Below are 210,693 nucleotides of genomic sequence, written 5' to 3'. Positions count from 1 at the left end.
ATATCACGATCCACAGTCTGTACTGCAGTCTGTCTTTTCAATGTGGCATACACTTAAGAGAATATCCAGACTCAAACTCATTAAGGCCTAAGTAACACTTTATTTTAAATATCAATATTTAGTTGTTCTCTCATTCACTAGCTAAGTGGAGTGAAGCTGAAGCTGACGAGTGAGTTAGGATAGCCACCCCCTCGGTTCACTACGTGTTTCTCAGATTCGCACAAATAAATCGGTACCGCAAGTGAACTATGATACATAGCAAAATGAGAGAAGCTGCAAAATCCACCGGAATGTTCAAGCAAATTATAGAAAAAAACCCAATCTAACTCCATAAAGTAATTATCTTTTTTAAAATGGACAGACATACAGATAGACAGACATTGGATTTTATATATTAGTAAACCTTCAAAATAATGTGAAGTTAAAGTCTCAACAGCATTCTCAGCCTTTCTGGAGCTTAGTAGAGCCAAAGTCCTCCCGATTTTGGCTCCCAAGTGGTGGTGGCTGGCCCCTTTTATAGCCCACCCGGAAGTGTTACAGGTGCTTGACCACCTGGTCCCGATTGCCCTTCCGGGTGGGGCTGAAGACTCGTCCAGCCGGGCTGTTGATTCCAGGTAGCACCCTCTAGCAGCCACCCCAGCTCCCAACCAGGCTGTGGAGGACTCCATCTCCCATGGAGAGGTTGGGGAGTCACCGTCGGCCAGGGAGGCTGCCACTAAGTGTCCCGGGGGAGGTATTGAGCTGCCCATGGTTGCTCCCCTGGAACATATGCAGCAGGGGCGTGACCCAGCTGGGCATGGGCCCTGGCCGCCCATCACACTGTGTATTTGGAATTGCATTGTTTTGTTTTGACAGCATTCGTGTTTTAATTCAATAATCTGAGATACGCTAGAAAATTCATGCAGACATACAAAATGCACTCGCAGGTGAACTAAATTTTTTTGTTTTGATGTTTTATTGCAATATGCAAGTTGTGGACACTAACATTTGGTAAATGTTCAGGCAAAACAAGCTTATGTTAGGTTGAAATCAGCTATGAGAATAAACATTAGAAAACAAGAGTAGCTCTTGGCCATTTTCATTTTGTAAAAGTAGCTCTCAAGGGAAAAAAGGTTGGAGACCCCTGCTCTAAAGCAATTAAATGTCCAGCGTCTATACATGGGTGTAATGTTTTTTGTCATCTGCAAGAGGGTGGCATTATCCGATGAACAGAGGAAAGAAGAAGCACAAAGAAAGACAGATGTAAGGTTTAGTAAGTCTAATGAAGAAAGGCAACAAGAGCCACAATAAAAGACAGCTGTAAGAATGTCCAATGAACAAAGGCAGCAAGACACACAAAGAAAGAGGGATGTAAGGGCTAGCATATCTGGTGAACAGTGGCTCGTAAATGCACAGTGTTTTCCAAACAGACAGAATTATCATTGTACCATTAAGCCTGTTTTAATAAATGAGCATTTTACTGTGCTAATTATCTATAACATTTAAGGAAATACCTTTTACCTACTGCATTTAAATTCTTTTCTATTCTTACAGCATGATGTTTTAGCCTGGCACTATGATGTCTCTGTCTCTCTGTGATTTACCTATACTATATATATATAATTTATGTAAATGTCTTACTTTTTTTTGTTCTGTAGTCTTAGTAATTACTTCATTAAAAACATTCTGATGCTAATTAATAAATATGCTTTTTGTAATGTGGAAATTAATTGATAGGGTAAAGCTGCATGTAGTGTAGTGGTTAGCCCTGCAGTTTCACAACTCCATAGTCCTGGTTTTGAATCCAGGCCTGAACACCATCTGCATTTTTCCTGTGTGTGTGTCTGTTTTCCTTCCACTACTCAAATACATACAGGCCAGGTTCATTGTTGATTATAAACTGGTTCAGTATGAGTAAAGATGTAGGTATATGCACTAGTGTGATCAGTAATGTAATGGATCAAAGCCCAATCCAAGAATAGTTCCTACCTTGTGTCCACCAGTTGTCCCAGAATAGGCGCTGACTTCTGAAGATTCTAAACTGAATGTCAGTAAATGTGACTTTCAACATGAATAATGTTACAAGCAATACAACAACTCCTGAAATGCTTTCATCTCCAAGTGAAAGTGCTGCAAGTTCTTGTTAATGTTCACAAGATTAAACTGTGCTGTAACTGAAAGGTGCTCTATCTGTTGTGGTGGACGGCCAGGACAGCTATATATACTGGAAGGACCTGTCGAGAGAACCTTCACCGGGTATTACCTCCTCTGGAGCACTAGATTGCTACCCCCCTGGATTGCTACAGCACTGCAGATTCCCACAGGGCTCAATGGGTGTTGGAGTTCGATACAGCCCTGTTGGGTTAAGTGAGTGCCGCCAGGAGGTGTTGCAGGGGATGCACAGCCCTACTTCACTGGGCTTCCACTTCACCTGGAAGTACAGAGACTGAGAGAATACGTAAAGGCATTGCTGTGTGCTGTTGCTTATTTGTACTTTGTACTTTGCTGTGGAAAACACTTTTCCTCCCGTAAATAAATGTTTGTGCTGAGAAAAAACTTGTGTCTGCATCTATCTGTGTCAGGTTGGGGAGCTGGTACGCCCCCTGCAGGCCACACTGTCCTTCCCAAATGCTAAAACTTCACCCTTGTCTGTGCTGTGTTCCAGATTAACCAAATAAAAAAGTGTCATCATTTCAGGTACAGGCAGCTTCTTTTCTATAAACTCTGTACAATTTTACAAATCTTGGTGGTGTTCTGTCCCTTAACTGTCATTTCACTTGTCGATACCCTGATTGTAATAACACAGAAACAATAAGGCCATAGTTTTAAAGTGCTTAGATTCAAGGTTTGTCATGAAAGTCAGTGTTACAGTGGTCAAGGTGTCATTTAGGGCTCTATCCCAATTTGTTGTCTCTCTCTCTGTCTCTCTCTGTGTTCTGTACCTCTTTCTCTTCTATATTGAAATCATTTGCGTCTGCCTTTCCCATGCTTGCCACTGCCTGCTTAAAAACCTCGGGGGCAGCAACACGCTAAAGTAGATTTTCCTTCAATCACCATTTATTAAATCTCCATCCATTAAAAAGCGTAGCTCAGGCATTAAGCCTGATTAGAGGAGGCGGCCAGAGGAAAGGGGGTCTATGTGTCAGCGTCTAGATCATCTCTCACTCTGTCGGGGGCTGCTCAGTAAGCACAGTGCCAGCTGTGTGCCAACACTTTTTTCTCTGCCATTATCTTGAGGCCAGGCTGATGTGAGCAATGGTGGTTTCCATATTCCTTTAGCGCCGCTCTCATGGAGGGTATGGCAGGCAGAAGGGGAGTTGGAGGCAGAAGTGGAAAGTTTGCAGGCTCCTTCAGACGGACAAGCGGCTCATTTATGCGTGCCTCCATCAAGCGCACCACATCTGGATCACAAAAGGTAAGACGTGGGTTGAATCTGTAGGCATAGGATTAGTGTTAGGTAACTGTACAAAGAGGCAGATTCTCTTTATTTTTTTTAAGATTAGTAGGCTGATGACAACAGAAATCAATAGTATGCGACTGAAAGCAGCACAAACAGAAGTGCTGCTGATGTTCCAGACATGCTGTGCCTAGCTGTTATTGGTGAACATTCCTGTGAACTCCTGGAATTAAAGCTAGGAGGCTGGAGCATACGCTTCTGGCCTCTGGTTAGTGTCCAGCAACATTTTCATGTACTTGCAAGTTTTTTAGCTTATCTCACATTGTGTACCTGGTCTGATCATCTCTTCTTTTAACATTCTGACTGAACCGAACTGTCAAGCCCTGAAAAGATTACTTTGAAGCTGAACTATTTAATGATATGCTAGCACATGTCCATAAAGAAGTCAGTCCTGCGTGATCGTGACACACTTGTACAATCATGTCCACAGCTGAGACTTCTGTATAGGTGTGCCCATTTCTCAGACACGTGTGTTTGGAAGTACTGAACTGTAAACTCAAATGTTCTTTACGTAGAGTTGGTCATTTGGGCTGTGGGGAAACCTCGTGGAGATCCTCAGCATGAAGGTACAGTAGCTCTCGGGGATAGCAACAACTTAATGGGAAGTGTGCTGAATCTTCAGTGCCATGTGAAGCACAGCAAACAGCGCTGTAGTTGAGTGTGCGGAGAGACCTGCCCTGCACAGGACTGCCTTTTAGGTAAAGAGGAGCAAATGCAAGTGTTTTGGACACAGTTTTTCTACATCCAGCAGAAAGGTATTTACTCGGCGGCATAGGTAAACCTGCTCGATTGGTGTTTATTGGGCTCGTAGACATAGATCGTATCATTTTCATAAATCAATATATTTGCCCACTTCAGCACATAATATGCGCGCTTCAATACCTTTATTTCCTACATAGAGGGAAACAAATAAATAAAATGGGAAACCTAATAGTGTTGTATACTTGTTCCACAAGTGCCTCTATAATCTGTGACTTAATTAATGTTTTTTTCAGAATTGATTTCAGAACGCAGGCTGATGGAAATTGATATACCGTAAAAAATCTGTAAAAATACAGTATGTTAACCATATATTTTCACAGTAGAAACTGTATTACTAAAAAACAGTAATATCTCCTAGATAGCCTGGGAAGCCTTGGGATCCCACAGTATGCGTTGGCATGTGTGGCCAGAGAAAAGGACCTTTGGGCTTCACTGCTAAGACTCTTGCGCCTGAGATGTGGCTTTGGATAAGTGATGGAAAATAAAAGGGTGGAAGGATAAAAAAAAATTAAACAGTTAAAATAATGATATAAACAGATAAATACAACACAATGTACATGTGATGAGTATTTAGCTGTCAATATCATTAACTGATTCAATGGACAAGATTAGTTTATTAATAACTGTTGCATTGCAGTAAACTCATAATGGTGCAGAATTCTACATGTTCATAAAGTTAGTATATTCGCATAAGGAAATGCCTACTTTTCAGCAAAGCTGCAAATGCTTCTTTATTTCCCCCAAATTTGTGCGTTGTGAAAAAGAAAAGTTTAAGAATGGTTAACAAAATCATTGTTCATTGTGTTCTAAATATTTCCATCGTTATGGAAGCTGATGTATGCTGCTTTTTTCGATGTGCTGGTGAATCTGTAGCACACCTTATATCAGAAAAGCAAAGTTTCCTTCTCCACTGGACAACATGAATTTTAATTTTGTATCTACTGAATCATATCCAACGGCCAAAATAAGAACTTTGTTAACATTTTTCATATTTTGTTATAGTTAGACATTATTGTTAGTCTCATACAGGTACATAAACTGTGCATTGTAAGTATATTGTACTAAGATGTAAATTAAAAGCAGAATGAAACAGTTCAATTAAATTTTAATCATAGTAGAATTATAATTGTTGACTCCATTAGTTTTACTGAGGCAAACCATATTCTGTTCTATGCTCTTGACCGTTTTTTTAACAGTGAAATGAGTGGCAGTCATTTAATCATTAAATTAGGACCACATTTTTTACAGTATAGCCTTAGAAGTACAATTTACAATAGTAAGTTAACACTGTAATTTGCAATAGTACTTTTCTGGTCCAAAATTAAAAAAAAAAATATTTAGAACAAATCAAAGTAATGTAGCGTTGGACATGTTTCACTTAATCTCTCAGTCATTTTACATGCCCTGTAGAAATGACAGATGAGGAAAGTCTGATTTAAACAGTAGTGTTCTAAGGGGCAAACGTCAGGCTAGGATGGCATTAGTAAACTGAGTAAGGTGTCATAAAAAAGAAAAAAAAAGTGTATTAAGGCAAAAACCTGTTTATGGTGCCCCTCAAAGTCAAACTTAAGACCCCTCAATGACTAGCCCTCTTGTAAACTGCACTCTTGAAAATAAAGGTGTAAGAGTGACAGTTTAGAGTAACCATTTTTGGCTCCTGATAGAACCATATATGTGAAGGTTCAGGGAAGAACCTGTATTTATCTAGATCTGTATAAGAATCGATAAATAGACATGAACAGATGATAACCGATTTGTGAAATACCAAAAAGGAATGTTTTGCTGCATAAAATAACACAGGCTAAGTTCCTTTTATTATCTGTTTTTTATTATTTCTTTATCTGTTATACCTCTATTGCCCTGCTGTACTGTACATTAAAGATTTCTGTTTTGACTGCATATTAGAAAACTTTTTCAAATCGCAAAGAACTGATATCATATGCAAAGAACCCTCCACATGAACAAATAATTGTTCAACAATGGTTCAGTGAGGAACCACCCAGCCCAGTGAAGTGCCATCAATAAAACATCATTTTGAGAGTGCGGATGATCAGATCCAAATCTAAACACATCTCTTGTGTTTGAGGTGTTGCAGTATTTCTTGGGACATGCTCTATTAGTGCTTCTTTGGAGTGCCTAGCCCAAAAGCGACTATATTAACAGGTTAAAAATGGATTCATTTTCAGAAATGTTTTGTCTTAGAATTCATTAACAATTGTAATGGCATGTAAATGTAAAAATGGAAGGGTGGTGTAGTGGTTAGCGTTGCTGCTGCTAAATTCATTTGGCGACTGTCGGTGTGCAAGCATGTTATATCTGTGTGGAATTTCCAGGCTGCAACGATTAATTAGCATTTTTCTAAAAAGCCAAATCGCATCTGTTAAACAAATTTATGTGGATTTATATTTACTGTTTTAAGTGCATAACTGGCTATAGTATTGTCTTACATACTGTATACTGTCAAGTGTAAATTTAAAGACTCTGCATTTTCTGTAATGTGATGACTCTAAATTGCCCAAGTACTACAGTAGTCTGTGCATAAGAGTGCCGACTTATTCTGCATATCTGCTTAACCCTATAGTATAATCAGAAGCAATGGATGGTGTAGTGTTTGTAAAAATTAACGCAGAAGCCGCTTGAACAAGACACAAATCAGCCTCTCAGAGTTGGCAAACTTTTAAGAGAACTTGCAGTCCCCTCAGCTTTGATATTCTCCACCTGCCAACGGTCAAGCCGCATGACAAGTTGAAACAGAAGTGGAACGCAGCAGTCGTCAATACTATCGGTCGGTCAGTTGAGTCCTGTGCACTGTGCCTGTAATGGTTTGGTGGTTGTAATTTCATGAGTGATAATAACACTCAAGTACATTTATATCCTGAATTTTGGTTGTCACAATGTTTATACAGTGTCACACCAAATATAAAACTGTGGTCCAATTTCATTTAGCCTTCACACATATATTAAAAATCAAGCAAAAAACTTTCCACTTTCCCAAGGTCATGTTTGTTATATTCTCAACTAAAAAGGCGGATGTGTGGATAACACAAGAAGCTGTAATGTTTCACAACCATTGCTATCAAGTAATTAATCACATCTATAGTGCTGTTGTTTATTTTTCCATAAATGTTTAGTCGCTCATACGGTATGTGTGTGAATATTGTTGAGACGAAGAGTACTGATGTTCCAGGAGGCTCTGTGGCGATGGACCTAAAATTTGACTGTTAATTATGATTTCTTTTATGTTGGATTTCAAACAGTTGTGTTTAATTTTTGTTTGTAACTTTTGGTAATGGCACCGTCCTATTGAAATTAAGGGTTGGTTGAGAATCCCTACCACCAAAAACCGATGGTGCCTGGTGGATGCGTCCTGGTGTATTGAATAAAGAGTGGAGACTAATTTGAACATTTCCTTTTGTAGTGGTTATCTGCATTAGTTGAATGTGCAGCGCTACCAGTATTAAGAAAAGAGTAAAGAAAAGATGTTTTTCTTGATAAATATATATATTATATATATATACTGTATATATACAAAAATTGTATACAGAAAAGTACTAAGTTATGTAGTACATCTAATACATCCAGTTACCAATGGCACTATAACTGATGCCCACTGACTTAGAAAATTTCCCAGTCAAACCAAGTAACACAGCTAGTGTACATATCCGTTATTTGAAAAGTAAGAACACCCTATGAAATATTGTTTTCTTTTTTAACATATGTGTACATGGGATGATGTAATCTTTATTTAAACACTATCTTTAGATAAAGGTGATTTAATTAAAAAAAACTATGAAAATTTGAATTTGCAATAATTTGTTTAACAGACATGAACAGTTACAGTATGCTGTTTCCCTCTGTAGAGAAAGTAAGTACACTTTTGATATTAATGTCTAGTATTTTCCCCTTTGAGAGGAACAACCTCAAGTAGGTGTTTCCTGTAACTGTCTAGCAGTCTCTGACATTGACTGGGAGAAAGATTTCCTACTCCTCCCAAACGCTGCCCATGTCAAATCCCCCCACAGCATCATTCAGATTCAGATGACTTGGCCATTCTAGAAGCCTACATTTCTTTCTTTTCAGCCATTTTGTTGGTGAATTTTCTGGTATGTTTAGAGTCATATTGCAAGATCCACGTTTGGCTGAGCTTCAGTCTTGTATCAGATAGTCTCACATTATCCTCAATGACCCTTTGGAACAATGAAGAATTAATTGTGAATTCTACAATGGAGAGCTGCTCTGCCCCGTTACAGAAAAGCAACCCCAAACCATAACGTTTCCACCACCATGCTTTACAGTTGGTTTCAGGGTCATCTGGCCAAATACTGCCTTTGGTCTTCAACAAACATTTCTTCAGGTACTGTGGCCAAATAACTCTATTTTTGTCTGTCTAGAGCACATAGTCCCAGAAGTCATGGTCACTGCCTGCTTAAGTCTGGCCCTGTTGTTCTTTGTGGACAGTAAATATTTTATCCTAATACACCTCCCATATACAGTAGATCTAATTTGTGCACCTTCTTTCTAATGGTAGACTCGTGCACTTTAATATCAACAGTAGCAAAAGCTACCTATACATTCCATGATGAAATTCTGTGGTTCTTGGAGTCATCTTTCAGCATTTTGCATTCTGTTTCAGACTGAACTTAGTGCACTGGCCTGGCCTGGCAGTTGTTATTTTAAAGATTCTTTATTTGTAAATGCATTTCCAAGTGAGAGATGCACTATTTTCACACCATAACCAGCTTTCTGTGTGTCAGGGTTGTATCTTTTGGTGCAAAAGAGCTGCCATTTTCCCAACACTCTGTACCAAGGTTCTTAATATGATACATGAAGGGGAGTTAGGGATGGTGAGGATCAAGAACTTTAAATCCCTTCCCAGTCTCATAGGTAACTACAACCTTCTTTCTAAAGGCTCAGAAAGCTCTCTCATTCTAGGCATGATGATAGTACCCACTTCAACAACAAAGACCAAACCAAACTAAATGTCAAGATCCTCCCTAATGATGTTCTAAGCATTTGCACCTGATTCGGTGTTCCTGATTCAAATGTTTTATATAGTGGCAGGTGGCCAGGGACCTTGCCCCACCGGGATGCCTGGATCAAGGAAGGACCGGGAAGGGGGCAATATTTTCCCTGGACGCAAGAGGGCAGCCCCCCGATTTCCATCCAGGGCCTGGATGGTTCCTGAGCCCTGGAGGACGGCACTTCCACCACACCAGGAAGTCCTGCCGCTCCAGGAACTGTGTATGCCCGGAGTGCTTCCGGGTGCAAGGGCAGCACTTCCACAACACCAGGAGGTGCTGCCGGAAGACCATCATCAGCACCTGGAGCACATCCGGGGCATGATAGAAGGGGCCGCCTCACTCCCTTTGGAGAGCTGGAGTCGGGAAGAGAAAGATGAGGCTTGCGAAAGAGAAGTGGAGGCAGCCAGGGAGAAAGAAAAAGGACTGAGGAAGCGTGAGTGTGGGGATGCAACTTGTAAATAGCAAGCAAAATAAACTTGTGTGTTTTGGACGTTGGTGTTGTGTCTGTCTGTGGCCAGGCTATCTTTTACTATATATATATATATATATATATATATATATATATATATATATATATGTATATATATATATATATATACTAGGAGGCTTTGCTCGCCAACTCCCCTGCCTGTGCTACAAGCCAGCAACTTCTTGTCTGTGCCACTTGCATATGGATTTCACTTTCACCAAACAACAAAACTTTTAATTCTCGTGGATAGCCCTCTTCATTGGGAAGCAACACTACTTTTCCCTGATGACAACATGAATTAGACAATCTACAAGTCTCTGACTTAAAGTTTAAAGCCATACAATATGTACATACTTCTGTCATATCACCTATGTCCATACTGTATATTCGATCTTTTTCACTTTTACCTTTTCGTTAATATCACATTGAATTTTGATTCCGTTTTTGCAATTACATTGTGACAACGCAACGTATAACTGCCCGTGAGTGAATATCGTTTCTTTCTCTCTACACACACTGTGTTTGACAATAGGATTCACACAAATGAGAAATGATTGAACTGTGTGCGTGGTTGTAAATGTTTTAGATGTGGACAGGACTTTTCCAAATCTCTTTGTATAAAGTCTTGTCTCAAAGGGGTGGAAATTTTCTCTCGCAGGATTTCACTTTTACCAAACAACAAATCCTTCAATTCTCATGGAATCTCTTGGCACAAATTCTCGTCTCACTGGACATGAAAGTGTCTCCAGTGGCGTAGCTAGGTGGGGGCAAGGGGGGACATCTGTCCCTGGGAGCAGCATCCAGGGGGTGCCAAATTGATGTTACGAAATTTTAGAATGAAATGTTTTCCATTCTTAAATGCTCTAAAAAGTAAATAAAAAACATTTGCATACTCCATCAGTATGAGGATATCTTTTTCCTATGTTTTTTGTCTCTTTCTGATTTCGAAGCACGTATTAATTCTATATACCCAACAGACAATAATTTATCCCTTCCACTACTCTAACATGCTTGACTCCAACCCAAAAACATTTTTGACGTCATTAAACAGGCCGCGCGACTGACATGAGGCATTAGTTTATTATTGTCTAAGTTGTTGCAAGCGCCATTTCTGTGTGCCAAGTGATTTGTGTTTATGTGTTTGATAGAAAATTGATTGGGCTGTGGTGAAGTATTCTAGTAGATGGCTGCAAAAGTCTAGACGTTTCCCCATCATATTTTCGGACGAATAAATTGTAAGTAATGCAGTTTTTATAAATATATAATTATTTTGCTTTATAATTTGCTATATACTTTCTTTAAAATCATTTTTGAATGCGGAAAACTAATTTTTTCATACAAAAACTAATGACGGATTTAGATTTTAAGGAACACGAAGTGGCGTTATCATTTTCGGAGACTTATTTGAAATTTTTTTCTTAAAATACTATTATTTTAAATACATTTTTAAAACTGGGCGCTGAAAACCTTAGCTACAACTCTGAGTGTCTCTCTGAGAAAGTCACGGCTCATCTCTCTTCACAAAATTTTTTTATTATAATAGAGAGAGAGATATATATATAGGGGTGTGCTACTTTTTCCACATGTAAAATTTCCATTTATGTTTATTTAAATCATATAATCGAGTACAGAATGTAAATATGGCATAATTGTTATATTACTTTTATCTAAAAATACTGTTTAAATGAAGATCAAATCTTATTATGTCCACATATGTTAAAAAGAAACAACATTTCATGGGTTGTACTTTTTCGCTCACATATAAATTAAGCTTGCAATTGAAATAAAAGATATTATATTATATTATATTATATTATATTATATTATATTATATTATATTATATTATATTATATTATATTATATTATTGTGCAGTACTTCCTCACAGATCCAGCATGAATGTCTAGCCCAGATTTTGTTCAAGTTGAGTTTATTTGTTCTCTCTATATCTAGTAGGTTTAACTCCAGGTTCTCCCATTTTTCTCCCACATCCACAAAGGGGTGCAGGATTGTGTACCTGCCTTGCACCAGCTTCTTCCAGGATAGGGTCTTTCTCTCCATAACTCTGAATTAGGTGGGTTTGAAAATGTTATAGTGGGTTACATGCTGAATTGCTTCCACATCCACGGTTGGAAAGAGCCCTTTCTGATTCTGCAGGCTGCTGTACTTTTTGAGCCCAGCACATGTTAGTCTTTTCTTAAATTTTTTTCTGACTCTCTCATAGTCTTCTAATCAGTCATAGAGCCTATTCTTACAATATTTGAATAAAAACAAGTTCAGATTATAATATGAATTGCTCCTCCTAGAATTTGTGGTGTTCATAAAACCCCCCAAATAGAACATAGAGCTCTGAGTTACAATGGTTAGAAAGGTGGAGGAAAGCTGTCTGCTCTATGTGATTATGTGCCAATCTATTGGATTCTGTTTTAATGTAACACAGAAAGAGACACATAGTACATTATGCAGTGATTTTGGAATTATCTTTTTCAGTAGCCTGTTCATAACTGTTATTTTTTTAAACATGTCTTTGAACTAACTATTTCGCATAATGTCAAAAGACATCCCTATTAAGACAGATTCCTGCAGGCTTTTCATGGAGTCAGACAATAATGAGTTAATTTCAGACAGATACTGCCCTGGTCTATGAAAATCTAAATGTGTTTCTCGAAGTTTTGGAATTTTTCACTAACTATTATATGATAGAAACGTGGTAGCATACAAAAGCTTCTAGTGAAGAACATTTAGTAGTAGTGCAATAAAATTGTTACCCTTTATCTCACTCTGTCTTGAAAGGAAACTGGGCCCTGGTGAGGACAAGCTGCACTCAAGGAGTGTGCTACTCCATAATCACGCACACAGTCAGGCTGTATTCAAACTGTTCATATTTCCTTAATTGTGCAGTCTGATTCATGTAGTTGAGAAGCCCAGAAAGATGAGCATGCGGGATAGGGAGGTGGAGAGGGGCAGCAAGGGACCATGTCAACACACAGAGATAAGTTGCTGCTCCTGAAGATGCTCCCCACCACAGTTGGTGGGCATCAGCTGGAGTACATGCCAGGCAGTCAGATATGAATTCTTGTGCTGAGTGCCTACTCTAACCCATTTGTAGCCACCAACTCTTCAGAAATGTACTGATGCATTTTTACATTTTTCAGTTTTACTCTCATGGTTGGATAATCCTGGGAATTTTGTGTCTCACACTGTTGTCCAGGATTTGTTTTAGTGGTATGACAAAACGAATTAGAATGTATGTTGAAGACCATTGAGGTCTTTCGCTTTTTCCTGATAGAGTGGGACATACCTGTATCACTGACATCACATAAATCCTTAACTACTTGCATCTATTCCAACTAAATTTGAATTTTGACCTTCTGCTGTTGTTCTCGGGCAATTGCAAACCTTATATGGAGCTGACTCACTTCCTTTAAAGCTTATTACATCAAACCTTGAAGCTGCGGGTTCAAATCCCACTACTGACACCACTGTGTGACTCTGAGCAAGTCACTTCACCTGCCTTTGTTCCATCTGGAAAAACCTGAAAATATAGAATCTTCTGTCTAGCAAAAATGGATTCAACTATCTAGGCTGTCTATGCTAAATACCTCACACTGCTGTACTCCAGAGAGGTGGTACGCAGTGAAAGGAAGAGGGACCACTGAAAGCCATTGCCATGCATCAGTTGGGCGGTACATAATGACAGGATAGCAGCCACTGTCCCTGCAGTGTTAGTGATTAAGAATATCAAGAGGGAGCTAGGTGAGCCACTATAGCCACTCATTGGGGCTTTATATAATGACAGAAGAGGAGCTGGCTCCTCAGTGGAGCAATGTCAATGTCAAATGACAGGAAAAAGCATGGCAACATTTCCTGGCATTGCTTTACATAATAACACAGGGATATTGTAGTGGGACAGCAGGGAAATGAGAAGGAGCAGTTTGAGATACTACTGCCCCTAACTGGATGCACATTTCAAAATAGCAATTTGTCCTCATTTTCCTTTGCAAAACTACTCAAACTCTGTCAGATTACATGGGGCTCATGAGCGAATAGACAATTCTCAAATTCTAAATTGGATTAAGTCATTCCTGTGTAGCTTTGGCTTTATGCTTGGGGGAATTATTTTGCTGGAAATAAAGCTTTGATTAAGGAGCAGGTTTCTTGGAGACTGCATCAGGATTTCCTCCAAGATTGTCCAGTATTTAGCTGCATTCCGTATATGCTCACAAAGTTTCCAGGACAAGCTGCAGAGAAACAGTCCCCACAGCACAATGCTGCTGTCACCACTGTGCCTTACTGTATGGATAGTGTGCTTTTCATAATGTGCAGTGTTTGAATTACTCCAAACGTGGCATGTAGTCTGATGGCCGAAAAGCTCACTTCAGAGTCACTCAGGTGCCTTCTGGCAAACTCTAACCAAAAGGTTGTGTTGCATTCTCTTTGTCACTTTGTCATAAAGCTGCAACTAGTGAAGCTACCTGGGCAGCAGTTCTGGTCTGCACAGTCTCTCCAATCTCTAGCTTCAGAGTTATCAAAGGTTTTTTGGTGTCCTCCCACATTAGTTGTCTTCTAACCTGATCTCTCAGTTTTTGTGGATGGCCTGCTGTAGGCAGATTTGCAGCTCTTACCATACTCTTCCCATTTCTTACTGGCTGATTTAACTGAACTCCAAGGGATATTCAGTGACTTGTGCATTTTCTTGTTTCCATCCTCTGACTCTTTTACCTTTTCGCTGAGTTGCTTGGAGTGTTCCTTTTGTCTTCATTGTGTAGGTTAGGACACCTGATGCCTTAAAACAAGTTGGTCCTTCCAGATAAGGGCCATTTGAACTACAATCAATTGAAACCCTTGACTTCAGGCAGGTGATCTCCAATTAAATAGTTTTGTGACTTCTAAAACAAATTGGCAGTACCAGAGATTACTTAGGGACATCATATTAAATACTTAATGTGATCAGTTATTTTGTATTTTATATTTATAATTCAATGAGACCATTTTGCAGAGATCCATTTTTACTTTGATATTAAGTAGCCTTTAACTGTTAATCAGCCTCAAAATAGACAAAATAAATACACTGTATTTCCTTGCTGTATAACAATAAAATGTGAACACTTCCAAAGAATTTTTATGGACAGACTATTCCTATTTCTCCTTTGGTACTGTGTCTCTCCGGAAAATCCTTGGGTACCGTTGGTTTGACTTTGTGTCGAATGAGAGGTTACTCATGGAGTCCCGAATGAGGCACATTACCTGCATTGTGAGGGAGTGTCAGTTACGGCAGTACGGCCTTGTGGCGCGTTTCCCAGAGGGTGATCCAGCTCGTAAGATCCTTATTGTTGGGGACCCGAGTGGCTGTACCAGGCCAAGGGGTCGCCCACGTAACTCCTGGCAGCGGCAGATAGAGGGTCATTTCCGGAGGGTGGGTCTGCCTGGGGTGTTGCCAACCGGGATCCCGTTGTGTAGTGGGTGCTCCCCAACTTGATTTCCATCAATCTATTATCCAACCCGCTATACCCAAACTACAGGGTCACAGGGTCTGCTGGAGCCAATCCCAGCCAACACAGGGTGCAAGGCAGGAAACAATCCCTGGGCAGGGCGTCAGCCCACAACAGCCAACTTGACTTGACTATTCCTTATTGCCTTTTTTATGTATAGATAGCTCTGCAAAAAATGTAACACTTGCTACTCAGCCATAACATTTTGTCATGATTTATATACTGTATATTTCAAACAAATTTTCAAAATGAAAAATATTGGTAGTTTAAGGGGCATTCAGACACATTATGAGGAAAGCAGAAGAACAAAGGGGACAATATGATGTGACACTGAGTCTCTACCTGCTCCAGAGAAGGTATCAGCTGCAGCAGAGGACACCTAAAGGTGGCCTAATTAACATTTTTCCAAAACTACTTCTAAATTGTATGCAAAGAATAATTAATGGAGTTTACAGAAAAAGGTAAAGACACCAATGAAAGAATTTTAAAATCAAACCATAAGGGTCCATTCCTCTAGCCACAGTGAACAATGTTAGTCAGTAGGGGTCTCCACTGTACTTGGGAAGAGAAAAGCGCTAAGCTGCTGCATCAGGATAGAGAAGCAAAGGCTGAGGTTCACTCTCAATCACCATGAAGCAGGAGCTGTAAATCAGTTTGGTCTTAAGAGCACCCCTAGCAGGTGTTAGCCTTGTTGTATATTCATAGCACCAAGAAGGCGCTGAGCCTTATGCTTGTCCCTCCAGCAGGGGCAATGATGTCACAACTCTGATGCTCTTGCAGCCCCTTGGAAACACTTGTTGTTTGATTTGGATGTGGATGGGGCAGAGGTGAAGTAACTTAAATGCCATACCATCTTGGTCCCTCATGGGCATCCCTGGCTGCTCTGCCTGCATCTTTCATATGCTCTAAGTTATTGTACACATGGCTACCCTAATGGAACAGACAGCTGTTTTTAGGGCTGACACATTGGTCACACAGCTAAAATATTTAAAGTTAGCAAGGAAAGCAAATGAATGGCGAGTCACAACATCCAAACTATTGCTTGGTTTTTGTTTTTCTCTTTCTCAAAGTCAATATAAGACCAAACCCCAATATATCACCTCTTTCATACCAACATTACACCTTGGTGCCATGAACCTGTGTGTATGTGTATGTGTGTGTGTGTGTGTGTGTGCATATGCAGAGCCTGGCTTCAGAAAGCGGCATAGCAATGACCATTTAATCTCTGGAGTGGTGCCCAGCAGCTGGAGGGGATTAGCAACCCAGGATGTATGTTGTGCCTTTTTATATCTGCTTTCATGTGATTAACAAACTAAAAATGTCTCCGTGTGTCTAGTAAGCTGGACTTGCTCCTTCACAAAAGCAGAAGTTGATGCTGAAGTTTTGACCAGCAGGCTGTCATACACTAGAGGGATTAACACAGTGACAGCCAACAGCCATGACTTTTGGCTTCATACCCACCAGTAAGCTGCAGGCCAGATATTGTCTTGTTTTGTGGATTCCTCCTCTGTCTGTAAGAAATAGCATGAGGGTGTACATTGTGAACCTGCGCATCGTAATGAGGAGCTCAGACAGAAGCAAGCTATTGTCTCCCAGCTTGCCTGTCCAACAAATTTTGCACCTTACTTCCTTCTCTCTTCTGCTATTCGCCAGTCAGCCTGTAGCTGGACCTCCATGATCAGTATCCGATATGAGCCTCTATTATGGTAAATAAATGGTGTCTATTGAGGTGTATATCACATGTTCCTGATCAATGCTTTGTGTTCTTTTTCATGTAGCTTAGCCCCCTGCTCGCTTCACTCGCCAATATCCCCCCCAGGCACGCTACGTGCCAGCCACTTCACATCTCTGCCGCTCACATTGTGAAGGGGGGGCTGAACGCACACTAAGGAGATGTGGTCGGATAAGCTGTTGTCTTGCTGCCGAGCTGCGTGTTCTGCTTGTTGCGCTGCACATCAATCATTTAAAAGCCTGTACAGCAGCTGTCCTTTTGTCTCACTCCCTTGTCTCAAGTGATGGTAAAATGTCTCTTGCGGGACGAGAAAATCAAGTATTGTCTCCTTCCAAGCCTACCAAGATTTTTTTATAATAGAGAGATGTTTTCATGTGGCATATGTTTAGAGACATACTAACATCACCTTCACCGGTGTGATGGATGCCCATGTGTTACAATACAATACAATTTATTTTTTGTATAGCCCAAAATCACACAACAAGTGCTGCAATGGGCATTAACAGGCCCTGCCTTTTGACAGCCCCCCAGCCTTGACTCTGTAAGAAGACAAGAAAAAACTCCCAAAGAAAAAAAACCCTTGTAGGGAAAAAAAAAATGGAAGAAACCTTGGGAAGGGCAGTTCAAAGAGAGACTTTCCAGGTAGGCTGGACGTGCAGTGGGTGTCAAAAGGAAGGGGGTCAATACAATAAAATACACAGAACAGAACAAATCCTCAATACAGCATAAAAATTAAAATTTTAGAAGTACAGAGCAGAATTTAACAGTAGATGATATCATATAATGTGATTTGTTGCCATATGAAATTGCAGTGATCACTTCTTGAAGTGCATATTTTGAATGTGTTAGGGTGTTTTGAAAGCAGTTATTTCTAAGATGGGACTTAGGTGTGAATTACTAGTTGTGAGGTGTGCACGATTTTATATCATTAAAATAAATTCAAGTTTGTTGTTTTTGCCCAGTAAGGACTGAATGGTTCAATGAATGGATCTGGTTCACTGTTAAAAATTGCAAGGTGGAAAGGGAGTTCTGCTTACAGTACCACCTCAAAGCCACAGTGATGACAAAATAACAACAACAGCAACAAACAGCCACAACACAAATGATAATTTTATACTTGGCATGTATTGGATAATCATTCACCATACAGTCCATATCAGGTTTTGCCGGGACACCCTACATGTAATTCAACAGGATGGAAGCAGGAGCAGCCATTAGGATTCTCTGTCTCTCTCTCTCTCTTTCTGTCTTCATTAACTGAGATGCTTCCACTACTCCAGCCATTATCTTCTCCAGGTGCTGTCAGAGCTTGCAGAAGTTGGGAGAGTGTAAGGTTACAGAAGACCACAATTCAAAACTCACAGAGTTGAGCAGGGCAGTAGTTGTTGGGGTCCAAGTGCCAGGGTATGATAATAATTTTTATAACTTCAACATTCTTTTGGTATAATAAATCAATCAATAGTGTCTAACTAGGAGCTTCATGCCTTTGTGCTTGAAATTTCTGGAAACAGGGGGGTTTCTGAGAGTGTCTTCTGGAAGAGACCAAAACTTCTATTTCTATAGACTTATATAACATAATAATGAAAACAAACAGCAGGATTGTATATCAATATACTGTTCAAGGTTGGGCAAAAGTAGATTTATAGTTGTTTGTATGAAAAAAGACATGCAGGTTATTATTGCTATTCCCAAGTGCATTTTAATAATAATAATAATAAGAAGAAAACAAATAAATAAAATAAATTTTTAATAAATACTAGTACAAGAATAAACTCTGTGTTTCACATTCTCACTACTGTAAACCTACTTTTGCTCACCCCGTAAATAAAAATGCTATGGTCTGTCCATCTGTCATGTGACTACTTATGAACTACTGAGGCTAAAAACGTGATATCGGTCTTAATCGAAAGCTTATCACCTAATATGTTCTGTAAATTTAAAAAGAAAATTAGGTAGTGGCAACCTCAGCAAAGTTAAACCTATCGTCATGGGTTTATTAGAGCAAAGTGATCAAAAAACCAAGTGATATGGCAGAAAGAAAAAGAAGAGCCGTGGCATCTGTTTAACATTAAGCAAATCACAGAAAATGCTTATGGCACAAAGATCAGTATAATAGGAAGAAGAAGTAGAGCAGTGATATCTGCTGAGCATTATGTGCAGGGTACAGAATGCAATAACAACACAGAAAAATGTATGTCGACAATCAAGAAGATCATCAAATACATGTCAACCACAAAGTTAAACGTGCATGAAGGACAGCAAAGTAACTTGTGGTTGTGTGTTTTCTGCAGAATAATCTAACCACCACAATGGCAGGAAGAAGAAGAGCAGTGGCATCTGCTGAACATCAGTGTTTTGCATTGGCAGGTGTAGGTTGACCTTACCCCTAAAACATAATCTTCTTTCTGTGTAACAAGGAGCTCAACTCCTATGCAAGTTACTGGCTATGGTACACAGCCGTTGCTCTTCCGTGTTCCTCTGTGTCACAGTCCACATCTCGCACCTGTTAGTATGCCTCCCAAGTCTGATAGCTCAACTTGAGTCGGTCCTTAGGCTGCTACTGTGATCCACTTCCTTCGTCCTCTACTGCTGGATTCCTTGTCTGCGGCAGGGTATCACTTGACTCACAGGAGTATGACAACCTTCTTCTGGAACTACTGTACATGAACCCAATTAACTACAATCATGTGGCCCTACACCTCCTAGGATACATCTCCCCACAAAGCCATCTTATTTTTTGGCTAGAGCAATAAAGAAGACAACAGATCAGGTGTTCTCACTTATTTATCCACTAACATGTCATGCCAAAACAGAAGCAAGTAATTGTGATAAATTGCTTGAATGGCTGAGTTCCAGCAGCAGGTAAATGTTACTAGCATCAGTCCATCATAACAAATGCTTTCAGTCTCTCTTCTCCCTTCTTAGGTGGCCATCCCTTGCAGTAAAAGCAGTTACATCTGGCTTGCAGCTGTCTATCTATCCCTTTCTCAGGGGTCTGTATCACACTAACTCTCTGACCCACTGCAGCGCTCTCTCTTTTCTTCCTGTGCCTCTGCCTGTTTCTTTTAACTTCCAGTTTCAGCTTGTCTGTGGCTTTTATAGACCATTCATTCTGCAGGTGTTCAGAAGCAATCAACAAGCTCTTTAACTTCCTTACAAGGCGAGGGCCCCAGCTTGTGAACTTTTGCTGATGAGTTAGCGGTTAAGAGTCCGGACCTCATGCACGTCCTTTGTGGCTCATGCATGTCCTTTGTTTAACTTGTCTTGCTTTTAAAACCTGTTTGATATAATTAAGCATAGTACAAATTAGCAATAACAGAAAAATATACCATTACTCAGTCAAGTAAATCACAGAGGGTGCTTAAGTGATGAAGAACGAGAAACAATAAGGAGACAAGACACTTCAGCACGTAGTCAAACAAGAGCTAATTCTGAATAAAGAACAACTGAGTGGTAGGCCAACACAGTGCTTCATGGGCCAGCAAGACAAAGTTCAGGATACAGAATGCAAGAACAGGAACAAGACAGAAACAGAAGATCATCAAATACTAGAAACCTCCGACCTTAGGCAAGCATTGCTTTTATATCCTTAGATCAGTGTTTGTTTGAAGAGCACTGCTTGGGCCAGTTCGATCACCAATGTGATCACGGTGAAGCTCTATTCTTTTAATGGTGAAAACAAAAGAATGTGTTGCCAAAACTCAGTTTGCACTTGCACCAGACGTTATCAGCTCCTTATATTTAACTTGGTTTTTATTTGCATTCTTTTTTTAAAACCATAGGTTTTAATAGTAGCATATATAATGGAATAGCAAGTAATGTCATAATGATAATAATGGGCCTGTATAAAATAAATTGATTCCTGTATGTCTAACCATTTTCCTCCTACCCCTTTGACTCCTGGTAGGGGTTAAAGCTTGGGAATAAAAAACTATTTTACGATACATGACTAATCTTCTCCCTTGCAGTTTTCTAGCTACAAATATGCAAACTGCATCACAGTCCTTTACTTCTATACTATATTGCATACGAAAGTATAATATTTCATAAGCAAGTTATGATTGCATTGCAGTTTACTGAATGCACATACCACAGTGATGCACTGAATTTTGAATGAACTTAATTGCTTCCTATATTGTTAGGTACTGAAGAAAGTGAATAAAGGCAACAGTAGGAGAGAATAACATGTAAATGTGCTCTGTGATCCCACAACAACGACATTTTTATTTCTATAGCACATTTTTGTACAAGGAATGTAGCTCAAAGTGCTTTACACAATATAAAAGAAAAAACAAAATGTCAAGTTAGAAATACATAGTTATATATAACAAAATAAATAATTTATGAACATTAATTTATAAAGAATCACTATGCGCTTACTTACACAATACAGATATACAAGTAGTAGAATCCTAGTTTGAAGATAAGTTTTTTAAGTCCATTAAGATAAGTCCGATCCTATAATCAGATTGCCAGAGAGGATAGAAAAACAAACCTCCAGGAGCGAGATACTGGAGAATAAAAAAATCTGCAGGGGTTCCAGGCCTATAGATGGGCTGGGCAGGTGCTAAAGTAATTCTTATTATTTCTAATCCTCATGTTAGACAATTTGATGCACTTGATCTTGCGCTTTCATTTCATAAGGTGATGGTGGCAGGATGGACTGGAAAAGAAAACAGAGAAAAATAGGGAGAGCGCATCTATGAAATCAAGGAAATTTCGATGCACAGAACAAAAATGAATTAAGAAATGGCCAAATTGAAAACATGGGCTCTTAGTAGTTTTCTAAATTGATCAATGGTATTAGTCAGTCAGTCATTCTCCAACCAGCTATATCCTAACACAGGGTCACCGGGATCTGCTGGAGCTAATCCCAGCCAGCACAGGGTGCAAGGCAGGAACAGACCTCGGGCAGGGCACCAGCCCACTGCAGAGCACACACACACCAGGGACAATTGAGGATCACCAATGCACCTGACCTGCATATCTTTGGACTGTGGGAGGAAACCCACGCAGACACGGGGAGAACATGCCAACTCCACGCAGGGAGGACCCAGTAAGCGAACCCAGGTCTTCTTACTGCGAGGCTGCGTGCTGCCTCAATGGTATTAGCCTGGTGCATTTCTATTGATGAATGATTCCATATTTTTGGTGCATAACAGCAAAAGGCCACGTCACCACTTCTTTTATACCTAGCTCTCGGTACAGTAAGCAAACCAGTGTTAGACGATCTGTGGTTATGACTGGGAATGTTAGGGGACAGGCACTCCAAAATATATGAGGGAGCAAGATTATTCAGAGCTTTATATTTAAAATCCTGCGCTGGACTGGCGCCCTGCCCGGGGTTTGTTTCCTGCCTTGCGCCCAGTGTTGGCTGGGATTGGCTCCAGTAGACCCCCGTGACCCTGTAGTTGGGATATAGCGGGTTGGATAATGGATGGATGAATATTTAAAATCTATTCTAAAGGTAAGCCATGTAGCAATGCTAAAACTGCTGAGATGTGCTCAGATTTTCTTTTGCTGGTCAACATTTTAGTAGCTGCATTTTCAACTAACTGCATCTGGGTGATCTCTTTCTTAGGTAGTCCTGTAAGGAGTGCATTACAGTAGTCTACTCAGCTAAAAACAAATGTGTGAATGTATTTTTCAGCATTTTGCAATGTTATAAGAGTTCTAACTTTTGCAGTTTTTCTTAAGTGAAAAAATGCAGTCCTAGTAATATAGAAAATGTGTGATTTAAATTTGAGATTAGAGTCCATGATCACACCTAAGTTCTTAACTTCTGCCTTGATTTTAAGTGTCAAGGGTTAAATTTATTTCTGCTATATTTTGCTTGTTTCTACTATTATGGTGAATAGATAACCTAATATGAAAAAATGAAGTCTTTTGCACTGCTGTGTCGACCTTGCATTCAGATTTATACTGTGAAAGCCCTTGACATGCTTCATAGGGTGATGCCATTGACAGACATTTTGACATGAACCCAACATATGCAGGCTAAAAAAGAAGGACACCTAAATAATAAAAAAAAAAAAGAAATTATGACCAACACCCTCTGAACCCCACCCCATCGATCCACCCCCTCATTTGCTATATGTTACTTTTGATTTCTGTATGTCTAATTATTTTCCTCTGATGATGACACCTGGTAAGTTGTCAAAAGCTTAGGAATAAAAAACTGTTTTAAAATATGTGATTCTTTTTCCACCTTTTTTGGATTACTAGCTACAAATATGCAAACCGTATCACAGACCTTCGCTTCCATCTTAAACCCTACATAAAGCCATTATAGGCTCAGTGGATCTGGTGTTACATTGGCAGTCCAGGATGCACTCATTCACTTCTATCTCTCATGTTCTTTGGCCTTCTCATAATTTTGTTTCAAAGCCATAAATGAAAAATAACCCGCACAACTCCATTGTAAATGGAAGATGGCCAAGTGGCAAAGTATTTGACTATCGGTGGGGGGAGCAGAGCCAGTATCGCCCACCCACATTTTTCTGCTCAGTTTTGCCTTTAAGATGATATCCTGTAATCAGCCAACATGCACTAAGCTGGAAGAAATTTTGGAGGCTCTTTTCAAATTCTCACTCATACCGCTATCCTCATTTGATATTTTTTCTTTCATTTATTGCAGTCAGAAATGAGAGCAAAGTAAGTATTATGCAACCCCAACTCCCACAGGTCACCTGCATGTACGAGAAGCTGCTTCTCGAGGACAAAACAGTAAAAGCATTGGCAATTACATTACACGGCAGCCTCGCAGCGCTTAAGGCATTAATTCCTCTGAAATCCTTTCATTCATTCAGGGAAGCCGACCTGTGCCTCATGGCGCTTTGTGTGGAATTTGCTGCGCTGGCACTTCTGGCACCAGTGACCCATTTAGTGACTCGATGACAGGTGGTACCACATAATTTCACCCCTTGTTCTCTGTAAGCTCCTGACTATCACCTCTTTTTACCCTCACAGAAAGTTCTTTGTGTTAATCCGGACCAAGAAAGATGCTATATTAGGTCAGATGTTTACAGCCACTTACCACTGAACATCCAGGCTGCTTGCCTCACACCTGTGACTTGCAGAAGCACAACTTTACTTAGGAGTTGATTGGCCCTGCTTGCACAGAATTGTTTTTTGAGAGTTTGACATTTCAAAAGTAGGACAAGAGATACTTCTCTGCACCTCCTTGTACCCACACCTCATTTATAAGCTGAAAATAACAAAAAAGAAACTGATTATCATGCACAGAAATACCAATAAATGTAAACATTGTATGCAGTTTATTGAAAACCTATTGGTTCATTTAAGAGTGGCGCAGTGGTAGCGCTGCTGTCTTGCCATAAGGAGACTGGGGTTTTGGTTTTGGGAGCCCCATGTGTGGAGTTTGCATGTTCTCCTTGTATGCACAAGGACTTCCTCCATGTCCTCAGGTTTTTCCCACAGTCAAAGACATGAAAGTTAGATGAGCTGGTGTTATTAAATTGGCCTGATTCGGAAGGCCAACAAATGACTCACTCTTTTAGAAAACTGGGAGATGCAAGCAAAAGAACAAACAAAAGAAAATAAACTTAAACCGAAGTGACTAAAATCCAGAAAACAGGCAAAATTCAAAGTCAAATAACATGCAATAAATCAAAAACCAGGCAAGACAAGAAAAGTCAAAATCAAAATAAGGATTTTATCCACAGATCAGATAAGACTCAGAGCAAAAGGCTTACCTTTTATGCGGTTTGCTGATTAAATCCAGGTCATGACCTGAGAGAGCACGCCACTAGAAACATGGGACGTGACGCTGAAAACAGTACAGAACTTGGTTTCTAAAAGGAACAGGCTGCAAAACATCAATTTTCAGCTTTAATTGTGCAAAATGATACCTTTTACTGGCTACTTGAACCAATTACAATGGGGCCTCAGTTGCCTTGAAAGCTTACATATTGTAATTGGTTCAGTTAGCCAATAAAAGGTGTCATTTTGCTTGACTTCTCATTGCAATACATAATGGCTAACATGGTACAACACCCTACTACTACAGCTTAAACCATGATATAAAATGGCTCTAAGTGTGTGTATGTGTGTGCATTCACCCTGTGATGGACAACAACCCTGTCCTGGAATTGTCCCTGCCTTGTGGTGGATGGTTGCTGTAATAGGTTCCAGCTTTCCCACAATCCTGTGCATTAGCGAGTTGAGCAAATGGATTGATGGATGGGTTCATTTAGACGGAGCAGAAAGCTTTTGGCCCTTTTTTTAATCTATGCTCCCCTTCAGGAAACAGCATCCTTAAATGACTCCTCTGCAGAGTCCCTAACATCCTATTTTGGTCTTTGGCTCAATAGTGCCCTTTATTGCTGGGAAGAGTCCGAACCAATTTTGTCACTTTTTGTTAACTATAATTCTGTCTTGCAAATGGTCACTTAGTGGTTGATCAGTGGTGATGAGCGAACTCCATGGTGTTCGCTTCGCCTCAAGTTCTGAGATAACATAGAAGTGTTTGTATGTTCATGCGAATATCGCCAAACTCAGGGAAATGCATTGAAGTCAATTTGGGAAGGACTAACTGAACTAGATTTGACACGATTGTAATGGTGCAATCATCTTTAAAGTGTCTCTGAGGACTGGGAAACATCTGCCAACTATACTGGACCGATTATTGTGGCCAAAGAGGTGAGCAGAGCTATGCAGCAGCAGTGCCAGCCACTACACCACCATGCCTCTGTGAGATCAGAAAAGAAAGATCACAATTAGAGACGCCCAATCATAGATTTTGTCAAAACAAAATGGAAATGGCAAAATCGTAGTGAAAAGTCAGCAAAAATACATAGGCAGAAAATTCAATGGACCATGTCGTGATTGAAACCGGGTGCTCATTCTGTTTTTTGAAGTTGCGCTGAAGGCTCTCCAAACTATCAGTGCTGATGCTTTGCATTTTTTATTCTATCAAAAAGATAGAAATGTCATACAAATAGTAATAAATCTTTCTTTATTGTTATTTCATAGAGTCTCCTGTGTTTGGTTTGGGGGGTATGTCAGGATCCGTCAAGGTTTGTTTTCACTCTTGGCTATCACGTGGCTAATTATTATGCATACATAGGGCGCTTGACTCCTTCTCTTATATTGACATGTAACTTGAAGATCAACCTGCACATTTGGCTACCTGCACAGATAATTTGTCCCTCAGAGGCAGTAATGCAAATGATCAGCATTATAGGCCAGGGGACAACTCCATCAGTGTTGGCTGTTACAGTTCTGGGGGATGTAGTGCTGTCCTCTCAAAGCATTATGGTGTGCTGATAAAAAAACAGCTGAATTATCAGCAAATAATCTGATGAATAAGGGCGAACGTGAACACAGCAAATTTGCTGCAAATACACTTTGGCAAAATTCGCTGATCAACGCTATTGATTACCAAATTGCACACACTATTTATTGTCTGACAGTCAAATTTTGCTGCTCCTTGGCTTGCTAGTCCCAGCATCACCACACTCAGACCTTTAGCAGTTAACAACAATGAGCATCAAGAGACCCTGCCTATTAAGTGAGGCCATAGTATGAATTGCCATTATTCCAAATGGAAAAATAAAATTGCTATTAGGGGAACTTTTCCAGATTGCACTCTCTTGCATAACTCTTTTGTTTTTCCAACAGGCTCAGAAGGCATGGATAGAGAAAACATTTCACAAGCGGGAGTGCATATATCCGTGTCCAAATCCCAAAGAGCCCAACAGGTTTGTATGCTGGCTACAGGCTGTCTTTTATTCTACCTGAGCTCTCAGGTGCTTTTTCAAAGATTCTTCACTATAATGGCCAATGGTAACTTCACTAAGAATCAGGTGAGGTGTGGAAGAATTACTGAAACATGAATGAATGTGTTCTCAAGGCTGAGTTCTGTAAACCAGGATGATCCATTTGCATTATTACTCCCTGCAACTTACTTCTAGGTGGCTAAACTGGAAGGCCATCTTCTAAGGAGCTGTAACGTGTGGTGGGGCGAAACAGTGGTTAGCCCTGTGCATCCACAGTACCCAAATACTGTAATTAAGTCTGACTCCTAGTGCAATCACCGTATTTATGGAGTTTACCACTTTTTATATAATTTTTCCACTTTTCTCTCAAGTCCACCTATAAATTCAACCATGGATGAGTCAGTTTATCTTGTGATGTGCTGACATCCCATGCAGGATTGGTCTCTGACTTTGCCTGATGCTTCCAGGATAGCCTGTGGCTTCTAAAGGGGTTCATAATGGATGGATGGACATTAATAGAGAGATGCAAATCCTTAGCTTAGCACTAGAGAGCTCTGTTACCATTGAGTGCTCATGCGTTGAGAGCCGTGTTTGCCGTCTTGTCTTACATTGATGGGTAGCACTATGGAGAGCCAAACCACAAGGCAGTGCTCACACCAAGACCAATGAACAGTTAATAAAATATTTTCTAGTAATTTATAAAAGTCTGCCAGGCTACATGCATGATCTGTGACAGCCTAAACTCTTTATGTCTGCCTACTCCAGTGCCTTTGATTGGTAGCTTCACTGGTCTCATCAAGTGTCCCTCACATGCACACAGTGACCATATACCCACCTGTGTTGTATGTGGCGTATTTGAATAGCAGTCAGTCTATAACGTTCATTAGAGGTGATCGGAAAGTTGAGCCAAATCTTTTAAAAGAAATGCCAGCACAATCATCAAGTTATATTTTCAACATAATTCCCATAATCTTTAGTTTATTCATTATAACATTCATGAAGCCTTTCTATTCCACGTTTCAGTAGTCGACTTGACATCTTGATCATTGGCATAGTGTGTCTTATGGATGGGGGAACAGGTAGTAGTCACACAGGGCTGTGTCTGAACAGTAGCATGGGTATGGAATCTCTTCTAATTCACTTTTTTAGAGAGTAGCTTTTGCAACCTGTGATGTTGAGTTGGGTGCATTGCTGCAAAGCAGAAGGAAAGTGGTTGAAAGGTTACCTCTCCACTTTCCCTGATTGAATGGCATAAACACCAAAGGAAAGTAAGTGTGTAATCAGTATAAGTCTTGTACTGGCTTGGATCATGAATTTTTCAGGCATTAGAGAAACACTATGCTTCCTTTGTTTTAAATGTTGTTTGGACTCTGGGTAATATTGATGTATCTAAGTTTATAATATGTTATGAAATGCTTCTTAAACTTCTCTAATTCTGAATCTCTTAGCTTAATGTTCATGCAGTGACAATTTTTTCCAGGAATCAGTCCTCTGGGTATCCAACATGCCCAAACCTTGCTCACGTTTGCTCAACACCTACAGGGTCAGTTATCTTATAAATCACCACTCTTCGATTCTCTACTCAGATTTACTCCACAGTGGCAACTTCTTCTTCTTTCAATGTGCAAAGATCAGCCAGACTTTTGGTTATCTTCAAAGGCTGTCATTCCATGACATAATGCTGTAGCCCATTTCCTGACAATGGCATGTGAAAGTGACTGGTTGTGATACATGTTACATCTTTGAAGGCATATTAACTTTTGCATAATGTGAATTTCTGCTGCATTAACTATATGCTAAAAGCCCTAGACTCCCGTAGTCCATATAATTAGCACACAAGAGCTATTCTTTGCCAGCTTTCAAAATCAGCACCTTAGAATACATCTTTCAGGCTCAAAACATTTTAATCACCACCATATATCCATTCAGCCATTTTCAGTAACTGCTTATACAACATAGTGTATCAAGTGCCCGAGCCTATGTCGACTGCAGTGCACATAATCATACATTTATATTCACTATCACAAGACCAGTCTGGTGAGAAAAAAAAACAGAATGTCCAAAACACAACCCATGTAGGCAGAGTTCGCAAAGACAGTCAAAGAACCACATTCAGACACAGAAAGATGGAGCAGTGAGGCAGTAGTTCTGTTCACAGGTCCACTGTGCTGAAGTTTTAATGTATATAGTGCCTTCCAAATGAAACACAATGTGCATAAGACATAATTCAGTTATGAAAGGTATTATATGCAGCATTCTAGGATGCAACTAGTGGAGTTGTTAAGCCCTGTCGTCAGTCCACTGGTGATCACAGCTGCTCTTCATTAAAGACAATTCAATTGTTCTAATCAGGCAAGAGAATTACCAGGTGCTTAGCGGCTTACCTGAAACGAAGCCCAGCAGACACTGGGGTGTCGCCAGCAAGGCTTCATTACTGTGAAATCACAGCATCTGCCTCTTCTGTTTTAATTAAGCAAATGACTTGCTGCCTCTTAAGTCAAGGTGCAACCACTGGGCTGGCAATGCCACCTACCTTGGTGACAGTACAGAATATATTCAAAGCTCTCTTTTGTGAAGTAATCTTTTTGGGTGCAGCTGTTTATCTGAAAAAGCATAAATGAACAATTCAACAAGTGAAGTTCGCAAAAGATCTATCAATAAATAAATAAAGTTTCAGACTCATGAAAGAATGACACCTTTAGCCACAGGCATCCAGTATAACTTGGGGTCTTAGAAGCCTGGAGTAGTAACAATGGGGGAAAAACAGGAGCCGACCCTGGATGGGGCAGTGGTCCATCACAGAGCGTACTCATGCAAATACCTACGTTCACTCAATCATGGTCAGTTATAAGTAGTTAAATAACCTAAACGACCCATCTGTGAGATGGTGGAAGAAAGCTGGTGTACCTAGAGGAAAAACCATCAAAGATACAGTGAGAACATGCAAGCTTACAGACAAGCACAAATTCAAGATCTGACCCCCCTGCATAAATTTAAATGAAGTTGTAACAATGGATTATTAAAAACATAAGGAAAATGACTCATAGTAACTAAAGAGTTAACTAAATCTTATGAGAAGAATTTATGAAGGATTTAGGAGTCGTAGTGGACTCATTACTATCAACTTCCAGACAGTGTTCAGAAGCCATTAAGAAGGCAAACAGAATGTTAGGTTATATAGCACGTTGATGTGTGGAGTACAAGTCACAGGAGGTTATGCTCAACCTTTATAATACACTGGTGAGGCCTCATCTGGAGTACTTCGCGCAGTTTTGGTCTGCAGGCTACAAAAAGCACATACGTAGCAGCACTAGGAATGGTCCAGAGAAAAGCAACCAGGCTCATTCCAGGGCTACAGGTGATGAATTATGAAGAATGATTAAAAGGAAAAGGAGATTAAGAGGAGACACAACTGAAGTGTTTAAAATTATGGAGGGAATCAATCCAGTGGATCGAGACTGTGAGTTTAAGATGAGTTCATGTAGATCACCGGGACACAGTTGGAAACTTATTAAGGGTAACTTTCGCACAAACATTAGGAAGTTTTTCTTTACACAGAGAACCATAAACACTTGGAATAAGCTGCCAAGTAGTGTAGCAGACAGCAGGACTTTATGGACTTTTAAAGCTCAACTTGATGTTTTTTAGAAGAATTAAGTGGATAGAACTAGGGAGCTTTGTTGGGCTGAATAGCTTGTTCTCATCTAGATTGTTCTAATGTTCTAAATGTGGCTTAAAGCTCGGGCACATGAGACTTTTGCCTCATCTTAGAGGAGCCACCAAGATAGTTGCTAAGGTTAAAATTAAGTAGATGTGTAATGAACATCCCCTTAAAAAGTGAGGACAAATAGAGAGAAAGCCCAAACACCCCTATTATAAAGCGGTTATAAGATCAATGGTAAAACTCATAGGAAACTACTATTAATGAAGAGATGCTTAAAATAATGGAAGAATCGACATGTATACAAAGTTACTGGTGGCTGTAGTCAACTGGCTGCTAAGATGATCGAATTCTACATATTAAGAGTCACATGACGTGATGTATTAGATAACATAATGTTAATAGAGAAGTATGAAAGGGAATTACTTGTTTTATTGAAGACATTTGTGCATATCTATGTGCAAATAAAGAATTGTTCTGTATTTTCATCTGGTCTCCATGAATGACTTTCTTTGAATATAGAGGAAAGTTTTTTCCACAACATAACTCACAATTCCAGAGTCCTAGGTTCAAATTCCAACCAAGTTACTGTCTGTGCAGGATTTGCTGTCTAACTAGTTTGAGTACTCCAGTTTCCAAGCAAATCCCAAAAATGTGCCACTATGGTTGATTGGACGGTCTAATCTCTGCCCACATGGGTGTATGCAGGAATCCTGTGATGGTTTTTTGGCCCATCAAGTATTTATTTCTCCCTTTCTAGTATAGCCTTGGAGCAAACAGATTTGGAAAACAGGTAAATTAATGAATTAGGACAAGGAAGGATTTTAAAAATATTATTTAAAGAAATTTACAGGGTATAAAAGCATACTGCTAAGGGAAATATTCAGCTTGCAAAAGAATGACTAGATGAGAGCAGCAAAGCCCAGTATGTCCAATTACACATTCTTCTGCTGGATATAGTTTTACTGGTGTTGCATTCCATTTGATTTTTATATTCTGAGTAGCAACAGAAATGCTTCATCATAGAAACAGCCAGCAGCAGCACAGCAAAAGTATAGCTTTATGTGAACTGCATGTTTAGTACTTTTCAAGAGTTGGTTATGTTCAGAACAATTAGTCCTAATAATAATTGTCCTGAAACAAGGGTACTATGTTTATTTTGGATGAATAAATAAATATTGCAATACATAATAGTAAGTCATTTTAAGATGTGAGGCATCGTTAGTTTACAATACAAGCAACATTGTGGCACAACAGTTAGCACTGCTGAGTTTTAAAAGTATTGGGTTGTCTTGGTGGAGTTTGCACATTCTCTCCATTTTCCCATGTTTTTCTTCCAGATATACTAGTTGTCTTTCCGCACACAAAGACACACTTACTAGGTAATTTAATGATCATAAATTGGCTCAGAATGAGTGAGTCTGGGTGTGTGAGTGTGTCCTGTGATAGACTGATGTCCCATCCAGGGTTGGTTCTTGCCTAAGATGCTGCTGCACTAGAGTCCAGTTGCCATGACCCTCTACTGGATTGACAGTTTACTCAGTACCCACCCTAATGTTACAGTTCCGAGGCCATGCATTGTTTGGAGCCTGTGATCCAATATCAGAAAAAGGACATTGTCCTGTGGTGTTATGGGTCCACAGCTCGCTCAGCAAAGGCCGTTTTTAAATAAATAATCACCGCACTCACGGCGGCTTCGTGAGGGGGTGTAGTAGTCGTAGCAAGCCGCGGGGCGATCTGCGGTGTGGTCGTTTCTCACCTAGTGCACAGGTGAGGGACTGCCCACATCCGTGATTGTTCCCGTGGCTAATCGGCTGCAGCTGCTATGGCCCCTCGCAATGTAAAAGAAGCGCGAGTCGGATAGGGGAGATGAAAAAATGAAACGAATAGGACGGAGGTTACAGGGAGAGAGAGAGAAAGCAGGTCGGTGCGAGAGAGAGAGAGACACACGGAATGTGTGGTGAGCGAGTGAACGAGCTCTCATGGGCAGCTGCGAAGAAGTTGGGTGTTAGGCCGACACCCAGGCGTTAGAGTTGATGTCGCTCCCGCTGAGCGATCAGGTAGCGGGAGTGACCGGGGAAAGGCGACTGGCCGTAGAAGACCGGAAAAGCAGCGGGAGTCACGAGGCTTGGAGCTGCAGTCCTTGGTATGGGTGTCCTGGAGACCAAGGAGTCCAAGTCTCTGGTCTGGGATGAGTGCCAGACCGAAGCCAGGATCGGGAGGTCTCCAGACCTGAGTTAGTGAATGGAAAAAGGGGCAGCTGCAGAGAGAGCGTCTCACCTGTTGAAGGGTCCGTATGGGAGAAGCAGGTGAGACGCTAACATTAGTTGAAAAGAAGCACTGGGCTTGGCATGATTTTAAAGACTGCTTCCTGTTGAACATTTTAACCTTGTTTTAAAAGGATTGTTCTATTTATTGTTTTTAAACCTCCACATTTTCTTTTATTGAATTATTTATTGGACTTTGAAGCACTGCACTTTATATAACACTTTGTTTTTGATTGTCTTTTTAATAAAAGCACTTTGCACATTTATACCATCCCCTTGCTCAATTGTTTATTGCCTCAACTGTCTAGCTCATCGGTGACATTACTGACGATGTTGGGTTCAAGGGCTCCCGAACAGCGAATGGGAGCATGGAGCCGAACCCACATCGTCACATGTCCTTGTTGGTCTTTTGCCTTTTTTGCTTGTGTCACTTTATTGGTTTATAGTTTTCAATCCTTTGCTGCAGCCTTTGTTTACTGTTTTATTCCATCTGCCTGGACAGTATGAATGTCCCTCCTGTTATTTCTTTTGCATCAAACTTCACTTCAGTTATTTCTTTTAAGTAATGATGATTTACAGAACAATTGGGACTGCAATATAATATAGCTTCAAGGGGTTAGTTTCAAGTTCTTGTTATTACCACATTTACAAAATACAGAAAAAATCTTACTTGCATGTTGATACAGAATTCAACACATAACCTCTTGAAACACCTGAATTCTCGCTTTCCTAAATGGCACATTACAAAATAAGCACTTTTCAACTGCAAAATGAAAGCACTGTAAAGGCAGTTATTCTTCTTCTTCTTCTTCTTTCGGCTGCTCCCATTAGGGGTCGCCACAGCGGATCATCTTCTTCCATATCTTTCTGTCCTCTGCTTCTTGTTCTGTTACACCCATCACCTGCATGTCCTCTCTCACCACATCCATAAACCTTCGCTTAGGCCTTCCTCTTCCCTGGCAGCTCTATCCTTAGCATCCTTCTCCAAATATACTCAGCATCTCTTCCTCTGCACATGTCCAAACCAATGCAATCATGCCTCACTGACTTTGTCTCCCAACCGTCCAACTTGAGCTGACCCTCTAATGTACTCATTTCTAATCCTATCCATCCTTGTCACACCCAATGCAAATCTTACCATCTTTAACTCTGCCACCTACAGCTCTGTCTCCTGCTTTCTGGTCAGTGCCACCGTCTCCAACCCATATAACATAACTGGTGACACTACCGTCCTGTAGACCTTCCCTTTCACTCTTGCTGATACCCGTCTGTCACAAATCACTCCTGACACTCTTCTCCACCCATTCCACCCTGCCTGCACTCTCTTTTTCATTTCTCTTCCACAATCCCCATTACTCTTTACTGTTGAACCCAAGTATTTAAACTCATCTACCTTCTCCAACTCTACTCCTTACATCCTCACCATTCCACTGACCTCCCTCTCATTTACACACATGTATTCTGTCTTGTTCCTACTGACCTTCATTCCTCTTCTTTCTAGAACATATCTCCACCTCTCCAGGGTCTCCTCAAGCTGCTCCCTAAAGGCAGTTATTCTAATATTAAAAAATAACAAAAACAATCAAGTTGTTCTTGTGACTCAATGGGCGCCTGATCTGTAATGGACTTGAAATGGTGCCTGAATATTGAAAGTGCATACAGCCATGTCTTTGCTTACAACACCATCAGCCTTATTACGCTTTCTCCTTGAAAAGCGGGGGTAATTCCTGTTTACAGGGACTGTTTACTGGTTCACTGAGTCTTTTTGAAACTTAAGGAGATTCATATTGTTCATTCTCCTGTTACTATTCAGTGGTTAGAGGGTGTTTTCTTCGTGGCAACTGAGCATCACAAGCCGGGTGCAGCACACCTGGAGGAGCACTGAACATAAACCCACTCAAGTTCAAGGACACTTCCTGAACTCAAAGTAAAGTCATTCCAGTAAATGACATAAAGACATTTTTTGCCTGGTATATTTCACCATTTTGGCTTACATAGTTTTAGAGGTATTGTATGAGAGTGCAAAGGACAACAGTGCTGTGTCAGTGTGACTCAAAGAGCAGCTGTCAGGTACATAATGCAGAGCACTGATACATGAAATTCATTTCTCCTGCCTGTCTTACAGCATCACAGTTATAAGGTGGACTAATATCTCAAACTATTAAGTGACTTCTTTGTGATCTACAGTATACCCTGTACAATCTGATAATATCGGTGAGCACAGCTCTGAGCCAATAGCAATAGGCAGACAGGTGTGCAGACTGTGCTTGGCCAGAGTGAAATGCATGTTTTCATTATTTAAAGTGGCATAGCAGGCATCTGCAAAAACACTTCAGAGCATTATAAGTGTAAGTGACCAGTTATCTTACCTACCCACATTTTCATTTATAGAATCATAGGGAGGAAAGAAAACACTCATAAATATGGGATGGGTAAACCTTGGGCTGCCAGATGTCCCTTAAATAGGGACATGTCCCATATTTGATCATTTTGTCCGCTGTCCCATACTAACCTTTCGGGGACACCCAAATATCCCGTATTTAGTTCATTTTCAAATTTTGTTATAAAAATATATTTTTACTACCTACTTACGGTACTTAGTTGTAACTTTATAAGTAATTATACTGTCTTTTCTCAGATTTTCTTGATGAAATTAACCCAAATGTACCGAGAAAACTAGTGTTTGCTGCCTGTTTGCAACTTGCTCAGTTGCTGTGGTTGGCTGAGGACAGCGACACTCTTACCGTTTTGCTCTCCAGCCGCGCTGCTGTGCAGTTCTGTATCAGCATCGCAACATACAGTGGCAACAAAGTGCGGTGTTACTACTTTTCACGGCCCATTTTTTTCTAACTGCCTGTATTAAGTAATAATTATATTTCTCTGTTATCTGTATTAAATAAATAGTTTCAAGTGATTTCACTTTTTCAGAATTTCTTTTTAGCTTGTATTAAATAAGGGCGGCACGGTGGCGCAGTGGCTGCGCTGCTGCCTCACAGTAAGTAGACCTGGGTTTGCTTCCCGGGTCCTCCCTCCATGGTGTTTGCATGTTCTCCCCGTGTCTGCGTGGGTTTCCTCCCACAGTCCAAAGACATGCAGGTTAGGTTCACTGGCGATCCTAAATTGTCCCTAGTGTGTGTTTGGTGTGTGGGAGTGTGTGTGCACGCCCTGCGGTTGGCTGGCGCCCTACCTGGGATTTGTTTCCTGCCTTGCACCTTGTGTTGGTTGGGATTGGCTCCAGCAGACCCCCGTGACCCTGTGTTAGGATATAATGGGTTGGATAATGGATTGATGGATAGATTGCATTATTTGTATACATGAGCATACAGTAAATGTGTGAGTAAAGATTCATATTTAAAGATAAACAGTATAGTTTCAGTTTCAGTGAATGTTATCAGGGCAGCACGGTGGCACAGTGGCTGCAATTCTGCCTCACAGTAAGGAGACCTGGGTTCGCTTCCCAGGTCCTCCGTGCATGGAGTTTGCATGTTTTCCCCGTGTCTGCGTGGGTTTCCTCCGGGTGCTCTGATTTACCTCCCACAGTCCAAAGACATGCAGGTTAGGTGCATTGGCGATCCTAAATTGTCTCTAGTGTGTGCTTGGTATGTGTGTGTGTGTGCCCTGCGGTGAGTTGGCGCCCTGCCCAGGGTTTGTTCCTGCCCTGTGTTAGGATATGGCGGGGTGGACACTGACTGACTGTATTAAATAATTTTCAAATGATTTTACATTTGTTTTCCTCATAACCAATTAAAATCCTTGCTTTATGTTTTTAGCTTATGTCTCTACTTTTATTTAATATATTGGTCTGGGTGTGTAGTGGGCATGTATAAATATATATATATATATATGTAGTAATATAGAGAGGGATTTTAAGAGTGTCCCGTCTTTCTAATTTTCTAATCTGGCAACCCCAGGTAAACTCCATACACACATTGACTGGCCCAGGAATTGAACCTTAATTAACATTGAATGTTAATCTCTGCTCCTCCATACCATTCACATAACCAACATGAAGACTATAGAAACCCTTTAGTATGCTAAAATGAAAGGCAACTCATCTGTTGAAGTTGTTACTCTTTACTCTTAAATTTCAAATATGCCACACCATCCAACCAATAGGGAGTCTGAGCAATTCCTGCCACCAAAGCATCGTTCTACCTTAATGGGGGAGTCAGTCCATCACACACTCACACAAGAGAAATGCCGTAGAAGTCAATAGACCTGAAAACATGAAATCACGGTCCCCATTGGTAAAGCACAAAAAAAGGTGACATTTTTAAATACATTCAATTCATTTTCCTATTCTATAGTGCGCTGCATGCCATACCTCACAGACTTAATGAAATTAGTACTTTTTTGAAAGTGCGTTGTCAAAAGAATATTCACTGTGCTGTCCCACGGTTACGAAAAACTCCTTGTGTCAAACTCCTTTGCTCATGGTGCAATTGAGATGGCAGGGTGGGCAAATGTCAACTGACATTGTAGTAACAAATTTGAAAACACCTTTGCACACCTGGACTGCATATGCAGCACAGATAGGAAAAAAAGAAATAAAACATGTTAACACATTGGAGAATCAAAATAAACATTTTGACTTTTGCTTGTGAATGGCATTTCAGCTGGCAGAATGATCGGTGGTTAAGCATGAAATGCAGGTCAGCACAGGTGCCCAGGCCTGATCTTACACTCAGGAAAACAAAAGCTCTCACATGGAGGACCGAGAGCGCTCATCGGCAAGCGGCTGGGTTGAGGTAAAGGGGATTAAGGATTAGAATTGAGGCTAACAGTGGAATTAAAGTGAGGAGATTACACAAGACGAAGAGCCCTGCGGAGCCCGCACTGGTCTGTGTTCAAGCTGCTCTCATTATTCGTTTAATTAGCAACGCCTCACTTGTTCCTGTTTGTCATTGTAAACTCTTAAGGAGTACCGTGCAGCCTCTTGAATTAGTCCACATTTTCTTCCTGCGTTTTGACTAACAGTCTCCGTACAGACAAATGGTGATAAGTAGAAGTGCTTTCACACATAGTGCCTTTTCTTTCCTAACTTAATTTGTAATTATGGTAGGAGTTGGGCCTGATTTGATAAAAATTATTAAATTGGCCTTTTCACCTCTCCTTTCCTAGTCTTGCTTTCCTGTTGCTGTTCACTTCTTGAGCACATGTGTCTGTTGCCAGTGCTGCTGTAGTATTTGGCATTGCAGTCCAATTTAATTCAAAGTGCATCTCACAAAGGATAGTCATGAGTTAAATTCCCTGCTATGCTAGCTGAAATTTACTGAGAAGACTTTGAGATCTGATGACATTGAGTATCCATTGTTAGTTTCACTGGATCTACAGTAGCTAGTGATGACACTGTACAAGTCTAGAGTTCTTGCTGCTCCCAATTCTTTTATCTTCTTCTCTGTTCCATAACATTGTTTTAAATAATTTGTATATCCCTACCATAAATTTACTGAACATATTTGTTCCAAAGCTGGAGTCTATCCATGCAGCATCAGATGCAAGGCAGGATCTCATCACTTGACAAGGTGCAGGACACTGTAACATACATTCACTTCCACAAGGCTAAGTTGTTGCTCTGACGTCACATCTGATGAAGACCATGGAGCGGCTGCTGCTTCACCACCTGAGGCCACAGGTCCACCACGCCCTCGACCCTCTGCAGTTCGCATACCAGGAGAAGGTGGGAGCGGAGGATGCCATCATCTATATGCTACACTGATCCCTCTCCCACCTGGACAGAGGCAGTGGTGCTGTAAGAATTATGTTTTTGGACTTCTCTAGCGCCTTCAACACCATCCAACCTCTGCTCCTTAGGGATAAGCTGACTGAGATGGGAGTAGATTCACACCTGGTGGCATGGATCGTGGACTATCTTACAGACAGACCTCAATATGTGCATCTTGGGAACTGCAGGTCTGACATTGTGTGCAGCAATACAGGGGCGCCACAGGGGACTGTACTTTCTCCGGTCCTGTTCAGCCTATATACATCAGACTTCCAGTATGACTCGGAGTCCTGCCACGTGCAAAAGTTCGCTGATGACACTGCTATTGTGGGCTGCATCAGGAGTGGGCAGGAGGAGGAGTACAGAAAGTTAATCAAAGACGTTGTTAAATGGTGCGACTCAAACCACTTACACCTTAACACCAGCAAGACCAAGGAGCTGGTGGTGGATTTTAGGAGGCCCAGGCCCCTCATGGACCCTGTGATCATCAGAGGTGACTGTGTGCAGAGGGTGCAGACCTATAAATATCTGGGAGTGCAGCTGGATGACAAATTGGACTGGACTGCCAATACTGATGCTCTTTGTAAGAAAGGTCAGAGCAGACTATACTTTCTGAGAAGGTTGGCATCCTTCAATATCTGCAGTAAGATGCTGCAGATGTTCTACCAGACGGTTGTGGCGAGTGCCCTCTTCTACGCGGTGGTGTGCTGGGGTGGCAGCATAAAGATGAAAGACGCCTCACGCCTGGACAAACTTGTTAAGAAGGCAGGCTCTATTGTAGGAGTAAAGTTGGACAGTTTAACATCTGTGGCAGAGCGATGGGCATTAAACAAACTCCTGTTAATCATGAAGAATCTACTGCATCCACTGAACAGTGTCATCTCCAGACAGAGGAGTAACTTCAGTGACAGACTTTTGTCACTGTCCTGCTCCACTGACAGACTGAAGAGATCGTTCCTCCCCCACACTATGCGACTCTTCAATTCCACCCGGGGGAGTAAATGCGAACATTAATTTTATTTAAATTCTTTTCATTTTTATTACTATTTTATTTAATATTGTTTCTTTGTATCAGTATACTGCTGCTGGATTATGTGAATTTCCCCTTGGGATTAATAAAGTATCTATCTATCTATCTATCTATCTATCTATCTATCTATCTATCTATCTAGAGTAACCAATTAATATAATCTTTTAGACATGCAGCAGGTGTAAACCAGAGAAACGCACATTGACACAAGCTGCAGTTCAAGCCTTTAATGTTGAAAACTGTGAAGAAGCAACGCTAGTCATTGTGCAACAAAAAAGAGCCCTGAAATCTGTTGTGCTTTAAGTAAAAAAAAAACTAAATCAAACACTTGTAACATGCAATGACACAAAAGCCCCTTTAGCTAAGCCAGGTAAGCATGGAACGGTAATAAGCCACCGACTCAGCAACCAGTGAGATCCCAAAGGAAGTTTTCAAAAGGGAAGAGCATTACAGAGAATGGCTGCAATTAACTAGGATTAGTATGAGATGCAAGAAAATATAGATAGATAGATAGATAGATAGATAGATAGATAGATAGATAGATAGATAGATAGATAGATAGATAGATAGATCTTTATTGTCATTGTCACTTTTACAAAGGAACAACGAAATTGAAGGTGCAGTCGACTCAGTGTGAGGCATAAGAGTTAAAAAGACAAGAAGAGAGAAAATAATAACAAACCGAATAGTAATAAAAGTACTTTAAAAAATATACAAATTGCACTGGTTAAATGTACAAATTGCACTGGTTGACTTAAGGTGTGTATTGCACATTGGGAGAATGATATGGAGCAGTTTTATTCTGAGTTCAGGGCCATGATTGCTTTTGGTTTTCATTGCTCTGTATCTCTTGCCCGATGGCAAAAGCTGGAAGAGGCAATGACCGGGATGTAATGAATCCTGTGAAATGTCGGTTACTTTTTTGGGTACAAATAAGTAAAACAAGGAGAGCTCACATTGTAAGGAGGCCCATTTCCAGTGATTAGCTGGACTCTAAGGCTTCTTTTGCTTCATTTCTGTTCTGTTTTAAGCTTTATCATAAAATACTAAACTCAAGAGATATTATTTATTGATTGACCTATGATTCCGCTCTAAATACATTCACTGATAGCAGCATCACTTTATAATTAGTATGACATTTGTGTATTTTGCATAGGGTCATCCTCACTTTCTGACTCTCCTAACACTATTGAGATTTGCTCTCCTCTGTTTAATCTGTTTCCTTATTGTCCTTGTTATTTTCCCTAGATGTCACTGTGGTCACTTGATCGGACAACATTCATCTTTCCTTCTTAGCGTATCATCTCATAAAAGTGGTGAAGAGAACAATCAGCTTGTGCAGCCTGAAACCCCAGCAGAGAAGTGGTCCATAACCAAGCACACTCGGACTTTGCCCACAGATGCCTATGGTATTGTTGAGTTTCAAGGAGGTGGTCATTCCAACAAGGCCCTGGTAAGAAGTATTTCCACACCAGTCGTACTTTGCTCCCTCCTGGACATCAGACCTTATTGCTTGTATTTACTCTAGTATGCAGATAGACGGGACTTTACAACCTGACTCAGATAATGAAGAAGTGTTGCATGATGTGGTAAGCAGAGGTCATCAGTTGCATCATGCACTGACAGTCCTTCCCATGGCTCACTATGACTTACTTCAAAGACCCCTTAAATCAATGGGAGGCTAAGAAAGGGAGACCCTGGTACTGGTGCTCAAGTAGCACTTAAGGAGCATTGTGCACCACTGTGTGGTTCATCGGACTGCATGCCAGTGGCAACATTTGATTAACATAATAGTGGTTAGCGCTGCTGCCTCACAGTAAGGAGACCTTAGTTCACTTCCCGGGTCCTCCCTGCGTGGAGTTTGCATGTTCTCCCTGTGTCTGCGTGGGTTTCCTCCAGGTGCTCCAGTTTCCTCACAGTCCAAAGACATGCATGTTAGGTGATCCTAAATTGTCCCTTGTGTGTGCTTGGTGTGTGGGTGTGTGTGTGAGTACCCTGTGGTAGGCTAGCGCCCTGCCCGGGGTTTGTTCCTGCCTTGTGCCCTGTGCTGGCTGGGATTGGCTTCAACGGACCCCCATGACCCTGTGTTAGGAAATAGCGGATTGGACAATGACTGACTGACTGACTGGTTTTGTTAATAAACGGCAGTATCAGTGTGCATCTTCAAAAAATAGAAAAGGGTTAAAGGTTATTTTTCCGCACTGAAAAAGAAAGAAAGTCAAAGACACAATGTTTCAGCTGGAAATCCTTCATCAGATGTGCAACTGGAAAGGAAAAAGCGAGTAACATATATAGAACGGGGAGGGTGGAACAGAGCCATAGTAGATGAAAGAAGAAAAAGAGAGGGTAGATGAGAAAAGGCTGCCATTAGAGAAGATAAATGGAAGGGATTGAAAAGTTAGTCCATCATTGAGGTGTGCAGAGATATGTGATCCCAGCTGAAAATAATGCTTAGCTTTTTCTAATCGTCTTTGGAATGTGTCTTTAAAGCCCTGTAAAAGATCACAGATAGAAAAATCAGTGTCGCTATGGTCAAGGGATGTGAAGTAATCTATAATAGACCTTGTCAGGTATTTGATCTTAACAGCTCGAACATGATCTGTGAAACGTTCTGCTAACCATCTCCATGATTCACCCTATGTAGATGACTGGACACTTCCTATAAGAAATACAGTAAAAAAGACTTTTGGACTGATAAGAGGCCTGTTGTTTAACATTGAATTTACCAGCTGGATCAGATACCTGGGTACTGCTGGTAACATATTTGCAAGTGACACAGTCATGTGATTCTCCTCTGTGGAGTTGGCTGTGGATGACAAGTCAACTGAGGTTAGGAAGGGGATTGAGGAAGGGTTAGGAAAAAAGAATCCTATAGAAGTATTAGTCTGCAAAATGGGGAAATTTTGTTTAAAAAGAAAGAGCAGCTGCTAGACATATTTAGTTTGCTTGTGGTATGCTTGATGAGAGATCTGCCATTAGTTGCTCAGGGCTGTTTTGTCAACAATCCATTCAATTATCTTCATTTTGTAAATTTTATCATCTTTTGCTCTGATTCACTATGCAGTTCATCAATGGTAGATTATTTCCAGAAGCAAAAGAGACAATACACAAATATCAAAGTCGAAAAGTGGCAGGTGGTATAGCTGCAATGTTTTATATTAAATCAGATATCAGTGGAGTATTTAAAAGTACTGTAAGTAGGACGATAACATCTCTGTGACTCTCACATTCTTGTTCCAGTACATCCGAGTTTCATATGATTCAAAGCCAGACAACCTTCTTCATCTGATGGTAAAGGACTGGCAACTGGAGCTTCCAACCCTCCTCATTTCAGTGCATGGAGGCCTTCAGAATTTTGAAATGCAACCTAAGCTCAAGCAAGTATTTGGGAAAGGCTTAATCAAGGCAGCCATGACAACTGGAGCCTGGATATTCACTGGTGGCGTCAGCACTGGTAGGTGAAGTGTGCTTTTCTCCTTCCTCTTAAATAAATAGAACAAGAATGACTATTCCTGTTTCATTTTGGTGGGGTCACAGGCAACCCTGGTCCAGTACCAGCTATAACAGGCCAGTAGGACAGGCTCTCGTTACATATCTGTAACTATAAAGAAACCTGCATGTGTTCTTCCATCCTTAGAGATGTTCTATTTCTTGGGAACACTCACCGTGCCAGCAAGCTGTTTAATCTATGGACATTAGCTAGGTACAATCTCTGAGACTTAATGCTGACAAAGCAAGTTGTTCCCAGACATTATAGTTAGGAAAATCCTCCTGGACATGACACAGTTAATGTCATTTTTGACCACCACTGAGACTGTGGTAATGGAGAAACTTGGATTTATTGAAACTCTAGTGAAATAGAATCTCATCCCTGCCTGGGATGCCAAAGACCCTAGGCAGCTTTTGGGACAGCAGTATGTGGAAGACGGCACACTATATAAACACCACCTTACTCTCTACTTCTCAATGTGGACCTCTCTCTTTGGTGAAGGTTTGTTGTGTCACCCTGTTCCTCTCCTGACACAGGCAAATTCTTGCCAGTTACACTCTGCTTTAAAGTAGGAATAACTCTGGATGTTACATTATTAAGGTGGGAGTTATCCTGTGCACAACATGGGCAAGGTGGGAACTAACTACCAATGACCAACCAATAACCAATAAATATACAGATAAACAGTTAACTAGCAGGGCCAGGCCTACAGACTACACAAAATGCAGAAAATCCCAGCTATAGGGACAGAGGTAAGTTTTAAAGCTATAGCTCACTTAACTAGCAATAAAGATGGACTAATCCATGGTTATTATGGGAATGTATCAGGAACATGTAAATGTGAGAAGCTGCCTCCATGAAGATTGATAGTTACATTGCGAAACAAAGAAAGGGCAGATCTTTCAGCATACAGAATGTCAGTAAGGCAGAAGTCCCACACTTCTGGACAACAATAAGACAGGAATTCACCACCTTTGCCATATCAGTAAGGCAGCCGGTCACAGACATGGCAATGTAAAAACTGTCCACCTAGGAAACACCGGTAAACTTGGAACTCAGTCCCTATGGGACATCTGTAAGACTGTATAATGATTTTCAGTAAAGTAGGATTTCATTTTAATATCATTTTGCCTTTTCCCAAAATGTAGACATCTGTAAACCAGTAGACATTGTGGCGGACGGCCAAGACTCGTGCCCGGCCGGGACCCCCTTTGACACTGGATCCGGGGAAGCAGCCATGGGATCCACACATTGTCCCCTGGAACACTTGGTGGCAGCCCCCCTGGGTTGCATTGGGGCCACTATCCTGGAATACTGGAGCTCATCCCTGTTGGGCTCCATGGCCACCACCAGGGGGAGCTGCAAGCCTTCCAGAGTCTGTGTTGGCAGTAATGCAGCCACACCCGGAAGTGCAGCCTAATTTAGGTTAATTGCCACCTGAAGCACTTCCGGGTGGTCTATAAAGGGAGCCTGCAGCCACTACTCAGGGCGCCAGAGTCGGGAGGAGGAGGACAAAGCTGCCTGGGAAGAGTGGAGGAAGAGGAGTGATTTTTGTGGTGTTTTTGGGTTTTCTGTTGTGTGTCTTTTTGGGGACTGTGTTTTGTCTGTGGGTGCGAGGAAGGCGTATCCCACATTCGAAGAACAAGTAAATAGTTTTGTTGATTTTCACTTGTGCCTCTGGGGTCAGTCTGTGTCAGGTCCGCGCCAACCACCAAGTGCTTCTGCCACAACACATTATAAATGACACAGAAAAAAAGGGAATTTATTCTACATATGCTACTGGCCAGAGTTTCCAGCCTACAGAACATTAGCAGGGTGGGAACACCTACCTTTTAAATACCATTAAGGCAGGACATAACACCAGTAATGAAGGAAACACCAGTAAGGTGAGAACTAGCCACTAGAGGCACCAATAAGGACCCCATAATGAATTTCAAAGATTAGTTATTTGATTTATTAGTAGCCAGTCTTCTCTTCAAGTGCATACTTTATTCCTAGCTGTGGCTAAGCCTGCTTTAGTGACTCTCTTACTGCTTTTATGACTCTTGTTAGATCAGATTACCAGGGCTTTGTCGCTCATTTAGCTTTGAAGCATCTACTCCGTGAAAGTCTCAACCTTGGTCATCTGGGAAGCCCAGTTAAAATTAATGTTGAAGTCACGCCTCAAATTCAACGTCATCTGTTAGTGTTGTGTGTGGCTGTAATTAATATAAAAATGTTAAACTGAAATGGAATACAGAAAGCTACTGGATATATAGCTGTGTCCAACTGAAGCATCATTGGTTATATTTGTATCTTAATAGCTTTGTTACTAAGTACTGAGCAGTCAGACTGTTACTGTGTTAGGTTCACAGAAGATATGATGTGTCAGAGTCCTTTACAGCTGTAATGTGAACTATTAGTTCATATAAACAGATAATCCCGCACTGAGGGGAAGATCTCTTCCTCTCCTTATGTTCTGGGAGCTTATGGATTATAAATATTGTGGCACATAGGCGATCAGAAGATTAGATTTAGAAGTAATCCATACACTCTCCTTAAGAGTCTATCACTGGTATATGGATAATGTCTAAAAATAAAATAAGAAAGAGCAACTGCCTCTTAGATCCAAAGTACCAGGCTTCTTACAACACAACATAGTTTTTACAAGCAACCTGCATTTCTAGGTGTGGCCACTTTGTGTTCGCAGCAAGAGTGATGAATATACCAGTTTACTCTCAGGTTTTGTCCAACTGTGGCACCATTAAAGGATGCTTTAATGAGTCTGTGGACTAGGCAGTTCTCTGTAGCATCACAAGCTACTTTGTCAAAGGAGATGACGTTCCAGGAAGGCAAACAGAAGGGCACCAACATAAAAGAACAACTCTTGTTGGTGACCAAGAAATAATTGCATGTAGCCCCGATTTTAAGGTGATCAAGAATAGCAGGTGCCCATTGAATATGTACAATAACTGAGTAAAGTCTGAAAGAATTGTTGGTGCCCTTTAAGACATCCACATCCTTAGGGCAACCTGAAGATAAATAATATTAAGATGGTCTCTCCACTAGTGCCTGAAGTGGATATACTGTACATAAAGTGCCAGGACTCACCTTTTTGAATCAATGTATTCAATAGAAAAATGGGGGGATCCCTCTTGGAGTCTTGAGTGCCACAATACTTTAACATTCAATCAAGAAGCGAAGAAGGTGGCCCTCCCTTTGAGATTCATGCACAAAAATTTTTTACCATTCAGTCGAGGGGCCAGAGGGTCCATCATAATAAGATAACATTGTAAAAATGAATAGACTCGACACATTTAACAAGGTTTGGGGCAGCCACCCATATATTATTCCTGGGTGAAAAAGGTTTTTAAATGGTACAGAGATGTTCTCAGTACTGGAGTCCAAAACTGAACTGTCGAGGGTTTATAAAGATGGAAGCTTTAAAGGGAACAGACAGGAAGTGATGTAAGGGAACTGGAAGTAATCTTCTTTGGATGTCAGATTGGGTGCCAGAAGTGATATTCTTCTGGGCGCCGGAACTGGAAGTGACGTCATCTGCTCTGAATCAGACAGGTTTTCCCACGGCTAGTCTGTAGAGATGACAGGAGAAGGTTTAGTTCATCCCTCCACCCCCTGGCTTGGCGTGAAATTACCTTTGCTTGGTCCATTCAACGTCCTCCTAGTCACACATGTGTGACACATGAATTGAATAACGGTGGTTTGGAAATTCATGATGCATGTTAGTTTGCTTGAAAGCACTAATGGTGCACACCAACTGCTTCCAATATGCCGCGGTTAACATATTAACAGTTGAAAAGTGGCGCTTGCTGCAGTTTTAATGCCCAGTTAGTCGGCAGCAGACTCTTCAAGCCTTCTGATTCTCATCTCAGTGTTGTGTGGCCTTGTTACTTTGGAGGAAAATGAGAGTAACATAAAGTGAAGGTGAAGCATTAGTGGAGCTTTTGTGCCAGCAGTACCAAGGATGTCCTATGTTCAGTTAACAGAAATGCAATTCATGAGTCCGGCAAAATGCCAAACGAAGAGTAGACTGCAATATTCAACAAGATTAGTTAGAGTTCTGACACACATCATTTTGCAATGGTATTCATCTGAGAGGAATCACAATATATGAAAATGTTTTATCAGAAGTCTTATTTAGAATAAATGATTTTTTACTTGGGCGGCACGGTGGTGCAGTGGTAGCGCTGCTGCCTCGCAGTTAGGAGACCCGGTTTGCATGTTCTCCCCGTGTCTGCATGGGTTTCCTCCCACAGTCCAAAGACATGCAGGTTAGGTGCATTGGCAATTCTAAATTGTCCCGTGTGTGTGCTTGGTGTGTGTGTATGTGCGCCCTGCGGTGGGCTGGCACCCTGCCCGGGATTTGTTTCCTGCCTTGCGCCCTGTGTTGGCTGGGATTGGCTCCAGCAAATCCCCGTGACCCTGTAGTTAGGATGTAGCGGGATGGGTGGATGGATTTTTTACTTTCAGCAGGTTTCACATTAATTGAAGTTGTCATGGACAGGGGCTATGAGGCAATTGGCCAATGATAATAATATAATATAATAATGACATTTGTTTTTATAGCATATTTTCATACAAATAATGTAGCTTATATAGTATGCAACAAAGAAAAAGGTAAGGTTGGATGGAGGGGAGGACAGAAAAAACAATAAAAACTCCAGTTAGGCAATCTGCAGGGGTATTAAGGCCAAAAGACTGCCCAGCCCGCATTGGACATTCTACCTAACATAGATGTTCTAAGTCAGTACTCATTGTTTTCAGGCTTCTCACGGAAGACGTTGATGATGATGGCCATGTGGACATCTGGGACACCCGCCATTCAATCCAAAAACGCAAGGGGCAGCATGGTGCCTTGATCAGGTAGTGGTGGCGGCACCAATTGCCACCAGAGAAGACTCGGAAAAGACAGCAGAGAATAGTATAGATTAGTAGGGAATTGCAGAACCCAAGAAAATGATAATTCAATTTCCATATAGACTAAAAGGGATACAACTAAAATGTACACTACGAAAAAGCCATTTTAAAGTAATGGGTTTTTAGCAGTTTTTTTTAATTGTTCTACAGTATTAGCCTGACAAATTTCTATCAGTAAAGTATTCCAGATTTTAGATGCGTAACAGCAAAAGGTCTCCTCACCACTTCTTTTCAGGTTGGCTGTTGAAATTATAAGCAAACCTTCATTTGAAGATCTGTGGTTATGACTTGGAGTGTAAGGGGACAGACATTCCAAAATACAGAATGGTGCGAAATTATTTAAGGCTTTGTAAACCAATAGTAGTATTTTAAAGTCAATTCTAAATGACACAGGTAACCAATGTAACAATGCTAAAAATGATGAAATGTGCTAAGATTTTGTTTTTCTATTTAAGATTCTTATTACTGCATGCTGCACTAACTGTAACTGATTGATGTCTTTCTTAGGTAGTCCTGTAGTCAACTGACAACAAAAGTGTGAACTAATTTTTTAGCATCTAGTAAAGTAATAAGAGGTCTAACTTTAATTAGATTCCTTAAATATAGTGTAGAAGATAAAACATAATAGCACTTCCTCCTGATATTAAATAATGTGTGCAGCTTTAAAAAAAGTGTTTCAGTTTTAACTCATTCACAACATCAAGAACTGAATAATTCTTTTTTTGAGACATTAATTGACTGAACCCTTGGTATTCAGTGTGAATGTAAAATGTGAACAGGGGGAAGGAGCCTTAGCCTAATGAAGACAGTCACAGGTGAAACCCCACTGCTACCACTGCTGTTTGCTTGTTTTCTAACTGGTATTAAAGTTAAAAAGTTTTACATGTATTGTGAACATTATTCATGTGGTATGGGAAACATAGTCTTTCCGTTGGGAAATTTCAAGCATATGCTCTGTCAAGTGGTAGTTCCCAGTGGGAGAAATCAGAGCTAGTTTTAACAAGAATTGGACAATTTCTAACAGAATACTGATTTCTTATCCTATTTCAAGATGTGAGAACAAAACAAAAATAATCAGTCAATAATGTATTTTTTGAGGTCATATTGCATTGCAGTAATGCTATATATGCGCTTTTGCAAAAAGACTTGAATTGCTTTGTCAGCAGATTGAGCAGCAAATCAGACGAAGTCTGACATTTCTCCAGAAACTGACTGGAAATGCACACCAACCGAATGAACAGTGTGACATCAAAAACGGCTTCTCTGAAATCTCTCATGTCCCACAAATGTACATGTCAATATGTTAAAGGTTTTTGTTGAGGAGTGTTAGGATTGCCTCATATAAGTTATCCATAAGACAAACCCCAGCCTTTCAAGGACATTCCAACCTAAACCATTCCCAAAACAAAATCAGTTGATAAATCTATACTAATAAAAGGCAAAGCCCTCACTGACTCACTCACTGACTCACTGACTCACTCACTCACTGACTCATCACTAATTCTCCAACTTCCCGTGTAGGTAGAAGGCTGAAATTTGGCAGGCTCATTCCTTACAGCTTCCTTATAAAGGTTGGGCAGGTTTCAATTCTACGCGTAATGGTCATAACTGGAACCTACTTATGTACATATATACCGGCCATAGCCTGCAGCTCGGTCGCCATGTGAGGCGGAGTTCCGTCTCTCATCGTCACGCCTCCCATGTAATTGAGTGCCTGCCCATATAAGGCCGTCCGTCAGCGCCAATCCAATAGAAACATGTGAACTGACTGTGAACGCAGTAAGCAGACAAAAAGCAACAGCTCCAAAGAGCGCTGAACAAAAAAAACGCATTACACAATTGAGAAGGCAGCAAAAGAATATGAAGCGAGTGACGCATACAAGCATATTCAACAACAACAACAACAACATTTATTTAAATAGCACATTTTCATACAAACAGTAGCTCAAAGTGCTTTACATAATAAAGAATAGAAAAATAAAAGACACAATAAGAAAACAAAATAAATCAACATTAATTAACATCGAATAAGAGTAAGGTTCAATGGCCAGGGGACAAAAAAAACAAAAAAACTCCAGACGGCTGGAGAAAAATAAAATCTGTAGGGATTCCAGACCATGAGACCGCCCAGTCCCTCTGGGCATTCTACCTAACATAAATGAAACAGTCCTCTTTGGATTTAGGGTTCTCACGGAAGGGCTTGATGATGATGATGGTCACGTAGACTTCTGCCTTTAAATCCATCCATCATTGTTGGAGCATCATGAAGCTTTGAGTAGGTGGAGGTGGCGCAGGCCACCACCACAAAGAAACCGGAAAAAGAAACAGAAAAGAGAGTAGGGGTCAGTACGGATTTTAGAGCCACCATGAGTAGTTATTATAAGGAAATTGAACATATAGAGTATCAGGATTAAGTTAAATTAAGTTAAATTGAAGTTATAAAAAGGCCATGTTAAAGTAATGTGTTTTCAGCAGTGTTTTAAACTGCTCTACTGTATCAGCCTGGCGAATTCCTATTGGCAGGCTATTCCAGATTTTAGGTGCATAGCAGCAGAAGGCCACCTCACCACTTCTTTTAAGCTTTGTTCTTGGAATTCTAAGGAGACACTCATTTGAGGATCTGAGGTTACGATTTGGAATATAAGGTGTCAGACATTCCGATATATAAGATGGGGCGAGATTATTTAAGGCTTTATAAACCATAAGCAGAATTTTAAAGTCAATTCTGAATGACACAGGTAACCAGTGTAGTGACATTAAAACTGGAGAGATGTGTTCAGATTTTCTTTTCCTAGTTAGGATTCTAGCAGCTGCATTCTGCACTAGTTGCAAACGATTTATGTCTTTTTTGGGTAGTCCTGAGAGGAGTGCGTTACAGTAATCTAGTCGACTGAAAACAAACGCGTGAACTAATTTCTCAGCATCTTTCAGTGATATAAGAGGTCTAACTTTACTTATGTTTCTTAAGTGAAAAAATGCTGTCCTAGTGATCTGATTAATATGCGATTTAAAATTCAGATTACAGTCAACAATCACCCATAAACGTTTTACCTCCATCTTGACTTTTAATCCTAATGTATCCAGTTTATTTCTAATAGCCTCATTGTATCCATTATTGCTAATCACTAAGATTTCAGTTTTCTCTTTATTTAACTTGAGAAAATTACTATTCATCCATTCTGAGATACCAGTCAGACATTGTGTTAGTGAATTAAGACAATCGGGTCATCAGGTGCTATTGATAAGTACAGCTGTGTGTCATCAGCATAGCTGTGGTAGCTCACGTTGTGCCCTGAGATAATCTGACCTAACGGAAGCATGTAGATTGAGAATAACAGCGGACCCAGGATAGAGCCTTGTGGAACACCATATCGGATATCATGTGTCTTCGAGTTGTAATTCCCACAACTAACAAAATATTTTCTCCCTGTCAGGTAGGATTCAAACCAATTTAAGACACTGCCAGAGAGGCCCACCCATTGACTAAGGCGATTTCTAAGAATGTTGTGATCAATGGTGTCAAATGCAGCACTCAGATCTAAGAGGATGAGAACAGATAAATGGCCTCTGTCTGCATTCACTCGCAAGTCATTTACTACTTTAACGAGTGCAGTTTCTGTGCTGTGATTTGTTCTAAAACCCGACTGAAATTTATCAAGAATAGCATGTTTATTGAGGTGGTCATTTAACTGCATAATGGCTGCCTTCTCCAGAACTTTACTTAAGAAAGGCAGGTTAGAGATGGGTCTAAAATTTTCAAAAGCTGAGGGGTCAAGATTATGTTTCTTAAGAAGGGGTTTAACTACAGCAGTCTTAAGACAGTCTGGGAAGACCCCTGTATCTAATGACGAATTTACTATGTCCAGAACATTATCAATTAGCACGCCTGATACTTCTTTGAAATACCTTGTTGGTATTGGATCAAGGACGCAGGTGGAGGGTTTTAATTGAGAGATTATTTTTTGTAAATCAGGTAAATCTATCCTAGTGAAAGAGTTTAATTTGTTTATAACAGAATGCTGGGGTTTAGGAGGATCCTTAGTGTTGGAGGGATATATTATGTTATTTCTAATATCATTAATTTTTTGATTAAAAAATACAGCGATAGCCTCACAGGTTTTACTGGAAGTACTTAGGCATTCCTTTGAGTTACCTGGGTTTAGTAGGCGATCAATTGTAGAAAATCGTGTATTCATGAGTGCAGCTACTGTTGAAACAAAGCACGGTGTAAACCGTAAGTTTAAATGAAGTTTATAGACACGCTGCCGTTTGTCATGCCTATGACGAATACGATGTTTGCGAGATACAAGTTTAATGAGAAGACACGAGGTATAAACGACACATTGGATCACTTTGTAACGGAGTTAAAATTGCTGTAGCGAGAAACCTTTAAGTGCCGGGTCTTAGCTAACATTAAATAAAGCCGTGGACATCGCAAGATCACACAAGAGAGCGGCTCACGTGAACTGACTATGAACGCAGTACAAGTGATCACTTCGATGAATGAAACCTGTTCAAAAAACGCATTACACAATTGAGAAGGCAGCAAAAGAATAAGAAGCGAGTGACGCATACAAGCTTATTCATGAGTGCAGCTACTTCGGAAACAAAGCACGGTGTAAACCTAAAGCTTAAATTAAGTTCATGGACAGGCTGCCACTGGCGTTTGTCATGCCTACGACAAATACGATATTCGCGAGATACAAGTTTAATGAGAAGACACAGGGTTTAAACGAGACTTTTGATCACTTTGTAACAGAGTTAAAATTGCTGGTATGCCAGGTCTGAGCTAACATTAAATAAAGCCGTGGACATTGCGAGATCGCACGAGATAGCACAAGCACAGCTGAGAAGCTTCGATGCATGTACTCCAAGTGGCTCACGTGAACTGACTTTGCAGGACTGGGAAACGTTAAATTAAGTTCATAGACACGCTACCGCTAAATATTCACAGGCAAATCCACAACTTAATACTGGGAATGCCTGTTAAACATCTTAGATTCATGAGTACCGATTTGGGTAGTGAGCACTTCGATGAATGAAACCTGTTATCTTTACAACGGTTGGGGACAAAACTATTACATTGGTATATATATATATATATATATATATATATATATATATATATATATATGTATGTATATATATATGTGTATGTATATATATGTAGATATGTATATGTATATATGTATTTATGTGTGTGTGTGTATGTGTGTAGATATGTACAGGATATATATATATGTGTATATGTATATGTATGTGGATGTATGTGTGTATATATATATATATGTTTATATGTGTGTGTGTGTGTGTGTATCTGTGTATATATATATATATCTATACTAATAAAAGGCAAAGCCCTCACTCACTCACTCACTCATCACTAATTCTCCAACTTCCCGTGTGGGTGGAAGGCTGAAATTTGGCAGGTTCATTCCTTACAGCTTCCTTACAAAAGTTGGGCAGGTTTTATATCGAAATTCTACGCGTAATGGTCATAACTGGAAGCAGTTTTTCTCCATTTACTGTAATGGAGATGAGCTTCAACGCCGTGGGGGTGGAGTTTCGTGTGACATCATCACGCCTCCCACGTAATCACGCAGTACGTAGAAAATCAGGAAGACCTCAAAAAAGCGCTCAAGAAAACATGCATTATATAATTGAGAAGGCAGCGAAACAATAAGAAGCGAGCGAGTGACATATACAACCATATTCATGAGTTCTGCTACTTGAAACAAAGCACGATGTAAACCTACACTTTAAATTAAGTTCATAGACAGGCTGCCGCTGGCGTTTGTAATTTAGTGCCTGCCCATATAAGGCCGTCCGTCAGCGACAATCCAATAGCAAACTGCCACGGGTAAATATTCACGGGTGAAGGACTGTGCTTATGGAGAAGAAGATGAGATGGTCAGGGTGGTGTTTGACACAAACTCAGCGAAACTGCGAGAGAAAGTTTTAAGTGCCAGGACTAAGGTAACATTAAATAAAGCTATGGACATAGCACGAGATGGCACCAGCACAGCTGGGAACCTTCGATGCATGTACACCGAACGGCTCACGTGAACTGACGCAGTGCACAGATAAAAGCAACAGTTCCAAAAGCTGAACAAAACCGAATTACACAATTGAAAAGGCAGCAAAAAATATGAAGCGTCTGATAAGCATATTCATAAATGCAGCTACTGTGGAAACAAAGCACACGGTGGAAAAAGTCAATGTCCCGCTAAAGGAAGACAGTGTTAAAAAAAAAACAAAACCCGTGCATGCAGTGTGTCAGGTCTCAGATAAAGAAGAAGACGAGCTGTTTATTGATGCAGTAAGAAACGAATCGATGAATGAAACCTGCCATCTTTACAACGATTGACAAACACGGAATGTAACTTGAACACAACACATCCTACAAATACGAACCTGATTGAAAGAAATAATGATAATCAAATCCTTGATGACAGCAACACTCAGTAACACTCACAAAACAAATACTGTATATTGACAGTCATGTTACGTTATTTTTAAAATGTTCCCTTTTCTTTTTCTACCTTTTTAACACACTACTTCTCGCTGCGACGCGGGTATATATATATGTATATATATATAACCCGATCTACATACTGAATAATGGATACTTTATTCGCCATCAATGATTGTTTTGGTAAAGCCATACTCAGTGTATTCATTAGATGAACGGTAAAAAAGTAAGAGTGAGGGGAGGATGACTCATTGAGGCATGCAGGCTGTAGTGCGCGTCAACTCTATCTGAATTGCGCGATCACATTTGAAAAAATATATCTTTTCAAGTTCTATTTAGTCCATATGTGTCAAACTCAAGGGCCGCGGGCCACATCCGCCCGGCGTGTAATTATATCCGCCCGAGATCATTTTATATACTGTATTATTGTTATTAATAGCCCGGGTATATGAAGCGCTGGTAACACAATAAACTACAGATCCCATAATGCAGCGCTTCAGCTGCCTTGCCGAACACTTACCGCGTTAATCAAGTCTAGCTTATGATGCTGCAAGTTATTGCGAAGCTATAGTTATTGCGCACTGAGTTTGCACGGCGCTTTGGTGACTTTGAAGAACAAAAAAAGTCCGTCTACATGCGGCTCGAACCTTGTGCATGTTTGGTAGCACATATCTGTGTGAGAAGCTCTTCTCAGTGATAAAGAATAACAAAACAGCACACAGGAGTCGCCTCACTGATGAGCACCTGCAATCCATCCTGAGAATCTCCACAACACAGAACCTCACACCAAACAGAAATGAACCTGTGGCCAAAAAAAGATGCCAGGCGTCCAGCTCTAAAATGACATATGAGCAAAGACAACTGAATGATTTGATTTGTTATTGCACGTAAGAGCGGAGTCAACCGTTTTAACAAACAGCGTATTGCACTGATACGAAATAGCTGTGTGTGTATATATGTAGATATGTATGTATATGTATATATATGTTTATAAATGTGTGTGTGTATGTATATATATATATATATATGTATTTGTGTGTATATATGTGTGTGTATATATGTAGATATATATGTATGTATATATGTGTATATGTATAGATATGTATATATATGTTTATGTGTTTGTGTGTAAATATATATATATATACAGTGGTGTGAAAAACTATTTGCCCCTTTCCTGATTTCTTATTCTTTTGCATGTTTGTCACACAAAATGTTTCTGATCATCAAACACATTTAACCATTAGTCAAATATAACACAAGTAAACACAAAATGCAGTTTTTAAATGATGGTTTTTATTATTTAGGGAGAAAAAAATCCAAACCTGCATTGCCCTGTGTGAAAAAGTAATTGCCCCCTGAACATAATAACTGGTTCGGCCACCCTTAGCAGCAATAACTGCAATCAAGCGTTTGCGATAACTTGCAATGAGTCTTTTACAGCGCTCTGGAGGAATTTTGGCCAACTCATCTTTGCAGAATTGTTGTAATTCCGCTTTATTTGAGGGTTTTCTAGCATGAACCGCCTTTTTAAGGTCATGCCATAGCATCTCAATTGGTTTCAGGTCAGGACTTTGACTAGGCCACTCCAAAGTCTTCATTTTGTTTTTCTTCAGCCATTCAGAGGTGGATTTGCTGGTGTGTTTTGGGTCATTGTCCTGTTGCAGAACCCAAGGTCGCTTCAGCTTGAGTTGACGAACAGATGTCCGGACATTCTCCTTCAGGATTTTTTGGTAGACAATAGAATTCATGGTTCCATCTATCACAGCAAGCCTTCCAGGTCCTGAAGCAGCAAAACAACCCCAGACCATCACAATACCACCACCATATTTTACTGTTGGTATGATGTTCTTTTTCTGAAATGCTGTGTTCCTTTTCGCCAGATGTAACGGGACATTTGCCTTCCAAAAAGTTCAACTTTTGTCTCATCAGTCCACAAGGTATTTTCCCAAAAGTCTTGGAAATCATTGAGATGTTTCTTAGCAAAATTGAGACGAGCCCTAATGTTCTTTTTGCTTAGCAGTGGTTTGCGTCTTGGAAATCTGCCATGCAGGCCGTTTTTGCCCAGTCTCTTTCTTATGGTGGAGTCGTGAACACTGACCTTAATTGAGGCAAGTGAGGCCTGCAGTTCTTTAGACGTTGTCCTGGGGTCTTTTGTGATGAGTCGTCTGTGCGCTCTTGGGGTGATTTTGTTCGGCTGGCCACTCCTGAGAAGGTTCACCACTGTTCCATGTTTTTGCCATTTGTGGATAATGGCTCTCACTGTGGTTCGCTGGAGTCCCAAAGCTTTAGAAATGGCTTTATAACCTTTACCAGACTGATAGATCTCAATTACTTCTGTTCTCATTTGTTCCTGAATTTCTTTGGATCTTGGCATGATGTCTAGCTTTTGAGGTGCTTTTGGTCTACTTCTCTGTGTCAGGCAGCTCCTATTTAAGGGATTTCTTGATTGAAACAGGTGTGGCAGTAATCAGGCCTGGGGGTGGCTACGGAAATTGAACTCAGGTGTGATACACCACAGTTAGGTTATTTTTTAACAAGGGGGCAATTACTTTTTCACACAGGGCCATGTAGGTTTGGATTTTTTCTCCTAAATAATAAAAACCATCATTTAAAAACTTCATTTTGTGTTTACTTGTGTTATATTTGACTAATGGTTAAATGTGTTTGATGATCAGAAGCATTTTGTGTGACAAACATGCAAAAGAATAAGAAATCAGGAAAGGGGCAAATAGTTTTTCACACCACTGTATATATATATATATATGACAACAACACTCATCACTCATGACAATGACAAAACAATTACATTGACAATCATGTTACGTTATTTTCAAAATGTTTCCTTTTCTTTTTCATTGCTTCTTTAACACACTACTTCTCCGCTGCGAAGAGCGGGTATTTTGCTAGTTATTTATGAAATTTATTAACACAAAGAAGAATCCAAGCAAAAACACTGAAGAAAACAAAGAGCAATACGATTGTTAATAATAAATGAGGGAAACAAAAACATAACTAATGCATTAGTGCTTAATTAATGCCATTTTTCAGCCAGCATTTCTCCCCTGGCTGGGGTTCAAAGTTGTGTTTTTTGCCTCTTTTGACTAATTGTGTGCCATTTATTTGTTTTAATGTTTCTTTTGCTTTTTATGCACATTTTTCTTTGTGTCTATTTGTAATTGGAAAATGTCGTATGTGTTTTGTGGGTGGTTCCTCCAAGGGGTGGGGCAACCTGCCAATCACTGCCAGGCACTGCCCTCCACCCTATATATTGGAGGACCTCATTTCAAACACACTAGGGAGTGGAGTATCTTTTGTGTTTACTGTGCTTGTGCTTTTGACTTCGCCCTTGGATTCCGTATTGGGACTTTGCAATGGATTGGCTCACCTTCTCAGGCAAATCCTTTTTTGCTTGTAGGAGCTTCATGCATTCCAGTGCCTGTTTGTTAAAATACACCTTTTTTTGCATAAAGATTTTTCAAGGCCCTTTTTTGTATCTAGTTGGGGTTTTGACAGTATTTCCCCACTTAAACGGCAACGGTTTGGTTTGAAAACCAAAATGCTTGCCATTATCAAAATGAAAAATGTTTGATAAATTTTAACAGACAATAAGAGAAACTTAGAAAGACTTCACTAACATTCAAGCACAAGGCTGCTTTCACTGTGGAAAACAGCAGATCCCTGAGTATAGTAGTGAGCTTTGAGCTGACATCTTTATGCAACCTTTGGTGGCTCATATAATCACTTGAGGAATCTGCAGTCACTGTCGGCCCCTGAGATTAGGCTCGGTTCTTAACTGAAAGCAATTAACAAATTAAACAAACTTAGGAAGAGGTAGAACTAAAAAGGAAAACCAAAAGTGGAGCTTCAGCTCAACCCTGACATGGAGATATACAGCGTGGGTCAAATGGAAAGAGATGACACGTTCAAATTGAGACTCAAATGCACCTTTTATTGTTCTGTATAGACATAACATATAAACACCAATAATGCCTTATGCACAGTCACACAATGAGAGTGTGAAAAGGATTATAACAGACCTCAATAAATGAAATTCAGATACAAATTCATAAAATTAATAGCAATCCAACTACACAATAAATATACTAGTTCTGATCCAGGAGTAGAAGAATAGTTAAAAGAGATAAGTATCTGACAGGTTACAGAGCCTACAGACATATGGCCTGTTGTTCTCGATCGTCATTTTCAGGGGTCTCAGTTGCTGAACTTGTGGTGGTGATTTGTACCTTGGTCACAGCTTCTTCAGTTTGTGTTGCACTATAGCATTCTCAGCCTATTTGGCATTAGATCATCATTCTCTGTCGAGTATTCATTTTCAACCACTGTTGAGTGAAAAGCCAATTCTGCCTGTAGAGGTTAGTATAGAGCATGAGAGTTCAGACGCAGCTAGCAGTGTGGGTTACAAATGCATTCAGAGCTGTGAGATTGACATCTAAGAGAACATTTGAAAGTAAAAGTTATGGTTATGGTTAAAGGAGATACATTCATGTATGCTGCCCAAATGAAGCAGTAGCCTGTGTGGTTTATTTTATTCTCTCTGTTACAGTTTCCTCTTGTTGGTCTACTATGGTGGAGAGTAAACCTCCCCCCTATTGTCCTTTAAGCATTCTGCAGAAACTCTATAGAGAGCATAATGACCAACAGCCTCACAGACTGGTATGGCAGCTGCTGCACTCTTTTAGATCAGAAGTTCATCCAGATAGTGGTGAGGACGGCAGAGGAAATCATTGGAACCACCCACTGTATATACAAGATCTGTACTTGTCACTCTGCCTTCGGAGAGCCACCAAGATTGTCAGAGAGGCCACACACCCAAAGCATAGACTGTTTGCCCACTGGCAAAGGCTACCACAGAATGAAGCGCAAAACTGATAGACTTGGTAGGAGTTTCTTCCCACAGCCCTCTAACAAAAAACAACATTCTGACCTATTGGGACCATTAAATTCCAGAACACATACAGTCTGTCTGAACACATATATTCGGAATCTCATATCTCCTAAAATGCCGTATGTCTGTGTATTATGTTAATGGTTTTTGTCATCTGAACACTTTACAACTGCTCACCAATGTGTCTTATTTATTCATTTATTAATTTACTTATTTATAAAGCACTTTATAAACAACATCAAGGCTTACCAAAGTGTTGTACAATAAAAGCCCAATATATCAGACAAACAATAACCGAAGAGTAAAAGAAACAGAAACACATAACAGTTGAGGAGATTCATAAGAAAAAGTACACAGTTAGTCAACTTATCATACTACGTTAAAGGCCAGGGAGTAAAAGTGAATTTTTAAATATGATTTAAAGAAGCAAATGAAGGAGCCTGCCAAATGTGCAACGGCAAATCTTTCCAGAGTTTTGGAGCTGCAACTGAAAAAGCCAGATCACCTCAGAGTTTGCATTGTGCCTTAGGAACACATAAAAGCATCTGGTCTACTGACCTGAAAGAGTGAGACAGTACATAACGGTGCAGCAGTTCCGACAAATAAAATGTGGCACAACCATTAAAGGATTGAAAACCAAATACAAGGATCTTAAAATGGATTCGAAAACGAACTGGAAGCAAGTGAAGGGAAGCCAAAATTGGGGTAATGTGCTCATGCTTTCTTGTGCCATTTAAAAATCGTGCAGTGGCATTTTGCACCAGCTGTAGGTGAGCAATGGAGGCCTGGCTAATTCCAAAAAGAAGCGCATTGCAGTAATCTAGTCAAGAGATTATAAAAGCATGTATCACTGTTTCAAGGTAGCGTTTAGACAAAACAGGCTTGATTTTTGGAAAAAGCAAGATTTTACCACCGTGTTCACATGGTTATCAAGCGTTAAAGTGGAATCCATTTTCACACCTAAGTTTGTGATCATGGATTTCTCAAATTGAGCCACAGTGGAAAGGTCGATGCAGGGGGACCTGCACCTTGTATAATCTTTTAGATTACACATTTATTCTGCCCGTTGATACTGTCTATTATGTCTATCTGTTGTTGTATAATGTGTACTTGTCTCTGTGTTTGTGTTCGTACATTGAGCCTGGAGAAACACAATTTTGTTCAGCTGTCCACTCCTTGTTGTATGGTTTGAATGACAAGAAAGTGAATTCTATCCAATCTCCTAATATTTTAGCATATTAAACATGCTGCACATGTAAGCTGAAGAAATATAAAGTCTTCTCTACCAAGATAGACTCAGAACATTGTTGGCTCAATGGTGCGCAGTGTTTTTGCCTTCTTCAGTGAAACCATTGTCTCTTTCATAATGGAAAGGGACAAAGGACAAAGAAGAGACTTTGTAATCTTGCCTAGACTGTCACCTGCACTGCCCAACTTCTTTTTGTTTCTCCCATTTACTACTCAGGAGTCATCCGTCATGTTGGAGATGCCTTGAAAGACCACTCATCTAAATCACGAGGAAAGATCTGTGCCATAGGAATTGCGCCTTGGGGAATTGTAGAGAACCGGGAAGATCTGATTGGAAGAGATGTGAGTACAAATACAAGCAAATGGAAATTGTGGAAAAAGTTGGAAATTATTAAAGAAAGAAGTTTGTTCCCCTAGGATCTCTTTGAATCAGTAATCAGACAGGAGATAACTTGTTCACACGTTTTTAATTTCTCTTCATGAAGAGGATGCAACTTGTTACAGCAGTCTGTTAAGGCAGTGTTTCCCAACCTTTTCTGTGTAGTGACATACTTTTTGTAACCAAAATCATCCCAAGGCACACCACTAGCTTACTGTCCACAAACATATTATATCTGACTAGCTGTGTAAGCCCATGCTGTAAAACACCCGGGGTCCTAGAAACTATTGAAATCATCAGAAAAAAATTGAAATGTGCAGATGTCAGGTAATTGAAAAGGACTGCTCTGGTCATCTCTCCCCTAGGAGGATTCGTTTTGCCGACATGCTAACATCGCTTGTATATTAGCGACAGGAGGAAAAGTAAAATAGATACCGTTTTACCGATGTTAGCGGCTAAGCGACTTTGTCTTTCTTCTGCGAGGTTTCTTTTTGCTGACATGCTCGCCTCGCTTGTGTTATTAGTGGCTAAGTGAGTTTTCTGTTTCCTCGGAGATGGAGCCCTTACCCCGACTCCACCTCTCACTGCTGGACCGGACAGACACATACACTTCCACGCTTAGACATTTATATATAAGATAAATGTGCTCAACTGACTGAAGAAGGGACTAACAAGAAAAGTTTCGAGATCAATGTTTGCAGACATGGCATTTAGTGAGCACTTTGGTGGCGCATCCAAGCTGCTTTGCCCTTTTGCCCGCCACTCTCTGCCTCAGTGGCCCACTGGTCTTGGGAGACTTGCTGACGACCATACACAAAGGATGATCACAGAGCAAAGACAGAAACCCATATTTATGGAACGCTGAGTTTGCATAATAGTGCTGAATTAATTGCTTACATTTCATCTGACATTTACTTTGATTGTTTTTTTTGACTTACATATCCAAATATAAGTCTCATTCTATTACAAGTTTGTCCCTCTCAATATCTGTTACATTCAGCTGTTACTTTTTTAATGGAGATTTGTGTGTAAGACAATTGCTAAGTCTTACTGTGTACATGATATCAGCCAATTTCTTAAACCAGCACCTAGAACGGGGGTCCCCAACTCCAGTCCTGATTTTGCTGCTTATTAACTTCATTTTAATTAATATTTAATTGACTTGTCTTGAAGTCTCAGACTGCTTAATTATTTCTTTTTCTTTAATTAGCAGCCAAACAATAATGAGAGACATAATAAGCCAAAACATGACTAGTAAACTGTGCCTATCATACAAAATCTTAAAGAAAGATGAAGGTCTCAGGAATGTTAATCTGCTCGGTTCCCCAACCCATCTTAAAGTGCTCTTAGAAAAAAGAAAATAAACAATTTCGAAAATATATGCTATTGCACAATGAAAATAGCAACAAGCAACAGGCTTAATTAACAACAAGATTCGGCACCTCATTAAGCAGCTGGTTGGAGTGAAATTGGTTGGAGTTTGAGGCCCTGACTTAGTTGGTTGTCTGTTGGCTCACTCACTTCACATTTCTTTTCTGTTTGGGTGCCATTTAAGGAAAGAAATGAAGCGATTCAGAGGAACGATTCAAAGAAACAAATCGTAATAAACAAGTAAATTAAAAGGAAAGGAAAATTAGTTAATTACCTGCAAAATCTGGTCACCAATTAAGAAAAGGGTTAGAATGAAAACTTGCAGCCACTGTGGCCCTCCAGGACTGGAGTTGGAGACCACTGATTTAAACATTCCTGTCTCTTTACTTAACCATTTCAGCAGTCTCTTCATGCTGTTTCTAAAATAATTCTATATATTTCTTTTCAATGCACATGGACCACTAAAACACTTCACACACAATAACTACCTTACCCATAAATAAGTTTGTGACCCCTTGATCATAGTTATTTTCTTTCCCAAAATGTATCCCCCCCTATCTGTCTGTGACTGGCAGCTTCCTTCCTTTCTTAACGCTGGACACTTGTGCATGCGGTGGGAGGTGGTCATTCCCTGACTTCTGGATAGTAGTGGCCACACATACTGGAGGCCAGTCAAAGCAGAACCCAAAAAACGAATGTGTACCCTCATGGGTTAAATATTGAGTATTGACATTTATGTTTCTGCTTCTTCTGCCTTGTTCCCTTTCTCTTCTCTGCATATGTGGAATGAGTATCAACAAAAAAATAAATAAAAATTATGAAAAAGGGTATGAAAGAGGAAGAAACACTGAACAAGAGCCACTTTGTTATACTCATGTCAAAGGCCATGAACACGCCTGTGGCGTGTCAAATGATCCTGACATGATACATCATTATGAAAATGTATTCCATTGTTTACTCAATTTTAGTAAATTTAAAATGGGCCTGATACTACAAAGAAGTGGAACCATTAGCTGAAGAACAGTTACTGCAGGTGGCCTGGCCTCACCACCACAGAAAACTGGGAAAAGAAACAGAAGAGAGACTAGGGCTTAGTACGGCTTCTAGAGCCACCATAAATAGTTATTATAATGAATTGAATATACAGAATACCAGGATTAAATTAAAATTAAGTTATGAGAAAGCCATGTTAAAGTAATGTGTTTTCAGCAGTTTTTTAAAGTGCTCCACTGTATTAGCCTGGTGAATTCCTATTGGCAGGCTATTCCAGATTTTAGGTGCATAACAGCAGAAGGCCACTTCACCTCTTCTTTTAAGTTTTGCTCTTGGAATTCTAAGGAGACACTCATTTGAGGATCTGAGGTAACGATTTGGAATATAAGATATCAGACATTCTGATATATAAAATGGGGCGAGATTATTTAAGGCTTTGAGATATCGAGAAAACTAAAATTTGTTTTCTTGAGATAACAGAATAATTTTATCACGATCTCAAGAAAACGATACTTAACCTTTGCTCCTGGCATCAGGCTCACTTAGATTGTGACACCTATACAGCAGAACCCTTGCTAACCGTCTTCTTTAATGACGGACACTAATATTATTATTTCCTACAGAAGCCGAGAGAGGATGTGCAATATCGTTATTTTCTTAAATTGTCTCCTCAAGATAACAGACTAATTTTATTGAGATCTCAAGAAAACAAACTTTATTTTCTCAAGATAACAGAATAATTTTATGGAGATGTCGAGAAAATTAAAATTTGTTTTCTTGAGATAACGGCATAATTTTATCTTGATGTCGAGAAAACAAAACTTAACCTTTGCTCCTGCCATCAGGCTCGCTTAGATTGCGACGCCTATACAGCTGGAGCCTTGCTAACCGTCTTCTTAAATGACAGACACTAATATTATTATTTTCTACAGAAGCCGAGAGAGGATGTGCAATACTGTATCGTTATTTTCTTAAATTGTCTCCTCAAGATAACAGACTAATTTTATCGAGATGTCGAGAAAACTTAACCTTTGCTCCTGGCATCAGGCTCGCTTAGATTGCGACGCCTATACAGCTGAAGCCTTGCTAACCGTCTTCTTAAATGACAGACACTAATATTATTATTTTCTACAGAAGCCGAGAGAGGATGTGCAATATCGTTATTTTCTTAAATTGTCTCCTCAAGATAATAGACTAATTTTATCGAGATGTCGAGAAAACATAACCTTTGCTCCTGGCATCAGGCTTGCTTAGATTGCGACGCCTATACAGCTGAAGCCTTGCTAACCATCTTCTTAAATGACGGACACTAATGTTATTATTTTCTAAACTAAGGCATAAACATATTTCAGCCTGCGTCAGCCCTTGATTGAATAAAAATGTGACGCGCTGATCAATACAGTTCTGCTCTTCTGCCATTTCAAACAGGACGTGGCTTCAATAAGCTAAACATTAAACGTAGTCTATGCCTATTGAAGTGCACCTTTTGAATGTGTTAGGGTTTTGGGAAAGCAGTCATTTCTCAGATGGGAATTAGGTACCAGTTACTATTTGTGAGGTGTGGTAGATTTTTCTATCATTTAAAAAAAAAAATTCAAATTTGTTGTTTGTGGACAGCAGGGACTGATTAGCTCAATGAATGTCAACTCAATGTCAGCTGGTCAAACAATCACATTCAGGAATCAAGAACTTCATCTACGTGCTAAATCAACCAAGGCCGCTGTTTAATTTGATTTTGTATCTTTTCACTGAATTTAATAGTATCAGACTGTTTCTACTTAATGTGTTGCCATATACACATGCCTAAGTCAAATGTAGATATATACTGTATACATATTTGTTTTTATATATATATGTAAATTAGATCTTGTTGTTCTCTTGCCATCTTTATGTATAAGGTTTTTAATTAGAAGATACAAATCTGTTTCTGATAAGAGTAGAGGTTTGTTTTGCACTTTAGTGTTTACATTTTGTTTAACAATGCCCAGATTGATTTTCTATTTAGTATACTTACATTTATTAGAAATTATCATAATATTAATTAATGGTAATATCCAAGCAATTATGCTATATCTTTTTTGTTTTTGTTGATTAATCTGTGGATTTGAGGTACATGTAATTATATGATAAGGCGCTATATAAATTAAGCAGTTATTAATTATTATATCCACCAAGTCTCTCCGCACAGCTCCTAAGTATAGAGAGACAAAGGCCACTGCTCTGAATGCCAGCTCTTTCCATACAGATCACTCATAGTCGTTATCTGTTTCACCCCAGGTGACTAGAGCATACCAGACAATGTCCAATCCTCTGAGTAAGCTGTGTGTACTCAACAGCAGTCACTCTCATTTCATCCTGGCTGACAACGGCACACTTGGCAAGTATGGTGCTGAAGTGAAGCTGCGTCGACAGCTGGAGAAGCACATTTCCTTGCAGAAGATCAACACAAGTAAGCAAGCTGAGAGGCAGCTGAGCATTGTATGCTGATGTAAAGCTACAATACAACACAACTTCATTACTTGTTTATGTATTTGGTAATCCTTTCATAATTAATCATAATTTGAATGACTGCTGCCTTATATTCCTGCCCCGATTCATGTGTTGCCCCCAATGAGTTTGTATGTGTGATATAATAAAGGCTTTTCTGGAAGAGCTGTTTTTGTGAAATGCATAAAAGGCTGTATCTTTTATTGGAACTGGAGTGTACTGCTGAATTTGTGTTCAATACCTGTAGATTGCAAGATCTATGCACATTGTCCCCTTGTGGTTGGAAAGTGGGTGACATATAGATTGCCATGTCCTCACCAACCTGCAGGTTCAGAGCAGAGTGATGGCACCATCTTTCCTGCTGTGTTACTGCTGCAGGTGGGCAGGAAGTCTGACTGAGCTGGTAAATGGTTGTTTGTCAGTCCTCTCCCTGCTTTTCTAATTTTGGCTTTTCTATGCAGTTACCATTTTGGTAACCTTGGCAGAGTCCACCGACATTCCCTTAACCCACTAAATATGAAAGATTTACCATTTAGATTTATGAGTTCTTATGTAGAGTCATGAGGTATGGCTGTTGATTTCTTTATGTAGAGCGTGCATGTGTTGTCCTTCAGGCTGCTCGTCTATATTACACTTTTTGTTCTCACATGCTACAAGCACAATCAACACAACAGAAAGACTGGCACTATGGCTTCTTCACTTAGATAGTCACAAAAGTTCAAGTGGACTTACCTTGTCACTTTCAGGGCTTGGGCAAGGAGTTCCAGTTGTATGCCTCATTGTTGAAGGTGGCCCTAATGTCATATCAGTGGTGTTGGAAAGCCTGCGGGAAGATCCTCCAGTGCCTGTGGTCATCTGTGATGGAAGCGGCCGGGCATCGGACATCGTTTCTTTTGCTCACAAGTACTCAGAGGAGTCAGGGTGAGGCATGCAGAATTCACAATTAGTGTGCAGTTTCAGGGAGGATTTCTGACGCAATCTGACATCTTGCTTTTCTTTTGTTATTTACAGAGTCATCAGTGACAGTCTCAGGGATCAGCTTCTTGTGACCATTCAAAAAACATTCAATTACAGTCGCAGCCAGTCACACCAGCTTTTAATCATGCTAATGGAGTGCATGAAAAAGAAGGAGCTTGTGAGTAAAGGTGCCTGCACCAGTAGAGTCAGCCACAGGGACAGGGATGGCACACCAGTTGATGGTGCTGAGGTCCACCCAGCGTGTTCATACTTCTGTTATGCTATGTGGCCACCTCTGAACCTAGCTGTTGTTGCAGAGCATGCTCTGATTCTTAAAATTTCAAAGCCTTGACGTTGACTCCTAGAGTGACATTGACAGGTTTCACCTCTCAATGTTCTCGTAGTCCAGTGATGTATTATAAAATGCATTTCTGGATTCTGCAGTGTGCTTTAGTGCTAATAGTCCAAAGATTTTTTTTAAATGCTTGTCCCAGCAAAAATCCACGACTTTAAGAACCACTTAATGATAAACTTTGGAAAGATATATCAAAATAATCAATGTCTGAGATAAGGCTATATTGTACAGTAGTTTGCGTGCACTGCAAAATTAATTTTATACAGTAAAGACTGCCAGACCTGTGTGATCTTTTCTTTTTAGCTGAAATCCAAGAATGAAGTGTTTCTTCTCCCAACTTTAGATCACAGTGTTTCGCATGGGTTCAGAAGGTCAGCAGGATATTGAGATGGCCATTCTGACAGCTCTGCTAAAAGGTATTGAGTAAGTGTTTGTGATTCTTTTGTCTCTCTGAAACAGAGCAGAACAGACTGATGAGCACAGTTTGTATAACATATCATCCTTCCATGTGTGATGCTTCTACACCCAATGAATTTGACAGTCATTTATTTTACACTTCATCACTTGCAACAAGAGCTAATTAATACATTTGTTGCATTGTTATGAAGTTATGTTGTTATGTAGTCTGCTGCCATGAATGTGTTTTTATTATGCACATTTGTAAATACTGGCTTATCTCTCTATTACAAAAAAAAATCTTGGGAGGGAGACGAGGGAGACAAGATGTGATCTTCTCAGAAGACACTTTGACGTCACGTGAGACAAGGCAGTGAGACAAAAGGACAACTGCTGTAAGGCTTTTATATGATCAACGCGCAGTGCGACAAGCAGAACAAGCAGCTCGCTAGCAGCAGCAGCAAGACAGCAGCTGATCTGACCACATCTCCTTAGCGTGAAGTCAGTCCGCCCTTCACAATGCGAGCAGCATTATACGTCCCGAGAGAAAGAGATTTAACCATGCCCAGGCCAGAAATAAAGAACAAAGAATAGATGACAAAGTAGAATATCGTAAATAATTAAAAATGTGGGCGCGGTACACATGTACAGCAGGTTAGAGATCAGGGAAGTACGAAAATTCAAAAGTCTCAAAAAAAGGATAGGAAAGATCGCATTAGTGCAAACAAAATTATTACTCGGTAAAATAATGGAACAGCGAAAAGAGATCAAATATATTGTTCAGATTTAAACTTTAAGTCGGAGACTTGTAGATTGTCTAATTTGTGTTGCCAGCGAGAATTAAAAGATTCCAAAAACGTTGTTGAGGTATGAGATTCTTTCAAGTCACACCCTACTTACAACTATTTTCAAACAAGACCACGGTCATCTAACCCCAGTTGTGTGAATGCTTTTGTCAGACACACTTCCTGCGCACTCAGCTCTTATAAATTTTATCAGGACAATAATTTTATATATTTTAGATGACACGTCATTGGCAAAGCGAAGAAGAAAGAGCATGGACAAACATTTGAGAAAGTCGTTTTATTTATTAGAGAGAAAGAAACGATATTCACTCACAGGCAGATATACATTACGTTGTCACGATGTAAGTCCAAACACAGAATCAAAATTCAATGCGATCTTGAAGAAAAGTTCATTCCAAATATTGTTTTTACAAAAGTTTTAAAGTAAAAGTGAAAATAATGCATATGTAACAATTCCCATGAAAATAACAATCTCTTTATATCTCTCAATATATCTAGTAAACCAAACCCAGGGGTGGGCAAGCGAAGCAAGCAGGGGGCAGAGCCCCCTAGTACTTGTATATAATAAAGCATTTCTGCCCCTAACAGAATCATTATACCAGCTTCTTGATGTTAAAGTTCCTGTACTATCCATCCATCCATCCATTTTCAAACCTGTCTAATCATAAACTCTGAGTCAGTCTATAATAGACTACAGTCACTTCCACATTCACTCACAGCAAGTTAGTCTAGTGGCCCCCTAACCCACATATGTTTAAGAAGTGGAAAAAAAACTGAAGAAAACAGACATGGAGGAAAATGTGCAAGTTCCACATGGGCAGTGGCTGGTCTGGAATTCAATCCTAATCTGTTTTAGTGGGACTGCTTCAGCCACCTGCACCACCTTACAGCTACTGTGATAAGCATTTATTAATACTAATTAGAAATATAAAATGTGACCTGCATGTACATAAGTTCAATATCATATGAATACATTTTACAGAGCCATATTACAAGCTCTTTGACCAATAAGAGTATTCAGTATTGCCCCCATCCTGAAACATTGAAAAAAGTCAAACTTGTTTTAAATATACCAATAAAAAATAAGCACAGCTTTTTTCTACAGGGTTATAAATGAACTGAGGTCATTTACTTAAGTTTCCTATGCGACTAACAGCTGCTTTATATGTGCTCATGACAAAAATGAACAAATGATCCAGTAACAGATCCAAGGTGCTGAAAGAAGAGAAATGTTGCAGTATCAGTATTTAGCTCAGTTCATGTCAGGTCAGTTCAGGTCTTTGTTATATAGCGCTTTCCACTGACCTAACATAAAAAAGTCTGACAAGAACAGGCCATTCAGCCCAATTTAGATGACCAATCTCTATTCAATACACTGTTGACGTCAAGGTTTCATTGTCCCCAGAGTACTGCTATTTTAAACCCTGCCTGGTAACTTTTTCCATTTATTTACTGTTTTGTGGGGAAGGAAATATCTTCTGAAATTTGTGCCAAATTTGCCCTTAACTACTTTTGTCCATGTCCTGTATTCTTGATTATGAACTAATTTCATACCATATCATTTCCCTTCATAATCTGAAATATTTTCATGTTGTCACCTCTTAATCCTTAACTGCTTTAACTAAAAGATCCAATGACTTTGGTCTTACTTTGTGCCTCATTCCCCACAGTCCTAGAAAATGTATCTCTAGAACCTTTACGTCTTTATGTACAGTGAAGACCAGAATGCACAGAATATTTCAGATGAGGCCCTTCACATGCTTTGGTAACAGTGAAGTTGATAACCTTAAAATATTTGCATACCTACCTACACACACACACACACACATATATATATATATATATATATATATATTGTCACAAAAAGCAGGCACAAGAGTCATAAAAAGGTTTGGGGCAGCCACCCATATAATATTTCTTGGCTAATAATGGTTAAATTGCTAGCACTGACGTGATCAAAACAGAGTCCAAAACAGAACTGGCAAGGCTAGTCAAATATGGCGGCTTTAAAGGCCAGAAAAGGAAGTGAAGTCATCAAGGGCGGAAGTCGAAGGATCCTTTTCCATAGGTTCAGACCCGGACGGAGGCTGGAACAGGAAGTCTCTTCGGTCATGGGTTCTCCACCGGAAGTGACGTCACTAGGGCCAGGCGGTGAATGGTCTGCAGAAAAGTGAGAAAAAAGGTCAGTGCACTCCGCCACCCCCTGGTCTGGCGTGGAATTACACTCATTTAGACCCTTTAGCTGCCTCCCACACGCACGCGCGTGACAATATATATATATATATATATATATATATATATATATATATATATATATATATATATATATTGTCACGCACGCCAGTAGGAGACCGTGGATGGATTGAGCGCATCTGGGAACACATTGCGGCAGGGAATGGCGGGTACTAACTTTCTCCCTCTTTTTCCTCATAGGAAAAAGGACCTTCCTCCTCCATAAGCCGGGTTTTGACCGCAGTACGGTACTTCCGCCCTTCCTCCGCCATCTTGTCCTGACATCATCGATCCCATCCTCCCTCACGGTCCTTCCCAGCATTCCTCCACTTCCGGTTCCTCCCTAATAAAATGGCCGCCGATGCCATGATACGGCATCGCGCTTATGAACATTTTTGTTTATAATTTTGACCCTGTTTTGTTTACTGTTTATTGTGGATCCTGCACAATATACGGGGCCGGATAACCCCAAACCTTTGTGCTGTCTCCTCCTCAGTTTGTTACAGTGGCGTAGTCGGCAGGATTATAAATCCCCTCCCCTCAGCCAGCCTGGCCTTCGTAGCCTCCAACTCCCGGGTGGTGGTGGCTTGCGCTTGCTGCAGGGCCTGGAGTTGGGCATTCATGTTCTGCAGCACGGTGTTGAGGTCCTGTCCCTCGGTCATCTCTGGGGATTTATAATCCTGCCAGCTACGCCACTGTAACAAACTGAGGAGGAGGCAGCACAAAGGTTTGGGGTTATCCGGCCCGTATATTGTGCAGGATCCACAATAAACAGTAAACAAAACAGGGTCAAAATTATAAACAAAAATGTTCATAAGCGCGACGCCGGCGACCATTTTATTAGGGAGGAACCGGAAGTGGAGGAATGCTGGGAAGGACCGTGAGGGAGGATGGGATCGATGACGTCAGGACAAGATGGCGGAGGAAGGGCGGAAGTACCGTGCTGCGGTCAAAACCCGGCTTATGGAGGAGGAAGTTCCTTTTTCCTATGAGGAAGCAGAGGGAGAAAGTTAGTACCCCGCCATTCCCTGCCGGCGAATGTGTTCCCAGATGCGTCAATCCATCTGCGTCTCTACAAGGCGTGTGACAATATATATATACAGTGCATCTGGAAAGTATTCACAGCGCATCACTTTTTCCACATTTTGTTATGTTACAGTCTTATTCCAAAATGGATTAAATTCATTTTTTTCCTCAGAATTCTACACACAGCACCCCATAATGACAATGTGAAAAAGGTTTACTTGAGGTTTTTGCAAATTTATTAAAAATAAAAAAAACTGAGAAATCACTAGGATTCAGTGTTAATTGTAAGACTAAACTTGCAATTTGTCTTTTATGAGGCAGTTTATAAAAAGCAGGTGTAGTTGAAGGTGATCTATATTTATCAAGTATATTTGATTGTATATCTGATTTCTTCAATTAAGGTCTGGTGATGGACAATTTTTAATGTTCGGTAAAACTTGCCTGTCACTAGAGATCTAATGATGATGTTAAAAATGGTCATGTCAAGAATGCATTCTTTTTTATATATTTTCATTTTTGGCTGATATGCTATTCATTTTTATTCCTTGTTCTTTTAATTCTTTAATCCTACATCCAGAGTCAACATCACGTCACCACTTTGTTTCTGTGCTTTCCAATCACTGCCGGTATTTTTTATGGATTTAAACCAATGACGTCATCCTTTTGTGTTGGAGGATGCAATGTGGTGTCAGATGATGAGACAAATACTGTATTACTGTATGTTGTGACGCATGTGATGTTAGTGCAGCTATGCTATAAAAGATGGCAGTGCACACAACAAAGCATTTACCAAGCAAAAGGAAACCTTTTTGTGAGCAAGCAACAAAGAAAAAGACAGCCTAATGGAAGGAATCACTACATTTGATTTGCACTTCATTTCATGGTTCAGATTATGGATTTGTCCAAGTAATACGTTAGAAGGTTTTTGATAATTACTATGTAACAACCATACTGAACAACTCTGACTATTCTTCTCTTAGTCTGTAAAACAGGACATTAAAAACTCTTAGGAAAATAAATGTGTTCATTAGACCCTCCTGCATGTCCTGCCAAACGCATTACTGTGCTGCAAATGCAGTAAGTTTGTTGGGACAGAGCCAAAGGGACAGATGTTTGGTTTTATTTTAAAGATCAACATTAGAATTTCACTTAGTAAGATAAAACATTATACAGTTTGATGACGCTATTCTAAAGGGCGGATGACATGATAGGTAGTGCACCATTCTAATCCTACACACTTCTTGTGAAGGAGGAACATTACGATCTGTGTTCTCGTAAACTCAGCATGGTGCTCTGGAACGTACAGGGTGGAAATGCATTCTGGACACATAAGAAATCGATATTTTTAGTGTGAAATACCTAATGAAAAACAAACCTATATATGCAGATAGTGAAGATGAAATTGGATCAATTAACTGCCACTACTTAAACAAAAGAGCAGATGGAATAAAATTTCCTCACTTGAATAAACATTTCAAAAACAATGAAGAATATTTTGCGTTACTGATCTTCTTTATGTAAGCTTTTCCGTTTTTTGACGTTTCAGGTACTAATGCTTCCGCGCCTGATCAGCTGAGCCTGGCACTGGCCTGGAACAGAGTGGACATTGCACGCAGTCAGATCTTTGTGTATGGACATCACTGGCCGGTGAGTCTGAAGTACTTGACTTGCTCAAAGGTTGAAGTTAAAGTGTCATGTCGTTCAATGACAAACTATTCCGAGTCCTTCAAGTTATAAAGTTATATTTACCAGTTGGGATGGATGTTTGCAACTTCTTTCATTCTCATTTTCTGTGCAGTAGTAATGTTGTTTATCCATTCAGATATTCAGGATAATGTTTTCAAATATTTTTAGGTTCTGGAAGAATTACAAACTGACCTCAAGTATTCCTGAACCTTATTCTCTAAACAGCCCTTGTCCCTGGCAATAATTAGTTTACATTTGACAAAAGCTGCTGCTACTACCATTTGTAGTGCCTACATTCAGATAATAATTGTTCATGTCTGGTTGTGCTATGTATTGTCCATCCATCCATCCATTATCCAACCTGCAATATCCTAACTATAGGGTCCTGGGGATCTGCTGGAGCTAATCCCAGCCATCACAGGGAGCAAGGCAGGAAACAAACCCTGGGCAGGGCGCCAGCCCACCACAGGGCACATACACCCACACACTAGGGACACTTTAGGATCTCGAATACGCCTAACCAGCATGTCTTTGGACTGTGGGAGGAAACCCACGCAGACACAGGGAGAACATGCAAACTCCACGCAGGGAGGACCTGGGAAGCGAACCCGGGGTTCCTTACTGTTAGGCAGCAGCGCTACCACTGCGCCACCGTGCCACCCCGCTATGTATTTTCCACCACATATACAGTATTTAGCCAAGATTCTTAGTTTGTTTTCTATATTTGGTACACAGTGACATGTTACTAAGCCACTGAGCAAGATGGACTTGACACAGTAGATAAAACAACTTTTTATGATGTTTGGTATCATGTTTGGAAAAAGTAATTATCAATATACAGATAATCAAGGACCTGATTACAGGGGAAATACAAATGAAATAGATAATAACAGAGTAAACTTCATAAATAACTTGAAATTCGGAGATCTTGGGCACAAAAAGCATTAAGTTAGAGCATGTATGAGGAGCTGCTCTGACAAGCAAAGGAAATCCAGTGTGTTGCTTGCTTTGAGATCTGAGGTAAGGTTGCTTACTGAAAATAGAAAAGAACGTGGGATTGTGTAAATAACACATAACATTATGCCATGATGTTAAGTCTAAGGAAAAAAAGGCCAAATAGAGGGGTTGAAATAGGGGTTGATCTACTGTGAAACTCATGAAGTTTAAGCTTCAGGGCCCCTAATTCCAGAGTGGACCCCAAAAGCTTATCTCCATGTTGCTTAAAGATTTTGGGCGTCTACTGTATGAGAAGGGGTTTTTAAAACCTGTACATATAGTGGCTACATTTTTAAAAAAATTGTGGTGATTTGTCATGGAACAACCCCACTGAAGAAAATAATTGTGCTTACCCAGACCTCATTGCTGATTGCAAAGGGGCCCCTCTATCAATTCATGCTTCAGAGCTCCAAAAAAGATGGTCCAACACTGTGTTGAACAGAAGCCTTATAGCTGTGAATATCTGTAGAATGAATATGTGTCAGCTAATAAGAGTAGGATTTATTAGACAGGCCTGGCATATTGGACTGGGTATCAATGCAATATGGTCTTGAGCTTAAGTATCAGACGAGAACACAACATAGAAAAGCGGAAACATTACAGGGACAGTTGAAATAACCTGAACACACACAAGTAGACACAAGTGAGTATCTCCTGAATATTTATGTTCACATTTTATTCTGCAGCCCCTCAGTACACTTGTGACTACAGACACACCAACTCAGGAGAAAGAGAAGAGTCCAGCAGTTAGCGTTCGGGCCACCCGTGGAAAAGGAAAAGGCAAAAAGAAGGGAGGAAGAGGCAAAGATGAACCAGATGAAGAAACCGACCCGCGAAAATTGGAGCTGCTGAACTGGGTAAAATCACCATTCTTATTCCACACTTCATTTCATCCTTTCATTTATGGTTTGCAAGACAAGAATATATTGGACCCTCTTTGGGTCTTTAATTTCATTTTCACTCTGTTCTTTTTGGTTTTCTTTGATTTTGCATTCATTTCAGTCTGGACATGAGCAGTATCTCTGTTTACCTCCATACATAGAACATAATGTTTTCTCCAATTACAAAGACAACATTTTATGTGATTCTCCCCTTCTGACACATGCACCTAAGAAAAGCTGGCAGTTAGGTATTTAAGCATTAGATCTCAGGAAATCAGCATTTGGAGGACAACATGTGTAAGTCAAGCCGAGGTACACAAACTAAAGCAGTGGCTCTTAACAGAGACCTGTGGAATGGACCACAAGGCTGTCCATACTACACTTCTAATCACACAACACAATTTTGTAAGCTAGTATATATCATCATTCTAATGCAGAAGGGCTCACTGGGTGATGAAGAAAAACCACAAGCTCATCCTTCCAGAAATGTCACTGCTAAGTAGCCGTTTCTATAGGAAATCTGGCTTGATATTAGCACAACTGTATGTTTTAATTCAATGTTAATAACTAAAGTTGTCAGTAAATTTGAAAACTTTCTGCCTGCTCATGAATACCCCAATGGAGCTATTATCTAGGGCAATGGTGGCGAACCTATGGCACGCGTGCCAAAGGGGGCACTCAGAGCCCTCTCAGTGGGCACGCGCGCCGTCGCCCGAGCACAGAGTTCGTTACTATAGCCAGAGGAATGCGGGGCCGGGCTGCTCCCCTCACCGCTCCCCCTCTTCACGCACGCCGGAGGACATTTCTCACATCACCCGCCCCTCTGCCCAGCAGCCCAATGGGAGCGCTTCCTTCCTCTCCTGCCTGGGGTAAGGCGGGCGGCACACATGCTGCTTGAGGGTGCGGCACAGACTGCAGCCTTTTGAGTCTGTGATTCCCGTGGTAGGGTTGGAGGGGATGTGGTATAGCGGGTCCACAGCTCAAAATTGAAAAGGCCAGTTTTAACAGATAATTGCGCACTCGCGCTTAAAGGGGTTGTGGTAGAGTGGCGGAGCGGTTTCGGGAGCTTTGTGATGCGGGCAGTCCTCGCTAAGCGCACAGGTGAGGAGTCGTCCGCATCTGTAATTATTGCCGGGAGTTGCTAATCGCCACACCTGATCCACGACCCCATAATATATAATGGAAGCTTTGGGGGCGGAGCTTAATAGGGAAGACCTGCGTGAAACACTTGAGAGGATCGAAGGGATGACAAAGGACAGCACAGCACAGTTAGTTATGAAAATGAAATCCTTAAAGTGTGGAATTCTCTGCCAAATAATCTTAAGTCAATGAAGGCACTTGAGATTGCTTTCCTTACTTTTTTTGGAACATCTTATGCTTGTGCGCAGCTGTTTTCAGCTTTGAATTAAATCAAATCTGACACCAGAAACAGACTAACAGATGACCTGAGTGCTGCATGTGTTGCTCTCAAACTTACAAAGTATGAGCCAAGGTTAGACAAATTATCAGCATGCATACAACAGCAAAAAGCACATTAATTGTTCAAAAGCATACCGAATGCAAACTTTTACCTTTCAACAAAAAGTTGTTTGTATCATTGAAAGCTCTGTTATTATGTTTTTCTTTTAAGACAAAAGATGTTAATGTATGAGTTGCTTTTCTAAACTAAAAGCTCAGTAGATAGACAGACAGAGCATCAGTATTGGCAGTCCAGTCCAATTTACCATCCAGCTCCACTCCCAGGTATTTATAGGTCTGTACCCTCTGCACACACTCACCTCTGATGATCACGGGGTCCATGAGGGGCCTGGGCCTCCTAAAATCCACCACCAGCTCCTTGGTTATGCTGGTGTTCAGTTTTAGGTGGTATTCAGGTTAAATTGCCATGTTGGCACTTTGCGATAAATAAGTGGGTTCTGGATTGCAGTTTGGGCACTTGGTTTCTAAATGGTTCGCCATCACTGATCTAGGGTATTCTTAATGAGCTTATCGATCTGTAATTACAGTCATGTAAAAAATTGAAGTACACTCAATTAAATGTTTTTTCTTTTTTTATCATACCATGTTTCCCTGAAAATAAGACCTACCCCAAAAATTAGCCCTAGCATGATTTTCAGGCTGTTCTGTAATATAAGCCCTACCCCAAAAATAAGCCCTAGTCAAGATCGTCAGCTGAAAAGTAAGGCGCCTAAGGCGATGTGACGCGTGTGCCTGAAGCATCCATTAAATTCCAAGGACACCTTGCCACAACATCTTTGAAAAGGATGGTTAATGATTACATCCATTAACTCGGGGATGCACCAATTCCAGCAGCATTGGACACGAGGCAGAAATAAAATCCCTGGACGGGGCATCAGCTCATCGCAAGGTAAACACAAGCACACACATACACTAACGTCATTGTAGCCTCACCTAACCTTCATGTCTTTGGATGGAAAACTGAGCCCACTGTGGAAATCCACCAGGAAAAACATGCAAACTCCAGGCAGGGATCACAAGGGACATGATTCCCTGTGAGACAGTAGCGTTATCGCTCTGCCACCGTGCCACCCCATATGTGCAGCTATTAACAGTATTCATTATTTAAACAAAGTTAACGATTTAATGCATTTCATCATGAAAGTGATATCAAGTATAAATCTAAGAATCCTAAATGTGCAGAGAGCTGGAATATCATAAATGTAATGTGTTCTGTGTAGCGATCTGTTGCTGCTTGCCGCTGCTGTCAGGTCAGGAGGAAGCACCCCAGAAGCTCATAGTGATTAACAACTGGGTTGGTTTTAACGTTTGACGTTTACGACGGTCTACTTTAATGATAAAGTAAATTACAATGTTAAAGTGGATATTTCGAGTTTAAAGCCGAAATTTCCACTTTAATCTTCCCTGAAGAAGGGGCCTGAGATGCCTCGAAAGCTTGCATATTGTAATCTGTTTAGTTAGCCAATAAAAGGTTTCATTTTGCTTGGCTCTTCTCCACTTTAATCACAAAATAGACATTTTCATTCCGTACATTCTGATGGTATTGAAGGTACAAAAAAAAAAGATGGCACAGAAGATGGCATGTGAGACTTTTAAAATGTATCGTGTCGTTACTTTGGGGAATATGTGACGCTTGAATATGAAGGCAACATTAATACATTTGTATGTCAGCATTTTGCTTCACCTCATCGAACCATTCATCAAACATCGAAGCGCGCACACCAATCTCGTAGGATCCGCAAAGCGGCTGGAAAACTCAGCAAAAAATTCAGGCAGGAATTCAGGGTTTGAATGTGGAGAGTTATGACAATATTCCAGAAGAAGATGACATGACTGTATTTGGATAAATGTATATTGTTGTACATGAATAAATGTAAGACATCCCCTGAAATTAAGCCCTATTGCATCTTTTGGAGCAAAAATCAATATAAGACCCCGTCTTATTTTCGGGGAAACATGGTATGTAGATATATGAAGATTTGACCTTCATTTTAACAGTATATACAGATAAGAGTAATATAACAAATATTAGACCACATTTACATGTTGTAGTCCATTCTATAATCTAAATAAACACAGCAAAAAGTAAGTCTTCCCCTCCATTTATCACTACCTTAGGGACACCATATTAGGTGCAAATGATTAGAACATCATTAGAGGGCATCTTGGAGGAGCCCGTCTTATTTACACCTCAAACATTTATTTTGAGTTGCTCTTGGTTGTAGAAAGACCTGTCGATTCCTTTAGAAAGAAGGTTATAAATGACTATGAGTCTGGGAAGGTGTTTAAAAAGACACAATTGGAAATCAACCATTCCACTATCTGGAAGATCATCTACAAGTGGAGAAGATTTCAGACATCTGACAACTTGTACACACCAAGCTGTCTAGCAGGTTCAGCCCCATAGAAGAATACAAGATGCTGGAAAAAGACTCTAAGAACCGCAGAATTTCATCAAGGGACCTACAGGTAGCTCTTGCCACTGTTGATGTCAAAGGGAATGACTCTACCATTAGAATGAGGCTGCAACAATTAGATCTTCTGTACATGGGAAGAATGCCAGGAGGAAATCTTTGCTGTCCAGAAAAAAAACATCAGAACAAGACTAAGGTTTTCTTCTGAACACCTAGACAAAGACCCGGTCTTGTAGAATTATGTACTCTAAAGAGATGAGGTAAAGATAACTATTTAGCCACAGCACCAGAATGGTTTGGGGCTGCTTTTTTGCATCCAGGTCTGGCCAGCTCAGCTCACCATCAAAGAATCTACTGTGAATTCTTCAATTTCCCAGAGGATGCTTGAGGATAATGTGAGACCACCTGAAAAAAGCTGGAAGCTCAACCAAAACTGGACCTTGTAACATGACAATGACCTGAGATATATCAGAAAATCCACCTAGGAATGGCCAGACATCCCTCAAGCATGGAAGAGTCAGAAAAATATTCTCCCAGTTGATGTCAGAAATTGGTAGACATTTACAGGAAACATTGACTTAAGGTTGTTTCTGCCAAAGGAGATGATACCAGCTATTATAGCTAAAGGTGTACTTACTTTTTCTAAAGACGACAATGGCATATTGGTTAATTTTTCATTGAATAAATTACTGCAAATTGTGTTTCTTTTTTCAATTATGCCACATTTATCTAAAGGTACGGTTTAAATGAAGATCAAATCCTGGTATGTCCATAGTGGACACCAGAGGGCATTCCAGCTCCCCAAACACCCAACACAAATAGGCATGGACATGAGGTAAAAGCACAAGTAGTCTTGATTATTTTGGGAAAAATCCTCTCAGCAAGCGTTTCCCGCTACCACAACCACAAGTACAGTAAAGCACTATACTGAATAGCACACAATTCTTTGTCTTCCTTTCTCGGTCTGTCTCTCACTGCCTCCTCCACTCCTTGCAAGCATTGTCCACCTTCCTCCCGACTCTGGCTCATCCATGTGCGACAGGCAGCTCCTTTTATATAATATCCAGGAGCTCAGATCCGAAGAACTTCCCGGTGGGGTTTTGAGCCCTATGGAGTAGGGACTCCCAAATCCCGCAGCTCCGCCTGGTGGCCCCCATGGGATCCAACAAGGCTGTGCCATGAGACTTCAATACCCAGCATACCTCACAGGCACCCATGTGGGGCTCTGAGCCTGGGTTCACTGTCATCTAGCATTCTGGGAGAGAGAAAGCCCTGTGTAATATGTCTCCATCTGTCTTTCCACCTCAAAGGTGTCCTGGCTGGGTAAGACCCTGGGTTGTCCCTTACATCATCTTCTTCTTCTTCTTTCGGCTATTCCCGTTAGGGGTTGCCACAGTGGACCATCTTGTTCTCTGTTTTCCTGTCCTCTGCATCTTGCTCTGTCACACCCACCATCTGCATGTCTTCTCTCACCACATCCATAAACCTCCTCTTAGGCCTTCCTCTTTTCCTTTTACCTGGCAGCTCCATCCTTTGCATCCTTTTCCCAGTTTATCCAGCATCTCTTCCCTGCACGTGTTCAAACCAACACAATCTCGCCTCCCTGACTTTGTCTGTAAACTGTCCAACTTGAGCTGACCCACTAATGTACTCATTTCTAATCCTGTCCATCCTCGTCATACCCAGTCCAAATCGTAACATCTTTAACTCTGCCACCTCCAGCTCTGTCTCCTGTTTTTTAGTTTGTTTCACCGTCTCCAACCCATATAACATAGCTGGTCTAACTACCATCATGTAGGACTTCCCTTTCACTCTTGATGATACTCATCTGTCACAAATCACTCCCGACACTCTTCTCCACCCACTCCACCTTGCCTGCACTCTCTTCTTCACCTCTCTTCTATACTGCCCATTACTCTATAATGTTGATCCCAGGTATTTAAACTCATTCACCTTTGCCAGCTCTACTCCCTGCATCCTCACCATTCCTCTGACCTCCCTCTCATTCACACGCATGTATTCTGTATTGTTGTCAATATGTGAACAACAATACAGATTTCTGTCCCTCACACCACATGTGTTAACAAAGAAAAAACATTTCATGGGGTGTCCTTACTTCTCCACATGTCATTTTACATTGCTTATGCCAGCATTGTTTATCTGTGTAAAAAAAATATGTTTAGGTGTTAAAACTACTCCAATCACTGTTCTTGTACTGTTTAACCCGTTTATTAATTACTAACCCGTTTGTTAGTTAATACAGGTTGTCACAGCTGTTAGGACACAGACATGATTATATCTATGTAACAAAACTGTTTATAAATTTGTATGCACAGCAACATTGCTATTCTGCAAGTAGGTTAAAGCACTATTTCTCAACTTTATTACTCATAACATAGACGTTACATTATTTATTAACTCACATTGTACAGTAAGTTACAGTAAGTTGTCCCTGCATGGGTTCAGTACACATATATACAAGACAACAGATCTCAGGAAGTGTTGCTTATTGTTAAATGATTTTTGTGGCTGGCTGGATGTGTAAGCCAGAACTACAGCTACAGAACCAATTCCAATAAAGACCAGTAAGCATCGTCCACATCAGCTTGTGGCAGCATTCAGTTGAAACCATTCATATTCAGCTTAGTGTTGCCTCTTCTTAATATCTATGCATAATATTCACTGCAAGAAAGAGCAGATTTGCCCTGTCAAAGAATTTAACGTGGATCTTTTCACACAGGTCAATTCGCTTGAACAAGCCATGATGGATGCCTTAGTTTTAGATCGTGTTGACTTTGTTAAACTTCTCATCGAGAATGGTGTCAACATGCAGCGTTTTCTTACAATCCCAAGACTGGAGGAGTTGTACAACACCGTAAGTTCCCAACCATTTTTTTCTTTCAACTGACTCTTTAACCCAAGTTGCTTATCTCCAGAATTCCAGAATTTGACATGAATGTGCCCACAGACATCTGTGTCTCTTTTCCTATGCTGTAAAGGAAATGGTTTAAAAGGTGCCGATGTTTCCCTCAAATCATACTAGAAAGTCACAGTAAATTTCTATTTTATTTTCAGAGATTGGGACCACCAAACACTCTGCATTTTTTAGTCAGGGATGTTAAAAAGGTGAGTAGTTCCAGAGAACCTCCAGCAACATACATCAGGTCTGCATAGTCTGTTTCCATGGTCTCTCCATACATCCTCCAGAGCTCTTCCCTGGAATATGCAATCCGGTGAGGTTTAAGGCGACAAATGCTGGGAATACAGACAGACCCATTGGGCCTCACTGTTACTATTCTGTGCCAAGCACCCTGGGAGCTTTTTATAGTGTAGGAACATCAGAGCAACTACTGTAAACTGCACCCACCTCTTTATTTTTTTTCCCAGGGAAATCTCCCCCCAGATTATCACATCAGCCTGATTGATATTGGGCTGGTGCTTGAGCACCTCATGGGTGGGGCCTACCGGTGCCACTATACCAGGAAGAGCTTCCGTACACTTTACAATAACCTGTTTGGACCAAAGAGGGTAAGTGAAGGCAAAATGAACTATTCCTTACCTACTGTTTTAACTTTTCTGGCTTTACTACAAGATCCATCCATCCCTGCAGTTCATGGCCACAGGGAGCCAGGGTCTGTCCCAGAAACAAAGGACACAAGGTAGGAACCAACCATGGGCAAGACATTAGTCCATAATATAGCACACTTATACTAACGCATACTTGGATAATATTGAGATACCAATAACCTTAACCTGCACATTCCTAGGAGGAAAACCAACAGGGAATAAGGGAGATGTAGATCTTATGCAGGGAGCCAGGATGCTAGAGTTGTTCAGGCAATCTGTGTGGTGGAGTGGTTAAGGCACTGGACCTAAAATGAGAAGATTGTGGGTCAGTTCATACCTCCATATCACTTCAACAGTGAGTTTCTCTTTGCCACTCTCCAATAAAGGTGTGACTGATGAAGTGCCCAGCAGCTCTTGTTGTCTGCACAGTCTCTCTAGTCTTAACCAATAATAATAATCAGAATAATAATATAGTATCACATATAGTTCTTTTCTCTCTACTCAAAGCACTTCAGTGCGTGTAGAACCAATTCAACCTCCACTAATGTGTAGCATCCACCTGGGTGATGCGACAGCAGCCATTTATTTGCGCCAGTGCACTCACCACATATTAGCTATTAAGCGGTGAAGTGATGAGAGATATCCAATTACAGACAGGGGGCCAGAATAACTAGACCATGGTGGACAATTTAGCCAGGACATCAGGATACATGCTACTTTTACACCTCATCTGAAGGATGGCACCATGTTGACAGCACATTGTCCTCATCCTTGCACTGGGGCATTGGAATCCACACAGAGACCTGGCCTGGGGGTAAGTGCCACCTGCTGGACTCAACAACACCTCCTGTAACTCCTGTAGAGTTCTCAAAAGTCTCTCGGTGGCCATCTTGCATGATCACTCAGCTTTTGTGGACTGCCTGCTCTAAGCAGATTTATGGTTTGTCCTGTATTCAATGTCTTGCATATTTTCTTATATTCATCCCTGACTTGTCCTTTCCAATCACCTTTACACAGAGTTAGTAGAGATGTTCATTATGTCTTCGTTGTATAAGTTAGGCCACCATACTGACTCACCACAGGTTGGCCCTTCCAGATAAGGTGCATTTATACTACACTCATTTAAAACCCTTTGACTGCAGACAGGTAATCGCCATCAACTAATTATGTGACATTTAAAACCATTTAGCTACACCAATGATGATTTAGGTGTGCCATATTAAAGGAGTGAATACTTATGTGATCAATTATTTTGTATGCTTTATTTGTAATGAATTTAGACCACTTTATAGAGATCTGTTTTCACTTTGACATTAAGGAGTCTTTTTCTGTTGACCGATGTCAAAAAAGTCAAATTAAATCCATTGTGATTTAACACTAGAATTACCAAAGCTTACGAAAAAACTTGTAAATCCGGCCCACCTTAAATCCATTCACACGTCTCCATTCAGCGTCTTTTGTCTTGTAAATGTGTCGATAAGCCCAAGGAGCAAGCAGCCTGCTATCCCATCCTCCCAGCGCTGCAGAAACTGCAAAAACCTCTCCCAACTGAAGCCTTGTTTATCAGGGAGTCAGGTACATAGAGCTGTATAGGCTAAAAAATATATTGCTGTTTGGAACACATGCATTTCATGTGTGTTCCTTGTCTACAAAGATCTATGCAAGTGTAGCATGACAGAAATGTTGAACACATATCTAAAAGACACATTTTTTTCATGTTTTAGTACTAACGACAAAATTTTGACATGAAGTGTATAATGTGCGAAGACTGAAGTCCAAATATCAAATAAGCCTTTTTACAAAAGGTACAAATATAATAAAACAAGAGTGCTTTTAGTCAAGACTATAACCGAAGAAAAAGAAATCGTGTTAGTGTACTTCGTTTGTCACGACTGCTTTGGTAGTACAGCGGTAAGAGCTACTGACTCCTATTCAAAAGGTGGCGGGTCTGAGCCTCCCCGCGTCTCAAAATAAACGTTTTGAGTAGTGAGCTGCTCTTATTGTTACTATTATACATTAAAAGCATACATTTGATTTGAGTCTGCCGGTGCAAATGTATGATATTTGTAAAGGTTAGCGTTTTTTTTTTTATTCAGTTTTATTCTCTCAGTCGCGTTCACACTCACCCCGATCTGACACGGCTGTTTTCAAATAAAGACGAGCTATAACAGAGGTGAACTCAGATCGGAGAAAGAGAACAGAAGCCCTCCCCAAAAGAAACGTCCACTCACATATAAGAACAACGCAGCTGCACCAGGTGTAAAGGCGAAAGATGGCACAGTTTTGATGCAGGATGAGGTCCAGCATCATCCTGCCAGTCAGTCTGCCCCACACCTGTCCTTCAATGAAACAGCACGGCTTACAGAGCTCGCCAACGTATCATGCAAACTCCTGTTTGTGATTATGTTTTGTGATGGTCTTTACATAGGAAACATTTATATGTTACCTATATAAAAGCCAGATCGAATGTTATTTAGCTTGGTTTATTTACTTATCGTCCTACAGCGTAAAGACACAAGTAGACTGCAGAGCTTCCTCTGTTTGATCGACAAGGGCATGCTCACAAATTACGCGTGTAATGCCACAAAAAATGCCTGCTGACACTTCAGTACGCGAGCAATGGTACGAGAATGCAGTCAGACTTCTTTTTTGGGCACATACACCGTCCAGATCTAAACACTAGCATGGAGAGTCGCTTATGTACTGAAGAGTCTATAGCTGAGGTGGAAGCTGCCTTTGCTGTACTTTTTATATAAGAGCTAGTTTGAATGTTATTTACTTATTTCCCTTTATTTATTTACTTATTGTCCTGCAGCACAAAGTCACTGCAGAGCTTCCTCTGTTTGATCAACACAGGCATGCTGACACAGTACATGTGTACTGAAGTGACTTTAGCTTCATGTGTTCCAAACAACGATATATTTTTTAGCCTATACAGCTGTAGGTACCTGACTCCCTGAGAAACAAGACTTGACCTGGGAGACGTTTATGCAGTGGTGGGGGGGATGGGATAGCAGGCTGCTTGCTCCTTGGGCTTATCGACACATGTACAAGACAAAAGAGGCTGAATGGAGAGGTGCGAGCGGATTTAAGGTGGGCCGGATTTCCGAGTTTTTTCGTAAGCTTTGGTAATTCTAGTGTTAATGTTCCATAACAACTTCCAAGTGGACAAATGCTTTTTCTAGGCACTGTATAGCATACAAACATGGTGAAGAGATTTAGTTGTTGTTCCATCCAAAATTAAAATGGACAAGAAATACATGGTCGAAGTGACCTTGACTGTGGTTTGATCATTGGTGACATCTTAGAAGCCGCTATTAGACCAAAGAGAAGCAAGGAGACGTCGATTGCAGAGATGTTCACTTAATCCCAAAGGTGGTGAACTCAACTAATGAACTGAAATGAAAATCTGGATGCTGTTAAATGCTGAGTGGAACATCCACTACTGTTGTTACCACCTTTGGCGTGAACATTTACAGTAAAGGCAGCTAATGTGCTAATGTGTCTTCAGATTTAGCAGAGGCCATGAGAAAGCGAAGTAACATTTCCAAAATAAATAATACAATTCAGTTAGTATTTTTGAAAGTGAGCCAGCATTATGATAAAACAGACACAAATGGGCTATCGGTTTTGTTCCTTTATTATTCGGGGTCTCCATCAGTGTTTTGTTGAGACAGTCCCGTGGTCTTCATACAGGCTGCTCATTCTCCTGCTGACCCGCAGCATTTTACTTCATTATGCAACTGGCAAAGCAACAGGGTTTGTGCTATGTCATACCCCCTGTGAAATAATGTGAAAAGTATTCTAAACAGAAAAGGCACTTTGAGGTGGACAGGTTTATTTGCACCAGACGCAAAAATTAAGGAAGATTTGTGGTTTGAAGTACAGTAGAGTCTCGCTTATCCGACATAAACGGGCCGGCAGAACGTCGGATAAGCGAAAATGTCGGCTAATGGGAGGTGTTAAAAGAAAGCCTATTAAACTATGTTATAATTTTACACATTACGAACCTAATACAGTGGCCTGGTTCATGAACGTCTCTGAAAATGTACAAATCAGGTTATGACCAAAAAGTTTGACAAACTTTTTGTTCACGATCACACACTCGGTATAGGAACAAGCCAGTTTCCCTTTCGGTTTGTGCACGCTGATGATTTCCACACGTGTTCAGTCTCTCCCTGTGCATTCCCTGTGCAGTGCGAGAGAGACACATGCACACACACACACGCGAGAGAAAGAGAGACACACGCACATGCGCAAAAGAAAGAGAGATGCACGCACGCACACACACACACATGCACGCGCGAGAGAAAGAGAGACGCATGCACACACATGCACACGCACACACGCACACACGCGCACGAGAGAGAGACACCACGCACACACGCCAGAGAGGGCTGGCCACATAATCCACTGTAATCATGTTTTACAACAAAACAACATAAAAATTTAACTAAAGAAATGAACTTAGCAACAAAAAAATAGACTACACTCACAACTTGCAGTTCTTGTTGCCGATTGATGCGTTTTTTTTTTTCGGTGGGACGTCGGATAATATAGAATGTTGGGTAAGCGAAGGTTGTATAAGCGAGACTCAACTGTATTTGAATCATGCAATGCATTTTGTCTTGAATCGTTCTTCAGTCTCTGCCTGTAGCACATTAATGTGTTGAGCTTATTGTCAGATGTATTTTGTTGATTTTAATTTCCTCCACCTCCTGATATTCTCAGATCTCCTTCTTCATGGGGTTCCTTTTTTCTGGCCCTTTAATGAAGCTGACTTCCTGTTTATGTTTTTTTGTTTTGCAGCCAAAGGCTCTGAAGCTGCTGGGAATGGAGGTAAGCTCATGCAGTGATGTCCTCCGTTGGCGAGAAGCACCAGAGTGTCACAGCTGTGACTTCAGGTTGTCCAAGTGGAGTGGTGACATTTTGTTTAACGTGCCCCATAGCACTCCTTGGTCTAGATCAGTGCTCCCCCAACCTTTTTTTTGGAGTGGCACACTTTTTGTAAGCAAAAATATCCCAATGCACACCAATGTTCTGCTAACTGCAAACACATAATGTCTCATATATACGTGCTCAAATGTCTAAAGGGTCAGGACTACTCAAGAAGGCAGTAAAAAAGCAGTTCTGGGTTCACCATTCACAGACACAACACTCAGTGAGCATCTCCCAGCTGTTTCATCCCTTTACCTACCCCTCTCTGCCTCAGAGGCTACTAGCATGCCCACTATCTACCAGCCCTGTGAAGCTCACTAGTGGCCACACACCCAGGTAGATGGACTCTAGCAGCCAGGAGACACATCCAATGTGCTTAAAGTGCTGTGTCTGGAACATAGGGACTGCAGAGCTGCTTTTATGCCAACTACTCTAAGTAGTCCTGTCCTCCTCAGACAGGTCTTGACCATCCGTGGAACATCTCCCTCTCAGGTTCAGATCCAAGGCCGCTACACTATTATTTCCATGGTGCACCTGGGTAGCTCTCACACTCTCATGCTGCAGTCCACTATGCCATTGATGCAGAGGTCAGTTTTGCTTTCTTGGAATTAATTTCTCCATGCAGCTTTAGTGTCTGTCAAGCACAAAAACATCTGTATTCAAATGTATGTGTGTACGCCTTAAGGTGGCACGGCATCTTTCTTCCTCACTGCTGATCAGAAAGCAGAATAAATATGAGGAGCTCACGATCAAGCTCTGAAGCTCCTTTCAGCTAGCAAACTCTTCTAAATGGCTTGACATCCTCTAGCTTCCTGCTTCATTACCTAATCATACATTACAATGTTTCTTTTTTATCATTTAATTTTTTTTTATACTTTTTTTGTAATTTTTATAATCTTGTTTTCATTTTTTTAGCTCCAATTTTAGGATTTCTGTCAGACTGACTTTTGTTTTACCTTATTTAAATTTTTTCTCACTTTTTCCAACCATCCTTTTTTTGTAGCTTTTGCTTACGTCAATTCTAAGACATTTGAAATATCTCCATTCCCAATATGTGAAAATGTGACCTGATTCTTTTGAAAAACTCCCTTGATTGTGTGGTAGGGATTTCTGTTAGGTTTAGAAGCTCAAGGTGAAACAACCTGACACTTGAATTTAAAACCTGTGACAAGGCTGGAAACTGGGGTGGGAATATTGGTGCCCTGCACAGTTATCAGTACGAGTCACATAATATGAACGTATCATTCTCATTAAAATTTGTATTTTAATCTGCTATCTGATTTTTGATATAGGATGATGAGCCACCTTCAAAGAGCAAGAGAAAGAAAAAGAAAAAAGAGGAAGAAGCCGACATTGATGTAGATGATCCTGAAGTCAGTCGTTTCCAGTATCCCTTCCACGAGTTGCTGGTGTGGGCAGTACTGATGAAACGGCAGAAGATGGCACTTTTTCTATGGCAGCGTGGTGAGGAAGCCATGGCTAAAGCACTGGTTGCGTGTAAACTATATAAGTCAATGGCCCATGAGTCTTCTGAGAGTGAGATGGTGGATGACATCTCCCAAGACCTGGACAACAACTCAAAGTAAGCATGCACTTGCACAACTAAATGTCTGCTCCCAAGCATTTCTTCTTTGTGCAAATACAGAAACAGCCACAAGCCAGCTTCACTCCCATTGCACTCTGGGAAGAAGCTGGCTCCCATATCCAGATCCTTGAGCTCTCTGAAGTCCAGCTACAATGGAAACATTTGATACACCACAACTAATACAAGGACTTCTAGCAAACCAGAAAAAAGCTGCCTACCAACACATCTGATGCACAATGAAATTTGGTATGGTATAAATCTTAAGAGCGTCTTCCCATAAAGCTGGACATCAATACCAAGTCCAGCAGACTTCTGCATCTGCCCAATGTGTAACGTTTCACTTCTGTTTATGCCTGGAGAATCACTTCAGACATGACTTTGTAGAGTTTCTCATTTGTGCTTTGGGCTGGTAAAGGAGCCACACTTGTATGCACTGCTCAAAAAAATTAAGGGAACACTTAAATCACATTTCAGATCTCGATATACAAAATATTCAAGTGGTAAATCTTTACTTAGTAGTACTAGGGGACTTAGCCCCCTGCTCGCTTCGCTCTCCAACCCCCATGTTTGGTTTTCCGGATACACACTTGTAACATTTTTTTTTTACTTTGAATTGTTGCTATTTCATTAGTTTAACTTTTATTTCAGAACTTCTGTAAAAACAATATTTGCAATCGTTTGTGTCCCAATATGCTGAATCTTTTAAATGAGGTCTGTGGGACGTGTTTAATGACTTTGTACCATAATTCAGGATAGGTTTCTCGGTTTGGAATTTCAGCACAGACAAAACGAACCACATCATCAGCAGTTAATAATTTGTTTTGCAAAGTAACCAATAAATGCATGTGAGTTAAATCCCGTTTTTGAAATTCTCTGACTTAAACTAATTTCCTTTTGTTTGCATCAATGCGATCTGTGCTATCTTTTTTTGATACTGTAGTGACTGACGTAATAAAGTGTCACAAAAGTTCTACTTTAACAATCGCCGACTGCGTAACCCCAAACACAACCTTCTAGCACCCTCTCCAACCCTCCTCCTTACCGCATCAATCAGCACCCAGCTATCAGTCTTCCGTGCTGCACTCTGCCCTCCCTCGATCGGACCTAACAGTCACTTAAAACAATAAAGGCTTCAGCTTGGCTGGGACGCTACAATACTTTCGACTATTACTGCTTTCATATTCTGTACCTTTTTCTGCATATGTATCATGCCTTGGGTCTCTTTTGTCTGTGCTGCTCTTTCTTCTTTGCTGAGAGCACAGGATCTGTGTGTGCCATGTGACTTTACATGACTGAATGTTTTTCTGGCTGTCTGTGCTCTCATTTGATAAGAAGGTTGTGCCTTGCAAGAATCTTATGTTCCACGTCCCCACGAGACTGCCCTGGGACAATCTCTTGGCACCAAGTCTCATGTTTACGGTCCCTGCGAGACGCTCCGTGGCCAGTCTTTTTTGTCTCGCGGGTCTTTAAAATGTCTTTCAAGAACTTCCGAGAAGATCACGTATTGTCGCCTTGCTTTTCCATTCCAGGATTTATTTTTATATATAGAAAGACTATGTAATTCATTGAGAACAAAATGATGTAATAACAGTCAATGGAATCCAAAATCAACAATCCATTGAGGGCTGGATTCAACATCACACTGAAATTCAAAGTCAAAAACTGAAATCACAGGATGATCCAACTAGAATGAATTTCCTTATGGCAACTCATAATGTGACTTAGTAGTGTGTATGGTCTCCTTGTGTCTGTATGCACTCCTAACAACATCTGGGCATGCTCCTGATGAGATGGCAGATAGTGTCCAGGGGGATCTGCTCCCAGACCTGGATCAGGGCATTAGTGAATCTGTGGAAGCTACTTGGCTGTGTTGGTTGCACCGGCCCATAATGTCCCTGTGGTACTCAGTTGGATTCATATCTGGAGAACATGCAGGCCAGTCAATTACATCAATGCTTTCATTATCCAGGAAGTGCTTACACACTCTAGCCACATGAGGCCAGGCATTGTCCTGCACCAGGAGGAACCCAGGGCTCACTGCACCAGTGTAAGTTCTGACAAGAGCTCTGAGGATTTCATCTCAGTACCTAACAGCAGTCAGGGTACTGTTGCTTAGCATGTGGAGGTCTGTGTGACACTCCAAGGATATGCCTTCCCCATACCATCACTGACCCATCGCCAAACTGGTCATGCTGTATGATGCTGCAGGCTGCATAAAGTTCACCACGGTGTGTCCAGACTCTGTCATGTCTGTCATGTGTTCTCAGTATGAACCTGCTCTCATCTGTGAAGAGAACGGGGCACCAATGACAGAACTGCTAATTATGGTATTCTCTGGAGAATGCCAATCAAGCTGCATGGTGATGGGCTGTGAGAACAAGTCTCACCAAAGAATGTCAGGCCCTCATGCCACCCCAAATGGAGTCTGTTTCTAACAGTTTGGTCAGAAACATGCACACCAGTAGCCAGCTAGAGGTCATTTTGTAGGGTTCAGGCAGTGCCCCTCCTGTACCTCCTAATGCAAAGAAGCTGGGTTGATGCCCTTCTACAGCCTTGTCCAGCTCTCCTCATGTAACAACCCATCTCTTGGTATCTCCTCCATGCTCTTGAAACTAAGCTGGGAGACAGAGCAAACCTTCTTGCGACAGCACAATCACTTTTGCTTCCTAACTGGACAGATTGATTGCCCTGATGCTTTACTGACTTGGTGTTAGACTGTAATGAATAAGTGTTCCCTTAATTTTTTGAGCAGTATGTATTGAGTGCAAACTAATTCACCTTGGCATTTACAGCTATATATGGACTCTGCATACAGAACAAGGCTACACTTTTGAAGAACAGATCTCTCAGACTCCAGGGTGTTCTGCTCTGCTTGTCTTGCTCAGTCTCACCTGCTAGTGAAGTTTAGCCAGGGTGCTGACTTCAGTTAATGGCTTATGCTTTTCTGACACACAGACTCTACTGCTTTACTGCAGATGAACTTGGCAAACTAGAGGAGAAGACTATTATTATTATCATGCCTCTTTTCACCCTCTCATGGAGGTCTGTCTCTTGCAGGGAGTTTGCTCAGCTTGCCTATGAACTGCTGGATCAGTCCTACAAGCATGATGAGCAGGTGGCCATGAAGCTTCTCACGTATGAGTTGAAGAACTGGAGTAACTCAACATGTCTCAAGCTAGCAGTAGCAGCAAAGCATCGGGACTTCATTGCACATACCTGCAGCCAAATGCTGCTCACCGATATGTGGATGGGATGCCTGCGCATGCGCAAAAACCCTGGCCTTAAGGTGAGAGGCAAAATGTGTTAAATATGCGACTTTGTTAGCGTAACTCAGTTTTCAAACCAGAGCAAGCACAATTTACAGAGGTATTCACATTTCTGTCCAACTCTTTTAAGATTTTTGTGCAAGAAAAACATCTGCGTGGCTTATTTTATGACTGCAAAGGTATTGTAGGCCTTTTTCTGCTCTGTGTTTTATCTAATGCCACAGCTTTTGATGCAAATATGATTCTTTATTACAAGGGAAATAACATGGTCTTGTTTATTAAGTTTTGAAACCCTGCAACACAACTCCAAATAAAACCAACAAAATATAAGCAAGTTAGATAGTATACAGTATGCAAGGCATAACATTATGGTATATTCAGGGACCTGGCTATTTCAAAGGTTTGAGTATTTTAAATTTTTTTGTTAATTTAGTTCATCAAGGGCAGAGATAACATATTTTTTCATTAAATAGTTTTGTAAAAATTAGTCATAATCAAAAATTACAGTGATAATGGAATATCAGTAGAGTAAATAAAATTCAATTTTACAGTATAATGTAGTTAAAAACTGAGCCCAATTAGGCTTGATAAACCCAAGTGATGTACAAATTGCATTAAACTGTTAGTTGTTGGTTGGAGTGTCGATGATAATTATATGTATTTCTTAAATATAAAATATTTAAAAGAAGTACAAGTGGAGAACTGGTGTTTCAGTATTTTATATTGGGGGTTAGGTTTGCTGTCAAGAGCACCTATTGGATATTTAAGAGAGGAAAATATACAAGTTGACATAACCCCTCTCTTAAGGAAAAGTTGAAAGAGTAAATTAATTAGTAACTGAGCTTGTACAGAATGTTTCTCTGTTTTAAGGTTTACAAATTAGAAAATTCACCAATGTTTTTTAATAGAAGTTTTTGAAAGTTCAAGAACTTGTACAACATGCTCTATACTTTAATGCGAGCAGACAGACTGAAGGTGGCAATGGGTGCTTTCACGTCTTAAACTAATGCACCCAAAAGAGGAGAACAAAATTAAAACAGCTTAACAGAACAGTACTTACTTTAGTGATTATGGGCAAGTTTGTTTACAACAACAACATTTATTTACTGTATATAGCACATTTTCATACAAACAGTAGCTCAAAGTGCTTTACATAATAAAGAATAGAAAAATAAAAGACACAATAAGAAAACAAAATAAATCAACATTAATTAACATCGAATAAGAGTAAGGTTCAATGGCCAGGGGGGAAAGAAAAAACAAAAAAAAACTCCAGACGGCTGGAGAAAAAATAAAATCTGTAGGGATTCCAGACCATTAGACCGCCTGACCAGTCCCCTCTGGGCATTCTGCCTAACATAAATGAAACGGTCCTCTTTGGATTTAGGGTTCTCACGGAAGGACTTGATGAAGATGATCATGTAGACTTCTGACTTTTAGTCCATCAATGTTGGAGCATCATGAAGCTTTGAGTAGGTGGAGGTGGCGCAGGCCACCACCACAAAGAAACTGTAAAAAGAAACAGAAGAGAGAGTAGGGGTCAGTACGGATTTTAGAGCCACCATGAATAGTTATTATGAAGAATTGAACATACAGAGTATCAGGATTAAGTTAAATTAAGTTAAATTGAAGTTATAGAAAGGCCATGTTAAAGTAATGTGTTTTCAGCAGTGTTTTAAACTGCTCTACTGTATCAGCCTGGCGAATTCCTATTGGCAGGCTATTCCAGATTTTAGGTGCATAACAGCAGAAGGCCGCCTCACCACTTCTTTTAAGTTTTGTTCTTGGAATTCTAAGGGGACCCTCATTTGAGGATCTAAGGTTACGATTTGGAATATAAGGTGTCAGACATTCCAATATATAAGATGGGGCGAGATTATTTAAGGCTTTATAAACCATAAGCAGAATTTTAAAGTCAATCCTGAATGACACAGGTAACCAGTTTAGTGACATTAAAACTGGAGAAATGTGTTCGGATTTTCTTTTCCTAGTTAGGATTCTAGCAGCTGCATTCTGCACTCGTTGCAAGTGATTTATGTCTTTTTTTGGGTAGTCCTGAGAGGAGTGCGTTACAGTAATTTAGTCGACTGAAAACAAATGCGTGAACTAATTTCTCAGTATCTTTCAGTGATATAAGAGGTCTAACTTTACTTATGTTTCTTAGGTGAAAAAATGCTGTCCTAGTGGTCTGATGAATATGCAATTTAAAATTCAGATTACAGTCAACAATTACCCCTAAGCTTTTTACCTCTGTCTTGACTTTTAATCCTAATGTATCCAGTTTATTTCTAATAGCCTCATTGTATCCATTATTGCTAATCACTAAGATTTCACTTTTCTCTTTATTTAACTTGGGAAAGTTACTATTCATCCATTCTGAGATACAAGTCAGACATTGTGTTAGTGAATCAGATTAAGGTCCATTGAGACCTCATCTTGCATACAATTTATTGGAATAAAAAAGTCCTTGATTACAATCATGGCTTCTCATCTGAGGGGAAGCAACACCAAACATTTTCTCAGCCCTTCTATGGAGGAACTAATAATAGCAGGTGACCCATAATCCTCAAATCAGAAATTAGCAAATGTGCTTCACTTTTACAGGTTATAATGGGAATTCTTCTACCACCCACAATCCTCTTCCTTGAATTTCGGACCAGTGAAGACCTTTCATATCAGACTGGTAGTCAGAATGAAGAAGGGAAGGATAAGGAAGAGGACAACACAGTCAGCAAGGTATGTGATGCAGTAAAAGAGCACCCAGAGGAGAGAGTGAGGTGTGCTTGAAGGGTTCATCAAGATAAAAAGTATTTAAATAGCCAGTTAGGTCACTGACATGAAGTAGACATGGCTATATTACATTGAATATCCAATCAGCTTTCCTTCTTATTATCACTTCCATGTACCAGGGGCTGTTCTTCTACAAATGGACCGTCTTGTCTGTGTGTTTTTGTGTTCCAGTTCAATGATATGTTTAGAATTTGGATGTTTTATAGATTGAATTTTGATTTAACATTTAATATGATTAACTTAATTCTAATAAGGCTTACAGGGGCCGGAGTACTAGGTACAAGTTGGAAACAGTCCTGAACATGATACCAATCCATGACAGAGGCTGCTCATTTGCTCACACTTACACCATTTAATCTAACCCTCATGTTTTTGAGGATGCAGAAGAAAAAGCTGAATATCCAGAAGAAAATCCACACAGACATGGGGCGATCATGTAAACTCTTGACAGATGTTTTTGTCAGGGCAAGGTACTAGGGTGACCCTGTTCTCCCCCTTATACTCTTCATTATATGGACCTTGACAGATTGATCCAAATCCCATACTCTTACCACACTATGAGGATTCTGCAGTTCTATACTTCCCACTTCCTTTTACAGCAGTAATCCCATGCAATTTATAAGTATTGTAAATACTTAATAACTGGTAAAATAATTAGTAATAATATTATAACTAGTGCCATAAACAAAAAGCAAACAGAATGTGGCCTTGCCAACCATACAACCTGATAGTGCTAGTAGTTTCTTGTAGTTTCTTCTTAAGCAGCTCTTCTCTGATGAACGCTCTTCAGGTCTTCATGTGGCCAGCTCTCTTTTTAGCCAGCTCATCGCCTGACTTTTACAAAATTTTCTTCCGTAATGGCCTGTGCCAGTCACGTTTTCCAGACACATAAATATAAAATCCTAGAAAGGAGTACTTAAAACAGGTCTGCACAGAGTTATATCAAAGCATCTTTGTAAAGCCAGTGATGAATACCTCCAACCCTCCAGCCCAGTTCACCTTTGTCAGCATTTTCTCCAATTTCAAAGGCTTCACAAATGCAGTTTCGAACAAACAATTTGGTTATAAAGTAGACCAGATGGTTCTTTTCTTATCAATGGATCTCTGGGAGTAGCAACAGCAAGCTTACCTGAGTTCCTTGTATTTTCAAATTAGCTAAATAAATCTTGTTAGATGTCTATCCATCCGTCCATGTTGTAAACCTGCTTTATCTTCAGCATGTTACCTTATCTGTTTCAACAGACAATGACTTGGGGAGGTGGGGACTCAACCTCAGAACATCTAATCCTTGAGGTGATAGTCTATGTTGTCATGTTGACCCGACTTTACTTTCTAACACTAACATTTTGTTTCTAACAATCTTAAAGTTTTTTTCCTCTTCTCCTTCTTCTGGCTGCTTCCATTTAGAGGTCGCCATAGTGGATCATCCGTCTCCATCTATCTCTGTCTTTTACATTATTTTCTGCCACACCGACTGCCTTCATGTCTGCCCTCATCTCATCCCTAAACCTCCTCTTTGGCCTTCCTCTTTTCTCCTTTCCTGGTGGTTCCATCCTCATCATTCTTTTCCCAGTGTACCGCTCATCCCCCCTCTGCACATGCCCAGACCATCTCAATCTAACCTCTCTCACTTGGACACCAAACTGTCATACCTGTGTTGTCCCTCTAATATACTCATTCCGAATCCAGTCTACCCTCATTACTCCAAGCAAAAATTAGTAGTATCTTCAACTTCCAACTCTGCCTCCTGTCTTTTCATCAGTGCCACCATCTCCAAACCAACATCATAACTGGTCTCACTATCATTTTAGACCCTCCCTTTCACTCTTTTCAGATACTCTTCTAGCTCAAATCACTAATGCCACTTTCCTCCACCCAGTCTACCCTGCTTGCACTTTCTTCTTCACCTCCCCGCTGCACTGTCCATTGCTTTGAACTGTTGAACCCAAGTATTTAAATTTGTCTACCTTCACCACCTCTGCTCTCTGCAGTCGCACCATTCCACCACTTTCCCCACACATTCACGCACATGTACTCCATCTTACTCGTACTGACTTTCATTCCCCTTCTCACTATACCTCCACCTCTCCAGGTTCACCTCAACCTGCTGTCTACTCTCACTACAGACCACATTGTCATCCATGCAAAGCATAGTCCACGGAGACTCCTGCCTGACCTCATCTGTCAACGTGTCCATCACCATTGCAAACAGGAAAGGGCTCAGAGCCGATCCTTGATAAAGTTTTTTCTTTGTAAACACTCCATGTATTCAGGGGATGTGCCCAGAATGTGTTGATTGAAAAGTAGCTGAAGACGTGTAACTTTTGAATTTCATAAATTTCATGTAGGATTTGAACATTAAACCTCTAATATTGTAAGCGTTAGAAGAACAGGGCTGAGCTCTAAAACATGCTAATATTTGTGATCGTTTTGCCAAAGTGTTAAGATAATTAATATGTAAAGTTACAGAAAGGCACATTTGTATTCTTTCCTGTGTTTGCAGAACAATCAACGTATGTCGTTTTTCATGCAGTTTAACAGATGATGTTCTTTTTTTTGTTGCAATTTTTGTTTCTAATGGGCAATTTGACATTAGTTTGATTACTCTGATTTAAATTCCAACTCAAAAAACCTCCAAGACTTGTATATTTCCTATACTCTACATTGCAAGAAAATGTGTATCCTGTAAAAAATGATTTAGCAACAAGTAAAAAGGACAAAAACAAATGCAGTTGTCTGAATGCTAAACTGTTTTGTCTGATTTATCTAAACAAAGTGAAAATCAAATTGTTTAGACACTAGCACTTATGTTATTTTAACTGCTTATTTATGAGCCTTGCAATATGATGGAAAAATGCACAAAGACATTGCAACAAGCATTTTGGAAATGTCATTTATTTAAATTAAATGTACAGTATCAGCTCCAACTAAATAAGAATGATCAAGAGGCCATGACTAACACAAGGGCTACTCATCTGACCATTCAGGGCGTAAACCAGGGGTCTTCAACACATCGCTTGCGAGATACCGGTAGCTCACAACCCCTTTCCAAGTAGCTCGCCAAAGGCTTAATGAATCCTACTTTAATTTGAAAACTTGATTAACCAAATTAGGGGTTGGCAAGCTTTCCAAAAAAATCATATCGTGACCCTTTTAACACAAAATCATGATCCACAAGCTGAAAATTGCAATCTTTTCAATATGGCATACAGTTAAGAGAATATCCGGACTCAGACTCATGAACACCTAAGTAACACTAGATTTTAAATATCAAACAAAGTTGAATTCAATTGCTCTGTCGTTCGCTAGCAAAGCAGAGTTAAGGTACACGCCCTGAAGCTGGCGAGTGAGTGAAGAAGGCCCTGCCCCTTGGCCCGCTGCGTGTTTCTCAGATTCGCCCAAATAAATTGGTACCGCAAGCGAACTATGATACATAGCAAAATGAGAGAAGTCGCAAAATCAACCGGAATGTTCAAGCAAATTCAACCAATCTAAATCCGTTAAGTAGTTCACTCGTGAAAAGCGGACAGACATACAGACAGACGGATGTTGGATTTTATATATTATATAACAGTAAACCTTCAAAATAATGTACAGTTAAAGTCTCAACAGCATTCTCAGCATTTCTGGAGCTTAGCAGAGCCAGATAACTATAAGAATCTTCACCAAGCAGCTCTGAAAATGTCTGCTTTGTTTGGGTCTCCATACTTCTGTGAGTCTGCCTGATTTTACATGAATGTGATGAACTCAAAGTTCAGAACAAGACTGACAGACGAACATTTAAATGACTCCATAAGAGTGAACCTCAGTGGCTCCACTCCACCAGACACCGGCCTCTCTTGTTGACTCCATGCAGTGCCAGTCATCTGACTAACTAAAAAACACATCACACATGCAACTGGACATGAGAATAAAGTGAAACAGTGACATGTGACAAAATGACAAATGAATAAGTCATATCTGTGTATTTGGAATTGCATTGTTTTGTTTTGTCAGCATTCATGTTTTAATTCAATAGTGTGAGATACGCTAGAAAATTCATGCAGACATACAAAATGCACTTGCAGGTGAACTAAATATTTTTTTCTGATGTTTTAATGCAAAATGTGAGCTGTGGACACCAACATTTTGTAAATGTTCAGGCAAAACAAGCTTATTCATTTTGTTTAGGTTGAAATAAGCTATGAGAGTAAACGTTAGAAAACATGTGTAGCTCTTGGACATTTTTATTTTAGTAGCTGTCAGGGGAAAAAAGGTTGGAGACCCCAGGCGTAGAGTGGTTACAGTTGGCAAATTGAAGATCTAAAATTCATAAAAGCACAAATGGCAGAAATCAACAGTAGATATTCCTTCCTAGGACTTCATATCTCTACATTTGTCTTCACAGCTATACTTCTGACCCTAAATTCCACTTCCCTAAAGCAAAATATAGAGATTAATGAAGGTGAAACACAAGAAAAGATTCACTAATTTTGAGTACTGATGGTTTGTATTCTTCAACTAGGAAACACTCAGACCTCCAGTCCTGAATTGCATGGCCATGCCACCGCTTACCATGACAAGGACTTGTAACCCACTGTGACCACAAGAGGCCACCAGAGAGTCCCAAACCACATGTTAAATAAATAAAATAAAGGCTTTTATTCTTCCAAATGACCTCTTCCCCATCTTCCCAGTAATAAGCCTCAATTATACAATAGATAAACACAATAAACTGCCAATTTCATCCTCCAGTTGAGTGTTGCCCACTTCCTTTTCACTCTGACTCCAAGAGCTATGAAAGTGGGCTCCGGTGATGTTACATGGCCAGCTGGAAGCACTTCTGAACCACAAGAAAGCCGGAGAGATCCTCCCCCAGCGGTGCCCTCTACCATGCCCCTGGGAACCCAACAGGGTTTCACTTCCAGACTCCAACTCCCATGCAGCCCTGTGGGCATCCAGACTGGAACTCTGCATGAGGGGCACTGCCACCTGGAATGGTGGGGGATGAATTGCTCCCCTGCTCGTTCCTGACTTCTTTGGGCATCCCAATCAGGATGGGAATCATAAGGCGTCCCAGCCGGGCATTGCCCCTACTTATTCCACCCTTTTGTTATGGCATCCCGGCCAGGTAAAGAATTTGCCTCCATCCTGGGTGGGACGCCCACTCATCCTCTGGGGCATCTACATCGAGGCTGAGATAGCTGATACCTCCAATTTGTGGATCAAATTACGTGTATCACAGCATAACCTCTTGATTAAGATCAAGGTTCAAGACCCAGTGGTTCATGAGTTCTTATGTGACAGACAATAAACCCTTAGCATTGATGTATAAATGGCAGTAAGATGACTGAACTGAAGTTTGTTTTTACTGTTTTCTTCAGCTTAAATTGAGCAAGAGGAAGGAAATTGTCTTTGTATTTTTTTTTTTGCTCATTTGCAGGCTTACAGTCCCTTCAGGCAGTTTTTATTTATCAGCAATCACAAGAAAAATAAATTTAATAGTATTACTAATTAGAAAGACTGATATTAGAACATTAGAAGATTAGAACACTCTAGACGAGAACAGGCCATTCAGCCCAACAAAGCTCGCCAGTCCTATCCACTTGTTTCCTCCAAGAAAACATCAAGTTGAGTTTTGAAAGTCCCTAACGTCTTACTGTCTACCACACTACCTGGTAGCTTATTCCAAGTGTCTATCGCTCTTTGTGTAAAAAAAAACTTCCTAATGTTTGTGCGTAATTTACCCTTAACAAGTTTCCAACTGTGTCCCGGTGATCTATATGAACTCATTTTAAAATACAAGTCTCGATCCACTGTACTAATTCCCTTTCATAATTTTAAACACTTCAATCATGTCACCACTTAATCTTCTTTTGCTTAAACTGTAAAGGCTCAGCTCTTTTAATCTTTCCTCATAATTCAACCCCTGTAGCCCTGGAATCAGCCTAGTCGCTCTTCTCTGGACCTTTTCTAGTGCTGTTATGTCCTTATTGTAGCCTGGAGACCAAAACTGCACACAGGACTCAAGATGAGGCCTCACCAGTGCATTATAAAGGTGGAGCAGAACCTCCTTGGACTTGGACTTCACACATCGTGTTATATATCCTAACATTCTGTTTGCCTTCTTAATGGCTTCTGAACACTGTTTGGAAGTTGATAGCTTGGAGTCCACTATGACTCCTAAATCCTTCTCATAAGGTGTACTCTCGATTTTCCGACCGCCCATTGTGTATTCAAACCTAATATTTGTACTTCCTATGTGTAATACTTTACATTTACTGACATTAAATTTCACCTGCCACAAATCGGCCCAATTCTGTATGTTATCCAAGTCCTTCTGTAATGATATAACGGATTCCAAATTATCTGCTAATCCACCTGTCTTGGTATCATCTGCAAACTTAACCAGCTTGTTACTTATATTCCTGTCTAAATTATGTCTGTATATTAAAACTAGCAGCGGCCCTGGCACTGACCACTGTGGATCACCACTCTTAACATCAGCCAATTCTGATGAGGTTCCTCACACCATCACCCTCTGCTTCCTGTGTCTGAGCCAATTCTACATCCATATGAGTGCTTTATAATATCACTGCTAAACCTGACAAATAAGAAGAAGCTAACAGACCGCTTACATCAGAGTTTAAAAGGCTCTTATTCAAAACTTGTAGACCATCAGCTGCTGATTGCAGCAAACACCTCTTTTCAACAGCCAAAGAGATGAGTCTACGCATGGACATCACCAGAAGCAAATCCCAAAACCAGATTGACTTTATGATCTGCACCCAAAGTTCAGGAGATGGAAAGGCTTTATAATTTAAGCAAAGAACAAACCTGTAGATGATTGTGGTTCACATCTTGAGCTTCTTATTGCAAAGTTCAGAATTATCTCTTCAACTAGGTACAAACTCTGCAATACTGCCTATGAATATGCAGTGAGAGTGTAATAAAGATTTAGGGGAGTAGACATTGTGGAATGGGTGGCACAGTGGTAGCAATGCTGCTTCGCAGTAGGGTGACCAGGGTTCATGTTCCAGGTCCTCCTTGCGTGGAGTTTGCATGATTTCCCTGTGTCTGTGTCTCCTTTAGGCTTTTCCTCTCAGAGCTTTGCCTGTCCTTTGTCCTAATTCCACTGTCTGTTTGTCACCTGTGACAGTGGTGTTTGTGCTCCTTCCTTAGACTTGGGCGCCTTATGATGCATGCTTTTCTCAGATACCTGAATGTAGCCAATGCTTTCATTTCCATGCATTGTAACGTGTAGACGCGCCGCCTCAAATGCTATGAGCCAAGCATCACAATTTGTAAATACTCACTACCACTTATGGGTCTGCTTTCAGGATGGCAACTTAGAAAACAGCTCTAAGAAAGGTGACGAGGAAGAAGGAGAAAAAAAGCAGAGAAGGGTGCCTATTGGAACCAAAATTTATGAATTTTACAATGCTCCCTTCACCAAGTTTTGGTTCTATACGGTAAGTTGGTTTATCAACAGCATGCAAGCATGAAGAGTGTAACACCAGCTGGATTCCTTCCTTACCTCCATAATGTCTGCCAGGCTTGGTATCTTGAAGACCTGCACACTGTGAAGGGGCAGCTGCAGTAATGGACTACTATAAACACCACTGCTTATACATTCTTCCAGCAACCATAACTTTGACCAAGCAGATGTTTCAAACTGGAACGATGGCTTTTGTGTTAAATTGCTATATAAAAGTGTTTGTACAACTTTCACCACAAATGCTGAGGTCTTATCAGGGCAAATTGTGATAAATGCACCAGCAATGCCTCAAGTCACAGAGCCTGCAGGAAGTGTTACGTCTCATGCAGCTCATTTATAAAGGCTAGGAAGACAATAAAACAACGTAATGACATTTCTCACACTATTCCTCCTGCTCATTTCTATACTTTTCTTTTTCAGATTTCATACCTAGTCTACTTGATGCTATTTAACTATGTCATTCTTGTTAAAATGGAGCGCTGGCCGTCTATCCAGGAGTGGATTGTCATTTCCTACATCCTGACGCTTGCCTTAGAGAAGATTCGAGAGGTAAGGTGGCGCATGAGAGCCAAATAACAACATGGAGTATGCACTGTAGAGCTGGGTGGGCAGTTTGTGTTGTGACACATGCAACAACAACATTTATTTCTATAGCACATTTTCATACAAATAGTGTAGCTCAAACTGCTTTACATGATGAAGAAAGAGAAAAAAGACAAAGTAAGAATTCAAATCAGAGAACACTTGAGTATTTCGAGCCCCATGCCTGAGTCCGATGGTTCCCCTGGTCACCAGTTCGTGTGTTTCACTATGCCCACTATGCCTTTCCGTCTTCAGCTACCCATGTGCACTTGTACGGAGGAGACCTTACAGAACAATGCCGAAACGAAACGCAACTAAACCTGCTGCTGCGAGAGAGGACACATTACAGCGTGATCACGAAGCAAAGAGGCAAAGGCGTGACAGTCGCTTGCAAGAAACAGACACTCAGCATTCACACAGATTAGCTCAACGACACGTCTCTGCCGCACAACGAAAGGCAACTGAAACCCCTACAGGGAGAGAAGACAGATTATGCCGTGATCGCGAAAGAAAGAGGTAAGAGCGTGCCAATGAGACACCCGACGAGAGGTCCTTACGATTGAGTCCTTCAACTGTGGTCATCCAACGCACAGCGTAGCGCGCGCCAAGTTGCTAGTAAGAAATTTAAAATGCGTCAACACTAATTAACATAGAATAAGAGTAAGTTCCGATGGCCAGGGAGGACAGAAAAAGCAAAAAAGCTCCAGACGCCTGGAGAAAAAATACAATCTGCAGGGGTTCCGAGGCCATGAGACCGTCCAGTCCCTCTGGGCATTCTACCTAACATAAATGACCTCAACCAGTCCTCATTATATTCAGGGTTCTTATGGAAGGACTTGATGATGACGGTCAAGTGGACTTCTGGCCTTTAATCCACCAATGTCAGGTCACAGGTCGCCACCACCGAAAAACGGAAAAAGAACAGAAGAGAGAGTAGGGGTTAGTACAGATTTTGGAGCCACCATGAATAGTAAGGATAATTAATTGAATATGCAGATGATTAAATTAAAATGAAGTTATGAGAAAGCCATGTTAAAGTAATGTGTTTTCAGCAGTTTTTTAAAGTGCTCCACTGTATTAGACTGGCGAATTCCTATTGGCAGGCTATTCCAGATTTTGGGTGCATAGCAGCAGAAGGCCGCCTCACCACTTCCTTTAAGTTTAGCTTTTGGAATTCTAAGGAGATACTCATTTGAGGATCTGAGGTTACAATTGGGTATATCAGATGTCTGATTTATAAGATGGAGCGAGATTATTTAAGGCTTTATAAACCATAAGCAGAATTTTAAAGTCAATTCTGAATGACACAGGTAACCAGTGTAGTGACATCAAAACTGGAGAAATGTACTTGCATTATTTTTTCCTAGTTAGGATTCTAGCGGCTGCATTCTGCACTAGTTGCAAACGGTTTATGTCTTTTTTAGGAAGTCCTGAGAGGAGTGCGTTACAGTAATCTAGTCGACTGAAAACAAAAGCGTGAACTAATTTCTCAGCATCTTTCAATGATATAAGAGGTCTAACTTTTGCTTTGTTTCTTAAGTGAAAAAATGCTGTCCTAGTGGTCTGATGAATATGCGATTTAAAATTCAGGTCACAGTCAACCCTAAATTCTTTACCTCCAGATTGTTGCTTACTTGCATGCAGATTGTTCTAATGATTCATCCATCACCATGAGAGTCTCCTCGTGTGGTGCTTACATGAGGATCATCTTACACCTCCATTTACATTTATTTATTGGGCTGATGCCTTCATTACAACTTTTAAGATGCATTACATTTCTACATTTCTTTTGGTTTTCCAATTGGAGCACAGGCAGGTCATGTGACTTTCTTAGGGTCACACAGTGAGGATTTGAACCAACAACCTCAGGGTTTGAGGTCCAAAGCCTCAACCACTACACCGTACTACCTGCACTATATCCCTTGCTATCATGCCACTGGTATTCTTCAGAGAGCCACAGATGCTCATACACTGTTAGTAACGTGGCATCTGAGGTTTCTAAGGCTGCACAAGAAATACAGGAAAAGTATCGTGTGAAGGAAGTTGAAAAGTAAGGCTGAATGCAGGCTTGCTTTCCATTTTAACTTCCATTTTAATTTTTCTAGATTTTGATGTCAGAGCCAGGCAAGCTGAAGCAGAAGATTAATGTGTGGCTGCAGGAGTACTGGAACATCACCGACTTGGTGGCTATCTCTGTGTTTTTAATGGGATTGCTCCTTCGGCTGCAGGCTCAGCCATACATGGGCTATGGGCGCGTCATTTATTGTGTGGATATCATCTTCTGGTACATCCGAGTGTTGGACATCTTTGGAGTGAATAAGTACCTGGGGCCCTATGTCATGATGATTGGGAAAATGGTAAGAATCTTGCAAATCTTCATTTTTTTGTGAGACATGCACAGCTGTTAGTTTCATTTGTTTTGTGGGAACTGTTACTCTGACTGCAACTCCATTCTGGAGGAAGATGTTCTGCATGAATCCCATTTTCAAGACGCACGTCTGCCTCATATTCACCACAACAGAAAAATGTACCTTGACAACAACAACATTTATTTATTTAGCACATTTTCATACAAAAATGTAGCTCAAAGTGCTTTACATAAAGAATCTATATAATTAAAGCCCAGCGTGGTGTCCGTGTCCGTGTCCGCGTTCCTTTTGGCTGTATAGCCTCCCTGTAGAAAAGCCCCAGTCCGTCCCCTCTCAGAATTCCTGCTTACCCCCCTCCTTTCTTTCCCCTTTGCTTTTATTTTTCCTGTTCCCAAAACAAAAGTAAAGAAATAGACAGAGTGTCACATTAACGTCTTCTCCCCACTGCCTATTAAATAATCAATAAAATTAAATAAAAAAATCACGAAACAGAAACCACAACCTACCCTTACAGCGTCCACCGCGCCTCTGGCGTTACAGCCAAACACGTAGTGTATGCAGGTTATGAGCTGTGATGCTAATTAATGCCCGTACTACAACAGATTATATTGTTCAAATACTATTAACTATTTACACGGATCAACTCTTTTGGGGAAGTTCATAACAAAAAAAAAAAATGTAATTATAAATAACATGTGCACTTGAGTATTTTGAGCCCCATGCCTGAGTCCGATGGTTCCCCTGGTCACCAGTTCGTGTGTTTCACTATGCCCACTATGCCTTTCCGTCTTCAGCTACTCATGTGCACTTGTACGGAGGAGACCTTACGGAACAATGCCGAAACGAAACGCAACTAAACCTGCTGCTGCGAGAGAGGACACATTACATACAGCGTGATCACGAAGCAAAGAGGCAAAGGCGTGACAGTCGCTCGCAAGAAACAGACACTCAGCATTCACACAGATTAGCTCAACGACACGTCTCTGCCGCACAACGAAAGGCAACTGAAACCCCTACAGGGAGAGAAGACAGATTATGCCGTGATCGCGAAAGAAAGAGGTAAGAGCGTGCCAATGAGACACCCGACGAGAGGTCCTTACGATTGAGTCCTTCAACTGTGGTCATCCAACGCACAGCGTAGCGCGCGCCAAGTTGCTAGTAAGAAATTTAAAATGCGTCAACACTAATTAACATAGAATAAGAGTAAGTTCCGATGGCCAGGGAGGACAGAACAAAACAAAGAAACTCCAGAGGGCTGGAGAAAAAAATAAAATCTGCAGGGATTCCAGACCGTGAGACCACCCAGTCCCCTCTGGGCAAGAACAGTCAGTCAGTCATTTTCCAACCCTCTATATCATAACACAGAGTCACAGGGGTCTACTGGAGCCAATCCCAGGGCACAAGGCAGGAACAAACCCCACCAGGGCAAACACACACCAGGGACAATTTAGGATCGCCAATGCACCTAACCTGCATGTCTATGGACTGTAGGAGGAAACCCACGCAGACACGGGGAGAACATGCAAACTCCACGCATGAAGGACCCGATAGGCGAACCCAGGTCTCCTTACTGCAAGGCAGCAGCGCCACCATTGCGCCACCGTGCTGCCCTACCTGAAGTACAGTTTTAATTAAAATGCAACCTGATGTGATCTGTTGGTTAGTGAACTGTGACTCAGTCTGAAAACCTCATACCTTCATTATTAAGAGAGAGTAAGAATAACCAATTGTCAAAATACCTATTGGTACATTTATACCACATTTATGATCATGTAAGACTGTTCACCAAACCTGGCATAAGCAGACTGAGGCACAAGTCACTGCAACACACTCATTTTTATTTGGCAGTTGAAAACACTTTCAATTGTTTCCCAGCCGTAGTGCGCAATACAAAAGCACAGTATAAGCACAAAGCACACTCTTTTTTCTTTTCTTTTCTTCTTTCTCTCAGTCTTTCTCAGTCCACCTTCACTCCTCTTCTGGCAAGCGTCGTCTTGTCTCTCCCGACTCTGTGACAGCAGGCACCTTTTATCCTGCACCCAGGAGTACTTCCGGTGGCCCGTTAATGTGGTCTGGAAACACTTCCAAGTGAAGCAAAGTAGGACTCCTCAGTCCCTGCAGCATCCTCTGGCAGCACCCAAGAAACCCAACAGGGCTGTAGTGAACTCCAACTTCCATGGAGCCTTGTGTGAATCTGAAGCACCGCAGCAACCCAGGGGGGATGGATCTAGCACTAAGCGTGATATTTTCAAAGTTCTAGATAATGCCCTGTGCCATTCTCTAACCTGGTCCTTCCATTATCAAGGCGTCTCAGTCGGGTAAGGGTCCCAAAGAACTTAACTATTACTTTAAACTGTCCCTTAATGTAAGAGGAGCCCATGTTCTTTCTGTGAGTGTTACATTTTACAGACTTACTGTATATATTAACCTGCCAAGTAATGTTGGACTAGCTCAAGCATAACATGAACAGAATGATGTGCCAAAAAGCTTTCATAAACTATTCACAACAATACAACACCACTATAACACCATTTACAGTCACTTTGAATATGAAACATGCATACAGAGGCATCCTAGCTCCTTAATACCTAACAAGTTTAAATTGAATAACAGCCTAATGATCAGTAATCCTTATTGCACCCTGTGATGGTGCGGATCAGCCCCATGGTCCCAGTTACATTCGAGAACCTTTCCGACCCAAAACCATCTATAGCAGGGGTGTTGAACTCCGGGCCTGGAGTGCTGCAGTGGCTGCAGGTTTTCATTTGAACCCTTTTCCTAATCAATGACCAGTTTTCACTGCTAATTAACTTCTTTTCCCTTCATTTATATTAGCCCTGATTTTAAGGATTCAGTCCCCTGAATTGATTCCTTTCTTCAATAAATGGTAGCCAAAATTAAATGAAATGTGAAACGAGCCAACAGATGACCAGCTAAACCAATTTCACTCCAATCACTCTCTTAATGAGAAGCCTATTCTTGCTGTTAATTAAACCCTCTATTTAATTCAATGGCTGGTTGTTATTCTCATTCTGCCACAGCAGACATTTTCAAAACTGTTGATTTTTCTGTTTTGTCTAAGAACGTCGTCAAGATGTTTTGGTGACCTGAGCAATCAACCTTACCAAGACCGTCACCTTTCTTTATCTATATATATAATTCACTAAGGTCATGCAAGACACTGAGCGCAAGCAAGACACTAAGGTCACGCAAGACAGTGAGCGCAAGCAAGACAGAGCCCCGCCTGCCAACTCTAAGACCATGGGATACGCTCGACAGAGCCCCGCCCGCCAACTCTAACCCTCCTAGCGCGTCATGGGATACGTACGACAGAGCCACGCACGCCAACTGTAACCTTCCTCCCGAGTCCAGCGTCGCTCTCGAGGCACGCAACAACTCACCAAACACAGCCTCAGTCGCTTTCGTCTGTGCAAATGTCCACATGCACCTCTGAGCCATGTTGACTTTACACCACACGCAAGACAGAGAGCCACGATCGCCAACTCACAGAGCCCCGCCCACCAACTCTAACTAAGGGCAAGCAAGACAGAGAGCGCACGCAAGACAAAGAGCCGCGCCCACCAACTCTAAGACCATGGGATAGGCACGCATTTAGTGTATAAATGAATATAAATAATTGCATGTAAACGATTCGCCGAAATCTGTTGTATGTAAACGATACTGTTTAAAACGTTATTGTTTTATCATCAGAAAACCCAGTTTCCACGTCTACCTGTATTAGTTTAAATGGTACTTTTACCACTCGCAATATAGCGGACACACTGACTTATCGTGTCGACTGGGCAACACAGTGAATGCGGCATCTATCTATATATGTCTATGTTTTCCGTAACCTGCTACAGGAAGGTACTCTCTCGACCATTGGCATTGGTTTCGCTCCTTGATATTTTCGTTATACTGCGATGGTGGTTTCCTAAGCCTTTATTATACTGAATTCCTTTCTCACCGTTTTCCGTTCCTATTCTTACACCGCCGTATGTTACGGCGGGCTTCGCTAGTTTTTAGATAATGTGTGATGGGCACAGGTGAGGTGGTCATGTGGCAGATTATTTTGTGTCTCATTAATGTTTGGGTGCTAATTAAGGAAAAAGAAACAACTAAGGGGCCTGAGTCAATTTAATTAAAACTAAGGCAGAAGAAGTTAATTAGCAGCAATACCTGGTCACTAATGAAGAAGGTGATTAGAATGAAAACCTGCAGCCACTGCCACCCTCCAGGACTGGAGTTCGGCACCCGTGGTCTATAGTCATAGCTGTACACATGAAGACAAACACATCCAGCCAAGGGGTAGGTGCAATAGGTGCTCAATGCCTTTACTGAAATCAAAAACAAAAGGTGTTCAATTAAATAGTGCAGGGCATGATCCTATTCTTCAGTAAATAAACAAATAATCTGTAAAATGAGTGAAAGTCATTGAGGTTAAAATTCATTAAACAAATATATTCCATAAAAACAAGGTTAAAAATCTCTAGGTGGGACACAGTCCTTTAAAAAAACTCACGAGCCTTGGTGCATTCTTCTAAAACCAACATCTCCTCTGTTACCCCGTATGGGATCCTGCAGACTGAGGAGACGTCCTGCCAACAGGCACAGCCAACCTTTTTTTTTTTTTTCCATGGCTTCCAGCAGGGCACTGCACCAAACCTCACTTCACTCCTTCCTTCACATCTGGCCACTGCAGCTACTTCAAAAATGGTCAGTTGGAGTGGCCCTCCCTCTTCAACACCCTCGAGCATCAGCCCTATGCTACTATGAGGGGCTCTCCTCCCAGCTGCCTGCACTCTTTCCTTCAGCACCCCGGCTGCTTCATGATCCTGCCTTTTTCTCGCTTCTTTCCCGTCCATTTTTAACCTCCATCTTTCCTTGTTTCTTTTCTTCTTCCTTCCCATCTGTCCCTCTCAGCCATGCAGGCTCCTTTTATACTAGCTAGGCTAATTGGGGCGCAGGTGTGACATGCCACTACCTCTGAGGCGCATATGAGACACCTGACTGATGCCTGCAATCGCACGTGTGTGCACGATCAGCCAAGCACCCCAACCATCCCCAGAGCAGAGCGCGTTTGCACACCCGCACCAAGCCTGCACGCTCTCAGGCTGCGATTATTTATTTAGAAGTGGGTCTGCACCGTGGACCACTTATCACACACACCTGAGTCCATACCCTGGCACGTAGAGCTGAAAACCCAGATAAATGCCTCTTGCAATGCTCTCTCCTTCATGTCCCACAGCTTCTTTAATACTCAAAAATCATTTGCCAACAATCTTACTTAAATTATAATTGACTGACGTTGGTCGCCCCATGATACAGGGATGCCCTGTGTGAATTTCTTACTATTGCTATTAATTGTATTAGGACTCACATCTCAGGTAGGGGGCGGCACGGTGGCGCTGCTGCCTCGCAGTTAGGAGATCCAGGCTCGCTTCCCGGGTCCTCCCTGCGTGAAGTTTGCATGTTCTGCGTGGGTTTCCTCCCACAGTCCAATGACATGCAGGTTAGGTGCATTGGCGATTCTAAATTGTCCCATTGTGTGCTTGGTGTGTGTGTGTACGTGCCCTGTGGTGGGTTGGCACCCTGCCCGGGGTTTGTTTCCTGCCTTGCGCCCTGTGTTGGACCCCCGTGACCCTGTAGTTAGTATATAGCAGGTTGGATAATGAATGGATGGATGGATCTCAGGTAGGCAATCAAAATGACAAAACTCAATCCATAACTTATCCTTCAGTCTACCCATTGTGTTTTGCCCCCTTTTCCTATTCTTTTTAACAGGGTCAACAAACTAAGTTTTAAACTAAAAAGTTTTTTAACTTGGTATACACACTCCCCTGATGCAGACCACCAGTTACCTCCAATGTGAATTTTAAGTGTTTAAATTGCTCAGATATATTAGTGTGTTGTCTATTTAGTTAAGCATTTATTTGTAACAATCAAAGCTGCCAGCCAACATCGCCACTGCTTCTAATTAGATACATAAGAAGTGGCTCTAAAATGATCAGTACGGACCAACTGCACTTGAGGACATTAACAACTTTTGTTTCAACTCAACACCTTCCTACGCTGCTCCAGTTTGCTAGTTGTGGTTTTCCACTCTTTTACATTTCACACTTCCTCCATCTCAGTCTCTCTCCAGTCCAGCTGATTTCAGACACCGTGTGGGTCTCCCTTCTAAATTCACTTTAAAGTCGGCTTGGAGAGACCACAATTGGTCAAGACAGACCTTTAACTCCATGCTGCCAGTGATGCACACATTCTAACACGAGGTCACCATTTTGTTCTTCTTTTAATGTTCAAGTGCTTCTGTGTTTAACGTGGCTGGCTAACATCACGACAATTGAATTGTAAGCTGATGTGGTCACTCTGCCAGCGGTTGGTGGCGTCAGTCACTTAATTAGAAACATTTAGTATTTGTGTATGATGTGTGTGACCACAGGCTGGTAGGACAGTGAAGATGGTTCTTTCCTCTAACTTCTGTGAACCATACAGCTGAGAGCCACATGTCCTGGCACTAGCTACTAATCTCCATTTGTTTTCTAGAAAACTCTTTTCCTTCCTTACCTTTTGCTTGCCAAGATGCTGGTCTAATGAACAAATAGGCCTTGTAAGGCCCCATATATATTACTGCATGTTTATTTAAAAATACAGACATCAGTCTCCATCTTCACCTTTTGTCCACATTCCCCAGCGTTTTCAACCCGTGAACATGAATACTTCCGTAATCCAATCTCCAGAACTGCATAGATTTCAAAATGGCGGTGCAGCGTTTCAGTGTGAATGGGCAATACAGATTTTTGAAAACACCGACTCCATCACAGTCTGGTTGGTTCATGCATATTATGTAGCTCTTACCTGATTGGATCCTGCTCATTACAACGTCTCACTCCCTGATTGGTCACCCTTCATGGAGGAAAAACATATAGCAGGCTTAGAAGAAAATATGGCAGGCATTGAAAAGTTGCTTTCCATGGCATTTGTTGTGTTGCAAAACTGTATGTGTCTAAATTATATTTTTAGAAATCATGTTCAAGTGACTGCTTACATTACATGCTAGTGTCACCGGGCACAAGCACATTCAGTCCAATTGATAGGACATGATCGGGTTGCTCAGACTATACGTGTGCAATTCAAACTCACTGCAGCCCCTGCACAATGAATTTCAGGAAATGTGATAGAGACATCAGAAAATCAGCTTATGAGACTATCTACCACTACCACAGACATCACAGAAATTCTTATGATTGTGCAACAGCCCAAATGTAAGGTGCAATCAGGCATCGCAACCACTGCATGTGAAACGGCGACAGATGAAGCTGAAATTTGTGCTGACTTAGAAAATCAACTGGCAACTACAAATGAGCTTAAAATCGAGCCAAAAATCGCACCATGTATGCCATGTTCAAGACGTCTATGTTGCACACGCGCCAAGTGTAGGCGGACAATTACGTCATGTGCATTTTGTGTCATTTTAGTATGGACAAAAATACTTTTGCTATTGTGGACACAGATCAAAATGCCATCTTTGAATGAAAATGTCGTGGTGTGCACGTTGTCTACGACTGCATTGTTCATTCGCTTAGGTCGCAGATCATAATTGGGGGGAAAGACCCAGCCGCACAGGTTAGCTACCAAACAGTCATAAGCTTGGCCTAGGGCACAAAATAACCTAGCACCGGCACTGCTTATAACATAGCATGTTCATTGACTAATATTCTCCATTTACTAATGTTTTAACATAAAATGTTACATGAGTCTGCGGTGGGGTTTGTTCCTGCCTTGCACCCTGTGTTGGCTGGGATTGGCTCCAGCAGACCTCCGTGACCCTGTGTTAGGATACAGCGGGTTGGTAAATGACTGATTGACTGACTGTTACATGAGTTATACTCCCTGTTTTATATCTACTAGTTTCTGAGATGTTCTGTTTGGTAGTTAACCCATGAAGCTGGGTCTCCCCCTTATGATCTGTGCCCTAGGCGAATGACTAATTTGCCTTAATGGTGGCGCTGCCCTGGTAGCAGACATATTCATATGACACTGAAGTACAAGACATTTAATGGCAGCTGAACGGCAGTGTACACCCAAGTGCTGGCACATCTGAACTTTTTCCCATAATCCCATACTGAAGGTTTTTAGAGATGACAGGCTGCAAGTTTGAGAAGAGCTGTAACACAAATCGTGTATTTTAAGCAAGTGCTTGACTGGCTGACGTTCATGCTGAGTGGCGTAGTTGTGTCAAGACAGAACAGTGAAGCTGTCACTCATGTCATGGAACACAACTGAAGGAGTCAGATGTTGTACAGTGCAAAGGTTTCTGTGAAATAAATGACATGGACTGACCGGGGACCCCCTAGAGGTTTATTTAATCCAGTGATGCTTCTGACTGGAGTTTTTGTTTTCCTCTTCTCCACTATAAACTGGCCATTGTCCTTCCATTCTCCAGCCGGTTGAATCCGAACACAGGGTCACGGGGGTCTGCTGGAGCCAATCCCAGCCAACACAGGGCGCAAGGCAGGAACAAACCCCGGCCAACGCACCGCAGGACACTGAGGTGTTCAAAAACTTTTAACTAATAGCTGTGCATAGGGATTTTTCTCTTATTTAATTCTTTTCTGCCGTTGTACCAAATTATATTCAATTTCCAAGGATTATAGAGCAGGCCTCTTCTGATTTTTATGATCATCTGCCATTTTAGTTAAAAATGATTGTGGAATCGAAGATTGTTTTTTATTCTGCTCCATTTGCATGTTGTAAAACAATAGTGCTACGTACGATAAGAACTGAGGATTCTGTTAATCTTAGTGTGTCACACCTACGCCAATGCACCTAACCTGCATGTCTTTGGACTGTGGGAGGAAACCGGAGCACCAGAAGGAAACCCACGCAGACACAGGGAGAACATGCAAACTCCATGGAGGGAGGACCCGGGTCTCCTAGCTGCGAGGCAGCAGCACTACCACTGCGCCACCGTGCCGTCCTAACTGGCCATCGTTCAACAGTTAATTAGTGGACAGTCAGTGAAGAGTGCTACACAAGAATCAAGTCAAAATCATCATCACGCCTAACTAAACATACAATCACTTGGTGGCCATTCCGTGCTCAGATACACCTGTAAGGTCTGTAAAGAAATGAATGAAATAAACCAGGGGGGTCCGACTCTGACCCTGGAGGGGCCACGCTTTCCTGCCACTTTCTTAATCCATAACCAATTTCTACTGTTAACCGACCTCTTTTCCCTTCATTTTAATTGCCTTTGTTGTTTAACTAGCCTCTGAAATGCTTCTTATTTCCTTCTACGGCAGCCAAATAAAAAACGAGATGTGAGGCGAGCCAACAGATGACCATGTAAGTTGTTCGCCTCAACCTCCAACTAATTCCACTTCAGCCGCTGTGATTCTTGTTGTTAATTTAACTCGTTTTTTTTAACTCTCATTCGACCACAGCAGAAAGCACCGTTAAAAGTGTTTTGTGGACGTGAGCAGATCGACATTACTGAGACCTTCACCTTTCCTTATTTTCACGGATCGTGTCATGGACACAGGTTAGCTGGCCATGGGTTGATTTTGTTTTGTATCTCTTTGTTGTTTGGCTACTTAAAGAATAAAATAAACAATTGAGGGGGTCTAAATCTTACATAGCAAGTCAACTAAAATGAAGGGAAAAGTAGTTCATTAGCAGCAAAAACAGGTCCTTAATTAAGAAAAGTTTTAGAATGAAAACCTGCAGCCACTGCGGCCCTCCAGGATCGGAGTTGGACTCCCCTGAAATAAACGTTGGAAGAAAATGTTATTGTAAAAAATGATTTCAGGTGATTTCATGTCAGTCTTTCCATCCTTAGGACCATTTGTGGAAATTGTCTTACAGTATGTGAGGTCTATGATTACATTGGTGATGCTCTGGATATTTTCAATCAGTCTCCTTAATTTCATGACAGAGCTCGTATTACTCTGATCCCAACTCACTATTAAAGGATTACATGGATGAATCTACTGAACCTTTACATTTTCCAGTCATTTCTACTTCCCTTGCTGCAGTGAACATGTGAACTTTTTGGTTGTGTTCATCCTCATCAGCCCAAGTTTATCTAACGTCCTCCACTTAGTAAACTCAGATGTCTTCAGGATTGTGAGTCTCCCATTTGTGTGGCTTTCAGCTTCCTTATCTGCAATGGGGTGGCATACACAGAGAGACATCTCCCTTTGTCTTGCAGATGATTGACATGCTATACTTTGTGGTGATCATGCTGGTGGTACTGATGAGCTTTGGTGTCGCACGTCAGGCAATCCTGCATCCAGATGAGGAGCCCACCTGGCGTCTGGCTCGCAACATCTTCTACATGCCTTACTGGATGATCTATGGGGAGGTGTTTGCAGATCAGATAGACCGTAAGAGTAGAATTCATAGTAAGATTTTGTTTTCACGTTTCCAGGGCAGATGATCATTGGGACTGTTGTTTAAGGAAGGCCGCCTGCTTGTTTTCTTGTCTTGCTGACATCCATTTTCCTGTTTTTTTATTTTTTTGTCCTCCTCTTAGCTACTTAATTCTCCTGTAGGTTTCCGGGGCACTGGACACTGAACTCAGAGGATGATAAAAAAAATCTTGGGCCAAGTTTGCCAAGCAGATTGTTTTATGGTGTCGTTATCTGCCGGTGTGAGGCATTCTGACAGATGCTTCTGTATCATATCACCCAAGAGAGGTTGAAAGGAACCCATGAGACTGCACGCTGTGTGTATTCATTAAATTGTAACGTGACTATGAAATGGTCTCCAAAACTATGTGTTTCTCCATTTCTGTCGCACACAGATGTTTGCAGCTTTTATTTATATTAAATATTGCCTTTTTGCCATCACAGCCATGTAGAGAACTGGATGGTGCATGTGCGCCACTCACAAGATGCCTACTGATTCAATAAGAGATAAAGTTGGGTTCTTGGTGGGACCCTAGTAAGAGCTTCCTGAGGACTCTTGCTGTGTGGCACACTTAAATAAACAATAAGAAATAAATTACAAAAACATAACAAAGCAGCTTCTGGCAACATCAGTCTGGTTAAGTGTTTGGCGTCAGTGGTCACAACCTCAGTCTGTCAACCTGATTATGTTCGCCTTCTAGTTTCTTGCTATTACCATATGTCCCCCATAAGATTCCTGAAGAGAATTTCGAAACTAGGGAAGTCCTGATACTTGGGGTTAGGGTTAGGGTTAGGGTTAGGGAATACATCGCTGTCTCCTTTGTGACCAGATCTTTCAAAGGCATCCAGATTTTATGACCTTGATGTGGTCACTAACACTACCAATCAAAAGTTTAAGAACACTTCAGTTTTTATGGAAATGCACAATTTAATGTCTTAATGTTTAATGAAATCAAGGCATAGGACAAATAAACAATGGCAAATAAAATAAAAATAAGTCAAAGGACCATTAAGTGTACAAAATGTTATTCAAATTTTTGATTCATCATAGTAGCCACCTTTTACTGATATAACATCCATACTGTTGTAACCCTTGTGATTCAGAATGCCAAGTCTTTTTCTGCAAGTATCCTACTCTGCCTCCAGCACAATAATCTCAGACCATGTTGGACTATTGGTGTCACACACTAAGGAACCTTCCTTTCACCAACTCGACACCCTTTGTGATGAACTGCAGATTTCAAATTTTCATTCATTGGTCCGTAAGACCTTCTTCCCGTCTGCAGTAGTCCACAGCCGGTATTTCAAGGCCCTATTTTGTCCTTAAAGGAATGGCTTTCTTGCTGCCACTCGCCCTGTCAAACCTGCAGCACAAAGTCTCCTTTTTGCAGTAGAAACTGACACCTGCGTTTTTTCATCACTGTTAAGCTGTGCTTTGAAGCTTATGTGCTGTGACGTGCCTATCATGCAAGCTGGTGACCCTCAGAAACTTGTCTTCTGATTGGCTTGTGAGTTTGGGTCTTCTAGAGCTCTTCATATCAGAGTTTCTTCTAGTTTTCTTCCTTTGGTTTGTTTAGATCACCACTGTACTCACTGACACTTTGGTGGGTTTTTTTTTGCAATTAGGGGGTTCTGCCCCCTGCTCACTTCGCTCACCCATCCCCGGGTTTGGTTTACCGGATATACAATTTAAAGAGATTGCTATATTCATGGGAATTGTTACATATGCATTATTCTCAGTTTTACTTTAAAATTTTTGTAAAAACAATATTTGCCTGTTATTTCCGACCCCGGACATGGTTAAATCTGTTTCTCGCAGGATATATAACGCTGCTCTTGTTGTGAAGGTGGGGCGGCTGAACTCACGCTAAGGAGATGCCGTTTGTTCAGCTGCTGTCTTTCTGCTGCTGCTACTGGCGAGCTGCATGTTCTGCTTGTTGCGCTGCGCGTCGATCATTTCAAAGCCTGTACAGCGGCTGTCCTTTTGCCACTCCGCGTCTCTGCTGATCGCGCTCTGAAGCGCCTGGGGGGGGGGTCTGAACGCACGCTAAGGAGATGTGGTCGGATCATCTGCTGGCTTGCTGCTGCTGGCGAGCTGCATGTTTTGCTTGTCGCTTGTCATTGTTTTAAGAGCTGGAAGCACAGTCCAACTCTGCTTTAAGGCAGACAGAGGGCTTTAAGTAATCAACAGAAGTTGGGACACCTATACAAATTGTTTGATTCAGCTGGCAGGGCTTCATTTACATTAATTGCTGCAGAACATCTATAGGTTGTTCCTTTCCCTGAGGAAGGCCTATTTGTAATATTCTGATATTTCCCTTTTTCAGTGTTTGCTAATTTAAACTTTCAATTTAAACCTCTTGTAGTTTACCGCTTACCCTTTCACCATTTAAGGTCAGTCATTGTATTTCAACTGATTACATTCGAAAAGCTGGAAAAACTGAGGTGTTCTAAAACTTTTAACTAATAGCTGTGCATAGGGATTTTTCTCTTATTTGATTCTTTTCTGCCGTTCTACCAAATTATATTCAATTTCCAAGGATTATAGAGCAGGCCTCTTCTTATTTTTATGATCATCTGCCATTTTAGTTAAAAATGATTGTGGAATCGAAGTTTGTTTTTTTTTTTTTCTCGTAGAAAATGCTCTGTTCCATTTGCATGTTGCAAAACAATAGTGCTACGATAAGAACTGAGGATTATGTAATCTTAGTGTGTCACACCTATCTGCAGCTCTGATTTTCTTTGCTTTCTTCCTTTCATGTTCTTTTTGCCTTCACTGGATTGGCTTCTAGTCTATGCCATGGAAATTAATCGTAAGTCTTTATATGGTTTTTCTAAATGGCTTCTCATCCCTTCTTTCTTTAGCTAATTAGACAAATGACAAAGAGCATCTGTTAGAGGGAATCTTACAAAGAGGAATAAGCATAGCTGCACGTGTATGTGAGCAGGAGTGAGACAGGATGAGTGACCAAATGTAAAAACTAACAGAGCATGCAGGAAAGAATAAAACGATACAAGTCAGCAAGAGACATGCTAGTGTGCAACAGATGAGTATGAGTCTTACTTCTTACAAATGGCTGGTTCACTGCATCTAACTAATACACTGGTAGCTCAACTGACGGCTATCTGAGTCTTGGACTCCCTAAAATGCTTGTATTGACATTTCACACAGTGAATGAGCCCATTTGGGTTTTGTCTAAAGTGGGGTCTCCAGCTCCAGTCCTCCAGTTTTCATTCTAACCTTTTTCATAATTCATTCTTTGCATTTATATAGCACTTTTCTCACTACTCAAAGTGCTCAGCAATTGCAGGTTAAGGGCCTTGCTCAAGGGTCCAACAGAGCAGAGTCCCTTTTGGCATTTACGGGATTCAAACCAGCAACCTTCCGATTGCCAGTGCAGATCCCTAGCCTCAGAGTGACCAGTGTTTGCTCAAAATTAACTCTCTTACCTTAATTTTAATTTACCTTGCTATTTAAAACACTAAGTCCTTAATTATTTATTTTTTCTAAACAATAATGAGGTACAAAATGAGCCAACACATGACCAGCTAACCTGCATCCATCATACAATATTTAAAAACTAGCCATGTGCGCACAACTACGTTGCACGTGGTAAAGTTGTCTGTGAAGGGCTCCCTGTTTAAACGCGGCTGCCAGTCGTGAACTGGGCCCTTCGTTGCACAGCATTATAATTTTTATAAGGGAAACAAAATTACAAAAGAAAACCCTTGGACATTGATTCGATAGGAACGGCCTACTCAGAATCACTGTCCGAATAGTAATTATGTGGTGGTGTGGGAGCATTTCTGCTTCTGTCCGTTCACAGTCTGTCTCGTTTTCACGACGCTATCGTTTCCTCTCACGATGTCTTCTCAACCTTTCTCCAATCTTGCAGGTTGCTTTGTGGCAATCCAAAGAGTAAGGCAATAGACACGGAGCAATGGTTATAAAAGGGGGGCACATACTGTAGGTATCCAGGCTCTTTAAAGCATAAATAGGGATCACTTCACTGACATGTGAGCAAGCCACGGTACAACTGTGAGACGCGTAGCACTCGCCGGCTACAACGTAACAATAATAATTTCCGTAACGTGCTGTTACGTTGTCATTCATTTTACCCACTGTCTTTCTTTCATTCATATGTTACATATATGTACCTTTTATCTTCGACAATCTCATTCTCTAACCAGGCCTCAGGAGCTAATCAGCGTAACACTGTCCACCACCCCTTTCGTTATTCCAGCACATTGTTGACATCTGTGAGTAACAATAATGTACTAAACTGGATGGTGGTCTACACATGCATGGAATTCGCGGACAAAGATCAAGATCTAAATGAAGATCTCTTTAGTTAATTTAAAGCACAACAATTTGTTTAGTTTGAATGTCTGTGTTTTGAGGTGTGACTGGAGTGCTACAGTCTTCAGTAGTATAAGCCTGGAGGAGATTCTTAATGCAGTGCCTATGTTTTAGCTGTCTCTCTACTGCCATCTAGTGCTTCTTCTAATTAATTCACGGACAAACAAAGATCAAGACCCAAATGAAGATTATATATAGAGATAAAGAAATCTGAAGGCCTCAGTAATGTTGGTCTGCTCAGGTCCACAAAACATTTTGTCGAACAACAGTTTTGGAAATGTCTGCTGTGGCAGAATGAGAGCACCAACAACCCGTTTAACTTAATATTGGATTTAATTAACAGCAAGACTCGACTTCTAAATAAGAAACTGGTTGGAATTTGAGGCCCTGACTTAGCTGGTCATCCATTGGCTCACCTCACAGTTCATTTCTGTGTGGATGCCATTTAAGGAAGAAAAAGAATGAATTCAGAGGACTAAGTCTTAAAAAACTTGTTGATTAAAATGAAGAGAAAAGAAGATAATTAGCAGCAAAACCTGGTCACTAATTAAGAAAAGGGTTAGAATGAAAACCAGCAGACACGACTGGGGTTGGAGACCCCTGCTCTAAACCATCATCCCTCACTTTAGCTGTTACAAACCCCATTACTGTACAATGCACTTGAAGTGTTAGAACTATTAGAGATTTCTTCCCTAATTCTATTTTATTCTCTAATTTGTATAATAATTTTGATACCACAATTTTGTTTTGTGGTAGCCATTTCATATCTGTGGCTGCTATGGCGAGCGGTCCTGGATGTTATGTGAATTATGTCAGCAGTGCAACGTTATGAAGATCAACAAGGGAACTGTCATTTTCTGAGTCTGACAGAGAGAGAGAGGTTCAGAGAATGCACTGATAGCACGTTGTCACACTCAGATCAATAGATAGATAGATAGATAGATAGATAGATAGATAGATAGATAGATAGATAGATAGATAGATAGATAGATAGATATGAAAGGCACTATATGATAGATAGATAGATAGATAGATAGATAGATAGATAGATAGATAGATAGATAGATAGATAGATAGATAGATAGATAGATAGATACTTTATTCCCACATACTCCAGCAGCAGCAAACTGATAAAAAAAATTAAATTAAAGAGTAATAAAAATGCAGGTATAACAGACAATAACTGTTTGGAATTGAAGAGTCCCATAGTGTGGGGTCTCCTCAGTCTGTCAGTGGAGCAGGATGGTGACAAAAGTCTGTCACTGAAGCTACTCCTCTGCCTGGAGATGACACTGTTCAGTGGATGCAGTGGATTCTCCATGATTGACAGGAGTCTGCTCAGCGTCCGTCGCTCTGCCACAGATGTCAAACTGTCCAGCTTCATTCCTACAATAGAGCCTGCCTTCCTCACCAGTTTGTCCAGGCGTGATGAACCACCTGGATTGGGACTTGGAGGACCTACTTGTAGTTTTCGATGAAAATCTTTGTATATTTTCATTCATTAATCCTCTTCTAAAGACTCATTGTTTGTTGAATTTGCCTTTTTGGGTTAGTTTTTTTTTTGGTTTGACAATCTCTCTGTTGGTCTTTTGGTCCTTTTCTTGTTAAATGACTCTTTTTCTGGTGATCCCATAATTTTGGTTACATTTCACCCTCAGCCCTAACTCCTTCATTGATCCAGCTGCACACGTCAGGTCTCACTGTTGGCATTTTGTTGTGAAGAAGAAAGACCACTTGAGCTTTTTGATGTTTCTTTTTCACAGCACCATGCGGAGACAATTTGTACGACGAGGATGGAAAGCGCCTACCTCCATGCATTCCTGGTGCATGGCTCACTCCAGCCATCATGGCCTGTTATCTGCTGGTGGCAAACATCTTGCTTGTAAACTTACTCATTGCAGTCTTCAAGTAAGTCTTTAAAAGTTCAGCCATTGTACTGTGATGTGTCTTGGAGTAGCAGACACAAAACTGTGTAGAGTGAAAATCAGTGCACGGTGTGTCCCTCATCTTTGGGAGGAAACTAACCTGGAGTAAACAACACATTAGTAACAAATACTTTTAAAGAGCAAAATGTAAAAAAGGCAAACCCTGATGAAGAGCAAACAAGGAGAGGCACTCATTCACAGTAGCCAGTTGTGGTTGGGGTACCTTAAATGTTATAACCTGCCAGAGTTAAAGGCCATCCTCTATTGGCAAAAAACAATGTCATTCAGCATTTCTGAAAGGGATGGAGATAAGTTGTGCATCTGTAACATTTAGCTCCTCTGCTCTTGTGTTCCCCACAGCAACACCTTCTTCGAGGTGAAGTCCATCTCAAACCAGGTGTGGAAATTCCAGCGCTACCAGCTCATCATGACCTTCCATGACAGACCAGTTCTGCCACCACCTCTCATCATCTTTAGTCACATCTATATCATCATCAAGAACACCTGCTGCTGCTGCAAGAAGAGGCAAGAAGGAGACTTGGACGAGCGGGACCGGGGACTAAGTAGGCAGATGAGATGCTGGCAGTTGCTCATTTGGCGTTGTGTACAACTTGTGTGCTCATATGTAGTAAGACAGTGAGAATTGAAGTCCTAAGGACATAGGAGCCATTGTCTTCAGCAGTAATAAACAGGATCCTGCACACACATTCCCTGAGGGAGAGGTGACAGGACAGAAGAAGTAGGAGCGAAGTGCACTAATAAGGACACCGCAGCCCTCAGCTTGCTCAGTTACGTTGAAAGCTGTTTGTATTTTCTGAGAGCACTGCTGATCACTTGTCCATTTACCACTTCAGTCTTCTCTGGACTGCAGTGCCACCTCATGGTTTTTAATGTTAGTGCATCTAAAGCACACACACACTGCACATTTAATGTCACTTTAATACCACATAGCAATTTATTTTACCGTTCCCTTCTTGAACGTGTTTATAGTTTTGCAACACAGAAATCCACCTGAAGCTAAGCATGTTCAAGCCTGGCCAGTACTTGGATGGGAGACCATCTAGGAAAAGCTTGAGATGTAGCTTCAGGAGATGTTGGTGAGGCCAGCAGGGGGTACTTACCCTGTGGTCTGAATATGGATCCCAGTGCAGTGATGGGGTCACTGTGCTGTAAAAATGGAGCCACCCTTCAAATGAGACATAAAATTGAGAACCTGACTCATTGTGATCATAAAAGATCCCTGGGCCTCCTTCATAAACAGCAGGGTGGAGCCTGATGTCCTGGCTATATTGTCCACCATGGCCTGGTCATTCTGGCCCCCTAATCATCCCCTGTCTATAATTGACTATTTCTCTGACCACTTCACCACCTAATAGCTAATGTGTGGTGAGCGTACTGGCACAAAATGGCTGCTGTTACATCATCTAGGTGGATGCTACACATTAGTGGAGGTTGAAGTGCCTCCCTACTCACTATGGAAAAGTACTTTGAGGAGTGAGAAAACGCTATATAATTATAAAGAATTATTGTTATTATTAGATAGATAGATAGATAGATAGATAGATAGATAGATAGATATGAAAGGCACTATATAATAGATAGATAGATAGATAGATAGATAGATAGATAGATAGATAGATAGATAGATAGATAGATAGATAGATAGATAGTATGGTGGGCTGGCGCCCTGCCCGGGGTTTGTTTCCTGCCTTGTGCCCTGTGTTGGCTGGGATTGGCTCTAGTAGACCCTGTGACCCTGTAGTTAGGATATAACGGGTTGGATGATAGATAGATAGATAGAAAGATAGATAGATAAAGCACTATATAATAGATAGATAGATAGATAGATAGTTAAGGCACTATATAATAGATAGATAGATAGATAGATAGATAGATAGATAGATAGATAGATAGATAAGGCGCTATATAATAGATATATAGATAGATAGATAGATAGATAGATAGATAGATAGATAGATAGATAGATAGATATGAAAGGCACTATATAATAGATAGATAGATAGATAGATAGATAGATAGATAGATAGATAGATAGATAGATACTTTATTGATCTCAAGAAAAATTCAAGTACCACTAGCTAAGAATTAATTATGCCAAGTTGAATACAAACATTTATGTACACTTACTACACAAATAAATATTGTACAAATAATGCAATCACAGTACACTAGATGGTACATACAAAAGTGCCAGTGCAGTGTGAACTGTGCAAAAAATACTACAACCTTAGTGAAAGGTGACACATAATATGAAAGTGAATGATATTAAGGTGACTTAATATCAAAGTAAAATAAAATCAAGTGACATGGCTTTTGCTAATAGGGTAATAACAAAAGAAGGTTTTACAGTAATGACCAAGTAGTGAAATATCAGATATATGTAGTGCATAGCTGATAAATCTAATGCAGCTTATGAGCAGAGAAGGAGTACCAAGTTCAGCCCTCATACAACCCCCTTTGTTGTAAAGAGTTGAGTCAAACGATTCTGTGGACAAAAGATTTCTTGTTTCTGTCCACATTGCGGTTCTGTGATAGCAGCTTTCCACTAAACAAACTACTCTGCATAATGATGGTGGTGTATAGTGGGTGATGTTCTTTGTCCATAATAGATAGCCACTTGCATAGTGTCCTCCTCACTGCCACTGTCACCAGTGAGTCTACTTCCATTCCCACCCCGTTATTATTATTATTATTATTATTATTATTATTATTATATAATACCTACTTGTGCTCACTTATGGCCAAAACTGTCAGTGCAGGGCTTATGTGATATCTCACACTTGCTGTCAAGAGAATGAAATACTTGCACAAAACATTAGGGAGATTAATTAAGTTAAAGGGCAGAAGACTAAAATTATCTCAGATCATAAATAACCCACGAGACAATTCATCATTCTTCTATTCCAGTTCAGTGCAGCTGGATGTCTGTGCTAATTCCATGGTCCAGACCTTGTGAAGGCATTAGTCAAGCTGTAGGGCACACACAGCCAACTTCAGCACTTAGTCCAACTGGGCCAATATGGAGTTATCACTTAACCTAACAAGCACATGTCTAGGAAAAAATACTCAATGATCATAGCCTGGTGAATTAAAAGGCAGGATGAGATGGATGCATGCCATGTGCACCTTGATTTTGTTCCATTTTGAAAGGAGGTTGTATCTGAGGGCTGCTCTTGAGCACAGGTGTCGAACTCCAGTCCTGGAGGGCTGTAGTGGCTGCAGGTTTTCATTCTAACCATCTTCTTCATTAGTGACCAGTTTTTGCTACTAATTAACTTCTTTTGCCTTAATTTTAATTAACTTGACTCTGCCCCTTTCGTTGTTTCTTTTTTCCTTAATTAGCAGCCAAATAATAATGAGAAACAAAACAAGCCGCCACATGACCAACTAACCTGTGCCCATCACACAATATCTGAAAATAAAGAAAGGTGAAAGTCTCAGGTCAGCAAAACATTTTGACGGTGCTATGGCAGAACAAGAGCAGCAACAAGCCATGGAATTAAATATTGAGTGTAATTAACAGTAAGAATTGGCTTCTCATTAAGAAAGTGATTGGAGTGAAATTGGTTGGAGTTTGAAGTCCCAGTTTGGCTGGTCATCTGTTGGCTTGTTTCATGTCTCATGTCTGGCTGTCGTTTAATGAAGAAACGAATCAATTGAGAGAACTGAATCCTTAAAAACAGAGCTATTAAAATGAAGGGAAAAATAAGTTAATTAGCAGTGAAAACTGGTCACTGAGTTGGAAAAGGGTTAGAATGAAAACTTGTAGCCACTGTGGCCCTCCAGGCCTGGAGTTTGACACCCCTGCTCTTGAGTGTTCTCCCGGTCATACAGATATCAGGTGCGACATCTACCTGAGGATCAGGTGAACAAACTCCTGTTAATCCATCAGATAGTGTCTTTTAAAGTAGGCACAATTATGAAATGTTTTGCAGAACATTTGTCACCTGATCTTTGCATGTGTAGCTACTTCCATCCTTGTAATCACGGCGTAACACTTCACAAAGTCTGTAAGTTTGCTAAACACAGACGATTTGTTCAGATAAATGTATTAGTTTTGTTCTTGCAGAATTAATTTTGAATGATGAAGAAATGAAGAAACTCTATGAATTTGAAGAACAATGTGTGGATGAGTACTTCCAAGAGAAAGAAGACAAGGAACTTTCATCCAATGATGAACGAATCCGAGTGACATCAGAAAGGCAAGTTAACTGGTGGATGAGAGAAGAGTTATTAATAGCCTAGAAGTGGTCCACATTTAGAGTCATCAGTCCATACAACTGCCTATTCATATGCCAAACGCATTTTTCATTATCCGCTTCAGGGTGACTAGGGGGCTGGAGACTATAATGGCAACATTGAGTGCAAGGCAGGAATCACTAACTGTGCCTGGCATGCCAATCTATTGTAAGGCACACACATAGACTTGCATTGGTGTTCTGCTCAGTTCAAGCTGGTCAATTCAAGTCAACATCCATATAGCCTAGAGATAAATTATATGCCTGTGTAAATCAGAGTCCATTCTGTTTAATTCAACTAAGGCAGGGGTGGGCAAAGTCATTCCTGGAGGGCCGCAGTGGCTGCAGGTTTTTGTTCCAACCCAGTTGCTTAATTAGAAAACAATCCTTGCCAATAATTACATTTCATGGCTTGTTAGTGCTTTAACTCTGCTATGTCAAGTCATTCTCATATCCTAGATTTTTTTTTCCATTCTAAGGATACCATCCAAATACTTTGAAGTGTAAAACGGATGGGTAATTCTCAATCCTCACTTTTTTCTCTTCCCTTCCAAGTATTTAATTAAACCAAATAGTGCACGATAAATACACACAGGTGTAAAGGGTAACAAGCAAAAATGGATAACTGCTGGTTTCTTTTGTCATTTGCAAATTATTGCTAATAAGGAGCAATTAAAAATCGAGAATGCAGCTGTTTAAGACTTAAATAAGCAATAAGGGTTCAAAATCTTAACAAGAGAGATAACTGAAATGAAGCAGAAGTGTTTCTAGAGCAATAAGGGCTGTTTATTAAGCAATTGGGTTGGAACAAAAAGCTGCAGCCACTGCGGCCCTCCAGGAATGACTTTGCCCACCCCTGAACTAAGGTGTCCTTTAAAAGTGTATGCCAAGGTGCAGCCTTTCTTCTCTTTTCCATTATGGCGCATTTTCATTTTGTAAAACTTTACCCATTTTCAAAACTGTTTACCCCCAGGCTCTCATAAAGCATCACTGTATTTCACGTTTCTTTTTTTTATGTCTCTCAAAGGCTCTATAGAGTCTGCATCCAACCAATACAAGCAACGTCTCCTATACCATGAATTAATGGCTGTTTTAGTAAGTGATGTCAGTTAAAAGCGGGACGACTGAGAATTTTGTTTGGTCTTGCTATCTGTCAGCCTGAAGTTATTTTAAGCTAATTATGAGATACAAATTAAACAACTACATTCCCAAAAGACCCTATTTCACATTTTCTTACCACATTTTCTTACAAGCATATACACACTGGTCAGTTTAATTGTGTTTAAACATATACAGTACATTCTAATAAAATTCTGTATCCCAGAATTCAACACTCAATGAAAACACATTGTTATTCTTGTTATTTCTGTCAATTTGTTTAGCTACTGGTTCAAAAGAAAAACAGCTTTAGTGGCCCCCTTTTTTCCTCTTCTAAAGTGGTCTCAACTTTGCACCTTGTCTTCTGTGACTTCTCCCCAGTCTTCTAATGGCATGACGTCACTAGTCCTTGTGATCGCTGAGCTAATTATCTACCTGTTGAGACTGCCTTTTCTGTGTCTTCATTTGCTTTTCTACCAACACTTTTTTTTGCTAAACTCCTGTTTAAATATACATAGTTTATTCCATTAAAAACTGCATCTTATGTAAATAATCCATCTATCCATCCATCCATTATCCAACCCACCATATCCTAACTACAGGGTCACGGGGGTCTGCTGGACCCAATCCCAGCCAACACAGGGCGCAAGGCAGGAAACAAACCCCGGGCAGGGTGCCAGCCCACTGCAGAGAGCACACACACTCCAAGCACCCACTAGGGACAATTTAGAATCGCCAATGCACCTAACCTGCATGTCTTTGGACTGTGGGAGGAAACTGGAGCACCTGGAGGAAACCCACACAGACACGGGGAGAACATGCAAACTCCATGCAGGGAGGACCCGGGAAGTGAACCCGGGTGTCCTAACTGCTAGGCAGCAGCGCTGCCCACTGTGTCACCGTGCTGCCCTATGTTAATAATCTTAAAATAAAAAAACATGCAAATTAAATACCATTAGTCTTATTTAACATACTGAAAAAATGTACAATTTTATCCTCATTACATGTCTCAAAGAGTAAGTTTGTGCCCTCCGCCCAGGGTGGACTGCTGACTTGCACTCAATGCCATAGGATGTCCCCCTAATTTCATTGGTTGACTCCCAGCTTTAGCTCAAAAGTTTAATCCTGTTTGAACACGCTTCATGTTCATGTACAGTTTTGATTTTCTGGAAGTGTTTTATTTAAGAATAATTTAGCAGAAAATGCATGGGACTGGATAGTAGAAATATGAGAATTATGTGACACAAGTTACCTGAGAATTTTAACAATGGATGTTTTAATATTGTTTGCTGTTGTTCAATATTGTCTCCCCACAGCCTCAATTGAAGCCTGTTATGTGATCAGTTTTATGATTTCTGTTTTCTATGAAAACATGACATTAAATTTCGTTTTGGCCATCACTACAATCAGCACTGGGTAAAAAACAGATTGAAAATGTATCATTTCTAGAAGTAAGAACATTAGAAATTTGACAAATGAGAGGAGACCATTCACTCCATCAATCACGTTTGTTTAGCTAATAGCTAAGTTGTCCCAATATGTCATCCAGATTCTTCTTAAAGGTTCTAAGGTTTCTGCTTCAACTCCATGACTCAGTAGTTTGTTTCAGAGCCCCACACCTCTTTGCGTAAAAAAGAGCTTCCTGGCTTCAGTTTAAATGCACTTCCCCTTTCAAGTATGTGATTCTCCCTTAAGCTGAAAGAATGTTGCTGGATCTCCTTTCTCAATGCCTTTGAGGATCTTAAATACCTGAATTAGGTCCCCATGTAGTCTCCTCTTCTTGAGACTAAACAGGTTTAATTCTCTGAGTCTGTCAGAGTAGACGCATCCTCGAGTCCTGGGGTTCACTTGGTTGCTCTCCCCCGCACAGCCTCAAGTGCTGCTGTGTCTTTCTTGTAGTGTGGTGACCACAACTGCACACAATACTCCAGATGTGGTCTTACATGTGCATTATAAAGTCCGAGCATAACGTCCTTTGACTTAACTTCATTCAGTTTTTATGATATAACCTAATATTTTATTTGCCATTCTAATTGATTCTGTTCATTGCTTAGTTAATGAAACTGTTGCATCTCCATAAACTCCAAAATCCTTTTCAGAGGTTTCTTCCTGTAGGACATTGTCTGCCATCTTGCATTTATAATTGATATTCCTTTTGCCCATGTGTAGCACTTTGCATTTTTCTACATTAAACTCCATTTTCCAGATGTTCTCCCAGTTCTGAAGCTTGTCCACATATTTTTGAATTCTTTTTGCTGCCTTCTGAGTGCCTGCATTCCTCCAATTTTTAATATCACCTGCTATTATGACAAGTTTATTAAATTTACCAGAATCAATGTCATTAATATAAATCAGAAAAAGTAATGGTCCAAGGACAGACGCCCGAGGGACTCCTCAGATGTCCTCACTCCATGTGGAGCATTCTCCATTCTTCTTATCTCTTCTTACGTGGTCATTTTTTAGGTGGAGTATTCCATTAACAAGTTTCATCTTCAAAAAATAAATGAATCATTTTAAAATAACAGCAGTTAAGAAAATGATTATTTATTTATGGTGTCTCTGACAGTCCTATTATTAAAGTGTTTGAAATAAGCAAAGCTTAATTAGATTAAGACCACGATGGAAAAAAGGCGAACAGTACAATATAAGAATAAATGAATCAATAAGATTAAATTAAATCAATTCAAAATACCACCAGTTTTTTTATTTATTTCAGGCATTATTATTCTTGCCTTTTAGATGCGACTATAATAAGATAAGATTAAATTTTGCAGAACAATAAAAAATATAATAAGCCAATCCTATAAAAACAAAGGAGACCAGCATTTTCAGTGCTTCGTCTTTTTTTTTTTTTCTTTCATGCTTTTATTTTCTCATTAATGAAACCAAGTTCACCTCGGCTCTCAAATAAGATAAGAGCTGTGACGTCATGAGCCAAAGTGCGTTCTCACAGTCCTGGGACTGATGGCAGGCTCTCCAGCAGTGGCTGTGGCTGACGAGATAACTGCTGATGTGATGAGGGGTCTGTCACTCCGCTGTTTATCTTATTTGAGCAACTAGCTAAAAAAATAGCGATGGCCGAAACTTATACCTTGTTGGGGATCTAATAAAGCACTGTTCTGGTTATTTTTTATTAAAATGAAGAGTGTCAATTCATTTTTTAATTAAACAAGCAGTCCATTCGTCCATCCATCCATCCATTTTCTGCCACTCATCCAGGTCAAGGTCACGGGGGCAGCAATCTGAGCAAAAATGCCTAGATGTCCCTGTACCCTGCCTCCTCTTCCACCTCCTTTGTGGGGATACTGAGGTATTCCCCAGTTGGCTGGAAGATCTAATCTCTCTAGCATGTCCTGGGACTTCGCCAAGGTCTCCTCCCGCTTGGACATGCCTGAAACATCTTCACGGGGAGCCATCCTCATCAGATGCGTGAGCTCCTGTAACTGACTCCTTTTGATGCAGAGGCACAGCGGCTCTGCTTTGAGTTCCTCCCGAATGTCTGCACTCCTCACCGTATCTCTAAGGCTCAGAGCTCAGACACCCCGTGAAGGAATCTCATTTTTGGTGCTTGTTATAGTTTGCATTCCGGACCACCTGGAGGTCATAGCAAGGGAAACAAAAAAAAAAAAAAACGAATGCCATTATGAACAACGCTACACATCCTCTCTATGACACACTGACACTGAGGACGGTCAGCTAACGAATTAGTCAGCTGAAGTGTAGCAAGAAATGGGACTGCGGCTCCTTTATACCGACAGCAACACATCTGCATAATGCGTCACTGGGACTGGGACAGACAACGCAGAACTTTTCTTTCTTTTAAATTTCATTCCTTCCTTTAATGGTTTTTATGTTCAGACCAAAGTGTGTGTGTATAGTATTTACTTACTTACTTATCTACCTATTTATACATTTATTTACTTAAAGACCTTCTGTAAAAAGCCAAATTTCTCATTGTGGACAAATAATGTTCTATCTATCTATCTATCTATCTATCTATCTATCTATCTATCTATCTATCTATCTATCTATCTATCTATCTATCTATCTATCTATCTATCTATCTGTTATATAGTGCCTTAATATCTACAACAACATTTATTTCTATAGCACATTTTCATACAAACAATGTAGCTCAAACTGCTTTACATGATGAAGAAAGAGAAAAAAGACAAAGTAAGAATTAAAATCAGAGAATACTAATTAACATAGAATAAGAGTAAGGTCCGATGGCCAGGGAGGACAGAAAAAAAACTCCAGACAGCTGGAGAAAAAATAAAATCTGCAGGGGTTCGAGGCCACAAGACCACCCAGCCCCCTCTGGGCATTCTACCTAACATAAATGACCTCAGTCAGTCCTCATGGAATTCAGGGTTCTCATGGAAGGACTTGATGATGACGGTCACGTGGGCTTCTGGCCTTTAATCCACCAATGTGCGGACATCATGGTGCTTTGATTAGGTGGTGGTGGCACAGGTCACCACCATTGAAAACCGGAAAAAGAACAGAAGAGAGAGTAGGGGTTAGTACAGATTTTGGAGCCACCATGAATAGTAATAATAATTGATTAAATATGCAGAGCATCAGGAATAAATTAAAATGAAGTTATGAGAAAGCCATGTTAAAGTAATGTGTTTTTAGCAGTTTTTTAAAGTGCTTAACCGTATCAGCCTGGCAAATTCCTATTGGCAGGCTATTCCAGATTTTAGGTGCATAACAGCAGAAGGCCACCTCACCACTTCTTTTAAGTTTTGCTCTTGGAAGTCTAAGCAGACACTCATTTGAAGATCTAAGATTACGATTTGGAATATAAGATGTCAGACATTCCGATATATAAGATGGAGTGAGATTATTTAAGGCTTTATAAACCATAAGCAGTATTTTAAAGTCAATTCTGAATGACACAGGTAACAAGTGTAGTGACATTAAAACTGGGATGATGTGCTCAGATTTTCTTTTCCTAGTTAGGATTCTAGGGGCTGCATTCTGCACTCGTTGCAGTCGATTTATGTCTTTTTTGGGAAGTCCTGAGAGGAGTGCGGTACAGTAATCTAGTCGACTGAAAACAAACGCGTGAACTAATTTCTCAGCATCTTCCAATATTATAAGAGGTCTAACTTTTGCTATGTTTCTTAAGTGAAAAACTGCTGTCCTAGTGATCTGATTATTATGCAATTTAAAATTCAGGTTACTGTCAACAGTTACCCCTAAATTCTTTACTTCTGTCTTGACTTTTAATCCTAATGCATCAAGTTTATTTCTAATAACCTCATTATATCCATTATTTCCAATCACTAAAATTTAAGTTTTTTCTTTATTTAGCTTGAGAAAATTACTATTCATCCACTCAGAAACACAAGCAAGACATTGTGTTAGTGAATCAACAGAGTCGGGATCATCAGGTGCTATTGATAAATACAGTTGTGTGTCATCAGCATAGCTGTGGTAGTTCACATTATGCCCCGAGATAATCTGACCTAACGGAAGCATGTAGATCGAAAAGAGCAGCAGACCCAGGATAGAGCCATGTGGAACACCATATATACGATATCATGTGTCTTTGAAGTATAATTACCACAACTAACAAAGAATTTTCTACCTGCCAGGTAGGATTCAAACCAATTTAAGACACTGCCAGAGAGGCACACCCATTAACTAAGGCAATTTATAGAATATTGTGATCAATGGTGTCAAATGCAGCACTCAGATCTAAGAGGATGAGAACAGATAAATGGCCTCTGTCTGCGTTCACTCGCAAGTCATTTACTACTTTAACGAGTGCAGTTTCTGTGCTATGATTTGTTCTGAAACCCGACTGAAACTTATCAAGAATAGCATGTTTATTGAGGTGGCCATTTAGCTGCATAATGACTGCCTTCTCTAAAATTTTACTTAAGAAAGGCAGGTTAGAAATGGATCTAAAATTTTCAAAAGCAGAGGAGTCGAGATTATTTTTCTTGAGTAGGGGTTTACCTACAGCAGTGTTAAGGCAGTCTGGGAAGACCCCCGTATCTAATGACGAATTTACAATGTCAAGAATACTATCAATTAGCACGCCCAATACTTCTTTGAAAAAACTTGTTGGTATTGGATCAAGGACGCAATATCTATCTATCTATCTATCTATCTATCTATCTATCTATCTATCTATCTATCTATCTATCTATCTATCTATCTATCTATCTATCTATCTATCTATCTATCTATCTATCTAATTGAACAAATGATAGCTTGTAATTACCGTAAGACTTTCTCATTTTCCCTAGGGTTGAAAATATGTCTATGCGCCTCGAAGAAGTCAACGAACGGGAACACTTCATGAAGGCATCACTACAGACAGTAGATCTGCGTCTGGCTCAACTGGAAGAGTTCTCAGCACGAATGGCAAATGCATTGGAGAAGCTGGCAGGAGTAGACAAAGCAGAACTAAGCCACACTCACTCCAGGGCTTCATCAGACTGTGACCCCACATGTCTTCTAAGACAGAGTAGCATCAACAGCTGTGATGGTTATGGTTGGTCAAGGGGTCACCTCGAAGGAGAAGATCAGCCTTATGACGAGACTGAAGCAATGCTGTCCCCTGCAGTGCCAAGAAGGGCCGGAGTCGACAAGGGCGCTGAGGACAAGAGGCTTCTCTCTAGCCACATGGACTCGCATTCATCCTGTGCCAACACTGACCCAGAAGGCCTACAGTCTGACAAGCAGTCAGGTTCCTGTGTGGACATTTTGATTTCAAGGAGCAAACCAAGTCATTCAGATAGTGCCTGCCCACAGATACTGGCAACTTCCAAATTTGGACATGAAAGCTCTGGTTTTGGAGCAGAGCGAGCAAAGTTGGAAGCAGCAATCTCCTACCCCTTAGAGAGATCGACAGCCATGCGGTACTACCCTATGGAAGCCACCAATCCATCATGCACATTGATGAAATCCCGAAGTAGTTTTCTTTTTCCTCCAACAACGGGGAACGATTTATGCACGGATTCCTCGACGGACTCCATAAGACAGCTTTTTGTTGGTCAGCAGACACAGTGCCTAGAATATAAATTTCATCCAAGTCCTTATGGTCTGCCTCCACGTGTCTCCATCCTGAGGCTGACTGAAAAGTCACAATTTACTTCTGAGGCAGTAAAACAAGCCGAATGTAATCAGTCACTCCCGGGCACAGACGACAACAGCGATGTTTGTCTGCCGGCTGCTGATAGGACAGATGTTGACCACTCTCTTTTGATGGCAGATGACAGAATGTATCCATCTCTCAGGTCCAAAAGTTTGAACAGCAATCCCCGGAAGGGGAAAGCTGTAGGAGATAATTTGGATAAGCTCAGATGTACGAACAGCGCCATGGACATCACGGTGGCATGTGGGAACACAACAGAGAAGGACAAGAAAGATGAACAGCTAGAACAGTCCCCTGAAACGGATTTTTAACTTGTGTCCTTAAAACAATTAAAGGAAAAATGCAAACAATTGTGTAAGAACATCACTTGAAGCTACTCTCTGCGTTTTCATTTTTTACGATGCAGCCAACACGTTCCTTTGAGATAAGACATGAGGCTCACCTTATATAGAGTAACTTCAGAAAGTGTTCAGACCCTTCACTTTCTTCACATTTTGTTATGTTGCAGTCTTGTGCTAAAAAGTGAAATATCCCAATGCCACAAATGTTCAACCCTTTCCTCCATATTTTGTGGCAGCGATTCCAGCCTGAAGACTTTTTAGGTTTGACGCAACAAGCTTCACCCAACTGGACTTGGGGGCTTTCTGCCGTTCTTCTCCTCAGATTCTTTCAAAGTCTTGTCAGGTTGGATGGAGCCCATCTGTGGACAGTCATTGTTAGGTTTCTCCAGAGAACGGGTCCAAGTCTGAGCTCTGGATGGGCCCCTCAAGAACATTCTTAGAGTTGACCATAAGGTATCTTTGTGTTGGGTTTAGTTGGAAGGTCATCCTTTGGCCAAGTGTGAGGTCCAGAGCACTCTGGAGAAGGTTTTTATTAAGGATCTCTCTCTACTTTGCTCCATTCTGCTTTCCCACAACCCTAGCTAGTCTCCCATTCCCTGCCACTGAAAAAATTACCCCACAGATTGATGATGCCACCACTGGGCTTCACTGTTGGAATGGCGTCGCGCAGGCGATGAGTGAGGCATGGCTTTCTCCAGACTTGACAGCTGAGTCTTGGTTTCATCAAACCAGACCATTTTTCTTTCTCGCAGTCTGCGAGTCCTTCAGGTGACTTTTTGCAAACACCAAGCAGATTTTCTTTCATGTATCATCTGTCGACCCTGTCAAGCCTGGAATAGTGGAGTGTTGCAGTGTTGGTTGTCTTTCTGGAAGTTTCCCCCAACTAGGGGTACTCTGGAACTCAGCCAGAGTGACGTTGGTTTCTTGCTCGCCTCACTTACCCAAATTCCTTTCCCCTGATTGCTCAGTTGGGCCAGGTAGCCAGTTCTTGGTGAAGTCTTGGTTGTTCCAGACTAATTCCATGTAAAGATCATGGAAGCCATTGTGCACTTGGGAACCTTCAATGCTGCAGAAATGTTTCTGTGTGTCTCATCACAATCCTGTCAAGAGGATATGCAGGCAATTCCTTCAATCGCAGAGCTTGGTTTTTGATGACCTTTGGGACCTTCTCTAGACAAGTGTGTGCCTTTCCTAGACACACCTAATCAATTGAACTGACCGCGGGTGAACTCCAAGGTGTAGAAACATCTCAAGTGATGATCAGTAGAATGGGATGCACCTGATCATAGAAAGGGTCCGAATGCTTGTGTCAATGGGAAAGTATAATAAATTTATAAACATTCCTAAACTCCTGCTTCCGCTTTGTCTTGAGTGTTTCTTGATGAGGAAAGAAATGAATTGAAATGACTTTTGCACATGCCTGCAACGTAACAAAATGTGTAAAAAGTGAAGGCTCTGGAAATGAACAGCCAATGACCCAAACACGCTTTGCTTGTTCAACTTTCTGTAACAATTTCAGGGATAGGAAAAAGTTGTCTACAGTGTGCTGGTCCAATCATAGCCATGAAAAGGTCCCACCTAGAAAGCCATCAAAGCCTTGTGGCCGGTAGGTGGTGGTGAATGGCAGGGAACATCAACCAGACCCATCTGGGATTAGAGATGCAGCAAAATAGAAATCCTTCACTGAAACCCAAGACCAAGTCTTAGGAGACAACTGGGTGGAATGTCGAATGTCCATTTTTAATCATTTTTTGCACCTTTGTTTTTGTGCCATTGCATACGAGAGGTTGGGAGGATTCACTGATACAGTGTGTTATTGCACCCAGCACATCACAAACCATCTCAGGATCCCAAATTAGGACCCGAGCAGAGCTGTGCAACGGGTGACACCTCAGCACGACACTAGTTTGAATGAAGTGGAACAGGGTGAGGTTTTTATACAGTGGCTGGAGTGCCAATCCTGCCACGAAATCCTGAGTTTTCCCTGCATGTTGTAGGACCTGGGTGCAGGATAATGTCATACTCGGGATGGAGCACTTGTAGATTAAGGGCCTTGCTCAAGGGTCCAAAACTGCTGCCGATTATGGGATTCAAACCAGCAACCTTCTAGTTGCCAGTTCAGATCGCTAACCTCAGAGCCACCACTCGGCCTCATTGTATAAATCCTAAATTACATTCATGCCATTCTTGATTCAACGGAGGCTCTGATTGGGACTTTCCAGAGACTGAGCAAGCATCCTGATAAAAACCAAGAGTCAGGCCTTTAATGACTTCTTGGGCACAGCCATCAGCAGTGGAGAGAATGTCAACCTTGTCGAGAGGTTTATTTACTTTGGCAGTGGCATTCCTGTCTCCGGTGACCCTACCTATGAGATCAGTAGACGGATTAGGAGAGCATGGAGGGTCATGAGTTCACTGGAAAGAAGTGTGTGGTGCTCCCGATATGCTAAAGGACAAAGGTCCAAGTCTTTAGAGTCCTGGTGCTTCCTGTCTTGCTATATGGTTGCGAGACATGGGCGCTATCCCGTGACCAGAGACGAAGACTGGACTCCTTTGGTACGGTGTCTCTCAGGAGAATCCTTGGGTACCGCTGGTTTGACTTCGTGTCGAATGAGCAGTTGCACATGGAGTCCCAAGTGAGGCACATTACCTGCATTGTGAGGGAGCGTCAGTTACGGCACTACGGCCATGTGGCACGATTCCCCGAGGGTGATCCAGCTCACTGTTGAGGACCCGAGTGGTTGGACCAGGCCAAGGGGTCGCCCACATAACACCTGGCTGTGGCAGATAGGGGGTCATTTCTGGAGAGTGGGACTGGACCGCGTGTGTGCCTGGGGGGTTGCCAACTGGTATACTGAGCTGCTTCATCGTATGGTGGGTGTAGCAACGTGCTGTATCAGTGCATGCCCCCCAACCTGACCTGACCTGACCTTGATTTATGCTTTTCAATGAAACCGAATTATAAAAGTGAAAGATGATGAAAAATCCTGTTATTGAAGTCAGAATTTTCAAGGAGGATATTTTCAAAAAAATAAATCAGTAAAAATACACCGCGGTCGGGTGCTTTGCAGGTCAATGTATAGAGCGATACCATTTATTAAAGTCAATGTCACTTTACACGACTTCTAGTCAAACTTGACAGCTGCGATTGTCGATGTGATCGCCGGAGGATCGGATTACAGGAGTAGAAACCGCTGGGTATATCCCGTTACAGTCACATGACGTTAGACGACTCTGCCAGGGAGTCTCACTTGCAGGCTTCACTTACATAACCTTAGCGTATTGGAGGGTCGCAGTGCCGTCCTGCCTGTGGTTGTGTAGTGAGTGAGACATAGCCGGCGACTCGCTCGCCACAACAAAGAGGTTTGATTTCAAGTGTAGTCGTAGAGGTGGGCTCTGTGTGAATGACACCTGACGACCAATGAGCACCCACCCGGAGGTACAGTGCATATTATAGAGTGATGAGAGGTTTTGGATCTCACAAACAGAAGAGAGGGTTGTCTGGCTGCTGTCTTGTGTTTTATGCACCATGACAGAATAAAGAAGAAACGGGCAGAGATTACGGCTGAGCTCACCCTACCTGTACACCTTTCCCCGGTCACTGTCTCAGTCAGGTTGTCAGAAAGAACGGTGCATTTGCAGATATGGAACCATGCTGGAAAGTCGTCAAGGAGTCCTCCACCTTGAAACTCCCTGCAGATCTCATCTGATGTCACGTTACGAGACTTCTAGTCGTGGGGCAAGTCAGAATTGCTGATCGCAGTTGCTACTCTCCTCGCCGTACCTGCTGTATCATGTCAACTTAAGGGAGTTCAAATTGCTGGGCATGTCGTATCTAGCGATTCCAGCATGGCCGCGCTCTCCCCTTTATCTGGTAGCCAATAGCGTGCTCTATCGGATGTGACATCGGCCTTCTTTTTTATCGTTTTTTTATTCTGTCAGGGTACATAACACGAGACATCAGACAGACGAGGTCCTTATTTCTCGCCGCTGCCTTACCTGAATTGTACTTCCAGGGCGGCACTCATTGGTGGTCAGCTTGACTAAACACCAAATCAAGCCTGTTTGATTTTATCTTAGCGAGTCGCAGTGGGACTGAGGTGCACAGTATGCCACACTATGTGACTGGCCTTCATTGGAGGGTGCCAATGACTGCATCCGACTCGCTAATATCAAGAAAGTGAAGGCTATGACTGAAAACTGCTGGAAAAGACGTTGAATGTGACATCTTTGTTTCTCCTGTTCCCGGAGTTGTGGTCTTTGTCTGGGTGTTCATGGACAAACCTTAATAATACCCTGGCACACCTCCTCCCATGCTGATCTCATTTGTGCCACCCTCATTCTATTGGTAGACTCGGGGACTTTGACATCAACAGTGGCAAGAGCTGCCTGGAGGTCCCATGATGAAATTCTGGGTTTCTTGGTGATTTCCTTCAGCATCTCTTGTTCTGCTTTCAGCCTGAACTTGCAAGTTGACAGTTTCCGGAAATCTTGCAAATTGTCTTCAAGACAGTGGAATGGTTGGTTTTCAGTCGTTTGGGGATCTTTTAAAGTCTCAGGCTCACGGGCATCTGGAACGTTCTTTCTGTAGGCCTCAGAGAGCTCTTTTGATCTTTGTCATGGGAAATACATTTCAACAATGAAGAGCAAAATCAAGCTACAGTAGTGGCCAAAGGTTTTGGCAGTGACACAGATGTTGTGTTTTGCGATTTCTGCGGCTTTAGTTTTTGTGGTGGCGATTCACATTGTTTTTATATTATTGTGCAGAGTGATCAGATGCATATTAATTCATTGCAAAGAGCTTTATTAGCATAAAAAGTTAATTTTATTACAAAAACCCATTTTCACTTATTTTGACCCTGGCACAAAATGATCAGCTAAAAGTGTCCAGCAAGTGCCAGGATCATCTCCTCCTGTGGAGTCCGCTACAGAATCGTGTTGCCCCCAGTGCAGAGCCTCCTCAGTATTGGCAGCAGGTCGGTGTGAGTGCATCTGCACACACAGTGAGGCAAAGACTTTTGGACAGCGGCCTTGTGTCAAGAAGGGCAGCAAAGAAGCCAGCTCTTTCCAAGGAAATCATCAAGGACAGACAAATTCTGCAGAACTTACAAGGATTGGACAACAGAAGAATGGTGCAAAGTTCTTTTTTCAAATGAATCCTCCTTCCTACTGTTTGGGACATCTGGAAAATTGGTCATCTGGAGAAGAAAAAGATGAATACTACTGTGAGACCTGCATTACGGTGCCAACAGTGAAGCATCCTCAGACAATCCGTGTGTGGGGTTGCTTCTCATCCAAGGAGGTGGGCCCACTCACAATTCTACCTATGAACACCACCATAAATACAGTAAAGAATGGAATCAAAACTTCCTCCAAGAGCATCTTCTCTGAACAATCGAGGTGCAATTTGTTGATGATCAGCATATTTTCCAGCATGATGGAGCAGCATGTCACAAGGCAAAAGTGATAACGAAGAGGTTCGGAGATCATAACATTGAAAGTTTGGACCACAAAACTCCCCAGATCTTAATCCCATTGAGAACCTGTTGTCAATTCTCATAAAGCGAGTGGACAAGCAGAAGCCTCCAAACTGTGATCAATTCCAAGCACTAAAGCCACAAGAATGGATCACAATCAGTCAGGATTTGGCCCTGGAGCTGATATCGAGCATCGCAGAGCGAATTAAAAAAGTTATGAAGACGAAGAGCCAACACTGTAAATATTGACTCTTTACATAAATTTGATGTGTTTGTCCAGAACAGCCTTTGAAACTTATGACATGTTTATAATTGTTCTTCAGTTTCCCACAGAAACGTCTAAAAACAACAATCTGAAAATGCTGAAGAAGCAAAGTTTGCAAAAAACATTTGAGTGGTGAGAAAAGCGCTATATAAATACAAAGAATTATTATTATTATTTGTGTCACTGCCAAAACGTTTGGCCACTACTGTAAATGTCGGAGTTAAAGTTTAAATAGAACGGAATCGGATAAGATCCTCAGTGATTATGTTCTCTTCATCAACTAAAGTTACAGTTTAAAGGAAAATCAACTCTTGGTATGGCTGTGCATAATATGACAAGAAACGTTTCGTGGGGTGCACTTACTTTCTCACAGGACCGGATGATCAGAGGTGAGGTTAGGCTAACATGAAGGAAGCTTATCAGTAAATCAAATTCAACACCACAGCATCCATGATGGAAAACCCCAGAAAGGTGCACTGGCAGAAATGAGGGAGTGCTGGAGTGGCAGGGTGCAGCTGATGTCGTCACACAGGTGCCAGTCAGATGTGGGGTATTTGTTTGTTTGATTTCAGTTTGCAGTTTCTCATTTGATCTAAACTGTTGCACCATCTTTACTTCTGTGTTAAAGTGCCACCTGCCAAGGCCACAAATAATCGTTGACCCAAAATGGCCTGCGAGTTAACGTCTTCTTGAAGTCGTCCTCTCCATTTCTCAGGATTTGAAAAGGGCGCCAGTGCAATGCTGTTTTCTGCTTTGTCATATAAATCCCAGGGCACCTATAAATTAAACTCATTGGGCGGTCACCCCAGGTGTCAGATGTGCACTGACCTCCTCCAATTCCGTGGACCTGATAGCGCCGTACCAGGGGCCTCATTCATAACTCCGCGCGTAGAACTCACACTATAACATGGCGTGCGGACAAAAGCGGAAATGTTCGTACGCACAAAAAAATCCAGATGCATAAATCTGTGCGTATGCCAACTTCCATGCTCTTCCGCTCCATAAATCCCCATCAGCGTAAAAAGTAACGCACTTGTACACGCCTGCTGTCCCGCCCCGTCTCCTCCCAGAATTACGCATCTTTGAATATACAAAACAAAATAAATAGCCCTTAAGCTCAGCGTTCTGTGAAAAGACAATGGCAAAAGCACAAGGAAAAAATAGAATTTCAGTGAATACCAAGTGGAGGCAAAGAAAAATGTACTATTTGTTGGTTTAAACAGTGGAATAATCAACAAAGGAAGCTGATCGAGTGACACAGAGTGTCGGAGAAACTCGAAAGCTCACAAAGTTGCACAGTGCCCGAAATAAAAAAAAGAAGTTGTCAGATATCAAAGTCGCTGGGAAAAGGCGAGTCGTAGCCCACCGTCTGAGAGTCATCCATCCATCCATCCATTTTCTAACCCGCTGAATCCGAATAGGGTCACGGGGGTCTGAGAGTCATATGAAAGCTTATTAGGGTACAGAGAAAAAAAAGGCACACAGTAGCGAAATGGCAACTTTAATCTTGAAATTTCCACTTTAATCACATAGTTTATTTTGTCATTAAAGTAGAACATCATAAACTTCATCTTAAAATCATTTAATTTACTAGTTTCTCAAATCCCATCGTAACTAAAGTAGCATGTTAAATGCTTTGTTTTGTATTTGATCTTCTATGTGCTCTGTGTGTGTGTGTGAATAACTATGTGCTTCCGTTCTTTCTCTTCCTCCAACTGGACACAGAATCCATTACATTCGTGATATTACAGCTCTCTGAATAACTAAAATACTGAGATGTATACGTGATATCATTTTTATGATGATTGGAGTTAAAGCACGTTATTAAACATGGGAACACGGTGGAGCAGTGATTGTTCATGTCTCACGCAAGATGCTGCTGTGGTGTGCGTGACCTTCGATGAAATATTTTATTGTAGCAGTACTGTCTCTTTCAAACGTACTAACCTCCAATTCCTGTCCTTCCTTTTCTTTCTTCAAATATCCAATCACCACACAATCAGCTCTGTAATAGATGTCAAGCCATCTGTACGCTTAGAGCACAGATTCTTCAAAACTTTTAAGGAACATTGAAATATCTTCGTAATACGTGTTTAATTTTTCTATCCATCTATCCTTCCAGTGACGGGCCAGCACCAGCAAGAATACAGCGCGAGGCAGGAACAATTTGTGAACGATGTCCTCACATGTTTAATTATTAACAATATAGATTATTTAAATGAAGTTAAAGTTTTATCTGTATAACGTAATAAACATATTTTGCTGCATTTCATCTTAAAAATGATATCGTCATCATATGTAAATATGCACTTTATAAAGTGGCTCAAGTTGTGTGATATTATAACTGTATCACAAGTTTACAGTGAGGTAATTGTACTTATAAGCACAAACAGTTCTACAAGGAGCACTTGATGGACTGATTGAGTGCGTTTAGAGTTCTTGGGATGAAACGCTTTCTGAACCACAAGGTCCGTACAGGAAAGACTCTGAAGCGTTTGATGTGTGACAGCAGTTCATTAGACAGCATGGCTGAGGCAGCGCGTGCTTAATGCTGTAATACCGATAATTCTCTTTCCAATCAGCTGCTGCTGTAATTCCCCACTCAGATACAGTGATATAAATACTCTGAGTGGTGCAGTGAGAGTAATATGGAAAAAGATGATCCGCTGTGGCAACCCTTAAAGGGAGCAGCTGAAAGAAGAAGGTGCAGTGAGAGTAACAACGCTAAAGCAGCTATGGTATTCAGAATAGTTTGACACCTTTGTGGACCATTATATTGTTACTGGTTAATTCCAATCAGATGCATTAAACTAAAATAAAAAATATGTGGTTAATTTCAGTGTATTTATAAAGCCGCGTCAGGGATGTGGATCTAAAAAAGAAAGGGAAACCACACAGGAACAGTAGCACTGCTTTGACGATGGGTGCCACCAGTCTGCAAAACTGAGCGGAGAACTTGCGTACGACAGGGTGTGAGGTACCGTGGAAATGTGCGTGGCTTTACGACAAGTTTAGGTCTTATACATCATGATTTGAGTGTGGAAACGTTCATACGCAACGTTTTTGTATGTACGCACCATTTATACATGAGGCTCCAGGACACTAGCTGAGACGGTGAACAATGGCAGGCCATCAGGACCAATTGTGCAGCGGTGGTCTTGGATTTATCATCTCCATTGGCTGCTCAGTGACTGGCAGCTATGTGTACAGAGGGGCAGAGCATCGGTGGGTAGCTTGGGTTTAGTTATCTTTTTCTTTCAATCTCATAAAACATGTCTGAAAACACTACAATAAAACTTCCATCCTCATTAATCATCCTTGGAAACGCTGCATTCAATGACATCAAAACGACTGTCAGCCTTCGAGGTATCAGTGGCCATCCACTATAAAGCATCACCCGGAAAACGTTGGATCGGGAACACCGTATTAACGTGTTCACAGGTAATGATGAGAGGCGTAAACCAACGGATCCCACATGTTTGACATTATCAGGAAATCCTATCTTCAATAAGTGAAGTGCGGAATTAACAGAATGAAAAACAAACATCAAGAGAGTGAGGCCTTTACATACACGCCGTCTAGTTGTCTGCAGAGGACATCAGATTACACGACCAGCGCTCACCGAGGTTGTCCTGTTACACACATTTCCAAGGCATTGTGAGCTTAACTTCTGACCAATGAACGAAGAGGGGAGGCGGGTCTACAATTCAAACGCTCACCGTGTCAGAGTACACGTCATTTCCTTTCACAAGAGTGCTTTCCCGAAGGTGGTTTATTTAACAACTAGCTATGTTACCCATTGGAGACGGATAATAAAATACATTTTTAAATATTTGGTGGCTCTTGCTTTAAGGGTACCCTCAGCATTCCTCCTCCGCCTTTCATTTGGCCTTTCTTGCCTGGCATTTCCTCTCTCAATTGCGTCCCCATCAAGCCTTCTTCTCAAACTGTCATTTCGAGGCACTCTGCTTGCTTCCTGTACACTTTTGGACCACCAATGGCAGATGGGCGCAGATTACCCACTGAGAAAACAACATTCGTATTCTTGTGAAAACTTCCCATGTCTGAAGGCAACTCTCAGTGGTCCTCCTATGTCTTCTCTAGTCTGGCACTTCCTTCAATTGCGTTTGAATGAACAACCACAGTGAAACAGACCAATAAGACCAAAGCCAAATTGACCAATCAGATTACTCTGAGGGATTGGACACTCCCACACAGACGTCAGCACTTCATCATTTTTTAGTAAAAATGCATGGGTTTGAGTCGTGGTGAACATACGACTGACCGACTTAACGTGTGGATTATGTGACACAAGTGACATTTTTTTTCACAAATGTTTTTGATGTTGATTGCTGTTGTCCAGCGTTGGCCACTACAGATCATTATTAAATCAAAAACTTTGTCTCCATTCTGTATGAAAACTCGAGATTAAAAATGTTATGCAAACTACAAATTCATTCCAAACTAAACAGGATAAGTAATATAAATAAAATGGGTGGAGGATTCCTTTAATCACATTTCCTTCTGGTCGAAGGTTGTGGATCTCCAACCCCTGACATTATATTTGTGTTACTCCGAGGGAAGAAATGTCAGAAGAAAACACCAAATGATTCAATGTGGATGCTCCTCTCCAACAGAAGATATTTGGGGGAAAAGATGTGTAGCTGCACTTGTCAAGGGTTTCCAAAAGAATTCAAAATGCTGTAGCGGGGCTACATAGAATTAGTGTTGTCGATGTTTGTGCCGAGTGCGTTTTGTTTCCATCATCCCGTTTGCTGTTTATCGTGTGTGCGTCAGTGAATGTTGTCCCCATAAATACAGAGGGGACGGATGATGGAGGGAGACCACCACCCCAAGATGGAAAGCACCTGTTCACAATTAATCAAGTACAACCAGCTCATCACTATATAACCAATCAGGAGGGAACAGAGAGGGAAGAAGGAGAAAGACGGAGATCACAATTCACTTACAACAAACCACCAGCAACTGCTAATTTTCCACATCGCGCTTTGGGATCCTATTTGTTTTTCATTCTGCCGGACTTACATCGATTCAATCATCGCCAGAGACCCCAGGGTTGAACTACATTGTCCACCACACGCCGAGGATTCACGGTGAGGTTTTTGTTTCTGGGAAATTCAAACACATCTCCTATCTGTTGAACAGTCATCCGTATTTAGGACAGTTTTATTCTTGGACTCAAATTCACGATTATTGGCATTTCTGTATCCATGTATCTTTATTTGTGTTTTGTGTTTGTTACTGGGACAAGGGATGTTTTGTTATTGTATACATATGGTGTTGTCACGTTGTTGCTTTGGTGGTGGTTTATACATATATATTTTCTATGTGTGAAATTTGTATTTTTTTGTTATTTCATTTAATATAATTAATCACTTATTTTTACATATCTGCTTTTGTGTGCCTGTTTAATCTGTCAATTGTGGGGAAAATTGTATTTGTTAGAGGTACGGCTTGATTTTATAAGACTCACCTCAGTAATTTATCCAGGAGGTGTAGCTGCCGGCTCTGGGTAAGGGGTCGGCCGTTACGATGCAGCTAGCAGAAAGGTTCAAGCAATTACAATGACTCGTGTGCAAAACACTTCTAGTCTAAATGTCTCAATTTGTAAATTTTAATGAAATTTAAAGCAAACTGGTCACACAAAAAAAGTTGATAGCACACACAACAAAGAGGAACCTTCTTGACCTTAATGTTCCACTGAAAGCCCAAGCGTGTTGATCACATTTCTTAAAAGGTTTCTGCACGTTGTCACGTACACGACATACGCTCGGTCAGATGGCCAGAGGTCTTTAAACGTTTGTATCAAACAGTTCATGTGTGCATTTAGTTGTCTGCCTACAATCTGAGATCATCCTATTGTCTAAATACAGGAATACAGCAGAGAATTCAAGATGTCCCATTAACTTTAGCCTACAGAATCTTTTATTATCTCTATCTATTTAAATTAAGCAAAAACTTGCATGAATTTACCATTAAGCTAAAGAGTTTGGCTCGGACGAGATCATTCTGGAAATTGGCTTGTCTACTTCTGGTACATAATAAAACACTAAAGTCTGTCTGTCCAGTTCCTCGGAGCAATCTGATTGGTCAGTTTGGCTTTGGTGATGCAATGAAAGAGGAAGAGGGAGACACGAGGTGGAGAAACAGCATGGGAGAGTCGCCTTCAAAGACGGCAAGTAAAAAAATCGGGAGTGGTCTCCCCTCGACTTTCTTGAATACTTAGATATGGAGATGGATATTTGAGGAGTAAACTGCAAGACAAAGATTATATTTTTAGATAACATACATTAAAGAACCATCAACAAAAATCAAATCAAACTAACAATACAGATGTGCTTGAAAGTTTGTGAACCCTTTAGAATTATCTATATTTCTGCATAAATATGACCTAAAACATCATCAGATTTTCACTCAGGTCCTAAAAGTAGATAAAAAGAAACCAGTTAAACAAATGAGACAAAAATATTATACTTGGTCATTTATTTATTGAATGAATATTACATATTTGTGAGTGGCAAAAGTATGTGAACCTCACGGATGATCAGTTAGTTTGAAGGTGAAATTCGAGTTGGGTGTTTTCAATCAATGGGATGACAATCAGGTGTGAGTGGGCACCCTGTGTTATTTAAAGAACAGGGATCTATCAAAGTCTGCTCTTCACAACACGTTTGTGGAAGTGTATCATTGCACGAACAAAGGAGATTTCTGAGGACCTCAGAAAAAGAGTTGTTGATGTTCATCAGGCTGGAAAAGGTTACAAAACCATCTCTAAAGAGTTTGGACTCCACCAATCCACAGTCAGACAGATTGTGTACAAATGGAGGAAATTCAAGACCATTGTTAACCTCCCCAGGAGTGGTTGACCAACAAAGATCACTCCAAGAGCAAGGCGTGTAATAGTCAGCGAGGTCACAAAGGACCCCAGGGTAACTTCTAAGCAAATGAAGGCCTCTCGCACATTGGCTAATGTTCATGTTCATGAGTCCACCATCAGGAGAACACTGAACAACAATGGTGTGCGTGACAGGGTTGCAAGGAGAAAGCCACTACTCTCCAAAAAAAAATTGCTGCTCGTCTGCAGTTTGCTAAAGATCACGTGGACAAATCAGAAGGCTATTGGAAGAATGTTTTGTGGACGGATGAGACCAAAATAGAACTTTTTGGTTTAAATGAAAAGCGTTATGTTTGGAGAAAGGAAACACTGCATTCCAGCATAAGGACCTTATCCCATCTGTGAAACATGGTGGTGGTAGTATCATGGTTTGGGCCTGTTTTGCTGCATCTGAGCCAGGACGACTTGCCTTCACTGATGGAACAATGAATTCTGAATTATATCAGAGAATTCTAAAGGAAAATGTCAGGACATCTGTCCATGAACTGAATCTCAAGAGGTGGGGTCATGCAGCAAAACAACGACCCTAAGCAAATAAGTCATTCTACCAAAGAACGGTTAAAGAAGATAAAGTTAATGTTTTGGAATGGCCAAGTCAAAGTCCTGACCTTAATCCAATCGAAATGTTGTGGAAGGACCTGAAGCGAGCAGTTAATGTGAGGAAGCCCACCAACATCCCAGAGTTGAAGCCGTTCTGTACGGAGGAATGGGCTAAAATTCCTCCAAGCCGGTGTGCAGGAATGATCAAAAGTTACCGGAAAAGTTTAGTAAGGGGGGTCACACCAGATACTGAAAGAAAAGGTTCACATACTTTTGCCACTCACGAATATGTAATATTCGATCATTTTCCTCAATAAATAAATGACCAAGTATAATATTTTTGTCTCATTTGTTTAACTTGTTTCTCTTTATCTACTTTTAGGACTTGAGTGAAAATCTGATGATGTTTTAGGTCATATTTATGCAGAAATATAGAAAATTCTAAAGGGTTCACAAACTTTTCAAACACTGTATATTGAACAATTATAAAAGTAAAGTTGAATAAAACAGACTCTGCAGCTGCATGAATAAAAGGTAAAGGACCACTTCCGGTTAGCAGAAATGGCCCAAAAGTTGATAGAAATTTACAGTACATTTTGTACCGAATACTTGTATGCAAAATTTGGTTGACCCCTAAGTGAAAGCGTACTTAGGTTATCGAGCACACACACAAACACACAGACATAATTCCAAAAATGGTATTTTCAGATTCAGGGAGGTGTAAAACACCAAGATTCATGAAAATCTCGATATCGAATATTTGGACGATTGCAATACTTTCCCTCTACTTCATATACGAGAAAGTAAAAAACAGATAGGAAGTGAGAAAGGTGCTTGGGAAGTATCTGAGAAGTAGGCTTTACGGGGATGAGCTCAGGAAAGGGAGCTCCGGTGAAGAAAAGTTCACACACACACAGTTACCGAGGAAAGGCCCTGAAGGTACACGTTAGGCAATACATTACAAATATTTTCAATTTTTTTTTCTGCCTCCAACAGGTAGCATGACTAGTTTTACATGAAACAGTTGAGCACCTTGTTCATAAAAACCGAACAGATTCAGTGCTCACTCCCGTTTTCTTTTTCATGTTCAATTCTTTCTTAGTATCTTTGTGACATTCAGATTCCGTTATATGGTAAACAGACTGGGTCAAGAAAAGCAAAACTGCAGACTTCTTTAAATCAGTCAATGCCCACTGTGTGCCCACGTCTCTAGCCTCGTTTACTGCAAATTTTTTAGTATACAAGGACAAAGCAGTCTGAGACTCCAGATGAAGAGGATGGGACGGACACTCTGTGCCTGTACTTTGGCTCATGAACACCCACCTGAATGCAAATGGATTACAGCCTTCTGCCCAGAGTCTTTGGACTTGGCTTCAGTTGTTTTGTATGCACATTCAGGAACTATCGGGTCTAATGGGGAGGCACGCTGCATTACACAGTCATGGAGTCTCGCTGTACAACAAACTAGCACGGCACTTCCCACCCTCAGGGTTGTGAATCCAATTGGGGTCACGAAAAAATATTTAAAAATAGAAAAAAAAAAAAACATTAAACAATCTACTGAATAGGAAATGAATGTCAATATTTCAAACAGCTGGGGGTGCGAAAAGGTTCGGATTTCAAAAAGGGGTCACAAACCAACAACGCTTGGGAACCCCTGGACTAGCATGTCGCACGTGTAGCCGACAGAGTGAGGCGAGGTGACCGTGGCTGCCCTGAGGCCATTCCCTGTGAGGCTGGAGCACCACACAGTTCAGGATTCTCCTCTCCGAGGGGCAACAGCTTCAAACCTCAAACGGCGGGGTCTTCCACACTTGAATTTGAAAATAACTCTGTATAAGTGCTTAGTATACATACAATTTGTTATGCAACTTTATTTAAAATGCACATTTTTGTACAAAAATGTCCACAGTTAACAAAACATATATATATATATATATATATATATATATATATATATATATATATATATACACACACACACACACACAAAATCAGTACACATTAGGATCAAGTTGTTAATGTGCTAAACTCTGGCGCTGGGTTACAATTCCATTTGTTTGCTGGAGCCATTGCACATTTCCTCATTAGAAAGCTGCTTGTGTCAGACGCTTTAAAAAGCCTTTTTTTTTTCCAGTGTGGGCAATCATCCATTTTTTCATCACTCAAAGAACAACAGGCTTCATATAAAACACGTCCTTGTTCCTCTTCCTGCTGCAAATGTTTGGCCACTCTGGATTTGTAGATGTAAATGGTTGAGAATTCCAAGACTGCAACAGTCCAAGTGTCACAACAGTTTCTTGTGCAGGTCGGCGCCATGTCACAGGCACCAGGGATGTTGGGTCGACTACTCAGGCTGCCTCGTTTGTGCACAGAGAGAAGTCTTCACACTCTTAGAACATTTCTATATGCTTTTTAAAAAAAAAAAAAAAATAAAATATATCAGTGCAACACTGCTTACAAGAAAGGCAAATAATATTCAAGCAGAAGCTACAACAGCCTGCTAGTCAGTCCTCTGACGTGAAGCCATCAGAAACGCTTCCTTCCACTTCGAGATATGGGTGACAAGAGCAGGTGAGATGGACAGCAGTATGGCCTGCATGTCCACCAAGTTCATGAGCCACAGCGCACTCGTCCAGAGAGAGCACACAGACGGCAGGCTCAGAAGGTTCTCGTTTCTCTGCAGTCTGTAAACAGTGCATCAAGTTAAAGTCTTCAAAATTACAAATGCACGTAAGAAGCACAGTAAAGTTATCCTTCTTTCCTTCTGTGTGGAAAATAAAAAGCACTTCATATAGTAAACAGTGCATTAAACATTAGCAACATAATTGCAGCATAAACAAAGAAAAAAATACGGCATGCATTAAATGTTTTTTCTAGAATTTCGCCTTGCCCAACGTCATAAAATAAAGATTACAAAAAAAAGGATGGCCTGTGGGTCTCAAAAATAGCGGCAAGACACTCACTGTGTAAAAGAGGTCAAGAACCATGGAGAAGTCTGCAGGTCCCAACGCTCACTGCCATGACATGCTCACAAACACTAACACGTGTACACACACACACACACACACACACGGGTGTCAGATCACTACATTTGTCACTCGTATACAAGGACTAAACAGATCCCACTTCTGCCACCACACCTCTCAGACACTTGTGTCATTCACATTGATGCCTTCAAATTGCACAAATCTAAGTGAAATAATTTTAGTTACAGTCAGGAACGACAAGGCGCAGACCACAAGTTATCTCGCAAGTAAATGTACAACCACTAAAGTGCCTTTTGAATTACAAAGAGCGGTAACATATGCACACTGCACTGAACTGAACCAGAGGAGGCAACTGTAAAGTTTCGTTTCAATAAAACCGATAAGAGGCCTTACCAGTTTAGCATGAGCAAGTCTGTGGCAGCAGACTACGCTGGACCTTGGCAAGCAAGTGCATGGTTTCTGGAAAGAGATTGGAAGACATCTGCGTGGCCAGGAGACAGAGTGCAATGGTGGATTTACTTCTTTGCTCATCCTACAATGTGCACCACATTTTCTTTTCACCTTCATTAACCTCCTCCTTTTCTGCAATTCCTGTCATACCACCTTTTAGGGGGATCAAATGTGAAAATGTGCACCATGGCAGCTTCAAAAAACAATATATTATGTTCATGTGTGACCAAATAAGAAGATGCTACCACCATCATCTTTGGATCCTGGTTGTGTTTTGGTAGGAGGCAGTACAAAGACAAATATGATAAAAAAGATGCTTAATACTTCTATAAAAGTGTCCACAGTTATTACCTAGAAGCATGAAAAAGGATTAACGGCTTTTGTGTTCACTAACATACCAGTAGGACATGAATTCTCAAAGGCAAAATCTTCTAGGCATGAGCCTATACTGAAGTAGCAGTGTGAAAATCAGACAATCACATATTCAAGGAACTAAGAAACAGAAGTAACAACACCAAACAGACTGGTACAAAACGAGAAAGATTACGGTGGGTAACACAAGTGCCTCAGAGAAGGCAACATGCATAGTCGAAGATTAGCAGCCTACACATCTCTTCACAAGCACCACTGCCTCTTAACAGATTTGTTGCATCAGCAGGTTTCCTCATGGAATTCAGCAACACAACAAACCAGACACCAAGAAAAAAAAAACTGAAGGTCACAGGATGCAACTTGTTGGAGTACTTTCATTAGTTAACTGAGACAGACACTGGTTTTCAAAAATTAGTGCCGCAGGCCATGTCTTAAGCATATGATGTGACCTCTCCCTGTTCCAACATTACTTGCCATAAACAAATAACTTGATAGATATCACACAGAAAGGGCATCAATATTACCACCAGTACAGGAAAGTTATAAAGGACATAGCCAAACAGACAACCCTACAAGTAGCTAAACACGTCAACAAAGACAGAGGCAAGAGTGGGACAGACCTGCCCAAGCAAGTGATACTTGATGCCACTGCATTTCTTTAACCACCGTCTCGTTTAGGATGTGTACAGATCCTTGCAACCAAGTGTATGGCTGAAATCAGACTAAAATGGGCACATAAGCATTAGCATGTCACTGCCAGCCCAACAGAACTCCTATCCTATGAATCCTAGTCCTTAAAAACAAATGGCTTACTATGATGATGTGATGAGATGTAAAAATGTTAGCACCAAGAAAAATCAAAACAGCTTGTTAAGGGAACAACCTCTTATTGCCGGTGACAAACTGACTCAACTACACTGTAGGTGCACCTATCAGCAAATGAAAGCTTTCAGAATGTGTGCCCACTGCAGCTCTGCAAGTCTTGAGCACGTCAAAAAGCAACAGTGTGTCCTGTTGGGTGATTACTGCACAATTCCCGGTGATCAGATGGGCTTGGTCTCTTTCTCTTGAACACAAGTGGACCTCTGGGATTCCTTTATATCTGTATGAAACATTATGCATGAAAGGGCAACAGGAAATAAGCACAGTTGGTAGGTGATCGGTCTTACTGCACATGAAAGAGCAAAAGCAACCACCTCTGCAAGCAGACAATCCAGCTTATAAAAATGTCCAAGCTGAAGCCTCCACCCCCTTCAGTCCATCTTGCCTGCTAAAGACTAGGAAACGAAGGCATCCAGTGGCTTGCTGGGACTTCACAAAATCATTTTTATTGTTTGCTATCCAACTGGGAGACTCAGGTGTGGAGATGCTGAGGAAATGCAGCTCTCAGCAGCAGCCAATGGAAATAGATTCTTCGGCCGAGCAATATTGTGCTTTCAGAGAAGCAGAAAAGGCGCATTCTAGTCCATCAGTGGGTCCTAATCATAGAAGTGTACACCTGAAAAAGCTGCTCTTCTTGGAGCGGTTTTCTGTGATCTTCACTGGTCCCCCTCCACCTGACACATTGCTATCATTCTAGAGATTAAAAGAAAGAATAATGCACTTTAGTATAAGGACTACATACATCCATCCATCATCCAACCCCAGGGTCGCAGGGGTCTTCTGGAGCCAATCCTAGCCAACACAGGGTGCAAGGCAGGAAACAAACCCCGGGCAGGGCGCCAGCCCCCCACAGTCTGCATACATAGATAATGTATAATGTGACATAATGTGCAGCCCATGGTCAGTACCTGGAACTAAGCCACATAGAATACTAACATAGGAAAAGAGAGTCTCAGTATCCAATGGCAGCAGGAGTACTGCTTAAATTGAACAAAGAAACTGCCCTCCTGTTGCACTGGACTGTGGCCACACTTTAGTCATAGTAAAGGTTATAGCAAAAAAAAAAAGGATCTTCAATTTCAGTATCATGTCTCTTCATATTAACTTCTGCCAGGAAATGAGAGACCACATAGTAATTTATCTATGAAGGAGACTGAGGAGAAGCACTACTGGTCTACTAATAATAGGCTTACCATTTTTCTGTTCAGTCTTGCCATTATATCTCGTGCCAGAGTGAAAAATGCCTAGAATGACAACACAGTTTAGACAAATTTCAAGAAAAGCACTAGAGCTGCACTAAATGCAGTTAATGATCAGGCAGAGAGAGCAATGCGAGCATACACCAAAAAGCATAATGCAAAACTGAGGACAGCAGGACTGTTCACAAGATCAAGATAAGAAAGCAACATCTGGGATTGACTGAAGAGTTCCAATATTCAAGACAATGAAAATCTCTCCTCAGAGTATAAAGTGGATTCAGTCATCTACTCGGTGATCTGCAAAGAAAAATCTGAGAATCTGTGGCCGACGATAATGTTAACTTACTTTAGTTATTCGTTTAATGGTGTAGTCAGAAGGCTGATGCTGTGCAGCCTCATTTGTGGTTCTATTGGTGTCATTAGGCACATTTGAGTACTGAGCTGTGCATCTCCTGCGGCTCTTCATTATCAACTCTCTTAACAGCAGTCCTTTTCACTTCCTTTTGATGGGGTGTGACACATAAATTACTTCAAATATGTACCTTGCAATTCTTATTTTCTCAAACATGGCTGATCATTCTTTCAACCGTACATCAACTCCTACACTACCACTGTAACTGAACAACAGACTATTAGCAGACAGCACCTGCAACGTATTGTTCATGTTTACCATTTGTATATTGATCCCTTTGAATGCCAATGTATAATCTGATGTTAGAGAGTTTTTTTTTTCCTTGTCCCTACGTTTTGTGCCACCTTTAGGAGTCAATGAATTGGTTTGTGACATTCAAAGAGCTGATGGTCTACACCCATTTTTAAGCAAAATTCACTCATGGTTGCCTCCAGATTTATATGACTCAGTAAGAATACCTCTTTCCAAGTTTATGATTTAAATATTCTGCCTCTGTCCCTAGAAAATAAAATGTTTTTATTTTGTTTTTTCCACCGGAGTTAAATTTAACTCAGATATCAGTGTCTGAAAAGTTTGTTTTTTTTCTTCAAGATCTTATATCCATATTAATCATCACCTCCTTGCATAGCAGTAAACAATATACTGACAGGCAGAAATTTTAGTTAATTGAGCAATAACGGGTACATGCTGGTCATTTATAATTTATTATAATTCATAAGTCTATGCAGGGGGTTACAATCAAATTTCTGAACCAAACACACATTTTTGGTACAACCGTCTCTTTCATATAAATGTATTAAAATATTTACAAAAGACATTTCATGGATGAACCAACTGAGTCAATACTAACCTCTTCCACATTTATGCTGGATTTTGCACTGGTTTCCAAGAATTTAATCCCATAGTCTATGGCCAACTACACAAAAGAAAAAGTTAAATAATTAAATTGTAAATCAGAAGAGCAAAGTAAACATGTCTCCATTAAACTTGGTCCACTATGCACTTTGCTATCTTAAGGATCTTGCATTATAGACTATCAAACATGATTAGTCTTGCAAAAGCTTCACTTACAGGCAATACTTCTTGTAGCTTGTAAAGAAGCACAGAGTGAATTCACTTTTACCATCTTTGAACTACTGTCAACATCACATAAAAGGTCAGACAATAATCATGTCTTCATTTCTTCCTTCTTTCTCCTGTGCCATCAGCTTTGAATACATACTAAGCCACATATTACATGTTATGTAGTTTGGATAATAACCAAAATTACACTCTCATAGATATTTAGACATGTATACAGAGAATGAAAGAAAAGAATTAATACATTCACCTGCCATTTGCCATATTAATAGTTGGTCAAATTAAAAAATTCCTAACCCTTTTTCATCAAGTTTCAAGTAAACAACTACACATCTTTAAGGGTGCATTGTTTAAATAATAAAATGAAAAACTAATAAACTATTAGTTCTTTAAATGTGGGTTTTCTGATTTGATTACTAAAGCAGTATTGTATTTCTCCTTGGGACTTTATCAAAGTTTGCTCAAGCTCCAGTATGTATTCTTACAAACATCAAAACCAAAAACTAAAACACAAGTAACCACCTTGAGTCTTGCTCTGCTCCGTGCAGGCACTTCATTTATGGGCCTGTTTTGCTATGTTCTCATGGATAAAAAAATGGGCACATACAGTAAGTCGTCTATTGCTAATAACTTTTGTATTCATTGCATTTCAGTTTAACTTGCTTACCTTTTCACCACGTTCTTTGGATACTTGTCGTTTTTCATTCATATCACATTTATTGCCCAAGATCATTCGTTCAACATCTGATGATGCATGCTGGAATCAAAGGATAAGAACCTTGAATATACCTTTCACATACTGTATTATTCTTTATCAATTCAGTGGGCTTCAAAAGAGGCATAGTCAAAAAAATGAGACTCCAGGCCTGAGCTCATTATATATCTACAATCTTTCAGAAAAGGGGCTAACGCAAATGAAGATAAACACATAAACAGTTGAATTCCTGTGACCTCTATGTCTAGTGTCAACACAAACAATACATGAGAAATGAAACATGAACAAAGGGCACCAGGCCTTCACAATCTCAAGAGTGTCTCCTATGTTCAAAAGCAGTATAAAGTGCAGGTCTCTGTAGACTCCAGCTTAAACACATGCTACATATGATATGATTAAAATAAAAATAAACGTAAATTTAACTCAATGTAATGCCAGTCTTTCCTGTTCTACGTATTCTTCAAAGTGAACTATCATCTCAAGATCAGGGTTGTGGATGTTAAAGGGATACAAACACATTTTTCTGTCTTTTAAAAAACAGAAAAGGACTCTTTCATAAGGGTGTTTTGATAAAAATGATGCCACCATTTTCATATAAATCAAAAAAAAAACAAGTACTCTGGTGACATCACTGGTCTAGTATTGAACTGGTGGAAGAACTCAAAACACCAAGAATAAACATTTATTCCTAGGATTTGTGGAGCTGAATGGCAAATGAATAATTGACAAAACTGAAGAAACCTCTTAGCCTCAATTACCCATTAAGGATTAACCATGGAGTGACACACAGGTTTCACCTTCTGACAGGTGGGATTATGGAATTTTAGCCTAAAGAGGCCTCATGTATAAAACCTTACTTTGATTCCATGATAAAGCTTTGGTTATGATAGCAGGGCAAAAATGGCATATGCCCAAAAAAACAAATTCAGTATATACTCCATACATACATACATACACTTAAAGCCCTCCACATTCACTGTGTTACCCAAGTAAAGGGCATCTTTTTCTCAATTTTTTTAAAAGCTACATTTAATGTAAATATGTTATTAATCAAAGAATGGTCAAAACTTCTGTAACTTTTATACGATTTCCAAGCCAAGTTCATGTTTTATAAATCCCGATTTTTTCATAAGAAATAAAACTATGCACATTTTTAAGCATAAGCAAGTTTTGTATATGAGGCTCACAGTATAAAGGTGGTATGGGCTGTTTGTGAATTCTGGCACAGAAATATAAAATGCTACATGTTAACCTTAGGGGATTAACCTGACAAATGGTCTTCTTGAAAGTTTTATCTGTCATTTTAATTTTTGATTTAAAATGTGACTTACTTCTTGGTGTAGCATAAAGGAGCAATGGAGTGCAGCGTCACCAGCAACCCCACTCCATTTTTTCCTGGTAACTGGTCAAGATCCACTTCAAAAGAATTTGCTTCACTTCTCCTTGCATGCTTCACGTTCATACATGCAATTTTCATTTTCCAGAAGCAACACTACTTAAATCAAAGACTACATTTTTGGACATTTTGAGCGAACAACTGAATTACTACCATGTGACATGAGAAACTTGAGATTCTTTTCATGAACATTTTAATACTGTTTGCTTTTGTTCAGTGTTGGGCCTCTCTTGCTCCACTGAACTCCACTCTATCAAAAATGCTTTTTATTTTCATTCTCCATGTAAAAATGAAAACATTTTCTGCCATCACTATAAACAACACAGGCAAGTAACAGAAAAAAACACCATTTTTGGTTTGAGAATTCCAAATGTAGATAAAGATGCAAAAATCATAAATGCCCAAATATAAAAAAAAATCTGTCAAGCGTGCTAAGAATTTAAAATATTAGCACTAATGGTCACTTAGTTACCCCTGCACCTTATAAACATTGCCTAACAATTCAATGCTATTTCTGTCTTTTTTTCATGTATTTTTATAGATTTGTTTCCTAACTTTCTTAACTACTGCAAAATTTATACAAGTTAAGTATTCACTTTGTGGCTCCTAATTGAAAAATGCCAAAGAGGCAGTTGATAGCCATAAGGACAGGGCTTCAACAGTTTGGAGCAATGTGTCTGAGCCATAAGTGTGTGCAGACTCCTTTCACTCTATACATGTTGCTGTAAAAATGGCTCCCTTACCTCTTCAATGTTGCGAATCCAGTTCTTTATGTTTTCAAACGATTTCTCATTTGTGATATCATACACCAACATGATACCCTAGGAATCCAAGAAGAATTCAACATTCATTCATAGCACAGCAAATACCAAATTCTCCCTTACTTTTCAGTCAAATCAACCAACTAATCATGCATTAAACCACGGATAAGAGTCAAACCACACAGACCTGGGTAAGACTTCTGTCAAAACAGCAGAGAGACCCAAATAAAAAGCCCTAATTGGTTCTCTTACCATAGCTCCTCTGTAGTATGCTGTGGTTATCGTTCTGAATCTCTCCTGCCCAGCTGTGTCCCTGCCAAGAGATAAGAGAAAAGTATTAACAGTAGCAGTAAACAACAGCATCTTTGACAGTGATGTGAGGATGAGTTTAGAATGAGTATGCAGATGTTGATATTCTGAGTGCAATTGTGCTTACAAATACAGGACAACTTTAACATTGAGTTCAAAATAAAGGTGGATAAAGATGAAGGGATGTGTTATAATATGATATAATATAATATGATATAAAATGATAAGATAAAGGGGGATGACAGAGCTGCACCAAAGAGCCTCTATGCCCAGTCTCTATTCAAGAAGTGGATGGAAAGGTGCTCCACTCCTACAAGTACTTGGAGGTCCACATTAATGACAGGTTGGACTGGTCTCAGAACACAGAGAAACAATATAAGAAAGGGCAGAGCAGGCTCTTTATTCTTAGGAGACTGTGTTCCTTTAATGTGGGAAGTGTCATCCTTCACATCTTCTATAACTCTGTGATGGCCAGTGCGATTTTCTGTGCTGTAGTATGGTGTGCTGGGCTGGTAACATCACTTCAAGAGAGGCCCACCAAATCCATAAGCTAATTAAAAGGACAGCTTAGTTACAAGATACTCTCTGGACCCCCTGGACGTAGTAGCGAAGGAGAGAATTAAAACAAACCTGAGAGCCATTATGAACAATGTTGCACATCCCCTCTTTGACAAACTATGACTGAGGACTTTCACCCAATGAATTATTCAGCAGACATGTGTCAATAAATGCGACTGGGGCTCCTTTATGCCAACCGCAATATGTCTGCATAACGCTTCTGTGTCTGTGAAAGCCAAGTCAGAACTTCTTTCTTTTGAAGTTCCTTGTCATTCCAGTGTGAGTTCAGACCAAAGCGTATGTGCATATTTATTTAGTACCCATCTATTTAGGTATTTATTTATTTAAAGAGCTTCTGTAAAAAGCCACATTTCTCCATTGGGATAAAGTTCTATCTATCACTATAATAATATCATGGAAGAATTCAGCAGAGTCAGGCTTTCCCACCTCCTTATCTTAATTGAACACAGAAACCTCCAAGTCTGATCTCACATCTCCTTGTGCAAAAGCCCAAGAGCTGCGGATAATGGAACCTTGAATGGCAAAACTGTATAATACAACTGGGACCAAAGGCAAGCTCTCATACTTACCAGATCTGCAACTTAATTTTCTTGCCGTCTAGTTCTATTGTTCGGATTTTAAAATCAATTCCTGCAAATGGGAAAAAAGTCATAAGACAAATAGGCTGTGGAAGACAAGGCAAAGAGTACTTCCTGTAGCAGTAAAAGAAATTTGACAGACATTTGATTACAGACAGAAACTAATGAATGTATCACCGCTAATCTGGGCATATACCATAACATATGGCTGAATAAAAATATTTAGTTTTCATTTATGTTTATGTTATTTATGTATGAATTGCCAATAAGCATGTACTTTGTCATAATTCCATAATTTTAAATGGGAAATTTTCCATCACTACCTAACTACTGAAATCCATGTGCGTAGCATATAAAACAGCATAGGAGAGCTTAACTTAAATAACTGACTCTAAATTACTCATTTAAATAAAACAAAAACTACAAAATATCATTTCAAATGGGTATAATAATAGCTAAATGTATGTAAATTCATTATTTCATTTTATATTTTACATGTATCCATGGTTGGACCACTGTTGCTCAAAGTACACTCATTTTCACAAAAGGACATTTTTCTGTTCACATCTTGGTTTTTCAGTATGGTTACTTCCTGTACACAAAATTACATTATTGAACCAACGCTGGCCATTAATTGAAAATATCCTTATTAAGTAACATACAGGCCAGTGGACTCCAATCAGCTATCAGGGCTTGGGACTGATGCAGCAGAGCAAGTCGTGATCCTGGTCTACTTGTATAGACATGCTTTATATATTAAGAATGGGGTCATTTACAAAACAAAAGAGAATTATTTAAAGTCAATTGCCTTTTTTCAATGAAGCAAAAAAAAAAACCTACACTTGCCTCAAATGCTATAATTTTGACAAAATGTCAAAATCTCTGAACATTAAATTGGCTTCCCGCTGAAATATGCCAACTACTCAGGATTGGTTGTAGTCAGCTTTAGTGCACACAGGCAAATGTACACATAATCAGGTTTAAAGAATGTGTGCAAAACATCAAAATCTCTGAGTCTGACCTACTTGAAACTCTAGTAAAACAAGAAAGTTTTATTTTTCAGTCTAATCCCTGAACATTAACAAGCTCGTTATAGAGTAATTTTCAAAAGGCTTTTTTATGCCACTCCAACTGCTTTGTCTACCAAAATAATCATTAGTTCCAGCCCTAATATTAAGTAAATATTTTTTATGAACCAGAAAAAACAGGCTTGCAGTTTCTTTTGACTGTATTTTTAAAACACAGTACACAAGATCTTACAGGCCTAACAAAGTATATATACATCCTCCTGTGCTTTTGGTTTGGCAGTTATTTAAATGAACTATGATTATGATGAGAGGATTTTTAGTGACTTCTACTGGAAGAAAAAAATACACATTTTCATCCATATTTTCTAACCTGAACCTCAAATATACAATGACTCTCAATCAGTTCTGCTCATGTCTATCTGCAAATATTTTAGATTCTGACTACAGTTTTGATTATGAGGAGGATACCACAGACTGAAGCAGTAATTGTTATTAAAGGAATATTCCACTCAAATATTATTTTTATATAAAATTTACAATTACCAACTGCTACAAAGTAGTTTATCAGGAATTGTGAAAAGAAACAAGCTGGAGTGACACATTCACTGTCTAAAATGATGGCTTTCACAGTCTGGACAACAGGCAGTATACACTGTGTGCACAATTATTAGGCAAGTGAGTATTTTGACCATATCATCATTTTTATGCGCATATTCCAACTCCAAGCTGTATTAACTTGAATGCTTATTGGATTTAAGCACGTCAGGTGATGTGTATTTGTGTAATGAGGGAGGGTGTGGCCTAAGGAGATCAACACCCTATATCAAGGTGTGCAGAATTATTAGGCAGCTAGTTTTCCTCAGGCAAAATGGGCCAAAAAAGAGATTTAACTGACTCTGAAAAGTCAAAAATTGTAAAAAGTCTTTCAGAGGGATGCAGCACTTTTGGAATTGCTAAGATATTGGTGTGTGAGCACAGAACCATCAAACATGTTGTTGCAAATAGTCAACAGGGTCGCAAGAAAGCGTGTTGAGAACAAAAGAGCAAATTAGCTGCCAAAGATTTGAGAAGAATCAAGCGTGAAGCTACCAGGAACCCATTATCCTCCAGTACTTTCATATTCCAGAGCTGCAACCTACCTGGAGTGCCCAGAAGTACAAGGTGTTCAGTGCTCAAAGACATGGCCAAGGTAAGGAGGGCTGAAACCCAACCACCACTGAACAAGAAACATAAGTTGAAACGTCAAAACTGGGCCAAGAAATATCTGAAGACAGATTTTTTTCAAAGGTTTTATGGACCGATGAGATGAGAGTGACTCTTGATGGACCAGATGGATGGACCTGTGGATCAGTAATGGGCACAGAGCTCCACTCCAACGTGGAGGTGGGGTACTGGTATGAGCTGGTATTTTTAAAGATGAGCTAGTTGGACCTTTTGCATTGAAGATGAACTCAAAATCAACTCCCAAACCTACTGCCAGTTTTTTGAAGACACTTTCTTCAAACAGTGATACAGGAAAAAGACCATGATTTTTATGCAGGCCAATGCTCCATCACTTGCATCGAAGTTCTCCACTGCGTGGCCAGCCAGTAAAGGCCTTAAAGATGAAGGAATAATGACATGGCCCCCCTTCCTCATCTGACCTAAACCCTATCGAGAACTTGTGGGCACTTCTTAAACGCTAGATTTACGGGGGAGAAAAACAATACACCTCTCTGAAGAGTGTCTGGGAGGCTGTAGTCACTGCTCCACAAAAAGCTGATCGTCAACAGATCAAGAAACTGACAGACTCCATGAATGGAAAGGCTTATGACTGTTATTGGAAAGAAGGGTGGCTATATTGGTCATTGATTGATTGATTTATTTTTTTTGAAATGTCAGAGATGTTTATTTGTAAATTTTGAGGTGTTTGTTTATTATTCTCACTATAACAGATAAAAATAAACATGTGAGATGGGAAAATTTTCATTTTTCCTTTAGTTGCATAATAAATCTGCACACTAATAGCTGCCTAATAATTGTGCACATATGTATTCCCCTGATGATGTTCACACTCACATTTCCGTTGTGAAACATTCAGGTTTCAGGTTTATTAACATTTTGGATTGACTGATAGCACTGTGTTTGTTCCAAATTAAAATTAATCCTCAAAAATACAACTTGCCTAATAATTCTGCACTCCCTGTATACTGATCCAGAGTGACTCAGATGAGTTCACCTGTTGTGCAAAATAAGGTGCAGGTTTCTTCAGACTGCATCAGGTTTTCTCCATAGGACTGCCCTGTATTTTCACTCACATCTCTTTCAGGGCATGCCACTAAGAATCATCTCCACAGCATGATGCTACCACCACCAGGCTTCAAGGTATAGTGCGTTTTTGATAATTTAGAGTTTTTGGCTCGCATCAAACAAGATAGTCTCATGGCTAAGAATTAAACTATAGCTAAAACTAAGCTAACTAAAAAAGCAGGCTCAGTGATGGAGCATTCTCAACTCCCTGGGGGTAGTAGTGGAGGAGAGAATGAAGACAAAGCTGAGGGCCATTAAGAACAATGCTGCACATTCTCTACCTAACACACGGACACTGAAGACTTTCAGATAACAAATTATTCAGGAGAAGTGTGTCAAGAAATGCTACTGGGGCTCCTTTAGACCAACAGTAATACACATTATAATGAATTTGACTGATCTTTTTATCTTTTGCAAATTCAGATGTTTTTATTTAAATTTTAGTATTTTTGGTGTGGGTTGTTGTTGTTTGTTCCAATATTTTATTCTATTTAAAATAAATTCAAATTTCCCTCTAAGGACAAATAGAGTGCTATATATCAATCTATTTAAGAAAGCTTCTGTCAAACACTGAATGATTCTCGCAGATTCTCCATATGGTGTGTATGCTATTGCCTGCAGTAGTCTACTAATGACTAAAGTGACCACTTTGTGTATATAAATGCCAAAAACAAAATTAAAAAAAACACTTAATAAAAACATAATGACAGATTAATGTTGGTAATCTCAGAGAAAGGCAAATTCTTTCTGAAACATTCCTCCCGCTGCTATATAAGGAAGTCTCTGCTCAAATTTAAGTACAGTGGTACCTCGGTATACATCCTTAATCCATTTCCAGATCCTTTGACTTATACCAAACAGGACGTATGCCAAACAGATTTTTCCCATAAGAAATAAGGGGAAAATGATTAATCCGTTCCCATGAAAAAAAATCCTATTATTTTTGGCATATTATACATTGATGGGGTTGTATAAAATAATTAAAACATTGCTTAATACTAAAGTACATAAATACAAAAGCAATTAGATGAACTAAATGAAAATTTAACCTCACTTTACTTTTTAATAACATCTTTGTTTTTCACAATCGTAGATACCGTCTACGTGTGCACAGTATCCACACCTTTGGATCCAAGGTGAGATGTTTAAGGATATCTTAATCTATAAAGTTACTAAATCAATCTACATATAGGTACTAGTGTTAAAACTAATAAATGGTTAATTTTCCTTAGCTCTTTCAATGCATTTTTTGGTAATGGCTGCTGGCTGAATGTTTTTTTTCCTAGAAAAAAATATTTTTTTGGGAAAGATGTCAAAATTATTTAATACTTGAATTGTGTAAATGATACAACTAACAAATGTATGGATGGTCTGTACATGAGAATTTAAAAATATATATACAAGGAAAGATGTTGGGTATATTGGGAGAAGGATGCTAGGGATGGAGCTGCCAGGCAAGAGGAAAAGAGGAAGGCCTAAGAGGTTTATGGATGTGGTGAGAGAGAACTTGTAGATGGTGGGTATAACACAGAAATCTGCAGATGACAGGAAGATATGGAAACAGATGACCCACTGTGGTGACCCCTAATAGGAGCAGCAATAAGAGGATGATGATGATGATGATATACCATTAAGAGCAACCAATTGCATGTACAGATAATTAGCACTTTTTAAATGGCTGACGCTTTGTGCTGTAGATTATGCAGTCCAGCTTGTGCTTCTTGTTCTCATAACTGGATAGAAAATAATGCAAGGGGTATGTGTTGATAATTAACAGAGAGAATCAAAATAATGTTCTGCATACTTATTTGTCTTCACCCTCATCAGTTCAAAAGCATTCTCTGGAAGAAACAATTTGAAATATTAACTGTTTCATTGGCTATGGTGTCCAACAGAACCTCAAATGCATCTTGGAAATATGGCAACCAAGAGATGTCTCATAGATCAGTCTCTGAGTAATCTACCCAAATAACAATCACAGAAATCTGCACAATGACACTGCTATCACTCACTCTTGGGGAGATTTCAGTAGCTCTCTCATTGTCATTTATTCTTGACAATGTAGTATACAAGTTAACTGCAATATGTAAAACAAATTCTACAGAGTATTTTTTGACAAAAGAGACTGCCAGTATTTAATACCGATGTTTATCTCATGGTCTTAGCTGCCATCTAGCAAATAAAAACAAACACATTCTAGGTGAGTTTTCTTAAAATCCCTTGATGTCAACTTTTGTCGACACCTGCCTCGAACCCTTATGTCAATGCTTATTGATATGCCTTGAAAGTGTTTATATACTGTGATAGATGGCCGGCCGTTCATCCCAGCCAATACCCCCACGCCGCCAGGTGGAGCCCTCCCTGGAGCATGGAGGTGCCCCAAATGCCAGCAGGGAATCCTGGACATTGGAGTTTTTATACACAGCCCTGCTGGATACCCTGGGGGCCACCAGGAGATGCTGCAGGGAGGAACAATGCTTATTTGCCTTACGCCCTGGAAGTACGTCCGAGTCACATGGACAAGGGGAATGACGTGCTTCTGGGGTGAAGAAAAGGACCTTTTATCTGACCCGGAAGTGATAGGAGATCACATGGACTGGGGATGGGAACACTTCCGGGTCAGGGAATATAAAAGGATTGTGGGAGCTCCCAGACGGCGAGCTCAGCTGGGTGGTAGGAGGATAACGCGTCTGGGAGTGGTGGAGAGTTTATTGTTGTGTAGTATTGTATATTTGAATGAGTATTGTGGAGGAGAGGGTGCTTTGTGCTGTGAAAATAAAGTCAACTTTTGGAATTTTACTTGGTGTCTGGAGTCTTGGACAGGGGTTCAAGGGAGTGATAGCGCCCCCTATCTGTCACAATACATAACAGTGGCATACAATGTTCTTACTTATCTTATCCAGAGGGGACTGGGCAGTCTCATGGTCTGGAATCCCTGCAGATATTCATTTTGTAAAGCACTTTGAGCTACATTTTTTTGTATGAAAATGTGCTATATAAATAAATGTTGTTGTTGTTATTTCAGTAGGCACTGGCACATCTCTTTTCAAATCTGTGCAAGCTTGAAGCACTTCACAATTTCTCAAAAAAGCAGATGGAGAGAGGTGTGTACTATACTTAAGATTCAATGGAAAACCTTGTGAGAAATGCATGGGAATGCATTATTCCATCCACATACCAAAGAAGCATCAACTTAGTTTGTAAGATTAGGCTTAGGGTGCTATAGCCAGAATACCATTGGATAACAATTTTGGGAAAGTGAGAAATTTGAGGGCCAGAGTGTCAGCTGTCGATTAGAAAAGGAAAAATGTTAAAAGTGCTATAATTTAAACCATGCTGTCAATATTTATCTGCTGTGCCAAGAGTAAGGAAGTTTCTAGAACAGCAGCAGTGAACACTGCATGTGCCCTATACCTTAACGAGAGAGAGAGGGAGAAACAAGGATTAGCCTCATTCTACTGCTTATAAATTCTCTTCTATCCTAAACATTTCATATCCTTTATGACTTTCGATATGTAGGGTCAGAAAGGAGGAAAAGAACCTGAGGTTGAACAATATGAGCAAATAAAGATAATGCTATCACTACATGGAACAAATGAGCAACAGTTAGCAACACTTCCTGTTATCAAAGCCAACAAACTAAAATAGCAAAAGCAATAAAATGTGAGTATTAAAACAACTTCAACATAGAAAGTTATTGCTTTCTGCTAACCTAATGTCAACATGATAGTAATTGGGCAACAGTCTGCACCACAAAAGGAGGTGGAAAATGCAATGAGTGAATCTACAATAAAGCTTTGTTTGTTTATATATTTTTTACACTACTACTGGAGTTCATTTCTACCTCCCCCATGCCGCTAAAAGTTATGTAAAGAGCACTTTAAAAGAGTGTGAATGCTTTCCTGGCTGTCTGAAAGGTTGTCTTCCATGATGACAGGGAGCATGTAAATATGGTCATCAGAGGCTTTCATATGCTACAAAGCTCTTCATATTCCATGATTTTCTAAGTAATCAAATATGAACCATATTAGGTACATATGGGAATGCTCAAAATCATGTTCAAAAAGTATTTTCATCCTCCACCTTCAAGTCATAAAAAGACTGAACTACTTGTGGAAAAACACCACTACATATCTACTGCCTAATTCAATACACTGGCAGATTTTGCTCAATAGAAAGTATCAGATGATACTGTGCTGCATACATTCATTCTTCCATTTACTAACTTGTGTATTTAGCTCCACAGTCCTATTAAGTGATTTCACATTTACATTTCCTTCTTTACGGACTATACCTGTGTAAAGAACACAAACACAGGCAGGCAAAGTGTCTCTCTACACAAAAGAAAATTATGAACAATGAAATTCTTATGCAAAATAAGAAATGCAATTGCCAGTGCAGTGATACAGCTGCGGAATAGATTATACTGTCTGCAGTTAGAAGAAATGACAGAGTGGTTAACCTTGAGAAACGCTTCAGACTGAAACTTCAGATATTAGGCTCAAAATTAATAAAAATACTTGCTGGCCTTATCTACACCACACAACCTATGGTTCTGTTCTCACAAAGGCAGTGTGACAAAGCAACTCAGAATCTGGTCTAGCTAATATCAGAAAGTCTCTCTCTCTCTTAAACACATCACCCCCAAATTAGTGTCTAATCACCAGCGACTTCAGTCTGGTACACAAATGTATCTGGACTTGACCCATTCCTTTACACAGAAATTAATGATTAGTTGGTGGCAATGGTTGTTGATTTGGGACGGGGAATCCCTCCTAGAGAGATGACAATGATACATAATTTCATAATGCAAACAATGCCTTCTTACAACAAAAAACATTTTTTAGTTTTTAATAAAATTACAACAAAAGTAAAACAAAAAAGCACACAGTACATGCAACCTTTAAATTTCACTCCATGCTGAGTAACCTATTGTCACCTCAAACATGATGCCCGAGACGGAGATATACAGTGCATCCGGAAAATATTCACCGGGCATCACTTTTTCCACATTTTATGTTACAGCCTTATTTCAAAATGGATTAAATTAATTTTTTTCCTCAGAATTCTACACACAACACCCCATAATGACAACGTGAAAAAAGTTTACTTGAGGTTTTTGCAAATTTATTAAAAATAAAAAAATTGAGAAAGCACATGTACATAAGTATTCACAGCCTTTGCCATGAAGCTCAAAATTGAGCTCAGGTGCATCCCGTTTCCCCTGATCATCCTTGAGATGTTTCTGCAGCTTATTGGAGTCCACCTGTGGTAAATTCAGTTCATTGAACATGATTTGGAAAGGCACACTCCTGTCCATATAAGGTCCCACAGCTGACAGTTCATGTCAGAGCACAAACAATGCATGAAGTCAAAGGAATTGTCTGTAGACCTCCGCGACAGGATTGTCTCGAGGCACAAATCTGGGGAAGGTTACAGGAAAATGTCTGCTGCTTTGAGGGTCCCAATGAGCACAGTGGCCTCCATCATCCGTAAGTAGAAGTTCGAAACCACCAGGACTCTTCCTAGAGCTGGCCTGCCATCTAAACTGAGCAATCGGGGGAGAAGCGACTTAGGCAGGGAGGCGACCAAGAACCCGTTGGTCACTCTGTCAGAGCTTCAGAGGTCCTCTGTGGAGAGAGGAGAACCTTCCAGAAGGACAACCATCTCTGCAGCAATCCACCAATTTGGTCTGTATGGTAGAGTGGCCAGATGGAAGCCACTCCTTAGTAAAAGGCACATGGCAGCCCGCCTGGAGTTTGCCAAAAGGCACCTTAAGGACTCTCAGAACATGAGAAACAAACTTATCCGGTCTGATGAGACAAAGATTGAACTCTCTGGTGTGAATGCCAGGCATCATGTTTGGAGGAAACCAGGCACCGCTCATCACCAGGCCAATTCCATCCCTACAGTGAAGCATGGTGGTGGCAGCATCATGCTGTGGGGGTGTTTGTTCAGCGGCAGGATCTGGGAGACTAGTCAGGATAAATGGAAAGATGACTGCAGCAATGTACAGAGACATCCTGGATGAAAACCTGCTCCAGAGCGCTCTTGACCTCAGACTGGGGCGACGGTTCATCTGTCAGCAGGACAACGACCCTAAGCACACAGCCAAGATATCAAAGGAGTGGCTTCATGACAACTCTGTGAATGTCCTTGAGTGGCACAGCCAGAGCCCAGACTTGAATCCGATTGAACATCTCTGGAGAGATCTTAAAATGGCTGTGCACCGACGCTTCCCATCCAACCTGATGGAGCTTGAGAGGTGCTGCAAAGAGGAATGGGCGAAACTGGCCAAGGATAGGTGTGCCAAGCTTGTGGCTTCATATTCAAAAAGACTTGAGGCTGTAATTGCTGCCAAAGGTGCATCGACAAAGTATTGAGCAAAGGCCGTGAATACTTATGTACATGGGATTTCTCAGTTTTTTTATTTTTAATAAATTTCCAAAAACCTCAAGTAAACTTTTTTCACGTTGTCATTATGTGGTGTTGTGTGTAGAATTCTGAGGAAAAAAATGAATTTAATCCATTGTGGAATAAGGCTGTAACATAAAATGTGGAAAAAGTGATGCGCAGTGAATACTTTCCGGGTCTTTTGGATGATATTTAAATGTTAAAGAGGCATCCATTATGGCTGTTTAAATTACATAATTACATTAATTAATGCATACAGGCGCAGTTCTCATCCCTACCACCTTCGCCATTGCTTCCCCTACCTCTTCATATATTAAATCATTCTTGAGGCAGATTGAAGACTTAAGTGCCAGCTTAAGTGAAATATTAAGGAAAACATACAAGTAATTGTAACACAAACACTGACTTAATCACTTTTAACGTTAAAAGATGCAGACGAAAGAAGAGAAGAAATAGGCTACTAGGGTGGAGAAAAGAAGAGGTGCTCAGGAAGCAGCAAGCACATCAACCTCTGAGCAAATCAATGGTAAATGTACAGAGAAAAGAGGATGAAAGCAATGAATGTTCATTATCGTGCAGAGCGCTGTTACTGGTGTACTATAATAGAATTATAATCCATAACATGCGTGTCAGTGTCAAAAAGGCACAAAAAATAGAAATATCTTTTGTTTTTCTATATTTTCTATAGTGATTTCCGTGGTGGGCAGCAGGATAATTTCCATGCAGGACATAACACAATGCAATAATTATTTACTTGGGTAACCCCATATAACACTACAAGAAATCTATGATTTTCAGTTACTACTCAAGATCTAACTACAAAGCTGTGGGATAAAATTCCTTGAGTATCGTGTATAATTGTTATTTAACTTTGTGGTTCTTACTCTCTGTAATTCCTACACTTTCTCTACACAGGTAGATAAGGTCAAATTTTCACATTTAAATGAAGGCTGAATATTTACAACTTCTTCCTGGCTTTATTAAAAGCATTTTATGCATTACTTCTCTAAGAAAGAATCCAAAGTTCTACACAGTGCTATTATTTTTAATTAAGTTCTCAGTTTCGAGAAGTCTCTCTGTAGTTCTCACCCTAGCTTTAAAAGCAACTTCTAATTTATTATTCAAGTGAAGGCTGAAGGTTTACAACTTCTGTCTTGCTTTATAAAACGGATCTTCTTATCATCCTGTATTAACTCTTTGAAACAAATTCTATACTATGCTATTGTTTCCGTTCAGTTCTCTGTTTCAAAAGTGTACACTTTCAAATGGTTTTCAAAATGCATTACATGACATATTGCATATTAACAGTGGCTGACATAAATTCACCACTGTCAGCAAAAAAGTTGTACTTGGGCCAAGGCTTCACTCTCAGCTGGAACTGGTGAGAAATATAGCAATACAAGGAAGCAAAAGAAAGGCAACAGATCATCAAGTGAAGTTGACTCTCTTCTTTGGAAAGCGCCAAAATTCAGGATACTTGTTAAATTTCCCTGAAATCAAAGTTATGATTAAAGTTTAACAGAGTAAAAGCATGGTAATTGTCACTGCATACTTGGGGATTGTGTCTGAGTTCTTACAAGCCAACTGGTCCAATGATTTTTATAAAAAAAAAAAACTTGTCAAGTCGCTTTCAGTTTTCTATATTGGTCAGTGAGCTGTGTTATAAATCAAGTTAGCTGTTACACAGTTGCGGTAGGCCTGTTCTCCAACAATGAACAGGACTATCTTGATGATGTGGAGAGTCTGTGACACTGATGTCAGGAAAACAGACTTCTCCTGAATGTCAGCAAGACAAAGGGGCCGACTGTGAACAAATGGAGAAAACAACACAGGCACTACCATGACAATTTGAAAAACCATGGTGTCTACATCACAGAGTACCTTACCTGGTCCAAGTACACTGACACCTTGGTGAAGAATGCACAACTTGGTGTTTTTACCACCTCAGACTTTAGACTGCTCTACCAGATACTAAACATTTCTAAAAATCCACCACTGAAAATATTCTGGCAGGAAGTATTTTACCACCTGATCTCGTAACAGCACAGAGCAGGACTGCAAGGCTCTGCAGAAAGTGGTGCGGTCAGCTGAATGCACCACTTTGTGCACTCCCTAATATCTAAAATATCTATACCAAGTTATGTCAGACAAGGGCAAAAGAACTTCACAGATACCAGCCATCCCAACAATGGTTCTTTCTCTGTTTTGTGTTCTGGGAAGAGCTACTGCTGCCTGAATCTCTCATTCTAACAAATTCTGAAGTTGTTCTATTGGATTTAGAACCAGTGAATGGGAAGGCCACTGAAGAACTCATAACCTATTGTCATGTTCATAAAACCAGTTCAATATGACTTTTAATTGTATCATGGTGCATTATTATACTAGAAGCAAGTATTAGAACATGGGTAAACTGTGACCATGAAGGAATGCACAATAGTGCTGCAATACTTACGACAGGCTGTGGTACTTGAGTAATGAATGATTGGTGTTTACAAGCCTCAAGTGTGCCTAGGAAACAATCCCCACACCATTATGTCACCACTACCAGCCTAGACTGTTGACTCAAGGTGGGTTGGGTGGATTGATTCATGATCTTAATACCAAATTTTGACACTGCCACCGGAATGCCTCAGCAGAAATCAGGATCCATCAGAACAGGCTACGTTTTTTCAAAAAACTGTCCACTGCAGTCTCAGCTGTCCGTTATTGACTGACAGGAGTGGAACCCGACATGGTCTTCTGCTGCTGTAGCCCATCTGCCTCAAAGTTCAAAATGCTGTTCACTCAGAGATGCCCTTTTCCTCACCACAGTTGTAGAGAGTGGTTATTTGAGTTACCATAGCCTATCAACTTGAACCAGTCTTGCCATTCTCCTCTGACCTCTCTTATCAACAAGGCATTTTTTGTCTGTAGAACCTGATGTGTTTTTGTTTTGCACCCTTTTCAGTTAAATCTAGAGATTGGGTGTAAAAATCCCAGGATATTAGCAATTCTAGAAATATTCAAAACAGTCTGTCGGGCACCAACATTCACGCCAGAGTCAAAATAACTGATGTCACACTTTTCCCCCCCATTCTGATGTTTGATGTGAACATTAACTGTAGCTCCTGAACTATATTTGCATGGATTTTGCCACTGAAATGCAATGCCACGTGAATAGCTAATAAGATAATTGCATGGATCAGTAGGTGTACATGTGTTCCAAATAATTTGCTCAGGGAGTGTATAATGCTATCATTGCACATATTATATTCACTGACACAGTACTTATGGAGCAGAGTATTTACTGTTTGTTGCCTTTTTAGGTTCTTCTAACTCACAGTCCTGGAGTTCAGTGACTATGCATTTCACTACATATTGTGCATATAATACACATTGTGTATAATTGTAAGTAACAAGAAAAATTTGATTTGAAATAACAGGAATTGCCAGATTTTTCATGGTTAAGTAAAGTTACCATTAAGCAAGACTTAAGAGAACATTCTGAATAAAAGGTGACTTGTTTCTGACAGAACTGGTGAAATTTGAACTAATTCTTAGAGATTGTTAACTTCCCAAGAGCATTTCCAGAATTCCACCGATTGGTCTCCATTCTCTCATTTCCGTTTCCTACTGTGTCGTAGACAAAGGCACACCGAGGCATAGAATAGACAACCATGGGAACACACAGAATCTGTCTTGACTCTATTGCTGTCGCATCAGGGTAAGGTGAAAGGTTCGTGCAGACAGCTGAACAAATTTAAAACCTGATGCATATATGACAGACAGGCACACCGACAAGCTGCAGAGCGCGTGCGCAAAGAGTTGAAACTACAGGCTTGAAATGTGTTTGCACCCGGGCCGAACGACAAACAGTATAAGCAAAAAGGATGTCGAGAATGAGCACGAGCGTACAGTTAAGACAGATGGAAGCATGTGTACAAAGCCGGACATACAGACGTGGAGAATCGTTAACCGTGTAGATAACACACAGATAAGTCCAAAGAGTTGACGAACAAACCGCAAGACCGACGAAGGCTAGCGCCGAGTTAGACAGGTTGACAAACAGGATGGTACACAGTGAGATGGAATGGTACAGGCGCGTGTCCCCCCAGTAGATGGGCAGGCTGTAACGAGTTTCCGTGCACACGGACACACCATAGGGGTCCCCCGTGCACAAAGAAACGGAATACTGAAAGCGGCCCCAAAGGCGGCAGCATCGCACTAAAGGATGCTTTTCGTCATCCTCGGGAAAGTTGGTGGCTGTCTCACGAGAGCCACTTCCGGTGCCCGCCCGTTGCCACAAAGTAACGTTTGCTGAGTTTCGAGGCCCTTTTATTGACGGCGCAGTTCGCTCTGCTGCTTTACTCTTTGCGGTAACTCAATTAAACCTCCAGAAGCGACCCCACCCCCCCGGAAATAAAAGGAAAGCCACTTCGGGGAATAAACTGACCTATAGTGGAGATGAAGGTGGTGTTGAACGCGTCTTCACTGAACCTGAAGAGCAGGCACGTCTTCCCTACGCCGCTGTCTCCTATCAGCAACAGTTTAAACAAATAATCGTATGTTTTCGCCATTTTTCTAACCCCTAACAATTGACAATGTAACAGGCGACAGCTCTCAGCTACTCGCTTCACTTGTGAGAGCAAAGCCAGCGAATGGGGCGGAGCTCTGCGATGATGCCGTACGCCTTCTAACTCGTGACGTCAAGAAATCCCGGCACTTGCAAAGGCCCGTGGGACATGTAGTTGTATTTTAACTTGATTGGTAACTGCAGACTGCAGGCTTGTCTTCTTGTTCAGAATTCTACGAAATATCTTCGGTCGTTTCTCCTCCGTGGGTTACCAATTCCAGGGACATCACATTTTTGAAAGCTTGATACGCAACTTAACAAGAATATACATATTATTTTTGGTTGCATCAAGACATCTATTTTCTGTTTCCCCAAACTCAGTGACACTCCCCACTCCGACTTTACGAACACAGGACACCTTACAGAAAAGAACGTCAGTAATGTGCAGCTACTTTAACACCGCGATATTCCAACGGCTTTATTAAATTAGCTAAGATCTAGACAACCGTCAATAAGATCAGCAGGAGCCCTGTGTTTCAGAAAAATATACAGAGGGAATGGGAAGAGACCTGAACTCAGGCAACGCCCAACTATATTCACAACCATATAGCCACCAGAGAGAGAGAGAGACCTCCTGGATTTCAAATACACCTCCAAGTTTAAAAACCATACAAGACCATTCAGAATCCATACAAGACACAGTAGATGTAATAATTTTATTTTCAAATGGGGAGCGATTCCTGGACCAGAATGTATTTGTGGTTCTGTCTTTCATATTGTGTAGAACTGTACACACATCACCTATACTAGTGCGTAGACAAATATTGGGATTGCTTTCCCCATCCACGATTGTCTGGATAAAAAACCTGAACATTGCATTTTGACTGCCTGAGATTTCAAAATGTTTATATATTTACATTTACATACTTATATCTGTATACAGTTATATTGACTTTTAACATACTTCTATTTCATGTAAATAAATAAATAATAACCACTGTAACCAGTAGGGGGCGCCAGTGAGTCTAGACCCAATAATGTCCAGCACAGTCATGGATTCAAATAATGGATTTTTTAATCGAACAAGCAATACATATCATAAAGTAGAGTGAAACATAGCCAATAACCATTCAAATAAAGAAACTCCTCTCCTTCCAACATCAGTTAAGTGTTGTCTGTTGACTCTCCAATGTAATGCATTTGGCTCCCTGGAATAGCTTCTGGTGACCCAGCATGACTTGTAGGGAGTACTTCCAGGTTGTTTTTGAAACCAGGTTAGTCCAACCTTGACATCACCATCTTGTGTCACCCAGGGACCCTGACAGGGCTGCACGTCTGGACTCCAGTTCCCATGGGCCACTGCAGGTGTCTAATCTGGGAACTGCTCCTGGCCTCCAGGTTCTGCTTCTCCATCCCCTGGCACCTTCAATTTGTTCCAAGACGGTCATGCCATTGTCCAGCAGGGATGCCCGTCTGTCCTCTGTGGCACTCATACTGGGTATGTGTGTTTTTAAAAAGTAATATGCACCTTAAGTTATGTTACAGATGCATTAATTACATGCCTCTCCTCAAACGTAATGGTGGATTACTGTTTACTATAGTTGTGAAATATTTTGAATCAAATCGCTGCCTGATTTCAAATAGATATGTTGCCATTTTGTCGTAGCTTACATTAAAATCGCATCCTCTGCAGCTTTTCTTGTGGTCTTTACTTGACATTCAGAATTACTCTGCTGAAGAACCTAATACATTTAGGCAGGCTCAGTACGCTTGATATTGAGTTACTGTCTCTGTTTTATAATGTTCCCAGATTCAGGCTGTTCTCAAATTTATGACTGTTCTTTATAATTTTTATGTAGGATTTTTGTACAGTCTTTCTTGATTTTGTTTTTTGCTAATCAGTTACTGACCTTTTCTTAGTTGTCTGTATTATCCAGCTATTCGTCATCACTTTTCAACGCAACATACTCTCACAATGGCACAAGTTACTGTGGCCTGATAATATACAGTTGAGCTGGGAAAATCATCCAAAATTTTCATTTTGGCAAGGACAAGAAGATAAAAAATATCTTTAGGGGCATGTCAAGGCATTGTCAATTAAAGCAGGTAAAGATCAGAAGCCAGAAAAGACAAAAAGACAGATTGTCAAATACAAAACATTTCATAACATCAAAGTCAAAAAACGAAAGCAAAAGGTTCTAAACATAACTAAACATTCCTTTCATTAAATACATCAATTGCTGTACAACAAAGTCTTAGTTTTTCTAAAACCTTGGATACTTGGCAATGCATACCAAATTTCACATAATGAAATCAAAGTGACATTGCTGTCAAGAAACAAGAAACAATAATAACAATCACTAATATATTAAAAAAACAATTTTAAAAGTGCCCAAAGTAAATTCAAAAGTAGTAAACCCTTGATTCATATAACAGATGCACGCTAGCTCAGTAGTGAAGTAAATGGGTATCTTAAAAACAGGAGTTCAATGGTGAAACGATAAACACAGCAAAAAAAACCTCTGGAATCATTAGATTTTGTTAGAACTAAGAAAGAGTCACAATACAAGCTTGACTGAGAAGCTAGCACAGCAAACATACTTCTTTAAAAACTTATTGCATTGAAACAATTATGTGACTGGTTGTTGTGAAACACTTGAAAACATAGTCCATGACTATCAGGCTTCCCAGAGTGCGGCCTGTGGGGCATAAAAACCCATTTAGAGAAGCCCATTGATCAAGATTATACTCTTTCTAATGAACTGAAAATCATATAATGGATGGCCATTTGAAATAAGAAGCAGTGGGGCATCCGTGTTTATTTATCTTGGCAGCGACATTCATGTCTCTGGTAACTCTTCCTATGAAGTCAGTAGACAGTTCGCTGGAAAGGGGTGTGTGGCACTTCCGATATCTCTACAAAAAGACAAAGGTCCATGTCTTTAGTGCTCAGGTGCTTCCTGTTTTGCTATATGGTTGCAAGACACGGATGTTATCCAGTGATTGAGACAAAGACTGGACTCCTTCGGTATTGTATCTCTTTGGAGAATTCTTGGGTGCTGCTGGTTTGACTTTGTGTCCAAGGAGCAGTCGCTGACAGAGTCCCAAATGAGGCACATTACCTGCATTGTGAGGGAGCGTTACAGTTACAGCACTACAGTGATGTGGCATAACTCCCTGAGGGTGATCCAGCTCGCAGGATCCTCATTGCTGAGGACCCAAGCTGCTGGACCAGGCCAAGGGGATGCCCACATAACACCTGGCTGCAGCAGATAGATAGTCATTTCTGGAGGGTTGGACTGGGCTGCTTGACTGCCTGGGGGATTACCAACTGGAATCCCTAGCTGTTTTGTCGTGTGTCTTTGGGTACAGCAACATGTTGTACCAGTGTATGCTCCCTCACCTAACTTGACCTATACATCAGTTTAAAGAGTTTTACAAACTCGCACAAGAGCCATAGCAAGGTTTGGGGCAGCCACCTGTATATTGTTTTCCTGGCTGCTAAATTGCAAACAAATGATAGAACTGATGTGCACAAACCAGAGACCAAAACAGAACTGAGGGAATAGAGAAAAGGTGAAGGTTTTTAAAGTATAGGAAGTGATGTCAACGTCTTCAACCATGACATGACATCAAGGGGGCCGGAACCAGAAAGATCTTCATCCATTGGTTCTGACCCGGAAATGACCTCTAAAGGGCCAGGCAGAATTTCCCGTGAATGGTCTGCAGAAAAGCAAGAAAAAGAATCAGTGCACTCTGCCACATCTTGGTCTGATTTGGAGCTGCCCTCATTCCAGCTCTTTAGCTGCCTCCCATACATACGTGTGTGACAAGAGAAAAGAACCACGAGTCCTCAGGTTATAGGAGAAATTCATGCAGGAAACAAGGCACCAGTCTGATGTAGTATATACAGTACTATATTTGTACATAGACTAAGTAATGGTAGGGTAAGTTCTGTGGAAGGAAATCAAAGACTCAAGTGGTTAGTAAAAAGGGAAACCTGTTGACTCATATGATCTGACTTGCCGTGTAACTGTCCTCCAGTTATGTTTAAGTGAATGTTAACAGTTATAACATGCTTTGACCTGAAAATTCACCTTTGATAAAGAGGTCAGACAAACATACAGTAACGATCTATATCCCAAACACTGACACCAAGTAGACTTAAACTCTAATAGTGCTTAAATGGGATTATTAAAAATTGCATTCCTTCAATCATTTTCCACATTTACTTTATTGAGTATAGGGTCATAGAGAGATCGAGCCAATCTTAGCAGCTTTTGGCATACACTCATATACTCCCTCAAACTCCTTTACACTAGGACATTTTATAGTTCCTAATTAACCTAATAAGCATGCCTTCAGAATGTGGAAGGACATGCAGACACTTCCCATAAAGTGGCCTGGCTGATAATCAGATCCTGGTCTCTAGAGCTATGGGAAACCTGACCACTACACCACCCTTATTTGAAATGCATAATAAGAAATATATTAATAGCAACAGACTGAAGGAAACATGTATTATCTATCTTGATACCTGCTCATTTTTCTGAAGCATTAACCATCCTGAAATCAGTATTCATGGAGTCATCACAGTATAAACTTTTATTTAAAGAGGAAAGAAACATTCTGAATATTTATGCTAAAGCAGATTTCTTAGGCACTAATTAATAGAAATCATTTCAGTGTTAGTGCAGGACTCTCACCAAAAAACATATCCAAGCAATAGAAAGTGGAGAGACTGAACACTTTCACTTCTGTCCCAACAGCAGATGTGAGTACAGGCTTCTTATTTACCAGCTAACGGAATTATCATGGACACTTTCCTCATACATTGACCAAAATTCCGCTATAGAACATTTGAAACATGAATGAACTTTTTTAAAGTGAGATTACAAGAGATGAAATATTAATCTCACTTAATGATTATTTTGACTTTCAGCTGATCTGATTTGTAAATACATATAATACAGCCTTCAGTTTGCTTTCCAAACACCAACAAAAGTAGTGTATTTAGATTGGAATTCACAAAGTCATATCATAAGGACATATTGTGTAATCTTCGAAAAACTGCAGTTATCTAAAAAGTAAAAAAAAAAAGTGCAGTATTTATCAAAAAACAGTCTGTGATTTTCAATAGCAAATCAATCCCATGTTTCATATGATGTAACTGATGTCTAAACAGCACAGCCCACTCTACGTTTTTATACAATTCACAATTACAGTGTTAGACTTGTCAAGCACTACTGTTAAAGTGTTTCAGATAAGTGCTATGTCAACAAAGCAGATGTGTGAGATGTCTGTGTGAGCTTTGCCTGCCTGAGCTTTTACAATGTGCCAGCAAGTGGCTCTAGAGATAAGGTCTGCCAGAGTGAATGCAGAACTGTGTTATGGACAAGATGGGTTCTCTGACAAAGCAAGCAGCTTCTTGTTGATTATCTGCAGTTCTTCAACAAATCAGCAAGTAATGTGTGAGAAGTGGAACTCTGCTCTCAGGCTAAAGAGACAACTGACATCTGCAGTTTGTGGGTTGTAGAAGGAAATATTCACCATACGACACATCTTTATGGCTTTTCTTTTAAACAACAACAACAGCATTATAACTTCTCAAAATGTGATATTTATCAGAATTGCTACAATGATAGCGTAACAGAGTCCAATGTACAACCATTTATAATGCAGCACACTGACACTTCCACAGTAAATAAGCGTTAAGATTTGTATGTATTAAAGTTTACACAAGAAAACACACCTTCTCAATTACATCCAAAATCAACAAGATCAAAAAGCACATAGAGACAACATCTTAAAAAGTTTAGAAAATTTTAGATAATTTAAAAACTATACTGTGACAACTACCTATAGCAATTTGATAGTAGATTTTTAACCTAGATAGTGTCACTATACTTATGAAGACGCTCTTTACCTCTAACACTTTACAAATACTGATTTTTATTTATGTATTTGTTAAAGAGCTGTGTGTGTTTTTGGAATATGAAGGTGGCGTTACACTGCAATAAAAAAAAATAGCTTGACAGTCCTGACCAAACTGAATACTCTCAGTTTATGGAGAAAAAATAAGCACAGATTGCATTTAGAACAGATATTTTTGTATTAATATTTCAGTTTCAACTATTATCAAGCTGAGTTCCTAGACATTTAAATCCAGTCACTATGTATACCTACTCTACCAGAATAAGAAGATAACATACAGATTTCTTTCCTTATAAAGTTAAACATAATTTCTTTTTTCTTTTTAATCAAGGGGACGGGCTTGCTAAACAATCCACTTAATCTGAATGATGGTTATTGTCCTCCCCAGATGTTCACTTCAATCACTGGAGTGAGTCTGGTGTCCATTTCACTTTTGGTTCCTGAATTGTACCCAATGATGCCAGGGTTGACTTTGGCCCCACACAACCCTGAATTGTATTAAGCAACTTTAAAAATATTACATCGTAAATAGTTTAGTAAATTGGTAGACATAATGATTAACTCTCAAAAATATGGTTCCCTTTAACTTTAATACATATGTGACGTATAAACATCTCTTTAGAATCATGTCATCCATCCATTCATGTTCTGTTTGATTCACGACCATGGGGAAAATCCTTTTAACACTTAATGGAATTTTTATTCATCCACAGATCCACTACCTGAACTTGTTTTTTCCACAACAGGTTGTGGGGAAGCACAGCCTACAAAAACAGTACCAGAGGCAATGAGGAAACTGACCCAAAGAAGGACACTACTCCTTTTTCTGGGTATGTCCATGCACAACTAACACATTTAGTGTGGCCAATTAACCTAATATATACATGGTTGGTTCTCATTAACATCCTATCCTTAATTTCAGTAAATCTCCTGGATATCAGTCTCTTTCTACACTGTCAGTAGTGATCCATAATATACCAGAAGTGACTTCCCATCCCTTTTTGAGCTGAAAATCATCATTGAATTATTTAAATAACTTTTTTTTTCAATGTGGATCCGGCCGCTTCCCTAACTCGGGATGTCTGACAATCAAGCAATGTAGAGAAACATGCAAACTACTAAAGCATGACTCAGAGACAATCAAATATTTTCAAAGAATAAATCTTCCATATTATGCTTTAAAAATTGTTTCTAAATGAATTGTAAGACTGCAATTGTGCTGAATAAAATAATTTCTTGTCATCTGGACGCACACTTGAACGCCCCTTCTTAAAGGCCTGCTAACACGCCTTTCTCCTTTGCGCTTTAATGATCGAAATAACTCAACGACAAGCGGACCTTAAAATCCCGCCCGTGTTTCAACGCAAACCAATAAGGATCGCCGGAAGTGGAACCTTGTCTGCTGATGACGAGCAGCCGTTCGTGTTCCTAGACGAGAGTAATCGATCATCACATGGTGGCAGCGCAACAAAAATGCCCGTAAGTTGTAATAATAAACGAAAAGAAATGACGAAACTTGCGTGTACACTGAGAAAGTAAAGTTCTCAGATGGAGTGGCACATATATGTTCGCAAGTGTTGGACTTATTAGTGTACCAGGGACGGTACGTCGAGACCCACGTTTTTCCCAAGGCAGATGTTTGCCACCTGCTTTTCATATTTTTATCAGGGCAGCTAGAATGCATGGTGTTCTCGTGCTGTGAAGATCCTTATTATAATTAGAAACGTGGCCATGGACCACTGAAATGACATGCTTTAGTTAAGACAGTTTTTCGTTTCTTTCGATTTCTCTATGACGTGCGTTAAACATGTTGTTTAGGGTGGATTCCTGCGTTGATGCTTTCTGTTCCTGTATATTAGTGACGTCGTCTTTTAATTTCTATTTTAAATAAACGCCATTAGTTCTCATTATATCGTCTGGTCATTCCTTCCCCACTGTTACTGCTATTGCGATTATCCAGTAGAACTTTACAAGCGCCTCGGTGAATAAACCGGCCATAATTCCGTGTCTCTGATAACCAATCTTCTCATAATAGATTATCATGTCAATGCTATAAAAATGACTGCGAGCAGGGGATTGATTTATGAATAATTCACCTGGGAAGAATAGCGAAAGTAAAAGTTGTTAAAAATCATTCTAAACGTTGTGCAAAGTAACATTTCTGACAGAAGCCCAAAATTACTTTAGAAATTGCCTCTTCAATTGCTTTACTCAAGTACTACACATTGGTAAAGTATGTAGGCATCGTTTGCTAATAACAATGTACTGCTTAGCTCCTTGGGTGGAGTTTGTGTTCTCTCCCCATGTCTGCGTTGGCATCCTCCAGGTGCTCCAACTTCTTCTGACAGGTCACAGATACGCAGGTTAGGTGGACAGGCTGTGCAGACTGGTGTCACGTACCAGGATTGTTCCTTCCTTGAGCCCATTTGTTTCTGAGACAGGTTCCTTCTGACCCTGCTCAGGATATACAGGTGGATGGATGGGCTTGCTGGTTTGAATCGGGGCCTTCTGTGTGTGGCCCACATCCCTAAGACATTGCAACAACAGTCCACTGCGAATATCTATCGGTTGCTCCAGAGCTTGTGCCTAGTGATACCAGGATAGGCACCCGCTTCCCCCCCCAGAGTTAAAATGGTTATAGGTGATGGATATATATTTTCTTAACATGAAAATCAGATATTATAATTGGTGTTTTACATTAAAAAGCTTAAAACATGTGTAAACAGTGTTAGAATAGCAAACCCTTTCAAGGCCATGTGGTTACATATGCCTGTGGTGGCAATAAAAAAAAAAAAATAGTTTGCTTCAGTGGTATAGTGAAATATGGGAGCACGGGGTTGGTAAGAGATGTTATTTTACTACTTTGTACTTTTCTAAAACTCCAGAAGCTATTAAAAATAACATTCCAGTCAAGCCTGTTTTAGTCTGTGGGAAAAAATACACAATAGTAAATTTGTGCAGGAAAATTGCAGACTGACAACTGAGACGAGGCATTGAATAGATTTTAAAATCCACATTCCTACAAAATAATCTGGAAAAGCCCCAATACATCCCAATGAAATGAGTGTTTCTGTCATGAGTGATTTTGGTCTTTCTATCATTTCCCTCAGGGAATATAAATGACAAATCATTCACCTGTTTTGCTTTTGCCATTAAAAGTACAATTTGTGCTATTCATGGTTTTAACATTGGTAATAATGGCTGGGTTTTGATGCCATCAGCCCACTTTCAGTAAACCATAGTCTCTAAATGAGGCTTTTATCAGACTGTACCATATTTGTGACTTTTAAAGCAGCTGTCTGCTTGCCCAGCAAATGAAGATATTTCAATTTATTTAATTTAATTAATTTAAACTGGAAACTCACAGCAAGCTCTTTGTTGCTTTTATCAAATACAGCTTTTGAGAAGTTGGCTACATGTGGTCAAATAGAGAAATAATAGTAAGATCTTTAAACTGTCAGTTATGCAGTGCCAATACAAACATTGTATTGTTTAACATAAGCATTTATGGACATTTTATATGACTTTGAGCCCAAAGGTGCTGGCCTTTAATGCTTTTATAGTTTTTAATGTTTTTAAATAGAAGACATTTGGCAGAAAGGTGAGTTAGTTTGTTGATTGTATAAGTGATTTTATTATTACTTTCTTCCTTTATTTTATTTCATAGAGGCTGACTCCATCATAAGGTAATTTGCAGTTCAACTGCTTTTCGTACACAAGTCTGTATTTTCCCATGCCAAATTTCAAATCAGTCTTTTCTGAATATAGATGTTGGATTCTTTAGGTCTCATTGTCATGTGTGAGCAGCACTCTTTTGTGATTTCACTGCCCTTAAAGACATAACACGTCTGTCACTGTGACTGAATGTATTTGTCATTTTTGAGTTATGTCCTTTTTCAAAACCTGCTTTGAACAAACGAAAACAAAGTGAGCCAAAGATATGAAGATCTGCTGTGCTTATTGTTTGCACACTATGTTAAGTTTTGTGTAATATGGTAAAATCTTCCTTTAAATGGTAAGCCATGCAAAACCTATTTAAAAGGCCCTTGGGGTGTGTTTTATTTTAACTTGAATTATAAAACAAAGGGATGTTTTGACAGTTTTTTATGGTGGGAACAGCAGTAATACAGTGGCATCTCGGTTTTTTACTAAGGGAAATAATTTAAATTGAATGTCTGCAACACAGTATAGGCATTGTTTAGTCTGGACATCTTCTTCCCAATTTTGCTTTTATCATGTTAACATTTCTACTTATACGGTCAGAATCCAGTTTTTGTCAAAACATAATGTGATTAAAACCCGTGGAACTTGTTTTCTATGATGATGATTCTTGACATTACTCTTAATTTTTTAAGGTATCACCCTAAAAATATTTAAACTGTTAACTCCTGCTACTCTTTAGCATGCCAGCTGTATGTCAGAGTTGTTAGTAAAAATTACACTACTTAGATATGAAAACTTACCTGTTCTTAAAAGAAAAAAGTAAAAGGCTGTGTTTTTTTTATTCATTGACTTGTTTTTTTTATGTACATATATTTTGAATTACATTTTCAAGCATATATTGATTTATTTCCAATTTTAAAAATCAAAGCGTTTTTACTATATGTTCATTACACATTTCCCTGTTATTGTATTAAGTTGTACTTACTTGAAAGAAAAAAAAAATAAATCTGTTTTATAAATCGATCACTCAATCATTATTTCATTTCTAAATCAAGGCTGATCTCGAAATGTAAAGTTTGATTTTCCTAGTGATTGTTGAACAGAATTATGTAAAGTTATTAATGTGTGTTTTAATTGTATATTGATTTAACTAAATATGGTGGTGTTTGAAAAATTGAACTGCTAGTTTCCCCCAAATAGTAAATCTCTTTAGTATTTAATAAGAATTAGTTCTTATTTTTTCTAAAGGTTTTAAAGCTATATATTTTAAGTATATATTCATGAAACATGCAGACCTAAAATAGAATGTAAAGAACTTCGCGTTAAGAATTCTTAACTCATATTGACCATGTCCTGCAGTATTATCAACAGATGGGCTTATAGGCACCATAGTTTAATTACCATAAACCTTTCTGCCACCAGAAAATTTTTTTGAACTTCCAGAACATGAGATTTTGATTAAGACCAAAATAAAGGTTCTAGAACCAAATTATTTGACAAAACAGACAGAGCTAAGCATTTTACATATAGTACATAGATATATTTAATATAAAAAGAAAACCGCTAATGTGCAAAATGACGCTTTTAATTCATTAAGCATTGGCACGTCTTCTAACAACTGTTACCAAGTGTTTTCTCTCAGTTCTTCTATCCATCTGTTATCAATCCTGCTTATTCAGGGTGGGGTTGCCAGAGCCAGTTCTAGCAGCACTGTGTACTAGGCAGATCCTAACCCTGAATGGGGCAGCACTTAATTGTAGCGCACACTTGCAGCCACCTTCATCTACAGCAGCCCAATTTGGAGATGTTGTTTAATCAAACACACCTGCCTTTGAAATGTGAGAAGAAAAGTGGTAAACCTGGGGGACATAAATCTATGCAGACATTGGATGAATATACCGTCCACACACAGACCATTCTAGATTTGGGCTTTTTTTGAATTTAGAGTTCTGGAGTGGTGGGGCAGCTGTGTTAGTCACTACATAACTGCCATACCAAATGTTTGCTGTTGTTTGGGATTTTTTTTTTAAATAGATTATCTATGTTGCATGAACAGCCTGGATCAGGTCTTGCCATTGTATTACTTTTGTGATCAGTATGCCATTCCATAATGCAGGATTTCTGCCTCTTTAATCCATTCTTCGGTGCATTTGATAGAATCTTGAGGATCATTTTCACATAATCAAGAACTGGATGTTCTTTTGTTTTAAGTATGAATTAAAGTTCCTTCAGTGGTAGAAAGCCATCTAGTCTTAAATCGCATTTGCTGTAGGCATTACCCATTCAAAGAACTTTCTTTTAGAAATCTACAGGATCATTTGGATGCTCTTTAACACACTTAATAAGAACCATGATATTCCTTTTTGGTATCAAATGTATTTTTTTTTTTCTGTCTACCATTCAATAGTTGGTTTTGAGCTTGCATTTTGGCATTTTTATAGGTATTAGAGACATTTAGAGATGCTAGGGTTGTGGCCGTCAGTTTCCTTTGGGTATTTTGTGTATGTTTCTTTTCTGCTTAGTGGGATAATGTTTATATCTAATAAGAGTCCTGGTTTTCAGTGTTACTATTTCTAAAGTATTTCCCTAACTTCTAATTGAATGAATTATGAAATAGAAAGAGGAGTATACACCTCTGCTCAGACTGTAGAGCACATACTTTACTCTCCTTAATGTTGTCTAAGGTCTCTTGAGGTCCTGGCATGCTGTAGTACACTGACAGATATCGCTAAACTCCTTAGATATCTTACATTTATGTCAGACCATTGTGGTTTGGTTTTTAGTGGTTAACTTGGTGTTCATTTTTTTTAGCACCCAGCTATACTTAAGTTATTGTAGTGAGTACACCTCATCTTTTATTTCCTTTACATATAAACATTCTTATTTATCCCTTTTTTGTGTTGCTTACATCAAGTTGCTCTTAATGGCACTTAAAATGTATGGATGGAAGCCATTGCTTTCAAATAAAAATATGATCAATTTTTGATTAATGAGGTAATGTATCTTTTGAAGAATTTTTCAAACCTATTCATAAACTTTTACTCTTCTTTTTTTGAACATTTAATTTAAGCCATTGCAGTATTTAATTATATTTATTTATATTGCAGTATTTCAGCAGTTCCTGGCAATTGGCTTTTCTAGCTGGTATAAGACCTACTAACAGAGTGCAGCATAAAGAGCCTAACAAAAGGCTTCAAATGCAGAGGGGATGTCATGTACTCTCAACAAAATATTTTAATATCTTACTTAGAAACACCACATTTAAAGATTGCTAAGGGCACATGCTAGCACAAATGAGTAAACTCCATGTAAAGTCCCTACATATTTGTAGTGAATGCACTTTTAATGTACTGTGTTAGTATTTCTTATTTTTATTTGTTGCAGCAATGAGTTTATAAGTATCACACTTCAAGGGAGATCAGTCCATCCTTTTATTTCATAATCCCGGATTCCAGTACGGGATCGAGAGGCCTGAGCCTATCCTGGCTGCACAAGGAACAAGGCAAGAGAAATCCAATCACCGGGCACACTCGGTTACACACGCACACTAATGCCAATATTAAGTTGTGAGTTAATCAATTCTACATTTCTTTGGGATGTTCAAGGAAACCAGACTACTCATAAGGACCTGTAAATATGGGGATAATGTGTAAATCCTGCATGGGTAGTGTGTGGATGAGGTTTGTATCCACAAAATTAAAGCATATAAATCTACAGTGCCCTATTTAAGGAGCATGCAGTACACATAGACACAACAACATTTATTTATATAGCACATTTTCATACAAACAGTAGCTCAAAGTGCTTTACATATTAAAGAATAGAAAAATGAAAGACACAATTATAAAACAAAATAAATCAACATTAACATCGAATAAGAGTAAGGTTCAATGGCCAGGGGGGACAGAAAAAACAAAACTCCAGACGGCTGGAGAAAAAAATAACTTATACACTTATACATATAAGACACTTATATTTGAAAGTCCTCTCTGGCAGTAGTGGTGGCTCTGAGGCTAGGGATCTGTGCTAGCAATCGAAATCCTGTAAATGCTGCAGGTAATTTCACTCCGCTAGGCCCTTAAACTGTGTCCAGCCCTGCAAGCAGGTTGTCCAGCTTGCCAGGAGAACTTGGGTGGGGGGTTGGTGGCAGGATTGGCACTCTAGCCACTGTTAAAAACCTCACACTGTTCGATTCCATTTGAACTAGTGTGGTGCTGAGGATCCTAATTTCGGATCCTGGGGCTGTATCATTGCATGCTCCCAACTGCTCTCTTCTTTATAAGCCTTTCAGACAGCATTATGAACATGTAAACTCCATTGTGACAGTAACTGGGCCAGAATTCAAACTACAGCCTCTGTAGATGTGAGGCAACAGAGTTTGAATTCTGACCCAGTTACTATCAGAATAGAGTTGACTTGTTCTCCTCTCATTTACCACACACATTCCAAAGACATACTGATGGGTAACTCTGTATTGGCACAGCATTAGTGAGCATGGGTTTGACCTGGTGACTGTCGGTGTATGCTTTGTCCCCTGTGATCTTGAACTAAATTAAGCATGTGCAAAGATGGATGGTTAAGGCTAGTGTCAAACTAGACCAGAGTCTAAAATATTCTGTTGATGCATCTAATGTTTGGAACTGTCTGTAGGTCCTTGAAGTTTGGTCTTCCTTCAGAGACCAATGTAGTGAGTTTCTGGTTATTTCTTTGGGTGTTGGAAGTGGTTTTCCTAGTCTCCCAAACATTCAATGTGCACAAGACTTTGAGTACAATCCCATAAATTCCCCGACTAAAAGACTGAGGCTTAATTCTGTGCTTCATTATTGTGTGTGTAGACTGGCTTTCGGTTAAAGTGCGATTATTTATTTATTTATTTTTTTTCCTTCCTGTTTTTGCAGAACATGATTATTTCCTTGCATTTAGTTGATGTTGTGGAGCATGATCTCAAGGCAGATTTGATTTAGCTAACTGGACCAGATACTTGGAGATAATTTAAGGCACACATACACACCTTATGCTCATTTGATATTTTTAACCTTGTGTCCCACTACATTCCACATGTGTCAAGCAAAGCAGTTTTTGACAGCTGAATATACAGTAAGTTGAATAAAGAGGACATTTAACTGTTTATTACTTTTCTGTTTTCTATAGTTTGTTGTGCATTCAGTAGTTAAAACTATTTTTATATATGTTTTGATGGACTACCTTTTTAAATTATATATGGTGAAACTGCAGTATTGTTTTGATGTTTGTTTTTACTTTTTAACATTTTAAATTTTTTTTTTTTTTTTAAGATGTCAAATCAGTATAGACTGGCTTCTTTTCCATAACTTGCCATAATGGTTTCTAAAAGGAAGCTTAAGAATATCACAGTTTTTTGGCAAATAAAATTTGCATTCATTTTTGAAGCTACTTGTTGAGAAATTAAATACAAAAATGGTCAGTGTTATGATGAAAGTGGACTATCGTTGCAGAATTACATTCACAGGTCACCTGCCCTAAAGTAACTCCAAAATACCCAATTTCAGAACCCATCTGACTTTGCAGGGGGTATACAGGGTCTGACAGTATCCAGCCAGTGTTGCATTTCAGAAGGGTGTTGAACCACTCACATAATCCTCTTGCAGGAGAGAGGTGTGTGTAAATGTCCCTTCCAGGTCATGGCTAAAAATGGGTATTTAGGGAACTTGCAGCGTAGAATTGCACTGAACCACTGATTTTATTGTTCATGAAATCTTAAATGCTAAATCCTACCTGCTAAGGACAGGAGGACACCCTCACATCTGAATAAAAATGTTTTTACTCCTGTTTCAATTTCTACCAAGGGCTCGGATATATAGGATCGCTTTTGAGTGTTGGAAATCACTTTTTTGTGAATCTTGCTAGCACCTGAGATGTAGTACTGTCCTTGCGGTTCATTTCTCATTACTGTGTTTGTGTTATATGTACAGTATATACTATATTTTTATGAAACCCATTGTAGTTTCTGTGATTTTTAAGTTTCTAGGTCTAAAATACCAGTTATATAAATGTAAATGAAGAAATAAATATCCTACCTATTTTCAGGTTGGGTTTATAAATTCATATTTGGTGAAGTTAGCCTTCTATATTGTGTTTGCTTGGTAGAGAAGTCCACTTAAACCTTCCAAGTAATATTTCTCTGCCAAACATTTTGTATAAATATTACCTCTGTAATCAGTAAGGTCTGTCCACTTTAATGAAAGAGATTAGGAAAACTTCTGAAAATATATATATATTTTTCCATTTCTTCTTTAGAATGCATCTGATATCATGTTAAGTTTATCTTCTGTTGTTCAGAAAAGAAACACTTTTTTTTTTTTTTTTTTAAATATTACGCACACAAGTATATTTAAACTGCTATTTTTCACCTAGTTGAGTGGTTATTTTGAATCAAAAAGGCAAAACTATTTACCTGTCTGGTTTATTTTAGTTAGCTAAAGATTTGCTGAACCCATCCGTTACTGAAGAGAAGCAACGGCACAAGAAAAAACGATTGGTTCAGAGCCCCAATTCCTACTTCATGGATGTCAAGTGCCCTGGTGAGTAACTGCCTTCAACAGTATGATGCTGACGTTGAAATGATTCAAAGTGAAATTAAGAATGTATTCGAACTTTAGCTTTCCATATGCTTTAATAAATCATCACACGCAAACAATAACACTTCATTTTGTCCTTTTTGGCTTTTTTTTTTTTTGTTTTGTTAAGCCATGATTACACATTTCAAAATGTTACTGGGAAAATGCCAAAAATAAATGCACAATGTCCAGCCGGCAGGGAAGATAATTAATTTGGTACGAAAAGTCTCACTTAACACTTAATTTAAAATATAATTAAAAATAAAATTGGATCGCACATGGTTTCCCCATTCTGGAAATTAAGTACTTTTGTGTGTTAGAGGCTTTCCTCAAAACCAGCCTGGAGCTGCCAAACAAGATGAAGTAAGTAAATTAAGCCTGTAGTTTTTATAGTACATTTTCTTGAGCTTTCCTTGTATTTGAAAATTTTAAATTAACAAAAGCTATGCAGTAAAACACCTGACATTTTTGTCTGGCTGCTAAAAACCCAGACTCCTTTTTATTTGGTAAAGAAACTTCTGCTCCCTCTTGTCCCCAAACCAAAATTGATATTTGTTCTATATCTATGAAGAAAAAGTACAAATGAAGTGTAGCATTCTCTTCAGAACAGAATTTTTAGCCTTTACCTCAAGATTTTCTTTCTTTGTTGTAATTCAATTTTATGAGCCTTGCTGGGTGTGTACTTTATATATTTAGGAGTCCTTTTTTTATTATTATTAAATAGGCTGCTATAAGATCACCACAGTTTTCAGTCATGCCCAGACAGTTGTGCTTTGTGTAGGCTGTTCTACAGTACTCTGCCAGCCCACTGGAGGCAAAGCCAGGCTCACTGAAGGTAAGTGTGGAAATTACCTACGTAGAAGTGACATTTAGTTTAAAAAAAAATCACTTCATATTGATTGACCCCTCAAACCTATTTGTTTAAAAAATATGTGAGCATCTGCATACTGTATTATGTAAAGCCTGTGCCTATATGATGATTTTTCACGTTCTTGCTTATTTGTTTTCTGTGAGTTGTAGGAGTGTACAGGAGGAAAGATACCACTTTTGACACTTTCATGTGTATGATGGAAATCAAACATGAAATTCTGAAGTTAACCACAGTCAGAAAGGTGGTAACCACAGTAGTCTGTGTTCTCAGAAGATGATTTTCTCCCATAATATAAGATTAAGGCTTTATTTTTTCCATGTCAAAAAAGAAAAAATAATCTTTAGAACATCTAGTAGGCTTTTCTCATGTCTACATTGGCTCCTCTCCTGTTTGCCAAAGTGCACGTGGGCAAGCCTTAGCACTTCTACAACAATGTTCTCTGAACAAATGAGCCAAAAGTTTATCCGTTGTGTGCTCTCATAAAGAAAGCCTACTATGGAAATTACTGATTACCACCAAATCAGATATGGTGTTATTTGAGCGAGGACAGTTGAATGAAGACCTGGGTAAAGCTGTAGTCCTTGAAGGAATCCTGCATTTTGATTTTGTGTCAGAGTAGTTTTCAGGGGACTGTCGACCTGTTTATCTATAGTGGATTTAGGAAGTGTTCAGACCACTTAACTTTATGCACAGGTTTGTGTTGTAGATTTCATTTTACATCTACAGTATTTTTTTTAATCAATTAATTTGCCACAGGTAGACTCCAGTCAAGTTCTAGACATATCTCACGGATACTTAAAGCAAACAGTACCACAATTTGGAGTGTCACAGCAAAGTGTCTGAAAACTTATATGAACGAAAGATTTCAGTTTCTGGTGTTTTAATACATTTGGAGACCTTTCTATAAACCTGTTTCCACTGCCATTATTGGTTATTGTGTAGATTGATGGACAAAATTTGCCAAATGTATCGGTTTAAATTTAAATCTGCAGCACAATTAAGTGTGCAGAAAGTGAAGGATCTGTATACTTTCTAAATCCACTATATAGGGTGAATTAAATATGGCTTGTATATTAATGTGATTCTTGCAAGTCAAGTCAACTCCAGTGGTTTTATTGTCATACCATCTATACACAGTATTGCAGCATACAGTGGCACAAAATAACATTCTACAGGACCAAAGTGCAATTTGTACGTAAATGCAGGACAAGTGCAAAACAGGTAGAGAACTACACTTTAAATAGATATTTTAATAGGTAAATGACCCCTGCTGAGATGGTGTAGGAGAACTTGAAAGGAGCATATACAATTCAAAATTTGGAGTTGAAGCAAAATTTCATGGAGGTGTTGGTCAAAATTCAGTATCATGAGAGATCGATCAATAAGTACAGCAATTCTCTGTATGCATTTATTGGTGATGTTTCTAGTTACAGTGATTTTCATGAATTCTGCATCAGTTGGAGAGCTTTACAGAACTACCTTTCTGCGATAGATAAACTCGGTAACTGTTCACATTTTCACAGGTACTGTTGTTCTAATATTTAATAATGCAGAAAAAACTGTCTATCCATGTTGTTACCCGCGTATCCAGTTTGGAGTTGTGCACTACTGATGTCTGTCCTGACAGCACTGCACACAAGATGATGTGCCAGTCCACTGCCTTCACACTGACACTCAGTCACTCAAACAGAGCCAGTTTGCACTTGCTAAATATTCTAAGTCACACTTCTCTAGGATGTGAAAATGAAGCTGAAGTATTCAGAGGAAAACTCGCAGAGAGAGAGCGAGCATACAAACTGCACTAACTTGCTGGATCTGTGAAGCATCAGTCCCGTCCTCTGTTTAACCGTGCTACCTGCATGTTTTTTCCCCCTTGTTTTAATTTAAAACTAAAATCCATTGGACTTTTGAATTTGTTACTGTTTAAAAAAAATTGAAGGAACACCTTTTAATCAGAGTATAGCATCAAGTCAATGAAACTTCTGGGATATTGATCTGTTCAGTTAAGTAGCAGAAGGGGTTGTTAATCAGTTTCAACTGCTTTGGTGTTATTGAAATTTACAACAGGTGCACTAGAGGGGCACCAATGAGATGACCCCTAAAACAAAAGCGAGTATAGTATTTAACTATCATAATAAAAAAAAATCCTGTGACAAGACTTTTTGGAAGATTTTTTCCAAGTCCCACGAGTTGAGACTTTGATCATGAGATTATTTTAAGTCACGCCCTCCTCTCAACCATTTTCAACCGCGCACACAGTAATCTCCCCTCCCTTTTGTGTGAATGCTTTTGACAGACACATTTTCTGCTCTCTCAGCCCTTATGAAATTTTAACGTTTTCCTCACTCTAAGGTCCAAATTAAAGACATTTCTGTCCAAATCTTATTGAAGAATTTCATTATTAAGGGTTATCAACATAAAAAATGAGTACACTGGCAATCCTAGCAGCGAGACACGAAGACAAACTAACGCCAAAAATGTTGATCGGTTACACGCCAAATTGATTAAATGCGTATCAATAGACTATGCTGAAACAGTTGGTGGTGATCGTGTGTAAAATGGAAATATCAGCTTACAATATCCCGAAGAATTACTGCAACCGTTAACACCATCCGGTCTTCCAATGCACAAATTACTGTATCAAAGATAGGTAATGTAGGACATCTTCAGGTGATACACAACACCGACCTTACACAACAAAGGAGATCTTGATATGCCATTCGTATTAAAACGTTAACAGGTTCCCATTAGAATAGCTTTTGAAAAGACAACAAATCTTGGAGCCAAACATTCGAAAAAGTCATTTTATTTAATGGAGAGAGAAATGAAATTCAATCACAGGCAGTTAGTTCTATGTTGTCACGATGAAAGTTCAAACACAAAATTCAATGTGATATTGACGAAAATTTAATTCCAAAAATTGTTTCTCCTGAAGTTTTACAGTATAAAAGTAAGTTTAAAAAGTATTTGCGTGTTAATTTCAAAGCCAAACCGAACAAAATCTTATCAACGAATAACTAACGCAACATGAAACCTAATTTATATTCAAATTTATTACATTGCACTTTTTTTTAAAATTATGGTTAATTACTTGCTGTAACGTTATATATGCATGATAGAACTATTTTACAATTCCCATGAAAATAAAAATTTGTTTAAATTGTACAACCGCATCCCCCATACGCGAATAACAGAACTGCCAATAGGCTAGCTATATATATAAATTGTAATACTGCATTTGAAAAAGCAAGCCTTAGATCAGCGTTTCTCAACCTTTAAGTATTTGCGACCCGAGTTTTCATAACGGTTTCAATCGCGCCCCCCTAACGTTTTTTTGAAAGGAGCCCACTAATACCAATTTGTTCTTTTGTAATTAATGATGTATCATAGATGCATATTTTATAACACCTACTTTTATCGACATTTATCTAACTGCGTATTTTTCTAGTATCACTATAATGTAGTTTAAGTTAATTTGTTTTGCTTTCAATAGATGTATTTTTCATATTTTTGATTCTTGTTTTCTTTGTTTCACATCTTCGCGCCCCCCTTTTTGTTACTTCGCGCCCCCCTAGGGAGGCCTGCCCCACAGTTTGAGAACCACTGCCTTAATAAAAAAATTTACTAAAATGTAAATTTTTTTTTTTTTTATCTAAGTAACAGACTTGTGGCAATAAGTTCTTAAAGGTTGAAACTGACAACTGCCTAATTCCAAATGTATTTTAACTATTATCACAGCAGGCCTCTATTGTTTCTGAATTGTAAATAGCAGGCTCCTTTATAGTACAGTCGTTTACACGACTTCGTCAAGGAAGCCCAATACTCCAGTGTAACATGTAGAAAGGTGGCCCTCTAGTGTGCAAAGAAAGTTACTGCATTACAGATTTGCCTTATTTTGGTCGATGTACTCATTTTGCTCTTTAGCTTTGTGGCATATTGAAAAACCAGACATTTAACATTAATAAACCAAGTAGCCTTTTTGCATGCCTAAGTCTGTTTTGGGATTTTTATACTAATAATCTGTTACACCACTTTAAACAATCTGACAGATTGTGATGGTGAAGTGGAATTTGTTAGTAAAATTTTGGAAATATCAAATGAAAATGTTAAGCTTGACTTAAATAATTGTTTTACGGAGTAAAGCGGGTACAACAATCGATGAAGATTGTATGTAATGTATAATTTTTGATGAGCTGATGCTATATGTTTTGCATAGAAAGTGTACAACCTAAAGGAAAATTATACAGTGCCAAAGCCATGGACACTGGTAGACTGAGCTGGACGTTAATGTGTTCCTCATTCTGATTCATCAGCAAGCGGATCTAACTGTATTAGGTAGTACACATTAGAAGGAATACTGTTACTTTCCATCAGCTTCATACAAATAATCTTTACATTTATATAGCACTTCTCATTACTCAAAGCACTTTGCACTCCACGTAGGGAGAAACTGGGACGCAAACCCATGTTCTCTTTACTGCAAGGCAGCATTTTAAACACAAATCCACACTGACACAACCTCAGAAACCAATGAGAATGTCAGACATCAAAGCTCACTTTTCCTGCATCAAAATAAATTTACAATAAATTAGTCTATTTGTATGTTTAAGTTTTTATATTTCAATAATTGTACTATTTTACTTACTGATCCCATTACAGGCCACTGTTAATGACAAGGCAAATCCATCAATTCATTTTTCTTTACCCACTTACAGTGTTGTGAGGAGCATTGGGAGCAAGGAAGCATTCAGCTTTAGAAGGGACCTCATTCTGTCGCAGAGCCTACTCCCAATTTAAAGCCAGTGTAGAACCTATCCAGTCTGATTAGAATGCGGAGGGAAACGGACCGATTTTAAAAGTAAAGCAAACCTGGGAATTGAACCCGGGCTCATGGGCTGACCACTGTGCTGTCATACCAGAAGTTAGTGAGCTTGAACAGACAACACGTCTGATGTCCTGTTAAACAGTCTAATTTTGTTAGCCACATTTTTCATGCGCATGTCACCTTTTGTGTCTGGCATCACTGAAGATTTCACCGTTGCAGTTTCACAAGGTTAGGGTTGTTGTGCTCCACAAGTTGAAAGCCTGCTCAGAGTACGTATAATTTATTTATTTATTTATTTATTTATTTATTTATTTATTTTTTTTAATTTTCAGGTTGCTCATTCAGGAGAAAGCAGCACTAGGACAAAGGTGGTCCTGTTGGATCATATAAAATGTCTTGTCACATCAGCGAGCAACTGCCTTATTATGTTAATTTTTATTACTGGTGGCAGGGCTATCTAAATGTAAACTATGTACAGTAACTGAGGAATACTTGATTTTGTTCTGTGATGAAAGCCTTAAATATCTAAAGTTATAATCAGTGGTGGGCTCATTTATTTCCTTATCTTGTCAATAAAACAGTTTGCAGAGTTACTCGAAGTCTTTGCATTATTATGTGCTGCTCTTGTGCCTTTTCTTTGTTAGCTCTATATGGGTATGAAGCAAGTATGGTGCTTTTAATGCGTGACTTTTCGGTTACACTGATGTTTGTGTTCATTGGATTCTTTTGATATATCTTCAGCCTTCATAGATGTGACATTCTTTGCTTAGGAGGGACTTTGGCATCATGTCAGTGCCACATAACTGTCCTCCCATTTAATGGAGCCTGTCATCACTTAACACTTTTGACTTCAGTTCACTTTGTAACCGAGTTAACTTGCAAAAGATAATGAGTGATGTCTTCCCAGAGAATCTCCATGTGTCATGCTGTCTGATTATCTAATTACATTTTCTAGGTTTTTGCATGTCATCCCTTTAGTACCAGTGCTTCCTTCTGTTACCCAGTCAGCAAAGCCTTATTTATTAAAGATGTGCCCAAAAGGACTTTGACACGAGGGGTGGTGGTATTCTGAGCAAGTACTGCCATACTGTTCTACTGCAGGAGTCCTCGCTCTGCTGAGTGCTTCATCTGTTCACTCTTCTCTTCTCTTTTTATTAGCAGCGTATGCAAACCATTATCTGGACCAAGTGAATGACTCCAAAGTCTTGTCCCACAGTCAGTTTTTTTTTTTTTTTTCCTGCAATGAGAAGTCTGTCACTCTTCTGATACAAGATACAGGATACCATAATGATAAACCTTGTTTTCAATTGGCTGCTAGTAATGGTGATTGTAATAAGTTATTAATGTTTCAACTTGGATATATAAAAAAAAAAAAAAAAATTGTGTTTTGCATAGGTGTTTCAAAATATTCCGTACTAAAGAGGGGAGAAATGGTACAGTGCTTATGAAATGTGTATCTCCTTGGAGATTTTATTATTATGACATTAAATAACAGTGGCTGTAAAGTATTCTCCCCCATCAAGTCAGTATTTAGTAGTTACATATTTGGCAGCCATGGCATTTTTGAATATGTGTGCATAGATTCTATAAGCTTTGCATGTCTAGATACTGCCATTTGTATTTATTTTTTTTTTCTCCATTCTTTGTAACTGCTTCAGCCACAAATTATTTGGACTGAGAGCTGGACTCTGACTCGGCCACTCCTGAACATTTACATGACTTGTTTTAAGCCATTTGTAGATTTGGCTTCATTTTTGGAATTGTCTTCCTGGAAAGCAAATTTCCTCACAAGGTACGGGTTTCTTGCAGATTTAGTCAGGTCTTCCCTGTATTTGTTGCAATTGGTGTAACCCTCATAAGCCTTTCTGGGGCTGATACAGAAAAGCATCCCCAACAGTATGATGCAGTCACCCGCTGCATCAAGGTGGGAATGCTGTGTTTTTGGTGATGTGCAGTATTCAAATAGTGTTTAGTCTGATTACCAAAAAGCCATATTTTGGAGAACTGTCATCCACCTTACATCAGAGTCTTCCATATGCTTCATGGCAAACTGTAGCTGAAATGTCACTTTGCCACTCTCTAAAAAAACTGTCACTGGTTACATACCTGGCACAACTGTTGCATGCAGTTACTCCAATCTGTGATACTGCAGCGTTCTCATTGGTCTCTTGGTGCCCTCGGCCATTAGTTTTCGTCACGCTTGATCTCTTCAGTTTTTGTGGAGAACCTAAAGCATACCATCCATGCATTTCTTAATAATCCGATATACAGCAACAGGATTTCAAGGGATAGTCGCTGACAAGATATTTGTGTCGCCATTCCCTGACTTGTGCTTTTCATTCACCTTTTCACAGAGCAGCATGGAGTGTAGCTGTATTTTCCTCATGCAAGGTAGGCCCACCAAGCTGCCACCCCATAAACTGGGCCTCCGAGATAAGGTGCATTTACACTACATTCAGTTGACTAGAGATTGGTGCTTATATGGTCAAGCAAGCAAGATTTCTAAAACTATTTGATAAATGACAAATTACCTTTACAACAATTAATCACAGTAAACATTTGAATGTTGCCCAAGGGAAATTTTACTTTATTTTTGAAGAGCTCTTGAGCTGTCCACTCCTTACGGCATATTTCAAGTTGTACAAATGTGAAATATGCAATGATTCTTCGTTGAATAAATCTTTTAAATGAGACAATGCATCAACATTAACCTTGTGCAATGAGGATTCATTCAGTCAGGTACTACAGGTGTTATGCATTCCTATAGTATTTGAAAAGAGCACCATACCACTTAATTTTGATAACCAGTGTGAACTTCAATTACATATGGTCAGCTTCGACAGATTTCATATTGTACTACTAAAAACTTAACTATAACTGGGGTGGGGGGGGAAAAAAGACAATGCACAGATTAAGTTATAAAAATATATTTAACAATGAAAAACATCGCATTAAAACAGCTATACAAGTGTGTTCCATTTACAGCAGTCAAAATAAAGAATGACAAAGAAAACCAATTTTCAGAGAACAAAAAAGATCACTTTTATGTACATATGTTTCCGAAATACATTGGTATTTACAGTGTAACCAAACAATTTTAAGTAGTGCAAGTTTTGACTGGAAAGGGGGAAAAAAAGGCTACTCAGTCTTGTAAAGGCTGTTTCAGGGTGTAAATGAAGTCGCATTTGCAACTAAACATTTAAGTGAAGAAAGAAAAAAAAAAAACCACCACACACACTAGTACTGACATTTTCTCCGTTAAGAATCCTTTCGATTTTTAGGGCATGAACAGGCAGCCAATTAATCCCTTGTTGCTGACCGTATCACAATTCCCTCAAGCAGCATTATAATCCTGCTGCTAGGATTCTCAATGCCAATTGTAGTCTAGGAATAATTTGCTTACATATTGTTTCATATTTAGGTTGGGGTGGCATACCTATGGTTAATGTTTAACTGCTCTCCTATAATTTCTGGCAGTTTTAAATCCATAACGCACACACTTCCTGCTTTCAACTGTCCATAAATATTAAGTTTTTTTTTTTTAACCAACCGTATCAGCAATATACAAGGTCCATAAATTTTCTATGAGCAAGCAACTTCATCATTGGAAATACATAATACACACATTTCAGTACATTGAGAGGAAAAGTTTTTATTGTGTCTGGCACTGGACACCACCTGCCCTTGTCCCTTCATATTCATCATCCCCTTCATCAGAATATCTTCTACGCTGTTCAGATTGGTCAAAATCTGTTAATTCAACCTCCTCCATGTCATCAGTTATCATGGATGATTCCCTTGGAGGAAGTAAAGCTTCTAGCCTTGGCAACATTTTTGTTGGCAGCCAGCCATTTTCTGGAAATTTAACCTGAAGACATTTAATTGCAACAAGATTAGGGATGGAATTATGTGGCACATGTTTTAAAAAAAAGGTACATAGAAGTAAGCACAATCTTACCAAAAACTGTATGATGAGTTGTCCCTTTTCAAATGGATTTCTGTATATGGGCATGCCTTCATTGTTCACACTTTTCACATCACCATGATTTATAACATTTCCTTTAAAGAAAAGTTCACTGTTAACACAATCATGGAAAGATCTTTCCATAAAACACAGTTGGTTAGTTGTTTCCCTCATTTATTTTATGACTATCTGCTACTATAAGGGGGAAAAAAAAACTGCACCTTCCTCCAAATTTTTAATGGTACCAACAGTTCTTGTTTTTCAATATGGTGTCCTCTGCTTCTCGTGAGCGCGAGGGCTCAGTGCTTATTAAATATTTGATTAAAGTGCACCAAATGAACATAATTGATATACTATTGTAAAGCAATACCACCTCTTGATACTTTACACTGTAATTTTTACAATCTGTACGGGCATACCAAACAACCTTAAGCATTGAGCAATTTACCTGGTGAAGATGATATAACCAGTGTTCTGTTATCTAGAGTTGTCAAAGTCTTTCTGAATCCGCAAAGAGCATCAACTAGCTGAATTTCCATTTTCGTAACAAGGTTATCATCCTGTCTTTGAAAAACAGGGTGCTGTTTTTGATCAAGGACAATGATCACATCTCCCGGTTCCAGCGATGGTTCCTGATCACCCTCACCATGGAATGTAATTTTTTGACCATCTTTCATACCTGCAATTAAGCAAATAAAGTTCAGCAAAAAAAAGAAAACTTGACTAATAATTAAACACTGAAAGAATTGCTTCTATTTAGAAGTAGCCTAGGCAAAACTCAAACCTTTATCAATGTGAACTTCAAGTATTTTCTTCTTCCTTTCAACTTTCTGACCATTGCAAGTTTTACACCTGTCCTTGGAGTTGAATCTTTCACCCTGGCCTTGGCATTCCCCACACATTGTCTGGATCTGCTGAATCATGCCCGGTCCAATCTGCTGTACATGGATCTGAACCCCTTTCCCTTTACAGTTTGAGCACTTTTCCAGAGCTCCCTTTTTGCCACCATAGCCTACAGGAAAATACATAAACACATAAGCCTCCAATACTGAATGTTTAACATGCCTTATTTAGAATATGCATTTGATGATACACTGCAAGAGTCTACATAGGATTTTATGCATATTTTAATCATGTTTAAAAATGAAGAACTATAGACAACCACTTATGATGAAACAAATTAACCTAAATGTTCTCCAAACAGCAAACAAACTTCTCAAAATTACCTTCACATTTCTCACAGATGACATTCTTTTGTAAAGCAAGTTTTCTTGTGGCACCATTGTACATTTCTTCCAAGGACACAGTTAACTGGTGAACTACATTTTTTCCTGAAAATAAATGTAAAAGTAAAATATTTAAATTGCTAAGGAAAACTAACAAGAATTCTGGCACTGAAACAAAAATACCAGCAACCTCTTATCCACTGTACCCTTATTCCTTTCCTTTCTAAAATTCATACCATGTTATTGAAACAGATCTAGTTTACTAACAGAAAATATACCAATCATTCAGATTTGCTAAAATTTTAGAAAATGATAATTCACATGTCCCAATTTTCATTATCAACTACATATACTTTCTACATACATTCCCTTCCAGTACAGCTACAAAGACACAGTGTTTTGACACATTTTTAATTAAGGGAGAGACAGATGAATCCACTCAGAAACAGTCAAACAAGAAGTCCAAAGCAACTGACCCAAACTTGGCCCTAGCTACTAGGCCACAGTGGCTAGAAATTCAGGCCAGTTAATTGGAGGTATACAATAGTATGAGTATAATCCACACCTCTGACCACAAGCTCACCTCTTCTCTCTCGGTTCATTCTGCTTCCCCCACCAAAGAACATGTTGAAGATGTCCATAGGTGAAGAGAAACCACTGCTACCCATTCCACCTTCCTTGATAGCTTGTTCTCCACCTTGGTCATAAAGATCTCTCTTCTTTGGGTCAGACAGAACTTCATAGGCTTGAGATATATGTTTAAACTAAAAAAAAAAATTGCAATATTTTATTCAGGAAACCCTGTGACCTTCACTAATATCTACATATGAATTACACATGATTCTGGATAAGCAGATTAGAAAATGGGAGGGTGGATTTTTACTGCACTCCAATTAATTTGAATGTAATTATAAAAAGTAACATCTTGATAGAGTCGAAAATCTCATATACACATTAAACGTGCGTTTAACTTCCCCTCAGTGTATTACTGAACACTGACACTTGCCCAGCTGCGTTGCTTTTTAAGGACCAGGTCCATTGGGTTGACATTTGTAGAATGTGATTGCTTCACTTAGTACTTGAAAACAATGGCAGGTCCTCTGACTTAAGGGGTTTTGACATTTAAATTAATTATTACATATTTTAAAGCTAACTGTATTTAGACAAAGTTACTTAAGCGTACGTTTGTTTAATTAACGTATACTATTCAGAGCCCTGGGCTCCACTGACTTAATTCAAACCAGACTTACCATAACACCTTCATAAAAGATCAATGCGTTCTGGTAACGATGTATGAAACCTTTTATTGCATTAAATGGTCATTCTTCGCATGCAGCAATGTTGAACATTACAGAAACTCAGTTAAGTAATACATGGGGAGAAGTACAGCGTCATATTGTCTGTTAATCATGAAAACGTGCTTGCACAGTTTTAAATTTTGATACGAAATGTTGTCACTAAGTTTAAGACGTATTTCTGCCCTCCGTCAGTCTGTCACTCTTTCATATACAAATACTTCACCCACACACATAATCTGTGACAACGTTTTAGCTTAACACATTTCACTGCAGAAGGGTCATCACATCAGTGCTTCTGTAACTATGTGCAGGGCCGAGTCTGGATACTGGAAATTAAGTGAATAGAAACATAATGCAGGCAACCGAATCCTTTAGAACGTTTCCCTTGTCGCTACGCGTTCATGGAATCTGGATTCAACATACTGATGCAGTACGAACCAAGATGGGTATTCCTAAAAATACCCCGGTAAAAATATCTCTCATTTGATTCTATAAAAGAGACGGGTAACTGCGCGTTATTTTAAGAAATACCTAAAATAAAAATATAAAAAAGACACTCACTACCGAGCTATACCCATGGCAATGCTTACCTTCTCGCCCTCATTTGGGTTTTTGTCCGGGTGATACTTCAAAGCCAGCTTTCTATAGGCTTTTTTGATCTCATCAGGAGAAGCAGTGGGCTTCACACCCAGAATGTCATAGTAACCGGTTTCCCGAACCATCTCGCTGCCTTCCTGGCACAAATCAGAACGTGAATAGAAATACTAACAATATTTACAGATGTACGATCTCAACGCAACTATATCCTCTCACTACCTAGTAGATATGCAAACTGCCTGCCACACGCCGGCCTCCCTCTGTATTTATCAGCGGCCGCAGAGCAGAACTTTCTGGAGAGACAGACCCGCCTGCTGTGACGTCACACCGCCTGGAAAGTTCTCGCGGGCTGCGGAACGTCTAGTCGGCCGGCTTTCTAAAAGCGGATAGCAGATTCGAGGACTTTTGACTTGGTAAGTGAAACAGTGAGGACTGGTTTTGAAAGCCCGGTATAAAAACACTTTAGTTAATATTGTAAAACAAGCCTGCAGATGCAAATAAACGCAGTGAGCAGCCCCTCTTGTTGTAAACTACTAATTGTAGTATTTAGGAGGTGGATGGGAGGTCCTAGTATTTGGAAGCCCCGTTATGTTCCCTCACTAGAATACCTTTAACTACCTACGGTTAAACTCAGCAATATACGAAGCATAACGTCAATTTAGTTTATATAGCAGAGCATACAGACACCTGTTCAAACGATAGAAAATACTAGAATAAAATATTGCACCTCATGAAAATATCTTCGTGCAGGAACATAAAGGACATATTAAGGTTAATGTAGAATTAGAAAGGATAATTCGAATGACGAACTGAAATATATTTACTAGTTGTAGCTCTCAAAGAAGCTTGTAATTACACATGCAAAATGGTAACTTGTACTTTTTTCAAAATCACCACTACCTTGAGAAGCTGGCATTTCTCTAATTACATAACAAACCCCTGGAACTGTAGTCAATTGCCTTGACAAACATCACAGTCGTAGTTTAAAATCCCGGTCTGTCTGCCGTCTATGTGGGCATGTTTAGCATGTCTCCCATGTATCTTGGTGTTGTTTTTTTTAATTCCCACAAACCAGTTTAGCCAGGTTGGACTTAATTACCACAATACATTCACCTAGTGTGGATTTTTGGAGAGTGTGTCCTTTGAGAGACACTGTTGCCACAACCAGGGTTGCTTCCTACTTTGTACTTTGATGCTACCTGGATGGGCCCCATCTCCTCTTCGACATGATAATGAATTACAGTACTGGATTATCAGTGATAATACATAGAATCCGCTGTTTAGGACAGATGTGTTACCAGATAGGTAACATGGATTTAGACTACAGAAGGCAGAGTTAAGGTACAGTAATGGCGCAGAACTGTCTTAAACAGAAAATAATGGGGTTTGGCCTAAGAAACCATTTTTAATTAGAACAGAAATAGTTCACCCCAGTGTTTCATACTTGGACCACTGCTTGTTTCAACTTCCAAACATGATTTGAATACAAATTTAGCTAGTGAATTACATTAGACAGTGACACCAAAGTCAGTGGATCAGCAGGTACCCCGTAGTCACAGCAGGACTGATTTGAGTAGATATAGAAAAGTACATATAAATGTAAATAATGTAAGATTTTACAAAGTACAAATCATTATATATAATTGCATATTGGGGTGTCTGGAGCTGGAGAATAGGACACATTTTTGGGTAGTCCTGGTAGACTAGTTACTGTCCACAACTGTCAATGTACAAAAGAAAAATGGGATGCTGAGTTTTATAGCATGTAGTGTAGAGTGCATGTTAAACAATTTACACTTAAGTTACAGGATACACTTGTGAGGCCACATCTGGAATACATTTCTCCGTTTTGGTCTGCATATACCAAAAGAGTGTCATGCTGCTATAGAAAGTCCATAGAAGATGCTGCTTGACTTATTCCAGGACTGAGAAGGATGAGCTATGAGGAAACATTGAAGATGTTGAATATTTTTCAATTTAAAAAGCTGATTGCACTCAACATACACACGGATTCACACTCATTTATACCTTGTCAAGTTAGAGTTGTTGAATTTAATCTGCATGAACATAGGGCTGTGGTGGGCTAGCGCCCTGCCCGGGGTTTGTTTCCTGCCTTGTGCCCTGTGTTGGCTGGGACTGGCTCCAGCAGACCCCCGTGACCCTGTAGTTAGGATATATAACAGGTTGGATAATGGATGGGTGGATGGATGAACATAGGGGAAAACATACAAACTAGGCCCAAACTACGTGCCAGCCACTTCACATCTCTGCCACTCGCGTTGTGAAGGGGGGGGGCTGAACGCATGCTAAGGAGATGCGGTTGGATCAGCTGTTGTTTTGCTGCTGCTGTCAAGCTGCTTGTTCTGCTTGTTGCGCTGTGCATCTATCATTTGAAAGTCTGTACAGCAGCTGTCCTTTTGTCTCACTGCCTTGTCTCACGGGACGTTAAAGTCTCTCCAAGAAAACCACATATTGTCTTCTTCCAAGATTTTTTTTTTATAATAGAGAGGAATACACAAATAAAAAGGAAAATAAATACTATAAACACAAGGAAAGAACCCACATTGTACAACAATGTGAAGTTTACCATGAGTGATATTTCACTCTGTATAACAGGCAACAGTCAAATGATAAGTTTGCATCAAAGTTTCAGAACATGGAAGTGTTCTAAAATGTTAGCAATATCTCTCTGAAAATAATGGCAAGCCAGTATCTCATAGTGATGCCATCAGTCGAGACACATTCTATTGGGCTGTAATAAAGAGGTTTGAGTGTCCTTTTGTCCATCCCACTTTTCCTCAGAAGTTGTGGTGCTCTTAATGTTGTGCCCACTAGTGAGATCATTGGGTATCAGTAAGTTCTAGTTATGATCATGGAAGCACCATTTTGAATTAATTGTAGGCTATTATTAGATCATTGTATTACTCAATTTAACTTTAAACAAATGAATTAACTAACTTGCATGTATCGTTCATAGTGCAAGATTTGCTAGTGGGGAAACTAAATAAGAGATAAGGAGATACCAAAATTCCAGTCAGGCTCAGCAAAAATAAAATATTAAAGTTAATAGTATCTTGTTGTTTGCATACCATAAGTTTGGGGATTCATGGTTCTAAGTACCTTAGCTACAAGAAAAACAAACAAGTTAAAATCGTTAAAGAAATTAAATTAAATCTAAAAGTACAATACAAAAGCACATACAATCACCAAAATTAACATATAAAGAAAAGCTGAACTTTATTTGATCCCATGGAGAAAGCAATAATTGGCACTCCTGCCTCACAGGGCCAGGAGACTCCATGTTTGAAGTCCAGCTTAGTCGCTGTTTGTGAGCAGCAAGCACCTAGCAACTAATTGCTTCAGAGGTCTGAAACACAACATAGCTAATGGCACCAGATACAAAAAAAAAAAACTAAATAAGGAGAATAATAAAGGGTTAAACAATAGTCAAAAGATTTCCAAAAAAAGACAATAAGAAACATCAAGGAGACTGCGTCAAACTGGGTTTCTCAACTGTAGATGGATGTTTCCTCCTGTAGCTCCTGCCATAAACTGTCGTCTACTTTGCACCAGATATCAGCTTGTTAGTTTTTTTTTTTTACAGTTTTTTTCCTTGGCATTGCTAATGCTTCCAGAACCTGTATGATTCTCTACAATAGTGGTTCCATATTAACACTAGGGTTTTCTAGTTTTTTTTTATGAGCCGGATGAGTCCCCATATCCTCCTGGCAGAGGCAGGTATTAATGCCAGAGTTTATCAGACAGCCAAAAGATAGGTCACTGACTAATTGCAGTTCAGATTTCCTAAACATAACATTTTTAAAAGAAGTGCCCAATGAAAAGTTAAAATCTGTTGAAGTCTCGTGGTAAAATTGTTGCATGCTTCAGATCATGTTGGATAACAGATAAACTGATAAATGATTGTCTCAGAGAAGTATTGATTCATTATGATATCCAGATAATTGCAGCAGTGAAGTTGTTTTTACTGTAATGTAAATACTGAATACTCATTTATTCACTCTATGCGTACAGAGCAAAGCTTACATAATTCCTTTCCTCTTAAATTAATTTCTATATGTCACTTTTTGTTTTTTTCTACCGTTCACATTTAACTTACTACAGGCCATTAAGCTGTAGGTGATGTGATGTGGTTTACAAGCAGTTTGTGTGTCTGTCTCACTGTTTGATTAACTAGTACTGAGGATCTGTGTTATCACCAGGAACAGCTGTTGAAAACAGGGAAATATGCAAAATATACAAGATGACGTAACCTCTCTCTAGGTAAATTTGAAACAGTAAATGAACATAACTGAAGTCACACAGAATGTTTCCCTATTTTAAGACAGATGAGTTTGCAAATTCAAGTTTTTTCAGTAAAGGGCTTTGCAATTTCAAAAATCTTTACAGCACACTATATTTGAGCTATCTCAAAGAAAATTGAACTTTGTCAACAAATTTCCTTAAAGAGTAACTGTGCCAAATTTTAGCATATCTGTCTACTGAGTTGTTTCATATGTGCAAAAACATAATTCACTAATCTAGTGCAAACAACCAGTAGAACTACTATTAAAGGCTTCAACATAGGCTGTAAGGCACACCGCTAGAGAACCTACCAATAAGGGCATGATCTCGCTTAATTTTCCCATTCATACTATTACATGACATCTGTATAATGGAAATTGATAATCAACATAACAAGATGGTTGGGGTCAAAGAAAAATAGCATACCAAGGAGCCAAACACAGAATTCAGTACGAAACCTTACAATTTTATCTCTACTGAAAACTATCTTGTGATACAATGCAGTGCAAGTTTGGAAAATGTTTACTTATTGTAATGGAAAATTAAGCTCACTAGATGGTGCAGTGCTTTCATGTACCAGTATATGGCAGATTTTATTATCCAACTTGCAGAAAAGATGAAGGGACAGTGCCTGACCCAAAGTACTTCTCTCCAAACTTTAATTCAAGAAAAAACTGGAAGAAATGACAGCATCTTTGTTACACAATGTTTGACCTAGGGCAACGGATATAAGGTATATTTTAAACTCTCTCTCTCTCTCTTAAAATGTTGTGATGGAATTGGGCACCAGTGAGCCCCAAACCTGGATACACACAGAGTCCAGATTCAAATAAAGGGTGTTTTAATAAACACAATACCTCCAAAGTTGACACAAGCACAGGTTCTCTGTTTCTCTCTCCACATTACCTCACAATTCCTCTCACTAACACACTACTCTCCTCCAGTCGACTGTTGCTGTCCATCCTCCCAGGTCTAACTGTCCTGGATAAGGGAGTGTAATCCCTTTTATTGCACACCCAGGAGTACTCCCGGTGCCAGGGCTGCTGCCCATTGGAAGTACTTCTGAGTCATATGGAAGTCCAACATAACAGGGAGCACATCTCCCTGTGTCACCCTCTTGCAGCACCCACGGACCCCAGCAGGACTGTTCTGCTGGACTACATCTCCCAGTATGCCCTACTGGTTCCCGACTGGGCACTGATATCCAGGGCCACTGCCATCGAGTGTCCTGGGGGAATTAACAGTCCCCAGCAACATCTTCTTCTGGTGGGCAGTCTGTCCATCCCCTCTGGCCATCACTTCCAGGTCTGGAACCTTTCTCTCCCTTGGCCATGATGCTTGTCTGCCTGCTTGGAGCCTCCTGTCTGGGTAAGGAACCATCCACTCTTCTGGTCGGAATACCGTGTGTGTATATATGTGTGTGTATGCATATATACTGTATATACAGTGGTGTGAAAAACTATTTGCCCCCTTCCTGATTTCTTATTCTTTTGCATGTTTGTCACACAAAATGTTTCTGATCATCAAACACATTTAACCATTAGTCAAATATAACACAAGTAAACACAAAATGCAGTTTTTAAATGATGGTTTTATTATTTAGGGAGAAAAAAAATCCAGACCTACATGGCCCTGTGTGAAAAAGTAATTGCCCCTTGTTAAAAAATAACCTAACTGTAGCGTATCACACCTGAGTTCAATTTCCGTAGCCACCCCAAGGCCTGATTACTGCCACACCTGTTTCAATCAAGAAATCACTTAAATAGGAGCTGCCTGACACAGAGAAGTAGACCAAAAGCACCTCAAAAGCTAGACATCATGCCAAGATCCAAAGAAATTCAGGAACAAATTAGAACAGAAGTAATTGAGATCTATCAGTCTGGTAAAGGTTATAAAGCCATTTCTAAAGCTTTGGGACTCCAGCGAACCACAGTGAGAGCCATTATCCACAAATGGCAAATACATGGAATAGTGGTGAACCTTCCCAGGAGTGGCCGGCCGACCAAAATTACCCCAAGAGCGCAGAGACGACTCATCCGAGAGGTCACAAAAGACCCCAGGACAACGTCTAAAGAACTGCAGGCCTCACTTGCCTCAATTAAGGTCAGTGTTCACGACTCCACCATAAGAAAGAGACGGGGCAAAACGGCCTGCATGGCAGATTTCCAAGACGCAAACCACTGTTAAGCAAAAAGAACATTAGGGCTCGTCTCAATTTTTCTAAGAAACATCTCAATGATTGCCAAGACTTTTGGGAAAATACCTTGTGGACTGATGAGACAAAAGTTGAACTTTTTGGAAGGCAAATGTCCCGTTACATCTGGCGTAAAAGGAACACAGCATTTCAGAAAAAGAACATCATACCAACAATAAAATATGGCGGTGGTAGTGTGATGGTCTGGGGTTGTTTTGCTGCTTCAGGACCTGGAAGGCTTGCTGTGATAGATGGAACCATGAATTCTACTATCTACCAAAAAATCCTGATGGAGAATGTCCGGCCATCTGTTCGTCAACTCAAGCTGAAGCGGTCTTGGGTGCTGCAACAGGACAATGACCCAAAACACACCAGCAAATCCACCTCTGAATGGCTGAAGAAAAACAAAATGAAGACTTTGGAGTAGCCTAGTCAAAGTCCTGACCTGAATCCAATCGAGATGCTATGGCATGACCTTAAAAAGGCGGTTCATGCTAGAAAACCCTCAAATAAAGCTGAATTACAACAATTCTGCAAAGATGAGTTGGCCAAAATTCCTCCAGAGCGCTGTAAAAGACTCACTGCAAGTTATCGCAAACGCTTGATTGCAGTTATTGCTGCTAAGGGTGGCCCAACCAGTTATTAGGTTCAGGGGGCAATTACTTTTTCACACAGGGCCATGTAGGTTTGGATTTTTTTTTCTCCCTAAATAATAAAAACCATCATTTAAAAACTGCATTTTGTGTTTACTTGTGTTATATTTGACTAATGGTTAAATGTGTTTGATGATCAGAAACATTTTGTGTGACAAACATGCAAAAGAATAAGAAATCAGGAAGGGGGCAAATAGTTTTTCACACCACTGTATACACACTTATGTATAGAAAGGTATCTGCTAAAGAAGGACATTTCAGAATGAACATTAAGGGGTAACACCCGGTTCCAAATGGAAAAACCAAATACCCCAAAGTCTCAAAATGTCTTGATGGATTTAATTGAAATTTAGTTATGGAAAAAATAAAATTAATTTGCTGTTAATAAAGCTTTAGCAAGTGTGCTATTCTTAGAGACCATATCCTGTTTTGCTTCAGGAGTGATTGCA

At 40.0% G+C, this 210,693-nt stretch overlaps 4 protein-coding genes across 4 annotated transcripts; 2 read left to right on the top strand and 2 right to left on the bottom strand.

Annotated features, from left to right (window-relative positions):
• Positions 1 to 3,268: 3,268 nt before the first annotated feature.
• On the top strand, positions 3,269 to 134,904 carry trpm1a (transient receptor potential cation channel, subfamily M, member 1a). Its single transcript, XM_039771371.1, has 27 exons — positions 3,269 to 3,394; positions 26,554 to 26,633; positions 40,583 to 40,787; positions 42,575 to 42,788; positions 60,588 to 60,712; positions 65,391 to 65,562; positions 66,347 to 66,521; positions 66,612 to 66,735; positions 67,256 to 67,328; positions 72,919 to 73,019; positions 74,741 to 74,911; positions 81,569 to 81,703; positions 81,904 to 81,954; positions 82,216 to 82,356; positions 87,205 to 87,234; positions 88,626 to 88,915; positions 91,976 to 92,204; positions 94,789 to 94,920; positions 102,294 to 102,425; positions 102,872 to 103,000; positions 105,139 to 105,390; positions 115,619 to 115,793; positions 118,610 to 118,630; positions 121,941 to 122,085; positions 122,463 to 122,665; positions 126,193 to 126,325; positions 133,726 to 134,904. The coding sequence occupies exons 1-27, from the start codon at positions 3,269 to 3,271 to the stop codon at positions 134,885 to 134,887; spliced, it is 4,926 nt and encodes a 1,641-aa protein (XP_039627305.1). The 3' UTR covers positions 134,888 to 134,904.
• Positions 134,905 to 150,199: 15,295 nt separating this feature from the next.
• Positions 150,200 to 174,220, bottom strand: rab8b (RAB8B, member RAS oncogene family). Its single transcript, XM_039773670.1, has 8 exons — positions 174,002 to 174,220; positions 159,830 to 159,890; positions 158,625 to 158,685; positions 158,355 to 158,432; positions 156,168 to 156,257; positions 155,271 to 155,336; positions 154,003 to 154,053; positions 150,200 to 153,502 (listed from the first exon to the last, which is right to left on the bottom strand). The coding sequence occupies exons 1-8, from the start codon at positions 174,123 to 174,125 to the stop codon at positions 153,410 to 153,412; spliced, it is 624 nt and encodes a 207-aa protein (XP_039629604.1). The 5' UTR covers positions 174,126 to 174,220; the 3' UTR covers positions 150,200 to 153,409.
• A 7,128-nt stretch (positions 174,221 to 181,348) lies between these two features.
• Positions 181,349 to 196,603, top strand: LOC120541758 (40S ribosomal protein S27-like). Its single transcript, XM_039773669.1, has 4 exons — positions 181,349 to 181,534; positions 190,170 to 190,278; positions 191,039 to 191,149; positions 196,343 to 196,603. Exons 1-4 carry the CDS (start codon positions 181,364 to 181,366, stop codon positions 196,369 to 196,371), a joined length of 420 nt encoding a protein of 139 aa, XP_039629603.1. The 5' UTR covers positions 181,349 to 181,363; the 3' UTR covers positions 196,372 to 196,603.
• Positions 196,604 to 198,911: 2,308 nt separating this feature from the next.
• On the bottom strand, positions 198,912 to 203,377 carry dnaja (DnaJ heat shock protein family (Hsp40) member A). Its single transcript, XM_039773668.1, has 7 exons — positions 203,089 to 203,377; positions 201,784 to 201,964; positions 201,201 to 201,305; positions 200,759 to 200,986; positions 200,423 to 200,653; positions 199,969 to 200,069; positions 198,912 to 199,878 (listed from the first exon to the last, which is right to left on the bottom strand). Exons 1-7 carry the CDS (start codon positions 203,218 to 203,220, stop codon positions 199,663 to 199,665), a joined length of 1,194 nt encoding a protein of 397 aa, XP_039629602.1. The 5' UTR covers positions 203,221 to 203,377; the 3' UTR covers positions 198,912 to 199,662.
• Between the last annotated feature and the right edge of the window lie 7,316 nt (positions 203,378 to 210,693).

Source organism: Polypterus senegalus, chromosome 12, assembly GCF_016835505.1.
Source record: "Polypterus senegalus isolate Bchr_013 chromosome 12, ASM1683550v1, whole genome shotgun sequence".
In the NCBI taxonomy this organism is placed as follows: domain Eukaryota; kingdom Metazoa; phylum Chordata; class Cladistia; order Polypteriformes; family Polypteridae; genus Polypterus; species Polypterus senegalus.
The sequence above is the reverse complement of the archived record's forward strand: the minus strand, read 5'-3'. Positions and strand labels throughout refer to the sequence as shown.

Bases quoted from the DNA above. Each gene is read 5' to 3' on its own strand.
- rab8b (XM_039773670.1), bottom strand. From the start codon at position 174,125: ATGGCGAAAACATACGATTATTTGTTTAAACTGTTGCTGATAGGAGAC. The intron at 158,433-158,624 runs GTAAGAGAACCA...TTGGATTCCTAG, and splicing joins CATACTACAGAGGAGCTATG to GGTATCATGTTGGTGTATGA. The intron at 153,503-154,002 runs GTAAGCCTATTA...TTTAATCTCTAG, and splicing joins CAAGACTGAACAGAAAAATG to AATGATAGCAATGTGTCAGG.
- dnaja (XM_039773668.1), bottom strand. From the start codon at position 203,220: ATGGTTCGGGAAACCGGTTACTATGACATTCTGGGTGTGAAGCCCACT. The intron at 200,987-201,200 runs GTAATTTTGAGA...ATTTTCCTGTAG, and splicing joins CATCTGTGAGAAATGTGAAG to GCTATGGTGGCAAAAAGGGA. The intron at 200,070-200,422 runs GTAAATTGCTCA...TTTTCTTTAAAG, and splicing joins GGTTATATCATCTTCACCAG to GAAATGTTATAAATCATGGT.
- trpm1a (XM_039771371.1), top strand. From the start codon at position 3,269: ATGGAGGGTATGGCAGGCAGAAGGGGAGTTGGAGGCAGAAGTGGAAAG. The intron at 81,955-82,215 runs GTGAGTAGTTCC...TTTTTTTCCCAG, and splicing joins TAGTCAGGGATGTTAAAAAG to GGAAATCTCCCCCCAGATTA. The intron at 88,916-91,975 runs GTAAGCATGCAC...TGTCTCTTGCAG, and splicing joins GACCTGGACAACAACTCAAA to GGAGTTTGCTCAGCTTGCCT.
- LOC120541758 (XM_039773669.1), top strand. From the start codon at position 181,364: ATGATCGAAATAACTCAACGACAAGCGGACCTTAAAATCCCGCCCGTG. The intron at 190,279-191,038 runs GTGAGTAACTGC...ATTATTAAATAG, and splicing joins CATGGATGTCAAGTGCCCTG to GCTGCTATAAGATCACCACA. The intron at 191,150-196,342 runs GTAAGTGTGGAA...TTTAATTTTCAG, and splicing joins CAAAGCCAGGCTCACTGAAG to GTTGCTCATTCAGGAGAAAG.